This window comes from Microtus pennsylvanicus, chromosome 16 (genome assembly GCF_037038515.1).
Source record: "Microtus pennsylvanicus isolate mMicPen1 chromosome 16, mMicPen1.hap1, whole genome shotgun sequence".
Lineage (NCBI taxonomy): Eukaryota > Metazoa > Chordata > Mammalia > Rodentia > Cricetidae > Microtus > Microtus pennsylvanicus.
Genome location: NC_134594.1, coordinates 43,132,831 through 43,421,188, shown reverse-complemented (window position 1 = coordinate 43,421,188; position 288,358 = coordinate 43,132,831). Strand labels below are relative to the sequence as shown.

Below are 288,358 nucleotides of genomic sequence, written 5' to 3'. Positions count from 1 at the left end.
CTGTAAATATGGAGTTTCCCCAGCATCATGATTGAAGAAATTGTCTTTTCTCCAATACATGTCTTTTACACAGTCTTTGCCAAAACAATGCCTGGCCATAGCTATGTGAGTGTACACCTAGGCTTTTTATTCTGTTCTCTTGCTCTGTCAATTTTTTTTATTACTATGGCTCTGTAATAAAATTTGATATCAGATATTTAAGCCCTGTCTCTTAAAAGTCCCGTCGTCTCCCAGCTGTACCGCTCTGCGAACCAGGCCTTTCACTTGGACATTTTCCGGGCATTCAAGATTGAAATGACAGCGTCATGTTAATATCCCACAAAAGCGGAAGCTGGTTGTAACTGGGATTCTAGACGCAAATTCGGTTTGCACAGGATAAAGTGTCAAGTGAAACGACATAACAAGGAAGCAGCTGTCAAGCCTAGAATGTGAGAAGTTTGCAGTGGACGACCAAGCCCGTTTCTGCAACAATTAAGGAGTAGGAGAAAGGAAAGGAGGCCGAAAGCCCTGGAAAGACACAGAAGTGGCCAGAGTGAGCTGTGCACCGTGTGCAGGCATCTTTGACCACATTCAGCTGTGAGAAACTGTGTGTCGTGTGTTTGTTTGTGTGTATGCACAAGTATATGACATGCATGTGGAGGTCAAAGATCCACGTGAGAAACCTTCCTCTAGCTCTCTCCACCTTATTTTGTCTGTGTATGTGTGTGTGCATGTGTGTGGGTTCAAGCGTCTATGCAAATATGGGCACATACATGCCGTGGCACTCAGGTGGAGGTCAGAAATAACCCCTGGCACAAGTCTTGCCTTTCCCCTTTTTGGATCCTGGGTCTCTTTGCTGTTTTTCTATTGCATAGGCTAGTTGACGCACTTGGCTAGCTGGCCTTCTAGTTTCTAGGATTTTTCTGGCTCCATTCTCCATTACCCCATAAGAACCCCCTGGGTAGAGATGCTCAAGTAATATGTTGTGGTAGTCTGAATGTAACTGGCCGCCATAGGGAGTGAAACTATTAGGCGTGGCCTTTGTTGGTGTAGGCGTTTTAAAAATTTAAAAATCTACGGTCCATCCGGGGCCATGCCATCGTCTGGGCCAGGCCTGCTGCCAAGGGCCATGTCCCCATCCATGGCCCTACAGCAGCCAGGGTCTAGGCTGATGTCGACTGGGGTCTGGTCAGCCACCTCAGACCATGTCTGAGTCTGAGGACCATGCCTCTGCCAGGGCCTTACTGATCTGAGTGGTTGATGTTGTCACCCGGAGTCATAAAGTCGTCTAGGCAGGGACACTGGGGCAGTGTCCACGGCTCCTGTTACCACCAGGGGCTCTGGAGATGCCCAGGTCAGTCACCTAAGACCATGTTGGTGCCTGAGGGCTATGCTGCCACAGGGGCCGTACAGACCTGGGTGGCCTGTGTTTCCACCGGGTCATGATATGTCTGGGTTGAGCTGATGCCAATGGCCATGTCTGGGTCCATGGTCCTGCTGCAGTTGGGGTCTGTGATGGTGTCCACGGTCCCAGCCCATGTTAGCACAGGTGTCATTGGAACCATGCTGTGCTGAGCCAGCCCCGCCCTTCACTGGCCCTGGGAGATAGTTGGCCCCTCCCCTCACTGGATCCTACAGAGGGGAGCTGGTCCCACCCCTTTGGGAAGGCTATGTTTGACACCTGCTTTTGGGTGCTGTTGTTTGTTTGCTTGCTTGCTTATTTTACATTTTGTTTAGGTCTGAGGCAGGGTCTCAAAATGAGCCTGTTATTCTGTTAACAACGTAAGTGGACAGGGTAGCCTCAAACCCATGGGATAAAGGGATCCTCCTACCTAATTCTGACTTAGTGGCAAGACTATAGGGTAAAACATCAGCAGTTGCCATGGACGTAAGGGGAGAACAGAAGAAGTGAGTGAGTGAGGCAGGGGGATTTTTTTAGAGGACTGTAAGGAGGAGGTGAACAGACACAATGATGTAACCATCTGGAGTGTAGTGCAGAGATAAAACCCTGGAAAAGGCGTGTAGTGTGATACCATGAATGTAAGGTAACAATAAGAAGGGAAGTATAAAGCCAGGACCCAGAGCGAGGCAGACAGAAGCCTCCTGATGCAGTAGCGATGGACCTTCTCCTCTGCCAGACCCTGAAGCAAGAACCGCCCTACCTCGTCTCAGTTGATCAAGGGTCCCACAGAGCAATGCAGAGGAAGAAGTCATTCAACCCCCATCACTGCATCATGACAGGTATATGGGGTAGTCGATGTCCTTCATGACTACGGTACCCGGACCCTACTGATGTGTATGTGTGTGTGTGCTGATTTAATGTTGAATAAATGAATTAGCCACACGTGTGTATGGAAACCTAATTCCTTCCTCTCGACTGAGAGGTAAGCACTCGTGACAAGGACTGAAACCATTCTGTGTGAGTCTATGCAGTGCGTATGTCCTTAAAGAATTCGTCGAAAACCTGTAGAAATTTATAACACAGAGGGACAGTTGAATGTATGACAATAAAAAATAATTTGCTTAGGCAGTGCGAGGAGGAAGATCGTAGCCGGTATTCAGATGGTGACAAAAATAAGAAAAGATCAAAACCCTTGTGACAAATGCTAGGGAGACTTCCGCAAAGGGGCTGGAGAAGAAAGGGCCCTGACTTGAGTGTCTGGGAAGCATTTATCTGGACAGAGCCTCAAGGGGCTGCAAGGACGGGCGGGACGGACCACACTCGGTTGGTGAAGCTTTGCCCACAGGACTTCCCGTTAATAACCGTTAATAACCGCTGCTGCCTCCTGGCCTTGAATCAAATGGCAGTGGGGAGGGGAACATTTCTCACTCTGGAGGTGAGACCCAGAGATAAGCAAAAGGAAGAGGCCAGAATGACCCCAGGAAGAGGACGATAGTTAGACACAAGATTAAAACTCTTTTTGAGGGCTAGAAACAGCTCTCATGTGACTCAGGGAAGGAGGGAGAGTCAGGATAAGAAAATAGATGTTTCCTTTAAGGCTGAGCTCTCCACAGAGATAATCCTCTTCTCCTTGATCAGGTAAGGGGCTCTGTGTTAATTACCCAACCTAAATGAGGGAAGATGGGCATGAAATCCCTTGGCTAGCTAGGGCTCTCAACATTCCATAGCTCCTGGGAGAGAGGTAGTTTTTGGATTTTGTTTTGTTTTGTTGTTTTGAGTGATGTGACCCCTGTAGGTCAACCACATGCCAGGACAGAACCTGCTCCCAAAACTCGCTGGGCAACACCAACTGGACTTGTTGGGGAAAGCAAGCAGAAAGGAAGATTTGGGTTGGGTGGGAAGAGATTAGAGGGTAGAGGAAGGAATTGCAGGGGGCGATCGTGCTCAAAATGCATTGTAGAGAACTCTTGAAGAGTTAGAAGGAATAGCATCAGGACAAGAAAATATGGGCTCTATTACAAAGAGAAAAAGAAAGGAAGAGCTTCGAAGCTTCACAAAGTAGTGACAGGCCAGTGGGAGGGACGGAGAAGAAGGAAAGTAAGCCAGCTTACTCTGGCGCCTGCCGCTGCTCTGTGGGGAGGGGGCTGATAGGCAGAAGCCTATGAGAAAGGTAAACCTTGTGGCCCTGGTGGAAGAGACGAGCAGTTCCTCCAACAAGCACTCAAAGGCCTCAAATCCTTTTGTAGGTTTTTCTGAGACAATAACTCCTCTGGGGTGGGTCATCCATGGGGAGGAGTTCCACTTTGCCCCTCTATAGAACTCAGAAGGCACTGGCTGGGCACCATGTTGGAAGGGAAACAGTGTTTAAAACTGAGCTGACATAGGAACGAGAGAACAGAGAACAGTCACAAATCAAAGACCCTGAATTCAGCCAGCCATGAACCCAGGGTAAGAGACAGCCCAGGGAAGCAGTTGTAGACTCCAAGAAGGCTAAACAAGTCAGGATTGTGAGTTCGAAGCCAGCCTGGACTGTATATGAGAGCCTGTCTCAAATACACTCGCTCATCTTGAGCTTAATATAGACACAGATTGCTGGCTACACCCAGGATTATCTACACATGCTTATGCAAGTTTGCATATGTGTGCATATTTCCTTGTTCTGCTGAAATTATCTAAAAGAAACCATCCTCCAACAGCAATGGTCATGTCTGGCACCTGATGAAAAACCCAAAGCGCCTTAGAGAACAGTCAGTTCTAGGAGTGGAGCAGGAGGGAAAAGAAGCAAATACAAGTCAACCAACCGCATCCACCTTGATGTTTTCCAAGGTGGGCACAGCAGACAGCAGAAAGGGCGCAATGGCTAACGCTGAAACGACCAGCAATAACACGAACCGATTAGCACCAGAGCAGAGCCCAACGAATCAAATGAATCGTCACGAGTTTATACTGATATAAATGAAAAGATGTTGAGAAAACAACCCTCTCATGCAGGTGTGGTTCAGACGATGCACGGAGAAGTTTCAGCTGCAAGGAAAAGTAGTCGAGGCTGCACAGTAGCGGGAGGAGAGAAAAACAATGATGTTGCCATGGAGACACCTGCCAGCTTCCACTGCAGCCGGGTAGATAGGGTCAGCAGCCACAGGACAAGTCATGTTGATATTGCCTTTTTGTGCAACATGATGCAAATGTCACTTTATCTCTGTGGCTTCCCCAATACAATAACCCTAATTTAACAACACACACACACACACACACACACACACACACACACACACACACATACTCATGAGAAAGAGAGAGAGAGAGAGAGAGAGAGAGAGAACTGTATAGTTGTATGTACTCTTTAAAATGACAAGGTCTAAAAGCAAGAAGACATTCATGAATTATCACAGCCCGTTAGCGCCTGGGAGGTAGAGCAGCTGAAAGCAATATGGTAGATAAACGTCTGGAATAGAAAAGGACACTGACAACACTAGAAATCTGAATAAAGTGTGCCTTTTAACTAATGCTGTAGCTAATAATAATGCATTGTTATTATCCCATGAACTGCAGTTACCCTGCTAACAAGAACTGAGGAGAGCTGAGGTTAAAAGCCTATGCTTAGCGTTCAGAAGGCCCTGGATTCCACCCTCAGTACCAAATGGTAGAATAATTGAGGAAGCCGTGGTGGGGATAAAGAAATGTCCTGTACTTCATAAATTTCCTGTAAAGCAGACACAACTACTACCCACCCGCCCACCCACCCCCCTTTTAAAGACGAATTGAGAAGACTCCAGGAGAGGTTTCAGAGGCAGAAAGGAGTACCCCGACCCAATCCCGCAACCACTGCTTCCCCAGGGCTTCTGACTTGGCCCCACGTGCATTCCTGACTCTTTCAGAGTCGTGTCCACAGCAGTCAAGAGTTGGTTTGGACAGGCCTTGTCTTTTTCAGCTTGGTTTGTCACTTCTGGAATCACCTGGGCAGTCTGTGGGGTCTTGCGCCCATCCTAAGTCAGCTCTTCTGTGGAGGGAGAGGATGCACAACTAGCTTAGTCTGGTCCCTGTGCTGCATCTGCCGTGAAGCCAGCCAGGGGTGAAGGAAACCTTCTTCTATGCAAACTCTTAGACAGGGAAAGGTGGCTCTGTCGGCGCCAAGAGACTTTCAAGACAGGTGGCTGAGACACGTGACGGAAAGACTATCACTTGCTGCTAGTGCTTACAGTGAACAGGCAGCAAACTGATTTCCACAAGACTGTTAGATGTACTTGTAATTTGAAAAATAGATGAAAATTTGCTTTAGGTTCTAAGGACTTGACCCAGCTGGTCATGTCTTATTTTTCTGAATTGGATTGCACACACTCACACGCGCGCGCGCACACACACACACACACATATACACACACACACTGCCCAAATCACTGTTAAGTATAAGTGTAAGCTGAAAGAATAAAATGAAATCCAACTATTTTATGAGGTTTAACATACATCTTCTTTAAGAAAAAGTGGTTTTTTTGTTTTGATTTTTGTTTGTTTGTTTGTTTGTTTTTGGCTCAGCGCAGTGGCGCACACCTTTAATCCCATCACTCAGACAGACGAAAGTGGCTCCCTATGAGTTCAAGACCAGCCTGGTTTACATAAGGACTGTGAGGCCAGCCAGGGCTACATAGTGAGGCTCTGTCTCAGGAAGAAAAAAATGACAGGAAGAACAGAATAACACTTAGAATTTTAAGACATTTATTTAAAAAGTAGTCTAATTTTGCTCAAACTCTTATCCATGAAATATGTCCAATTTTAAAAGATGCCATAAATCTAGATCACTAATGGTGAAAAGTGTGACCAAGATACTTCTCCCTAACATCAATCCGTTTCCCTCCCACTCATCATGAATTTATGCGAATGGAAATCTCCTTGTCAAAGCTAGCTTTGCCATGCTAACTGTGGCTGAAAGACCTGTTGACAGTACGCGGTGTCCACGATGGGACCCGTGCATAAGACAACAATAATCCTGTGCTTATTTCACTGTCGAACCCTTTATGTGAGGATGGAAACGGCTTAGATCCCGGAGAAAGTGAACCCACGCTCTCCGCTCACCTGTGACGACCATGCGCTTTCCCACTTTCTCAGAGAACGGCTCCCGGTACGAGACAGACATGCTGACCTTTAAGCTTCTGTGCTGCGACTACTGCCCGAATTGTCCTCAGAACAGGGAATGGACCAGGAAGTGTCAAGGACGGGGTCTCTGCTCTCCTGGTCTGTGACCTAGGCTGGCTGGTTACTAAGGATGCTTTATGACAGGAAGAGCAGATATTCCTTCTGCCAGAGCTCTGTATTCCAGTGCCCGAGAGCAGACACAACTGGAGCTGCACCCCACCACTTCTGTCCCTTGTCTGCCCATTTCAACCAGAAGCCTCTTGTCCATGATGTCCTAGGACAGCCCAGCCGGCTGTCTCCAGTATCTTTCAGCGTTTCTGGAGAATGTTCTACAGGGACCAATTGGGGGTATGCAGGGGACAAAGAAAAAGAAAGGCAAAGCATGGTTAAACACATTTGAAAGACACTCTCCAGAAAAGATAAAGCCCGCCCTGAGACAGCTAGACTACACAGACATGCACCAGAACGCTTACACCGAGAGCTTTCCATTTCTGCCACACAGCGCTTCCAAACAGAGCCGATTCCATTTCCCAGTGTGGAAGAATGGGTCAAACCTGTCTCGTTTTCCTGACCTTTGGTATCTTGTCATTTGACTCAGGCCTGCATTGCACTCTTCTTTGTTGCCATGCTGGTTCACAGTTGCAGGATCTTCTCTCCTCAGAGGCTACCCAGTCCTGATGAGTGTGTTTAATGGTACTGGGTCATCACAACACCTCTCTCTTTGAAAATACTCTCTCCGTGAAATAACCATTGTCCGAGGTATCCAAGTTGGAACTGACTTAGTACAGATAGGGGCCACTGCTCTAGAGGCGGTGGGACCTGGGAGGATGGAGCTGCTAAAAAAGGCAGTCAAAAGTCTCATGTAATAGTCGGTTTTATTCAGAGCATCGGACAATTTCTACTCTGAGGGTTAAGAAGCATCACCAGAGTAAAGTGTCCGATCATACCACAAGCAACAGCAAGGCAGCATGTTTTCCCATAGAGGCACATAGACAAATGACAATAACCGCTTGTCATGAATAATCTAAAGTCAGCTCATTCCTACCCACTACACCCCCGGGAAGAGCACAAAGACATGTTCCAAGAATAATTCCGCATTCTGAAGAAAGTGAGGTCACAAGGCTCTTGTCTGTTTTCTCACAAGCACTTAGAATTCTCCACATGGGACTCCGTTCTTGGACTGTGTTCTGATAGACAGGGACTTAAACCCCATGTGTGGTGGCACATGTCTGTAATCACAATATTCAGGAAGGGGATGCCAGAGGATGTCCATTATCATCTTTGACTACGTGGAAAGTCCAAGGCTAGTTTAGGATACACAAAACCCTCTCTTAAAAACAAAAATAACAAACAAACAAACAAACAAAATCCCTGGCGTTGGAGTGAGGACTACAGGAACCAGCCCATTGGGATGTGTCCTTGTATTTGTTGCTGTATTGCCCAGGCTTGTACTACTGGACTCAAGGGATCCTCCTGCTTTAGCCTCCCCAGTTATTGGGACCATAGATACGCTACTAAACATGGTGTGGGAGAATGGTTTGTATTCTGTCAATTATATTTTAAATAAACGTTCACTAGCCAGTAGCCAGGCAGGAAGTATAGGTGGGACAACCAGACAGGAAGTAGAGGCTGGTCAATGAGACAGGAGAATTCTGGGAAGAAGGAAGCCCATACCTCTGCAGTTCTGAGCCTGCCACAGAAGAAGCAAGATGTGACTGCCTCGCTGAAAAAGGTACTGAGCCATGTGGCTAACATATACTAGAATAATGAGCTAATATAAGTTATAAGAGTTAATAGGAAGCCTGAGCTAATGGGCCAATCAGTTTATAGTTAATGTAGACCTCTGTGTGATTTCTTTGGGACTTAACGATTGTGGGAACCGGGCAGGACAGAAACCCCAACAACATAAACATGGCTCACTTGCATTTTTAATAATGCTTCAAAGAGAAAAAGATGGATACACCTAAATTAAGGAAAGTAATTATGAACCTGGTGAGATGACTTGGAAATTAAAAGCACTGGCTGCTGTTCTAGAGGACACAAGTTCAGTTCCCAGCACCCACATGTCCTCTCACAAATGGCTATAATTCCCATTCCAGGGGATCTGATGCCCCTCTCTGGCCTCTTGGGCATAAGGCATACACATAGCACACAGACTTACATGCAGACCAAACACCCATGCACATACAATAATTGAACTTTTTAAAAGCAATTGTTTGTAACTTAAACAGAAAAAAAAAATAAAAGATCACAACTTTGCTTGAGTACCTTCCATTAAGCCATCACGGGGAAGGAAGCTTCTGCTCTGATTCTGAGACTCTTGCAAACTTTCTGAGATTTAGGGTTAACTACTCTTACACCAGAATGCCGAAGGGAAGGAAACAGAGGGAAGGAGGCAGCGAATTCTTCTATTTGAGATTATGGACCATGTCAATACAAGTTTGGGTTCACTTGTTGCATATTTCAGATTTTAAGGGTTTTTAAAAATAATTTTTCTTTATTTTATGTGCATTGGTGTGAAGGTATCAGATCCCATGGAACTGGAGTTACAGGCAGTCGTGAGCTGCCATGAGGGTGCTGGGGTTTGAACCGGGGTCCTCTGGAAGAGCAGTCAGTGCTCTTAACCACTGAGCCATCTCTCCAGTCACCAGTTTTTAAGGATTTTTTTCTAAAAATTTTATAAAGGAAAATAATGGCATAGTTCATAAGTAAAATTCTTAAAATAAGGAATATTTTTAAAAGAAAATCTCTACATTTATCCTTGTTAATTCCATAATCTATTCTTTTTCAGTAGTATTTCTAAAATTGTAACTATAATTATATACATATGTAGACACAGAGACGTATTTATATTCATATCCCTTTCCATCTAAAGGAACAGTGATGTGCGGAACACACTTTCTCATCCTACTTCATAGTCAGAGTGCATCTGCAGAGCAGTCTTCACAGCACGAGGTAAACTCAGTTCTCATTTTGTGAACACAGCTAGAACATAGTCAACTAAATGCACTTGCCATAATTCATTCCACCAGTGCATTATTAACGATCATTCAAACAATCCCTTTTTTAAATACAGACAGTACTATAACATAGGTGTAATTTTCTGTCCCACCCACCCGTTCCCAAATAACCACACAGAGACTTTTTATTAATTATAAATGCTCTGTCTATAGCTTAGGCTTGTTACAAAACTAGCTCTTACATCTTAAATGAACCCGTATTTTTTATCTACGCTCTACCACATGGCAGTACCTTTTTTCAGCATGGCATATTCATCTCCTGCTTCCTCTGAGTCTAGCTGTCAATCTTCCCAGGGTCCTGTCTGTCCCCCAAATTCTGCCTAGCTATTGGCCATTCAGTTTTTCATTAAATGAATCTGAGTGACAAATCTTCATGGTGTACAAAAGGTCTACTCTATAAAATACAATTCCTCCATACATCTGCAGCTCATTTGCCTTCTTTGGGCTAGACTCCTGGAAGTGATATGCTGGTCTAGGGCAGATGGTTCATTACTGCCCCACCCCATAATGGCTGTATCATTTAGAATTCCTACCCACAGCGACTGAGAATACCTATTGGGCTATTCATATCACCCAATCATAGAATGCGTTGTTCCCTTTGTTTTTTGTCCATGTGACAGACATAGTGACAGTAATTTGTGTTTCTCTTGCTGCTAGTGTGATTGGACATCCTTGCAAATGCAGACTGGAAACTGCACATGGTAGTTAAGGACTCAACTATAGACCTGTGCCTCCACCCCATCACTGTCTATGAATCATCTAGTCAACCTCTTCTTGTATTGTATTTTCGTTCAGGTCGGGTTTTTTTTATAGCCTCTTCTTTAAAAGAATGAGCTAATATTCTAAGGAGAAACACAAGTCAAACAAATGAGAACAAAATAAGGGCGAATATGAAGGTGTTATGACAAAACCCAGTGCTTTGAATGCTAATCTAAAATTTTAATTTAAAGACTAAATCACTGGCAAAAAACTAATAACGAAATATTTATAATGAAATATTCATGCAAGAATAACTATAGGAAGTAATAAGGGCGATGGTGGTTATAGTAGTACATTTAGTAACCTCCTAATTTTGCTCCCTGAGTCATGGGAACAGGGGTGTACTCATCTCCAGAGTAGGATGGTGCGTGAGACCTATATGTCTCGAGAGAGATAGGATTTCTTTGAATAGGTGATACCTGAACTGCTTTGAAGAATGGCTAGAAGCCAAGAGAAGGTGTGGTTGGAGGACTTTTGGAGGACACCTTGAACCAAAGTCTAGAGACGGTACAATGGAGAGCAAAAATACAAGTTCTTGGCTGCTAGTCATTCGAGTCTTCTTTCTGTCTGTACCTGAGGGTATGAACTTACAAGGAATGTTTGTTTCAGAGGTTTGGCCCATGGCTTGCCAGTTCTGTGGCTTTGGGGCTTAGACTGAGGCCACGCGTCCTCATAGGGAGCACGGACACAACAGCACAAAGCTGTTTATCTCAAGGCACCCAAGAAAGCAAGTTAAGAAGAAAGGCCTGAACCCAAGCTTCTCTCCAAAGACTTGTCCCCGGGGACCTCTCCCCCACAGGTTCCCCTTACTAAATATTCCAGCCCTTCCCAGTAGCTCCCAGTCTTGTCAACCAAGACTTCAGCACTTAGGAAAATGTTCTAACTTTAGCAGAGGGTGAGCTGGGTGGTGAGTTGGGAGAGACACAACCCACGGTAGTTAGGAGCACCTGTGGAAGGCATCCGCTTAGGTGCACGGGCCAGGTCTATCTTGGTTTGAAAGTAGAACCACTTAGCTGGAGAACAGGCTTGGTGAAGCAGGCCTGGAGGCCTAGCACAGACAGCTGTTGACTTCAGGCAGGGCCCCCTGAACACAGTTTTGACTCTTCCTTGGATAGAAGCTGGAATGTTCTTGGTCCTCGTCAACAGGTCTTGTCCTTACCAGAAGCTAGGAATGCCTGAAGGGAGTTTATTACCTCTCTTCCCCTAAATGACCGCCCCTGCCTGGAAACTGTGTGTGAGGGATGTGAAAACAGAGAGGCACTTCGGCAAACCAATGCATTCCTCGCCCCATGCGGCACCCCAGATTCTGTCATTAAGTCCTAGAAAATTCTCCATGGCACCCTACTTCTGGGACTAATGCCTGTTATACAGGAACTCTGCCTTATTCTAATTCATAGTAGAAACGGAGTCCAGTGCCTTGAACAGACCCTGTAAGAGCTTTAGCACGTAGCCACACAGCTATTGCTTTCTGTATACTCCTTGGGTGTTTTGAGACAATGTCTCCTTGTAACCCAGTCTATCCTCAGACTCCCCCTGTAGCAGAGCCTGTCCTTGAAGGCCAAATTTTCCTATCTCTACCTCCCAAGTGCTAGGAGTACAGGCAAATGCCACTATCCCCTGAATTTCTTTATACTTTTTAATATCAAACATGGTCATGCCTCTTACAAGTGTTCCTGACTTAGAAAATAATCCGGAAAACAACCAAATAGTTGCAGGCTTGGCTTCAAATTGCAAGACTTTTATATAATATTGGCAAGGAGATTTTTTCTTTTTTGGTACAGCAATCTGTAGAATAAATGAAATGTATGTAAATGCTTATCAATATTCCAGACATACAGTATATATTTAATAATGTCTTATTGCTGTTATTGGTCTAATTGCCTCTTGCTGCCACTACCCAGACGTCCCTGAAAAAATAAATACACGTGTCAAATGCAAATGTAAACGATGCCCATTGTTTGCCTGTTCTCATTTGGGTCTGAAAATTGACTCATAAGGGAGTCTGCAGCCATTCCCCTCCTCCTCATTTGGTTCTAATTTGGGTAAAACGGCACCATTGTGTTGGCTGGTTAATCCCTCTCAGTCTGTACGGCCCAACTTCCTCATTAAAATACACTTAAATTAAAATCATAAAGCATTTGCACTGTTAACACCCAATCGCTATACTACATGTTAACAATAAATAATTAAAACAAGCATTATGAAGCAAGTGAGCCACACGCCACATACCTCACAACGGTGTGTTTTCATTAAGTATGACCTCAGCCATGGTGGAGATTGAGTGCTCATTTTCCCCATGAGCCGCGGGATCCCGTGAGGCTAGTTGAGGTCCTAACAGAACGCTTCCTAGGAGATGGAAACAGAGCTGGGACTAAGGGCTCAGTGCTGCTCTCTTAGGCCAGGGTGAGTTCCTCTCTGTTCCCCTTTTCAAAGCAACCTAGCGGTCTTTCTCATTCAAGGTGGTGTGATATCGAGAGACTTGGCGCTTGCTTTGGTGTCTAATGTGCCTTTCTACTGATACCAGCTATATTTTCTGGTGAGGCCCTTTTCGCTGATCCATATAGAAATATAACTGCCACTGCCCTGCGCCAATCACGGTAGCTGTCCCAGTTGCTTTCCTGGATGCCTTTTAATGTCTGCACACAGTGGTGGGATGTCGCCTCACCACTGGTATATTGATGAGGTGAGCCCCAAGGTTTAGAGTCAGCATTTTGTCTTTTATATACTCATAACAGAGATGACTGATTCCTTCCAAAAGGAAGAAGCTGGAGCCCTCTAGATGCCGGGCTGTTTCTGGCTTTGAGTGATCGAAATAAAATCTTAATCTTCAACAATTGTGTTCTTCAAAACGCCATTTATCATGATGGAGATTGCCCCACAGGGAATTTCCTCTGCACGGAGGAGATAGTTCGACACGTTTCCTCCTGGAGCTGTTGGAACTTTCCAGCTAGTGACCTCCAGTGAGGTACCAGTAGCCTTCCATCTTCACCCGTCCTGGGTTAACATCCCTCCCGCAACTGGACAATCAGCTCCCTTGCAAGCTGCTTCTCTAACTCCATCTATCAACATGAGTCTCTCAGGGTCTCAGAAATCCTACTTCCTTCTCTATGCTACTGGAAGCCGTTGCCTTCTACTTTCTTTTGTTTTGCTGTACAAATCCAAGGCCTCGCACAGGGTAGGCACACACACTCTGCCACTGAGATTCACCCCAACCTCTGTGTTTCAGTTTTAACTTGGCTGCTGCCGAAACATGTCTCGCTTATGCTGGTGGGAAACCTCTGTACAAAGATCACTGGGTAGAGTAAAATTCTGCTAATCCCTGGAACCCAGCCCTCTCTACTGCTGCCGTGACCCTCACTGCTATGCTACTATGCAGAATAGTATTTCAACTCAGACTTTGTCACAGGAAGAAAGGAGAGAGACTTTTTCTTACATGGCTTACAGAAGATAATGCAGTCTGAAATTGTAATAATGGCTCGAGTTTGAAGAGCAGATAGTGTAAAAAGAGACATTGGTGACTTTACCCTTTCGTGCTGAATGATAAGTCTCCATGTCGTTATTTGGGAGCTGGCGGTACAGAGAAAGACTTGCTATATTTTACTGCTTTGCGCTATTGCTTATTTCATTAATTAGGGGGTTAGTGCCCTAGCCTAACTTGTTAGAGCAGCTGCCAGGGTCTAGGCATTGATGTCAACAACTCCAGTAGCAATTTTGGCAAGCCAGCCAAGAAAAACAAACAAACAAAAACACACTTTGGGTGTCACATTGTTCTAGTTGGTTCTGGCTGGAGACAACTGCCTGAACAGTTCCATATAGCTGATGGAATCACTTTATTCCAAGTTTATCTTCACTTTCAGCCACCACCAGCTGCCTTTCATCACTGTTTGGGGAAACAGAGACATGAGTGGCTGGACTTGGTTTTGGTCAGCTGACAGTCTACCTTGTCCATTTTCCCCAGTCACTGGGCCCTAGGCTTCTCCGCCATGTTGGTCTAGAAGCTCCTTTCAGCTGTTGGAAATGTTTTGGAGTCCTGCCATCTGGTGATTGACTTTGTCATTCAGGGTTTTTCTAAACTGTTTTGGTTTGCTGAACTGTTTGGGCTGTTGCACCATTTGCATGACAAGCCTTATCCATTTGGAAGCTTTTGTGAACAAATTTGGAGTTCTGTCGGAATATTTGGGCATCTGCTAGGTGACAGGGAAGCTCTTTGGGGGCTCTGTTGAACTGATTGAGTCAGAGAAACAATGATATTGAGACCTTTGTGATCATTTATATGACCACAGAAAATATTAAATATGTACTGTCTTGATCCCCCCTATGGAGAACCGTATCTGGCTAGTCTCTATAAACTTAAAATAGTCTCTAAGGAAGCATGGAGGCATGACTTCCTTCCCCTACGGTTCCTGAAAACAATGCATGGCAAACCTATGTGAGGTCGGGCCAGTCCAAAGGAGAGGTGGGCTCCATTTCCCACTGCTACTTGAGCCTTGGCGATTGACAGCTGCTGAGGTGTGGAGGGGAGGAACATCAGTGTTCTGTAAGTGTCTGGCCCCTGGTAGGGTGACTGGATGGCCTCATATCCAAGAGTACTTGGGCAGCATGAACTGGAAGCAACTGGTTTTCAAAGGGGAAAATAAGTGTTGAATGACCGAGAAGTTGGGTGGGGAAGAAAGCAAGGGAAGATCTCGGAGGAGTTGCGGGTGTGTGTGTGTGTGTGTGAATATGATCTGAATACTTTTAAGGAAATTTGCAAAGAATTAATAAAACTTATTTTTAAGAGACGAAAGAAAAAAAATTACTTGATCCTAATAAGAAAAAAAAACTACATCTGCACACACATAGATATGCTTATATCTACATCCACCATTTCAAAAATCCATTTTTTGTAAACAGGGCTAGGGATGGAACCCAGGACCTCACACGGCTAGGCAAATGCTCTACCGATCAGTTATATCTCCAGGTAACTAAACAACACACAGTTTCAAGGTTTTTACATTTTCTTGACTCTTCACATTTTCTCTGATTTTCTTTTTTTTTATGTTATTTGTTTTTTATTTTATTTTATTTTTTTAAATTTATTTATTTATTAAGGATTTCTGCCTCCTCCCCGCAACCGCCTCCCATTTCCCTTTCCCTCCCCCTCCCCCAATCAAGTCACCCTCCCTCATCTGCTGTTCTTAAGGGCTGAATTTACACCAGACTTTGAACTAGAAGCCCTCTTCCGGTTCCTGCGGGTCCCGATAGTTTGCGTTTTTATCTACTATTGCTTATCACCCACACCAGGAAACAGTCTTCAGGAGCAATCGGTCCTGATCGCCTTATCCGTGGGGTCAGCATCACATCACAATAGATTCTCGGTAATCTGACAAACGGCAAGATGCTCTTGGATAAATGAAACCCCGGTGAGGGAGAATTCCCATCATGCTTTTGAAAGTGCTCTGAAGAAAAACAAGCAGGAGGTAGTGGGTTCTCTGTGGCTAGCGCTGTGCTGGGTTCTGGTTCATGGCTGTTCAAAAGACTCAGTTACGTGGAAGTGTTCTCAGATGTTTCTCTGGATGCAGCTTTGTCTTTTCATCTTGCACAATGCAGCCAGCATGTTCGCAAAGGCTTCCCTTTCTTCAGGAATCTCTGTTGGTCCGGAGCCACGTGGATGGGAGCCCAGGGCAGCAAACGCAGGCCACTGATGCTGGCTGGCTTATAAAGATACTGCCAAAGAAGCATGTTCACAATAATAACTGACAACATTTTTAATTGAGATAATTTACCAAATAGTAGGGTTTTAGGAGTTATGTTAAATCAGAATGGGAGGTGTATCTCAGGGGCTGTTTTTACCTAGCTTGCTCCAGGTCTTAGGTTTAATCTCCACATTAAAAAAAAAACACATATAAACAACATAGGTTTATAACTGGCAAAATGTGGTTTAACTGATTAAAGTACAGACGTTGGGCTGGGTGCATAGCGTAGTGGTAGAACCCTTGTCCAGCATACACTGGATAAGAAGGATAGCACGGATTAATAAAATGAATGAATGCATGTTGACTGTTATTTTGAATTTTAAAAAAAATTAAATCATTTTTAATGATTTAACAATGGCAGGAGGAGGCCAGTGTTAAAAACAACGGGCTGAAATCTGGATGCAGAGGAATAGCGGCAGCTCACACAGCTGTTTGGATTCAGTAGACATTAACCGGAGGGAACATTGGCTTGTGCGCAAACAGCCTAGGAATTACACGCTCTAGACTCTACACCGGAGTCTTTTCCCTGAAGACACGTGTGCGATTGTGTCATCCCTCAGGTTCAAGTTCTTTCTCCACGAGTCATCAGAGTCACGGGATGGAAGAGGCTTTCGAACATCTGCCCTTTCTGGCTGCTGGGGTTTCCATCAGAACCTTTTCCTGCCACACGGCCATTTACGTCGCTTTGTGTGCCGGTGAATAGTCTCCATTTTACTCCACAGCCTCCTCCGAGCTCCTGGGGGCTACTCATGGAGTTGTTAGGTTGGTTTCAATCTCTGGTTCAGATGTGTGTGTGTGTGTGTGTGTGTGTGTGTGTGTGTGTGTGTGTGTATTAGAAAAAATTACTAGACACTGACTCACCAAAATTTCTATTTAAATTTATTACCAACTAATACAGACTTCTGAAAAGTTACTTGAGAAGAGATTTAAGGAAGCCGGAGGTGCTGCCACATTTCAGTGGGCTACATACATTCAACACCTATGAGGCCCTTTTTAAAACATATGAGTAATCAAGAAAAGCCAGCTGGACCAGTCAAGCTCTTTGTATTTTTCTATTCTTTCCCTGCACACAGAACCCTGAGACATTTTTATTGACTACAATAGCTCCAGATTATTTTGTGTTTAGTGCTATTTATGCACATGTGGAGGTCAGAGACTGGGCCACGTGAGGCCCAGGAACGTCCTCAAGTTGTCAGGCTTTGACGGCAAAAGCATTGTCCTGCTGGGCCCTGCAGACCACCACACATAGCTTTAGAACTGGTTGGGAAGAGATGAATAAAACGTTTAAAACATAGATACTAAGGTTTAACAGGGTTGCGTGGAATGGGAACCATATGGTTATTTAAAGCTCAATTTCATTTTATTAATTTTATAATTTCGTCTTATTGTATTTTAGTCCTGGGTAGGAAACCCAGAGCCTTGTCCACACTCAAATACGCTCCAACCCTGAGCGCCACCCAGCCGCCCTTCCCCAGGTGATTTCAAGTACAGCCACCTATTCCATTCCTGGCTTGGGATTTTCCTGAAGCCATTTCTTCTTTAGAATGCCCAGAATTGTTATCGTTCTTTGGGGAAACACTGGTCACCTGTTCTCAATTTTGTATACTAGGTCAGGATCTACTTAAAAATAAATTAAAAACCACACAAATTTTATCCCTGCCTGGAAAACAGGATCTAACTTCCACAGATGTCCCAGGGCCCGAGTGCACACTGCTGCACAGCAGAGGTTGCGGTGCCGCAGTTATCGGTAGGAAATGAGTACAGGACGATTGAAGACAATCTTTTGGTAACGTGCCAAGTAACCAGGGCTTGAGCAAAAAACAACTTTTAGGATAAGTGCCTTTGTTATTAACCGACATGCTCGGGGTCTGCACTGTTCTCTGGTCCGAAGTGGCTGCTCTTGACCCTGGTGGAGAGGCAGCAAAATACTGATGACGACGCTAGGCAAACCTGTTTTATTTTGGCAGCATCTGGAATTCATTCTTCTTACTGGGTGATAGAAGCACCGGACTGCTCCATTTTATATTTTATTTGTTTTATTGTCTGTGTGTGATTTTACTGATAATTCTTGTCAGCCTTCAGAATAGGAAGATAGATGTGACTATCTTTATCCCCAGCTGTAGTACTAGGGAGAGAGAAAGTGGGGAGAGAGCTGTGACAGCCTTTTCCACAAATTGACATGGAATTCCTGAAGATGTAATGGGAAAATGCAATGTGGAGGTGGGGAAAGGAGTCGGGCTGAAACAGAAAATCATTGTGTGTAGTAACTGAAACCTCCAACCTGGCTCAAGATTGGCTCGAGATTAAATATTAGCACCGCTTACTGTTTAAGATCGTGAAGGAGCTCCCGAGAAAGTGCAATTTTGCACTTTTCTTTAGAGAAACAAAAACCAAGTGGCTGCAGCGAAGTAAATGTGTTTCGAATTATGCTCACATGAATGCGAACCCATGTTTCTGGGCGCGGTGTCTGGTGGGGCGTTTTCGCATTGCTCGGAGCTGTTTAGGATTTGACACGGGCTCGTGGGGAGCTTCGTGTCCCCCTTGAAAATCTATCACTGTGAGCTGCTCCGGAGACATTCCAGCCACTGTTTGCCAGTCCTCTCCCGACAGCGCCTGGCACCCTGTGCACAACAGGAGCTGAGAAATGCTGTCTAGGATCGGAGGTGGCTCAGCGGGCAAAGGCACCTGCTGTCAAGCCTGGTGACCTTAATTTGATCCTCCGGATCAATGTTGTGGAAGGGGTTGGTCCTCTGTGAGTTTGTCCTCTGCTCACTGTGAGCGCCCCCTCCCCTGCCCCTGACAAATAAATATAGGTTGTTTCTTTTTTTTTTTAATTTAATAGTGTGTCTGAATTGCTAAAGCACCACATTCGAAGCACTTTCATGGCTGAATGTAGAGAAGAGTCCACTTGTAGTATGCATATTTTCCAAATTACTTACTGTCAATAAATGGAATCCTGGCAGTCAAGAGTTAAAACGTCTATTTGGAAAAAATAAAAATAAAGTTCCTCTCTTTCCTCTGTCATCCTGTTCCTGTGTCTTACTTGTTGATTTAAGAGCAAACACAGTTGTCTTTTTTTTTTGTTTTTTTGTTTTTGTTTTTGGCTCTGCCCCACTCCAGCACAGTAAAGCAGTCAGCAGTGTCAGAGGAACACAGGAAGTTGCCTGTCTGGGGACTGAAATGCATTCAAGGCCTGGCATGCGCATGACATTGTCTTGGTAAATCATAACTCTATTTCATGACACTGCTCTGTCCTTTTACTCCCTCATCTTCCTGTGCAGGTCCCGGGTGAGAAACCTTCCATCCCTGCCGGCTCCTCACCCTGTCCCCACTGCCTGCAGTGCAGGCTATAGCTCAGCCCAGTGCGGAATGCAAAACAACAGACAAGGACCACAAGAAAGAAACCAAGTTCCCCTGTGCCACTTTCAAATATCCCCTCCGAGAAGTAAGAACGAGTCAATGGAGAGAAACTGACGAGAGACCTGAGGGACTGAGAGGCTGCGCTTGGGAGCAAGAGGACCGTGGTGCAGAGGCGCAGACATCAGGGACCTCAGTTCTGAGCTCTTTCTGGAAACTACCCCGGAGAGAACCAAGTACACAGGGCCAAAGCAGCAGTGTCCCATTCACACCTGCGCGTGTTTGCTCAAATCACATGAGGTTTGTTTATTTTCATTTTCAAATGCATCAACATTACAATATCCAGCCTCTCTGAAACAAAAAAAGACGATCTGTGTCTGTATTTGCCCTTGGGAAGCCATCAAGAGGACTGAACGGAGGTTCCCAAAGCACGGAGCCTGAGAGCGCAGGCGCGCACAACTCCGACTTCTCCACCTCCCTCCCACAGGCTCCCACTGGCGTGGTGTGTAGGGTAAAGATGTCTGAAGAAGGTGAAAGGTTGTGATTTGAAACGTGCCTCTCCCTTTCATAGGCACGCTTTCCCGACTCTGTCTGAGTCAGTACCTTTCCTTCTGTGGATGGCTTGCTGATGTCTTCGTGGGACAGATCGAGGGATGGATGCAAATAGTTTGTAATGATCGGAACGAAAGTACCAAATGGGGCTGGAGAGATGGCTCAGCGGTTAAGAGCATTGCCTGCTCTTCCTAAGGTCCTGAGTTCAATTCCCAGCAACCACATGGTGGCTCACAACCATCTGTAATGAGGTTTGGTCTCTTCTTGAAGACACACACACAGACAGAATATTGTATGCATAATAAATAAATATTTAAAAAAAAAGAAAGTACCAAATGTACACTAAGTGGAATAGCTGTTATAGCTTCCCCTGGTCATTCCTTTGGGTTAAGCATTACCTACGGGATGTACTTTCTTTTCAAATACAACCAGCCCTGGTTGAGCAATGTGTGGTGTGGAATGCTGTTCTCTGGATCTGGCTGGACGACCGCATTTTTGAAATCAGAGAACCTGTGATTATCTTCAGGAGGCCCTCACGATACCAGGTGGGTTAATGTCCCCTCAGAGAATGGAGGAATGAGGAAGGTCATTAGACCCACACCTGAGATTCCAGCCACTCCTCCTCCATCTGGGCTGCTTTTAGGCACTTGTAGCTGTGCTGGGGTTGGACTTTTCCGTGGAGAATTGTTCCAGAATCCCACATGCGCCCTTTGTAACCCTCTACCCAGGCTCTTCTAAGTAAGCCAAATAAATTTTACCAAGTTATCCTTTGAAGGAATGCTTCCTTTGGTCTGTCCTTGGTGCTCTGCTATGGATGAGGAGATATTTGTTCACATGTCCCAAGAAAAGTTACCCGCAGGTAATGTCTTTGAGACTTCAGAGATGATTGCCGACCAATTAGGGGCACCCTAGCTAGGGAACTTAGCATTTCGCAGTCTGGAGGTTCCTCTGACCCAAACATTCATTTAGTCGCTCGAAGTGTGTTCTATTTCTAACTTCTGTTAATTTAATGTCCCTTCTCGTGTCCACGGACTCTCCGCTCCCTCCCCAGGATCTGTTCTGAGCAGATGGGACCCATGCAGGGCCCTGCAATAATAGACCCTCATTTCCTTCCTTCTCTTTCCTTCCCTCCTCCAATTAGAAATCCATTCACACGCCTGTGGTTCTTGTTCCAAGTGTCAGAGAAGCAGTAAAGGCCCATTAAGGAAAAGCTCCTTCTGGTCAAGAGAACAGAATCTCTGGCTGGACCTGATATTCCAGTTGGGCCAGTTCAAACACCTGGCCTAAGGACCACCCTAGGAAGGTGGGCTCACCTTCTGCCACACTAAAGAGATGGGTGAGAAAATTGTTTCCTTAATGAGATACTGCAGGTTTCCTTCCCAGAATCCCCACCTCCCCCACGCCCCTGCGAACCCCTAGAGCGGAGCAGCCCCAAGAGACCTTTGCTTGGGACTGATCACCTTTCTGGAAGGGGTAACGATTCCTTTTTTTTTCCCCCCCTGTGTCTTGCTTTCAGATGCTGGCCAGAACCTAAGTAGAGTTTCTTTTTTCCTTTGACCCTCCTTACTCTTTCTACACTGCTTCCCTGGCATTGGGTGGCTGCACACTGGCCATGAATCCGCCTTCCACATCTTCCTGTTCCTCAATCTCTTCTTCCAGCAGCTGCTGGAATTCACTTCGCCTGCCGTGAGGAACGTATCTTCTAAACCCTAACGAATGAGCTTCAGCTTCTGTCTGTTCTCAACTTCTCTTATTAACAAGACTAAGAACCCCTAGAAAGGGCTCCATTTCCCCCAGCATCATCTGGCAGCCATGAAGGGATTCCCCCAAATCCCACTGACACAAGCAACCTATCTTTTCAACTCAACCCTTGCTTAGAGTTCATGCCATCATAACCTTCCTTCCGCTCTTATCTTGTCCTGTTTTACTTGGGTGCAGTAAACACAGCCTGAATCCTGGTGCTTCTCTTCCTGGGTCATGTCCATGTGTTCTGCAAGCCCATTGTGGCTGTAACCATAAAACGTGCTGCTTCAGGCCTTTCCTGGGTCACCTTTGCCCTAGCATTTGCCTCAATTCCATATCCACCCCCACCCCCCCTACCCCCACCCCACTCCCAGCATAGGCGCAAGTTTTAGCTGGCTCCTCGCCAACACCACTAAGAGACACGCTGTACTTAACATTCCTTTTAATGTTGTCTACCTACTTATTTAGAGACAAGGTCTCCTTGTGTAATCCAGGTTGACCTGGAACCTGTGAACTTCCTGCCTCAGCCTTCTGAGCAGCTGGGACTACGGGCCTGACCCACCACGCCTATCTGGCGTTTAACATTCTCTACCAAAGGGTAGGTAATTACAGATGGACATGAACAGACATCATGGAAATCCACTGGACGATTCCTGAGCCACATCACACCTGTGATCTCTGCACTTGGGAGGTTGAGGCAGTAAGATGATCACAAGTCTGAGGCCATCCTGGATGATAGAAGGAGATCCCGTCTAAACAAAAGAAGCAACAGCTACAAAGGGTGGTGGTCACCCTGAGCCTGGCAGCTCCTTACGGGAGCTGGCATCTTCCTTGTTCCTTTCCTCCCCACCCCCACCCCCTGTTCCTCCTACAGAAAATGGTTCAAAACATAATAATCTCTGCAGCACGGCTCTGCTCCCACTGGAGTCAGCCTTTTTAATCATTGAAGACAATATTGAACACTGCAGGCTAAAGCAGCTGTATTTAACTTATTACATCGGTACAGGATTTCTGCAAAGACATTTCCACGGCTTTTTGTGGCTCACGGAAGTCCCTGCTTACCCACGAAAAGGAACGTTTACTCAAGGATAGTCTTTGATGCCATCGCGTGCCCGCTGTACTTTCAGCTCCTGGGCTTCTGGGACATCCTTAAGGAGGGAGCGTTTCCTTAGGGGCTACGTGAAGAACTGGCTGAAGAAAAGCGCGTATTGAACCCCTACCGCACACACCAATCGGGCTCCAGAAGTATTCTGATGTCATCACCTGGTTCTCCTTTCCTCCCCCCACCCTTTTGAGGATTTCCAAATGTTACCCAGATGAACAAAACTTGAATTCCAGAAATTGTAGTTCTTGCTCTCTCTGTTACCACAGGAACCAAAGCTAAACGAAAACACACACACACAAACCCCAAAAATGGAAGGGTGAGGAAATACGGTGGGTTTGGGTAACCTTTATCTTCTGCACAGGTTTTGAATTTCAGGGTGGATACAGGAGACCTAGGGACCCCTTTGTCCCTTCCCTTGCTGTGCAGGACTGTGAGAACTTTGATTAAAGGAGAAATACTCTGCGTACCAAGCTTGGCTTCCAGCTTCCAAGGTTTCTGCTGCTGATACCAAACAATGTATTCTTCACACCTGTGTAAGACAGGGGTGGCGCCTCCTGGCTGAGCCAAGGCTCCGGCACCTCACATGATAATGGATGCCACAGCACCCTCCCCCGCCCTGTTCCCCGTCCTCATTTCCTCCTTTGCTCCCAACGGCACGTTGTATTTCACTGGAAAGCACCCCGTGACTGCAGCAATAAGCACTATATAAATAATAAATGGAATGCAATACAGTCGGAATCGTCTTGGACCCCCGACTTTGGCTTCCTTCCCAAAGCAGGCAGATTTCGACATGCAAAAGCTGCTTCTCTGACAAGCTGGCTTTCCCTCCTCCCTTCTCGTTTTGTGCGCCTGTGTTGGAAGTGAAGGGATACTGACGGTCTTCCATCTCCAGCGTTCCCGATGGCTGTGCTCAGTGGGAGGCATCCCTCAGTGTGAAATACGAAGAATAAAGGCAGAGGAGGGAGAGTAAGAGAAACCTTGAGCTATACCAACACAGAACTAAGCACAAGCAATAACCAGTTGCTTTCTTTGAGCCACATCGCTATCATGCTAAGGTGATGTAGGAATACAAGGAACCTTGAGACACAGACGTCATGTCCAAATGAATGGCTATAAATTGTAATCCTTCGGAAAAGTATGGCGGCCGAGGCAAGAAGTGTGTTTCTGTTGGAAAGTTCATACCAGACAAGCTTCTCCTTCACCCATGGATGGGCTTTGGGGCTAGGAAGGAAGGAAATTTGTTGGAGACAATAGTCGTAGAGATACAGAACAGAAGAACATCAAATAGACCGGGGATCCATGGCTGACAGATAACAAGGGCTGAGTCTACGCTAAAGAGACGGGTTCACCCCTAAGGTTGCATCCCACTGTGTGCAGGGAGCCTTTGCACACGAATCCTCCGCCGATCATGCAGCCTTGTAAATATCACAACACAGAGAAGTGAGCTGGAAGACAGATTTTTACTACAGAGAGAGGCTTGGACACAGGCCGGCAGGTGCCCTCCTGGGTACAGCTGTCCATGCATCCTGTATAGTCCCTGAAGAGGACATACATAAGATTTGTAAGTTTATGGATCATAGTAACCATGGAAACAATTTTTTTTAGCAAGGGAGAAATAAAATCAAATGAGAAGAGAATCATCTGCAAACTGTGTAGCTTTTACAGTGATCCAACAACCTCTTACAGAGTTGGCTGGGCCACTTCTGACAGGAACAGAGATTTTCATTTCCTATCTGCCCTTCATATAATATTATATTATATATAATATAACTGATCTATTTATCTGTTAGTTATGATCTGATATGGGTGGGATCTTAGAAAGAGCATTCTCTCATTATCTGAATGTAATCAGAGGTTTTGTAATTTAATGTGTGCAGCAGTTAAAGGTACCTTTTTTGCTTCCTAAACAAAGAATTATATCAAAGACAACTATTCTATAATTAGTATAAGTCAAAGTCATTGGGGCTAGGGATATGGTTCAGTGGTCGAGTACATGGTTCAATGGTAGCATACATGCTTAGCATATGGGAGGCCCTGGGTTCGATACCCAGGACACACGGTCCCTGGCCAGTGCAGAACTGAAGTCCTTGTGTCTGCTGCTGATGGAAGAAGAGAAGAGCCGAAGGAATAACTCAGCCTCGCAAGCCCAACGTTTGCAAAGTTAGATTAAGACCCTGCCTCAAAAAGCAGCAGCAGGGGCTGCAGAGATGACCCAGTAGTGAAGGGAACTTGCTGCTCTTGCAGAGGACCTGGCTTGGTTTCTAGCACCCACTTGCAGGCTCACCACCTGTCACTCCAGTTCCAGGGAACCCAATGCCCCCTCCTGTCCCCTTCAGGTTCCTGCACACATGTGATGCACACAAATTCACTCAAGTGCACACACAGACACTTTGATTTTCTTTTCCTGAGGAGAGATATAACTTCAGTTGGGGAACACTGTTCCCCAAGATGTTTATTGTATCATTACATACTGTTAAAAAACAAACCACAAGTGCATATTAACCTATCAGAATACTGTTAATTATTAAAGTGAGCATTGGAAACTTGTTAGAGACTATTTATAATAGAAGCCTGTATGAAAAAGCTAAGAATGACTGCAATTTTTTTAAAAACCAGTACATGTCTTGGTAAATACGGAAACCTTAAGTCGAAAATGACAATTGTTGCCATAGGTCTTCTTGCATTTTCGTTAATTATATCTTTTTGTCATGGTTGTTGTTTTGTTTTGTTTTTAGAGACAGGGTTTCTCTGAAACTTTGGAGCCTGTCCTGGAACTAGCTCTTGTAGACCAGGCTGGCCTCGAACTCGTAGAGATCCGCCTGCCTCTCATTAAATATATCTGTTAAGTGGTGCACTAAAACAGAAATTACACATAGCAGGCTGCTCAGATCAGCCAGTGGTAGAGCACTTAGTGAGGTCATGAATTCACATTCTTCTGCATGTTCTTTACCCTCTGGTCTCACTCAGTTATCCCATTTCTGTTACCAACTTTTTTCTTTCTTTTGTTTTTGTAGTACTGGGAATTGAACTTACAACCTCACTAAGTGCTCCACCACTGAGTTAAAATGCACAGCGCATGCTGGCATTGCAGTTACCCCGCTACCCAGTGCACACTGGGACTTCTCCTTCTTACCTACTTACATTTGTTTTCGTCTAGAATATTTCTCGCGCGAGTGTATTTACGTTTGCACCTGTGCCAGAGCCCATAGAGGCCAGAGGAAAACCCAGGGCCGTTCATCAGAGTCCATGTTTTAGCCAGGCTCTCTCCCAGGCCAGGGACTGGCAGAGTAGACTAGGCTGAGTGGCTAGTGAGTCCCAGGGCTCCTCCCACTTCCACTTCTCTGATGCACTGGCCAGGAGCTTTTCTCCTGGGTTCTGGGGATGGACTGCTCACACATCCTCTTGCTTGCAAGGCAAGCACTTTACGGATGGATCTACCTCCTTAGCCCAGGCTTTGAGCATTTATAATGCTATTCTTTTCTAATTATAGGCAGAAGCAAACAGGACAAAGGGGTTAGAAAACTCAGTATAAGAACACTGCTGCCTAGTCACATTAAGCACTAGCAAAAGCGCGGCCTTTGTTTGGCGCTGCCTCATCTTGCCCTTGATCGCCGAGCCTTGTAGTGTCAAACCAGCTGAGGGAACCATGGGTCTTCTTCTTCTTCTAATGTGTAAGTCTTATTTACAATGAGGAACTGTTGTTGGTTTTGTATTTTTCCAATGTATGGCTCTCTGAAAATATTTAAGGGCAGCTCCATGTAATGGTAGAGAAACTGATCAGAGCTTAAGCCTTTTCTTTTCTTTTCTTTCTTTCTTTCGTTTTTTTTTTTTTTGTTGTTTGGTGTGTGGCTCTATGACTATTATTTTTTTAAATGCATAGCTATTCCAGGACAAAGGAAATAAATAGGTACGGAGGGAATGCATGGCTCAGAGCTTATTTCCAGTTAAAGCATAATTACAGTATAAAGCACAACATGACTTCCTTATTTTCAGGGCACATTTATAAAAATTCAGTAACACATGAATGACTAAAATAATAACTTTAATAATATTTTACAAAGCCCTTCCTTACCCATTATCTCTACAGTCCTACACAAAGTAAAATACTGGTCTACAAATGGCTAATAATACCTTTAATTTGCCTTTCCACTTGGATTTTTGAGATAATCATTACTACAAAGACATAGAGTTTTAAAACCCGTCTAAGAGCAAATGTCACGGGGGGAACTACTTTGTGGCACAATACACCTTGAAGGGGGCTCTGCGCGCGTGAGCATTTATTCTCTAAAATCAGCAGAAGTCAGGGCTGAACTCACGTCATTTGTCCAGAAAGTGAAATTCCTGAGGTTTTGTAGCCTAAAACATCAATGGGAATCTAGGTGTGATAAAAACCCGGGGTCCCAAAATTTTCACTTAGGGCAGCCACCATTAGAAGCTCACAACGCTTGCCCAGCATGTGCCGGACCCCCGGTTCTATCATCAGTACTGGGTAGGGAAGAAGTCTTGTGAAACAAATAGGAAAAAAAAATGATTTTCCCAGACAATGGGATGAAGTCAGTGCTTATAATAATTGCTTAGATAATCCCTTAGAGGCCCAAGTCAGTTAAAGGCTTGTTCCCTAGTGTGGCACTATTAGGTGATGTAAATGAGACTCCCTCCCATCAGCTCACATATTTGAATGCTTGATTGCCAGCTGATGGAACTGTTTAAGAAGGATTAGGAGGTGTGGCCTTATTGGAGAAGGTGTGTCACTGGGTGGGCTCTGAGGCTTCAAAAGCTCAGCCATTCCCATTTAGCCTTGTCTTGTGTTTGTGGCTCAAGATGCAAGCTCTCTAGTACTGTTCCGCCTGCCTGCTGCCATGCTCCCTGCCATGATAGACACGGACTCAGTCTCTGAAACTGTCAGCCTCAATAAACTCTCTCTTGGTCATGGTGTCTTCACAGCAACAGAAAGGCAGCTAAGTCGGGGGTGGGGGTGGCAATGAACACTTCCTGAGCCGGGTCTTAGCAGGTGTTGATTCCTCCAGGAAGCCAGGACTCTTATATTTTCCTCACTTCCTGGATGCCATGATACTTCCCAGATGGTGAGCTGCTTTGGCACAGACCCAACTGAGCACAGACTAAAACTGCCATAGCTAAGAGCCAAAGTAAAGTTTTCTTCTTCGTAATCTTCGTAATCAAGTGATTGCATCAGTATGGGGGATATATAAAGCAGAAACATAGTGTGTGTGTGTGTGTGTGTGTGTAGTGTCATGGCCAAATATTCTGTGTTGTACATCACTGTGTCTGCTCTACTCGAATCTGAGCAGTAAGCACTGTAGATCCGTTTACAACTACATCATCCTAAGCAGGTCATACTTTGAGGTAAGACAGCATTACGACTCAGCTATAATGTCATAGGTGATAGGAATTTTTCAGCTCCTTACAGCCTTAGGGGACCACCATAGTAGGTATAAGCTATGACTGATGGAGAAGTCACTAATATGCATATCACTAACTATCTCTTCCCTTGGTGCTGGGGATGGTACCCAGGACCTTGTGTATGCTCAGTATACACTCTTCCACTGACCAGTCCCGGCCCCATAATTGCTGCTGCTTTGTCTTTGCCAGAATCCTATGGCCTAGAAAGCAGCACTGATATAGATTTCAAACTAAGATAGTTGGCTCTGGTTACCATATCAATTGTTGCGGTGTTTTTCCTTTCTTAGTACTTGGAGCCACTATGTTAAGACTCCCATCATGTGACAGCCGTTATGGTGGGACAGACACTTGACTTACAGGGTCCTGATTGCCACCTCCCTTGTTCAGTTAATAAATTTGGCCATCGAATTTTTTTTTTCAAGAGACTCACCAGGTTTGGTTCCTAATTTCAAATCCCATGCTTGTGACATGTTCCTTTTAGCTGCTTACCAAGCTGAGTCAAGGGTAGTGTCTCAACTCTTAGCCACCCAGTCATGACCGGTTTCAGAGACGGCTTGTGATGTGGCGTTTCTGTGTCTCTCCATTTGCTCTTAGTTCATTTGGGACAATTGGAGTTTTAGTGGTCTGTACCCTTTAAAAAGTTGGCAAAAATGTATCAAGGCATTACCATTCGGTGTAAGTTTAGCTCTCTCTCTCTGACTCAGCCCACAGAGATAATTACAGAATAAAATTTTAGGGTGGCTTTGTAATGTGAATTTCAGTGCTTTCGCTTTAGAGACCAACAAAAGGATGATACAGAGCAAAAATAGGAGGCTCACACAATGTAATGAAAACTCCCCTGACTCAGGAGATGAGTTAGTTTTGTTGTGATCCAAAAATAAACAAACTGACTTTACGAGTGGTATTTTCCTTGTCTTTTGCCACTGAAGTGTGTTCCGTAAGATTTAGTTTTCATCTGCTTATTTAAGTAGCCAGAGTGTTAACTCTGATGCCTGTAATTCATCAGAATGTGTTATCAATGAGTTGATAAGTAAGAAATGAATAGCAAGATGAACAATGATTAAGTGTTGAATCAGCTAATTATTTTGAGCAGGGAGTTTGAACAATGGCCGATGCTCAGAGCACGAAACTCTTTTTTTTTTTTTAATATTACTAGAGCAAAAGAACCAGGTGATGCTATCACATTATCAGAAAGCCTTAACACACGTCAGATAAAGTATCCACAACATATAAATATCTCTAAGAAAGAAGGGGGCTGGCATGGCAGAACATGACTGGAACCCCAGCATTCCAGAGACTGGGGTAAGAGCAAGGAAAGCCCCAGGTCAACCGAGGCTACAAAGCAAGCTCTTATCTCAAGAAAAAACACACAGCAATAAAGCAAAATCCTTCACCACCAGCAAGAAGTTTGTAAGGAAATTGAGGTTGTGTGTTACAAGCTTCACTGTGGTTCTGTCTTAGTGCCCACGTCAGTGTTTCAAAGGACTGTGTCAATTTCTTCTAAGTCTATTTTCATTAGAAAAAAGTAGCAGGTGCTGGGTGTTGGTGGCGCATGCCTTTAATCCCAGCGCCTGGGAGGCAGAGGCAGGTGGATCTCTGTGAGTTCGAGACCAGTCTGGTCTATAAGAGCTAGTTCCAGGACAGCCAGGGCTATTACACAGAGAAAAAAAAAAAAGAAAAATAGCAGGCCAAGCAGGCTCAACAAAAGTTACTTGAGAAAATCACATTTTTGTGTTAGTGGTTTGTGGTGATTTGAAAGAAAATGGCCCCCAAAGGGAGTGGCACTATTAGTGGATGTGGCCTTCTTAGACGAAGTGTGTCACTGTGGAGGCAGGCTTTGAGGTCTCACAGATCCTCAAGCCAAGCTCAGTGTCTCAAGCCAACTCCTGCTGCCTCTGGGTCAAGCGGTAGAACTCACAGTTCCATCTCCAGCACCATGTCTGCCTGCATGCCACCGTGTCCCACCGTGATGATAATGGACTAAACCTCTGGAAATGTAAGCCACAACACTAAATATTTTCCTTTATAAGAGTTGCTGTGGTCATGGTGTCTCTTCACAGCAAATAGAAACCCCACCGGACACAGTGATTTTCTTGGAATTCTACACTGTGTCCTTTGAAACACTGAAAACCAATTATTTTTCTTCTTAGTTTACTAACAGTGAGGACTGAAGTATTTATTAAAAAAAAACATTACATGCTTTTTGTGTTCATGCTTCCCTATCATGAACATGATACAATATAAAACATCTCTTTCTCTAAATTCTATTTTAATGTTTGAAAAATAATGAATAACCCTAAATTTATAAAAATTGCCATATATTTATATATAATATATATTAAGAGTATTCATATATATATGTGTGTGTTTGCACACACATGCCTTTGTATTTTCATGAAAAGGTCTTAGTCTGTCTATCGCTTGTGAAGTTGTATAGATTTTTTAAATCAAGTTTCCAGAGAAGATACACACGTGTGCACTGAAATGATAAAGGAGGCATTGATTAGCCCTGCCGTCCCATTAGTGTAACACAGCCTTGGGAATCCTACTTGCGTCCGCGCCTTTGCATTAATAATGCATGCACATATTTGCAAACAGAATTTTTGCAATTCCCAGGCTGCAGGGTTCTTGGCAGAGGCACTTTGCTTAGGACCTTTCACCGTGTGTCTCGTAATACCAAGTCACAAAATTGTATATAAATTTGGACTTTTATTTTGGCCAAAGGTGCCTTGCCGGGTCTTTTCTAAACAAATTTTCTAATAGAACTCACAGCTGGGCAGTGTGTGTGTATGCACATGTGTGCGCTTGGGTGTGGATGCACACGGAAGCCAGAGGTCAGCAGCTGGTGTCCTCCTCCGTCGCCATCTCTGTCACTCAGCATCATGTCATTTTATTTCTGTGTAGGGGATGCACTTTCCACGGTGTGTGTGTGTGGAGGCCAGAAGACAACTTTCCTGAGTTGGTCTCTCCTTCTACATGTATTTATTTTATGTAGGTTCTCAGGCCTCCTTGCTTGTGCAGTGGCTTTCCTGACTGGACCAGCTCCCTAGCCCCCTGACTCTTTCCCAAGTGACCTCAGCTGATTTGGTAATGACACTATGCGTTGGAAATAAGTATCCCGGACATCTATAGAAACATATTTTTTTTTCATGTCTCATACCACACAGAAAAGTATCTTTCTTTTCATCAGTCTTGTTATTAAGTAAAACTGAGATGTTTCAGTGTTTCTTCATTTAGCTGACTTTTAAAAGACAAATTTTTATACAGAACGGGAGATTTTGCTCTGTTTGCTGATCATGAAGATGCAGACAAGCATCCTGCACCTCCATCTCCAGCCTCTCGCCTTCTCCATCATGAAGGATCATGCCCCAGACTCATGAGCTGAAACAGATCTTTCTCCCCTCAAAGAAAAGCTTCATAATGAGGGTTTTATATGAGAGTATTTGTCCTTTAGAGACAGAAAATATTCAAGCGCCAAACTGTTTCCCTTTTTCTTTTCATCTACTTGAAGTGAATTATGACACATTGATATGTGTTTAGAAATAATGTAAATTCTCAGCCAAAGAGGGCTTTTATTTGTATATTCATTGTAATTCAGTGTTTCAATTGAAAACGGCTTCAGAAGTCTACAACATTAGAAAAAACCAGGTATTTGCTGGGGGCTTGTGCTGTCTTCTGTCTTTCACATCAGACGATGAAAAATTCTATCAGTAAATATATTTTTGAACCAGCTCTGATGGCACTGGTCTTTAATCCCAGCACTCAGGAGCCAGGGAGAGGCACATACACTTCTGTGAGTTCAAGGCCAGTCTGGTCTGTATAGGGAGTTAGTTCCAGGACAGCCAGAGCTACATACTGACACTCTATCTAAAAAAATCTTTGAAAAGACTGGTTTCCGGGTTTTATATAGTCAGAGGACCACTTCTTGTACGGCAGGCACAGGCAAAGCCCTACATGCCCCGGGGAAGGGCAGTGTGCATGTACTATGTGTTCTGTGTGTTAGCACACAGAGAACAGCCTTCTGAAGTGGGGCCTCTCCTTCCACCATGTGGGTTCTGGGGATCAAATTCAGGTTTTCAGGTTTGGTAACAAGTGCCTGTACCCTCTGCGTCATCTCTCTGACCCTTCTTTAGCATGGAGAAAATGTTCCTTCTGAGTAGAAAAGACGTCAAGGAGCCCCAACAGCACTGACATACCTCATTCCGATGGCAGTTCTCTGAGCTGCTCCAGCTTGTTGCTTCCTGGAGGCTGCACAGACCCGGAGAACATCCTGCCTGCTTCTCCCAGCTAGAGCCTCTCACATCCTATCCTTTAGCTTTTTGTTGTTGTTTGTTTGTTTGTGACGCCTCGCTAATGAGCATCCTCGGATCAACTCCTTGCAGCCGTCTGATAGGCTATGAAGGATAATTGCGCTTGAAAATGAGGCCAGATTGTTAAACAATTAAACATTGCTTTCCCAAATAAGATGGTGCATGAAGAGTTCACATCTCTGCTCCCACCCCCGTGTTGGAGCAAACTCCTTCCCTCATCACCTGGAGAGTTACCCAGACTATCTCAAACAAATGACCACAAATCGCGTACAAAATCTCTTTATGTTTTGTCCCTTTCCTCGGAGCGAGGGGTTGCCATGGAAACGGTGACTGGCTAAGTTTGGCTAGGAATATCTGCTGCTCCATGTGCCTCACATTAAGCACAGAGCTTTCCTTCCTTCACAGAAGGAGCAGTGACCTGAAGAGCAATATGCTTGGGCCTATGTTTACTGTTTGCTTCTTTCTCCCCTGCTCCCTCTCTTCCTCCATCCCTCTGTCCTTTGTTACATTTTTATTGCCCCAGCTGAGCTCTAACTCATGGTCTTCCTTCTCACTCTCGGAAGCACTTGGATTACAATGTGGCCCCACTCCTAATCCATTCTTAAAACATCATTTTAGACTTACAGCAATTACTTTTAAAATAATCTTATAAACTTTATTGTTCAGTTAAATTGTTGCAGATGAACAAAAGCATCACTCACCAAAAATAGCCAGACCCTCAGTCTGCACACTGCCTTGAACTCCTAGACAGTTAGCATAGGCATTCGGGATAGAAGCTGTGGAGGTTCATGTTAAATTTTATACTTTCAGTATCAAATGTGTCTTATGCATGCACCATCCACCACCAATAACGAAACAAAAATTTATGACAGGATTAGAACTAGAAAAAATAGCTTTATGTACCTTTCATAACCAGTATTCATCCTTGCATCTGTCCAGCACAATTACAAGAATCCTAGATTGAGATTTTCCTATACTGGATGTCATTCCATCTTACAGATATGGAGACAGGCTGTTAGACGTTAAATGATGTTTCAAGACCACTGATGTGGGTTGGACATTGCTTGAATGAATCCCTCGATGGTGTATGTGTGGAAATTTAATTTCTTTTTTGAGATGGGATATTACTACCCTGTCCACAGGCACTGAAACTTTTTCACTCAAGACATTTTCCCAGTTAGTTTTCCAAGTGTCTGGGGCAACTACGTTATGCATTGAAATTTAATTCTAATTGAGAGGTGTTCCGAAGGCAAGCTGACTATGATGGTTAGAGGTGGCTTTTCGGGGTGACTGGGATTGGATGGGGTCGTAGTGTGGCGTTCCCTGACAGAGGAGACACTGACTCATGCAAGCATCTCCGTCTCTTCCCTTGGCACTCATTGCACTAATCCAGGGCTCTGCCCCCCGGAAGGGCACCACCAGATGCAGCCTCTTGCCCTTCATCCTGCAAGGCTGTGAGCTAAAATAGACAAAACTCTTTTCTCTAAGACTTGTCTGGACTCTGGAAGCTATTAGCAAGAGAATCAGACAAACACAGTTACTGAGCAAGGATTCAGATACAGGTAAGGCTGATACCAGAATATTCTGCATTCTGTGGCTACCAACCATTCAGACTGCACACATGTCTTCACTACCTTCATGGTCCACTTCCCTCTTCATTTTTCTAGACAGCTTTTATCTTTATGGTTCTACGGAAATTTTAAAATTGTTTTTGCAAAATCGAAAACTTTTCAGTCTTCCAAAATTGTGGTGATATTTTACATAACGTTCAATTTCCAGAAATATTGCAGATTACATAATGAAAAATATTTTGCTACAAAATGCCTATCAATAGAGGGGAAATAGTTGATGCAAGGCTGATTTCATAAGTGCCATCAGCAAGAGACAGGAATGCAGGGTCATGCTTATAGGGGTTATAGGGATCGAGTACTATGCAGAAGGAGCTGGTACAGGGGAAAGTCCAGTAATATGAATTTAAGTGTCTCCAGGAAGTGAAGCTTTGTACAAGATAGTGATCCCACATCAATCCCTAGCATGAAGTCGGAATGGTCAAAAGGCAATGGCTATGCTGGACATAGTAGCGGATGCCAGGGCTGGGTAGGTGGAGGCAGAACAACGAGAAATATGGCTACATGGTGAGTTTGAGGCCATGCTGGGTTAGTAAGACCCTGTCTCAACCAAACAGAACACAAACAAAGCAACGGCCTCAGTGAAATTGTAGACTAGTAAATGCAAACACTCTATTACTAGTTAGACCCTCAGCCTCAGGAGCAAGCACGAAGGTCGCTTTTGACTAGCCCAGGCTAGCCTGGAACATGCTACGTGGCCTAGTCTGGCCTCAAGTTCATCATTCTGCCCGAGTCTCACGTGTGCTCGGATCAGAGTGTGAGTCACCACACCCTGCCCGACAAATGCTTCCTGACTTCCGTCTTTTACAGCAATGCCAGGCCTGGTCTATTCGCCACACAGTCAGCCAGGTGTGCTTGTGGCTTGTCACTCTCAGAACTTGCCGGCGCTGCCTTTGCCTCTTTTGCACATCCGATGCGAGGTCATTCTACTCGTCTCCTTTCATGAGCATCTGACACACACATGCACATATACACACACATTGCACTTTTACATGAAGATAAAACCTGTCCTGCTTGAATGGATTTGTCAAGGAAGATAAAGGAAAAATTGGTAGATCAAGACAAAGGAACAAAAAATGGTTTTGAATCACAACACCAGAGGCTGCTTCTCTTTGTTCATTTATTGTTCTGGGTTTTATCTTACTTTCCTAACTGTGTTAAATATCCTTAGTGATAAAAAAAAAATGAACTAATATCTTCTGTCGCGTTTGCCTCCTCCTCTGATTACATTCAAGGTAAACATCTCCAGGAATTTTCCTCTGGTCTAAAGTAGATCATTTTGGGAGCTACTTCTTTAAAGATTATAATGGTTCATCTCTAAGATCTTTCATTTCCTATGTACTCCAAATCAATTCGTTGTAAGTTTGTTTTTTTTCTATTCTGGCTCCTTTCTCTTTCTCTTGAAATGCTTTTGATTTTAGTATTGTATTGCTGAAAAAACACTGAAATGCTTTTGAATTTGTGATGGCAGAAGTCTTTAGGGAATATGAATTATGCTTTTAACTTACTTCCTATCAGACTAAAAGTAATATACCTGGCTGAAATATCAGCATTTTCCTCACACATTAGAAAGTTATAATCAGTGGAAATGTGATATGTTGGCCTTTTCATGAGTTTTCTTTTTCTTAATTCCTTTAGATGCAGACATCTGAGAGGCATATTGCCCAGTGGAGCATTCTTGACTAGCCACTGAAATGACACCTCCATTCTGTTGGACTTAGACCTGAACGGGCCTGGCTTCCCCCTGTCATAAAGCCTGTGGCAAGGGTTTAAAGCCCCCAGAGCAGAGACTGTGTACTTAGCTCTCCAGAGAACTCAGCATGTGATGTTCTAAGCATGTCAGTTTTCATAACCCTCATAGAGCACTGGCAAGAAGGTGGTAGACGTGTGTGTGTGTGTGTGTGTGTGAGAGAGAGAGAGAGAGAGAGAGAGAGAGAGAGAGAGAGAGAGAGAACAATTAACCACAACAGAAGGACTCAGAGGCAAAAAAAGGACAGACGGCTCTTGTTCCATTCTACCCCTAACTACAATTCCCATTCCTTACCAGAAATGGGACAGGGTACCAAATGACCTAAGATAAAGATCCATACTATGTTCACGTCACCGAATTGTTTAAAATCACAATGTAATGAATACGGTAAGAACACAGCGAGCGAAAGTAGAAAGGGACCTGATAAACCAACAGTCACCGTGGATCTAAGCCGAGGGTCGCAGCAGAAATCCAGATGACTAGGAAATATTTTAGAAAGGGTTCACCATCTTTAGGCATCAGGGAAATGGAAGTGAAACCTGCTCTGTGATGGTATCCTACTCCAGTTAGAATGGCTAAGGTTGAGAAAACAAAAGATAACAGATGCTGGCAGGGACGCTGGGCACGAGGATCCTCCTGCACTGTCGGATGGAGAACAAACTGGTGCGGCCACTCGAAAAATCAGAGTGGTGGCTCCTCTGGAAAGCAGAAGTAGATCTAGCGTATAACTCAGCCAGACCACTCTGGGGCACATGACCACAGGGCTCTGTTTTCCGCTGCAGACATGTTCATGGATGCGCTGTTCACACAGCAGCCTAGATGTCCATCAGCCGATTAATAGATAATGAAAAGGGGACACACACACGAGGGGATTTTTTTTTTTTTTTTGATTTTCGAGACAGGATTTCTCCGTAGCTTTTGGTCCTGGAACTAGCTCTTGTAGTCCAGGCTGGCCTTGAACTCACAGAGATCTGCCTGCCTCTGCCTCCCGAGTGCTGGGATTAAAGGCGTGTGCCACCACTGCCCGGCCCACACGAGGGGATTTTATGCAGCTGTAAATAAAAGCAAATTTTCGGATCAGACGGCTGGAACTTGATAACGTGCCAAACATGAACATGAGACAACCCAAACCCAAGGAGACACATGTCACGTGGTCTCACTCACATGTGGACCATGGCATCAAATCTATAGATATGTGTGTCTAATCTGGAGTACCACTAGATTTAGGGAATTGGAAAGGGACCATTGGTGGGAGAAGAAAGAAAGATCTTAAGGGGGGAGGGATGAAATACAGGTAGTAAGGGGAAAAAAGGGGGGGAGTAATAGGAAGGATTAAGTAGAGAGAGAGAGAGAGAGAGAGAGAAGGGAGAGGCAGGATGGGAGGGGATGAAGAAAGGGATAACTCACCCTAAGGATGTTTGAAAAAGCCATATATGGAAACTTACTATTTCGTAAATATACACACACAAAGGGAGGCAGAGTTAGTTTTCCTTAAGAGTAGGGCCACCGGTAGGTCAACCAGACTCCAGAGGATGCCCTCATGCCCAGGAGAGTATCATGTAGCACAAATTAGACTCTGTGGGGTTCTAAAAAAAAGAAGATATAAAGTTGAGCTAGTAAGTTGGAGTGGATAGGGAGCTGGGGGTGGATCTAGTACTTTAAATTAAAAAAATGAATAGCCACCAAGAAAGCGATTCACAGGTGATACAGAGGTGGCAAGTGACCATCCTGGACAATAGTTATCTTAAGGGACTCGCAGGTATAACTGCCACATTGTTTAGCACCGTCTTGACAGTTCCACCGTGAATGCTAACGACCGCTTTAATGTTCATGCAACTTTGACCCATACATGGCAAGCTTTTCCTAATGGTTAGACTTTCACGTTTCTCTTTTTAAGCTCTCCCCCAGAGACTTGCCAACGTAAAGGCACATGTGTGGCCTTTAGAAAAACCTAAATCATTAATAGCAACCAGGCTTGGATGCGGCGAAGACGCTGGTATTTTGCAGACATTTCTCACCTTCTTCTTGTGTAAGGTCTCTAAATTTGACTGGTACAAACATAAAACTTATATATGGTAAGAGGGGAACGTGTGATATTTTGACACATGTATGTGTTACGCAACATTCGAACATACTTATCCTCAAGTGTTATTGTTTCTGTATGGTAAAGGCAAAGTCCTTTCTTGCAGTTTTTTTTTTCGAATGTATAATGAATTGCTGCTGCTATTTATAGCTACTTCTTGCTCTTATCTAACTGTAAATAGGCAGATTGCACTGGTTATCTTTAGGCATTATATAACTCATTTGGCATATATGGAATGGTGCTTTAACATCTAAACTGAAGGTGGAGAGATGGCTCAGCTGGTAGAGGCACCTGCCGCCAAGTCTGGTGCCCGGAGTTCGAGACCCAGGCCTAACTTCTGAACGCTGTCCTCTAACCTCCACCCATGCTCTGTGAAATGTGTGTGCCCCCAAAGAATAAGACATAATAAAAATAAAACTTCAGTGAAATCATTTTAAAAATTCTAAACAGAATGCTTACTTGTGCGTGTGTGCCAATACACTCAGAATTTTCAGAACATGGAGAGATGAGAATGGTAACCGTGCCAGAGAACATACACTTGGGAGGCAAATATTGGTTTTTATGAATGCCTTAGATGGGGAAGATTGCTAAGAGAAGTTCCATCTTCTGAGAGGTCTCGGCTCGCTGGCCAACCCTGATGACAAGTCCTACCAGCACTGTGGTTTTCAGGAAGAACCATCTAAACAGATTCTGTGTGTTATCCTGTGGACTGATTCCAGGGAACATTTCTGTCTTTGGATGCTCAAAGCGTAGTTTGATAGACTAAGAATGCAATAATTGTAATAACTAGCAGGAAAGAAAAAAGTCATTAGTTCCTATTAACTCCTCTGCGTACTAATGATTCGGGGGCATGGGGAGGTGGGGAGGAGGGAGAGGAACTTCAGAAACTTGTTTAAAAATGCATTTCAATGTACCCTGTAGCTTTGGTTGCTAGAAGTTGTGTGTTAGTTACATCGTTCAAGTCCTGGGACCCTGCAGCTGCTGGACCTGCCTATGGTGGCCGACGTGGCCATTGGGGCCACTTAAAGTGAACCTGCCCTTGAGGACAAAGGACAGATTTTTCTGTCTTTCCACAAGAAAGAAGATTCCAAACACTCACCATCTCTCACAGAAGAGCCACACAGCTATGTCTCTCAAACTAAATGAAACACAGGGCGAATAGGTCAGCGTTCAGTGCTGTGATAAGACACGATGACCATGGCAACTCCTATAAGAGAAAGCATTTAATTGGGACTTGCTTACAGTTTCAGAGGTTTAGTTCATTATCATCATGGCGGGGAGCCTGGCTGCACACAGGCAGACACAATGCTGGAGAAGTAGCAGGCAGCAGGAAGAGAAAAAGATACTGAGCCTGACTTTGGCTCTTGAAACCTAAAAGGGTGCCCCCCCCAACTCCCCTCCCCCTTCCCCACCTGCCCAGCAACACTTACTTCTTCCAAAAAGGCTATACCTACTCCAACCAAGCCATCCCTTCTAATCCCTCTCTAGTGCGACTCCCTGATAACTAAATACTCAAATATAGGGCCATTTTTATTCAAACCACCACAGTATGCCGTTGGAGAACTTAGGCTCCTCTTTTGGAAGTTCTTGGTCTCATACATGAGATACTTTACAGACACAGACAACAAATTTCCCTGAGTAAGGTCAAGTCAATGAGCTCTGGGTATAGAGAGAGGCTATGCCTCAGGATATAACATGGAATGATTGGGCTAGACACTCAGTGGCAACCTCTGGCCGCCGCATCCATGTGCACACATGCACCCGCACGCACATGCATGCAGACATACCAGGAACATGCCTAGATACATGCATATCACAGGCATACACACATAATTTTTTAAAAAAAAAATTTAGATACTTGCTCTTCAGGGAGACTTTGGATTCTTTATCATCAGAGCAATGCAAATATCGAGGTCAGAGGTTATGTCTGGTATTTTCTTAAATCACTCTTTACCATATTTTGTTGAGACAGGGTTTCTCAGTACACCCAGAACTCAACATTTGGCTAGATTTCTTGACCAGTCCCCATGTGCCTAACATGTGTCTCTTGTGCAGCAAGCACTGTACCCACTGAGATGTCTCCCCAGCCCTTCTTTTCTGGGGCTAATGGGACTGCAGACCTTCTCATGTACACATGCACAGGCTGATCTGAAACTGGCTATGTAATCCAAATCTGCCTCGAATTCCTGATTCTCCTGTCTCTACCTCTCACTTCTTGGAAAATAGGTGCTTGCTGCCATGCTTGAGATGCGGGGCTTTCATGGCTGTACCAAGCTGGACATGACCTATGTAATTGAGTAGGGATTTCAAAATGCTTTTTCACTTGAGCTTCTGCTTCAATGGGTGTCCCAAGCTCTGTCTGTATTGGTGGTATGAAAATTGTTTCTAATAATATTCACTTTTTAAAAATCTTTTTTTTTTTGGTTTAGTTTTATTCCTTTTTGTTTTTAGATATTTAGACATGATTTGGGCACTGTTTTAAAAATAGTCCTTCTCTAGCATTTAAATTCCGCCTACAGTCTCAAAAATAATCATTTGTTCATAACACTATGTCTCATAATTATCAAAGTAGCAACTATCAGTTATTTGTTATCATATCAGGATCTGTGAAGAGCTTGAGTCAAATTCCTTCTGATTACTAGACACGTTCCATCCAGAAAGGTGCACAAGGCACAGAGACTGAACGGACTCTCACACTGATTTACAAATGGGCAGTAAACTATCCTAACATCCAGATTGATGGTAACTAGAGATTGGGGTAATGTTGTAAGGAGCAGGCCATTTGTTCTTTCCGGATGCCTAGCTAGCTTATCCCAGAAATAACCACACAGAAACTGTATTAATTAAATCACTGCTTGGCCCATTATCTCTAGCTTCTTAATGGCTAACTCTCACATCTTGATTTAACCCATTTTTATTAATCTGTGTATCACCACTGTGTCAGTGGCTTACCGGGAAAGATTTGGCATGTCTGTCTCTGGCGGCTCCATGGTGTCTTTCCTCTACTCTGTCTTTCTTCCTCCCAGCATTCAGTTCTGTCTTCCCCGCCTTCCTAAGTTCCAACCTATCAACTAGGCCAAGGCAGTTTCATTATTCATTAACCAATGAAAGCAAGCAAGGATAAACAGAAGGACCTCCCACACCACTGGGCGCCAACTGATGATGTAAATCACAAAACAATCCCACACCAGTTCAGAATTATGGATAATAAAAGGGTTATTTATTTAAGGAGAAAACTTACAGATCACTGTCCTAGAAAATAGTCCTCTGAGCGAACAGGAACAGAGTCTAGCAGCTGGAAGCAGGAGCTGGAAGGAAGAGAGAGCAGGTGCATTTACAGCTGCTTTTTACAGTATAAGAGACCATGCCCAAGTGTGCTGGTATCTTAAAGGCTATTGGCTGAAGGAACAGAATGTGCTCCCACAGCACTTCCCCCTTTTGTTTAAATAAGAGAGTTCCAAACCCAATACAAAACTACATACACTAGGAATAGATAGCAAGTATAATTAGAATTACAACCAGCATAAACAATATTAACATAACAACATATGCCAAATGTTTTAATAAACATTCTACCCTATGGAGTCCAAGTCTTGTATAGGAAATGGGGCTTGGCTAGATCATAAGAGTACAGTAACTACGACTTTCTAATCTTCAACCCTATCAAAGGCCTGAGAAGGGAGATAATATTATTTGAGCAGACAGGAAGTACAATCAAATAGCTTCCAAAGTGAGCAATAAATGACAGAGACAATTAGCTACCTGAGCAGTCACCCAAAGTCTCGTTTTGCAACGTTGAAGCAACTCTGGCTAAGGCCTAGTGTAACTGACAGGCCATTTCCAGAGGCAGGAAAATTTTCAAAACTGTCTTACCTTGTCTTGGCAAGATTTGACAGTCCTGAGTATCTATTTCTGGATACTATGTAACTTGTCAGTGGTTGTGACATTGTTAGTTCCTTGCCCAAAGGCCAGTTTTGACAAGAAGAAAACAAACTCCAAGTGGAGTGTCTTCAGTGCTCAACATTCTCTCAGGAATAGATTGGTGCTCTCAGAAGCAGATGTGTCTCACTGTTATGAAAAGTTCTAAGTTTTTAAAACATTTTAAATGCCATATTCTGAAGTCTCTGAAAGATTTGAAGAATACCCATCTAACTGAAATACATCTCTATATATCTAGAAAATGTAACTAACATGAAAACAAGCTTAATTATTATAGATGACTATCTATTAACCTATATTTATTAATTATACATTACATTTTATAAACGAGCTACACAAACATAATACCTTAATCAAGATCAGAAATATATATACATATAATAAGACAGACCTTAAATTTGTATCAATAAACCAAGATTCATACCAATGCAAATAATTCATATCTATATCAGGGTAGGGAAAACCAGTAGACTGAAAAGGGACAAGAAAGTCCCAGACACCTGAAAGCTATTCTGAGATCCTTTCGAGTAAGCAGGACTTTATTAACATCAGCTCAAATAGCCACAAACACACAAATGCAGAGTTACATACATGCATACAAACTTCAAAAAAAGATTAATAAAGCAAAGGTAGCCACTGCCTGTTAACACCTGGATATTTTCTTATGTTGAGAGTCCTTTGCGGTCTTCCTCCTATTTCTCTCCCCCCTTCCTTCCCTCTTTCTTTTCTTCCCTTCTCCCATCTCTTTTTGTGTTTCTTCCAGCTTAGGGCTGATCACTAGTACTCACAAATGCTAGGCAAACACTTTACGAGGTTTATCATTGTAAATTTAGGTTTTGACTCCCTCCCTCTTTATACTAAATACTATGTAACCAGGTAGTGTTATTGTTAAATGATCTTGAAAATGTGATTTGGGTAGTTCTGTAGTATTCCATTGTTTCGGAATTATTTGTTTATTTATTTTGTTGTTTGGGAAGTAGGATCTCACTACGTAGCTCTGACTGTCCTGGAAATCACTACATACACAAGGCTGGCCTTGAACTCACAGCACTTGGCCCGTCTCTAATTCCCAAGTGCTGGGATTAATGGCGTGCACCACAGTGGCAATACAATTTATTTAGTTAAGGCTTTAATTATTGATTTTTTTAAAATTGTTACCACTTTCGTACTTCTGTAAGCAAGTGTTATCTTCAGCTCTTATGTATCGTCAGTGTGTAGAAGTATATGGAAAGTCAAGAAGGACTTGGAATTCCATCTTTTCTCATCCAGTCTCAGCAGAAGACAACAGTTGTTTACTGAACCAGGTCTTCAGAAGTACTCCCTAAAAGCTGGGCTTCTAGTTGAATTAAGAGATAAAACCGCAGAGAAAAAGTGGATCAGAACAAAGAATGTTCTTCCTTGTCTCCCTCTGTGTTTTAGATTTGAGGATGAGGACTGACCACACAGGAGCATAGCAAAGGTGAACTCAAGGCTGGAGTTGGACAGAGGTGTGCCTGTTAGAAAAGTCCAAAGTTGAGCTGAGAGTACCAAAATGGTAGCTTCACATAAATTTGGACAACTTTTAAAATGACTTAATCACTTTTTCTTGCTTTCTTTCTTAAATTATGAAACAGGTTCTCCTGTATTCCAGATTAGTCTCAAATTCCACAACTGGCTGAGGCTGACCTTGACCTTGTAGTTTTCCTTTCTCTGCCTCCCCGATGGTGGGTGTGCTGCTGAGCGTCGTGTACCCTATATGCCTGCAGGGGATTCAAGCCAGGCCTTGAGGCCTGCCGGGCAAGCACACTCCCAACTTTGCTACATCTCCAGCCTCAGCCAGACTCATTTCCGAAATGTAATTAATCTGACAATAATTGGTTACAAAGTTTCAGAAATCCTCCTGGCTACATAGCGGAAGATAAGGCATTGATTGAACAAGGGAAGTGCTTATCACCTGTGGGACTCAGACTTTGGGCTTCCCTCACTCTCCTGGAGTTTGTTTGACTGCCTGACAGCATAATTGGAACTTAATTTTTTTGACTCCTGGTATTTTAAGTTAGACTTCTCTTTAAATGCAGCCTTTGATGTTTATTAATCGTTTGGGAGATGGATTCACAATGGTAATTTCCTCCCTAAATTGATGCTTAGCAGTCATCATGGCGAACAGCATCGCTATGTGTGCATATATCAAAGTCAGACTCCAGATAGGCCACGTCTTGGGGGATGAGACGCTGCTGATTTCTCTTTGGCAGAAGCTGCCTAGTGCTTTCAGATTTCCGTGATGCAGCAGAGTCCCCGGTGTACCGTGTAATTTTTGAGATTAAAAATTGTCTTTTCTCAATATTCATTAGACTCTGAAGCTGTAGCGGAGCTGGCATATTTTGAAAACATGTCAGTTTTTGCTGTGCTCCCCACCCTTCTCAATTCTGAGAACTCAAGCTCTGGAAAGCAGGACAAGTCGGCTTTAATTAAATCCTCATAATTCTCTCCAGAGTACACTGTGGTTTCCATTGCTTTAAAGGTGCTCCTGCAGTCACAGGGGACTCCCCAGTTCAACTGCATAGGTCCAAAGGGGTGCAGTAAACGCTGTGTGATGCTGAGATCTAGAATATTGTTGAAGCCACTAAAGCTGTTGTTGAAAACATAGGCACGGGGTCCTTTGCAATTGCGTCAGAGAGCCTTATGCCAACTTGACACAAGCTAACATCATCTGAGAGAAGGAACCTCAGTTAAGAAACGGCTTCCAGGCTGGACAGTGGTGGTGCAAGCTTTTAATTCCAACACTAGGGAGGCAGAGGCAGGCGGAATCTCGGTGAGTTCAAGGTCAGCTTGGTTTACAGAACAAGTTCCGGGACAGTCAGGACTGTTATATAGAGAAAACTTGTTTCAGAAAACAAAAAGCAAACAAAAAAAAAAAAAAAGAAAGAAAGAAAGGAAAGAAAAGAAAAGAAAAGAAAACAAAAAAAAAAAAAGAAACTTTTTCTATAAAATTGGGCCATAGGCAAGTTTGTAAGGTATTTTCTGAATCAGTGATTGATGGGGGAGGGCCTAGCCCATTGTGGGTGGTGCCATCCCTAGGCAGGTGGTCTTGGGATCTAGAAGAAAGCAGACTGATCAAGCCACAGTGAGCAAGCCAGTAAGCAGCACTCCTTCATGACCTCTGCATCAGCTCCTGCCTCCGGGCTCCTGCCCTGCCTGCTTGAGTTCCTGCCCTGACTTCATCCACTGATGGACTGAGATGTGGAAGCATAAGCCAAATCAACCTTTTTTTTTCCAACTTATTTTCGGTCATGGTGTTTCACTGAAGCAACGGAAGCCATAACTAAAACAGAAATACTATGTTTTTATGACTGTATTACCTATCTTCATGCTTTAAGAATACAGATGAAAATGAATTCTCTGCATGAAATAAGGAAGTATAACATATTTAGGGGGAGGTATAATTATAAAAGTTAGTGGGCTGCATATAGTGCAATCATTTAGTTTTGATAATATGAGGCTAAGTGACCACAAGAATTCTGTCTTCAAGTTCCTGCATCGTAGAACCAGAACATGGCTTGACACTGGGTGACATGACTTAGTCACCATGGATGTGCTAGACACAGTGCACCAGCCTTCCTGTTGTACTAGACCGAGGCTTCCCTGTTTAAAAAGTGTGCATTTAACCTTACATACTGTTCTGGCTGCTAGTTCTCTCCCATTACGGAGAAAACATGACTCCAATCACAGTTGATAGCGAACAGCCCTTGCCTGCTTTTTAATCTCTGGCAAATTGTCTCTCTGTAAATTCTTGCCACAGCCAACTAGCATTAATTGCTGGCTCGGAAATCTTATACACACCACTCTTAATTCTCACTGAGACAGGACTGCTTTGTAAGACGGCGTCCAACAACTTCTGATTACTTTTTTTCGTGGACGTGTTTTTCTGAGACAGGGTGTCTTAGGGTTTCTATTGCTGTGATGAAATCCCACGACCAAAAAGCAGATTGGGGAGGAAAGGGTTTACTAGGCTTACACTTCAGCATTGCTGTTCATCACTGAAGGAAGTCAGGACAGGAACTCTAACAGGGCAGCATCCTGGAGGCAGGAGCTGATGCCAGAGGCCATGGAGAAGTGCTGCTTACTGACTTTCTTCCCGTGGCTTGCTCAACCACCTTCTTATAGAACCCAGGACCAGCAGCCCAGGGATGGGGCCACCCACTATGGTCTGAGCCCTCCTGCAATGATCACTGAGAAGATGCCTTACAGCTGGATCTCATGGAGGCATTTTCTCAACGGAGGTTCTTTCTCTGATGACTTTAGCTTGTGTCAAGTTGATGTACAAAACCAGCCAATACACTATGTTTCTTTACGTAGCCTTGGCTGTCCTAGAACTATTTTTGTAGACCAGGCTGGCTTCAGACTCACAGAGATCCACCTGTCTCTGCCTCCCAATTGCTGTTATTAAAGGTTTGTGCCACCACGATTCGGCTTCTGATTACCTTTAAATGTATCCTTTGGTCTCACGGGTCTCCTTTTACATTCTTTTACTTCTCTTTCACCTATTTTTGTTTATTTCTTTCCTTTGGACTATCTTACTAATTTTAAAATAACTTGTTTAGCATGGTGGCTCATAGCCCCGTAATCCTAGCACTAGGTAAACAGGACAGGAGTTCAGTCAAAGCCAGTCTGGGCTCCACAGCAAGACCCTGGCTCTACCCACCTGTCTTCCCCCAACATGCTGCCCAGAGGCTTCCAGGAGGTATGCAATTTGCCTCTAGACAAGCAGCTGCGCTGTGGGAAAAGCTCTAGGTGAGAGGTCTCTTCTTGCAACATGGCAAGGGAGCAGACTCCCAGCTGCAGCAGGCAGAGTCAGGACAGGACAGCCATGTGGAAAGTTGCTCTTGGTCTTTGACAGAGTATCATTTGAGAAGGATGCAAGTACAATTGTAACCAAAGGTGGCATTGTGCTTCCAGAAAACTCTCAAGGAACAGTATGGTAGGCAACAATTGTTCTGTGGGATTGGGCTCTAAAGGAAGGGATGGAGAGATTCAAACAATGGCTGTGAAAGGTGGAGATGAAGTTTTTCTTCCAAAATGTAGAGGCCCCAAAGCAACACTAGGCAACAAAGATTCACTCTTACTTAGAGATGGAGTCACTCTTGGAAAGCATGCGATTGAAGTCACTTGGTGGGGTCACAAGAAGCTTCCCATTCTGCTCAAGTTCTTATGCTTCATCAGGTAAATACTTTCCATGACTCCCTTTGCAATCAATGATGCTATCTAAACTAATGACCAAAGCCAACCAAACAAGCAGAAAACCCTCTTAGGAGACCCCTTTGATTAGGTAAGTCTTGCACCCAGGAGAAAACCATGAGCAGGAAGTGCATCAGCAAGACATTTAGGAATTAGGAAACTTGGCAGATCCTCAGAGGCCCAATTATATAGAATAATTGGAGTAGAAAATTATATGGGTGGGAAGTGCTGGGGGAGAAACCTAGATAGGGGTCCCTGCAGCAAACAGGGATATCGTGGAAAGGCGCTGGCTCCTTTATTTTAATTTTTGGTTTACTGGAGTCAGTGTTGGGAAGCTACTGAAGGACTTTCGGCCTTAGAAGTATACACAATCATAATTGCCTTTTAGAGAGAGGCCTCTGTAGAAACAGATGCAAACAAGACTGTGCTTGCCAAAGCAGATACTGATGAGAGCAGAGCCAAGGCCAAGGGCCAGTCAGGGGTGGCATCTGTGTTCGGGCTGGGGGCAGCTGGTGGAATAAAGGGTCTTCCCTTTTATTTGTGATCTCTCAACAATTTATGGGTCTCCTTCTGACAGGATAATTGCAACCACATCTTCTGATGGTAAACACACAACCCATCTAGCCAAGATGTTTTAAAGAATGTTAAAAAACATGCCAGTTTGACAAGTGGTACCCAGACCAATGGTTTCCTCTGATACTCCCGTCTCAGGTGTTACTTTGGGTGGATTGTGCACCGGAAATGAAACTCCAGGAAAGAGGGTTGAGCTAGGTCAGTGGTAGGAGAGGCGGGGCCCGGGGAGGGCTGGCCACGTGAATCAACATCATGTCACCGATTGAACTCAGGAACTGAAAGTGAGTCAATGAGTCAGAGGTGACGTCCATGGCTGGAGTAAACGAGTGGGTGGCGGTGTCACATTCCTGGACTGGGGAGATTGTCCCCCTTAGACGGTTTCACTCTGAAGCCCTGGCTGGTCCGGAACTCATTATGTAGAACAAGCTGGTCTCACGGGTCTCCTGGTCTCGGGGGGGGGGGGGGGGGGGGGGGGGGGGGCTGGGATTAAACATCTACACCACCAGGGTGCATCAGGAGTGTACCCCTCGCCTGGGTATCAAAATTCTTAGAGCAACATTTGTTGAAAAAAATTGTTTTTATCCAATAGCAACTTTGTCAAAAATCACTGAATAACCCCGCCCCCTCCAGTCTAAATCTTATACTTCTTTTGGGACATCTGTTAAGACATAAATTCATAGGTCCCTGAACTTTTCCCTCATTGTGTTTCTCTCGGACTTCAGTTAAACACAGGCTCTTTTATGTTTGACTTCCTTCTTGCTACCTGATTTATTTTCTTTCTTTCTTTCTTTCTTTCTTTCTTTCTTTCTTTCTTTCTTTCCTTCCTTCCTTCCTTCCTTCCTTCCTTCCTTCCTTTCTTTCTTTCTTTCTTATTATTTTCTTGGTTTTTCGAGACAGGGTTTCTCTGTAGCTTGGGAGCCTGTCCTGGAACTAGCTCTTGTAGACCAGGTTGGCCTCGAACCCCAGAGATCCACCTGCCTCTGCCTCCCGAATGCTGGGATTAAAGGTGTGCACCACCGCCTGGACCACTCTACCTGTTTTTCTTTACCTGTTTCAGAAGCTACCTCATTTCTCAGGGGGCTCAACATGCTCAGGACAGACTTTAGTTCTCAGGGAAGAACTTTGCCTTTGATCTGCTTATTGGCAACCATACCAACAGCATGTTGAGTGACAATGGGATCTCCCATTTTGTCATGGTAACATTAATGGGGGATATGTAATTTTTTTAACAGAACCTAGTGCCGTGATTTCTTTGGTATCATATATATATATAAGTTTGCATATCTGTGGCCAAGGGAACAGCCTTCTATTTCCTAAAGGTCTAGAGAACATATATCTGCTGCCTCACCCCTTTCCCTTCGTTTTTGTCCATTCGGCCAATGTTGGAAGACAGCAGATGAACATATTTTTATGGCCTTTCTATTTTGTCCACTTTTCTTCCAAGGTCAAACTGTTTTGATGAATGTAGCTGTATAGAAAGTCATGAAAAGGGTAATGCGAGATCTTTAATTTTGAAGAAATGAGCCTTATTAATGTTCTTACTCAGTATTTTGTTCTTTTTCATGAACTCAAACAATTTTTTGTGCTGTCAACAAAGGCAGAGATGCCTTCAGATCTCAGAAACCAGAGCTCTTCATCTGGCTCATGGAACATCTGCGGCTTGCTGAAGACGGCCAGCTCTGTCCCGCTGTGATAGCGCTCAGTGTTGAGAAATACGAATCACCCAAGCTTGGAACTACAGGTCCAGACAGAGAATTATTTACCCTTGAGACGGAGTCATTTACCATAAATGAACTCGCATGCTTTGGTTCACTAAATTCAATGTTCCGTAAAGCTAATTAGATAGGCTGATAATATTTTTAGCCTAAAAATTTTCCTAGAAACATCCAGGGCTGGGTGAATTGGGCCACATTGATTCTCTATGACGAAGGCAGCTCCTGTTGGGGAGAAGAGAGGGATGAGAAAGAACACTCACGGTTGTTAATCTGGGTTCCAGTCATCACCTAGTAATCCAGCCACAAAGATACTGTCAGTCACACTGACACAGGTGTGGAGACTAAGGCTCAGAGAGTTTAGTTCCTTGCTCAGGGTTCCAGAGATAGTAATGGGCTTCTTCATTCAAACCTGTCTGGTGTCCCAGTCCAAGAGGCCTCCAGTTTATCAGCATGGGTTTGCTTATGCTCATGGAAAGAAGGGTTAACCCCACTGATAATGCAGATTTGCTCTCTGGTAGCAACGTGACAAACCTCTGTAACTACAGCCCCTTCACCACTATGGCCTTTGTGCCAACAGGACCATCAGTGGGCATGCGGCCAGGTTGGGTGTGGAGCGCTCTGAGTTTTTATTGGCCTGTAATTTGGTTTAATTATCTCTGGATTCTTACAGAAAGGATGTGATGACACAGACCCATTCCTTATAGGTGAGATAAGCATCAGGTGAAACCGAACTCTGTTTTAAATGTCTCACCAGCTCTTAACCATATTTATTTTATGTGTTAATTACCAGGCCAGTATATGAAAAAATCTCAAAGAGACTTAGTCCCCATCATGTCTACCTCTGACGGTCTGGGACAACTGTATTCTTCTGATTCCAGTCTAGGGTGTTGTCTTGACTTAGTTACGGTATTATCTCCTGCTTACTTGTCTACAAATGACACAGTGTAGAATTGCCTGGGAAGTGAGTCATGGAGAGCGACTCTGTAGGTCAGATAGGCCAGTGGGCAGGTCTGTAGGGGGTTGTCTTGATTGCCTTAATTGTTGTGAAATTAACTTGAAAGCGTGTGGTACCGTTCCTGGGTTTGGGACCCAGCCTGTGCATCAAGCGTGGATGAATTCATTTCCCCCTGCTCTTAATTATGACGTGACTAGCTGCTTCGAGGTTCTACCGACTTGCCTGCAGTGACAGACTGTAGCCTGGAATGTGCACCCTTCTTCTCTTAAAGATGCTTTTGTCAAGTCTTTTATCACAGCAACAGAGGTGAAGCTAGGGCATCTGCCCACAGATCAGCTTGTCCCTTTCGGCCACTTGCTCCCGCTCTCCTCCTTTCATGGACTGACGTTTAAGATTTCCTCTTTCCATCTCCAGAAAGGCCAAGCTCTTTCCTCCTTCGACTATCTTCTTCTAAGATTTTGTGTTGCAACATAATGGATCTTCTGTTAGTTAAGACTAAAATAGCAATACAAATAAAACAGCCTCGTTTTCTAAGTAGGCCCTCAGCGCTGTTTCCCATGCCCTTGTTTGCCCTTCACTTCCTTTGCCTAACTTTGATTTGTAAGCTCAACGCATAGGCTCTTTTTCCTTATTTATGTACATATGGTGCCTAGCACTCGTCCCGGATTTAACAAATATTAAACAAGCACGACTTCGGGGTGATTATTAGTATTGCCAGTTGAAAATTCACAGCTGGCCAAGAATACATTGTTTATTGTTGTTGTCATTGTCGTTGTTGCTGTTCAAACAACTTTGATTTTGAACCACTTCGGGCAGGCAGCTGTACTCCAGCGTGTCGCATTTACCCTTGAACACCACCTGGAGACCAGAGCTGGCAATTGATGAGGTGATCTTCTTCTTTGGAACTCATACAGATCCTTGCTTTGCATTCCCTGCCCTGCATTGCCCGGTTTGCACAATTTTGCTGTGTCTCTTCACCTTCACACAACTTGTAAACCTAGACATGACCTTACACAATGTTTAATTATGAAATTATTGCTTCTAACTTTGCATGCTACAGATGGAAGGATTATTTTTCCTTTCTGAATTACCAATTTGTACATCCTCAATCGTGGCTGTCAAGATGGCTCAGTGGATAAAGGCACCCGCGGCTGAGCCTGATATGAATTCATCTTGAGTCCTATGTGGTGAAAGGAAAGAACAATTTCTGTAAGCTGTCCTCTAACCTCTACATACAAAACATAAATAAATAAATAAGTAACGTAATACATTTTTAATGTACTTACTCATCGCTTCGATTTATTATTCTGTGGTATTTATGCTAAGTTTATAACACTATCCCAATTTTACTTATTTTCAGGCTTGAAAAGACTTCAGTTTGCACATCTTGCTTTTGTTTGTGGTTTATTTATTTACTTTTTCTTATTTGAGACAGGGTTTCTCTCTGTAACAGTTCTGGCTGTCCTGTAACTTGCTTTATAGACCAGGCTGACCTCGAACTCACAGAGATCCGCCTGCCTCTGTCTCCCAACTGCCTCGATTAAAGGTGTGTGCCATTACGTCCGACTCACTTTGTTTATCTTAACTACAGCATTTATTAGTTCCTTTAAAATTGGCAGAGTGATTTTGCTATACATTATTTGTGTGTGTGTGCGTGTATGCATGTGCGTGTGTGCATGCATGAGTGCACGTGCATGCTTGTGTACGTAAGTGTGTATGTGTATGTGTGCATGTGTGTGCACGTGTACTTGAGTGTGTGTATGTCCGTGTGTGCATGTGTTGTGTGTGCGTGCGTGTGCGTGCATGTGTGTGCGTGTGTGTGTGTATGTGTGCGTGAGTGTGTGTGTGTACTTGAGTGTGTGTATGTCCGTGTGTGCGTGTGTTGTGTGTGTGTGCATGTGCGTGCATGTGTGTGCGGGAGTGTGTGTGTGTGTGCAGGTGTGACTATAATATGGAGGAGAGTGGCTGAAAGTCAGAGAACTAACCTAGGGAGGGAGTTCTTCCTTCCGCTGTCGATTCTAGGATGGGAACGTCCTTTCTGTTCTTGAGGCAGGGTCTTACGTAAGCAAGGCTGGCCTCAAAGGTAGTCAAGGATCACCATGAACTTCTGATCTCCCACGTGCTGAGATTACATGAGATTATGATGCTCTATGGGGTCCAGTTGGTTTCTGCAGTCTTAAGGATCAAACCCCCAGCTTCAGGCATATTAGGCAAACACTGCCAAATACGTCATGCCCCAGGCCCGACAGACTGATTTGGAACCGCAATTCCATGAGCACTTTATAAAAATCGATGCTAAACACACAGCCATCAATAGAAGGCATTGCTTGTGGTCAGAAGTATAGCTATGTTTTTCCCTCCAGAAATGTTAGCCCCCACCCTCCAGCTCTCTTACAGTAGAAAGAACCAAGTTTTTCCACCTCAGTGCTCCGATATTTCAGACCCAAAGAAAGCTAGGAAGGAAAGCGGTTGTGTCAGCATGAGAGATTTAACAGTGTGACTGAGCAGAGTGCTTTTGCTAGTTTGTATATTGTTTGATTTATATTTTTAATTAATTTTATGTGCAGGTAGAGCCATGATAAAACATTGATGAGTCAGGGGAAAATGTATCTATGTGACATGTCATTCTGATCCGTGAGACAGCCATCCTTCACTCTGAACTGATGCCGCCTCTAAAATCAAACTCAGGATTCTGACTCTGATTGTGCCTTGATATACTGTATCCAACCCCTCTCAAGGCCTCTAGCCCGAGACCAGCCTTATATCCCCGGCTGTCAGTCACTGCGCTCCCCATAGAGACCCTCTGGATGCTGCTGGCAAGTGAATTCAGTGTTTGCTGGTGGAGCACACAGACTGAGAATGACTCAGGCTCTAAATTAGCTTCAGCTCTCCTGAGATTCTACTCATCTGACCTTAACGGTTAAAGGAATTGGAAAAGTGCATATTTCTGAGGAAGGAGAAAGTTTGAAGAATCAAGCTCTCAGACAGAAACCTGGCCTTGTGAGGGTTACACAGCTGGGCAAAGGTGGAAGGCAGAGGAAGCTCTATTCTAGTAGAGCAGGGCAGCTTTCTGGATCTTTCCATCACCTCACCTCCTCCGTGGAAAGGCAAGTTATTTAAAATAGTGCCTGGCATATGACACAAGCAGCTACTCATCTGTCTGTCCCTTTGAAGGAATGAGACAGTGTGCAGTCTGTAGCAAACAGGCAATGAATAAATATTGAACTGAGCACTAGGTTCTGAGAAGGTTTTAATGAGGATCTCTCCCAATCTTCTGTTGTATGTAGCCAGACTCCTAGAAGCCTAAAATACAAAACCCCAAATGACTCACAACGCCTAATCTATACAACATGCTTAGGGATGTATTAGAAAAAAACCTTTAAAGCTATAAGTAGATATTATCTTCAAGCCAGATCTTGAAATATTTCTCTGGATTTATCATCACATTTTCTAGATGGATGAACGAGCACAGGACAAAAAGCCCCTCATTTTTACACCTGCCAGTTGGAGGCAGCATAAGAGATGACATGCTTCGATTATGGGTTGCTTGTCGTAGGAGTACTAGCTGGCATGTTGTCAGACCCGTGCTTGATTCTGGCTAGTTACACCCAGCGCAGCCCTGATGCTCACACGTGAAAGCAGCATTGCACGGCAAGGATTGGGTGTCCTGGATTCCGAGTGGTGATAGCTTTGTTGACATATGTAGATAGGTAGATTATAAATAGCGAGGATATTGGCTTTAATTGATGTTAAATGATGGCTTATAAGTTGAACCCGAGTTAGTCATTTTGTTGGTGCATAAGGCATACTATTAGGCCTTACCTAAAAGGTCATTGGTACAGTTCCGTATCACAGTGGAGTACCAAGAAGGGAGGGGAGGGGAAGAACAGAGGGAGAGAGGGGGGGGAGGGAGGGAGGAAGGGAGGAGAAGGAGGAGGAGGAGGAGGAGGAGGAGAAGGAGGAGGAGGAGGAGGAGGAGAGGAGAGGAGAGGAGTGAGGTTTGGAGGTGGGATTCGCAATATTCTGGCTGAGATTTGGCTGAGAATGTTGCAGCCCAGGGGGTATGTTTTGCGGGTCCCTCTTTGCATATCAACCTTTCCCATGAGACAAGAAATTCACCAGCTCTAAACTCCTGCTTTGCTACTTTCTGTCCTTACCAACCATAGCTACAAAGTGTCCCAGGGAGAGGCTGTGGGTGACATTTGTGAGGCAGGTGGTATGGTTTAACTGCACACTTGGCTGACTTCAAATGTTGAGTCCTGGTGAAGCATCCTGGTGAAGACGCAGGAGAGGCAGACCGAAGAGGAGTAAGGTGTGCAGGCCAGCAGTCAACACTCCCTACACCCGGACTTACCTGGTTCAGTTGTGGCTTTCAGAGTTTACTATAGGGAATAGGAGGCCCCTGTGTTAGCTTGCTCCAGATCACTCCAAGGCTAAAGGCAGGTCAGGAACTAGGGCAAATCACAGCCCATTTTATTGCCAGTTTCCCCATCTGTAAACAGGATGATAATAACTGTCCACAAACCTCAAAGGGTGGGGATGACGAAAATGATCTTAAGAATAACAACCCTCTGTTGAGTTCATACTATGGCTCAAACACCATGCAAGATACTTTGCATGTGTTGTATTTGATACTCATAAATCTTCAGGGCATGTAAATGCTTTCTATTTGTAGAACAGAAAACAGTCTCAGGGGGGTTTGTTTCCTCTTGCATTTCTCTACTTCATGTATCTATCTGATAATATTAGTTGATATAATAAGGATATAGCAGTCAACAAAATAAGTAAAAATTATTGGCTTTCAAGCTGACATTACAATGGAGGGGGGTCAAAAAATAATAAATATAATATGTGGGGTGTGAACTGGTAAATAAAGCCAGGAACATAGGCTATCCAAGTATGGGGGAAATGACATTTGACTAAAGATATTTGAGAGGAGAATAAAGGAGGTGAGAAACAACATTCTGACCTTTACATATGTTTTCTTTTTCTCTGGGTGGTGGGGGTGGAATGGGGAAGGTAGAGAGAAGGCAGTAGAAGGAACAGCAGATGGGAGGCCCAGAGACCAGAGTTTGCTTACGTCTCGAGAAACAGCATGGAAGCCAGAAAGCGAACGCACTGGAGGAAATGCATGGGGGAACATGATAGATGTTCGGCAAGGCCAGAGAGAAGTCAGGACAGGGGACTATGCTCAGGGGTCACTCAGGACCACAGGGGCGTAGGCTTTTGGGGTGAATGCCATGGAAGATAAGCAAAGACTCAAGTGGGGTGAGGACAATCACTTTGGCTGCTGTGTTGAAAATGGCTCTTTGGAGGAAGAAGAAGAACAACAACATCAACAACAAAAATGGGTACAAGACGTGACTACTGCAAAGTGTCGTCAGGGGATAATACTGCTTTGGACTAGGATCGTGGTAGGAAAGGTGGTAGAGATTAGAACGCACATCTATTAGCATTTTGAAAGTTGAGTTAGCAGGTTTAACCCAACTTTGTTGCATAGAGGAGAAAGAAATCAAGAAGACACTAGGGTGACCCCTCCCACCGGGATGGTGATAATAGCACAGGTAATAATAGTGTGTTATTAATTGGGAAGGTGAAGGCTACGGCTGGGGTACATTTGGGGAAAGAGACGTGGAACCGGATTTGTACACACTCTCTGCAATGGTGACTAGACTCCAGGTGGGGATGCCAGGTATATTTTTTCACATCATCGGGTCTGAATTCTTTTTCTGTTTCGTTGCCTTTTGTTTGTTTGTTTGTTTTTTCGAGACAGGGTTTCCCTGTAGCTTGGGAGCCTGTCCTGGAACTAGTTCTTGTAGACCAGGCTGGCCTCGAACTCACAGGGATCCCCCTGCCTCTGCCTTCTGAGTGCTGGGATTAAAGGCATAAGCCACTACTGTCTGGCTGTTGACCTGGCTGACTCTGCTGAAGAATGTTTGTTGGTAATCTACTTCCACAAAGTAGGAAGCAATTGTAGCAAAAGCAATACAAAAGGATCTGTTAGATACACTTTGCAACTTAGACTCAGTTCTCTAAGATTCGGTTGGGCACGTAGGTCCTTTCTTTTGGAAGCTATGCAACTTGCTTAGGGCAGTGTAGGTGACTAAGGACGCCCCCCGCCCCCCTGGTATCTGACAGCCTGTCCCAATTGGTTACAATAAATTGGGTGCTGAAAAAGCATGCTTTTTTTTTTTTAAAGTTCAATGTAGTAGCTCCCAAGAAAAAATAACAATCGTCTTTAGTCTCCTTGCAGATTTCAAAACACAGCAATCTGACTTCAGGCTGACGCTGCACACCTCAGGCCTGGACCCAGAGGGATGAACCCGCAAGAACAGGGAGATCTTACCACACTAATATAGGCTTTGTACCGGGCAAGTCTGGATCGGAAACTCGAGATCCTGAGAAGGTGCTCTGCCCAGTGGGAGGCAAAGTCCAGTCTAGTAATAGACATTCCTGATTATGTTAGAGAACTTGCCATCGTGGCCTCTTGCTCACGACGGGCTAACCTGTTTGTCTGTCCGAGGTGGTATCAGCTCTGGGGTCGGAAAGCAGTATTCCCGTTTACCTAATGCAGGGGTCATTTAAGGGCTTAGGTGTCAGTGAGCGCGGAAGGCAGGAGGGCAGCACCGTCCTTGCAGTCATAACAAATAAACAGACTCCAAGGAGGTTTTTTTATTTTATTTTATTTTTTTGCTACCGAAGCAAAAGCCCAGTCCAGTCCTAGGCTCGGGAAGACCCGCGACTGCAGCAGAGTCCCCGCGGGGACCTCTCCCGGGTGGGGTCAGCTTCCAGTCCCGGGCGGGGAGGGGAAGAGGCCACGCAGAGGGTGGGCAGGGTGCATCGGGACCAGGGCGGCGGGGTGCGGCTGCTCAGCTACGGGATCGGCGGTCGCAGCAGCCCCGGCTGCGAAGGCGCCGGTAGCACCTGGCCCCGGCCGAGCGCGGCTCGCAGCGAGGGCGCGGCCCCGCCAGGCCAGCGAGGGGGGCGGGCCGGCGCCACGGGGCGCTCCGCCCCCGATGATGCGGCGGCCTCCGACTGGCCTCCGGCCCGTCACTCACTCCTCACCATGGTTGCAGCACAAAGCAACAAGCCCCGGAGGCCGCTTCCTCCCTGAAGAGCGGCTCGGGCGGCCGCGGAGGCGCTGGAGAAGGAAGAGGCGGGGAAGAGGAGGGCGGTCGCGGCTCGGCAGACGCTCGGCGGGGCTGCGCGCTCCGCTCTCGGCCTCGCGCCCGCCGGGGACCCGCGCCCGGCCCGCCGCGCCCGCCGCGCCCGCCGCGCCCGCCCGCCCGCTTGCACGGACGACGCAGAAAGTTGCCAAGAGCGCGGGGGCCGCGCGGGGAGCAGCCGCGCTCGGGCGCCGATGGGGGCGGGCGGCCGGAGCTGCGCGGCCCGCGGGGATGCAGCAGCAGTCGGGAGGCGCGGCCGACAGTAGACGGAGGCGCGGCGCGGCGGTGGCCGAGGCCAGCGGGCTCGGTGGCGCCCGGACCTGAGGCTCAGCGCGCGGCCCTCCCGGGACGCGTCAGAGCGAGCGCGGCCGGAGCGCGTCGAGCTAGGGCCCCGCCGGAGAGGCCCCGCCCGCCGTTGCTGCTTGCACCTCCCTAAAAATAACTCGGCCCGCCGGGGCCAGCGCGAACGGCGACGGTTCCCCAGCGCAGCCCGGCCGTCGCCGAGTCCGGCTCCACGGACAGCGGGCCGCGAGGAGGAGAGCAGCTCGGGGCTGCACGGACCCTCGTGCTGTCTGCGCCCCGGCCCCGCGCCTGGGCTGCTTTCCCTCGGGCAGTGGCGCTGGGCCGGGTGGCCGGCGAGTGTGTGGAGCGGTCCCGGTGCGCCCCGCAGGGGGAGATGGCGTCCTACGTGGATAATAGCTTCCGCCAAGCGGTGATGAAGAACCCCGCCGAGAGGACCCCCCAGGTGAGAAGCGCGGCTAGCCGCCGAGGGTTGGTGTCTGCAGACTGCGCCCTTCCAAGGACCCGGCACCACTGGGCTGAGGAAGCAGCCCGTTTCCCCATCGAGGACTTCCCCTGCCCCAACTTCCAAGGGCATTCTTTTCAGACCGTCCTGCGATTGTTGCCCTCTCCTTTGCTGTCCTTTACGCTGCGCTCCCTGTGACTGACCTTGCCCATGGGTCTGCGGGGACGAGGTGCTGTCTCTAGGGCTTGTTTCTCTCGGGTCCCATACTACCGGGCCTCTGTGAGTCTTGGGGTCCGGTCTTACCTCCTCGGCCAGCCAGGTACTGTTTCCCTGACTGCAGGCTCAGTTATTCCCTTACATCTCTTCCATCTTTAGAGTTTAGGGGTGTTTCAGGAGCTGTTAGAAGGAACTGTGGTGCAAAAGTCTGATCGTTGTGAGCCTTACAAAGCGAGACACCGAGGCTCCTGTCTTTCTTTCCCACTTTTACTTTCTTGAAAGAGGGATGCTGCTTTCCACCGAAGGGAAGAAGTTGACAGCTAGGCTAGCGCTTTAAATTCCAATTGTAGACGTAACTGCAGAACGGGCGTATTCAGTTCCCTCTTCCTCTCAGGGCAGATTCTTTGATTTACACAACCTTGCCAAAATTAGATAAGTGGTTAAGCTTTACACATTTGTTGATCCTCAGGTTTCTTTTATTTTTAAACGGAGACATTGCTGGTGGGTTGGACTTGATTTTCTTAGGTTTGGATTAGCGAGGGAGGAGCGTTATAAAAATGTGGTTTGATTTCTTTTGCTTCCTGGATAATGACGTGCATCTCTAAATGTTGGGGTGGTGACTTCAGGGGATCCTGCTTGCCAGCCCTGTAGGCAAATAAATAAGGTCTGCAGATCCTTGGGGCCAGCAGTAAATACAAGGAAGATCTGAGAGTTGAAAAAAGTTGCTTTGCTTGGGAGGCGTTGGATGCCATCTGTCAAAAAAAAAAAAGCATGTCTTTCTCTAATGATGATTATTTAATGGCAAGGGAATAAAATAAAATAGAATCTTTCATTGGCTGCCTTTGGACCAGCACCAAGAATGGCACCTGGTCCTGTTTTTGGTGGTTCTCTTTTTGCTGGATGGAGGTGTCATGTGTGGGAAATGTGTCTAGATTACATATTTGCCAAACCCATGGAAGATGAGCTGTAATTTGACAAGAACGTTCATTTACGTGTCTCCAGAAGTGCCTCTGCTAAAGGGCAGTTTTTATCCGGCACTGGGCATGCCCTCCTTTGATCCTGGCGGCGGTGCCGCTGCCCTTCTTGCGCTTCCGTCATCAGTGTTGGTGGAAACCGTCCGTTGTACCCATTTTCTACTCTGGAAAAGGCACTCCCAGTTGACTGTGTAGGCAGAGCTACTTTCCTGAGATCTCCCAGTTCCTTTCAAGAACAGAGTTTGAAGTGCCAAGTGAAATTACACGCGCAGAGGACCTTAGAGCCCAGCAAGGCTGGACAGAAAGTGATGTCACAGGCCTGGAGTAGGAATTGGACGGGGGCATGGTGTGCAGAGTTGACTTAAAAGAATAACAGCGAAAGGTCTTATCAGGTGTGTCCCTGTGGAGGGGCAGGGAGGTGGGGGAAGAGGGGCAGTCACCAGAGCAGTCTGGAAGAGACAACACTTGCTCTCCTTTGACAGCCTGTGGTTTGGCCAAGTAAATGGGCGGTTGTTAGGTTTCCCTGCTGCTCTGCCAGTGCTGTGGAATATAGAAACCGACCCAGCAGAGGACTCCTGGCCCAGCGAGAAGGAGGGCGGTTACCTGCAAGCTGAAAGCGCCATTGAAGACCTGGGAGCTCCACAGGTCTTTCCCCACCGACCTCAGGAGAAGCGGACAGAGAATCCTGCCAGCTCAGCAGTGAACATTCCCAGTTGTCAGCCTGCTAACTTGGCTGTTCGTTTTTACTAGTGCAAACCCACACCTTTGTTTATCGTCTTCAAGAGAAATTAGTTAGAAATATGGGTGCTTTCCCGTCCTTACCCAAGTTGTCAAAGATGATTTCTCTAGAATTGGCGACCTCCTTGAGTAGAAAACATGCTGTGTTGGCACACCAGTGGAAGGGGTTCCTTGTGCAGTGCGTTCTCGTGGAGGCTTGTCTTTGTAATATAACTAAGACAGCCTCGTGGCATAGCTTGAGATGACCGGAAGAGCAAGAACGAGGGAAACTTGGCTGTGGACTCTCGTGCTTCTGAGGGCTGACTTGATAAAGTGAACGTGTCAGGCAAAAGCAGAAGGTGCTTGAAAAGAATGAAAGAAAACATTACTTATTCATTCTTGCTGGAGTCCGCTCCCCCTCCCTTGCCTCCTTAGCCCTTTACCAGACTCTCTGAAGACAAGTTCTGTATGTGGGTCAGTCAGTTGCTTCAAAGTCTTTTTGACAGCTACACCCGTGCAGTTAAGCAGTCGATGCTTAGCGCATCTGAGGCTGGAGAGTCGTGGGGATTTGACACTTAAGAACTCTTCGCATGTATCCGTGAGGTGGCGAGCCACTCTAGGCATGGCCCTGGAAAGCGGGGAATGGGAAGGAGAAATACAAGAAAAAATGATCACCTGAGATTTTAGCCAAGAGGCTTCCACTGTTTCACCTGATGTTCTTAGAAGAGGAAGAGTTTTTAGTCCAGTGTTTACTCTGTATTGTGTGTCTGGAAACTTGTCCTCCTTCTTCTCAATGGGGCACTGTGTTCTAAAATAATGTGCTCCCTTGAAAAGAATGAGCCATAAGCATTCTATTGATACCGTTCAATGCACCTCTGTTGAAAACCCGGATTGCTAAGTAACTGTGTTAGCCAATGATTTGGGTTTATGTCTTTAATCACCTAAACGAGAATTGTGGTCACCAAGGCAATTTAATGAAGTTTAAAAGATATAAATAAATTACAAACAGCATTATACCCCAAGGCTTCATATAGTAAATTTTTTTTTGTTAAACTACTTTTATTAACTTGTTGAATTCAGACCCTTTGAAATTGCTTCTGTGGTGTGTTTAAATATTTACTTTCAAAATGGTATGTGTAAAATAATTCTCATCCCATCTCCTCCTAGATATTAATATTTATTTTTCAGTATTAAACTTTTTTTTTTTTTGCAAAGCGACTCAGTGGAATTCACTGTGTCTTAATGACAGCTGAAACAAAATAAAGTAGGCCATCTTGGTAAATTGAAAGTGTATTGAATATACCCATCCTCACAACCCACTACTGCCGAGTATCTGCTGTTTACCTTCAGATGGCTGCGGCCTGCGAGCTTCCCGGTTGGAAGAATAGCGTAATGTATACTGCTGGTCTAGGAAAGGTCAAAATTCAAAACCTACTCAAACAGGGTTTCTGCTGAATGCATGCATCATTGGTAATTGTAAGTAAAATAAATAAACAAATAAACCCCCCAAAGCCCAAAGAAGACAAAACGCAAAACAGCAAATCCTATTGAACCCTGAAAGTCGGGGGCATCCTCATCTGACATGGTTATGCCGCGTATAATAGTATTTCTTGACGTGGTTTCTAGACAGCACTATTGGGAGAGGTGGGGGTGTTCTGAAGCTTATGAGGTGGAAGCCTACTGACTGCCGATGATACAGTGTAATAGTGACTGTAGCTAGTGTTTGAGAACAGGTTTGCCTTGGCTCAGCTGAGGAAGTACATGATTAGGTAGGCCTGCTGCTTTTCAGGGCCCTGGTGGGCTTCAGATGGAGATACAGGGACACATACCCATCTTTTGGTCAGGAAGCAACTAGAGAGGAAGGAGCTGGTGACCTTGGAGACCTCCCGCTGGATCCCCAACTCTTGGGCCCGCTACCACCTCCCAGTTGTGCTTCACTGGAACAAGCCTTCAGCAGGCCTTGAGGGACCACTCAGCACCCACGCTGCAGCCGTAGCGCGCCACAGTGCCGTGTGTTGCTTAGCTGATGTTGGCACAGTAGGAGGGACAGGAGGGATTCGTAGCACAGGTATCACTCTTTGGTTGCTCTGTCCTAGCTAGAGGCTAGCGAGCCGTAGCCGGTCAGCATATGCTAGTGTGTACATCCCTCACCTTTGTGGGTAGAAATAAGAGGCCTGCCATGTTAATTGTGACGGTTTTTATATTTTTGAGGGGAAAGGAAACCTTTTTGTTTTTCTGCGCTGACACGATAGTTAACCGTGTGCTGACCTGGGTGAATGTGCCGCTTGCTGCCGGCCGTCAGGTCTGTCTGTTTTCTCCGTCCATCTTTGAAAAGTTATACTTAGCGTGTGTTGGTGGGCTTTGTGGAGAGGCAGGTTGGGATGTCCAGTGTTCTGAGAGTGAGGCCAGTGTGTCATCTGCAGATGTGTTGGGCTGCATTCTTACCTATCCTGGGGTGCATGGGGCCTGCTGGCTGCAGGTTGGTTTTGTCTATTACATCGTGGGTTTTTGTTTTTTGTTCTTGAGGCCAGGGCTTTACTGTGTAGCTCAAGCTGGCCTATAACTCTTGATGATGCTTCTGTTTCCACTTGTGAGTTGAGTGTTGGCTGTGCCTCCATGTCTGGCTTCATCTTTATATTAAACTTCTTACTTGGGATGGTTGTACAGTGTAGAGTGCTGTGTGGCCGTTTGTGAGCGGCGTCTGGTGAAGCAATATTGCGGTGTCACCGCTAGGATTGTGGTGGGATTCAGTGACCATACAGAGCGATATCTGCCTGACAGAGGAAACGAAGGATCTCCTCTCGTCATTTGGTACATTTTTTTTTTTTGAGTCAGGGTCTTGTGTAGCCCATGCTGATCTCAAGATCACTACATAGCTGAGGGTGAGCTTGACGTGCTAATGTTACAGGCATGCACTGCCGTCCTGCGATTTCTTCATGTTTATAATAACCGCTCCATGCCTACTTCTGGCAACCAGTAATCTGCTTTTTTTTTCTATAATTTTGTTGTTTCAAAACATTACATAGATGAAATCATTCAGTGTGGGACTTTCTGGGACAGACGTCAAATTGCTACAGTTGTCACTCAGTGATTTGGCCTTAAGTTCCTAAAGTACCAGTGATATCTGGGATTGGCCAGATGGATTTAAATTGAGGAGGGAATTACATAATGTTCACAACACAGAGACTTAAGGTCATGTCTTGGGTGAGCCATAGTTCTCATCACGGGAGGATGTGGGATGGCTAAAGAACGCCATTAATTTTTTGGTAGCAATGCAAGTAGTAAAAGTAGCCTTAGTCATTATGGGTCTCTCATTCAGGAAATCAGGGTGTGCACCAATCGGACTTTAGAAGAATCAGAAGGAAGTCCTGTGGACATACTGTAGGCCTTAGTTTTTCTATTCAAGACCCGAGAGGATGATTAGAACCATGGATAGTGCCTCACCTTTTCGTACATGTTCCCCTATACCTTCACATCTATAATAAAACTTAATTTATAAACTGGGTCCAGAACGAGATCCACAATGATAATTGTAATAAAACAGAGCAGTTATAGCAATATGCTGTGATAAAATTGCCAACATGGCTACTCCTGTGCTTTGGGACTGCTATTAAGAAAAGCAAGGTTTCCTGGGATCAGATGCCTTTCACCCATGGTGTGCCTGAAGTAAGAGTTTCGTGACTACAAACCCTGCATTGGGCAGCTGATCTGGTTATCCAGTGGGTGCAGGAACAGGTATACCCAGCAAATGGTGACTTTCTTGCATGTGGTTCCTTCTGGTGGTCAGAATTGAGAGCCTCCAGCAATGAGCTCTGTGTCCACCGTTGCCTTCCTGATGTGATGCATGACATTGGACACTCATGGCCCTGAAGAGGCTTAGTGAGGCTGGGACGTTCCCACCAGACTAGATGCCAGCCTCTTAACATGCAGCAGCCAGCCAGCACTCCTGAGTGACAATTCTGTCTCAGATATCCCACAAAAGTAAAGAGACTCGATTTCCAGAGACTCGAGCGATGGTTCAGAGTACTTACTGCTCTTGCAGAGGGCCAGGGTTCAATTCCTAATACCTGCGTGGTAGCTCCCAGCCATCTGTAACTCCAGCTTCAGGGAATCTAGTGCCCCCTTTCCACCACCATGGACACCAGACTTATTGCACATAGTTACTTACAAGCAGGCAAAACACTTATAAGCATAAAAATAAAATAATACTCTTAAAAAAAGAAAACAAAACAACTTTCAATTTCAGAAAACATGAGGCAGATCCATATTTGAGTGAAACATTTGGGCACTACTTTCTGGAAGTGCTGGAGGTGTGGACATTGAAGAAATGCACAGGGCTTCACAGTTTGGAAAAGAATAAAATATCATGTATAGCCAAATGCAGTATGGAATTATGGATTTTGGACCACAAACACAAAAAAAAACTGAATCCTATCAGATGGAATCTCAATATTTAAATTTTCTTACGCTTGTTTTAGATGTTACCCTAAGGCAACGGTTCTCAACCTTCCTTAGACTTGCAACCCTTTAACAAAGTTCCTCATGTTGTGACCCCCAACCGTAAGATTATTTTGTTGCTACTTCATAACTTTAATTTTGCTACTGTTATGAATCGTAACTGCAGAAAATGTGATATTTGACCCCCAAACGAGTTATGACCCAAGGTTGAGAACCATTGCCCCAAGGGGACCTCTGTGTGGTGCGCATGGGATCTTTGAACTATTTTATAGAACATTTCCTTTGGTTTTAGTTTGTATGTGTGTGTGAGGAGGTCAAAGGATAACGTCGGGAGTAGCCTGTCCTCCTCTCTCACCCCGTCTGAGGCAGGGTCTGGTTACTCTCCTGTCTACTCCTCTCATCTCTCTATGGAAGCAGCGGGTTTATAACGGGCTCCCGTGGCTTTCTTTACTTAGCTTTACGTGCCGATTTGAACTCACATCCTCACACATACCCTCCTTCTAGCCCTTATAAAGCTTTTTTAGACTAAGCTTTTTAAAAACGAAAGTTAGAAAAAGGATGTAAAATGTTTGGAGCACCTTTGTGACCCTGGAGGGGAACTACCAAGTTTCAAATAATCTTTTTCCTGATGAGTGATTTACTCTTAATGAGGAGCCCTGGATCTTTCATCTGGATTTTTATTTTTCTGTTTCTGTAGTGCGGGGAATTGAGTCTTTTAATTTGGTACCTTGTGTCTACAGTGCAAACACTACACCACTGAGCTGTGTTCTGTATTCCCACCTCTGTGTGTTCTGTTTGTTTGTTTTGTGATTTTGAAACAAGGTCTTACTGTCCAGGCTGGCCTTAAACTCACTGCTGTAGCCCAGGCAAATATTCAATTTATAGTCTTCCTGCCTCAGCCTTTGGAATAGCAGGCCTGACTAGTTACAGTTACTGTTGTTGTTGTTTTAGGTTTGTTTTATTCTGTTTCGTATGTGCTTTGTCTGCATGTCTGCAGTGTGCATGGCCGATGCTCATGTATGCCAGAAGAGAGTGTTTGATTGCTTGGAACTGGAGTCACAGTTTTTAGTCATCTGAGTACAGGGTGTGAGACACCATGCTGGGCTCAAGTGTATATATGTATATATATATATTTAAATTTTTTTTGTTTTTACTTGATAGTTCTAGTAATTACATTTGAGAGAAAAAATGAGAAAGAAAACTTCAGGTCAAGTTTTGAAGTGATTAAAATCTTACAAAAACCGAAAACTGTTATAAACATCGAGCTATGACCTAAATCTATTTAACATGTGATTTTTTTGGTATAATTATTTGGATTCTGCCAAGCAAAACATTTTGCGGTGTTTCCCCTCCCCTCCATGCTACATTACATAGGTTTGCAAACTTCTTTTGTAGGTAGTCTCACTGTGTAGCTCGTACTGGCCTTGAACTTGTAATCCTCAGCTCAGCCTCCACCCACAATGCTGCAGTTACTGGCCTGTATTCCTGCAGTAGTTTTACCCTTGTGAGTAGTGTTGGGAATTGAACACAGGGCTTCTCCCTTATTTAATTTAATTTTATTTATTCTTTATAGTCTACATAGCAGAGATAGGCCTCAAATTGATCATCTACCTCTCAAGCTCTGGGATTCCAGGCATACCCCATGCCCAGAGACCATTTTTTTTTTTTAAAAAAAAAAACACATTCAAATTTATTAGGAAATGAATGTAAAAAGTATTCGAGTGGTAGTTTTGATTACATTTTTTAGATACTGTATTTGAAACCACTTGTTGTATTTAAACATTTCCAAACAAGTAGAAGCGAGTGTTGAAACACTGGTGAGCGGAGAAACTGAAGTACAGTATGGTAAATACCAAGAGTTGAGGGAAGGGAGACTGGCGGCCCTGATGTTCCAATTACTGGTATCTGATCCCCCACAGTGCTTTGCATGGATCTGAAAGAAACCGATGCTCTAGCTTTGGAAACATCTCATGCATGCTTATTTCTTGGACTTGGGATACCACAGACTTCGTTTAGATGTAGCCAGTGTACTCTGAGAACCCCAAATTCCTTATTCCTGAATGTGAACCTCCAACCCTAATCTTCCTCGGAGACTTTGATTTGGGGGTGGGTGGGAATTCCTGTCTCGATTCCATTTTCTCTGGTGTGGTTTCAATCTATAGCACAGTTATTCTTAACTGGCAGGCGTCGGAGTCAAGCCGTTTCACTTTAAAAGCCCTCGCTCTTAACTGTGAACTGGCACGGCTGCTTTCCCTTGTAATTACAAGTTTATATCTTTAATTTGGTTCGTGGGATTGTTGCAGTGTATTTCTTTCTGTCATAGGGCGTTTTGATACTGGACTTGTCAACGTCCTGGTTTATGGCTCCAGCCAGTCACTTGGCCTTGTTTGGGGCTCAGGCTTTGGCACTGCAGGAACTAATAGTCTCCTAACACAGTGTGGCCCTGACCTTGGCTGGCCACATGCATGCTTTGCCATCTAAGCCCGGCGGAATAAGTGTAAGCTTGATAGTCTTTATTTTCATTTAATAAACATTTTACTTTTATGCTTTATAAAAGCAGATGATAATCTGAGTACCTTGTTAGCTTTGTCTCACCTTGCTAGCTGTGTTTTTCTCAAAGGCTTTTAGTCTTAAATACTGCATGCATGCATGTATGTGTGTGGCATGTTGTACGTGAGTAAGACGAGGGTGTTGTCTCCCCTGAAGCTGGAATTACAGGCATCGTGAGAGTCTGACATGGGTGCTGGGAACTGAATTCCACTAAGCGTTCTTTCTAGCCCTTTGTTAAAGATGAGGAAAAAATTACAGTGGACAGAAATAATGATGCCACAAACTCCATATTGTTGTCTCCGGAGTGGAGCGCGTCAAACGTGTTTGCCCTTATTTCTGTTTCCCAGCATTTGGCACTTACCACTCTGGCCATGCTTTTTCATAGATGACCTCTTACTATCATTTTATCTTATAGTTTATCCTCCTGAGTGGTTTATAGTAAGTTGGTTAGGTAGGCTTGAGCAGAGCCTTGATTACATTAGAATTACATTAGTGTACAAATTACACAACACTGAACACACAGTGGCTGGTGGCCTGATAAGAAATCTAAAGCTCAGTAGTGCTAGGTTGGGCTTAGGGTGTTGCGAAGGATCACAGGATGACTTAGTCCTCAAAGGCACGGGTTCAAGGTTGCACTACCAACTGGGAAAGGGAAGGGGTGAGGATCCTTTTGGCAAAGGTTCTGTTCTGTCATCCTCTATATTCTTATGGATACCCCGCCCCCATCCATGGCCTCTCCTACCACTGCGTCGGACCCCTAGCCCTGTTTTTATTTTGCAAGGGTTTGTGTAAGTTTTTGTTGCTGGCCAGAGCTTTGCCTGATGCTCTTGTCTTGCAAAGGTTGTTGGATATTTGAGTGTTTTAGAGCCTCTCAATACAGAGCTGCGGGGAAGAAAGAGATTGAGATTAATGGCTACTGTGAGCAGATAGTATTTGTCTAATTTACTTTGCATAAGAAATAGATGATTGTAGGACATTTATGTAGTGATTCTCTGGAGACTGCTCTGAAAGTCTTATTGGATTAAAGAGCTGCATTAATGTAGCTCAGTAACAGAATCGTGTGGATGTATTCAACTATTTGATTCTCATAGGTATACGCTTGCTTTCAGAATTTCAGCCTCTTGTTTCAAGATAGGGATACATACACTAGTAGATGAGCAATATCTCTAAATATTTACTTATAAAACATGGCCTGTAACTATAATTTTTGTGATAATTGGGTTTTAAACATGTCATATATTGTTTTAAAAAATACAAAATACAGATTTAGGGCTGGAGTAATGACTCAGTCAGTAAAATGTATACACATGAGGATCTGAGTTAGGATCCCCAACACACACATTAAAAAAAAAAAAGCCAGGTTTGGTAACATGCATTTGTAACCCCAGTACTGGGGAGGCAGAGACAGGCAGGTCCTTGAAACTCATTGGCCAGCTATTTTAATTGAGTTGATGACTCAAAAAATAAGGTGGAGAATGGTCAAGGGGTGTGCCTCAAGTCAGACTTCGGCCTCCACAGACATGAGCACATACTCATGTGAACATGTACATGCACTATACATGACCACTCAGCGTGTAAGCTGTAAGCTTGTTTGTTACAGCTGCCCAGACCTGAAATAATCACACAGAAACTATATTAATTACTACACTGCTTGGCCAATTACTTAAGCATATTGCTAGCTAGCTCTTATATTTTAAATTAACCCATTTTCATTTTTTTTTTTTGGTTTTTCGAGACAGGGTTTCTCTGTGGTTTTGGAGCCTGTCCTGGAACTAGCTCTTGTAGACCAGGCTGGTCTCTAACTCACAGAGATCCGCCTGCCTCTCCCTCCCGAGTGCTGGGATTAAAGGCATGCGCAACCACCGCCCGGCCCATTTTCATTATTTTATATTTTACACAAGGCTCGTGGCTTACCGGTAAGGATCCAGGGAGATCTGGACTCTGCCTTCTTTTCTCCTCTATTTCTGCTTGGAATTCCTGCCTTACTCTATTCTGCCCTGCTGTAGGCCAAAGCAGCTTTATTCATTAACCAATAAAAGCAACACATGTACAGAAGGACATCCCACACCAGCTCTACATGAACACACAGAGAAAATACTGGCTTATGGTATTTCTAAAGCAATTCCTTTTGTTTCAAATTTATTCTCTTTTTAAAAATTGCTATCCCCCTCCCCCGCCCCGTTCTCTACCTATTCTGTCTCTATGTCTCCCTGTCTTTATCCTTGTCTTCTGCTATGGTTGGCCCTGAGGTTTCACACATGGTGGGTAAACGTTCTACTTAGTATATTGTCAGCTCCCCTTTTACCTTTTATTTTGGGACAATTTCACTGTTTTGCCCATGCTGGCTCACCCTCTAGCCCAGTCATCCCTAGAACTCACCATCTGCCTGCCTCAGGTTCTGAAGAAGCTGGGATTTACAGGCCTGTTCTACTCAGCCTGAACTATTTCCCCCTTCCTCCATCTGTGTGTGTGTGTGTGTGTGTGTGCGCGCGCTCCTGTAGTGCATCCTGCCATAAAGGTTTTCCTGACATATAGATAAACTGCTCTTGGCGGTTTGTGGTGGGATTAATTTGCTATCAGAAGCCGATGGCTAGGAAGGGCTACTGGTAAGAATAGAAGCCTTAGTCTTCACGAAATGTTTATTTGTCTAAACAAAGACCATGTTTCTAGCATATCCTAGGCCCTACCAAAACACAGTCTTTGCAAACAGAATATGTAAAGAGGATAAATGGCCTCTACTCTTCCCTAGCATGTCTTGGATTTAGCAGATTAATTTGAAGCTCACCAATTAGCTTTACTAGACTAGCGCTTATTGGGCCGGGATTAGCATTCATCCCTAAGGCTCAGTGCTGAGTACCTCTTAGGCGCAACTGGAGCTAATACATGCTTAAGGACTCAATGTTGCTTTCCTTGAGAGTTGATGGATGCAAGGAAGATACTATTATAGACTTATTCATTAATAGCAACTTAAAAAAGAGCCAAGAAGGAACAGTAATTTTGTGGTTCCATTTCTATAGAAGTACTTTCCCATAGAAACAAATAGCAGCAGGGACTGAGGAGATGGCTTAATAGTACAGTGTAAAACATAGACAAACATTACCTAGAATACATTTGTTAAGGTTCATTTTTAAATACATTGTTAAAAATGAAACGAACCAGTAAATAACCTAAAACTTATTTGGGACATAATCAGTATATTCCTGATAACCCTCCCATTCATAATACATGTAAATCAATCTACAATTTAAAGGGTCTTCAGTAGAAAATGAACCAAAGCAAGCATGAGAGCCTGGGTTCAGGTCTCCATCACCCCTGCACACAGATGGGTATTGCTTGGGATCCCACAGCTGATTAGGTAGAGGCAGGGCTATTGGGCAGCTAGTCTAGCCCAGGTGGCAAGCTTCAGGTTCAATGAAAGACTCTTAGGAAATAAGGTTAAAAGAGTGAAATTAGTACTAAGTATTACACTAAGTTGTTTCTCACTAAAATTGGTAAAAAATAAATAAAAATTACCTAGAATACATTTTATTAAGATTCACATCTTTACAAATAAGTATAATATGTATTTTATATATTATATAATATGTATTATGTATTTATTTATGAAAATACCAGTATGTATCAAGACTTTTGGAGCATGGCATTATGTTTCTGATTAACCCCCTATTAATTTAAAAAGCCCTCAATATCGAAATGAACCTTGCAAGGCTTCATTCTCTAAAAACCAACCAGAAAGCTGAATCTAGAAGCAAAATCTAAATTTTTTAATTTAGTTATATCATTAATTTAAAATATTCTTTGTAGCAATCAAAATATAAAAATAGTTTTGCAATTCTGAAAGATAAAACAGAAGGGTCCCAGGAGGCCAGAACTCCCTCTTCATTACATGCTGGTGGAACTTCCCTGTGCAGGACAGTTTCAAAATATTGCACCAAGGAATGAACTTCCAAGGAGGTAGCTCCTTAACACGTAACATCCTTTTGTCCACAGTTATGTATTTGCGCGTCCACATGTTCATGTATGTGCAAGTCCATGCGGAGGCCAAAGGTTGGCGTTGGCTCTCTTCCTCTGGCGTGCTTCCACAGTTTACTGTTACTAGAACAGAGACATTTATCACTAAAAACAGATCTGAAATCCCAAATCTAGTTTGGAGTCCTGAGAAAGGAAATAAATACCAAAGGTAGATTAAGGGAATTTCTTCATGTCTTTGGAACAAAGCCGTCAGGTATTGGAGAATGAATTAATCCCTTTGATGGAGGTAGGCAAACCCCGGAGCGCTGTCTGTGTGCAGTGTGGTTAGGACACTTCAGCTCTTTCTCCAGTCTGTGGCTGCTCTCCCGCTGCAGAGACTGAACTGAGCGGTGGACAAGCCAGGCTTGCCTCTGATGTCCCAGGGAACTGTGGCTTGGGGGTTACTCCTGAGCAGTGTTTCCAGTCCTGCATCCAACGTGGAAAATTCCTTCATGTAATTGATGGGGTGAGGAGTGGGCATGCTCCAGTTGAGGGTGGCTGGCTGGTGACTGGACTATCAGAACAAAGCCTTTCTTTGTCTTCATTTCTGAGTGTAGTCTCCATAGTGTAAATTTGTTCTCGGTGCATTCTGCTTATTTCCGTCCCTTAGTTATCTCAGGGCGGCTTAACATGATAGAAGAGTTTTTGTTTGTTTTTCATTTCACTGAAAACAAATTTGTTAACTTAGAAATAAACACTTGTTGACTGGTTTAAGTGATATATGCAATAGTAGGAAATAAAATTCTGTGCATACATTAGCTTTGTTTTTTTAAAGGCCTTAAAAAAGAAATAAGTAATTTTAGTCCTTCAGGTTACGAATAATAACAGTAAAGGCTTATGAAACATTTAAGCTGAGTATGCAGAAGTTACCTGTTTAAAGGAAGGGAATTCTTGTGTGTGTGTGTGTGTGTGTGTGTGTTTTTTGAGACAGGGTTTCTCTGTAGCTTTGGAGCCTGTCCCAGAACTTGCTCTGTAGACCAGGCTGGCCTCGAACTCACAGAGATCCGCCTGTCTCTGCCTCCCAAGTGCTGGGGATGAAAGGCATGAGCCACCACCGCCCTGCAAGGGAGGGAATTCTTAGGAAGATCAATGTTGCCTCGCTGACAATGTCATTTCCCACATACACTAATTTTAATCAAAACACAGATTTGGCAGGGAGAGGAACCAGCAGTGGCCCAGGTTGTGAATGATTGTGTATTGTTCTCTTTTTTGTGATTTTGAGTGAGCTGTGAGGAAAGGGTGGGCACTTGGGCATCTTTGTACTTATTACAAGTGAGATAGTCCTGTTGTAAGAGACTGGTTGGGGCCGGTGAGGCGGGAGTGAGTGAGGAAGACACTGGGCCGAGGATAGGAGGATAGGTGTGGATTGGCTGTTGTTCTGTTGTCTTGCTGCTTTGGCTGATGTGGCGCTCAGGTATGTAACCCATCTTCTAAAACTAGAAGCTTGAAATCTGAGCTGAGGAGCTCTTGGACAGGATAGAAGGCCATGACAGAATCTCACTGTGGTTTAGACACAGCAGAGGTGAAGCTCTTTTGTCTTCCTCAGTTACCTTTCTTCTTCCCAGATATGGCCAAGGAAGGACCAAAGCTTTCATAGCTCTAATGAGTATCTCTTGGTCCATATTGTAGATATACTGCGGGGAAGGGGGAATTGATTTCCAAACTAGCATCATATTGCCTTTATTATTATTGTTATTTTGATTTTTTTTTCATACATAGTCTAGGTAGCCCATACTGGCTGGAACTCTTCATCCTCCTGCCTCGGTTTTCTGAATGCTGGGAGTACAGGTGTGTACCAAAACTCAGATTCATCAATCTCTTTATGAACAAAACTATAAAAGCTTCTTAATGATATCAGGTGTCAATCTATCTGTCTGCCCATCTCTGTCCATCTGTCCATCCGTCTGTCATCTCTGTATCTCTGTATTGTATCTTTTGTGTCTATTTATCTACCTGTCTATCTAATCGACAGTCAATGTGGTTATTCTGGCTCATATACTTTTATTCATAGAAAGAAAACATTTTTTGTCTAGGTTATTTGCTACTTTCTAGTCTTTCTTGAACTTACCTAGGTTTTCAAGAAATTTAAGAATAAGCGAATGGTTTAATACAGTTTCGCGAATTAGGCTTTCCTTAATAAATAAATAAGTATACAACAACGAGTTGGAAATTCTTAGGAGAGATAAGGAGGTCTCGGCCATGTCACCTCTAATCTTGCCACTCACTTTCCTGCTCCTCTTCTCCACTGCCACCATAGTACTTTGCTTAGTTTTGTGGTACCTGGGTTTGTACTCAGGATCTCATAGGCTAGGCAAATCCTCCACCTCTGCAAGCCAGTCAGTCAGGCCTTAAACTTGGACTCTCCTGTCCCAGATAACTGGGATTACAGGTCTCTCCCATGCAGTTCTTGTAGTTTTCATAATAGAGGGGATATTTTAAATGATTTTGATTTCACCCTTCTATTGTCTGCTTCAGAAGGTTATCAGAATTTCTCCACGTTTCTTTTTAACTTAATGGATAAACAGCTATCCCTCTGCCATGGTAGTAACACTGCTGATTAAAGATAGGAACCTACATGTATTCTTCTCCTTCCCCGCTAACTATACTTTCAGGTAAGACAACAGTTACTGTTTTGCTTTTCCGAGTTTATTAGATAGATGACTGTAGTTGCACCAACAGAAATGCTTTTTTCAGATCAGCGGGGATGCTGTGTTAGAGACAGAAATTCCAAAGCTGTGTTTCTCATTGTCAGATGAGCCCCATTCATGTGGCTGGGAATTACTAAGTCACACTTGTGGCTGAGAACAGTGGTCCTGCATTGCCTTCTGGGCACGCTGCTGCTGGGCTGGCTTTGATTTCTGAAGGGATGACTGGAGTTGGTGAGAGATGGTGTTAGCTTACTGTCCATTCGCCACGCTGATGCCTGCTCTCCTGGGTCTCTAGTACCAGCTAACCTCAGCACCTTTTAAACTGTTACTATCCTTAGTGCAGCCCTCTCTCCTCACTGTGTTCCTTTTTATCTTACTTATTTCTAGACAGCATCTCACTATGTAGCTTTAGTTGTTCTGGAACTTGCTATGCAGACCAGGCTGGCCTCGGATTCACAGAGATCCTCCTGCCTCTTGACACCACAGTGCTGGGATTAAAGGCTTGTGCCACTGCTGCCCAGCTGATTTGCTCCTTCTTAAAGGGTTGGCATACCATCTGCAGGAAGCATTCTGGTTGTTTGGCTTCGGGGTTCGTTGCTAGATGTTTCTGTCCCACCCGGTCCTGCAGCCATTTAGTCCCAAATGAACACAGAGGTTATTAATTATAAACTGATTGGCCTAGTAGCTCTGGCTTCTTACTAATTTTTATAACTTATATTAGCCCATAATTCCTGTCTGTGTTAACCACGTGGCTTGTTGATACCTTTTTTTGGCGAGGCAATCACATCTTGCTTGCTCTGTGTCTGGCTTTGTCAGTGTCTGGGTGATGACTGCAGACTGAAACTTTCTGCCTCTACTTCCTTCCTGGTTGTCCCGCCTATACTTCCTGCCTGGCTACTGGCCAATCAGCGTTTATTTAAAATATAAGTGACAGGGTACAGACCATTGCCCCACAGCAGGGGTTGAATTTCATTTATGAGATTCTCCTATTCTATTGTTTTGTGTTTGTGTTCATGTGTGTGTGCCGGTGACCTCACCCATGTGCATGTAGAGGCTAAAAGGTCTGTGTTGTGTATTCCCCTATTAATTTTTAGTCTCTACTGTGTATTTTGAGAGAGTGTCTCTTTCTGAAGGCACGCTCTGTTTTGGGTCATCTGCCTGATGGGCCACCATGCCCAGCTCTTTTAATGTGGGGTCTTAACTCATGTCTTTATGTTACCAGTTGGGGTTTCAGCTGGTGATTTCCAGGTTTTTTGGGGTGTCTGCTGAAGAATGAAATAGGCACACACAGAGTGTAAACTTGCAAGGAAACTTTATTCAGTTCAGAATATATTGCCACAATGACAGCAGCCACGTGAATGAAAGTACTCAAGGATCTTGATTTTTATTTGGCGGGGGTTTCCTTTTACAGTGCTCAAGAGGACAGGGGACATGGTCCTGAAGGGGTGCAGCGTGGTGGTTCTCCGTTTGTCACCGGCAGGCTTAAATTACATAAGCCATTGTTTCCTACTTCCCGTGGTGCATCTGATTTTAATCATATACATTCCTAACTATGCATAGGCAGAAGATGGTAAATAGTGGGTTTCCCTAAATGTTCCCTCAGCGTACAAAGCTTCTCTTTCTCTGCACTGAAAACTAGTCTAGGCTGGATCGGGCCCCCTGCTTTTTACAAATCAACGCCCACGAAAGGCGAATTTTTGATGGCTTCAAGAGGAGGAGAAACACTGTTGCTTGGAGCAGGGCTTACACACACCATAGCCTGGGCACAGATAGGTATCCTAGGCAGCCAACAGTGTGCTGTTCATTGTTTGCCCGTTTCACTCACGTTTTCCCGGCAAGCATCTTACCCATCCCTGGACCATCTCCCCATTCTGCTTATGGGATTTTTATGTTTTAGTTTGCATTTATCTCCTGGTTAGTGATTCATAATTATTAGATGTACACATTTAAAAATTTTCTTTTTAATTTACTGGCCTCCCACATCTTCCACTAAAAGTTAGTATGTGACCCTGAGAAGTCTTTCCCGGGTCCCCTAGTCCCTCAAACTGTCCTATTTCCAACCCACTCCTGGCTCTGTCCCTCTCATCCCTGGAATTTGAGAGTCCAGCTCCAGGGTGCTGCCCATCTGGGCTTCCTCAAGTGCCTGTATTTGTGTGTGCCATGGAAATAGTCCCTGCCCTTGGGGACGGTCTTCTGCATCTCCATCTTAGTTACTACACCAGGTAGAATCCACCCTTGGGTAGCATTTCTTGACAATATAATGGCCTTCCTGGCCTCTGTGAGCTTGAACGGATGTTCTTGACTCATTTCAGGAGTCTCTTATCAGTTTCTCATAGCAGGACCTCCTTGCTGTGAAGAAAATGTTGACCTTTTCTTTGTAGCATATTTGGACTGGGTATAGTCTCCCTGGCTGCTCCTTTAAGCAGCAAAATTTCTTGAGGGGAAAACCACGTTACTAATTTTGTGTTTCCATGACTTGCTATAACGCTATAGCAGTATGTAAACATTTAAGTGTGCGTTAGAGGTTGGTATGAGCGATACTGATAGTCTTCAGAGTCGTTTTCTGCAATGTAAAGAATTTAACTCTTAGATCCAGCCAGGGCTTGGTGCAGGCTGTGTGAGTGGCTCTGCCACTGGATTATATCTGGAGCCCCGCGACTGATGACAAGGACCTAGTATTCGTGGCTCTGATTATCTTAAAAATGAGTCAAAACTGATTTGTCTAATTGCCTTGTTAGTGATAGTGATTCAGATTTTACTTAGTTATCATGGCTCTTGTAAGTCACAACTCTGGTGATACTCCTACTAGAGCTTGTCCTATGGGTTATATTTAGGTATGCTGTCATTGGCTTTTATTTGATTCTGACACCTACATTATAACCTCGCCTCAGACACAGCACCAAAGTTGGGAGATATTAGGTTGTATTATTCACTTTCCTCTAAGATCTTGTGAGAAAATCGAATTGATATTAATAACGCCTTGATTTCCTTTTGCCCCAGTTTTGTAGTTCATTTCGTCTCCAATTCTACCCAGGAAGAGCTGCCCGAAGGAGAGTCTGGTGGCCTATCCCAGACTCTGTCTGATCATGACAGAGTTCACTTAGTTTTCTCAACTGCAAAAGGAGTTGTATCAACTTTTCAGGTGGTCATGAAGTAGATTGAACATTTGTATGCGAAGGTGTTTTGCAAGGGGAAGAGTCTACGCGAGTGTAGTCAGGTCTCCCCATCGTTGACATGAGAGCCTTAGTGCAGGTGGGGATTGCGGGAGACGCTTAGAGCAGTGTGCGGAGTGTTTTGGCGATGCTGGTAGCTTTAGGCAAGTGCAAAGCAGTAAAACTGTTTTAAAATGATTTATTTGGGCGGTTGGGTTAATACTTACCAGGATTAGTTTTAGCATAGGTTTCCTGTGGAGTATTGTTAAGAGCTTTAGTGTTTTCAGGCTTCAAAGAACCATGGTATTTAAACATCTACACTAGTGTATTTCAAGTAGGTTGGATCATTCTGTCACGAAGCTGACTCTAAAGTTTCCCACCTTCACAAGTGGCTGGATCTCTTCATACTTGTAGCATGCATTTGTGTTTGATTTTAAGTGTGTTCTTTGGAAGACATATTTCTAGGATAAAATATTTGTAATTGTGTGGTTTGAAAGGATATAGTTTTCATCTGATTGAGATCTCTCAGGTTTCTGTATTGAGATTTGAATGTTGTTCTTAGCCGTGCAGCTAGAAAGGATCAGCAAAGCTGGGTGTGGCAGCTCATGCCTTTGATCCCAGAGGCAGGTTGACCTCTGGGAGTTAGAGGCCAGCCTGGCTACAGTAGTGAGTTCAAGAATAGACAGCATTACAGAGATGCTGTTTCGAAAAAAGAAAAAAGGATGCCAGCAATCCAATATGGGATAGGCTTCTTTGTGAGCATGTCTGTGCGCTGTGCGTGTCTGTGTGCTGTGTCTGTGTGCAGTGCGTGCCTGTGTGCTGTGTGTGTCTGTGTGCTGTGAGTGTCTGTGTGCTGTGTCTGTGTGCTGTGCGTGTCTGTGTGCTGTGTCTGTGTGCAGTGCGTGCCTGTGTGCTGTGTGTGTCTGTGTGCTGTGAGTGTCTGTGTGCTGTGAGTGTCTGTGTGCTGTGTCTGTGTGCTGTGCGTGTCTGTGTGCTGTGTCTGTGTGCTGTGCGTGTCTGTGCGCTGTGTCTGTGTGCTGTGCGTGCCTGTGTGCTGTGCGTGCCTGTGTGCTGTGCGTGTCTGTGTGCTGTGCGTGCCTGTGTGCTGTGAGTGTCTGTGTGCTGTGCGTGTCTCTGTGCTGTGCCTATGCACTGGCTGGAACTCAGGGCCTCTAGTGCTCCAGACAGATGCTTAACACTCAGTCACAGCACCAAACCTGAGGAATCTGGCAAGGACCTGGAATTGCTCTCATACTGTCTGTTTGCCAGCAGTGCGTGTATCTGTACCTTGGGTGTCAGGTGGTCTTAAAGCTACCTTTAAGATATAGTTCTTTTGAGACTGTCTGCTGGCTTTGTCGGGTTGATGCTCCTGTAACAGTGTGTACTGCTTTGATTTGTCCGATTCTTCCTCCGTGTTTGGTAGCACCTAATTCAGGAAGAGCAGTCAAGGAAAGACGGAGAAAAGTGATTGACATTAAGCTTTTGTTCTGTGCCAGGAAATCGGTTGTATGTTTCTTTACAATTGAATGGTTACTTTTGTAGCATTAATTACACCATTAGGGGTTTTGGCTTGTTGAAGAGAAATCTAAAGTCCAGTTGAGTTGTTCAGGCTTTGGTTCCTCGGGCTGGATTGTTGGTCACTTTTTTGGTTGTTCTCTGTGTGTGGTAGACAACCAGTTTTTCCTGCAGGTCAGCTAGCCAGGAGGAGTCTGGGATTATGGGGAACACCGAACTGGCAGGCTTCTTATTTCCATTCCTTGTGAGGTCAGTGTGGACTTCCCTAAAGCTCTCGGTGTAGGGTTTTAGCTGGGGTTCTCGGCTTTCAATGCCAGACTAAAAATGCCTCAGGGAAGCCTCTCTCACCCAGGAGCCCGCTCCTTTCAGGGTTGATGTCACAGCAGGAAACTGGTTGGCCTGGGAGAGTGAAACATTCCTGGCATTCCTGACCTTTGCCCAGAGGACAGTGACTTCACTTGTGGGCGAGTCTTGTTGTCTGACAGGCTCTTCTTTCAGAGAGTGGGATTAGAATATGACCTGGATTGAGAAACATTTATTCGGTATCCTGAGTTGCTCTAGAAGATTGCACCTCACAGAGGAACACTGTTCAGATCCTCTCAAGTTAAGTGACTTGAGTGACACTGTGGTTCCCTCCCTCCCTCCCTCCCTCCCTCCCTCCCTCCCTCCCTCCCTCCCTCCCTCCCTTTTCTTCCCTTTCCTTCCCTTCCCTCCCCTCCCCTCTCCTCCCCTCCCCTCCCCTCCCCTCCCCTGCCCTCCCTTCTCTTCCTCTTCCCTCCCCTCCCCTCCCCTCCCCTGCCCTCCCCTCTCCTCCTCTTCCCTCCCCTCCCCTCCCCTCCCCTCTTTTTTACACAAAGCCTTGCTCTGTAACTCCCTGTGTTGCCCTTGCACTTACCCTCTTGCTTCCACATTCTGAGCACTGGGATTACAGGTGTGTGCATCACCACGTGACTCGAACATCCCTTTGTGATTGCTCCTCACAGTCTCAAGAAGAAAAGGAAAGGCAGATTTAACTTGGCATGATTTGGAATGTGAGATTTTAAGGAGTTGCAGACGCTTCTGAAATACTAAAATAATCCATTCCGATGTTTGATTGTAATGGGTGTGTATGTTTAAATATGTTGTCGAGTCTTAGGCTCGCAGAATATTTGTGCCTGTCTGCGCTAAAAGGTCTTGATTTGTTTCTCTGGCTCTTCTGGTAGCAGCCAGCACTTTCACTACGTTGAGAGAGACTGTCACAGCGCCTCTGGGTGGAGATCTTTCAAAGGTGTAGTGAGTTCTTGCCTTTTCTGTGTGGTATTTCTTATTTGTCCTACCCCCTCCACTTAAATTATAGCTTTTCTTTTCAAACGGTTCTTTGTTCTCCGTTTTCCACACTCCTTATTTTCTTCTATTTTTGTGGGATGCTGGGTCGGAAAGGAAGGATAAGTACACAGTTTGCTACGCGGGTGCCTGTTTTCCTCTGGTAATTGACAGTTAGCTCGCATTCTGAGTGCACGTGGTCATGATTTCTGTCCCTGGAATGTTTTCAGGGCTTGAGAAGTACTAATCACTTGTACCTCCACTATATATTTTTAAAATTAATATTTAAGTAAGTTGTTTTTTGTGTTTGTTTATTTTGTTTGGTTATTATTATTATTTTTGGTGTGGTTCACACGTAAAACATATAAAGGGTGTATGATAGAAGGTTTACTCTGTCTCCTGGAGGCACCTGCTCGGTTTCCACTCCCCTTGTGTTGATGGCACGTTCAATACTTGTTTATTCTTCTGGAGATGTCCTTACCAGCCAGATTACATCTACATAGCACTCCCAATGTACCTTGCCCATGTAACAGAACACGTAGTCTGAGCTTCAGAGACAGCACGTTGTAGATTTTTCATGTTGCTGTGATCAGAACCCTCATGCACATACTGCTTCTGCAGGCCACAGGGCCGTTCTAGTTTTCCGTGTTTACAATACTACCATTGAATTGGGGCCGTTTCCTTTTTTCTTTTTAAATATAACATTTCAGCTAAATTGGTTGCAGTTTGTGGAAAATTCTGATGTAGTTTACATGTGTTAAGATTCATTGGTGTGTGCGTGTGTGTGTGCTGAGGTTGAACCCAGTACCTCATATGTGCTGGGGAAACATTTTGCATCAGAGCCATATCCCCAAACTCTTCCACGTTTATATGTTTGGTCTTGGGAGAGGGTTTGAGGTGGGCCAGACTAGCCTTGAACTCACTATGTCACTGGTAGTGGTTTTGAATTTCTGACTCTCCTTCCAACCCACCAAAGCGATAGGATTATACAAGCATGTACATTGGAATTGAACCTAGGGCTCCATACTTTCTAGGCAAGCACTGTAAAGCAAGCTACTTTTGTGGTCATTTGTGTTGTGTTCTAGCAGCTCAGCAACCATATAAAGATACCTGTCAGAGCTGAAGACATTCACATTGTCCTGAAAAATCTCCAGTGTAGGTATTTTTTTTTAAACTTAATCTCGCCAAGCCCTGCCTGATAACCATTGATCTGATATCTGTCCCTATAGTTATGCCTTTTAAAAAGTGCCATATATACCAGGCTGGGGAGATGGATAAGTCAGTAAAGTGTCTGCCGCACATGCATGAGGACCTGAGCAGCCTGGTGCCCTGTGTGGGCCTAGCCCAGCCCTGAGGACATGTGTACAGAAGGCTCATGGAGCTCCTTGGCCAGCCAGTGAGCTCCAGGTGCAGCAGGATCCCCTGCCTTGGAACAGGAAGCCCGAGAGCACCCAGTGACTGCTGGTATTCGGTTTTCAGTATATTTACAGAAACACAACCATTGCAGAGGCTAGTTTAAGAACACATTTCATCGCTGTGAAAGGAAACCAGCCACCAGTAAATAGTTCTGTCTGCAAATTTTTTCCTATTTCTGGACATTCCTGTAAATGGAATGATTTACCACAATGTTTTATGAAATAACCAGCATTTGCTCATGATGTATTGACTGTGGAGAACATAGCAGCAGCAGCTCAGTCCCTTTAAAGGCCCAATGATATTCTAGTATATGAATATACTATATTTTGTTTATCCACACACCAGTTGATGGACATTTGGGTTGTTGCTGCCTTTTGGTTTATAGGAATAATGCTGCTATAAACATTTGTGTCTGAATTTGCGTTTTCTTAATGATTAGTGATTATCTGGCCGGGAGAGTATAGAGGCCAGTGGTAGAGGTGTGCTTGCCATATATGAGACCCTAGTTTTGAACCTCTGCACCAGAAAAATGGGGAGGTTAGCGACTGATGGCAAGAACCTCCTGTGGACTTATTAGGTATCCATATTTCATTGGTAAATGTCATTTCAAATGTTTTGGTCTCTTAATTTCTTATTTTGAAGTACGTTTTGGATTGCGGAGAAGAGTTGCCAAGGTGATGCAGATGCCCGTTGCATGGTTTTACTACTGTACTACTGTAGAGCGTAGTTATCAAGAGAAAGATGAATATTGGGCTGGTAGATACTGCTCTACTGAGTTGTAGACTTTATTCGGCATTTAACAGTTCTGGTGAACGTTTGGGAGCTGGTCACTGTCCTTTGGGGATGTGGCTGCTGCTAGGTTGCTTGCGCCCTAGAGGATGGTCCCACACCCCATGTGAATGTGGGAAGCACTAATTGGACTCAAGGGGCTGTAGTCACCACAAGAAAGAAGACAAGGGGCCGGGAGGATGGCAGTGTAGGGGACACTTGGGGAGTTGGAGATGTTTTTGATCAAAATACATTATATATATATGTATATGTGAGTTTTCAACAAATAGATAAAATACTACCTTAAAAATTTTGGGAGCTAGGTATGCCTATAATCTTTGCACAGAGGCAGGGGATTGATAGTTTCAACCAAGCCAACCTGAAATACATGTAAAAAATCATAACAAAAATGTTGGGTGGTTTTCCTTGATTTTGAATTTTTTTCCTATTCTTGATGCAAGTATGTTATTAGATGAAAGAATTTATTTTTATTTTATATGCATATGTGCATGCATATATACGTGCCTTTGTGTTTGCCACATGTGTGTGCATGCTCGAGAAGGCCATATCATTCCTATCTCCATCTCCCTAGTGCTGGGAACACCTTTGTGTGAGTTCTATTTCTCTTTTTAGGTAGAGTCAATTTCCTGTAACCCAGGGTGGCTTTGAGTCCTGGGATTAAAGGTGTGGCCACCACTCCCTGACCTCTAGTGGCTTAGCTCTGCACTCTGATTTTCAGGCAAGTTTTATTTATTAAAACACAAATAAAATATCACTGTATGTGTATGGGTACAACACATGCATGCATGGTGCTCCTGGAGGCCAGAAGACAGTATCAGCCTTCAGAACTGGAGTTTCAGATGCGCTGCCACATCGGGGCTGGGAATAGAATCCGGGTCCTCTGAAAGAACAGCCATTGCCCCTCACTGCGGAGCGTTGTATCTCGCCCCAATAAAAGGCTCCTTTTCAACTTGGAAAAGTTCTGGAAAACTTTTCATTTGTATGGATTGTAATGTTTTGAGTCAAAGCAAAAGAAATCTATACTTTACGTGTTGACTTATGTTACTTAATATTAAAGGTGCCCAGTTTTCTTCATGGTGCAGTAAATGAATTATGTTCTGAAAGTTGTAAAAGGAAACCCTTTCTCTCACTCACCTTGTTTTTTTGTCAGTGTATTCCTAAGAAAACATTTTCTCGTGTAAATGTTGTTTGATGTGATTTGTTGACAACATAGAAGGTCCGTGGAAACCACGAGGCTGGGATGCACACCGAAGGCACCTAAGGCTTGGGAGTGCAGCTCAGTTGTACAACATGTGTGTACCATGCATGAGGACATGCCCCCAGCACACATACATAAACTCTGTAAGAAGGCATCTTGTCTGGAATATTGGTATGTTTTTAATTCTTTTCTTTTACTGTGAATGTCACTACAGAAATGTTTGTACCTTGGCAGATGATAGTAAATACTTGCTACTCCTATGAGTTATTGTAATAGAAATCAATTAAAATGGTCACAGGGGTTTTCTGTGTGCCACGTTGTGTTGTGGCTGCTGAGGATACAGATGTGAATAGCAGAGGCCCTCATGTAGTGAGTGCCTGGAACCTAGTGAGGAAGCCACACCTGCGTGAGCTGTGTAGCCTGACTGATGGATGCCCAGGTACTGTGGAGATAGTTCATGGGAGCTAAAGTGATCTTTGGCTGAGGGCTGACTGCAGAGGGAGTCAGTCTTATGGACAGAGGACACAGAGTCTGGTGTGGAGATGTCTAGGTGGCCTCTTGCGTGGTGAAAAATGAATGCATTGGGACTGGGCAGTGAGTGCAGATGGGAGGCTTTGGCATCGGTGTTGGCAGGTGACCTGACTACGAAGGAACTTTACAGGCTTTGCTGGGGGAGCTATTGGCAGAATTTGGATCTTGGTGAATTGCTGCATGAGAAGATACAGCAGGAGAGGGTAGCCGTAGGCACACTTAGTTAAGTGCTTGGTGCAGTTGCCCTCGTGACTGTGGGTAGGAAAAGGAGGGTCACTTGTGGGACATATAATGGAGACGGCGCAGAAAAGGATGCTAGATTTGGGTGTGAGGGAAGATGACTTAAAGACGTTAGACTTGCTGGACAGACGGGCATGCCAAGTGGTAGAGAAGAGGCCTTCCACAGGCCAGGTGGAATGGCGAAGTCTTTTAATTGAGACCTGGCTTCTGCTTATCCTTAGAGGTCCTCATCGCGAGCAGCGTGGGTGTCTGGCACAGCGCTTGACATGCGTGAGGGGCTGATTGCAGATGAGGTTCTGCTCTGAGCATCGCTTTCTACAGTTTCTATTTTCTCTTGTTTCTGGTGTTTGGAGAACACATCACTTACTGTAAACTAACTTATGCAAACTAAAATATTATTTTATGGGATCTTGAGAAAGTGTGTTGACCCTCATTAAGGCTAGCCCACTGCTGAGTGGAGCTGCTCCCTCGGGACGGAGGGCGGTCATAGCCACTCTTCTGAGCTTTCTGGACAGGGCTGATTTTGATTCAGGACTCTGAGTTTTCAGCGCTAAGGCTGGGTGAGAAATTGGATTTATACGCCCCACAGGTTGTTTGTAATCTAGCAAAGTGACGGCATGGGTAGTAACGCTTTAGCTGTGTCCGTGGACCTGCGAATCCCTTTGAATGTCTTGTTTAGTGCTGCTTTAGGACGTACGTTGGTTTAATAAGTGTACTGTGTTGTTTTGTTTGGGTCAGCATTACAAAAGTGCCGTGAGGTGGTTGGCTTAAACAAAAGAAACTATTTTTTTCCCCGGGTCTTTGGAGACTTGACCCCTGTGCAGGAATGTGGTCAGTTCATGTTGTAGAGAGGGCCTTTGGCCTGGCCTGGGGATCACTTCCTTCTTTGTGGTTACACACCTTCTCCTTTGCTTGCAGGTCGATGGAGGGAGGAAGTGAGAGAAGGAGTTTTCCAGTGTCTCTCAAAAAGAATAATCCCACTGAATGATTGTTCCGCTATTATGACCTCAAATTACTCCCCCCCCCCCCCCCCGCCTCCTGCCTCCACATGTGATCACTTCAAATACGATCATGCAGTTAGGACTTCAAAGAAATGGGAATTTGAGAGGAGTACAACACAACCCACAAATACCATGGTAGCATTTTTAAATATTGGGGTTCCTTAGCATTTCTTGTGTGTGAAGTGAACCAGTGGCATCGATGGCATAATTTTTAGGGGTTCATACTTAGGTGCTCTTCTAAGAAATGGACGAGAGTTAGTGAAAAGCAATGGGTCACGGGTAGGCTCCCTAAATTCCTGACATGCTCACAGTGAAGAGTATTTGAGAAGTGTTGGCAATGCATTACCTATAGACACAGGGAACATTAATTCCTAACATTTATTTATTCTGATTGAGCTGATTCAATGAATTAAGAAATTGTTCTCTTGTAATTAGTGTTCAGCTAACGTCTTATATTCTTGAGTAGGGTAAAGGTACCCACGTACAGATTCATCTGTGTTATTAATTTGCATAGCATTTTCATGCTGTAATTGGCTTTCATGCACACTGGATTACTAATTAGTGTAATGATGATGACTATAGTTCAGTTTTATCACAAAATGTGGCTTGTTACATCAACTATAAGTTTCCTCTGGGGAGATAACCCCCCTTTTATTGATTTTTTTCTCACGTAATATATCCTGATTACATTTCCCCTCCCTTACTCCTTGGGAGATACTTGCATAGGAGGTGTTTGTTCTTAGAGGTTTTATTATTGTTTCATACTACTCAATACCCTGCTGGAATGAGTCCCTAATCTGATCTGGGATGGATGGTGATAGGCACACCCCACTATGCGTGCACATAGGTATGAAGTGGGTACGTGTGCATTAGAACATCTGAAGACAGGTGTACAAAGGATCTCCTCTATTTGCTTTTATTTTTGAGACAATAACTTACGTAGCCCAGACTGGCATTGAACTTTGTGGGTTGCTGAGGATGACCTTGAACTTCTGACCCTCTTGCCTCCACCTCCCAAGTGCTGGGATTATAGGTGCCTGCTGCTGCACTGGTTTAACGTTTGTAAACTTGTCTTTCTTTTTTTGTGGGTGGGGGGCAGAGGGTGTTTCTCTGTGTAGCCTTGGCTGTCCTAGAACTAGCTTTATAGACCTGGCTGGCTTTGAACTTGCAGAAATCCACCTGCCTCTGGTTCCCGAGTGCTGGGATTACAGGCATGTGCCGCCACCACCACCACCACCACCACCACCACCACCTATTTTATTCCACTTTTCAGAGTGTAGGAAGGGAAACTTTTCGGAGTGTAGTTTCCCAAGTTATACAGCTGAAGTTGGGAGCGCTGGTATGTTTAGTTTGGTTATAGTTTTTTGTGCCACACTGAATATATTTTTATCTTTCATCATTTGAAATTCAGGCAGGTATATGGAGAAGGAGTAAGGACGGTGAACCTGCTCAAATTCCCCTGTGTAGTCTCTGAGTAACGGACCTTCTGCTTTAGCCATAAGAATGATTTTCCTGGCAGCGAGTCAGCTGACAGTGTTAGGAAATGAGCTTCCATGGAGGAGTAGAATTTCTAGGTCCATATGTGTGCCCCATGGGCATATGAAGTTGGCTAAGATCACTCAACCACAGATAGCAGGGTGAATGTACCCGTCATGCAGTCCTTCGTTAGAGTTCCTTCATATGCATTTCAAGAATACCTACTCAATCACCACAAAAAGGAAATTTCCAAGATCAAAACAAAAGAGGGCAGGATACTGTAAAATTTCCATGAAATTAGAGTCCTAAGCCACTCGATGCATCTGGTTAAGTGGCAGCTCTTAGTGAACCGATGAGTCCAGCATTAAGTCTCAGCATAGCGATCTAGGAAGTGTACATCCGAGACCCCTGCCACTTGCCAAGCACTCGTGCCCGTACCTGTGTGTTAGGCAGTATTGCTGAGAGCATAGGACTGTGCTTGCAGAATCGTGCCTGCAGCAGTGTGGGGTGCAGTGGTGCTGTTGCAGGACTGTGCCTGCAACAGTGTGGGGGTGCAGTTGTTTTGTTGCAGGACCACACGTGCCACAGTGTGGGGGGCAGTGGTGCTGTTGCAGAAAAAATAGTGCCTCAGAATGTAGTTTTTGACACTAAGAAACTGTGTCTGTGAAATGAATCGTTGCCCGCGTCTCTGGACTTGGTACAGTCTTATTTCAGATGACTCTGTAACAGTATTGTGAAGAGCAGAAAACACGTTTAAAGGTTGACCGGCAAGAGAAGTTTGTGCAACATTTCCTTTACTAACATGCATGCCTCACCCCCCTTTTCTCTTATCGTGCTTGTGACCTAACCAAGGGCACTGAACTACATTGTACCCCACGTGGTGGAACACTTCACTTTTTTTTTCCCCCTTAAAGATTTTACCTTGGTAATTCCAAGTCCTTAAGTTGCAAGGACATTGAGCTCAATAGTTATCTATTGGTGTTAGTGAGTGGACCCGAACAAAGCTGCAGGTCCCTGCCAGCTGTGAACAACTCGGCATCCTGTTGATTAAACAGAAATTCCTCAGTGAATGTGTGTGTGTGCTGAAAATAGATTCCTTCAGGTTTTTGGTTTTGTCCAAATAGGGTGGAGTCATTGAACAGGAAGAAAGAAATCCGGTAAACAGGAATCTCTGCCGAGAGATGGATCGAAAGGGAAACGGGAGCTCATGTGCCCCGAATTTAGCCTTGTGAGAATGCTTCACCAGAGCTCTTCCATCACCACCGTGGGAGGACACGTGATGTTCGCCGGTGCTGCGAGTTGCTGCTGACAGGATTCGGAAGTTAGGGCAGTAGGTCTTCACAGTCAGGCTGTTGCGTTTAGTTTGAAAAGTCTCGGCATTTGCACTGTCGGGAGATACTGTTCATCTTCTTAGTTTTTGAATAATTTCTTTTATTACTTTTTTTTTTTTTTGGTGTGTGTGTGTGCGTGCACGTGTGTATGTATGGTTGTATGAGGCTCCCGTGGAGGTCAGAGAAGAACTTGCAGGGTTGGTTCTTTGCTTTTCCCACTGGATGGACTCTGGTCGCCAGACTTGGTGATTAGTGCCGTCAGGTGCTGAGCTTTGAAACATTGTCTTGATATGTAACTTCCTGCTGCAGCCTTCCAAGTGTGCCTCTATGCTTGGCAACTTCATGTTTTAGTAAAAATACTTTTAGTTTGGTATGGTTACTACAGTTTCAGTAGTGAGGTAGCCATTTTTTTTCAATGTTTACATCCGTGTGTTCAAGGTTGGGAAAGTGGCCTGTAAGATAGTTAAAAAGTAATTTCTCTTCCCAGAAACCAAGCAGACAAATGGTGTAAAAACACCAAGAACTCAGGGTTTGCTGCAGGCTGGGGAACATCTGGATAACCGAGGTGGTGCTGTAGGACTGTTGCCATTATGGTGAGGCACCACCGGAGTCTGTTCTAGTAAATGGGGTGGAAAACATGTTAAGAAAGCACTGTTAGTATCGGAGAGTTGGGAGGAGAGAAGGAAGTGTTGATGATGTCATCTCGTCGTTTAAGGAAATCTGCCAGCGTTGATGTTGAGTCAGTGTGCACATACGCACATACGTATCTCACCGTCCAACAGAGGTCTATCCAGGAGTGTTCAGACCCATTCTAAAGCTAGCTGAAGAATGACCCACTCCAAAGTCTCCAGCACCTTTTCACGTACTTGCAGATACGTCTCCTGATGCTAGTTAGTTACTGGTGTTAAGTAAGCAGGGTCGCTCTATCAGCCTATCACGGAGCGCTCACCTTTACTTCCATGTTTCTGTCAGCTGATTCGGGTCAGAGGTCAGCCTCGTGCTCACAGGGCATTCCAACCATTGTAGATAGGATCACCTGCCAGCACACACCCGCGAGAGAGAGAGAGAGAGAGAGAGAGAGAGAGAGAGAGAGAGAGAGCTGCATATCCTGGTCTGCAAGTAGAGAGACAGAGACAGACAGAAGTAGAGACCAAGACCAAGTGAATGACTGGGCCTGACGTGGGCTTTTGAAACCTCAAAGCCTACCCCCAAGTGACACTTTCTTCAACTGTTCAATCCTTTTAATCCTTTCAAACAGTTCTGCTCCCTGGTGACCAAGCATTCAAATACATGAGCCTAAGGGGACCGGTCTCATTCAGAGCACCTCATAGATCTCTTATGTGAGATGATTATGGATTCAGTTCCTGGTAGTGGAGTTAGTGAATGTGTGTGTACATATTTAATATTTCAGTAGATATTGCCAAACGGCTCATGGAAGAGGCAGTACCTATTTATATTTTTACTGACAGTTTGTAAGAATCCATCCCTGCAATGAATTTTTATTAAACCGCCAATTTGGCTGATCCGAGAAATATGTTAGTGTTAGATAGCATTTCCTTGGTTGTGAGTTTGAATGTATTTTCCTATTTACACTGACTGGTATTAAAGGTAGTTTCAATAGTTTTGCTTATTTCACTCAAATACTGAATATTAACTGGAGGGACAGGCAGAAGAACGGCGGCGTCCTGCAGCCTAGGCTGTATACAGAGACTGCTGTACGGACAGTTTTAAAAAATGACTCAGTGTGGATATTTATTTATATTTCTTTGCTATCATGTTGCTTAGAATCCCACAGGTCATAGTAATATCCTGCTTTATTCTTTTCTTTTTGTGATGGTCATAAGACAATGGATTTGGGGGCTGGAGAGATGGCTCTGGTTAAGAGCACTGGCTGTTCTTCCAGAGGACCCGGGTTCAATTCCTAGCACCCACATGGCAGCTCACAACTGTCTGTTACTATAAGATATGACACCCTCACGCAGAGACATGCATACAGGCTGAACACGAATGCACATAAAAGTAAATAAATTATTCAAAAAAAGATAATGGATTTTTAGTTGTCAAGTGAGGCCCGTTTTTCCAGGTATACTGGATCTTCATAGATTTCTAATGAAACCAATAAGCAATTTATTTTGGAAATAAATTAAGGATGGAAAATCCTACAGGCATACTGGCAAGTGGTTTGGGACAGATGATCAAATATTTCAGTTCTATGTCTACATTTTGTGAGTCAGTTTCACACAACAGCTGCTGTGGGGGAAGGGCGGACTTAATATGATTTGTTCAAAAAGTCAGACAGAAATGCATTTGGATCCTTAGAGATGAAGTATATTGCTTAATAAATAAGAGATCATTTAAGATGTGTCCATATTTTTGTTTTTTTTTATTTTCAATATGTTAAAATAGTTTTCTATATTACAAAGGGCATTACTTGACAGCTGTACGAGTTACTGGCTTCTCTCATGCCAGGCCCTGTGGGTGGGGTCTCCTGTGCCGTGTGAGGGGGCCTTGCCACCGTTCAGAAGCATGAAGGGCAGTCAGGCCAGGTGCAGTGTGCGAAGGTGGGGCTGGTGGTGCCCCTCTTGACGGAGCATCTGCATGGTTGAGGCGGGGGGCTAGTCTGAGCTCCATGGTGAGACCTTGTCTCAAAGAACAAACCAGCAAATAACCAAGAACCCAAACCAAAATGGCCTAGGCATTATGAGAATTACTCCAAGTAACAGGAAAGGGTGTGCATTGTTTGTCCTTTGAGCCTATTTTATTAACGTAAATATTTATCTTAAAGCAAAAATCCTTCTGCACTTTTCAGTAATTCAGGAGGAATTTTTTTCTTCCTATGGCTAATGCCGATTTCCCTTAACGTTGTTTACGGAAAATGTTGGTGTCTGTTCTCAGTGTAAGCCTTTCTGTGTCGTGTTGGGGATCTGTTCAGTACTGTAGGTTACGGTTTGTGTGAGTGGCTGGGGAGTTGGCTCAGTGGGGCGTGGCTCTGATGACCACTGATGTGCGTTTGAGAGCCCTTCATAAAGAGCTTGGCGTGTGTGCTGCCTACCTCTATCCTGGCACTTGGGTAAAAGAGACAGGGGACCCTTGGGGCTTGCAGAGTGGGTGAGCTGCGGCTTTAGTGAGATACTGTGGCTTCCGTGTGACTGAAGAAGACACCCAGTGCCAACCTCTGACCTCCCTGAGTCTCCGGTAGTTGAGCCTGGTCTGTGTGTCACACGCAGACTGGACTGTGCTGTGTGACATGCTCCAAGGTCTGCAGTCATGTGGTTCTCTTCAGTTACCACAGCTGCAGTCAGACGTTAGGCCTTACATGACGATACCAGTTTGGTGCTGGTTATAAGTTCGAATAAAACAAAAGAGAGGATTTGAATGCAGCCAGATTGATCACTTTACGCAGACTGATTATCAAGGGCTTTAAGAACAATTGTTCTTTTTTTTTTTTTTTTTTTTGCTGTTGTTTTACAGAGTAGCCTATGGTAGCTTTGCCTTTGGGTCAGTCTTCTTTACCTCTCTAGTGCTGAGATTACAGGCTGCACCACACCCAGGACCTCCTCATGCTAAGACAGCACTCCATCAGCTGAGTTTCTCCATCCCTGGAAACTTGGTTGTAGGTTCGATACATCTGTATTAAAAACATGCATCATGTCTGAGATCCTGTTAGACAGTGGCTGTGAATCTGTATAAATAATGTATGGTGCCAGGCAGTGGTGGCACACACCTTTAATCCCAGCACTTGGGAGGCAAAAGCAGGCAGATCGCTGTGAGTTCCAGACCAGCGTGGTCTGCAGAGTGAGTTCCAGAACAGGCTCCAAAGCTACAGCAAAAATCTGTCCCGAAAAACACCAAAAGAAAACACACACACACACACACACACACAAAACCAACCAACCAACCAAAAAAAAAAAAAAACAACAAAGAAACAACAACAAAAACCCCAAATTGTATCCTACGCCCTAACTTTTATGAGTTCACATTTGGTACAGAATGCAAAATGTTAAAAAGTAAACAAAATGACCATTGACAGATTTTTGTTAACCAAGCTCCTGATGGTATTTATTGAATGCCATTGCTTTTTTTTTTTAAGTAGTTCATCCTTGTGCTCTGTGCCCTTCAGAATGCCACATGCCTTCAGTGCCTGTCTCCTCGGGCGTCCCTTCTGACCTGTGCTTTCCTCGACAATTTGAGGATTAGTGGTCAGCCATTTCGTAGATGGCCATCATTTGGTGTTTCTCGGATGTTTTTCTCCCTGTTGGCCTGTGGTTATGGGTGCTCCTGAGATCACGGATACAAAGAACCACTTCCGTCACACCGTTGGTGTAGACCTTGCTGGCCGGGCTGAGTTAGCTCTTGTCAGATGTCTTTGTGAACATGCCCTTACTGGAGCCTCTGTTGTGTGCACTCAAGGGGTGGGGAGCTAGGCTTCCTTCCTGGAGGGAGGGAGGAGCACCTATCAATACAGAGGCAGCAGGTATTTGAATTCTGTGAACCAGATTTTTTCACTCCTACCAGTATGGGTTCTTTTAGGTTTTGTGTCTCAGCTATTCCCTGCTGTTGTTTTGCGCTGCAGGCTCTTTTCCTCACCCACCCCTAGAAGCAGGCAGTTCTTGAAGAACCCAGGTTCTCTTGCAGTGCCCTGAGAATCCAGTGCCTGGGCTGACTTGCTGCTGCGTCTGGGATGTTTCTCCTGGCACCCTCACGGAGCGAGAGCAAATGTGTGTCTTCTGACACATGTTAAGTGGAGCCGCTTCCTTATTTTTAGTTCTGTGGTGACAGGTATCTAGTTCAGGACCTCACCCGGTGACAAGGACTTGTTAGTGAACTGTAGCCCTAGACAGTGACCAGACTCTTGAAAAGCTTCCCCACGTGAAGATTGTTATACTGGATGCTGGAATAACCTTAGCCTCTCATGAGATGGTGAAGTTTTTTGTTGTTTATTAGAATCATACATAGATGAGAAGAAGCTTAGCACTTGAAGCCCAGTATAAACTCCTTCTAGTTCATCTAGTACACTCAGGCAAATGTGATGCTTTGTGTACCTTGCTATTGGCACCTCAGGAAAACAGTGAAAATCAGTGTTTGGTATGTACTGCTTCAAATAGCAAAACAGATTAATACAAAGAGATGTGATATAAAAACAGACATTTTTTTTGTCTTGGTCTTTTGGTTATGAACCCAACCTTTAACAACTGAACCATCTCTCCAGTCCCCCAAACCAGACGTTATTTAAAAAAAAAAAAAAAAAAAAGACTTTCAGTGGATGCCCTCCCTCTCCTACTCAACATCATGGTGGTCCTAGGACCTCGTTTGAGAAGCAGAGGTCAGAAGAAGTCTTCAGAAGTTTCACTTGGCACCAGTGGCCGAGTGTCGGAATTAAGCATAACCCAGAGCTTTGGCAGAAGGGTGTGAAGCAAGTTCCAGGGCCAAATCCTGGGGCTTCATCTTGGTTATAGAACGAAAAGAAAACGGCGCTTGCTGTTCTGGGGCCTCTGGAAGCTGCTGATCTACAGAGCCAAGGAGCTGTAACCGCTCTTGACATGTAGCCTTACTGTTCTCAAATCACAGATTTCCTCCAAGACCATGGAGGCCTGGAAAGAGCAGCTGGGCCAGCCATCGGTCACCAGGCCCAGTGTCTAGCTGCATGGTAAATGCAATGAGTAGATGTCTCAAGCACCATTGTCTTTCTGCCTCACATCACAAGAACTCCTGAAGGCATAGCAGAGGAGAAGAAGTCCATCCAGTGGTTTTAATCTTACATCTTGGTCGACAGTCAGCTGCTTACTCGTTTCTCTATTTCCTTTTCCTTGTTTTGTGAAGGTCTAGGAAAATGAATGTTTTGGCATTTCTTCTGTTTGGCCTTGAACAAAGATGGGAACATCCGCCAACATAAGCTTGTCTTGAGCAGAGTTAGTGGAAAGGGGGATAATGGGCGCCTTTGTAAGACAGTTCCAGGTAGGGAAGCACAGGCGATGCTATCTGTCACTCTGGCGGAACCGTCCCAGGGCGTTATTTTATTGTCTCCTACCAAGTCAAGTCTTTATTAAGGTCAGAGAAGTTCCTGGAATCTATTCGTGTGATACTGCAGAAGGCAAGAAAGTTCCCCATGTGTCTTTCATAGTTTTCAGGGAACGAAACCACAGTGACTGTCTCCTGGTAGATCTGGACCCCAGTTACTTAGTAAGGACCTCTGCTGCACAGGTGACCCCCGTAAAGAGCAGTGTGTGATTTTGGTGGAAAACCATGTATTTGATTCATCAGGTGTAGAGGATGTAAAGAACAGCTTCGATAACGTTACCTTGGTAACGGCAGTGCTCTGGAGATGTGAGCAGTGCTCATAGGTAATACGAGGACTCATTTTTCCTAGGAAGCCAACAGTTTACGTTATTGAGTAGAATCACTGTTGTTCACTATTTCTCCTTTTTTTGCTCTCCCAAGATTTGAACCTAAATGCACCCCTTATTTACCAAGTGAGTTGTTGCACTCAGCCAAGCAAGAGGCAGGCCAACTGCCAACGCTTGCTCCTAGGTCACCATCCTCTCGGGGAAGAGCAGTGGTATGCTGTGCCCTGCCAGATAATGAGTACACGTGCGATTATGTTGACTAGAAATACAGTTGTTAATAATAAAGGGTGGGTGCCATAGGCAGAAAGCATTCTAAGCCTGGCGGTTGGATTTAGAAAAAAAAAACTTTACATAGAATTGAAAAAAAAAATAAGTGGGTTGGCTAGACAGAGCAGGATATCTGTGAGCTATCAGATAGAATGGATGCGTGGCTTACAGAGGCAGTTCCATGATTTGGACTGAGCAGGACCTAACGTGTAAGACCTAATTGAAATTTGTTCTTAATACAGAGAATCCCAAGTTACAGAGTCTGGAAGGAAAGGAGGACATTTCATTCTGGATATTTGTGTGCAGGAGAGATCCAGTTTATGGTAGCGGCTAAGAATGCTAGAGTTTCTCCATCTCTAATGGTGGCTCTCAGCCTTCTTCATGCTGGGATCCTTTAACGCGGCTCCTCCTGTTGTGCTGACCCCAGGCATAAAATTATTTCATTGTTACTTCATAACTGTAATTTTGTTACTCCTATGAATTGTAATGTAAGTAAATGATATGCTTCCCCCAAAGGGGTTTGTAACCTACAGGTTGAGAACCTGTGTGATTTGGGGCAAATTTATCTATCTGAAGTTACATATTTACCTGCAAAATGGGGCACTGCAAGAACCTACCTCATAAGCTGCCTTCACCAAGATCAGCAAGGCTTCTTTTCAAAGAGGTGGTGTTTGAGTTCAGCACCATTGAAACTGTTCACCCACGGTGGCCTCTGCATTGACACCACCCAGTGTACTAACGATAGGCCTATGGCTGTAGTTTAGGGGAGAATCTTGAGAAGGGTTGTGTGCAAGAAGGAAAAATCCTCAGCAAATCTACTTGATCATGCAAATTTTTGATAGAAAGGGAAAATGCTTAAATGTGTTAATTTTCTCTTGTTATCGGTGCCATAGCCACTCCCTTTCTTTATGTGGTTCTGGGCATCGCACCCAGGGCCCCGTGCAAAGCGGGCAAACGTGTTAAAACTATTCTCAGTTTGTTTCTCCTCTACGCGTAGCGAAGAAACCATGAAGTCATTACTCATTTTTATACAGTGCAACCCAGCAGCCACACTTTCAAATCCTTAACGTCGGTTACTGCCAGCGTGCCTCATGTAAACAATGTCTGCTCTCCTAAAATGAGTAACAGACACTAAAGCGCATTTATTAGCACACACATTGATCTCGGCTGCTAGGCCATGAAAATTCCTTATCTCAGCATTTCCCTGTAACTGGTTTATGGCAGCCTTGCACACTTATACTGCCTGGAATAGCTATAGAGTTAACCTGTTGTAACTAGGGGATGGGATGAAGAATCTTGCTTATTAGTAAGTAGCCCTGGCTGTCCTGGAACTCAGAGATCCACCCGTTTCTACTTAAAGGTGTGTACCATTAAGTCGGGAATTCTTTTTTTTTAAAAGTCTGTTCTGAAGAAGGAAAATTCTCAGATCATGAGACCACATCACAAATATTAGCAAACACATCGGGAAGGCAGAACCTTTGACAGGCCACCCACTTGGACCCTGCAGGAATTCAGTGATTTCCTTCAAAGGTTCCTTATTTTTCTTTCCTAAAGGAGGAGAGTTAAGTCAGTTCTGCTCGTAATGTGTACAGATTCCTGGGCTGAAGATCAGTGGTTCCGTAGAGAAGGGTGAGGACCGGTGTAACTAAGAGGCTGCATGGATGGCCGCGGTGCTCAGTTGCCTGAGGAGGCGTCTCAAGCCCACTTGGCGTGCAGCTTGGTTCATGGCTGTTCACTTTGAGTCTTCCAGACACTCCTGCTTATCTGTGCCTCATTCCGAGAGAGACACTTGGAGATCTGTAAGTGCCGAGAAATTCGCAGACACCATGAATCACGAGGCCAGGACTGCCTCTCTGCCCTTTCCTTGTAAGAGTTTCGGCTGCTGCATATGGCTAAGTGGTGTGTGGTGTGTGTGTGTGTGTGTGTGTGTGTGTGTGGTGTGTGTGTGTGTGAATAAAATTGCTGTGTCACACTGGTGGAAAAGCTGGATTGTTGAGTGGCAGCTGAAACAAAGCAAGAAAGCCATCTCCCTGGGTTGTTAGCAAGGAAGTGGAGAGAGCACCCCAGTGCCATCCACGGCTGAGGACACACCCCTGCTGGTGCTGTCTGTTCATTGTGCTCTTTCCCTTTTCTGGCTGGCAGTCGGAAGCTGACGATGTCCTTACAGGTTCCAGAGCCACGCCTTTGGTTTGACCACGTCTGGGAGCCTGGATGAATAAATAGCTTTGGAAAAGAAAGTGTTTTTACAAGACCACACGTGTTGCATGTGACTTCTGTTATCTGTTTGTGAAAAGGAATTCTTCACTAGTCCTGTCTTCAGAGGGAGGGAGAGCTCCAGAGACAGCAGTCGCCATCTCTCCGTTGCCATACTTTTCCTCCAAATGGCAACTTCCTCGTTTGGCTTTCTCAGACCAATCCCAGTATTTGTGCTGTTAGAGAGAGGTGTGTTGTCTAAGGAGGGAAGTTCACTGAGTGAGGGATGCAGTTCTAGCGCTTCTCACGGTGGCAGCCTTGTGTGCACTGGGGGGGGGGGATCTGGCGTGGAATGTGATGGTGAAGCAGGTCTGTCTGGAGAGGCCAGGCTCACTCACACCTGTAGTGCAGTGCTTGGGAGCCAGAGGCCGGAAGCTGCCAAAAAGTGTGTGAGGGAGAGGAAGGCTGGCAGGGAGGGAGGTGGGGGTGGGGAGGGAGTGATGGGGTGGAGAGGAGCCTTAGGAGGGGAGGAAGAGTATGCTGGTTAGTTATTTTGTCAACATGACTCAAGTTGGGGTCACTTGGGAAGAGGGAACTTCCACTGAGGAATTGGCCTTCTTCAGACCTGTGCATTTGTCTGGGGCATTTTTTTTTCGTTAATGATTGAAGTGGATGGGCCCAGGCCATTGAGGATAGTGCCAGCTCTGGGCTGGTGGTCGGTTTGCAAAAGAAAGTATGCTGAGCTAGTCCTGGAGAGCAAGCTGGGGGGGAGGAGGAGGAAGTGGGGGAGGGAAAGGGAAGTTTGCCCTTGATCCATTCCCAAGAGTTCAGTTACCTCAGTTGGGTTGTTTGAAAGACAAGCATTTGCCAGTTCTGAGTCACGTGGAAAGTTAATAATGTTCTCTTTTCCCAGTAGATAAACATTCACCAAAATTTTAAAATAATTTTTATTCTTCAGCATGTCTGTGCTGCGTTTTTGGCAAAGGGGGGACAAGGAAATATCTCCTCCCTCCACAGCAGCGAGTCCTGGGAACTGCAGTGTGAGAGTCTTCTGTTTCTGTCCGTTACATAGGTGCTGGGTTGAATGTTGACTGTCTGGGACAGACATGCGTGCCTGCTTCTTTGAGGCTTCAGGTGTAGCTGGCTAACCTGTCTTCCTAAGTTTCTGCCTGAACTATCTTTGTTGAGAATAGTGAATCTTACTAGAAATCATGCAACAGCCTCCCAAGTCTTCTGCTATCATTTACAAAGTTCTTTCTGGAACGCTCTGTTTTGGAGGAGTAAGAAGTAATTAGGAAGAATTCCCTGGTCAGCAATGAAACAACAGAATAGTTGAGTGGACTGTAGCCCCCTCTTCAGGACAGGGCCAAGAATGTCTTGAAAAGCAGGGTCAGGGTGTGGCTTCTGAAAGTAATTCCCCTCCCTCTCTCCCTCCTTTGAACCCCAGGCCTCCATATTAGATGAGCTTGTTAGTTAGTTTTTTTGATAACTTGATAGGAGCAAGAATCATCAAGGAGGAGGGGAAGGTTGAGAAAAAGGCTTCCACAGGATTGGCTTGTAGGCAATTTTGTGGGGATATTTCTTGATTACTGACCGATGTGGGAGGTCCCAGTCCATGGTGGATGGTGCCATCTGGGTAGGTGGACCATAGTCCTTAAAAAAAAAGCAAGCTGAATGAGCCATGAAGAAACAAGCCAGCAAGCCCATTTCTCCATGGTCTCTGCTTTAATTCCTGCTTCCAAGTTCCTGTCTTCAGTGCCTGCCTTGGCTTCCCGCAATGACACATAAGCTAAGTAAAGCCTTTCTTCTTTCATGAAAGTTGGTTTTCACGAATGTTTTATCCCAGCAAGAGAGAAGCAAACTAGAAAATGAGGCAGGTGCTACAATGTTGCTTTTTATATGACTGAATTTGTGCAATAATAACCCATTATTACTGACAAGGATGAAATTTTACCAACAATATTTTCTAAATTGGATCTGACAGCTTGAAAGAAACAGAAATTGTCCTCAACTGTTTTAGCTCAGGTTTCCAGGTGTTTTTGTTTGTTTCTTGTCTTTGTGTTTGAATCTGGCTTATGGCCCTGTTCCTTTACATTGTTGATCCCAGCAGTAGCTGTAATGGCCAGTCCTACATGCTTCATGAATCTCAGTTCTCTGGGTCTTCACAGCAATGTTATATAGCAGGCTAGTTATCACCCTTATGTATTCACGGCTGGATGTAGGGATGGAGGTGGGAGAAAGCTCTCCCCTAGATTCTGGGCAGTTGTCAGAATTTCACTGAGCATCTGTGCAGTGTGCGTCCTCCCAGCTCCTTCCTGCCACCGCTGCTGTTTGCTGTGCATGTGCATGTGCTTGCTTACACACACACACACACACACACACACACACGGTATGCATGAGTGTAGTATCTTGCTTACACACACACACACACACACACACACGGTATGCATGAGTGTAGTATCTTGCTTACACACACACTCACACGCGTATGTATATATGGGTGTTGGTGTGCTTGTTCTGTGGAACCCTTGTGGAGGTCCGAGGCAGAGGAGTTGTTCTTTCCTTCTCCCACGAGTGGGTCCTGGGGAACAAACTCAGATGGTCAGGCTTGGTGTCAAGTACTTTTATCCATCAAGACACCTCTCCAGCTCTTTCCTTTATCCTTTTCTCTGGGTCATGCAGCTGTTTACTACATCATGAGATCTGTATTTAGTAAATTCACAAGCTCAGATTCCACTGTATGGCAGATGTGTCTGGGCATCAGTATCTTCTTGGGAAGATTTCTTTTGATGGGGTTGTTCATAGTAGTGTCTGCTTACAGATGTTCCCACAGAGACTGCCACAGTGGCATTTGTTGTCCGAGACATATAATGCACACATAGATACATGCATATGTATGAAATTGGCTTGTTTCCAGTGCTGGGCACCAGGCACAGGACCTTACACATTACAGGCTAGTCAATCTACCACCAAGCCCCAGCTCAGTCTAGCCCATGAGCTCTAGTAAGACATATTTTGAATTGGTTTTAACCACTGAAAAATTGCCCATGTAAATACAAGAGATTAAATTTCAGCAGCATTGTTTTCTAGTCTTCTACAATTACAGTGATCTGTTTCAAAAGGATTATGCTTTGGCTCTGTGGATCTGCCTATTTATTTTTCAGCCCATTCATCAGTTTCTGTGGTTTATTTTGCTTATTCGAAGGCACTTGCTTGTGGCCTGGCCAGTTTTTTTTCCTTTCCTTCCAATTTTTAGGATTCAAAAATTGTACAAACTTGATCACTTCCTAGAAGTGAAGTACTGCCAGGTGGTGGTGGCTCACGTCTTTGATCCCAGCACTTGGGAGGCAGAGGCAGGTGGATCTCTGTAAGTTCGAGGTCAACCTGGTCTACAGATCAAGTTTCAGGACAGCGAGGGCTACACAGAGAAACCCTGTCTGGGGAGGGGCGGGGCAAACGTGGCGGTGTGAATGGATGAAAAGGCTCTCAGCTTACAGACCAGCGTGTTGTGTGTAGGTGGAAACTGCTGTGTCCTTTCTTTCTGCTTAGGACAAGCTCCTTTGTTCCAGAGCATCAGGTGGATGCTCCCGTGGGAAAGTAGGAGCCAATTATTACTAAGAAGACACCATCCCTCTCCCTCCGGCCAGCGGGGCTTTATTCATCCAGGAGGGGCCTTCCAGTGCTAGCGTCTAAGTCTGAATGTGGCAGTGAATTTATTGGTTATGCACGACTTTGTTTTTCTGTCCAATCAAATGGGATCTCACCGAGGATATCAGTTACACAGTTAACTACAGAGTTGTCTTATTTGAAATCAAATTTTGTGACGTTTACCTTTTATATATATTAGTCTCTCCGTTCCCATTAACAGCTGAAAATTGTGCTTTTGTGGAAAATGTCAGGAGTAGCTAATATTTAGGGGAAGCCAGACATCGTGCTTCTTACGTCACATTTTTATCAGTGACTCATTTTACAGAGCAGGGAGTTGACATAATTGCCCAGGGCTAAACACTGATAAATCCTCGGACGAAATCCCGCCTCACACCGCAGGGATACCCTTGTTAGTGTTGACGGTGGCCGGAGATTCATTTATTTTCATTAGAAGCACGAAGAAAGTGTACTTCAGGCTTTTCCTTGACCGGCGCTGAGTCAGGCATATGTTTCTAATGTGATGTCCAGTTTATCCTTCTCTCCATGTAGCGGGTTTGTGAGTGGATGACTGTGTAGCGTGTGTTCTACACTAGTGATTTCAAAAGGTGGAGGACACAGCTTCGTGGTTTGCCCTGTCGTATTTTTGTTGTGCTAATTCCGTGTGATCAGGCTTGGAACTAGTGGATGTGAAAGCTGTTTGGGGTGACAGCTTCTGAGCGCTTCCGATGGCAGGTGTTGGGAGTGGAGGGATAGATGACCGCGAGGGCCTTGCTTTAGGCTTGGTGTTTAAAATTCTTGGGTATGGCGTGAACCAGTCGTGTGTTACTCTGAATTCTAAATATTCTGAGATGTTTGTATGAATTTGTTTTCAGGAACTGGATGTTCAATAAGAATTAAAAATTGCTAGTAAAACTCAGCGTTAGTGAGTTTTCTGTGGCTCTGGTTTTAGGAAGCCTGTGAGCAACACAGGTCTTCACTGTGTTTGGAATTCATTTTCGTCAAGGATAGTTTAGTTATATTTGAAGGTTTGTACCATGGGTAATTTGTAGTCCCCTGTGGTTTCTTTCTGTGAAAGTGTTCTCAGAATTAAAGACAGTGTTCTGCCTGTGATGGCGGTTGTAATAATTTGTTAACTAGAGCCATATGTAATTGCTTATCTTCATATGTATTAAATTTGGCTTGATGTGGTTGGCTTGAGAAACGAGAATGGTGTCTTTGAAGGGCCTTAATTTTGCTTTTAATAGAGTTCAAACTGTTTCTTTCTGTTGGGAGCTGTGGCACTCTGGACTCTCCCAGGGATCCAGTCTAAGCTCTATATCCTCTAGAGCACAGACTGTGAGATTCTAAAAAGAAGGAGCCACAGAGCACAGCACAGAAACAGCGGTGTATGCTGCGTTCCGCTCCTTTATAGGGCAGCTTGAACGATTCTGTATTTTCATTTTATTTTTTTGTGACCCGATGGTTCTCATTAGGTTTGTTTACGGTAACACACACACAGCTCACCAGTGCCTACACCGCTAAAGAAAATGTGTGTCCCTTGCCCATCAACCATTGTCTGCATGGCAGTCCTCAGGGAGGGTGGGTCCCACAGCAGGAGCAGCCTTGTGCAGATAGTCACAGCTGGAGCCACTGCACAAGTGCCACAGCCACGCCATGCCATCCCTAACGCATTTTTCAGTGCTCATGAAAAATTATAGGCAATCTTAATACACAATTACCGTATTGATGCTCACAGTTAAAATTGTTATGGAAATATTTTCCAATTTCTAGGGAAACATGTTTCATGTTAAAGTTCTGAGCTTTATGGTTCCTTGGGCACATTGATGAGCATGGTTTTGGAGCCCACCAGAATGCCAGCCACAGCCGCAGCCACATCTATCAGAACCGCATCTGAGGTTCTGGCTGGCTTTCTCATTTAATTCTCCTGAGGACCTTGTTTAGTGAGCATTAGATTTACCACCGTGTCTCAGCAGAACTCTTGCTAGTCGGTAATACAAAGCATGTGAGAGGCAGAGCTGTACTCAGCTGGCTCCAAAACTCAGCCTTATTGATGCGGAACGTGGACCACGTATGCTTCCAGGAGTCTCTTTAGTCCGTCTGTCTTTCCATCCATCCTTCCTTCTCTCTCTGTCCGCCTGTCTGTCCGCCCGTCTGTCCTTCCATCCGCCCTTCCCTCCCAATGCACGCACACGTGCACACTGAGCCGTCTCTCTAGCCCACTTTGTTACCTCTTGCAATGTTTTCTCGTACTATGGACAGTGGGACTGGGAAGTCCTAAGTGTGCACTCGGTCTTCCTTCTGTTTCTTGCTCCTCTCTTCCTCCCAGGCATTTGTTCCAAATAGAAATTGTTTCTGATAGACATTGGATCCCATGCTGGGCTGTGTAAAGGACTTCATTGTAATCAAAACTTTTCCTGGTTTTTTTTTTTTCCTACTATTTCAGAAAAGATTACGACAGGGTAATTGTACCTCTAAAAGCTGTGAGAGTTTGAGATAAGTAGCTATTTTATTTATGGATTTAAATGCAAATTGTTCTAAAATTTTGTATATTCTTTATTTTACAGCTCTCTAAAATTATGACAGTTATCCAATTGTAGTGTTTGGGGCCAGGATCCAGTCCCATTCTGTTAGTTTTTCATATGGTGACCGACAATCCTGGTGATATTTTACTGTAAGAGGTGTGTGTGAGTTGTGAACATTGAAGCATCAGGTTACATGTGGATACCATACAGGGGACCAGTGATGCTGAGGGCATAAAGCAAACAAGAAGTAAACCCTAGGGAAATATAGGAGAATATTAAAAATTTAAGTTGAGTTTTAAAAGCTTTATTGTGGAAAATAATTTAGACTTAAATAAGAATAATAAAAAATATGATTTAAAAGTGATGTTTACCCACAAATCAAATCAATTTGGTAGGCTAGGGCATGTTAAGAAAACTTAGTACTCCGTTAATCTGTTCAAGCAATTTGGTGATAATCATAAACAGACCGTTTTCAGTGAATTAGAAGGCCTAGTTATTTAATTCATGGATTCAGCACATTTGACTTGAGGGCTTACTATGTGCTAGAGGGTGTGTGGTTTGAAACACTGCCAGGAAGACTTCAACTGAAAGAGGATCTAAAAATCTGGAAAGCCAGTGGACACACAGCCAACAACATCACAAGAGGAATGGGCTGGTGGGGACGATGTCCTCACACAGATGAGATGTGTGAAACTTGATCTTAGGCCGTTGTAGTTGTCACTTAGCTTGTTTGAGGGTCTGTGGTAGTTCATGCAGCATTTCAGCCATTTCTAAAAACTATATGCCGCCATTGAACTCGTCATTCTTCCTAAACTGCTGCTTCTGAGCATGGCCTTCATCTTTGTTCTCTGCGGAAGTGACAGTTAAGATTGTGTCGTAGTCAGAACAGCAAATTGTAACTTGTGTCACATTTTTTTTTTTTTTTTGTCTTTCTCTTTGCTAAGGGGGAGGAGAGGGATTGACTGTGAATGATACAAAGTAGAAAAACTGTAAGTGGGAAGTAAGCAGAATACCGTGCTTGGAAACTTCCCTGTAGCAGATACCAAGTAACGATCATGCTTATTGTGGAGGGAGGTGTGTGTGTGTGTGTGTGTGTGTGTGTGTGTGTGTGTGAGAGAGAGAGAGAGAGAGAGAGAGAGAGAGAGAGAGAGAGAGAGAGGTGGGGGGGGGAGAGAGGGAGAGAACTGTCTTTGAGACCTTTCTCTTTAGTGACATTTACCATTGACTGTAAATTACATAATAAGGATATTTTCTTACGGAAAATATCTCTAATCCAGTAGGTGTGTGGTATGTATTATGTAGGTTTTTAAAATTTAAATAAATAAGTGACTTTGCATGTAACCTCAGGATATGATACATTAAATAGCTTACATAATTACTTGAAGCATGGGTTTGAAACAAGTATTCCAGTCGTTAGATTATGCTATCCCTATAAAAACAGTTGAGCAAAATATCAAGGCATAGGAATAGTAAACTGGACACCGGAATTGTAAACATGCGCGTGTCCAGGGTGTGCTCCGGCGTAGTGCAGCTGGATGTTCTTGCATTAGTTTAAAGCCTTGCATGTACACAGAAGACTGCAGAAGCCTTGCTGCTGAAACCTTCAGTGTTGGAGTTGATTCAGCAAACTGGAAAAGCTCACATAAAGAGCTGTCTGTTTCTTGAAGGGGTTTTTCCTTTTCTGTGGGGGAGGGTGAGGGTCTGCGGGGCAAATTTATTTAATATGATGTCAGTTGCGTAAGGTCAGCTGTGAGTAATTATCTTGATATTTGATGATTAGTCGTTTTCTTGAACTAATACTGGTTCTCAAGGTCTTTGGCTACTACCGAGATAATCATTGTAAAGGGTTCAGTTTGATATGATGGCGCATCACACAAAGCATTTGCATACATCGCTTGGTGCATAGGTTTCCCCCCACCCTAATGTAACAAAGTTGGTAGATTTTGAACACAGGAAAATATACTGATACGATTGTTGGTAACTTTCTATGTATTTTATCTCTGTGTAATTATAGGTTCAAATTTATCTTTATTTTCTAAATGTTTTGTTGATTTTAATTAAACATTGACACAGAATAACAATACATATTTATTAGGTTTTGCCTAAAGGTTTTTTTATTTATTGCTTTGGAAAACTTTTTCATAAAGTATATTTTGATCATATTATTTCCCCTTCCCCAATTGCACCCAGATTCTTCCATCCCCTATACACACAACTTACGTTCTTCCTTTTATTAAGAGAAAGAAATAAATCACCCAAAATCAAACAAAAGAGAAAACACCAAGCTGAAGCAAAACAACGAAGCAAAAGTGCCCCACAAAAACTGTGGAGTCTGCAGTGTGTTGGTCGTGAGCATGACCTGGAGTTTGGTTAACACACCAATGACACTCCATTGGAGGAAAGCGATTTTCCTTTCCCAGCAAGTATCTGTTAAGATGGGCCTCTTGGTTAGGGGGTGGGTCTTTGTGTCTACCTCCTCCTCTTCCTGAGACCTCTGGCTTGGAGTTGTCCAGGCCCCGAGAATGCTGCCTAGTCTGTGAGTTCATTTGTGCACCTACCCTGTTGTGTCTGGAAGGCGCTGTTTCCCCGGGTCATCTACCTTGCCTGGCTCTTAGAATTGCAGCTTGGTGATGGTTATGATTACCTTTGTCTTCTGGTAGTGTGTGTAGTACCTCCTAGTACCAGGAAAGCTAGATAGTAGGGGTGAAGCCTCTGGGTGGATACCAGCTCTGCCTGAAAGTTTTTAATCAGGTTATTTGTGAAGAATTTTATATTGGATTGAGTACAGAAGCAGGTGTTTTCATTGCAGCATGTTGATATTGAACATCAGTCATCCCTCAGCGGATAATTTGGAAAATTTAAGAAAAAAAATCAAAAGCTGAAAGGAAAGAAAAAGCAGTTGAAGTATGTAATGTGTAGAAGGGGTTGCTGAGGCGATGGGTTAGTCAGTTGCTTGTGTGAAAGCATGGAGTCTTAAGTCGGCTCCCCAGCGCTGTGCTAAGTCAGACCTGGTGCCTCACTCTGGGTGAGGGGAGGCCTGCGAAGGGTTGGTGGCGCAAACAACTGGAGACCTGGAACTCGCTAGCCAGCCAGTCTTGCCAAATCGGTGGCCTCCAGGTTCAGGAAGCTCAGGCTGCTAGAGGGAAGCTGTATTTGTTTTGCAGACAATAAACATTGGCCCAGTGTGTAATATGTCTGCCTTGGGACAACTTTACTGCGTGTCCCCATTCTCCTGGGGGCTCAGCCAGAAAGTTTCACCTCACCGTTTGCTCCGGAGCTGCCCAAGTTAAAGGATGCAGCACGGGTGGACTAGGGGCTGGGAGGGGCTCTGGGAGAGCCTGGGGCTGGGGAGGGGCACTGGTGCGTGCTTGTTCACTAACACACATTTAGTAACACAAAATTCCAGGATATTCAGGGAGGGAGGAAAGAGCCCAGAATGCTATGTTGGGTTTCTTATTTTGTTGTTGTATACGATAGAAAAGAAGATATCTTGAAACTGTCTCTGCCGCCCAGAATGAGAGATACAACAGGAAGTGTATGAGATTAAAAAGACCCAACACGTGCTCAAGCAACAGCTGGGACATTTGGCTGTGCTGAGAAAGTAGGGGACATCAAGGGTGTGACTGTTTGTTGGTGTTTGGAAATTCAGTGTGGGTTTTCATTGAAGAGACCCTGGGGAAAGTGGAAGGGGCAGAATGGTCGGGCTGGTGTTCCTTGCACAGCTGCACAATCCCTCCTCTTGCGATTGTATTTTTTTTCCTGCTTCTTTCCTAGTAGATTATCATAGCCAAACAGTGAGTTTTGTCTTTGTGTGGTAATAGATTCTGACAGCTACAGTTTAATAGGAGAATTGGAAAGAGTACAGAGAATAGCACCGGTACATTAAAAACATTATTATGTAATTTCATGTGCAATCCCTGTGCATTTCATACAAAACATACAAAAGAGATAGAAGAGGAAAAAAATCACTCTTTCTGGACTTTCATATTTTTTTGATTTGTAAAGATTTAATTTTTATACAGAGTACTAGTAGTGCAGCACCATCCTGTGTGTTTGGGGAAGGGGACTTCCCCTCTTGCAGTTCAGGTTTTTATATTTTTTACTCCCATGATAGTTGTTTTGGAGTAAAATATGTGTATTTGATAGAATTCGCACTATCATAGTACAATGAGGAAGTTACATGTATATTAATGTATATGATATAGTTCTTATTTCATAGAAATAAGAAATGAAGCAGTATTTGCTTTCTATTTAAATAGATAGTAGATGACACACCAGTGCAAGTGTAGTGTATTTAATTCATTAGTGATGGCTGTGTTTTCATTTGGATCCCCATCGTGAAGTTTAAAATTAAGACTGTGCATGTGTGTTACCCCTCAAATCTGTCATCTTGCTCCAAAGTCTGTAAAGCCCGGTGTGGTGCTTTGAAAGAAAATGATCCCCAAAGGGAATGACACTGGTAGGAGGTGTGGCTTTATTGGAGTAGGTGTGGCTTTGTTTGGAAGGATGTGTGTCACTGTGGAGGCGGGCTTTGAGGCCTCAAGCTTCCCTTGTTGTGATATCTGGACCACTTCTTGTTTGTTGCCTGCAAGATGTAGGACTTTGAGTTACTTCTCCAGTGCCACGTCTGCCTGCATGCCATCATCTTGTCCCACCATGATGATACTGGACTGAACCTCTGAACTGTAAGCCAGCCACCCCAATGAACTGTTTTCCTTTGTAAGTTGCTGTGGTCATGGTATCTCATCATAGCTAGAGAGACCCTAATTAAGAGCCTGATGCCATTGGTCAAGACACTTTGAGAACTGCTTTGGGGGTCATTAGTGGAGCTGCACAGTTCCAAGTGGAGTTATCTTTTTATATCATTGCATGGTGTTTTGGGAGCTGCATGAATTTAAAATAAACAGCTCCTCATGAAGCCAAGTTCCTGATGAGTGTTGGGCATTTTCACATGCCAGATTTCCCTAGGAATGGAAAAGGATTGCTACCAATGAAAATATCCAAAAGAATGTGCTCCGGTGTTCAAAAGCCCACCCGTGCTTTCTGTACACATTTAATTCACATGCATTCAATCCCTCGGGCGACCAGTGTTTCAGGGACCCAGTACTGTACACATCTAGTACCACACTCGGTCAGTACACATGCGGTCAGTACTGTACATAGTCAGCATTAGAACATCATTGTGGGTGACCAGTGAGTGGGGAGAGCCAATCCCGTTCTTTCCTGTTCCTTTTTCTCCTTTGAGTGTCGTTTGCTCTTGGTCCTGCAGACAAGTGTGCTTGAGGCACAGGGCACATGTTCAGCGTACTCTGGTTTTGGTTTTACAAGCTGTGTTTCATGTGCAAGGCCATGCAAATTTATTAGTACCGTATTAGTATTATTTTATCAGTATCATAGCTTTTGATTCCTAACCATGTAAATAACGTGATAAAAACACACATCGGAAACTACCTTACTCCTGTAAGAACCTGGTGCTAAGTGCTGGCTCTGATCCCACTTCTGAATTTGCGGTAGGTGATCAGTAACGAGTTAAGTAAAGTGAAGGAGAGCTTTTGGTTGCTTCCTGCCTTGGCTGTTGTGATAATGCGGCAGAGAGCAGGGGGTGCAGCGTCCCCTCAGCTTGCTAACTTTAGTTTCTTCGTGTGCACAGTACTGGGTCTTGTAGTTGTGTTCTGTTTCTGGGTCTTCACACTGCCTTCCATAGGCTGTGCTCATTTATTTCCTCCCCCCTTCTACAGAGCCTCCCTGTTCTTCGCCAGCTCTTGTTAGCATTTGACTTTTTGCCGACAGCCACCCTGACGCTTGCTCTCCTCTGATGACCGGTGATGCCAGACACATCCGTTAAATACCCATCAGCCAATTGTATATCTTTTAAGGAATGTCTTAAATTCAGGTTCCTTGCCCTCCACCCCCTTTTTCCCTTTGAGTTGAGTTTCTTAAATATTTGGAATACTAACACTGATGTGAACAATATATCTGATTCTGCAGTGGGCTGCTTCCTGTGTTTGATGGCTGGGTTCTAATCTAATGCTATTCCATTTTCTTTTCTTTTCTTTTCTTTTTTTTTTTTTTGTTGTTGTTTTGGTGACCTGTGCTTGTAGGGGAGACCCATGGTTTCATGTTCAGGTCTTGGGATCTTTTGTTTGTTTGGAGTTGTTTTCTTTAGAAGGGTCTAATTTCACGACCCCCGTTATTTTGGTGCACCTTGGGATGGATCCAGAGTCTCTCAAGTGCTAAATGCTAAGCAGGTCTCCTGTTACCGTTCTCAGCCTCTCTTTCCGTTTTCTGCTGGTGGACATTACTTTCCCCAGCACGGTTTACAGATGCTGGTCTCCTTTCTCCCCCTTCGGGGTTTGAATACGCTTGAAGTAAGTCAGTTGGTCATGTATGTGTAGGTTCACCTCTAGGCCCCTTTTGCTGTTCAGCTAGATCTCTGCCTCCTACGCTTTTTAGTCTCACAGTGCCACACGAGACCAGAAATTAGCAAAAAACAAGCACCATGCTGTTAGAAGCAGGGCGTTCTTGAAGGACTTTGCAAATCTTAACTCGGACCCTGTTATTGCTAGTTTATATCTAAAGAGACGGAGTCTCATGCAAGATTGAGGGACATTTAAGGACAATACAGTGGCTGGGTGGTAGAGTGCACCCTGGCAGGACTTATTCAGTCGGAATACCTACCCTGCCTGAAACATTGCCCCACATATTCTGTTCCCAAGCTCAGAATCCTGCCTCTAGTTTCCACATGTTAGAGGGTTCTCAACATTAAAGAAGGAAAGAAAGTCTCCAGATGTCTCGAGGCAAGAGTCTACCGTGGATGCTCTTTCTCCATAGTTGTTATGTAGAGAGTAAGAGTTGTTATGTAGAGAGCATCAGCCTTTCTACTCCTGCATCAGTAGGATTGCCTGGCTGGGAACAGACATCATAGTTTGGGGATTTCACTAAGCAAGACTGGTACCTTTTGGACATCACTCAGAAATCAGGATACCAATGTAAAAACCGCCATTAAGGCTATCAGACAAGCTGTGGACTACCTGGTACTAATAATCTCAGGTGAGCGCATTGTAGGAACCTCAACAGCAGAAAGAAGTTTATGAGCCCCAGATAAAGGTGCGCTTTTAAACCCGAATACAATTTTAGCCTCTCAAGATCTTGCCAGGTCGTCCTGTCTTCTCAGTTTGCCGCACTGTAGTGAAAATTTCCCCCTAGATGTACATGTGGAACTCCTGCCCTAGTCTCCTTTGAAATTGTTCTTTAGTAGGAAAAGATTTTCCGTCTTCCACTTCCTCCTTCCTGCGTGGATCCCGAGGTTCCAGCAGCGACCGCTGAACAAACTCGGCCACACTTTATAACCCTGATTCCAGAGCAGCCCACACCTTCCCCTGCTTGAGAATTCTAGGCCCCGTGGAGCAGGGCCGTCTTCCCTCCTCCTCTCCTCCCTCTGTGCCATCCTCTCTGCAGTGCATGCCTTCCCAGGATGGGGCTCACCGCTCCAAGGGCTCTCTGCTGACTTCTGGAGATGCCTGGTAATGGTCACCTTCAGAGGTGGGGGAGGGGGATGCTAGGATTCGGAAGGGTTTATTTGTGAATGGAGTGAGATCTATTATGGAGAAGGGCACACTGGATCTCCTGAGTGGGGGATAGCCATTTCCAGTACTGTGGTGGTAAGGGTTAGACTTGTGCTTCAAGGCACAAAGTCATGACTGTGAAGGAGGGATTCTTCAGAAACCAGCTTATCTGTTATGTCAATGGAGTTCTTAGTTTAAAAAGTAATGATTCTTTTAAAGGTCTCCCATTCTCCCAAGGTCCAGTGGTGATTTCCCCCATCCGCCCCCACCTGCTCTCTAGATCTGCATGTGTGGTTCTGCTAACCCTCTCATTGCTGCTCGCTTTCATGGGTCAGTCTGAAAGAGACCAGACTGAACAGCGTCTAATGTTTCTGTGGTCCACATCCTCTTTCCGAGATCCACTTGAGAAATAAAATGTTCGGGGATAAATAATACTATTGGTACTTGAGACCTTGCAAATCACTCAAGATGGGAGAAACAGATGTTGAATTATTTTTGTCTTTTGTCCTAGAAAAATGGCAGCAGTGAAGATTTCTATATTTAAAATCTGCTTTCTTCGGAGAGCGCGCACTTTTATTTGCTGAGAGGCGGTGAGGAGCTGAGTCGTCCTCCATGACCCGCTCAGCTCTGCCTTCATTAAGACCCTTCTCTGCATGGTACCACTGTGGGGCTGTTGAGTAAGCCTCTGGAGTTAGGTGGCGTCCTAGGGACGATGGGTGGACCACACGATTTTTGGGGGAGAGATGGAAATCCAGTGGTTGGATGTGTGACCCCTGTGGTCCACTTGAGCCCAGTGAGGTCTTACAGGTGTAACCAAGGGCCTGGGCAGACTGTGAATGGAGTCCGCTACTCATTTTCACTGTTGGATGGAGGCTGGTGTTCAGTTGATGGTTAAAAATCAAAAGTTAAGGTTGTCTTGGAATCAGTTTATTACAGTGATGTGTGCGTGCGTGTGTGTGTGTGTGTGTGTGTGTGTATATGCGCACATGTGTGTATAGCGGACTAACCTTTTTGGTGGTTGGTACTTACTCAGATGTTTAAATATTAATCAATCACCCATAATGATGGAGAGAGCACAGGTGAATGCAGATAGATGTACTAGTGTGTTAATTTATTCTCATGGCATTAACATTTGAATACTTTAAAATGAAGGTACCTTTCATTTACCAAGGAGAGATTGGGGCTTCTGGGAAGCTGTGGGTTTGTGGTGTTCAAGGCTGAAGAGATTCTTACCAGCAGGAACTGTAAACTGATTTGAACACGCTTCTTGTTTGTCCAGAGGATGAGTTTTTGGTCAAATATAAATCGTTGATTTTTTTTTTCTGGAGAGAAATTTTAATCTTCATCGGTAAAAGCAACTTGCTCACGTGATGTCCCCCATGTGCACAGCAGTGCACATTTAGTGAACATAACTGCCTGTGGCTTCTGGGACAGCTCATCACTTAGCTCCCGAATCCTCTTCAGCCTTGGAGATTGACACTGTCATGTCTCTGCCCCTTCTTGCTGATGCATGACTGCTCTCAGGTCCCTTACCCCAGCTTCAAGCATACCGGGGCAAGGGTGAATTTTGTTGTAATTCTGAGGTTTCTATTCTCCATGTTAAGGAGGTAATTGTTGCGTTAGGGTGACTTTAAAGACACTTCATTATTGTTGAGTGAGTAGGTTCAGGCACATGGGATAACAGGACAACTTTGGGGAGTGGGTTCTCCGGTCTCTATGGGGTCTTGGAGAATGAACTCAGGCACGGGACCTTTGTGGAGAGTGCCTTACTCACGGGGGGCCATCTCACTAGCCCTGGATACTCCTGTCTCCTGTCAAACCCATATTAAAAAAAAAAAGACAAAAAATATATAAAGATTGCCCTTTTCTGTGCAAAATTGAACATTGATCTTCACTCCCTGAGTCTCATAAAAACCCAAGGTTTGAGGTAAGCCTTAGGCTGAGGAGCCACAGCAGGGCCTGGGCAGGTGACCAGCGGCACAGTTAGCAGGCTTCCCTGGGCTTCGGGTGAAACCAACCACCCTGGAGGATTGATTTCCTTTATGTGTTAATTAACAATCTTGAAAAAAACAGTATTTTGCTTTCACATGATGTAGAGTTAAAATAGCTATTCAGGAATTTCATTGACGATTCTGTGCTGTGGGTTTCTTTGCTGCCTTTTAATTTTAGGCATGTGCTCTTGTCATCAGGACGTGAGTGACTGGGTGGCTCCCGTAGGCTGGTGACCCCAGCTTTGGTTCTCATTGCTCTGGGCTGTGTCAGCTTCATAGGTAGAGAGGCGGGTTAATACACTTCATCGTCTTATCACCCAGCAGGGGTGCTGGGAATTAAGACACAGGGGGCCCAGTGGAAGTGTTCCCCCATCAGCAGCATGACAAAGGAGCCATTATCCTCTCCTTGATACAGCCCTCCCCAACTTTTGCCATCCCAAGTAAGGGCTGTGGGCCTATTCTGCCACCATGTGGCCATTTCGAGGATCGTCCCAGCCCATTACGGGGGGGGGGGGGCTTTTCTAATGCTCTGAAGATTCCTAAGGGCCATCTCTTCTGTCTTCTCAGGAGTGCTAGGGAACTCATGGCACCCCTGTGGAGATGACACCCCCTTCTTTCTTTGTATTTCCTTTGCTCACCGGTCAGCTGGTAGCGTGTAGATTATGGGAAGGTTGAAGAAGGAACGGGGGTGTCTGTGTAAGGTGACTGTTCCCCGGTGGAGATAAAATACAACCTCTTGAGAGTGACTGCACTGAGCTCCCCTGCAGGCTAAAGGCAGGGTAGCCGTGTCCAATGTCATAAAACGTGGCTCAGGAAGGAGATTGTTGTCTGTGGGTGAGTGGGGACTTTCCACTGGGGAGAAGCTGCTTGTGTTTTCTAGACTTTATTAGGTTCGCCCCAAAGATCCCTGGTCACGGTATAGAAAGAGTGAAAGAGGTTGCTGGTGTTCCAGATGAAGGGGGAATCCATCTTGTGTGGGCCGGCTTGGAAGTGAGCTTGATTGCTGTGTGGAGACAGTGCGGAGACACACTGCCTGGTGTAGGCACCCTCACCCGGATCCAGACAGCAGGGTTGCTTCCCAGCTGTGGCGACGGCTCTGGACTCTTCCTGTATGACTTCCACGTCACAGTGGTCTGTGAACCTCAGGCATCGTGCATGCAGTATTGTACTAGCTTCTGTGAGCCACGTTTTGGCAAATACTGCCAGCAGGGTGTTGAGCTCCGTCTGTGGATCACGGCTGCTGTGCTGATTGAACCACGCAGGGTAGTAGCTTCTTGAAACCACGTTGTTCAGAGAAGAGAATTTCAGAAGAAACCGTGTATCACCCTGAATTTCCAATGTCATCATCAGATGAGGAAATATCCAGGAATGGCTGTAAAGGGACCGAATCTTCAGGCACAGTTTCAGTGTCTGCAGTGTAGATTTTAAACATCTAAAAGATTAAAATGTAAATATTTTAAAAGGTTTTTTTTTCTCGTGTGTGTGTATGTGTAAAAGTCTGGGTTCAAGTATAAATTAATGGCATTCATGCAGGATTTAAGAAAGACTTGTGAGAGTTTGTATTTTGATGCCAGGATGGGACAGTGGGTCCCAGAGCCGAACGCTCAGCAGCAGAAATGAATTCCGTCTTTCGTGTTGTACGACACTCTTGAGCTGCCAGAGAGGCAGCCTTGCTGTGTGCTGTTTAGCTCTGCCAGCCTGAAATATGTTCGTAGCTGCTCCACATTGGAAGAGAAATTAGGTGGCTGTTTTGAAAAATCAAGAATTTCCTTCTCCTCCTCTTTCAGACCTCGTCATTCGGAGTAGTTACGAATATAGTAAACTGTGTGCTGGTCACATTTCACTTTAAGCCTGAGGATAAAAAACTACATTAGGGTTAGGGAATTTACCTCAGTGGTAGAATACATGCTTATTGTATATGGGGCTCTGAGTTTAGTTCTGAACCAAAATACAACGACAGCAGCCTGAATTCAAAACAAAACAGAAAACTCTAAGCCAGGTGTAATGGCACACACCTTAATCTCAGCATTTAGGAGGCAGAAGCAGGTGGATCTCTGTGAGTTCAAGGCCAGCCTGGTTCACAGACTGAGTTCCAGGACATCCAGAGCTACATAGTGAGATCCTGTCTCCAACCAAAACAGCAAAACAAAATAAAAAGCAGAACACTCTAGGGACCCTTTGTAAGTTTTGTAAATATTTCATTTGTCTTTTTGAGGCCTAGAGATAGTTGCCGACGAAAAGAGTATATTGTAAAAGTTCTGATGGACACGCGTGTTTAACAAGTCCTTGGGATTTTCTGTCGGGAGTGTCATCACCCTGATCTCTTAGTAGAGCAGGCTGGCCTCGAACTCAGAGATCCTCCCGACTCTGCCTTCCGCTCACCACCACCACCTGACTTTCTGTTTCTCCATTCTTAGCTGAACTGTTGCATAAATTGTAGTGTGGAAATAGAGCTATCTTGTAAAGAAAACTTGGAAACCGAGCTGTCATCTTGGGAGACGGAGGCATTTGCGCTGCTTCGTTCCTTCTTTTCTCATTTGATTACTGATGTGAGCCTGGGCCTTGACAGTGTAGCTCTTATGCTCCTGATGAACGATGCTGGAGACATAGCTCTCTAAGTCGCTGCTCGTGAGCATTTGCGCAGAAGGGTAATTACAGTTTTGTCTGAAAGATACCCAAGGGAGCCTATGTTGCCATCAGTGTAATTTCTGGCCTGTGACCACTGCCTCAACAAGTGAATGCTCCCCTCTCCTTCTCCCTATGCCCAGGTTGGTAGACATTCATCACCTAGGTCTAGACTGGCACAGGTTTGCTAAGTGTTACCCAATCTTGGCCTTCGTTCCCTTGAGTTGGTCCTCAAAGGAGCCAACTTACTACTCCTAAATATGTTAAAGCACACAATAAATATGTTAATATATTACTAAATATATTAAAGCTAAACCCCTTTAAAGGAAAAACATTTCTTCTTAGTAATGTAGGTAAAATAATTCTCTTCATTTTAATCATCATTATTTTTCTTTGTAGCCCAGGGAGTTAAGAATGCACACCAGTCCCTGGTAGAGCAGGAGGTGGAGGAGTTCCTCTTCCTTAGTGCTCCCAAGGTCATATTACCCTGTGCTGTGTGCTGTTGCTGCAGTCTTGATGCTAGTGTACAGAAGACATCGGAAACCAGCTTTAAGTGAATTGGATGTTTGCTGTGCTGGCCTATTGTGTTAAGATGAGTCTCTGGAGCAGTGAGTGCATACCCCTGGGCGTGGAGACTCTTGCCTCTGTTCCTGTGGGGATGCCCTGTGCTTGCAGGCGTTGAACCAAAGCTTTTAAGGATGCCTTTGTCCTTAAAAAAGGGACTGTTGTTTGTCCTGGGAAAACTCCATCCCAATTGCCCTGTCAGTCTCATTGTCTGCTTCGTTGCAGTGGTTTTTAGGACTTTAATCTTCTTTGAAATGGTGTCTATTTTTGTAAAACGGATGTCCTTCATAGGGTCGAAGGAAAGGCTTATTGTTCTAAAAAAAAAAAGGTTTGCTTCCTGGTTCCTGCAACATGTTCCTGTTTATGCTCAGAGGCCAGAGCATTTTGGGGAAAATAGCTCACGCCTCTAAAAGGGTCTTTAGTGAGGGTCTGGTGGATTTTGTCTAAGGAATATAGTCCAGGAGGGTAGCAGTGTCTTGGGTGGCATCAGTTTCCTGAGAAAATGGCAAATGGTGATTTAGTGCCTCTGCATTTTGTTTTCTACAGGAAAAGTTTGTTGAAGTAGAACTTCACCCGCTGACTCTTAGAACTTCACCTGCTGACTCTAAGTAGAGAAAATGAACATTGTAACCCAAAAGTATACTTTCCAGAAATCCATCCATTCTCTTCTGTGGCTTGGATAAAGTCTTACTGTGGAATGCTGCAGGCATGCTCCAGCTGCTGATAGAGGTTCCACTGCTGATTGCATCCTCTTGTTGCTGGCTGCAGGCTCCTGCTGCTGGCTGCAGGCTCCTACTGTTACAGTCTTTAGATTCCTATTGTTGCGGGCTGCAGGCTCCTGCTGCTGGCTGCAGGCCCCTACTGTTGCTGGCTGCAGGCTCCAGCTGCTGTGAGGAACTGGGGTGCTCAGTCCCTCATCTATTTTACCTGCTTCTTTCCCTTTTCTTCCTGGCTAGTTCTGGAGATGAAACCTTGGTCAACCAGTATCTACTGGATTTTAGCAAAGGCTGTCAGCTAAGAGGAAGGAAACGGTGAGAACTCGGTGCGAAGCAGTTAGGGTGGCCGATGGGTAGGCCTTCCACCCAACAGCTCTCTTTCTAGGGCAGTTTGAGTTTTCTTTCGTCCTCCTGGAAGCCTCAGACCATTTTAGAGGTTGTCTTGGACTGTGGCGGTGCAGGAGGATCACGGACAGTTCCTGGCCCTCAGTTATCTCAGTTGCAGTCCTTAATTGGTAGATGCAGCATTTGAGAAACTCAAACCCGGATTGCTCCTTCCTCTGATTTGTGTTCTCTAGCTCACCTGTAACCATGTTTTTCTTGTTTTCTGTTGGGTAACAGAGCTACGGTTTCCTGATATGCATCAAGTTGTGTGTTTAGGGTTCCGGGACACATTGCTTGCTAGTTGGCAGCTAGGGAGGCACTAATTTCTTCCACACAGTTAGGAACTTCAGGTTCATAGAGAAACTGCTTGTTAGAGAATCTAGTTAAAGCTCGACAGCATCACTTTCTATGTAGAGAAATGCAGAATAGCTCTGCCATCTTCTTATAAGCCCCTTGAGCACAGACCCTTTAAACACATTTCTTTTGAGACAGCTGCTCTAAGAGTAATAGAAGAAACCAGATGTGCGGGTTGAATTGATGAAAGGTTTGTGATCCGTAAAATACACGAGACGGCTGGGGAGGTGGCTGGGCAGGTAAGAGCACTGGTTGTCCTTGCACAGGACCTGGGTTCCATTCTTAACACCCACGAGGTGTCCCAAACCATTCATTCATAACTTATCACCCCCCACCTCCGGCAACTCTGGACACTGCCCGATTGTAGTCTACATAAATACATGCAGGCAGAACACCCATGCACATAAAATACAACACAGACATCTAAAAACAACAAAAAAAAAAACCCAGAAGTACATGAAGCAGTTATACAGAATTTTATGGTCATGTATTGCTTGAGTGGTGTTCATTTAGAACTAGCCCCCTCAAACATCATGATTATATGTGGTATTTATTTATTTATTTGTTTTTTGAGACAGGGTTTCTCTGTGGTTTTGGAGCCTGTCCTGGAACTAGCTCTTGTATACCAGGCTGGTCTCGAACTCACAGAGATCCGCCTGCCTCTGACTCCGGAGTGCTGGGATTAAAGGCGTGCGCCACCACCGCCCAGCTTATATGTGGTATTTAATTTGTGCAGTTCTGTACGCGTAGAAGGAAATTCTGCTTTAAGAACCAATGCCAGTCGTGAGTAGTATAAAGCCTTCGGCCCACCACTTCCTTCCTGTAGTCTCTGTTTTGTGTCGCAGCCTCAGTGACAACTGTCAGCACATTCTCTTACGTCACCGGACTGTATCCTGTGGCACTATATGCATATTGCTTCAGATAAATACTGGTGGTAATTATTCATAGATACTCTATACATATGTCTCACACACGGGCACTCAAACTTTTAAAGTCCATGTATATTACGCGAACATACATAGTACCTATGACCCCGGAACAGCTGTGGTCATGAAACTGATTAACACAGTGGCGTTTGGACCCTGACCTGACTTTTTATATGGTTTTACAGCGGTTAGGTGAGGGAGTGCTTTTGCTGCACAGGCCTGTGCTCTGCCAGTGCTCTCCAGTTGCCGTCTTTGATTCTGTCTGAGATCCCAGTTCTTGCTTCTGTTAGGTGTCTTCCAGGCTTGTCTTTCCTAGACGTGATCTAAAAGTCTTGTTTCTTTCTTACACGTTTTTGGGCATGCAAGGTAACTTCCTGCTTGATCACGCAGGTGGGTAGTTTTGTGTGCTTTCCTTGACAGAGCAGTACAGGTCATCAGGCACGTGGTCAGAGTTTCCTAGGCGACTCAGTGGGAAAATGAGTGATGGTGTTTGCACTACATACCTGTCGGTCGGTGTCTTGTTCACCTGAGAAGGGTCAGCAGTGGGACTGAGGGGTTGTCCCTTGTTAACTTACAAACGCCTTGCAATCCCTTTACACTACGTATGGACAGACTTAGAGGAGAAATTCTCATTCATCCTTCTTCCCATCCTCTCTGTATCCTCGGTGTTCACTGGAGCCCTATAATGCTGGTCCCTTTCTGGCTCTGCATCTATGGCTAGAAACAGGACTGTGCATCTTTGCCTATCTTCAACCTTTTTTTTCCAAGGCAGGTTTCTCTGTGTAGTTTTGGAGCCTGTCTTGGCAGAGACCCGCCTGCCTCTGCCTCCTGAGTACTGGAATTAATGGCATGTGCCACCACCGCCTGGCCTATTTTGAACTTTTATGAATGACTTTGAATCTTTTTTATTGTGACCTAGAGGAAAAGAAAGAACTTTAAAACTAAACATAAGACACTTTTTTAAGTATGGAAAGTTAAATTTATACTTGATTATTAAGTGATTATAAAATAACATGCATTAATATTGAGAAACAATTTGAATAATCATCCTACTGGTAATTATTCATCACGTGTGAGAAAATACTTTGTTTGCTATTTTGATGTAAGTAGCAGAAAATATGTAGCAAAGAACTGCTGGTGAAGAGTTTGCTTTTATGAGGTGATGAGTTTAAGTAATTTTATTTTATTAATCGAAAGCTTTTGTGCGTGTTCTGAAGGCAGTCATTAAGAAAAGCCTTTGCATATGCTAGATTTCCTTTGAAAATGTTAATTTTTAATATCCAAGAAGAAACATATTTTTAAAAAGTACAGTTTAATTTATAACATGTTATTTTAGAAAAACTTTCTTCCCCCTCAAGCCTTACAATTCTATTTTTTTCTTTGGAACAGGACCTGGAAATAGTGTATTCCTATTTACACGGGATGGAAGCCTTATCAAACCTGAGGGAGCACCAGCTAAGGTGTGTATCGATTTTAATAATTTCATAGTGATAAAGTGCATTTCTGTGTCCTTCTGTTAATAAGAGTTGAGCTTAAAGAATGTTTAACACATGGATAATCTGCTTGGTGTAACTGCTGCACTTGCTGTGATATGTTCTGCAAGGTTGAATTCAGTTGTATCCGTATACATTTTAATATTTCTGTATAGTAATATATTGTACTTCCACCCAGCGTCTGCCTCCACTTCCCAGCAGTAATAAGCTTCCATTGGTACAAACACTTAAGGGGGTGTTGTTTGCAATTCCTCTTCTTTTAGATACACGTCTATGCCTGTGGACAGCTCATCACTCAGAGGTATTTTAAAATATTCAGCTGGTGACTAGGCACATTGCTCTGGCATGTCTAGGTCTCTGTAGGGATATGCTTACTACGTTAAGTATGTCGCTGGCCCCCCTGTGGCCGGTACAGTGTTTATTACACTGGTTCCAGCGCAGTGTGCTCTTACAAATATCTTCCTGCTTCTGTTGTGCAGTGTGCTAGCTTCATTTGTAGTTACGCAAATTTCATAAAACAGAAGTGACTTGGTCTTCACTGCAGTAGGAAATCAAGGACCCTGAGAAGGCTGATGCCAAAATATAATGAGGTCTTACTTCATTCTATTCTGTCTAGTTGTGATGCCAACCATTTTTAATTATGAAAGGAATACCCTTTAAGCACTAATTAATTTGTGAGCATGTCAGTTTCATATTTGTCTGTTAATTGAAAAGAAGTATCAAGAGGGTTGAGTGTTTCTCAAATTAATTTTTTAATGAAAATCATTTAAATTAAACTCAATTGTAGACTAAGTGTGTAAAAACCCAGACAGTTTTTATTAGGAAGGGCAGAGCTGGGGATTTTGGAGATGACTGAAATTGTAACGAGCCATACCAGTTTTTAAATTGTATGACTTTTATTTGACATTTTGTGATGCCAGTCTTCCTAAGGAAAAAATTCAGAATGCAAAACAGACCACAAACCTGTCCACAGACCCAACAGCCAGCTTTAGAATTACCTACTTCTTGCCATTTCCGGGATGATGTTTAGGTGGAAATGCCTGATTAATTCAAGAGTATCTGAGTCCATCCTTAAAAAGTATTCTAAGCTTCGTGTAGACTGTTGGCAGCATTGCAGGGGCGAGCCCTTCACATGTCCAGCTGTTTCTGCATGTGCTGAGCCGTCTCATTCACAGCCAACAGCCTAGACTGAGTTTATCTTTAGAGCAGGATCATAGCTGAATTACACAGCAGAAGTGAGGCTCGTGTAAACCCCTGGCTGACTGGAGTAAACTGCTTTTATAATACTCCATCTGGGGAAACACACATTTCCTCTAGGTAGGTTATTTTCTTTACATTTCGTTAAGGGTTTTTTTTTTCTTTCTCGTGATTATCAAGGAAGAGCCAACTGACACTTGTACTTAACCCAACTTTCGAAGTGTACACGATAAAAGGCTCCAAGGGAGATTTGATTTTATTTGTGCAGCAGCACTTGCGCGGATCCCTGGGATACGGAAAGTGACCTGACCTTTCAGCAGGTGTCTCTGTGTTGCTGTCAGAGCCAACACTTTGCACCCTGGCCCTGCAAGTTTTCAGATTTTTTCCCCAATACAACTTCAGTTTTTCTGACGTTCAATCCAGATAGACTAGAGTAGAATATTTGCCGAGAGGAAGTGGCAGTGAGAGCTCTGAACCCAGAAACTCTTGAGAACAGAATCACCACTTGAAGATATTTAGTACTGTTCATCCTCCCTCCTCTGGCTGTGCTCGGACTCAAACTCTGGGCCTGTGTGTAATAGGCAAACTCTACCCCGGAGATATATGCCCAGCCACGTTTAGTGTTGGAAACAAACATACAGTTGAAATACATTCTCTTCCTCAGCATTATAGATTACCGATTATTATTTTGGAAACAAACAGATCATAGTCGTTACACTGGTTCTCAGGGAGATCATTGCGCTTTTGCTTAGTCTCTTCTCTTTAGCCTCTGCTTCCGCATCTGTGAAATGCAGCCGCGGCGATGACCAAGTTGTTTCTTTTTGCCCATTTGGTGTTTGTTAGAAGCTTGCAAATGAAATTTGGAAGAACTCTATCCTATTGCATAAAACAGCTTTATTTATGGGCAGTGCTGTAAACATTAATTTTTTTTCCCACTACTTCATGGGAGGAATCCAATCGCATTGTGAGAACAATGTGGAAAAACCTGTTTCAAGGAAATCTGTGACGATCCTTTGGTGAAGCAGATAGTCTTTGTAGTACAGATGTTAAAAGTTGAACACGTACAGAGAGGATAAAAAGAAGAAAAAAGCATAACCCAGTCTATTAAAAGCATTGATTCTGCTTCTGAATTAAGTGGCTTCAGGAGTTCCAAGGAAGAATAACGTCCATGATAGAACTGTAGTCCTGGTGGCAGCAAGCCTCGTGGGCCTGGGAGAATTAGGTCAGAAGTAGGGGATTCACAGAGCATTCGGGACAAAAGTGACTTCATTCCGGTTAGATTGGACTTGATTTTCCTTAAGCTAACACCCAGCTCTCTGTCACTTAGCTGACTCTAATGGCATTTGGGTCAGTGTTGAGCAATTCCACATTCCACCCAAGTGGTTTTGAATGTTTGAAGTACGTTGAGATACTGCATCCGGCGAAGCAGAGCAGCCAGGGTTACTTAGAGGCAGTCATGGCCATTTCGATTCAAGATGGCTGTAAACTTGTCAAGCTGAATCCCTACATGGGGGGGGGGGGTGGAAGGAGGAACAAGGTGAGTTAGCACCCAGGAGTTTTTATTGGGTCAGCAAACAGAAGCTCAGTGTTCCCTGGTCGGGGAAGAGCACTTGTCCACAATGAGGGTGCTGTTAGGGTGTCACGCTGCAGCAGCTTTTCATGAGAAGAAACCGTCACAAAATACATCCCCGTGTATTTTGGAAAATTGATTGGTATTCATATAATGAGATGTTTCTCGATGCTGCTTTTGAGATAATTTTGAATATTTAAACATTATTCATATTTTCACATTTTATTTCCCATTAGGGCTGTATCAGCTGAAATAACAAACCCTTCAGTTCTTAAGTCTCCATTTGCTCATTCCTCATAAAATACTGAGTCAGTAAAAGCCTACATTGGCTTGAGATTCTGTCCTGCTCAGTGACCGTTAGTGCTGAGCTCTGCACGGTGTTACCGCCTCTTAAATTCATAGGGTTTCCTTTCTGACTTTTGGGTTCCTGCTCCTCCTTGAGTGTGTTTACCTCGGGGAACACCCTTTGCCACTTAGAAAGTGTGGAGCAACCTCTCTGTAAAGTCCATGTGGTAAAGCTTGGCTTCTCTTAGCTGCTCCGTGTTCTAGTACACAGGTGGGGCAGATTTTAATTCGTTTTATCGAGTTGTAACTCTAACGCCATCAACATCCAGTTGAAGATAAATAACTTAGATAAGCCCGTGAGCATATGAAGTCATGAACTTGACGTTTCACCCCATGACTCATTCAGGTGTCTTAGCTGTGTTCTTCTAATGGCAAATGTTGAACTTCCTGTCGTTCTCTTTTACAGGCTAATGTGTGAAACCGTGAGATATGAAAGACATGAAGCCAACGAAGTTTTATACTAGTAGGTATTCCTTTCTGGTTGTATGTTGTATGATGCAGTGGCCAGCTCTTTCAGCTATCACCGAGCGCTAGGAGCAGCTGGCTCAGTTAACCTGGCCTTTCGGGAGGACGGGGCTTTGGGGAGGTTAACTTACTTCCCATGGTTTAGAAGTTTGAGATGTTTGAACTGTTTGCAATTTTAAAATGGCCAATTCACGTCTGTATTTTTACCTATGGTATTTTCCTATGGTAGAGATGTGACTTTGGGTTGTTAGGTGTTCTCTGTTCTTGTTGTGAAATACGAAGTAGCTCACAATCGTCTGGGCTTAACAAACAGCAAACAGACCTTCCCACAGCCACAGAAGGTGAGCTGCCAGTAGCCCAGGCACGAAGCTCAGTCTAGGAACAGCAAAATGAGCTTCTAGGTCTTAGCTAAAGTTTAATCTTAAAATTGTACTAATACCGCTTTAAAGATGTGGTCTCTTAAACACTAACAACTGACTGTTAACGAATGTGATAAATCCAGAGGAAACCAATGCTGGGACTCTGAGTATGTGAGCCGCTTTGCAGTATGCGCCAGTAGATAATGTTTACTATGACGATCGCCGCGCTGACTCCATCCTGTTTTTCAGGCATATTATGGGTAGGTAGTACTTACTGAAAGAGAAGAAAGACAGCTGCTCTCTGAGGAGTTTGTCATTTATAGAGGGATGAAGAAATGAAGTAACAGGAAAAATGGCACAATGGGATACTTGGGAGCGTAAAGATGGTTGAGGAAGAGAGAGGGATCCTGAGAGATGTTGGAGCCCTTTGAACGAGCTCGGTCTCAGGTTGTGTTCTATAATCTACAGAAACCTTAGAGGGGCATTATAAACAGCATGTCAGAGATGGGGTGGAACAGACAGAGCGTTTAGGGGTGCTGCTGGAAGGCCTCACTCGACACTTGGATGCTGTGGCAGTTGTGAGCCACTGTGTGGGTGCTGGAAAGTGAAGCAAGTTTGACCAAATGCCCCCAGCCCTTCCTATACCTGCAAAGGCAATACACATGGATGCACGGGAGCAAGCAGGTTCTGTCAGGGTGAATAGATGTGAAGGGAAATAGCTGAGGAGCCAGCCACAGGACTGTGAAGGAGGAAGAGCCTTGACATGTCAGCAGGGTTAGGGTTTGGAGAAGCTGGCGGGTGGGAGTCGGCGGAATTCTTAGGCTGTTGCACATGAAGCTGATTGCTGTTCTTCCAGCTGTTGTAGATGTTCCCATGGCAAAGTATGTGTAGTAGTTAGCCAAAGAATGATCGACAGCGAGAACTGACCCCAGAAAGAAGATGCTTTTAGTGGAGTTCTGGAGAAACTGAGGCGGGAGAAACTGTAGCCCTTGCCTCCTTTTTGAACCCATGGGGTAGGTGTGCAGACGCCCAGGTGGAAACCCCTGTGAACGCTACTGAAGTGGTTCCATGAAGGGCGGCACTAGCTTTCTGTCAGTTTGTCCTTCCCCTCAGACACGTGATTGGACAGGCAGTTCGTGCACGCCCCAAGTAAGAGCTTGACGGGCATTGATTTCTTTACTGTCTGGAGACGTCTCTTGGGTCAGCTGTTCCCATCACACTGGTTCTCCATTCAGGAATGGAGCTTCAGGGAGATCAGGCGTTCATCTAGCACCTGCTGTTTGGAGTAGGATCAGGACTTGAGCACAGATCTTGGGGTTTTGCAGCTTCCCCTCTTGCCTCAGTCGCCAATATTTTTTGCCCCTTTTTTCCTAAAAATAATACTGCATATGACGGTGAACACTTAATCAGCACCTGTCGCCGTCCTCCCAAGGGTCTGATGGTAGCCACTGGAACCCACCAGCACTCCTGCCTGCACAACCGTAGTTCACAGTGATTAGTTATTACTCTTTTTATTAGAGGTGTGTCAGTGCCTTTACACGTCCTGGGTATTAGTTTTTAACACCTGTCGACAATGCCCAATACATATCCTAGCTGTCTTGAATGAAGTGTGTTTGACATGGTTTTTCCAGTCGCTCACATATGTCTGTTTAGAACTAAGAGCCAGTGGCAGCGAGCAGTGAAAAGTCTGGATCTGTAAATCCTGATTTCACAAGAATAAAAATTCATAAAGTCTAACTGCAGATCCACATAGTTAGGCTGTTGGTATTTTGCTGATGTATTTTCTTCTGTGGTCCTGCAACAGGCACGTGTCTGCTCTTGACAGTTTGTGTAAGTGTATTTTGAAACCTAAAGAACAGCTGTGTTTGTAGTTTAGGTAAATCCATGATACCTTAATAATGCCCTCTTTTGGGGAGCTGCTCTGAGGACCTTGGAGCGAAGTGACTGGTCCTGTTCTTCCCGGAGCTTGGTCTGAAGACTAGTGTAATAGAATATCGATGACTTTCAGACTCTTGGTTTTTTGAGACAGGGTTTCTCTGTGAAGCTTTGGTTCCTGTCCTGGAACTAGCTCTGTAGACCAGGCTGGTCTCAGCCTCACAGAGCTGACCTCTCCCTCCTGAGTTCTGGGATTAAAGGCGTGCACCACCACTGCCTGGCCAGACTTTGCTTTTATGAGCAATGGATGACTAGCCATTTCCCTTACTATGTCTGTGTGCTATAGCTTTAGTAATTTCACCAGGTAAATATGGTATTCTTTTGATCTAACACTATACTACATCTTCCTCATCTACGGAATGGAAACAGCAATGTCATTTCTTCAGAGTACAATAGATGTACATAGCTTATTGACCAGCATGGCTACTCAGGGTGCAGGCACCTCTACTGAGGGCATGGGTGCCTTCCTGAGGGCTCTTGAATCCCTCCTGAGAATGTGTGCACTCCTACTGAGCGCAGAGACACCCCTTTTGAGGAGGTGTGCTCTTCTGATGCCTTAACCCTAGTGCTCAGGGGCTGTGGTAGGGGAGGAGGAGCTAGGAGGCAGCTAGGCTGATTACAGAGTGGCGCCCTCTCTGGCAAACAAAATAGAGAGCAGTGAACATCAACATACCATCACATAAGTGGAGGGTCATCAACCGAGAATTTGCTGGGAAATTCTCTGACTGGGCTGTTTCCCAGTACAACGCTATGACCGAGTTCTTAGTCAGTGTGCTCTGGCTTTTCCTGACTGGCTGCTGAGCCTCGTCATTTGCATTTACTGGACAAAGTGTTAAAAACCTGTATCAGGAAGTCAGTGTACACACACATGCTTACCTATATCCTTAAAATACCCAGCTGCTCTGTGAGCCTTTCCCACATGCAGATCTTGTTGGATGCTTTGGTTTCCGGAAGAGTTTCCATAGCACTTGAAGGGTTTATCTCTTTATTTCAGGAAGGAATTTGTTCCTCTGTGAAACAGCTGCTTTGAGACTATTCAGTTTTGCCAAAGCTTTTAATTTACATCTGTAAATGCACATTTTAGCGAGACTAGCTGGGTGTTCTCTGCTTTTTAGCAGTTTCCCTGGTGGCTTGACTTGACTTTCTGGTTGTAGGGCAGACACCTCCCATTGCCACCCTTCTCAAGCTGCTGCTCTTGGTGGCCTGGGGCATTACTTTCTTCTTTTCTCCAGCACCTGCTATCTCTGTCTCTACTGCCTCTGTCTCTCTCCTGCCCCCAGCAGGAAGAGAGGTCTGCCTCTGACACCTCCCTCCCCTGCTCTTCTTACAGATTGTAGGTGGCCTCAGGGTCTCCCGTCTTGGACAGATTTCTCCTTTGACCTCTTAAATAATTGCATAATATAGTTTTTCTTTTCTGGATCGGCTGACCTTTTATCTTACCTTATAGTCTTTGTAAATTACAAAGTTCTTTGTCTACCATTTATTTTGTGTTTCTTTACATCTCTTGCAAAAAGGCTTTGTTTTCCTTTCATTTCTTACCCAGAGATACGTAACTGCTATGTGAAATAATCTCTCTCTACGTTTTAAGTATTTTAACGTGTGTTTATGTGTATACAAACAAAACGACAAAACTGAGGTTTTATTTGGAAAAAAAAAGTCATTGTTTAGTCTTCGAGTAGATGAGGCTGTTCTTCTGCAAGCCAGCATGTTTATTGAAGGTATTTTTGTTTCTAGTTTTCTATGAAACTGCCTGGTTAGTACCAACCATTCTTTAATGTTCTTCGATTGATGAGCTTTACTCTGAGTGCATTCTGGTTGTGTGGACCGGGAATGCTCCAAGCTAGTGTGCAGAGACAGATTGGACTTTGAGTTAGAGCTTTCCGGGTGTATGTAGGTTCTCCTTAACCTTTCAGAGAGCCAAGTTCCTCTCTTACAATTATAGTGTGTAAATCATGACTCTTAGCAGCTTCCAAGTCATTCAGGTTTGACTGCTTGTCTAAATTTGATTGTTCCTCGAGTCCTTGGATGTATCCGTCTGTGCTGACTGTAACTGAGTCATTGATTTGATTTATTGTAATGCATATGCAGTTCGTATCATCTTTCTTGAAAAGAACGTTCATTGAATAACTCCATAACTCCTAGTGCAATGCTCCATTTCATTTTCAGGTGAGTTCTGTTAACTTAAGAACGGCAGCATCAAGAGCCCATGGAATGCTTGGCTTTGCCAGCTCCTTATTGTGTGTGTTCACGCTGCTGTTTAAGCGAACTGTTACTGGATGTTCCCTTTGTCCCCTGCATTTTCAGCATAAGGCTGAAAATCTTAGTGCTGCTCTCTTGGATGTCACTGACTTTGTCGTTTTCGAACCTGTCAAACGGTGCTTCTGCTCCTTCAGTTGGTCAGATTGATTTATTTATTTACTTTGGAGACAAGGTGTCATTCTGCAGCTTAAGTTGTACTAGAACTCCAGGTTGATCTCAAAACTGCAGTGATCCCCCTGCCTCAACCTCTTGAGTGCTGGAAACACAGGTGTGCCACTCCCAACTTCTACACCAGCTTTTAAAAGTGAAGTAGTTTCCTTGCAGGTTAGGACTTTGGGGGAAACAGGAATTGCCTTCTGCCTTTTAAATGTTATTTGTTTTCATATCATGGGCATTGACATTTACATCTGTTTTTGTATAATGAGCTGTATTATTTTATGATTAAACATTGCTGTTCTGAAGGTGAAAAGTGAAAATGCTGAAGGTTTTTTTTTTATTTAGGTTTATTAGAGTTCCTTCTGAAATACATAAATGGCTGTAATGAAGTGATGTTCGGCTTGCTCAGTTGCTCCGCTGTGTGGCAGGAGATTTCTCTAATGAGCTCTAGCCTGTCTCATTAACTACATAAAAGTAATTGATAGAAATTTTATCTTTGGGTTTATAGCTCAACATCTTATCAAAGGAGCAAAAGAAACACAGTTATCAAACTTGGTAATAAACAGTAATAGACGTCCTATGGTGAGAAAGACTGAAATTACTGTGTATCTGGAAAGCCATCTGCATGCTGGCAGGCAGCCAGGGCCAGAACTTTTTAAAGTGTTGGAACAGTGTGTTCACAGGAAGCCCTGCCCAGCTCCAGCAGTAGCCTGTGCGGTTGGAAAAGCTGCCAGGGCTCTTGGTCTTGGAAACCTCTGGCTGGAGCAGTCTTAGGATGATTTTTCATACGTAAATGAAGTTATTTTCACTGCAGTTCCTCCCCCCACCCCCGCCCCCTTTACAGTCAGGTATTTGAGTGTACAAGTCTAAGCCGGTCAGAAGACCAGAATCACAAAATGAGCAAAATGCCAACTCCCTGTTTTCTTTAGGGCTTCAATTAAGGGGACCTGCCTGTGGGGATCCCTCAATGTGTGGGTGTGGCCCTGGGCAGTGGAGCTTTCTGTTTGGCTGATGTCACCTATGGAGCAGAGAGTCAAGGAAAACAGGTGCTTTTCTGGTTTTGGTGGCTGTTGTCTTCACTTGCTGTGGGGCCCTTTAGATTTCTGTTGGCTTCCCCCTGGTGCCAGCACCTTGTGGTCGTATATTCAGGGGAGCACAGTGCATGCTTGCTTTCTGGTATCCCCCACATTGATAGGCGGTCACAGTTGTACCATGTGATGGGTGAACATGGTACATGTTCCTACCTGCTCTGACCCCCAGATGTGGCACACTCTCAGGCTTCACTTTCTGCTGTTCTGGTCCAGCTGTTCACATGCCCACTGAAGTACAGAGAGGTGCTTCTTGGATTGCTCTCGCTGATGTCAGACAGTGTGAATCTTACCTCGGAGAACTCTGGATTCTGTCTGGCTGCTGTGATTCCGGCCTGCCCCTTTGTCTGGCTGGCAGTGTTGAGCTGAAGGCCGTGTGAACCACACTGCCCTGTTCTCACAGGCTGCTCCTGCTCCCCTCCTCTCAGCCTGTGTGTTGTTGCCGATTGATCTGCCTCTCCTTAGACTGTCACTTTGTATTAGCTGGTCAGTAGACTTTTCAGAAGTTATCTTCTGGCCTGATAATGATCCCTCCCCAACTTGATCAGTTGTTTTTTTAATTAGCATTATTATGCCAAGATACTGTCCCCTCAGCACGAACACTTGGGTGGGATGGCTTCCTGCTCTAGCAATGTGTAAGGTACTCTCTCATGTGGAGACACTGCCACCATGTGGACCCAGAGGATAGTGCCAGGAACTTCTTTGAGCTTCACTGTAAGATCTAAACTGTCACCTTTGATGAGGAGTTGGTATTGTTCTGTTCAGGAAGAACATACCTAAATAAATGACCTACAAGATGGTGTAGTTAGTGAAAGAAGCCCTTGCTGCCTAGGCTGATAGAACCTGAGTGATTCTCCGGGTCCCATGCAGCAGAAGGAGAGAATCTGCTACTGTAAGATGCCTTCTGACCTCCATACACTTCAAAAATACCTTTAAAAATGAGACCTGTTTAAAAACAAACTAACCAGTCTAACCAGCAAGCGGGCATCATAGTGTGTGCATTGGCAGTACTGATGCGCTAGAGACGCCAGTGGGGGAAACCCTGAATAATCACTACCTTGGTGGCTGTGCCACATGAACTCAGGGAAGCCAGGAAGATGAATCACTCTACCAGAGGTGCTCAGCCACTCAGAGAAACTTGAATGTCTGAAAACTAAGTCTAACAGAGAAAAGCTGCTGCCAAAAGCAGGGACATCAGGTTTTTTTCAAAGGCCCTTAGGTATGGTAGAAAAAGAGTATTTTGTGCTTGGTGAGTGTCAGCTGGCAGGACAGAGGTACTGAAAAGGATTAGTGCTCTTTTTCAGTCTCTGCTGGCAAAGGAGCTGTTGTTTAAGACTGAAGTAATGTTGTGGAGAAGCTGGTGATGGCTGCTTTCAAGATTGAGGACCAGAGCAGTGGTTCTCAGCCTTCCTTATGCTGGGACCCTTGACTACAGTTCCTCATGTGGCGGTGGCCCCAGCCATAGAATTATTTTCATTGCTATTTGTAACTGTAAATTTGCTACTGTTATGGATCATAATGTAAATATCCGTGTTTCCCATAGTCTTAGGTAACCCCTGTGAAAGGGTCATTGGACTCCAGGTTGAGAACCTCTGACCTAGAACCTTACTATTTAACTTCATTAGGATCGTGTGGCCAACAGGAGGGGGATCACCAATCTGAGCTTCCTGCATGTGGTCTGATCAGGATATTGAACCTCGTTTCATCAAAAAAGCTGTGACGATAATACAAACATGTCATGGTCTTGATTCCCTGAACTTTGATACTGACTAGATACTAGATGTTGCTAGGTGAGGCACACAGTTCTGCTCAGTGGGAGGGGCCATGTGTTAGTCAGACTTTCTATTGCTATGCTGAAACACCATGACCAGAAAGCTAGCTCGGGAGGAGAGGGTTTGTTTGGCTTATACTTTAGCATTGCTATTCATCACTGAAGGAAGTCAGGACAGGAACTAAAACGGGGAAGGAAACTAGAGGCAGGAGCTGATGCAGAGGTCATGGAGGGGTGCTGCTTACCGATTTGCTCCCCATGGCTTGTTCAGTCTGCTTTCTTGTAGAACCCAGGACCACCAGCCCAGAGAGGGCATCACCCATAATGCGCTGGTCCCACCCCCATTAGTCACTAATTAGCAAATGACTTACAGCTGGATTTTCTGGAGACATTTTCTCAATTGAGGTTCCTACCTTTCAGATGAATCTAACTTGTATGATATAAGACAAGCCAGCACAGGCCCTATTAATGTAGCTGGGGGAAGAGACAAAGCTAGAATGGGGTATCATAGAGAGACTTGTATCAGCATGACACTGGATGGGATAGGTGCTTTGGTGTTCACAGGGTCCCAGCCACTCAGTAAGGTAGCAGAAATCTGGGGGGGGGGGGGGAAAGCAGCAGGCTTTGCAGCAGAGTGGCAGAGCTGTAACGGAGCAGACTGGGAAGCAGCCAACACACTGTGGCTTATATTAGCACAGTAGAGAATGATGTAATGCCATTCCAATTGTGGGCTTACCACTGCAGTTTGACCGAGCATGAGGCAAGACAGGTCATCTGCAATGGATGTCTGTCTGATTATTCTGGAAGGTGACATGATCGCTTTGTGATCTGCTTACATTTCGTTTTGCCGGACTTTATTATAATTTCCCTACCTGTTGATGACAAACAAATCCAGGAAGCTTTTAGAATGTCCTGTCAATCTCCAGGCTTTGGCAGCTTTCATTTTGTCCATTGCAGGATGGGTTGTGTTGGAATCAAATAGAGAACGGCGTAGTTCTTATTCTTAGACCCCTCTGTAAATTGTGAGTTTTCTCAGCATGTGCTCTTGGCTGACATTTGAGAGACTAGTGACAACATCTTTGCTATTTGGTGTCCTTAGTTTTCCTGTCTTTCTTTTCTGCTCATCACTGTTGGTAACATGCGCAGTTATTCAGAAACGGTCGGACTATCTTCCATGGCAGTCTGTGACTCTTCCACAGCCCTTGAATGTGCCTCTCAGCTCATCATTTTAAACACAAAACAAAAAATTAAAACGACACTGATGGTGTTTAGCACATACCTGTCTGACTGCAGAATACCGACAGCAGGCTAGGTTTCTTTTGCTTCTTTGCTATGGGGGCTCAGTACTGAGATCTTTGGTGAAGGGCCTGTTTATAGCTATCTTCTAGTATATTTGTTTAAAAGTCACTTCAATCAACCGTTAAATAAATGATCAGATATGAAGGAACTGAGTGGGATTGATAATCTGGAAAATTAGCATTGTGGATAATTCATGAAATTTAAAAGCAACTGGGTTAGTCCTAAAAACAGTGACGTCATTGTTGCTACTCTACTACTGCTGGTACTGGCAGTCTTCTGTTGACTAGATTCATTGCCAGTGTGTGCAGGAGAGATCTCTATTTTGTATTTCTGTCTGTTTATCTGTGGAGGCAATGTCTCTCTGTGTAGCCTCACTGGCCTAGACTTTCCTGCCTCAGCCTCCTGGAGTGCATCGCATGGGTGCCTTGATACTTTGTAAACCTGTGCACCAGCATGCATGCCTTGATACTTTGTAAACCAACCACGGTGTGCACCGGCATGAGTGCCTTGATACTGTGTAAGCCCGGAACTGTTTCCTGCTCCTGCTGCAGTACTGCATTGTTCTTACAATCCGGGTTCATTTTAAAAGACAAACTTCCACTCGACACATGTCAAAGTCAGATCCTCTGGTAATAGCTGCCCTAGGCATTGACTGTAAGACCGGAGACTCAGAACGACTGGTGTAGTGGTTTGTAAAAGTCGGGAGGATCGAACAGAAACAGATTTTTGAACATGGTGTTTTGTAACAGGGAATTTTCACAGTGGAAAGTGAGCACATTCTGTAGAGGATGGATAGCGAACAAAGTGGAGGGTTTGGTTTAGCTCACACTTTCTAGCACATCATTAAAATGGGATTTTTGTATTCTTAGTTATTATGAGTTTACTGTAGTAAAACCTTGCATCTTGGGAGTGCAACAGTAAGAGGTCATGTCTGTCCTGGAGTGAAGTAAGTGGTTAGTATACTCAGTAAGTACATTGGAATGATCTGCCGTGCTTTCTCAGAAAGCATGACTCTGAAGAGAACAACTCGTCCTTATTACCTTTATTTCATCTGCAATGGACCCTGCAGTTTGATGCCTTTGAGTTCCGTCAGAGATTATTAGCAAGAAGAAGGCTTGTTTTGTCTCACAGCTGCTCACAGTCACTGCCTATGGACCCATGGTGAGCTATACTGTATCCTGGTGAGGAAGGGTGGCTGAGAAAGCTGCTTCCTCTATTGTGGCAAGAAACAAAGAGAGACCAAGTCCCACAGCCCTTTAGGGACACAACCCCAGTGACCTAATATCCTCTTTCTAGACCACAAAAATTAAAGGTTTCATCACCCCAGCCTCACCAGGGTCTCAGGACAAAGCCTTCAACACATGGGCCTTTGAAGGATACTTTATCCAAACAACTGGGACAACACCTGTCAGACAGATGCAAGTCGGTGATAGTGATGGAGACCCATTCCTGACTTTCATACCCTTAAATCTGCCCCACAGAGTTCCTGATAGAAAGAGTCAAGCCTAATTATAGGGTAATCAGTGGCTATTCAGGGTGCTTAAAAACTCTCTGTCAAGGTATATCTTCCGTTTTGAACACAAGTTGCCTGTCAGTTGGTATGTGTGTTTTATGACAGGTGACAGGAAGACCGTGTTGATAAACGTCACAGTTACTTTGTCTGTATTAATTTGCTGTTAGAGCTGACAGATGTGAAATCAAGGAGAAGCCCATCACGACTTCAGTGTCTTTGTCACTACAGACCCTGGTGTCATGTGTTGTGCTTTTAAAAGATGGAATAATTATTGTTTGTATGCACTTGTCATGATCCATTTGGTCCTGTTAGCTTGCACAAGGCTATGTACTTGAAAATAAACCTTAATGTCTTATGTTTTTAAGATTGGATTTCCCTGGGGGCTGGTGAGATGGCTCAGTGGTTAAGAGCACTGCCTACTCTGCCAAAGGTCACAGGTTCAGTTTCCAGCACCCACAGCTGTCTGTGCCTCCAGTGCCAGGAGATCCAACACCCTCATTAGGCTTCTGTGGGCACTGGACTTGCATGTGGCGTACACATAAAATCACATAAAATCATTTTTCTGTATCAACCTGTTTGTGATAACAGTAACATTGTGAGAACAGATTAAAATACATTTACAAATCTTCCTTGTTTCTCTTTTCTAATACAGTGCTTTTATCTTTTGTTATCAGAAAAAGTTGTAACTAGTTTTGAGCCTAGTAAATGGTAATCTTTTTACTTGGCACAGACTAGAAGATAATAATAACGCAGTTGCCGTCTATTGCGGAAGATGCCATGATTAATATTGCCACCTTGACAGATGCTACCTACACGGTCAGGATGATTTAATAACCCCCACCCCAACTGCGTATGGTTAGATTGAAATGACCACCACTAGGTTGGGTGGCTTGTGTCGGGCAGAGACATAGGCACAGTGAAGTCTCCCCATCGGAAAGAGTCTTTCCACTAAGGAAAGAATGTTCATAAGGTTAGCCTACTTTGTTTTTTCTGTGACGGAGTAAATAGGCATCTAATTAGTTATGCACTCATATACGTGATGATACTCAAAATACTGTGTGTGATGGAGAAGTGTGAGGAAAAGGTAGACAGGGAAGGGCTTCATGGCACTGAGTTCCATGTAAGTGTGTGTTCTTTGTTTCACTGAAGCAAGGGAAGGTATTTCTTACTCAAAAAATTAGACAGAAAAACCAAACCTGGAATGTCAGGTGTGGATAGATCTAAGGAAAATTAAAAATATTTAAATAATCCAGTGGGTGTCTTTAGCTATGTTTTGGTGATAATAGTGTTTAAGAACACCTTTGATACGTAAGGTAATGTGTTCCAACTGTGCTGTATGCTGGCACCTTTTGTGACTGTGTGTAGCTGCACGGATTGCTGTACCATCTGCACTGTACATACATACAAACATACATACATACATATATTGTTGCTGTGAATTATCATCTGATTTCTGTTTTCTTTTTCTTTTTCCAGTCCTGATGATATTGGTACCTGCTGGTATATACTCCTTTCTGGTTCTGTGTTCATTAAGGAATCCATGTTTCTTCCGAGGAGCAGGTATGTTGTAGACATACAATGCAATGATCTTGAAGTTCTTTCTGCAGAATTGAATTACTTTACCGAGTTAGTCTGCTGATACGAAGCAAAGCTTTGGAGTTGTTACACATAACGTTTTTGTTTTCTGTATTTTTTTAAATGCTTGTTTTATGTCACAAATACCATTCTAACTTCCTTAGCAAGGGATGGGTGAAAACATGGTGGTGACATGAAAATTTGTTAAATGCCTATGTTGGCTGTGTTTTGGGACATAGCAATTGAGATTAGTTTCAGGATGACTTTGGTAAAGAAGAACTAACCTATGGGAAGCAGTGATGTAAACATCTGAGGACAGCTGAGAATGTTCATTAGATCACAAGGGACTGGAAATGAAGCCAGGAACTGACTTTGACTCCGCTGCCTCTATGGACCATATGGCCTCTTGGTTTTGCATCTGTCTGTAGATTGGCTTTGTGCTTCCTCTCCCCGTGACTTTGGCGTGTGTGTGTTGACTGTTGATTTATGACCTTGTGTTGCTAAGACTTACGCTGTTTGACTGTTTTCCTTGGATACTTTAGGATATAATATGATTGACTCAGCCGGGGCAGGTATGCACCTCTGGTCCAATTAATTATGGCCGGAAAGGCTCATCTCCTAAGACATGCCCACTTGTGTTATAAGGTTAGTTACTGTGTTTCAGGAGAGATTTCATTCTGGTTTTTTTTTCCTATGAATTTATCACAAGTACCCTTTTATTTGGTTTTAACCAAGTATTTTATGTTATTAAATGTTTAAATTGGTTAAAATATAACCTCATCTTTCACCTAACCTCTCTCCATTTTGAAAGGATGAGGGGGGCTGGAGAGATGGCTCAGAGGTTAAGAGCACCAGCTGCTCTTCCAGAGGTCCTGAGTTCATTTCCCAGCAACTACGCGGTGGCTCACAACCATCTGTACTGAGATCTGGTGCCCTCCTCTGGTGTGCGAGCATACATTGAGGCAGAATGTTGTATACATAATAAATAAATAAATCTTAAAAAAAAGAAAGGATGAGGATAATGTTAAGAATTTAATTTAGAGGCTGGAGAAAACGCATGCTGCTCTTTCAGAGGACCAGGTTTGATTTCCAGCACCCACGTCAAGTGTTCCCAGTCACCTGTAACTCTATCTCCGGGTGATTCAACACCCTCTTCTGGCATCCATGGGCTCCTCTTCTCATGGGCACATGAGTGATCACTGTGTTCTGCATGGCCTGGTCCTCAAAGCCTGACTGAGGTGACCAGGGAATGAAGAAAGCACAGATACACAGGCGTCAAGGACAACCTGGAAATCGTAGCGTGTATATTCTCTACAGCCTGGAACGAGTCTCTGTTGGGGAAGAGGGCCAGGTTGCAGTCATCTGCAAAGAGCGAACTGCTGTTAACTAATTTTTGCACACACTAGTCAATTGTTTGTTTTCACCTTATGTGGATTGAAGCCTTTGACAGTTCCGCTAAGTCTGAGGCATTGGTTCTTGCCCATAATAAACATTCATTCAGTACATCATCCACGCCTGACATGTTACATATTCACTCAAGGCTTCCTTTGCTCTCCACACTTTGACAGAGATAGGCATACACATTCACATAAATAAATACTACATGAGTCTTGAAACATTTACTTTACAGGCGTGAACTTTTTTTCCTCTCATGAGAAGTCAGATCCAGTAAATCATGGAGATAAATGGTTTTACGCTATAGATTAGGGCTGGCCTGGGTGAGGTGCCAGAAAGGGGTGGGATGAGCCTCGGAGGTCAAAGGGCTAATAAAAGAAAGTGGGGTGTGCATGCCTCTTTTCCTTCTGCTTCCTAAGGTCAGACTGTGATCCAGTGGAGGTGGGAAGCCTCTTTGCTTGCTGTTCTTCTAATAGTGAGAGACATAATAATGGGGCTGGCATTAGTAGTACAGTACTACTTGTAACAATAATATCCTGGTAATACAATGATTTTAAAAGAGCCAAATAGGCAGAGTTTTATACTGAACCTGATTTGCTAGGAACCATTTAAAACACTTGGCTCTGTGAGGTCGTTGGATCTTGCTGTTGTCCTTCATGTAGCATTGTACAGGCGGGGGTGCTTCAGTAGTGGGGCTTCACACCTTCTAGGAGTTAGCCTAGACTGTGTGTGGGCTCCAGGAGCAACTCTAGGAATTCTCCTCCCAGAGGAAGGGCAGACAGCACAGGACATGGCATTTCATTCCTCAGAGTATCTGCCTGACTGACATTTCTAAACTTGTCCAGGAAAACCCCAGTTAGGGATATTTGTAAAAATTATGTGATTTTTGTTATAGAAAGAAATTACAAAATGAACTAGCTCTACATTTCCAAACGAAAGGAGTCTGTTCCTTGAACTCTCATCCAAGGTTATTCTTTCATCTTGTGATGTTTTCCATTCTAAACCTCTTTGTGAGTATGCAGGGTTATATGTGCACAGGTGGGCCTCATAAGCAAGAGCAGTCTTGACATACATCATCTTTTATCTCTTGTTTGCATTGGTTAAAGAATGTCTATGCACACACACACACATACATACACACATCTTTATATGGGGTTTCTCTTGCTAACTTTCAGTTTCTGTACCTTTCCACAGTAACTGTAGTTCAGTGACTGTAAAGGGTAACTTGTAAATTTTCACCCCGAGTCTCGCTGTGATGAGTGGGCTTTGGAAGGACACCAATTAGAGGCCGCACCGTTGCAATCATCATGGTGCGGTTGCCGCTGCACAAATGAAGCTTGTAGACGACGCTCTGGAGCCCGGGGAGCCTCTGATGGCGTCCTCCCAACCACCATCAGTCAAGTGACAGCTTGTTCCCACTCCTGGAAGGAACCCAGTGTTCGGAAAGGCTCTTGCTCTGCAAGAACGGGGACTTGCAGTTCAGACCTGTTCTGTGAGCACATTGGACCTGGAGTCTTCCAACGCATGGCATAAGTTACTCTCTGTCTGGCTGCATGTCAAACGCTTGTGAGTCAGGATTTTAATGGGACGAAGGAACAGTCTTTCAGACCTAGTGACAGGCTGGAGCTATATATAGGCTGTTCCTTCATGTTGCACCTGGTGGCATTTGCTCTGCCCGAGTTGTTTGTTTCCTTGGGTGGTGTTGCCTTAGGAATAGTCCTGAGGTGGTTTTAATAGGAAAGCGGCTGTGTGCCGGTGCTGTAATGAAGGTTCCTGTAGCTTCGTGGGTAGTTCTCTCCCTGGAAAGGGTCGGTGTGGGAGAGATGCTGACTGCCCAGTTTTTATGAACCTGGTTTTCAGTCAGTTCTTTTCACTTACACATCCTTTTTCCTGTTTCAAATATGTTTATCTTCTCCAGGGGTAAAATTATTGGAAAGGTCGAGTCAAAGTAATTTCAACAATAGTGACACATGCAGCATGCAGACTTTATACAAAAGTAACAGGTAGAATAAAGCAGGCACTTGTGGGAAGGAAAACTGCAAGAAAATGCATCTTTAACAACTTAAAATAACCGACTCGTGTTGCACTTAGCTGAGCTCTTCTGCTGTGAAGAGTACAGCTCACGCACAGGTATGGAGGAAGTGTTTGTACATTTAGGTGATGCCAGCTGTACTTCATTTTCCTTGTTCTTTTGGAAGAGGTTGTCCAAAGAGAAGGATGTGGTTCTGGCTCGCGAATCATGTAATTAGCGCACCCAAGACCGTTACACACCCAGTCCCCACTCCTCTTCAGACATCACATGAGTTTTTGGTGCTTGTTTGGAGACTCCTCAGGGTAACATGGCATGCTGGTACTTGTCGTGCTCTTTGAAGTACCTGTCCGAGTAATAGATCTTCTATGGGGCCTCCTGCTGGTGCGTGGAGGAAAAAAACAGGATCAGGAAACACTCAAGTATGGCCAGTGTGACGACTCCTCCTACACGTCTTTTAGGGTCATATCCTCTTTATAAAACAGAGCCATTGGGATATAGTCTCTTTCCTTTACTGCTTATGCTATGGTCAGGGTAGAAGCTGTAGCTTGGTGGAAGAAAAGAAGCCCATTAATGACATTAACCTTAGAACTCGGGTGTTGCCAGAATGATTGCAATGAAAGCGAGGAACAAGAGTGTCTCAGTTAGGGTTTCTGTTGCTGTGAAGAAACTCACTACCACGGCAACTCTCACAAAGGAAGACATTCAATTAGGGTGGCTTGCTTACAGTCCAGTGTCATCATGGAGGGGAGCAGGACAGTATGTAGGCAGATGTGGTCCTGGAGGAGTAGCTGAGAGCCCTACACATTGCAGGCAGCAGGAAGTCAGCTGAGACACTGGGTGGTATCCTGAGCATAGGAAACCACAAAGCCCATCCACACAGTGACACACCTCCTCCAAGGCAATCCCCACGCCAGCAAAGCCGTGTGTGTGCTGCAGCTGGCTAGGTGAAGAATCGTGCAGGTCCTCCTGCTGGTACCGCACACACTTTACTAGGGAGCCATCTCCCCAGGTCTGACAGTTGAACAAATCCTTCTCTGGAACCGACTGCCTCTGTGGTGGCAGAATCTAGGCTGGGCAGAGCTGCTGATTTCAGACATTATGCCACCCAGTCCATTGTCACACGTTTTTGCTGGAGCAAGTGATTCCAGCTCGTAGTTCAAGCTAACGACAATGATAGTGCAGTCCAGTTAATGATAATAGTGTGGGGGGGGGTGTCAGAGGAACTTTTTTAACTTAAAAATGGTCAGTTTGATCTCTGTCTCTAAGAGTACATATAAGTGAGTCTGTAATAGAATCAAACTCACATGTGCGTATATAAACCAGTTGTTAGCGTGAGTTTTGTGTCAGTTGGCCCCCGGGTCAGAGCTGTTATCTTATTCCTCCCTCAGTGGCAGGTTTTGAAAACCGACCTGCTTGCCTTGCATTTTATACAGCATTAGAGTTTGTAGGTGAAGCATTAGGTTTAGCAGATAGTTGTTAAGAATCGGTGCTGCATCCATTGTCCTTCCGAAACAACAACAGCAACACCCGCACACACGAGTGTGCCCTTTAGAAAATGTTCTTTTTCAGGCTTCAAGTGAGTGAGTAGGCATGAGTTTTTACATTTGGGGGTTCACCATTTGGAAGTTCTGAAAAGGGGCAGGGCCGAAAATCTAGCAGTCACCTAAAAATAAAGCTTGCTGAGTCCTCTGGATTCAGAACTCTGGATGTCGTAAACTGTTCTGTCCCCTCCCTCCAGATTACTTTAAAAATATTTAAAGCAGTATCATGGTAACATTGCCTTCCGGGGGTGGGGGAGACACATTTCAATGACCTATGGTTTTGTTTAATGCCAGAGTTACATGGAGAACAAGCAGCGAGAGGGAGAGGGAGGGAAGGAAGAGGGCTGGTGAGAGCTGAGCTGCTGGGCTGCCGGAACCTTCTAGCTCCCGCTCAGTCCCCTTTAGACACATGGAGTAATAATGAAGTAGCAAAGTGGAAGAGAGCCCGGGGGATCTCATGGGAAGTGTTTGGCTTTGTCTTGCGCTGACTGTCCTACCAAGCGTCAGGTAGCTTCCTGTGTTGGTTACGGGGTTGTTGTATAAATAGGGCATGGTGACTGTTTTTCTTGGGTCAGAACCCGGGCATGGAGATCCAGGTAGTTCTGTAGTGACCCAGGCTGTTTTCTTCCCTGGCTGCTGTCAGCCTGTGGGTTTCAAAGAGGCCAGAGCTTTGGTCTCATGTCTTCACTCAAATCTCGAAGCAAGAAGAAAGGAAAACAACAACAACAAACAAAAATCCCAAGAAATTTACTTTTCCCATGGTGGTGCCCAAGCTAAATGCCTTAAGTAGACTATAGTCACATGGCCTTCAGGCCACCCAGGACCCCAGGATCCTGGGATATGTGGTCTGTTACTCTGCAGTGACACATGGCTAAGGAGTAGGTGACCGTGTCTCCTGTATATGTTTTAGGGTTTCTCTGTCTTGGACCTTGTCTTCACTGTCTTCTCTACTAGACAGATTAGTTTTAACACTCAGCCCATGTCTATGCTTCTCGTCAGCTTAGCACACTCTCCTAGGTCTTGCCTCATCCCAGAGTCCTCTGGGTCCTGCCTGAAGTTGACCAACTCCTGGTGTTCCCATGGCAGGCACATGGTCAAGGTATACGTCGAAGGTTTCAAGGAACTTTGGGGAGGGAGTTCCACATGAGGTGACGATAACAGTGAAGCACACGTAAATGTGGTTTGAGAAGAGTTAACTTGATCCCAGTTGAGGTGTGTCTAAAATTAGAAATCAGATTCACTTCTACATTCAAGATGTCAAGTGAATGCATAGATAGAGACTCCAGCGCATGCATATATTACAACAATCCTTTGGATATTAGTACACTTTTTTGCTTTAGTATTTAAAAAAGTCCTGAAATGTTCAGAAATACTTCACATTATTTGGACTGTTCTTTCTCCTTTGAATTGTGTTCTGAGGTGATACCCGAGGCACAGAGCAAAGCTCTCCTCCAGGGACAGAGTTCAGTTGCTGGATCACCAGGCTGGGAATTGGGTTGCTATAACTACAGCAGAGGGATGTCCTGTCCATACAAATACAGGCTTTTGTGGTAGTTGAATCCTGGCTTTGGTAGTGTCAAGAAAGTGGCATTAAAGAACAGGACTCTCAGGTTTGTGTGTGTGTGGTTGGTGCTGTGCCAGTTGTTATCATATGCTTGAGGCCAGGGGATTGCTCCTGCCCACCCTTGATGGAAACGTGTGAGGATTCATGTTGTCACAGTCGTATTTCTCTTACAGAGAAGTATTATGGTATTTATGAAGGTCGTAAGATCTGAGATATATAGTGAAACACAGTATTGATTTTCTCTGCTAAATGTTTGAATCTTGTGTCTGCTACTACTTGCAGAGGGGTTCACAGCTCTGCTTTGTGTTGGCTGCTTTCAGAGGCATGATAGAGGGATGGTCAGGTACTGCGTGACCTGTTGGAGTTTAAGGTATGTCTAATAATGTATGTAGAAACTAATTTTGTTTTTAAGGAAACAGGTACTTTGCACTAGATAGTCTAATAGGAAATAGCATTAGTTTTAAGGATTTTGCAAAATTCCATGAAGTTGGAATATCTTTCATAAAATAAAATTTCCAGTTAGTGGTAGCTCTGGGAACAATATCTCTCATTGTTTTATGAATTGAAGGATGTGTGTGTAGAACACTCTCGACTGTTAAAGTGTCTGTAATATAGGCCCCATTCAGTTTTCCGATATGCTGTGAATTGTCTGAAAGCACTAGTTGGAATGAGTAAAGAGAAGCAATGGCTTAGATGTGTAAGTGCTTTCTGTATACAAATTTAAATATCGTGGGTTCCTCATGTGCTCAGGTACCAGTTAGAACTGTGTGCTCACTGTATTAGCACCATTGCCTTAGCTGTTTCTTAATTCGACTAATGCAGTTACGACGATAGGATTTATTTTTTTTACAGTTAAATGTAAAATAGCAGAAGTGCTATTTAGTGTTCATAAATCCTTTTTTAAATTATATTTTTGTATTAGTAAGGGTTCTTTAGAGGAGCAGAACTGATAGAGACAGAAGATAGAAATAGATATTCATTCTATTTGTCTGTCTATCTATGGGATATTTTAGGGTGGCTTACAGGCTATAATTTAGCTAGTCTAACAATGGTTGTCTACCAATGGAAAACCCAAGAATACAGTAGTTGATTAGTCCATGAGACCGGATGCTCTCATATATGGATTTCTTTTTTTTCCCTTCAAAACAAGCTTTGGAATCTACTGTGGAACTAGCTATTATAAGATCAGGCTGGCCTTGAACTCACAGAGATCAGCCTGCTTCTGCTGGGATTAAGGGCGTGCGCCACAGCCAGGCTATGCTCCAATCTTGAAGGAGTAGATTTTAATGCCAGTGAAGGAATGGACTTGCCAGCAAGGGTGAAGGCGAGCAGCAAAGAGAGAGCTTCCTTTTATATAGGCTGCCACCAGAAGGCGTGGCCCAGATTTTGCTGGATCTTCCCATCACAAAAGATCTGGATTAAAAGTGGGTCTTTGTTGCAAGGAGAGGGCCCACTTTTTCATTCTGGCTGCCCGGCTATCTTACACCTGAAATAACCATACAGAAACTGTATTAATTTAACTCTGCTTGGCCATTAGCTCCAACCTCTTATTGGCTAACTCTTACATATTAGTTTAACCCATTTCTATTAATCTGTGTATCGCCACCTGACTGTGGTTTACCGGCAAGATTGTAACCAGCGTCCGTTTCAAGCAGAAGATCCATAGAGTCTCTCACTCTGCCCTTTTTCCCAGCATTCAGTTCTGTCTTCTCCGCCTAACTAAGTTATGCCCTATCAGGCCCAAAGCAGTTTCTTTATTCATTAACCAATGAAAGTAACACATGAACAGAAGAACCTCCTACACCAGGTCTTCTCATTTCAAATGATTTGGTTAAGATAAAATCCCTCAAAGGTATACCAAGCCACTTTGGTTTTAACTAATTCTAGATACTGTCAACTTAACAACCAAAAATAGCCATTGCAGGTTTTATCTTAAGTTTTTAAGTCAGATGTTTTGGAATACATTTTAATTTTTTTTTACCTTATTTATGTTTTTATAATGATAAACTACTGAGTTTATTTAATGTGTAATTTCATTTAGATAACATTTATTTGTTTATGCATTCTTTATTTGTACGTTTTGAGATAGGGTTTCATTAGGTAGCCCTGGATGGCCTGGAACTTGCTATGTAGACTAGACTGGCCTTGAATTCAGAGTTCCTTCTGCCCATGCTTCTGCCTCTTGAGTGCTGGGATAAAGACATTTGCATTTAAAAATGGGAGCAGTGATCAAATTGTGTAAAAACATTTTCCTTTGCTTTATTGTATTATTTATGGCTCATAAAGATGAATTTAATAAATGTAAAAGTTACTGAAATTAATTTGGTTTACAAATAGAAAAATAACAAATTAAGATTATTCCATTTTGTTACTTTAAATTAGCTACGTATCTCAGGTTGAATGGGAGACATAAGAAAGTCGTGTGTTTTCTTGTCACTGTGGTATAGGTGCATCTAAGGAAACAGTTGACTGTAATTTAGAATCTTGTTACAGGTTTTTTTATTGTCACCTGATTGTGAATTTAACTTATATAATTTTTGGAGTCTCAGCTTTAAGAGTTATTGTGAAAAAGGTCTTTTACTTAGGTTTCATACTGGTCCTTAGCTCACGTAAGTTATATGTGTGTGAAAGCATCCTTGTATCTAAAGCAGATTTCTCACTGAATACTGTGTCAGTATGAAGTAACCATAGTCTTGAGACATTGTAGAGGAGAGGTATCTGCTAACCACTCCCACCAGCAAGTGTGAGTTTTAACTTTTGAAGAATGCCTGAGGGCCATTAAGTCATTGGAATGAGGGTTTCTGGGAGGTTGGGTTAGTTGACACGAGATATCATGCCCACAGCAGAGGGTGATGGCCCAGCTGGCATTCTTTGAGGACAGAGATAGACAGGCCCTTGTGGCAGACAGAGTAGCTTACTGGATGCCAAGTGATAGCTTTGAAAAACAGTCATTCAGTGTCACAGACAAGAAGGACATAGAGATGGTTCTGACATGTTTAGCTTGGTTGTCTGGAGAGCAATGGTGCCTTCAGCAGCTCTAACCAATATGGAGGAAGTGAGGTACGTGGAATGAGCAGTTTGTTTTAGGTAAATCGAGTCACACATGCTGACAAATAACAGAACCGAGCGTGTGAATAGACAACTTGGTGCTGGTTCACTTTAATGTAGGTAGAGGGAGGCTTAGGTAAACATAGAGACAGCTGTCATGTGTGGAGGAAGAGGGATCGATACAGTTCTGTCTGAAGGCTACAGGCCAGCTTTAAAATCCTGCCTTCCAGTGCATCCCAGTGCAGAATTCCCTCCCTGCCTATCTCAGCAGGCCAGTGCCAACCCAAGGGCCAAATTCCCCGGGCACATTAAATTTCATAAATGAGGTAGTACAGATCTTCCACAAAGTACTGATTTACAAATAGTTGGATTGCTTCTGCTTTCGTCGTCTGTGAATGTTCGTGAATATGTGTCCTGTGTGGACAGTCGACAAGTCTGTTTTTGCTGCTTCCTGGTTGCTTTGGGGTGAAACTGCTGTGTTTCATGATGTTTATTGAACTGTGTTTTGAACAGCCGCACTGTTTCCCACAGCGGCTGTAGTTGAGATGTCCGGTCGCTTCCTGTTGTCTCTACTACTGTCCTGTCAGACATTTTTATATCAGCCATTGTTGTCGTGGTTAGTTCCGTGCTGGACTTGTACGGCAGGTGATCCCCGAGTGAGGTGTGGCGACACATGCTGAGGATCTTTTTCATATGTTGTTGGCCACTCCTGTTTCTCCTTTGGCGAAATGAACTCAGAGCTTCTGCTCATAAAAAAAAAAAAAAAGGATTGGATATTTATTTTTGACTTGTAAGCATTTTGTGTATTCTGGATACAATTCTTTTGTTAAATATATTTTAGAAAAATATTCTATCAATCATTGGAATATTGGCCCACATTTTTCTTAGCTAAAAGCCAAGGCTTTAAATTAAAAAAGACAATATTTATGTGTGTGTGTGTGTGTGTGTGTGTGTGTGAGAGAGAGAGAGAGAGAGAGAGAGAGAGAGAGAGAGAGAGAGAGAGAGAGAGGAGAGAGAGAGAGAGCACGAGATTTGCATGTGCAAAGGTACAAGGAAGTTATAGAACATTATAGAACAGCCTGTGGGAATCAGTTCTCATCTTCCACTATGTAGGACCCAGTGACTGAACTCAGGTTTTTAGGTTTGGTGGTAAACATCTTTATCTCCAGCCATATTGCTAGCCCTAAATAGGAGGCTTTTAGTTTTTATTAAAATCTTTTTAAATCAAAAATCTCATTTCTATTTTATACTTTGGGTGTCCTGTTTATGACCTCTTAACCTGGATGTCGTAAGTTTTCCCAGGCCTTTTTCCCCTAGGAATTTAATATTATCAAGTTTTCCACTAGTGTCTGAGATTCATTTTGAGTTAATTTTTCTGAATGGTTTGAGGCTTACTGTTTTCGCCTGTGGAATGCAATAGTTTTAGGAAAATTCATCCAAAGAATGTAATCTTTTCATGTCTGTATGCATGCGAGGTCATATGTGCCATGAAGCGTGTATGTTTAGTCAGAAGGATGACTTTGTGGAATGGGATTTCTCCTTCTACCTTTATGTGTGTTCCGGACATGGAACTCAGGTTACCAAACTTGCATGGCTCCTGTCTGAGCCATCTTGCCTGGAATATCTCTTAATTTATTGAATTCTCTTAATATGTTTTAAAAAGCTCGCTGAATTCATTGTAAAACATTTACATAAAATGCTTAACTAAAAAAAGAAAATCAAAAACAAACCTGAAAACCATTTACTCACGTCTGGAGTCCCTCTGTGTGTTTGTCTGTGTGCCCAATTGTACATTTGTGACAAACACCAATTTTGTTTTTTTGTCAGAATCATTTTTATAGCTCCATCTTCTTATATCGATTTAAATCCGCTTATCAGTGTCAAGAATGCTACTTAGGATCCGATTGGATTGCCTGGACTGGTGCCAGACATCAGCTCTCCAGACTAGGAGCATGGGTATCTTTTGATTTCAACCCTTAGAAAGTTTCCCTTCAGATGTGCTTAAACATGTCTCATTTTAATATAATGCTTAACTTTTAAATGGTAAGTCACAGGATTTTATTATTTCAGTCTCTCCGGGAAACTCTGAAACAGATTTAAACAATATCATCAGTGTGGCCTTTTGGTAGAATTGGAAGGAACCGTCAGTTTACTCATGCCACAAGCATGTGATTCATGAGAGAAACCCCCATTTCCCTCAGCTGAGTTAAACACTCGCTCACTTTGTAGTAAATTATATGGATGGGTGAATATTCTTTTCCTTGTTTCAAGCAAGTTTTGCTTAGGTCCTGGCTTACAAAGACATTTTACCTCCTGAAATGAGCTAGCTTTGCTAGATGGCTGTGATTTGAAACCGTTCATGTAAATGTGTTTCAGGACTGAGATGTTTGGTTCTCCTTCCTGAAATGATATTAGGTTCTTATTGCTTTATGGCCAATCTGAGTCACCCATCGACTCAACTGCCCCTTTTAATTAGTGAATCATATAGTTCTTAATGTATTTTTCTCTTTGTTTCTTCAGGCAGTTTTATAAATATTAGTGTGTAGAGAGGTACGGCAGCTGAGCTGCCTTCTCCATTCGACTCGATGTACCCAGCCTTGCACAGTGAAATGCTGAGCAGTAAAAAGCCATTTTCGTTACAGCATGTGTCTCCATGCTGAGGGAAGCGTCCGCTGTGGACCATAACTTTTAAAGAACCTGTCGACTGGCGGCTGTGCCGAAGCGCAGCGATCAGCAGAGACCTGTCTGTGCCACTGTGTGGACTGAAAGCAGCAGATCAATTTAGCTGAGCTGTCTGTAGAGATCGGTCACGAGGACATAGACACTACCAAAGTGTAGCTCTCACACCACTGTCCCGGGCTGGTTTAGATTGGGGCAAGACAGGAATCTGCTCTGTAGAGCCTAGCACAGCTGAGGTAAGAACATCTTTATCTCTGGAAGAGGGAAAGCAAGAGCCAAACAGCCCCCTCCTCCAGCTCTGCCCATCGGTAATGATGGAAATGTATGTCAGTCTTTACCACGCTAGTCCCTCAGCCCGGTGTGCATACAGTTCAGCTTCTTTCTGGTGGAGAGCAATCAGTTCTCAGCACTGCTTTCGTCCACGGTAATAACAGAAATTGCAGCTGCTGGCGCATGTTAGCATTTGACCTTGAAGACTCACAGGAGAACAGAGGCTGCCGATTTCCTTACTTGTCCCTGATTTGCAGGAGTAGATAATGAATTAATAGAAATTGATAAAGAGTGTCTGTCAGGCAGCTGCTGAGGTCATGAGGCTGGTATGCGGAAAGAGTGTGCCCATACAACATGCGTAATACAGAATGCAGCCCCGAGAGGTGGGTGGGTCATGGAAGCAGGAAGCGAGCCTCAGAAGGAATGTTGGCTCAGCTAGAGCCACAAGCCGGGAGCACATAGGCTCACCGCCTGCAGCTAACAGGAACATGGGAGCGCTTGCTGCTGCCGGGACGTCTCCCATAGACGGCGGCAGCGCTCTTGCCGTACTGGGGCTTCAAAGACATTGAAGACAGTGCAGGTTGGATTTTTAGAAATTGAAATGTTTATATTGCAGACACCGAATGCTTAATACTTCTCCTTAAGTCGATAAGACAGCCGAGGGACTGACCAAAGGGTGGGACAGTAGGGGGAGCACAGTCAAGAGCCCTTCCTTGTTATTTCTGTATGTGCTGCATTTGTAAGTAAGGGCTAAATGCTGGGCTTCCCTCTGCCATGAGTGCTTGGAGTGGAGTGTTTCTAAGCTAGCCATGGGAGGTTTCTAGGATGCTGTAATGTGTGTCTGGTTTCACCACACACACACACACACACACACACACACACACACACACACACACACGGTTTATATGTTACTTGATGGATGGTTTTATTTTTAAGTACCTGTTATTTTTGAGTGAAGCTAAACACTAAAAAGATAAAGTGAATTTTTATGGCAAGTTTTTCAACCTACTTTCCTGAGTTTTCTTGTGACTTTGAGGATAAAATTAATGGCTTCACCTGTTGCTTAGGGGCTGACTACTTGCTACCGTGCTTTGTACAGACGATGGGATATACTGCCTACCCCCCAGTCATCAATAGATAAATTGATTTTGGTTTAGAGGCATCAGTTGGTTATTTACATTTTATTTACAGTTAGTTAGACTTTTAAGGAGAATAATGAAATTTAGCAATTGTTTCCAGAACTGAAGAGATAAAAAAGGTCTGTCTCGTAGCCTGACAGTTTTGATCCCTTGGTGAGTGTGGTGTACCGGTCTCACCACCGTCTGTGATCTCCTGGTCATATACCCTGACATGAGCAAGTTTACATTCCGCACAGAACTTGCATTCCGCCAAGCAGTTCTGACGCACACAAGAATGTGGAGGCCCATACACAGGGCAAGGTTAGGGACACTGATAGAGGAGGCTCTGTACCCAGCTGCCGCCTTTTCCAGGACACTCAACGCTCTTAGAAAGTGCTCTTGACTTAAGTTGGGAAAGAGCGGGCTGACAGAAACCCAGGGTCGGCTGGCCGGAACAACTCCCGCTGCCGCCTGTCCTGTGCCTTGCCGCCTCTGGGAGTTCACACAAACTAGGTAAGACTGACTTTCTCAGACGTGTGCTTTCTAGTTGTGAACTTGAAGGACTAGATCTAGCAGGCTGTCACTGACAGTGATTTTTGGTTGCCTGTTTTGGATGCTAGGATGTCGTGTTATTTATACCTGTAAAAACATTTTCCATCGGTGTATTTTGGTTTGTAATTCTTAATTTTTAAATTGTTCTGTGCAAAAAAATTCAAGAGGGATGAAACAGTGGACTGCTGTACCGTGTGTTGTGCAGGTGGTCTCTCTGTGGACGGCTGGTGGGGTGGACTGCTGTACCGTGTGTTGTCAGGTGGTCTCTCTGTGGACGGCTGGTGGGGTGGACTGCTGTACCGTGTGTTGTTGTCAGGTGGTCTCTCTGTGGACGGCTGGTGGGGTGGACTGCTGTACCGTGTGTTGTTGTCAGGTGGTCTCTCTGTGGACGGCTGGTGGGGTGGACTGCTGTACCGTGTGTTGTTGTCAGGTGGTCTCTCTGTGGACGGCTGGTGGGGTGGACTGCTGTACCGTGTGTTGTTGTCAGGTGGTCTCTCTGTGGACGGCTGGTGGGGTGGACTGCTGTACCGTGTGTTGTTGTCAGGTGGTCTCTCTGTGGACGGCTGGTGGGGTGGACTGCTGTACCGTGTGTTGTGCAGGTGGTCTCTCTGTGGACGGCTGGTGGGGTGGACTGCTGTACCGTGTGTTGTCAGGTGGTCTCTCTGTGGACGGCTGGTGGGGTGGACTGCTGTACCGTGTGTTGTGCAGGTGGTCTCTCTGTGGACGGCTGGTGGGGTGGACTGCTGTACCGTGTGTTGTCAGGTGGTCTCTCTGTGGACGGCTGGTGGGGTGGACTGCTGTACCGTGTGTTGTGCAGGTGGTCTCTCTGTGGACGGCTGGTGGGGTGGACTGCTGTACCGTGTGTTGTCAGGTGGTCTCTCTGTGGACGGCTGGTGGGGTGGACTGCTGTACCGTGTGTTGTTGTCAGGTGGTCTCTCTGTGGACGGCTGGTGGGGTGGACTGCTGTACCGTGTGTTGTTGTCAGGTGGTCTCTCTGTGGACGGCTGGTGGGGTGGACTGCTGTACCGTGTGTTGTGCAGGTGGTCTCTCTGTGGACGGCTGGTGGGGTGGACTGCTGTACCGTGTGTTGTCAGGTGGTCTCTCTGTGGACGGCTGGTGGGGTGGACTGCTGTACCGTGTGTTGTCAGGTGGTCTCTCTGTGGACGGCTGGTGGGGTGGACTGTTGTACCGTGTGTTGTCAGGTGGTCTCTCTGTGGACGGCTGGTGGGGTGGACTGCTGTACCGTGTGTTGTCAGGTGGTCTCTCTGTGGACGGCTGGTGGGGTGGACTGCTGTACAGTGTGTTGTTGTCAGGTGGTCTCTCTGTGGACGGCTGGTGGTGGGGCTTACATGTTTTATTTTCAGAAGGAAGAGAGAACCCAAATGTGGACCTGTGTAGCTTTTAGCTGTCATCTTGTGGCTGTTTAATACTAAAGATGATAAGGACATTCTAGAATTACATGAGGTGAAGAGTTGGCAGCGAAGTTGTGCAGTGTATTTATATAGAACAACTTAGAAGGATTTAAACGGGTTCTAGTGATTTCATGAGCATTCTTTAAACACACACACACAAACACACCATACTTTTTTTCACCCTGATATTTCTCTTCACAGCCACCTGTCAAAAGCCAGTGTTTAGGAAGGAAAAGGGCCAACAGGTTTTTTTGAATGTTAAAGCCAAGGCTTATCAGCAACTTAACTGACTGTGTATACACACACACACACACACACACACACACACACACACACACACTGATTTTTTTGTTTTACACACAGGTGCATATAAATACTGGAACCATTACAGGACTGGTATGACTTTGAAAGTATTTTAATTCAAATTTAAATAAAACAACCCAATATCTTTAAAATTCAAAGCAGCAGCAGTCAGCCCTCCTGAAGGCTGAAGTCCTGGCAGTGGCTGTCCAAGGACACTTGGCCTGCATGGATTTGACATTCAAATCTTTGGGTGTTTTCATCTGACCTAAGGCTCTTACTGCACTGTGTGATTTTGCTGAATTTTAATTGCTCCGTCAATTACAAATGCTGAGTAGGTCTTTTCCCGCTCAGCCAACTGGTAAGTGGGCCTGGCCATTGATACCTCGCTCTCATTGAAAGCCAGTTCTGACTGCTATTGGGTTGCAGCTGTTTGAACACTCATCTTCCATTGACTGTAAACTACCTAATAGTGGTCATGTTTTGGGAATATATTGTAAATTCTTACGTTTAAAGGGCCTGTGTTGTAATACTGATTTGTGTTACATGTCCAGTGAACTCCCTAAGAGGAGTGGGTAGCAAAATACTACACATGTAAGAAATAACACGGGAGAGTCTTAGGTATTGGCCATGGACAAAAGGGAAATGGGGTTACGCCGAGTTAAGGAAAACACAGGTATAATTGATTGCTCAGAGTATTCACTGAGTGTTTGTCCTATGTGTATTTGCCCATTTCTTCCCGTTTCTTGCACTTCCGGGTGCTGTCACTCAGCATTATGTGACAGGTGGAAAGAGGTAGCTTCAGTGCTTCTCAGTAGCATGCTCCAGTCTCAAACACCTTGGTGCTTTGCTGGGGACTGCGGTGCTCTCTAGTTATAGGCAAGACTTGGACTGGTAGGCAAGTACCCCAGCCCTTAGATGTTGGCTGCCAGTTCTTGCTTTTTTCTTACTCAAGCCCTAAGCGTTTCTAAAGAAATCCAAAGCCACTAAAGCAAGCACGCTAACTGTGGGCTTGCCCCGTCTCTCCTCTCAGTTCTCAGTGACCTCACCCTTTGTCTGTGGATTTCCCTATCTAGAGAATTCCTCCAAGTGGACTCATATGAATTTGAGTGTTTGCGACTGGCTCGTTGTCCTGCATGTGATATTTTCCAGGTTCCTTCATTTTGGGTCATATGTCAGTCCTTCAGTCCTTTCCGTGGTGGAATAACCCTCCACTGTGAGCTCTACGTGGTGTCAGGCAGCTGTATTCCCAGCACTTTGAAGGCTGAGGCAGGAGGGGATCCTGAGTTTGAAGCTAGCCTGGGCTGTGAAGTTAGACTGTTACCACCAATACCTTGAAATCCATTTTATTTATTATGTATGTAATAGTGTTTGTGTGGATAGTATAGTTTTTCCCACATGCGCTCATCATGAGTTATGTTGTAGTGAGCTCTGCAGTACAGACAGTGGCGTCACTAGCTCTTCTTCCTTAGCACTGAGGACGCCATCGCTACGGCCACAGAATTTTGTAAGGTGGACTCTAGGGGATCCCAATTCAGATCCTTATGCTTCCAGCTGGGATTTATCCAACTGAGCCATCTCCCTAGCACAGCTGGCTTTGGGATAAAAAAAGACAAATACTTTGCTTTGATGTATTTTGAGGGTGCTAGGCTCTCTCCTGAGTATTTGAGAAGTTAATCTGGTGGAGAACTGCTTCTCCTGTTGACCACTTTGCGGTGTCTACAGGACACGAGTCTTGTTTGTGACTGCAGGGTTTGTCTGGCTTACCCGCAGCTCCCATCCCGCAGACTCTCCTGGGCATATTTTATATTTTATGTAGGTAGTGTGAACTTTGCACCCCAAAGCAACAGTGTTAGTGCAACTCGAAGCCCCGATGTTCTAGAAAATGAGTCCTAGCTGGTAAGAGGATTGGCAGCGTAGGATAGGACATGGGGCATGGGTACAAGGACAGTGCACGCCAGTACCGATGGTGTGCTCTGCTGACGTCACAGATGGGGCTCCACCGTCACTCGCTGAAGTTCGAACAGTTTTGTGGCGGCATGCTTTGATTTCTCTTATCAAGTACTATAGGAACATTGTCTGCGCCACAAATATTTATGATTTCTTTACTGTGCTGCATTTTCGGAATAAGCAGTCGGGTTTATACAATTGCCTGAAATGGAATAAAATCTGACAACTGAGAGCCTCCCAGTTGTGCTTTGGCTGGCAGTCAGACCTGGGAGTTGTTCGTGCTAATTACACACACCGTTCTGAGCTGTGCAACAGCTGCTCTCATCCACTCTCAGATTTTAATGTCACGTAACTTAGTAACAAACCTTAAACAGACAATATACATTTCCCCCATCATGTAACAAAACTTAAGCAGACAATATACATTTCCCTTGTCATGTAGTAGGATCAAATTGATGATGTGGGTAAGCCTGTTATGTATTTTACTAATATATCCAAGTTATTTTTCACGTGGTTGAATGCCATGAAGCCCTGAGGCTGGTGACTAGACTCACTTTTTCCTTTGAGAGACTGTGCCTCTAAGTCAGTCCCAGAACTCTTAAGTGATGGCTACCCTCTACTAGCCAGCCAGCTGCATGTATCCCATGACCCTGCTTTCACCAGCATACCCACGCAGCATTTCCAGTGGGTCCTGGGATTTGAACTCTAGCCCTTTTGCTTGCATGACAGTCACTTTAACCACTAAACCAACTCTCCAACTCATTGGCAGAATTTTTCTACTTCATAAGACACACTGTACTGCATATCTTCGAGTATATCTAAATGCATGTTCAAGTGTTTTTAAACATGATTCAATGGTGTTACCCATGATCCTGGTTTTGATCTTCCATAAAGCAAGTCTGAAGCCCAGAAGAACATAAACGATGACCCCAGTCTGACCGGAGATTCCATGTGAATGAGCCAACAGATGAAGTGGTCAGAGCGACTACTGATCACACAGAATGCTTTCCTGCTTTCTTCATTCTCATAGCTTGGTTCCTAGTGTATGAAACACTGTGTGTCATGGTATAAGGACCTTATAATAGGAGCAAGTGTTTCCATAGAAATAACTCCGAATGCTTAATTAACCCGGGGGTGGAGTGGGGAAGTGTTCAATTGAAATTAGTTATTGGGAAGAATCCACCTTCCTTAAAAGGTGTTGTGGTGTGTGCACTGTGGACTTTTCATTGTAAGAAGAATAGATGGTGATCATTTGCACAAAGGCTGGAGAACTGGAGATTATTGTGTTGAGTGAAATAAACCAGTCTCAGACAAGTGCCACATATTTTCTCTCAGATGCAGAATCTGTATTCAAAGAACAAAACACACGAAAGTGGGAGGGGGACAAGAGGAAGCAGATCAGAGGGAACAGGGAAACCAAGGGTAATCAGAGGACAAACAGATAAAAGTGCATAAATGGTGTGTAGCTGTATAGTGAAGCCTAGTTGGCTTGCTTGTTTTATAGTTACTTTGTGTACTAGGCAAACTATAAATAAAAAGATTACTAAAACACATACATGTAACATGGTGAGCTGTACATTCAGTCTACATGGAAGCTCTTGAAAAATTGTTTGTGTAGAGGGAAAGAGGAGTTTTCGGTGTAGGTGGGTAGAGAAGCAGTTTGTGGATGGAGAAGGCAGGTTCGAATCCCCACAACACACCGGAGTTCTAGTTTGTAAACAGAATGTCAGGAAAACAAAACAAAATAAAAAACAAAAAGCAGTCCTCTCTGGAGTTAAAGGGGAGTTCACGGGATGGGGCAGAGGAACCTGTTTGAGTTCCCGGGGTAGAGCTTTCAGGAAGATGGTCTTGCACACGTCTGTGCACACCATTTTGTACTCACAGAAGAGCAATCCTATGTTGGCATCTTTTTTCTTAAAACATTTGGAATAAATTGATCAGGAAAATTAGAAAATAAATACATTCCCATATAAAAGTAATATTGAGTCCAAGCATGTTAACTTAGAAAAGGGGATTGACTTTAAAATATACTTCCTTTATAAACATGTTTGTAGTTCTGTCTATATTGAAATATTCCACAATTTCACCTCATTAGCGATGGTTTTAAACAGTCCATCACAGAATGTGTTTATATCAGTTCTTTTTAACTTTCGTGATTAACTTGCAAACAAATTTCCAGAAAAACACGATTGGAATTTAGGAATTTAAATTATTTTGTTGTTTTCTTTGTATAATAGTGACTAAAGACATCTTTAATGTGCAGCTTTTATAATTAAAATTTTTTTCTGTGGCTGGAGGTTAGCTTGAATTCCTAATTTATGATTCTTGGTGTCTGAATCTGTTGTTGTGTTTTTTTTTCACCCCTTTCTAGTTTTGGCAAGCGTTCTGCAGGAAGCTTTAGGCGTGGCTGTGAATGCATTGTGTTAGAGCCTTCTGAAATGATTGTGGTAAGAATGCCTTCCTGAACCTTTTATTTTCATAAAGTATTTTTTAACAGTAAGAGCTCTTTCACAAACTATTCTTCATAAAGTATTGTGTTTTTATAACATATTTGTCTAATAATTATGAATTTGAGTTCATAATTGTAATTATTTATGAAACTCAAAAATAGAAGATAGAAGATTGACATGAGATAATGTGTGGTATTTGAACGTTATAATTCAATCAGTGGTTATGTCTTTTCACTGAAATTTGGGGGGCCTTGGGACTGCAGAAGCTTAGCTCCGAATAGCCTTTGAACAAGTTCCTTGAAGTGAATGCCATTGATGTATTCAGGGAGCAGTTAACATGAGGCAATCTGGAAATTCCTTTAATTGAATGAAAAATTAGAGAACCACCTTGTGAATTTGAAGCCCCTGACACCTCAGTCTCACAGTGGTGTGATTTAAGATACGTTAAGATAAGGCATTGCATGGAATGGAAACAGTGATTTTAGCAACCTAACTATTTTCATGAAAGCGTTAAAGGAAAACCGTCTGTGGTACTTAGTCCTTACTGCTTAAAAATGATTTTTAGGAGAGGATATTGGGCACTCTTTAAAAATAACAAAAGCAAAGACGTGGGTGGGGAGGGTAAGGTACCCAGCCCCGATACCCTCCTTCTTTGTGTCCCCATCTCCCGTCCTCTCCAGGAACTTGTAAGATAAATGATGACCATGAGTGGTAATGGTGGGACTTTTTGATCACATTTGATTAAATATTTGATGGGCAACGCCAGGTCATTTTTTTTTTCCCCCAGAGACTGTGGATTTTCCCCATGATGCTGGAGAGGAATTTTGTCAGCAGTAAGAACTTCCTCTCTAGACTTAGTAAAAAGTTGGGGCCAAATCTCAGAGAGTGAGAAAATAGGATGGTGGTGGTAAAAATTTAGGATTATGGAAAGTATGGATGGACGATAGAGCTTTCCAACGTTTCAAATTGAGGTTTTTTTTTTTTTTGCCCTTCTTAATATTGTTTTAGGATTTTGCAGAACTTTCTTTTTTAAGCTCCTGGAGTTTCATACTTTGGCAGTAATAAAAGAAGTAGTGAGTTTGCTCCTGTGAGCGGAGTCTGAGCGTGCCTCTGTGTGAGCAACCATGAAGAGTATAATCGATGAATCAACTGACTGTTCTCTCTCGGTGTATTCACGAGAAGTTTTTACAATGATTAAAAGGAGGATTTTTTAAAATATTACTAATAAACAAAAAAGGAGCAGAAGCTTTGCTTGTAAGCTGAAAGAGGAACCTTGACTTCCTAGCGTGGTTCTGCTGGCAGAACTGAATCATTCAGGATTACAGGGGAATTTTACAGATTTTCTTAAATGGATTTGATTTTGTGTGTGTGTGTGTGTGTGTGTGTGTGTGTGCGTGCGCGCACGTGTGTGTGCACTAAAGTTACCAGCAGCGGCTGCATTCATAGAATGTGGCAACATATCCCATCCCATGACCTCTCTGACTCATAAGTCAGCACAAAGACTCCTTGACGTTTCTTCCCCTGAAACCACAGGGACTTGCAGAGTAACCCAGATTCTCCTACATGGAACTGAGAACGCCTCTTCACAGAAGAGTGGCTGAAAGCCAGTTAGCTTCAGAGAGGTGCAGACTCATTTAAAGTTTGTCCGGAGAGATCCGCTAAGTGTGTGGATGTAGATGGTGTGTGAGTTTATTTTTGCACCTACTACTGATGTACCGTGTCCTGACAGGAGAAATGAATGACCTGCGGGGTCTGCTTTCAGGTGGACTATATGGATGAAAATGAAGAATATTTCCAGCGTCAAGCCTCCCACAGACAGTCTCGAAGAAGGTTTAGAAAAATCAACCAGAAAGGTGAAAGACAAACCATTATTGACACCGTGGACCCCTACCCCGTGGGAAAGCCCCCTTTACCTAGAGGCTACCATACGGTAAGTTACAAAGAACTGTTGCTTGTCATAATTCTGTTTGTGGGTATGGGTGTATAAAAACATGGTTAAAATGCCCAGTTTGATTGTTTTTGCATTACTTACTTACTTGCTTATTTTGAGACTGGTCTCCCTGGGTAGCCCTGGCTGACCTGGAATTCACTGTGTGTGGACCAGGCTCTCCTGGAACTTGTAGAGCTCCACCTGCTCTTTTTTCTTTCCTTTCCTTTCCTTTCCTTTCCTTTCCTTTCCTTTCCTTCCCTTCCCTTCCCTTCCCTTCCCTTCCCTTCCCTTCCCTTCCCTTCCCTTCCCTTCCCTTCCCTTCCCTTCCCTTCCCTTCCCTCCCTCCCTCTCTCTCTTTCTCCCTCTCTCCCTCTCTGCCCCTCCCCCTCTCCTCCTCCCCCCTCTCTCCCCCCCCTCCTCCCTCTCCCCCTCTCCCCCTCCCCTCCCTCTCTTTCTTTCTTTTTTGAGTTTTGCTTTTTCTTTTGGTGGAAGCATACATCATGTCATCTAAATAGATTTCAGAAAGTATTGAAACAAGAAGAGACATTGCTTAGCTCTTTTTTTTCCCTTAAGCTATTCTCTGAGATAAGCATGTCACATTTGATTAGGTATTTTTTTTTTAAGTTTTGTTCCCTTAATTCAAGGAATTAGTTTCCTGCGCTGCACCCCTCTCATGCCTGTTTCGTACCTGCTTTTATTTAAAAAGTAGATATGTGTAAAGCTTTCCCATTACTTTTGTGGGTTTTTGCTCTATTGTGATGCTATTACCTCAGCTTCCTTCAATGCGGAAAACTGAGACGAGAATGACTAAACAATCTCAATGAGAAGATGTTCTGCAGTTCTTCTGCTAACCAGGTTTAAAGACCTTTTCAACGCTGGGACCCACTTGATCGTCCCTGATTTCGTAGACATTTGATAAGCAAACTGTCTTTCACATTTGAAGAAGCCACGGCACAGATATTGGTTCCTTCGCTATAAACTTGTACGGTCCGTTTAGAGCCTCAGTTTCCTTTCTTTCCTTGGTTTTCAAAACGAAAGGACCCTGAATTCTAATGCAAAGGTTGTAACAGAGAAAGGGTTTAACTGTGCATGGATACAGAATATGGCCATTATATGAAATTAGCCTATAGCTTGGTTACCTACTTTATACCTCCCAGTGTTCCTTTCTGCAGGCAAGCACACGTGGAAAATGTGTGTGGACCAGACCATTTACTCAGTGTTAGTAACTTTAGGTTGAGCACCGTTTATGCCTGCCTGTCCACACACTTGTTTCTTAGAGAGCTCATTGTAGTTAAGTCTTTGACAGGGTTTTGATTACCTGTAGTCTCCTGTTCCATGCACTATTTCAGTATATCACGGAGAATCCTTTGCTTGAGTTCTCAGTGAAGAACTGAGTTTTGTTTACTATAAAGGCAGCTCCATTTGTCTGTCGGAGAGACTTGGGTATCAGAAAGAAACTGGGCATGGTGGTGCCTGCCTGTTATTTTAGCACTGGGAGGAAGCCAGAGGCAGGAGGATTGCTGCAGGCTGGAGGTGCACCTGTTCTACATAGCAAATTCCAGGCCAGCCAGGGCTTTAGACCAAGACCTTGAGTAAAAAAAATAAAAAGAAGGCTGAGAGAGGGAGGGAAGGAGGGAGGAAAGGAGGAAGAGAGGGAGGGAAACAAGTTACAAGTTGTTTTTCCAAACTTTTTCCACCCTAAGAAAGTCAGGCAAGTGAAGATTTCCCTGCTCAGTGTTCACCTTGACTGGATTACCCTAATGGGCATATGTGGGGTGCTTAAGTCAGAGGGTCATATTATAGCGGTTTATCTTGTCTGCTGTGTCTTGTCTTTTATGGAATATTTCATTACCCTTCCATATATCATTTCCCTTCCTTGGTCTGTTTTTTAAAATACAGTTTTTTTTGTGTTGCTGTGGAGATTTTTTAAAAAAGTATTTTTAAACAATATATTACTTTTAGAAACAATTCAATATTAAAATTAAAAATTTTTTATCAATATGTGACCAATTGGTATAAATTTTACTAAGTGAATTAAGAGTGGCAATGTCATGTTTATAATTCAAAATACTGGGTCTTTTGTATATTAGTTATATATATATATACATATATATATGTATATATATATATAATATATTTGACCTAAACAGATTTTAACAAGGAAAACAAAATTTATTTTATATGTTTGATAGACACGGTAGAAAAAAGATGTAAATGGAAATGATCGTTCTTCATTTACTGTGGGTCATATTGTTCATAACAGAATCTCTCTCTCAGAAAGAAGTTGACTAGTGGTGGGCTAGGGCGGAAAGCTGGTCTCAGAGAGTTGGGTTGCATGAGTGTTGTGGGGGCGACTCACAATAACTGTCCAGTGCATGGCTACAGAACACCGCGCAGTACATGCGGCTGGCCCTACGCTGTCATCCACACCGATAGAAACGTGATCTTCATTTTGGCAGATGCCATGTGTAGCATGTCTGACTTTGTTCCTCTTTTCCTTCCCTCCTTTTATGGCACTCATTTCATTCTGGCTCAAAGGAATGCACTAAATCCCAGGTATTGTAATCCGTGTGGTTTCTTAACACTAACCGCAGTCTGTGCGTGAGTTTGCAATGTTACTAATGAATTGTAGTGCCGATGTCGTTTGCTCGGTCTTGTCCTGCCGTGTTTCGCCTGTTGGGGTGAAACTCGTGCACACCTTCGGAGTGTTGGTGGAAGAAGCGCGGGAGGCTTCACTTGTGCTATCTACAGATGTGCTGGTCCTTACCTGAAGAACACAGTGCCATTGATTTTTAAAAATGAATGGAGCATTGTTTTCTGTTAACTAGTTTTGCAAATAAGAAAAGACAGAATTGGGAGTTCCTTGCTTTTTTTTTTCTTGTGGGAAAACTCATGGGAAATTCCTTAGAAACTTATGTTTTAATTGTTTAAAAGATGAAAAGGCAAATTTAGAAACTCCAGTATGAGAACATTTGGGGAATATATGGGGAAATTTCAGTTTCATTAAGAAACAAAAACAGACTTATTTAAAAAAAAAAGAAACTGGAACTTAAAATCTCTTATTGTGTTTTCTTATTTGCACCTTAATTATAACCAGATTTCGTGCTTTGGTTTGGCTACATTTTAATTAAGAGTCTGTAATACCTATCTTGTTTCTCAATGCCTGTGATAACTAATCTGTGATTTGGTCTTCTGAAGGTGTGGGTCATGGTTGGCTTAGGGAATTTGTAATTATGGAAGAAAAACTGATGAGTCTCTGGGAGATGGTTGAGTGATAGTAACACTTCTGGCTGTGTTGCTGTGCAGGACAGCGGTCGTGAGTAATGAATTGTATTACTTTGAGGATATCCGTCGTTAATATGCTTGGCCATTGTCGCAGCTTTACTTCAAATTACAGGCTATATGAACGTTCAGATTAAATGAGACAACTCCTTTATATTTTCTGTGAGGGGATACATGTCTGTATTCTCCAGGTGGCGTGGTTGCTGTAGTATTGTGTAGAAACACTGCTAATTTGTATGTGGTTTGGTGGCATGGTATATGCATACGTGTGTACGTGGGTGCATGGGTGTGTGCAAGTGTGTGGAGCCCAAATACGATACTCTTTATGACTCTCTGCCGTGTTCCTTTGAGGTACGGGTCTTGCTAAACCTGGAGCCTGCTTTTGTCAGTTGGGCTGGCAGCCAGCAGTCTCCTCTGGTCTCTGCCCTGAACAGTGCTGGGGCAGAGGTGTGCTTCAAACCCGCTTCAAAATTATTTTAGATGATTCTATTTTAGGTGTATGAGTGTTTTGCCTGCATGTATGTAGGAGCATTACCTGGTGGCTGGAGAGTTCGAAAAAGGGTGTCAGATACTTTGTAATTGGAGCTACCGCATGGGTTCTCTACAAGAACAGCAAATCCTCTTAACTGTTGAGCCATCTCTCCAGTTCATACACATGCACGCACGCAGGCACGCATGCACGCACGCAGGCACGCACGCACGCGCGCACACACAGACATTCTGCTGTTTCTTTGGGTGCTGGTCCTTGTGTTTGCTCAGCAAGCGTTCTTAACCTGCGAGCCATCTATCCAGCCCTGACCCTGCTGATTTTTGAATGATGTGATAAATCTTAAACTTTTATCCGACTTTGAAGTCTGATGGCCGTATAATGTCTTAGTCATATGACATTTAAAGACCACTAGTGTCTTCAGTTTTTACCTGGAAAGACAGTGCTTTAAGAATACACAATTTAATATCTAAACTCACAATTTTTTTCCTTTTAATCCACAATGTAATTTGTTCTTTTCTGGCATGAGAAATTAAGCACCTAATTTTCATTTAGAACTTGAATTTCAAGCACATGCCGCGATGTATACTTTATGTACTCTTTTACAATTAGATGTGTTGTGATGATTTCCTCAGAGTCAGGAAGACCGAGTCCACGTGTTTTCAGGACGCTTCGCAAGGCGAGCATGCGAGGTTTGCAGGGAGGACGAACGCTTTAATATGCATTGCGAAGAGAACACTCACTAGTGTTTTCTAACATTTTCATGAGTGGAACTCATCACTGCTGTTAGGTCACTGAAAAGGCTCGAACGTTCAGCCTCACCGCGAGTAGCAGATTATGGAATTGAGTAACACTGTTCTTGGTGGAGTCTGGTAATTTGGAGTCAGCTCCTAAAAAGGCTTTTTTTGGGATGTAAACCAGCATTGGTTTTACCTTGAAGAGCGGAGTAGGAAAGAGAACTTTGTTTGCCCTTTCGTTGCTTCGGGCCGTTTTTGGATATTCATATGGCGGGGATACTCCAGGTCCATGGCGAAGATGGAGAGCACAGGTGACCAGGTGGATCTCAGGAAGCCTGGTTGGAGTGATGTTGAAAGTTGGCACGTACCTCTTCTGCTGTGTTTTATTCTCTTACTGTAATGGGCGAAAAAGGGAGCTCTTTATTCTTTCCAGATTGGAAAGAACAAAAACGGTGCAGAAAGAAATCAGATTGGAGACCAAAGAAAGCATCTCTCACTTGTGGATGCTATGTATTCCCGCCGAAGCTTGAGGGGTCTCTAGCTTCCAAAGCTGGTTAGAACATTAAAATGTTCCCTACCCTTGACGTCCTCGTTGACACTCTTCCACTACAGCGGGCTCTCTGAAACGTACCCCTCCTTTTCATGACTATGGATATAGGTGCAAGACAAGGCATTCAGATTCTCAGCGAAGAACATTGAGACGATTAGAACCTGTCAGTCATGGGGAAGGATGTTTCACATGCATTCTGGTGGCTTTGGTTTTCTACAAGCATTGTAGCTGCGGAGCTTTTCAATAGATCAGGTTTAACCTCTTGATTGTGGGTATGCAAGAGTAATAGGAAATATTACATCGTATTAGTGTGTTGACTACAATGTGACCTTAATGCCTTTTATCGCCAGCACCTGTAAAATGTGACGTCAGTATAATAAAATAAGATGGCACATGTATGAGACTTTGGAAGACCAGCTCCCCACCCCCGCCCCTTTTGAGATCAGTTGATCTGCCTGTCTCATTGATTTATTTAGAGACAGGAGCTCACTGGCTAGTTTGGAACTCAGCGTGGTAGATCAGGCTGGCTTCGCCTCACAGAGATCTGGCTGCCTTTGTCTTTTGAGTACTGAGATTAAAGGTATATGCTACCATGCCTGGCTATGAGTATTTTTATTTGTTTGATTATTTTCTTTCTTTTTTTGTGTGTGTATGTGTGTGTCAGATAAATCCTACTTTTTAAAATGACCATTTATGATATCACTGTTTTTAGCATATGTCTTGCATATTTCTAAATGATATTAAAAAGTCTTTTCCATGTTTTAAAAGTTAAACTTATTTTTAATCCACACACAAAATTGACAGTTAGACATGCTCGTGAATACTTTATAATTTTTTAACATGTGTATTCATTGTATGACATCTAAATAGGAGAAATATGACAGTGTTCTTAAGCAAACGTCATCATTTTATGGTATTTTTTAAAAAATAGATTTTCATAAGAATTTCTTGGTTTAGTTTTAAAAGTTATTGCTTATTGAGATAAAAAGTTGCTTACAGCAGTCAGTTTTATACACATTTTCTATTTGGGATGAGTTTTTTGAATGAGCTACTCTTAAATTAGACATCCAGGTGTTTTCACCTATTTCATGGCTTTGCTTTCTCACTTACTAGCTTTTCAATACTTCCTTAGTTTGATGTAGTGTCTGTCTCCTGCTTAACTGTATGAAAATGCATTCTAAGTTAGATGTCAGTGACTTCTATTTTTAGTAAATTTCTTGGAATATTAAGAACTTCAGAGTTTACCTTAGCTCACGTCTCTCCTGACTATAATTTATTTATATACTTAAAATGATTTTTAACACACATAAAGTTATGTAAATGTAGGGTCAGTGTTATAACTGTTTCTTTAAACATTTATCCCCTTATTCCTTCTCCAGCATCCATTTGCTCGAATGAAGCAAAAGCATCTGTTCTCACTGCTGATGTCACTGTCTTTCTGTGGGCTGCAGTAGGATAGGGCTTCAGAAAACGGATAGATTTTATTTCCTTTGTCATCCAGGAAAAAGTCAGTATTTTATTTTATAGACTTCTTCATTCGTTGGATACCCGTTTTTCAGATGTGTCAGAATCTAGTGATTCGTCCCCTTGACCTTGCAATTTCACAGAGAAATACAGATAAAATATAGGAAAATATACGGTGGAGGGATATACACTGGGCACATTGAAGAATCAGGAGTGGCCTTCATATCTATCAGTCAAAATGTAATGTTGTAGCCAAAAGAGAAATAGTTCACATGAAGAATTTCATTTGCTCAAAGACTAAAGGCTGTGGGGAGAGTCTCCCCTCCCCGCAAAAGAAATGGATTCACTTTGGGGAAGCCATGTTGAGAAATGAATATTAGAGTGGCCAGAGAAGAAGCTATGACACCCTGGTGCTCACTTTTTATTTATTTGTTTGTTTGTCTCAAGACAGGGTTTCTCTGTGCAGTCCTGGCTGTCCTTGAACTCACTTTATAGACCAGGCTGGCCTCTAACTCACAGAGATCTACTTGCCTCTGCCTCCTGAGTGCTAGGACTAAAGGCATGCCACCCTACCTAGAAGTTCAGTTCTTGATAAACTTACCTGCTCCAAGCTGGAATAGGGATGACCCTAAGGACCTGCTTAAGCTGTGGAAGTGGAAATAGTATTTGAACTGGACAACTGAGCTTTCAAACTGAAGAAAGTAGAAATAGGGGCTGGAGAGCATAGTAGTTTCTCATTGGACCACCAGCCCGCAAATAACGACACTGAGACTTATTATTAATTATGAAAGTTTGGCCTTTAGCTTAGGCTTGCCCCCAAGCAGCTCTTATATCTCAAATTAACTCATTTATATTAATCTACATTTTCTTATGGCTACTTCTCTTCCATCTTGTACCTCCTGTTTCCTCTCCGTGTCTCTTGGCTTCTTCAGTGTGCCTAGATTCTCCTCCTCTTCCTCTCTCTCCTCTTTTATTACACCGATCTCAGCTACACATCTTCCCACCCTGGTCAAACATCCCACAGCAGGAGAGTGAGCTCAGTGAAGAGCACCATTGCAGAAGCCCCCTTAGTCTCGGTTCTATGTGACAGCTTACAGCTCTCCGTAACTCCAGTTCCAGGGGATCTGATACCCTCTTTTGTCCTCTCTGGGACCCAGGTACACATGTGGTACATAGACGTACATGCAAGCAAAACACTCAGACTGTTGAAGGAGGCCACTTGTTGGTTCCCAGCCACTCAGCAGCTCAGATCTGAAATAATCACACAGAAACTATATTATTTAAAACAGTGCTTGGCCCATTAGCTCTAGCTTCTTATTGGCTAACCCTTATCTTAATTTAACCCATTTCTAGTAATCTGTGTATTGCCACGAGGCTGTGACTGGTGTCTGTGTCCAGCGGGGCTACATGGTTTCTGTCTGACTCCGCCCTTCTTTCTCCCAGCATTCAGTTTAGTTTTCCCCGCAGTGGGGTCACTACAGTGTGCGGATCTGTGTTAAAGGGTCCCAACAGTAGGAAGGTGGAGAACCACTGCTGTTGTTCATTCATTTTTAGTGCTCCCCTGCACAGTACTGTTTCATGGTCTCCCTACATATAAGCACACACCCTTGAGTCTTAGTTTGAAGTAGGTTAGCTAGAAACAAGGCTTTGGTTTTCTTTTTTCAGGTTTTGTTTAGTCAAGCGTTTTCTCTCCCAGGTTGGTCTGTAACTGCCAGTACAGATGGCCTTCAGCTTCTGGTCTTCCTGCTTTCACTTCCCGTGCCTCAGGATCTCTGGTATGCACCAGCATCCCCAGTTGCTGCTGTAGTGGGGCTTACACTCGGCTCCATTCATGCAAGCCAGGCATTCCAACAACTGACCACATCCTTAGCCCAAAGCAGATACAAATATCAAATCGTGACAAAGGACCAAAAAGGGTGTGGAGTGGAAGTTAGTGAGGAGGAGCATGTACAACCCCACCTTGCTAAAGCTGTGCGTGTTAGGCATGTGGATGCTTTGGGTTTCACTGGTGAAGTACCCTTTTGCATGGTCCTTGCCAGCGAATTGACCGACTCCTCTCCACTCAGGTCACATTGCATTTTAAATCCCCCAGAGAGGTCCTGATGGAAGGGTCTCTAAACAATAGGTGGAGGAAACCTTACCCTGCAATTTCTGGCAAGCTGCAGACAGAGCTGCTGGGTTGCTGTCACCCTCCTGGTTTTTAGGGAGGGACCTTTTCTCTTTTCGCAGTTGAAATCAGGTATTTGTGCTGATTTCATTAGTATGGATTAAGAAATTAAGCTATAGAGCATAGATAGTGAAATGTAAATCACAAAATAATTTAAAGCACAAAATGATTTCTCACGCTATTAACAGCCTGCATTGCAAATTCACGCAAGGCAGTTGAGAATAGCATGCAGTGTGCTGTTTACCCAAGTTTCAGCTTCTGCTGGAGGATGTCTATTTTTGTGTATTACATCATCTCTGCTAGAGAACTCCGGTGTCCACTGGGATTTACTGTTCTTTCATTCGATTCGGAAAGAGAGCTTGTATTGATGTCATAATTGGACCTATCTTTCGGTTGAAAGTAATAGCAGTGTTGTGTAGCAAGTCATGCAATATTTCAAGCAATTTGTTTGTCAAAAGAGATCAGTGGCACTTTGTCCTGCCTCTCGCTGTGACCACGGGTAGCTACCTCTTTCTGCCCGTGTGTGTTTTAAATAGAGTTGACTAAAAATCCGCTTTGCGTTACCACAGCAAAAATTCCTTTCATCTCTGCCAGCTTCAATTTTCATCGTGTGCCCCTCACCCCGCCCTGTTTCTAGCCTTGGGTTTTATAAGCTGATTGGAAAGCTCCACTTTGGACATGCCAGCTTTGCTATCTTCTGTCGGTGCTCAGTTGGTCTTGTTATAACGGCTATCAGTAGCAAGGAGTCTGTTTTCAGTGTAGAGAATAGTGAGTAATTAGAACTGTTCTGAGTTTGGAATCCAGTGTTAAAACAATAGTGGTAGCCAGATGATATTGTTACCCTCCGGGTGATGCTAGCTAGCATTTAATGGAGTGTGCACATGCTAGTTTTTTTTTAAAGCAGTTGTGAAATGAAATAGTTTAATTATTTATATAACCATGATTTTAAACCATTGGATGATCTGCATGGCAGTGTAATGAATATGTATATAAATATGTATCTCTATATAAAATTTCTCCCTTATTCTCACATGATTTAGTGTCTGTCAGTTACATCTGTTTGTGATTTTAACTGATTAGAATACGCCTCTGATACATTATTTTTAATAATGACTTTATTGAGGTGTGTTTTACATACTGCAGTCGTCTGTTTTAAAGCCCTTTTCAGTGGCCTTTCTCGCTTAAAATAAGTGTCATGTGACATTACATTTGTCACCTTACTGGCTTTAAACAGATGTCGTGATAAAGTAAGTCGGTAGCGGATTGGGAACTGGTTTGGACTTACCCATTTCTTTGCTCTCTTTTCTGATCATAAAATTTCACATAGGCTGAAGAGCAGGAGGTCTGGGGGAGATGGTTGTAGGAGGTATTGGGGTACTTGTTAGAGCAGTACTGTGTGGCTCAGGTGGAAGGCAGGTGGTGCCTGGGTGTGATGTGTGTGGCCTTAACTAGAAGTGAAGGTCAAGTGGCCCTGAAATGGGTTTGGATGAGGAGAGAAATAACTCAGACACGGAAGACTGGAGAGTGTGTGAGAAAACATCCGAGGACAGTGGCGGTAAACGTGTTAGTTCCGGAACAGTCTAGAAGGTATTTTGAGTATTTAAGAAACAGTTAAACCTCAAAATGGAGCATTTCCTTTTCATTAATTATAAACATAATTTGAACTTTCTGTGGGAAGTTTGAAACCAAACCTTTAAGAAATTCTGCAAGTTATCAGGACTTTGGTAACGACCAAGGGAAGGTTTTAGAGAAAGGGTGATTTTTGCTTGCCATTTGTTGCTCTGTGCAGTGAATATGTCACCAGCCCACCTTCCTGTCCCTGGCATTGGCTATTCTGAACTGGGGAACACTTGCAGTTCAGTTTGTTTTTCTCTGGAGTGACCTTTGACCTGACACTTAGCATGTAGCAGCTTCGATTAGACCAGCTAGCCTTTCATCTGCTGGTCAGCCCGAGGGTTCTGAGCCCAGCGCCCTCCATTCCAGAGATCCACAGAAACTGGTAACTGTGGGTTGTTTCAGGGGGCCAAGAGGCTGATTGTTGTCTGGCCGTATCACTTCTTAAGCTGCTTTCATTTCAGACTCTTCTGCCCTTAAGTCTTACTCAGGCCTCCCAGGAGCTTTTGATAACACCGGTCTCTCCATTTCATCCTCTGTCTCATCGGAAATTTAAAACAAGGAGAAAAATAAAAGCCTGGCAGTGGTAGTGTGTGCCAGGCACACCTTAAATCCCAGTGCTCTGAGGGTGAGTCAGGTGGATCTCTGTGCTTGAGACCAGCCTGGTTTACAGAGCAAGTTCCAGGGCCACCCAGAAAAACCCTGTCTCTAAAGACAAGCAAACAAAAATATGAGTATATAGTTACTCATTTTAAATGGAGACTGCTCTTCTGTTCCTGGCCACCCTGACTCGAATAATCACACAGAAACTATGTTAATTTTTTGGCCATTGTTTGGCCATTAGCTTAGTTGTATTCCTAGCTAGCTCTTATATCTTTACCTGGCCTATTTCTGTTAATCTGTGTATCACCCCAAGGTTGTGGCCTATCAGAAAGATAAGGTTCCAATAGGTGTTTTTCATCTTCAGTTACTATATGGTGTCTCCTTGACTCCGCCTACTATCTCTCTGTCTCTTCCAGCCTCTCTATATTCTGCCCTGCTGTAGGCCAAAGCGGCTTTATTTATTCAGAAGGTCATCCCACATCAACTCATCAGTTTAAAAAAGGATATTGAGGGGACTGGAGACATGGCTTAGCAGCTAAGAGGGCCCAGGTTCAGTTCCCAGCACCCACTTGGCACCTCACAGCTACCCTTACTTCCCGTTCCAGGGAATCAAATGACCCCTTGACCTCCTCAGGCACTGAATGCATGTGGTGTACATACACACCTGCAGGCAAAACACTCACACAAATAAAGTAAGAAAAATCAGCAAATCTAAAAGAAATGTCTAAAGGTTAATACACTGTCAGCCATCAGCATCAGTGTTCTTCTAAGAGATACATAAGTACTTTATAAAACAAAAATAAGAGCAGCAATAGGTATTGCTAATGTGTCCTAGCCCAGAAAAACTTGGAATCACTATAGAAGGAGAAAGCAAGAGAGTTGATGATAAAACCAAAGAACAATCCTAGACCAGCAAATAAAAAGAGGACACATATACAGACTTCCCACAACAACAAAAGAACAGGAGTCAACAAACACTGCTCATTGGTATCTCTCAACATCAGTTGTCTCAATTTTCCAGTTAAAAAAGACTAACAGAATGGATACAGGCAGGATCCATCTTTCTGCTGCATGTAAGAAACACACCTTAATATCAAGGATATACATCACTTCAGAGTCACAGAAGGGAAAGATATTCCAAAGAAATGGTCCTAAGAAGCAAGCTGGTGTGGCCATTTTAATATCTGGCAAAATAGACTTCCAAAGCAAAACTAATTGGTAGAGATAGAGAAGGACACTACCATGAGGAATTTCAATTCTTATGCAAATGTATCCAAATTCATGAAAGAAACCCTACTATAGCCACAATCACATACTGACCCTCACAATTGATAGTGGGTCATCTAGACAAAAACTAAACAGAGGAACATGGTAGCTGACACATAATTAACCAAATGGACCTAACATATTTAGAGAACATTTCACCCAAACACGAAAAGATGTATCTTCTCACCAGTTCATGGAATTTCCTCCAAAATTAACCACATACAGACACAAAGCAAGTTTCTACAGATATAAGAAAATTGAAATAACACCCTGCATCCTGTCTGATGACCAGGGATTAAAGAGGGATATCAGCAGCAACAGAAATGACAGAAGGCTTACACACTCATAGAAACTGAACAGCTCACTACTAAATGAAATACAGTTCAAGACAGATGAATAAAGAAAGTAAAGCCTTCCTAGAATTGAATGAAGATGAATATACAGCACACCCAAACTTATGGAAGACAATGAATACAATTCTAAAAGATGAGTTTGTTGTATTAATTGTCTACATTAAAATATTGTAGAGATCTTATACTAGTAACTTAATAGCACACCTGTAAGCTCTAGAACAAAAAGAAGAAATCATATCCAAAAGTAGCAGACAGCAAGAGATAATCAAAATCAGAGCTGCAATCAATAGAATAGAGACAAAGAACAAAAAGCAAAGTTCTTTGTGATATAAGGTATATTATAAGGCTATACTTTAAAAACCTGTGCTCTGCCAATTTGGAAAATTCCAAAGAAATGGATTATTTTCTTCAAGCATACCACTTTAAAAAGTTAAATCAAGACCAGAGAAGACCTCTAACCTTAGTGAAGTAGAAGGAGCTTTTTAAAATTTCCCAACTAAAAAAAAAGCCCAAGGCCAGATGATTTTAGTGCAGAATTTTACTAGACTTTCAAATAAGAGCTAATGCCAATACTCCTCAAATTGTTCCATAAAATGGAAACTTTAGGAGTATTTACCAATTTGTTTTATGAGACCCTAATGCCCAAACCTCATAAAAACCCAACATAAGAAGAAAACTACAGACTCATTTCCCCCATGAACATAGAAGCAAAGTACTCAAAATACTTGTAAACCAAATCTAACAACACATCAAAAAGATCATCCACTGCCATCAAGTATGCTTCATCCCAGAGATGCAGGAGTGGCTCACCATCCATAAACTGTTAAATGTTATCCATCATATAAACAAGCTTAAAAAGACAGTTTACAGCAAGCCCAATGGAGAGAAACTCAAAGCAATTCCACTGAAATCAGGAACTATACAAAGTTGTCCATTCCCTTCATATCTATTCAATATAGTACTTAAAGTCTTAGAGCAATAAGACTACTGATGGAGATTAAGGGGATACAATTTGGACATGAAGAAGTCAAAGTATTCTTATTTTTAGATGATATGGTTGTGTGTGTGTGTATGAGGGAGAGAGGGAGGGAGGGAAGGAGGGAGGGAGAGAGGAGAGGAGAGGAGAGAGAGAGAGAGACTGAGTAAATATTCATTCACTGGGGAACTCCTATAGCAGATAAACACTTTCATCAATGTTGCTTGCTACAAAATTAACTCACAAGAGTCGGTAGCCGTTCTATATACAAACAACAAATGGACAGAAAAAGAAATCAGTGAAATAACACCTTTCACAGTAGCCTTAAATAATATAAAATATTTTGGGTGTAACCAAGCAAGGGAAAGACTTGTATGATGAAACTTTAAGACATTAAAGAAAGTAATTGAAGAAGATATCAGAAGATGAGAAGATCTCCCATGCTCATGAGTCAGTAGGACTAACATAGATAACATTAGCATCTTACCAAAAGCAATCAGCCCACTCAATGCTGTCTCCATCAAAATTCCAACACATTTCATCACAGATCTTGAAAAGACAACTTTCATATGGAAAAGCAAAAAACCCAGGATAGCTAAAGCAATCCTGAATAATAAACAAACTGTGGGGGTATCACTATTCCAGATTTCAAGTTGTCTTACAGAGCTATAGGAATTACAAACATTGTGCTTGGCACAAAACCTGACATGTTGATCAATTGAATTGAAGATCCAGACATAAATCCACATATCCGTAGACATGATTTTCGATAATGAAGCCAGAAACACTCACTGGACACAGGACAAATGGTGCTGGTCAAACTTGATTCAGCTGCATTGTAGAAGAATCCAAATGAATCCATACTTATCACCCTGCACAAAACTCAACTCCAGACAACCAAACCATGTCACCTCTGAGTGCGACCAAAGCCCTCGGTGGGTGATTTCCATTGTGTCGTACAGAAGGAAGATCGTCACTGTTACTACTGCTTTATCAGGGACACGTTGCATGATCTAGTTTTTGTTCCTTGTCTTTTGTTTTTGCTGTGAATATGGACGACAGCAGGGCAATGGCCATAGTAGGGCGGTACTATAGTCCCTGCAGACACCACTGCTTGGACACATCAGCTTAAATAGCAGCATAATAAAAAATGGCAGGTAATGTGTGAGTCATGGTGAAAATGGTTTGACCTCACACTCTGTGGGTAAGGTACTGCCTGGAATCTTTGAGAACCACTTTTTTTTAGACTGTTTGCTCATGGGTTCCTTCCTTTTTATTTGCATGGTATACTTAAGTTCTCCAGAAAAGAGGAAACAGAGAGAGGTGGGGAGAAGAGGAAAGAGAAAGAAACTATCTGGTTGTCTTAAGGAAATTGACTCATGGACTGGAAAGATGATTCAGAGGATAAAAATACTTCTCCTTGCAGAGGATACAGGTTCGATTCCCAGCACTGACATGGCAGCTCACCGCTGTCCATAACTCCAGTTCCAGGGCATTTAAAGTCCTCCGCTGATTGCTGCGGGCTCCAAGCTTGCACGCGGTATGCAGGCGTGCATTTTAAGCAAAACACTCACAAAATAAATCTAAAAATTCAAGAGGAAAACTGGTGCATGCTTCTGTGGAGACTGGCAAGTCTCAAATCTGCACCTCTGGGAGCATGACTCAGTGTAGTGTGCTGCAGCCATGCACCTGTCAGGATACACACGCAGTCTGTGTCTCTCCCCTTCATCATAAAGATAAACTTAGGAGGTACTGCAGACATGGCACCCCATGATAACGTCTTGAAGATGGTGTCAGAGCATTGTACCAGGCTGTTCTTGCAACCCATGCTTTGGGCCTTTGCTGTTTGGTTTTGAATGAATTATCCCCTTCCTTATTTTTTTTTTCTTTAAAAATTTCTCCTTAGCCGGGCGATGGTGGCGCACGCCTTTAATCCCAGCACTCGGGAGGCAGAGGCAGGCGGATCTCTGTGAGTTCGAGACCAGCCTGGTCTACAGAGCTAGTTCTAGGACAGGCTCCAAAGCCACAGAGAAACCCTGTCTCGAAAAACCAAAAAAAAAAAAAAAAAAAAATTTCTCCTTAATTTCCTTACACATTGTAGGAAGCACAAACAAGAAGATCCCGAGCTAAATATGAATGGGATTAAAATTTTACAATTCTTTAATGTTGACTAATATTCATGCTGGATAGGCTTTGGCAAAACTTGACCCAAGTTGGAATCACCTAAGAAGATGGAACCTCAGTTGAGAAATTGCTTCCATTAGATTGGCCTGTGCACATATCTGTAACATATTTGCTTGAATATTGACTAAAGTCTCAAATAAACCCTTTCCTCCCCAAGTTGCTGTTTTGGTTAGTGTTTTATGACAATAGCGGAAACTAAAGTAGAACAAGGTTTTGCATACATTAGTTTTATTTGTTATCAAAACTCTTCTGCAATTATTACAAGTTTTAATTACCTTATTTGGCATTTTTTATTTAGAGCCTTTTCTCCTTTAGGAATCCTGTTTTTGATCTCCCTTTCTTCCTGAAAAGCCTAAACTCAAGCTACCCATTAAGGTGATGAGTATGACCTGTGTGGTATCTGTTGAGTGTAGTAGGACTCTTCTTTCCCACCTACCAGTTCCCACGCAACTGACACAGACTTAATATTAATTATAAATGTTCGGCCGGTAGCTCAGGCTTGTTATTAGCTAACTCTTACATTTTAAATTAACCCACATTTTTTTGTCTACCCTTTAACACTTGGCAGCCATGTTACGTAAGAATATGACTTTGAAGACTCTCACATCTGAACCATTTAAATAGTATACTTCATACATTGCCTTTCTACATAACCACCATCATTTATACTCTAAGACAGTAAGTCTCAACCTGTGGGTTATGACTCTTCGGGTGTCAATATCAGATATTTACATTACACTTCATAACAGCAGCAAATTAAAATTATGAAGTAGCAATGGAATAATTTAATGGTTGGGAGTCACAGCAACATGAGGAACTGTATTAAAAGTCACAACATTAGGAAGGCTGAGAAACACTGCTCTAATGAGTTCTGGTGTCTGAGAGATGGTCCTTTAGGTGATGTGTGTCAGACTTGCATCTTTCTGTATGCTACGGAGTGAGAATACTTACTGTTTCTTATAGGAAAGAGCTAATATGAAGCTCTCATATAAACTGGGCATGTTAGCTTATGCTGTTCTGTAATCCTTGATATTCAAGAGGCTACAGTAGAAGGATCATTTGACTTGAGCCCATGGTTTCAATAGCAGCCTGGCCAACATAGTGAAATATCATCTTAAAAAAAAAAATCCAGAAGAAACCCTTCCTAATGTTTAGCTCTAACTTGCCTGCCCATAATCTTAGGTCAAATTCTAGATCTCTTTTAAAAGCAATACAAATGGATTTCCTTATTTTTCTATTTAAACAAAATTTTATTTGAAATTTCAACATGAGTTTTTAAAAAGTATTTCCGTTTTATTGTTCTTTATTGAAAATAGATTATTTTTTTTATACAATATATTCTGAGTATGGTTTCTTCTTCTCCAACTCCTCCCAGTTCCTCCCCACCTCCCTTCCTGTCTGGAACCATGCCCTTTCTGCCTCTTAGAAAACAAAACCTGGCATCCAACGAATAATAATAAAATAAAATAAAACAAAAACAGGATAGGACAAAACAAATAGAAAAAGAACCAAAGCAAAGGCAAGAGAAACACGTACAGATGCAGAGAAAATCTTGTTCATACACACAGAAGCCCCCTGAAAACATAAAACCAGAATCTGTAATGCATACACAAAAGAGGTGTTAGGTTAAAATTCCCTGACTCAGTGTTATGAGACAGAGAACCTCCAAAGATACTATTGAGTTTGTTTTGTGTTGGCCGTGTGCTGCTGGGGATGGGGCTAGAGGGATTGGAGGACATGGAGGAGACAAGCCTTCTAGACACAGATGGCCGAGACACACATGATCTCACAGGGAACGGGGCAGCGTGCACAGGTCCTGAACGGGTCTGCACCAGATGAGGTCTTAGAGTTGAGTGAAGTAGACACAGACCTACCTCCCCACCCCTAAGCAAAGCTGGCTCCAGCTGATGATTCCATTCTAATTCAATAGAGCCACAACGAGGTCTCTGAACAGAGGCTTCTCCTCCTCAGACCAGCTCAGCTCCTTACATTTTACATCCCGTGTCTCCTAGGATAGCAGAGCTAGAATGGGTTGCTGTCATTGTCACCGCTCTTCAGCCCAGATTACAGCAGAAGGTCCTGTCTTCCTGGCTGTGGATGCCATACTTTTGATGACAGAACCTGTAATTATTATATTAGGTTCCCGGGAATCACGCTTGACATGTACAGAACCTTTTGGTTAGATCAGTTTTGTAAGAGAGTCCCTGGCCACCTCCTAACCCTTTCTTTCTCTAAGTGCAGATCTCTGTGTTCATCTCTGTGTAATTTGGGTTCCATACTCTTTTTACCTATCAGGGTATAAAGCCCCTAACTTTGTCAAAAAAAAAAAAGTTATGCTTACCCTTACTGATTTATGCCGATGTTTCCTCATGTTGAAGACTCTGGTAACTTCACATGTTAGTGGAAGTGGAATCGTTTAGGTGTTTATGCTGTTTTTTTTTTTTTTTGGTTTTGTAACCTGAAATTTATTCAACTTTTTTTGTGTGGGGGGGATGAGACAGGATTTCCCTGTGTAATGTTTTATTCAATCAATCAATCTATCTATCTATCTATCTATCTATCTATCTATCTATCTATCTATCTATCTATCTATCAATCAATCAATCAAAGATTTCTGCCTCCTCCCTGCCACCGCCTCCCATTTCCCTCCCTCTTCCCCGATCAAGTCTCCCTCCCTCGTCAGCCCAAAGAGCAATCAGGGTTCCTTGCCCTGTGGGAAGTCCAAGGACCACCCACCTCCATCCAGGTCTAGTAAGGTGAGCATCCAAACTGCCTAGGCTCCCACAAAGCCAGTACGTGCAGTAGGATCAAAAACCCATTGCCACTGTTCCTGAGTTCTCAGTAGTCCTCATTGTCGCTATGTTCAGCAAGTCTGGTTTTATCCCATGCTTTTTCAGACCCAGGCCAGCTGGCCTTGGTGAGTTCCCGATAGAACATCCCCATTGTCTCAGTGTGTGGGTGCAAACCCCTCGGGGTCCTGAGTTCCTTGCTCGTGCTCTCTCTCCTTGTGCTCCTGATTTGGACCTTGAGATTTCAGTCCGGTGCTCCAATGTGGGTCTCTGTCTCTGTCTCCTTTCATCGCCTGATGAAGGTTAATATTCAGGAGGATGACTATATGTTTTTCTTTGGGTTCACCTTCTTATTTAGCTTCTCTAGGATCACGAATTATAGGCTCAATGTCCTTTATTTATGGTTAGAAACCAAATATGAGTGAGTACATCCCATGTTCCTCTTTTTGGGTCTTGCTTACCTCACTCAGGATAGTGTTTTCTATTTTCGTCCATTTGTATGCAAATTTCAAGAAGTCCTTGTTTTTTACTGCTGAGTAGTACTCTAATATGTATATATTCCATACTTTCTTCATCCATTCTTCCATTGAAGGGCCGTGCATCATGTTTTAGGGTCATTGTGACATTATCAGTAATGAAATCATCCAATGGCCCTATATGACAGTTCATAGTGCAGTATTTCCTGATTTTGGTAAATAAACAAAGGGAGCATTAGCAGCTCATAGTCTTCATGCAGATGTATCAGTCACAGAGGACTACATTATAACAAGCTAGTGATGGAGGTGTAGTTTTGCGTGTTTGAAGTGCTGGTGTTAGGAAATCTAGCAGGAAGCCCTGTGTGAAACCTTTGCTTGAGGAAAAGGCTCTCACTGTTCAAGGACTCCACCCCTGAAACCTTGACCACTGCAAGGCTGAGGTCTGGCCCTTTTCTTAAAATAGGTTCAAGGAAATGAAGTAAGCCTTATTTAATCTGCTATTGAGGTCCGCTCGCTTTTCAAACAAGTGCGTTTCTGGAAGTCAACGTCGGAATTTCTGGTGACTCACAGGCTTGTTCCCACCTCTGCTGGTCCCCACACCTTGTCGTCTTCTAACCTTTTTCTTCTCAGAACGTAGCAGCTACACATGGGCTAGCACATTAATTTCTCAGTTATGAGTCACTTGCAACAAAAATCATGTGTTGTCAGAAAGTTTTATTTATTGAAGAGAGAATCCTCAATAAAGATTCCTTCATTGTATGACTCTGGAGAGTATGGGACCATTGTGATGTGTCCTCCATCAGATAACTCTGCCATAACAGGAGTTTTAAAGGTTGCGGCTAATTTAGATCCAATCAGCATATTAGTGAACATTTTCTAGGTGTCAGGCAATGTGTCTACCTCTTTTGTATTTTATATCATAATTTTTAATAATGAATTGGAAGCACCCTTTTGTAGATGAACTCTGTGACCCCTTCCCATGGGATGTGTGGAAGACTAATCTCGAGGGTACTCAAGGAGGAAATAGGTTATGCGAGGGTGTGAGATTAAGTGCCGCGCACCGCGCCCCCGTGTCTGCGCTCGGTGCGCTATTACCCAGTTCACCAGCTTCGGGCAAGGGGGCTGGAGGTTAAAATACACAAACACACACAGACAGAGACAGTGACACGGGTCATCCTTGAAGTCTCCAAGAATGCCCCTTTTATAGTGTTCAGGGGCAGATTGTATAGAGATAACCACACCCCAGTCAAACCCACCAGAAACCACTCTCCTGCCATCAGGAACTCCTGACGGTCTCGTGCTCAGAGCAGCTGTAGGCACTCAGATCAGGGGATTACAAGAAATTCAGGATCTGGGGTCTCACTGCTCCCAACAGTTAAGATTTAAAGGGCTAGCCAGGCGGTGGTGGCGCACGCCTTTAACACCAGCTCTCCGGAGGCAGAGGCCGGTGAGTTTGAGGCCAGCTTGGTCTACAGAGTGAGTTCCAGGACTGACTCCATAGCTACTGAGAAACCCTGTCTTGAAAAACATACAAAAGAAAATTGTCAGGAGGGACCTGGTGCTTCAACCCTGTGATCTCAATAACTTAGGAGTCTAAAGCAGGAGGATCACAAATTCACTTTTCGGATATGCAGAGTAAGTCCATGTTCAGCCTGAGGGTCTTCAGACCATGTCTCAAGATAAAAGTAAAGCTTGGGGTGTGGCAGAGTGTGTGCCTAGTATGTGCAGAGTGCGAGGTTCAAGTCCTACCTCCCACCCCAAACCAGCTTTTCCCTTTTGAAAGATGTATGTGAGGGGGAGGGAAGTTTGAGAATGCATGTGTGAGCCTGCCTGCATGATTTTATGTTTACAGTGGGAGTGCAGGTGTCTGTGCAGCCAGAGGAGAGCAGCAGGACCCCTGGAACTGGAGTTAGAGATGGTTGTGATGGGGCCTGAATCTGCATCCTCCACAAGAACAGTGAGTGCTCTTAAGCACTGAGCAATTTGTCCAGCCCCAGTTTTTGACAACTTACGGTAGCAGCAGTTGAGACAGGGTCCTTTACTGACGCTGATACTTCAGGAAGGCTAACTAGCACCTGGTTGCCTGGGTTCTGCTGGTCTCCACTCCCAGAACTTAGGTTTCAGGCAAGGCTGTGCTGAGGATTCACACTCACGTCTCTATGCTCTCCAAGCAAGTGCTCCTACCGCTCGTACCTCCTTAGCTGCTGAACAGTTTTGAATGTCACTTTTTGGGGGAACAGTAATATATAAGAATCAGATTTGTAAAATTCTGATTTTTCATTTTTCAAAGGATGACTTCTTTCTTCACTTCTCACCGACAGATCCCGGCTTTGGTAATTTTCCCCTGTGGTCTAAAGAGGGAATAAATCAATGCATAACTACTCAGGCATAGTCGGAGTTGAAAACTAGACTTCTGTAGTCTTCTAACCTTCTAACTTTGTATCTTACACACCCTTTCTAACAAAAGGTAAATGTTCATTTTCTTGTATCCTTTGGGCTTAACTGTTTGTAAAGCTTATTGTGAGCCATGGATAATATTAAGAACCAAGTAAGCTTTAAATATGAGTATTAGTTACCAATAAAAGAAACAAACTATGTTTGTCATCTTGGAGTAATTAGAAACAGTGGATATATTAGAAGGAGTACAACGTTAGATTTACCAGGGATGCCTTTATATCAGGGAGGTTCAGGAACCGTGATCTCTATTTTTTTTTTTAACATTGTCACTAGAGTTGAAAAGTTTTCAGTTCTTGACACAGCAGAAAGGGTTTTGTTTTGTTTTTCCTAGATCTGTTTATTGTTTCTAAGTCTAGATGGCTAGGAGATGGGGAACATAGAATACAGGTCAGGGGTACGTTTAGCCTTGCTCATATGAAACCTGTACTATAGGATCCTTCTAATCTTGGGCTCGTTTTGTTTCTTAACTAATACCTGACCGAGTTGTGTCGATGTGTAAACTTCCAACTTGCCAGTCCTGAGTCTGCAGGTGTGAATGTTGTGGGCATGGAGCCAGTCCCTGAAGCAGCCATGCCGAGTCTCAGCACAGAAGAGCTTTGGAGCCTGAGGATGTGTGATGTTCTTACTTCATCTCTCAGGTTTCCCAATTAGGTTAGTTTCCTTCTTGAGAGAAGTGACACATTTTTCCAGAGAGCGGGAACAGTAGGCGGGAAGCCTTCCCGTTATAAGGCAGGACACCATCAGTATGAGGCTATGGACACTTGGAGAATTGTTGGCACACAGATGTACTAGGACGTGAGCTAGGTGAAAAATGTGGAGTTTGATTGTCTAGGCCTTGAGTCAACCACTTCTGTGTTGTGATAAGTGTGTGTGCCAATTAACTTTGCCATTTTAAGTATATAGTTCCGCAATTCCCATTGTTCAGCATGACCACCTTCCACCTCCAGAACTTTTCATCTTCCGAACTCAGACTAATCAGTAACTGATCAATACCCACCCCTCACCTGGACCTGGAAACACCTGTCCTGGCTGTTCCTAAGACTTCGGTTAGCTTAGACACTCAGAATGTTTATAACGGGCTTATCCCATTTAGCCTACTGTCTTCCAAGTTTACTCTGCGGCTGTGTGTACTCCCTTGGAAGACTGACTCATGTCCTATTGGATGTGGATACCACTTTTAATCTGTGCATTTGTGTGTTGATTTTGGGTTGGATTACTTGTTTTTGGTGCCATTTGCTTTTGAATTACATCGGTTACAGAACTCTATTTGAAATTTTGACAGGTTGTGGTTTGAAGGGTAAACATGGTCTCGCCAGTGTGTATTTCCAGTAAATAAAAATCTGGTGCATCCATTCAACACAATTGTGGGTGCCCGTGTTGTGCGTCATGCTTGGGGCTCTGAATACAGTTGTACATGACAGACATGTAGCAGCCATCGTGGACTGGGAGCGTGTGTGGGGAAGTAGAGAACTGCTTCCATAGTATCGTGACAGCATGTGAGATCATGGCTGTGCTGATGAGCTGCTGTTGGGATAGCCCTGGGGTGCATTCTGAAATGGAGGGAGACACTAAAGGAGAGAGCTTTGATGGAGAAAGTCACCTACAAAGGCCTATTTGCCTATCCAGGAAGCAAGAGAAACCCAAGAGCCCTAGACTGGGTGTGAGCACGTAAATACTTTTTAAAAAGTATTTATGTATTTCTATACTGTGTGTGCGTGCACACATTTGCATGTATGTGCCGTAGCTCATGGACGTTTACAAGTTGATGGGGCAGACCTTGGGTTAGGAGCAGTATATTCAAATCTGTGGAGATTAGATGAGTAATTTAAGAAGTCTCAGAAGGGGGCGGGAGGAAAGGAGAAGAATCTGCCATCACTGGGAAAGAAAAATTGCCTTTTGTTATGAAGAGGAAGGAAGAAGAGGATGAATGCAGGCTTCAGATAGACCAGGGACCCAGTAGGGAGCGCTGAGAATGCCAAAGGCTACTTTTAAAGATGGCATATTTTCTATAACTGTTTTCTGTCCTCTCTACGGTTTAAAAGTAGAACTGATTGTGAGGGCTGATGGGAGTGTCTTTTTTCCTTGTCGCCTAGGTAAACCCATGTGCCTGGGTGAAATCTAGAGTTTGTGAGAGAATAAGGCATCTTCTTTTAATTTCAGCTCCACCTATAGAAGTTTGCTTTGTTAAAAAAAAAACCCACCAGGTGGTTTATTATAATATTATTGACAAGACACACATTGCATCTGTGTGTATTCATGTGTGTGTGTGTGTGAAGATTTCATCTTCTAAATTTAACAAGGCTTGCTAAGCATGCATTTTATTAATTCTTAAGACATTCTAATTTACTATGGCACAGTAATACCTGAGGGTGGGGTAGAGGTCACATTGATTTCTTTCTCCCCACCTTGGTGGAAAAAAGAAATCATATTTTAGTTCAAAGCTGTTCAAGTAAGTCCTTGCTCCGTTTTCCCACCCTGTCTTCAGTGATATTATTTGGAGTCAGCAATCAATGGATTCCATCCCTCTGAGACTTGCTTAACCTACAGCCGCTGATATAATCCAGGCAAGAGCTTGTTACTTTATCTGAATTGTCCATCGCTACCTTAATGAGTGAAATGGTTAAGGAGAGGAGGGGGCGAGCCTTAAGGAATGTGTGTACCGTTGGAGCTGAATATTTCAGCGTATATGGGGAGAGGGAGGGTGAGAGAGAAACCCACTTACATCACTAGAACCACATCGAGTGTGAGCCTTGCAGGTTAAGAGACAGACTACAGTGTCTTGCTTTCTGCGGGAAGCAGCAATGCCGTTTGTTTCCTAAGAGGGATTTTTTTTTATTTAGAAAAGGAAGCTTTCTCTACCCAGGAAATGGCTTTCCTTGTGCGTTGCTATGCCAACTGCCTGCAGCCATGGTCCTCCAAAGTAAGCACAATAATGTAATTATATTGATGTATTTCATTCAGACTCATGCTTCTTGAGATGTGTGTGTGTGTGTGTGTGTGTGTGTGCAATGTGTGCATGTGCTGTGTTTCTGTCAGTGATTCCGGCTAGCAGGCATGCTTGTGTTGAGTGTGAGGGACAGACATCATTACATTAAATGTCCATCAGTGTCATACCACGGAGATTAATTGTGCAAACTTGGTTAGTGGAGTGGGACAGAGATCACTGGTCACCACTGTCAGCATCATTAGCAGCTAGGGAGGAGGTCCTGATTCACATGCTCTGCCCTGATTTTTTTCCTCCCCCCCCCCGTCTTTTTTTTTTTTTTCCTTTTTCCTTGTTTGGAGGGGTCTGTACGTGTGATTGCAAATGAAACAAGAGTGTTAACAATGCTTGGCTGAATGCTAGAGACTGGCTTTTCACCACCCTGGCTAATATAATTCTGTATTAAGCCTTTTGGAGGGGAATCTTTGTGCAGTCAGCCATTTTAGCTTTTTTCCCCCCTTTTCTTTTGCCTCTTGTTCTTCAGCCTCAGAAATGATCTTGTTCTCTCAGACGCCCGAAGGCCGGGTGAGGTTCCCTCAGCCTTGTCAGAGACTCGGAGGGTTAGAGTTTCAGCGTGATAAAAATGGAGCCGAGCCCTGTCGTTCTGATTCCGTTTCTGTCTCCCAAGTGTGAAGGGTTTTTAAGCTCAGCAGTAGTGACACTTTAAGCTACAGCCCGGTTTTTTTCCCTCCTCCCTCTTTTTTTTCTCCCCCTTTTCCTTTTAATTTCATGCTGTAGAGGGTGACTTGCCGTCGTGAGAGGTTGGTACATGATGTGTAAATTCAGTTCAACATATGTTTCTTCATTATGAAACCGCTGGCCGCGCCTGCTAGCCATGGAGTTCTGGGCCAGCAGGAGAAGCAGTCCGTAAGTATCCAGGTGCTGCCGGCTGGCCGGCATCACAGGCTGCCCGGCTGGTGGGCAAGCAGTGTGGGAAGCAGGCAGGGAGCCGCTCCATGGAGCGTTGCTCTTCTCCAGGGGAAGCGGTGCTTTAGAGGGGAGTGAGTCTGCTCAGAGGAGGGAGGGGGGTGAGCTTCAGTTCACTTGCTCTTCCGATTTTGTTGTGATTTCTAAAAATCTTAAGCAAGACTGACAGTTTATTTAAGGAAGACCAGTAGCATTGGGAAATACTGGACAACTGATTTTTCTCATTAGAAAATAATGTCGCTCTCACTAAACCTCCAAGCAGTTTGTCTGAGAACCCTTTCTTTGGTTGAATTCTGTGAAACATCATGAGAGGTTCCTGCCCATGGGAACCTGGCACAGGATACACGCGGAGGTGGGCGGGAGGGTGGGGGGCTCTGGCCATTGATTTGGTAATAAAACCATTAGGGGTACACTTCTGACTTGCTGACATCTGTTAATCGGTAATGTAAGTACACTAGATTGTTTTAATGCCACAGAAAAAAAAAATTAATGCTCCTTTATAATTGGTCCCGTGAGTCAGCTATGTGATTGTCTTGCCGAAATCCCACAGGCAGCAACTGCTGCTTGTGAGAAACAGATTTCTGTGTCTAACTCTGGGTCAGAGCCTCCTGTTCTAGGAATACGTGCACGCCTGTGCTGCTACTTTTGTGTGAGCATGTCACAAGGTTTTTTTTTTTCCATTTTGCCAGCTCATGACATTGATGTGTATATGTGTGTGGTGTATGCATACATATACATTACACATATGCACGCACACACACATAATATTTCAATTAAAGTGCTCGAGTTTACACAGGCATTTTAGAAGTGTTTCCTTACATATCCTAGGCCTGTACAGAAGGATATAGGAGTTAGTTTTAATGTATTCTAAGAAGTGATACAATGGTGTCAAACCCCCCAAAATACATATAAACCACTAAAGCCTTGAAAATGAGCAAGCAGGATCCTTTTAGGTTTAGGTTCGCGTGTGGAATCTGGTTTTGTCATCACGAAATGAGCATTTTAGGTGGGTGCAGGAAAGTTCCTTAGGTGCAGTGACTCTGAGGTTGCGCCTCACCTGGTGAGTAAGCCTCTTGTTCTTCAGCTGGAGCTGCTTGCTGGCAGACTTCAGTGCTCTGTTCTGTCCTACCTCTGTCCTCCTGGGTTCTAGGCATGCTTCCGTGGTTTGAAATCTCTAGAAAAGAGCAATTCTTTACCTCCCTTCACGGAAGAAAGTCTGTCAGAGAGCTTCCGCTGGAGGTTGACTTCAGTGCAGGTCTTTGGCCTGTAGGTCCTTGTACTTAGGCGTCCAGGTAAAGAAAGCCTGTCACCCTGCGCTTGAGGGTCACCGGAAGACTCCTCCCATTGTAGGCTCACTGTGTGCCTTTCTCATGTAACTTTTCCCAGATGGGAAGGGGCGGCATGCTTCCTAACGTACAGAAAATTATTAAAACCATTGATTGGCCAGGGAACAAAATCTCTTAAAATTTTGTGGAAACAAGAGCTGTTGGAACATTGAGCACCGGATATCCGCTCACTAACAGGAAGCAATGTGTGTTCCACACCCGATTTGCCTCCCATTAAGTACTTTATAGCTCACTAAAGGAAATGGTAGGATTTGCACCCAGAGCACAGAGTGCAGGGCGCTGGCAGCTTGTGTTTCTGAGGTCCTGCTGTCAATCATTCTCTCATCCATTCAGATTGCTGTGCTGTCACTTGGCAGCCAGGCTTCAGGGTGCATGGGGAGCTGGATGAGAGAAAACAGCTCTGGTCCTCAAGCAATGGTGGTTCAGTCCCATAGTGATGAGCAGAACAGAGGAGAAAACCCTCTTTGTGCTCCTACAGTGCTGTACCAGCAACATGCCACAACTGACTTTAGTTGAGTCATTCACTAAATTCAAAAGTATCTCAGGTTTTGCTTCTCTGTACTGTGGCTCTTTAAATGCCTTCTCCTTGGATTACAGAAGGAAGTACGTTGGTGCAACAATGAAATGGGGGACTCCGTTACCATGTTTTGTAAAGTTCTGCCACACCACACAGAGCGGTCATCTCTGTTGCTGGGCACTACGCATAGTACATATTCTTAAGTGTTCTCATTTAATTGGATCTTTGGATTAGTGGAATCTTATTGAACCTCTTGAGATTTTAGAATGTTTGAATTCTGTGTATTTTCTCATCTCTGTCCCATTGCTGTGGGGCCCATTGGTAACACAGACAATCACAGACATGCACCAGAACAGGGCTGCTTTAATTTCGTGTAAGGCTTTTTAGTTGGCCCTTGTGGGGATGTTGCCATTTTGTAAATATAGATACCTCATGAGATCGTAAAAATAAAGTGTTGTTCACATTTCAGAGACGTGTTATAAAGCTGCATTTCCGGAAAACAAACAAACCACAATTGTAATAATTACAAATCATTGTTGTATGGGAAAAGCTTCCATACTCTCTGGAAGTCGGAGAAAATGTTAGGGTAGCATTAAAGGTCTCCCCTTAAGCCAAGTGTGGTGGTGCACAGCTGTAACGGTACTGGGAAGCTAAGCCAGGAGAGTTGCAAGTTCAGGGCCAGCTAGGCTGTATAGGGAGCCCTGTACCTAAAAGTCAACGACAGAAAATGTCTTCTTTACTCAGGGATATCAGCCTCAAAAACTTCTGCAGTTTGAGGCAATTGTAAAAATCCTTCAAGTTGGCCACTCTTTCATGGACTAGCTTGCTGCCTTTCAAACTGATGACCTGTGTTCTGTTTGAAAAATCTTACAGAAATTATTGATTTATGCAGCGTTTTGTCTTTACCTTAAGTTATACTTAACTAGTAGGACAAGGCGCCTACTATTGAGCACTGTTTTCATGCCAGATACCATATTTCACAATTTTTTCCCCTAAATTCCTACAGCAGAGCTCTGAAGGAAGGTGTAGGATGGCCTTTAGAAGTGAAGACACAGAAGTTAAAGACACATAGTATCTTTGCAGTCCAGGCTAACTTAGGTCTAAAACGTCCCACTTATGCGGCCAAATCTCCTGTAATTTATCCATCTGTGTAAAATAGTTAATCTTGGCAGCAGTGTTAACAAATGGACCACAAAACTTAAATAGTGCTGGCCTTTTATCTCCTCTTGATTCTTGGCACACACGACATTGCAGTCACCATTCTTACACAGGTAGGATACTGTGAGGAAGAGTGTTTACTGCACTGCGTGTTGCTTGGCATACTCAAGGTTGCATCTTTCATCTTTGAAATGAATTGCCGTGAGGCTGGAGTAGGAGGGCCAGGAAAGGATGGATGCCTTTTTAACGCAGTTTCTTCCTCCTGACCTGTGCCTCTGCGAGCCCCTCAGCCCCCAGCTCTCTAGTCCTGTTGATCTGACATTGGTTTAAGTCATAAGTATGGACCTTGCTGTGAAGCCTAACTATCACTGAAGTCATCCTCCTGCCTCAGGTTCCTGAGTAGCTGAGATGGGGTGGGGGCCTCCTCTCCTTTCCTGCTGCTTAACACTTTAAACATAAGCTTCATGTCTTAATTTCCTTAGCCATTCCATTTTAACGTCTAATTACCTTACCATAGTCTCTTGCCTCCACTGAAAGCATAAAAATTTTCCTGTTCCTACCTCCTGTGTGTGCCGAAGTGACCCTGCATTTGCCCCAGACCCAGCTTTTCCACTTAACCACCTCCCTCCATCTATAGTAGCTGTGAGTTGTGTGAACCCTAGGATCCATTTGATCACCCCCTCCCTCTCCTCCCCTCCCTTCCCATCGTCTCCATCTCCTCCCATCTGTCCTCCTTTCCTTTTTTTCTTTTTACTTTGAATCAGGGTCTCCTTTATCTCAGGCTATCAGAAGATAATTTTTGAACTTGCTGATCCTCCTGTGTGCTGGATTTATAGGCATGTACTACCATGCCTAGTACACATGCTGCTGGAGAGTGACCCTGGGGCATCATGGGTGCTAGGCAAGCACTTCAACACCTGGGCTCCCCTCATCCATAGGCTCTTCTCTCTCTGCCTTTGCCGGGGGTGGGATGGAGGCCCTCTTTCCTTAGTCTCTGAACTGCTTGAATTCCATTGACATTTTATATGTGCCTTGGCCAAGAAGATAAAAGATTCCTTAGCTTATATTGTCTAAATTCCTAAGGCCCTTTAAGAAGGTATTTTTTTTTCCCTTTATGGATGATTTTCCTCTATGCTTTTTAAATTCCAGGCGAGCCAGTCTGACGTCAGGCATTTGGTCCCTGTGCTTTCCAGTTACTTGGCTTGCACTTGCTGCACTTTGCTTGACCTGACTTCTTCCACCTCTCTTCAGCTTTGTTGGTACTCTGTCTCAGCAGCAGGAATTCAGGAGCTCACGCCAAATAACACGTTCAGTCCTCGTACTTTTTCTAATTGGTGCTCAGAAATAGGCGTGGCCGTCGTGGAGACACCAGAAGTCCCACCTCGAACGAGTTCTTCCCCCTGTGCACCGTGCGTTATGAGTATGGTTGAGATTTAGAACTGTTTGTCGGCTGTTGAGAATACTGAATAAAGGTTTCAAGGCTGGCAGAATAACATGTGGGACTCAAAGCTGGGGCTGCGCACGGTGTGGATGCAGAGGGATCCAAGGACAGCAGACTCAGCACTGCCTGCGTGGCCTGTGTTCCAGAGGAGTGCGAGGTCCAATGGCTGGTAGCTTTGATGAAGGGCTAATCCGAGGATGTAGAGTGAGTATGCTGTATGCTAACTAGAGCAGGTTTAGGAAAACTGCATAGGGAAAGCAAACACAGAGCAAACTGCTTCTCACCTCAGCAGTTTGACCTTGTCAGTTTGCGTTGGTTAGGGTAGCTCTTTAACGTTTGATTGATGCCGCGCCCTTAACAATGAAAAATATATCCAGCACTAATTACAGACAGAAAGTCAGGGTTCCTTCTCAGGGTCAAAACTCCTCCTTCTCTTATCTGATCTCTCTTTTGTCCGTTATGACAGATCTCTTTCCTGGGATGAAATAAACTTATCTCTCGGGAAGATTTTCCTCAGTACTTGCTCACAGAGAGGCCCAGAGGAAGCGAGATCCTATTGTATTGTTCAAGGACAAGGTCATCCTGCCTTGGATTTGGGCCAAGAAGCCCTGGCAACAAATTAGATCTTTTTAGCCTTGTTAAAGTGAAGAAATATATTTAGAAACTTGCCAAGGCATTACATGTGCTGTTTACACGTGTGCAGTTTTGAAATAAAAGGTCTTTTTCATTGTAGCGCACACACCAACTTTACCATTAGCCAGAGGGAGCAATGTCCTTCATAGCCTGGCTGTTAAATATTGTTCAGGAATGATCCACTTGAAACTACCTGAGGAGAAAGTCAATTGATCAATTAAAAAGAGAATGTTCAAGTGCCCCTCCTCCCATTTAACTGTTTAACTATGACAAGACCACTGATCATAGTATCAATATCTTTTCTTAGGCCTTTGAAGTACTGATATATGATTTTCACCAAGTTAAATGCTCCGGAAGTTTAATATTAAAGGTACAATTATTCATTAAATACAGTTTTCCATATTGTTAGTTCTCCTTGGGTTTAGATTTGACTACAGTCTTAAATATTCTATTCAGGCAAACTGTTAAGAAATTCTTCTTGAGGTATAGCTCAGTGGTATGACATTACTTAGCATGGATGAGGCCTTGATTGATCCCCAGCTTGGTTAAAGAAAAGAGAATAGCTCACGGCTGTCGTGTCTATAGTTTCCTGTGTTTTTGTGGCTTTATCCTCAAATTTCATTTGGATTTTTGGTTTGGTTATGAATTTAAAAATATTTTAAAAGCAAAATAAGTTATGTGTGTTGTAGATATAACCATGTGAGTATATATACATATATATACTTATGTGCATGTAATTTAATTGAATTTTTATAAATGTGCCTTCAGGATCCTGTTACTTTTCTAGTTCTAAGATCTTTGCTCTGTCTTCTTAATTGTTAAATGGTTGTTTTGGGGGTTGAGGGAAGACAGGGTCTCTCTACATAGCCGTGGCTGTTCTGAAACTCACTATATCTATCAGGCTGACCTTGAATTCACAGATTTTTCCTGTCTCTGCCCCTTGCGCTTTGGGATTAGCTTGCATCACCATGCCTTCTTCGTTGAGAAATGGTCTTTACCTTTGGAATCACGACACATGTGTGTGATCATCTGAATCTACGGTACCAGTGCTTCGCGTTATACAAAGTGTGTTAAAGAGAACAGCGCCTGGTGTTTAGAATATAGACTCTGAAGTTAATGCACAAGTTGATCATAGAAGAAATGCATATTTGCTGCTCGACTCACATAACTAGGTGATGTCACAGAGCACTCACAAAAGTCACTTTCTGCACCTTGCAGGGCATCCATGTGAGTTTACAGCCTTTGTCCATAGTCCTTCTTGTTGGTAGTAAAATATACATGCCATACAGAACTGGACTGTTTTACACTTTGCCATTCCTGTATATTAAATGAACCTCAACACCTCAAATCATAGGTCTTGTACATAGTCATGTCATATTCTCTCTCTCTCTCTCTCTCTCTCTCTCTCTCTCTCTCCGTCTCTCTCTCGTGTTTGTGTGTAGATTAGGTGGATGACAGACAGACTCTTACTTGATCCCACAATGTATGTTATATGCTGTGCTCCCTTTTCAGTCTTCAGTAGTCATGTAAATACCCTGCTCATACATCACATGACTTCATTCCGTATCAGTGCACCAGGTCCTACTGTTCATCAGAAAACCTAATCACAGAAGCATGTGGGGCCCATGTCAGTCTTGGGACAAAGTGACGGGATGATAATTTTATGATTAAGAGTATGTTCTCTAGTAGAGAAAGCTAGGGAGATGCACTATTGTTCATGCTGACTTGGAATGAAGCATGCCCCACCATTTATGTCTGCGTACACATTCATATTTTACACACAAGGGCCTTGGTAAATATAAACAGCCCATAATCTCAATTCTAGTTTTGGTATTTAGTAAAAGCTAAAATTTTGCACAGGTTACTTTTAGTAGAAGTAACTGCTTAAATTATTTTTAGTAGATGTAATTTGTAGGGGGTGGGAAATATGTACTGACTCTTGGGATAAAAGTATCTATTTTCATACTGCTTTCATTAGTGGTCTTAAAAATACAGATTAGTGAGCACCTTATTATGGACCATTTTCAGTGGGCCAACCTGTCACTGAGTTTTATTAAAGTGCCAGACACGACATCATAGTTTTCATAATAAAGGAAGGCAACATAACATGATCGTTTGTTGTTGTTTGTTTTTTTAAAGGCTGTGGAGTTGTGATTTGGTTATTTCTTCTACAGACATTCTTAACCTCTGGTTACAGTGTTTGTCATCCACGTAGCTCCTGGGAGTGCTCTTTTGCTGTTGGCTGTGTTTCATCCCCCTCAGTTTTTCAGCAGTGCTGGAGTGAGGAGGAATGTACAGGTTTTGTAGATGTTGTATGTTGGGAGTTGTGTACCTAGAAGAGCCTTAAAGTCTGGGGTCTCTGGTGCAGAGCCTGGGTTGGCAGCTGTGGGGCAAGGCCAGCAGAAGTAGAGATGAGCACAGTTCACACCCATGTTTCCCGCTACTGAGAACGCGAAGGGTGAAATCACCTTTTGATATGTGTCTAAAGAATTTATGCTTTGCTTTTAAAGGACTCTCTTGATCCTTCCATTATCTAAAATATGACTGTATAAGGCTTCCTATTGAAACAAACACCAGATTTGGAAATATAAAATCGTATTACTTTATAGGTAACACTTGCCATAATTACCTAAGTTTTTGCTGTTTTACATTTATTTATTTGTCTGTGTACACATGTGTGTGTAAAGGATCCTATGTGGGGTGAACAGAGGACAGCTTTATGGAAGTCAGTTCTCTCCTTCACCATGGGAGGTCTGGAGGTCAGACTCAGGTTTGCTGGCACATGCTTTTACCCGTGGAACCGTCACACTGGCCCACCAAATCATCCTTATTCAAAAGAGCTATAGCTGGAATAGCTATGCTGATTTACTCGTGCTTTGTGTTATGATAATTTAGGCAGAGGTGTCTCAGTGACCCTATGCAGCCATTGATGGTCCTGTGCATAATTGATAATTTTTACAAATAGGGCTATTGAGATGGATCCGTGGTTAAAGCACTTGCTGCACAATCAAGAAGGCCATAGTTTAGGTCCCCAGAAGTCACGTGGATGCCTAATGGGCATAGTTGCCACCTTTAATTCTAGCTTCAGAAAGTACAGACTTAGGATCTCTGAACAAACTACCCTTTAAAGCAAGCTCTGGCTTGAATGAGACCCTGCCTAGAGAGTAAGGTAGAAGAGCAATTGAGGAATATTCCTGACACCTGAGGTCAACTTTGTTTCCCCCAACACCCATACATATGCATATAATATACACCTGATGTGGATATATGCTTGCGCGTGCGCACACATACACACACACACACACACACACACACACACACACACACACAAAGAAGAAAAGACAAATTTAGTGTGTATGTATCTAAGAAAAGAGAGAAAACATTGGAAACAAGGAATGAAAAAGAATTCTGAGTTTATTATCTAGATTGTTGGCATTGTTATAGTATTGGTACAGGGGCTAGGGAGGTGGCCCAGCAGTTAAGAGCACTTGCTGCTCTTCCGGTTTTTAGAATCCGTATCAGGCAGCTTTGGACTTCCTGGGGCTTTCTGTAACTTTAGTTCCAGGGGATCCAACACATCTTTTCTGGTCTCTCTAAACATTAACACACATATGATAGCAAATAGAACATGCCTACACATACATAACATAAAAATAAATCTTAATAAGCATACTGGCATCTAGATTCTTTTATTGTGAAAATGTTTTATAGCACAGCATTAAAAAAATCCAGTAATGATTTTTTTTTCTAGACATTTTCCTAAAAATAGATGTAAAAGATTTATTTAAGGGCAAGTAATTTAATGTATTTATAATTAAATATATTAAATATATTTGAGGCTTGTATAGCAGCCTTTATCTTTAACATTTTTTAAAGTTAGCCAGAGTAACTTATATATAACATAATTTATATGGCTTAAACTGAAAGACAAACTTAGTTAAGAAGTTCATTTAGTGTGAGAAGCCAGGCATGATGGTGTACTTTTAATCCTAGTACTTGGGAAGCAGAGTTATGAGGGTTTCCGTGGGTTCGAGGCCAACCAGCTACATGGTGAAGCCCTACCTCAAAAGCTCTGTCCTTCTTAAAGGAAAGAATACCGCTTGATTTTAATCACTCTTACTATAGTTATAAGTTTGTGTTTTTCTTGAAGCTTGAGCAAATTTTTAAGGTTTGGGAAGTGAACAGTAGCAGAAGAAAGAGAAGTGAAATTGCAGATGTCCCAGCTAAGGAAAATGTAAGCAGTTGTGAGCAGTACCCCCTCCCCCAACCATGTGCCTTTCACCGTGCTGCCGGGCATGGGCCCAGATTCCCTTCCCTTGCATTATTCTTACTTCCTTCCCCACTTTGAAAGAAGTAATGACCTAATGTAAGTAGGAGTTGAAGCAGCTCTCTGTTGAACAATACAACTCAAAAGTGGACGGTGATGATAGCCAGTGAAGTTTGTTTTGCTTTAGAAAAAGGAATATGGTTCATTGAAATGTTCTTTGTGTTTCTCCCCAGCAGGAGAATATAGATTAGATCTTAGTTCTCATTCAGTAAAAGGGCTTTCATTGTTAGCTGAATAGCATTTTAAAAGCTATGTAGCTAGGCATAGTGATGAACATTTTTAAACTCATGCAGAGGCAGGTGGATCTCTGTGAGTTCAAGGCCAGCTTGGTCTACATAGTGAGTTCTGGGACAGGCAGAGTGAGACCCAGTCTAGGAGTCATCAGGTGTGATTGTATACACCTGTAATCCCAGCACTCTGGAAGGCTAACATGGGAGGAGTGCATGCCCAATGCCAACCTGGGCTACATAGTGAGACCTTGTGCCAATGAAATAAGTTTACTGCTCTTGAGTACTTTAAATGTATGGGTAATCATCTGTTGACTGGGGTGTCTGTCCCACCAGGTCCCATATCTGTTTAGTCCATAATAAACACACAGAGGCCTACATTAATTGTAAACTGACTGGCCTATTAGCTCAGGCTTCTTATTAACTCTTATAACTTATATTAGCCAATAATTCATGTCTGTGTTAACCATGTGGCTTGGTACCTTTTTCAGATGAGGCACATCTTGCTTCCTCTGTGTCTGGCTGACTACTGCAGACTGAATCTTTTCCCAGAATTCTCCTGTTCGCGTCGCCCTGCCTATACTTCTTGCCTGGCTACTGGCCAATCAGCATTTTATTAAAATACAATTGACAGATCATTGTCCCATAGCAATCCTCGAAGAAGAAAATCTATTGACAGTATGATTTCCATATAGGTAAAAACAGTGTGTTTTCACCCAACAACTTTTCTTGTACAACAACACTGAGATTATGAAAAATGGAAAGAAATTGCATTTTATGACCATTTGTGAGGAATTAGATTTTTGCTTTCCTTATTTTGAAATTAAACTTTTGGATTATTTGTATTGTTAGTAAAGATTATCAGTAATGAAACAACTCATTTTGAGCACTGTAAGTTTACTTCAGAGTTCTAGAAGAAAAGTTAAATATAGTTTTACTTTTTCAGCTCTGGTGGAGTAGGTTATCTCTGAGTGCTGGGCACAGTGTAGCAGGAAACACATCCCAGTACAGAGGCAGGGACACCGTGTGTCATTGAGCCGTGCACAGGAAGTGAGGCTGGAGACTTAATAGAAATGAAGGAGAGCAGCACATGAAAAAGATGTGAAGGAAAAAATGACGTGGGGTTTAGGGAGGCAGAAGAAATGAGCTGAAAATCGCATGAAATGGCACGATTCTAACACAAGGCCCGTGCTGTGTCCAAGGTTCTGCTGCTGTTAGACTGCTCATAACTAGACTCCAGCCATCCCTGTTGACCTGGACATGCTGAGTTATTTCTCTAACTATATTACGTGAGCAGATGGAAGAATCAAACGTTTGTTAGCGTTCTTGTTCTTCACCTTTTGACTATGTGTATTTTAATGATAATTTCTTTTGGGGGTTATTAAGATGCCATTTCCTTTTTTTGTTATGGCCCAGCAATACTTTCTTTTTATTACTAATTTCAAAGATACTAAAATAAAGCAAAATATTAGACTCAATTAAGTGAAATGTTAGCCATTAATATAATTGTTGGTTTAGTTTGATGTCTAATCCGAAGCAACCTTTTAGTTGCAAATCAGCATTAAGATGAGAGGTTAGCAGTCACGCTGTCACTAACTAAAATGAAGGCTTTCTGTGTTTTAAACATCTCAAGCTCTACAACAGGGTAAGTTTTCTGTAGCTTCGTTGTACGTAGTTAACTAATTTCTTCAAAAGTTGCACAACCGATACCACTGGCCATTTGGTCTTCCTCATGGGCGTGGTGTGCACAGATAGATGCACGCACACACACAGATCTGTAGCCGCACACATGCATGCTCATGCATCTGTGTTGAGAAGCCGTGTGAAATGCCTCTAACTTTTCCTATAGGCCCACAATCGCAGCGTGGACAATTTCTTGTGCCTTCTGAGCAAGGTCATTCCTCTATTTCAGAACTGATTTTCTTAAGTATTGGTTTCAAAGCAATTTCATGTGTGTGCGACAGTAGCTATTACCTTGCCTTCTTTCTGATGTGGTGTTCTGAAGAATTTTCAGATTCTTTACATGAAGGTTTTCTCTCATCAGTTTAACCTTTTAGGAAGTCCCTGTGATTACCCGAGCTTGCACACACCACAGGGGCTTCTGCAGTACTCAAATTTAGGGAATTCTGCTCTTGCTTACATTTTGAATGATGTAGTTGCTTTCTTATTTTATTTCCAGTTAGGGAAGATATTCAAAGGGGCCAGTTTTAGTTATCTAGAGGAAAGTTTTTGTGAGCTTACTTGACCTAGACACATATCCTAGCTTTGTAAAATACAAGTCAATAAATAATTATATCCATCTTGGTTACAGTTGCGTCATTTCTTTAACTCCCTTCAACTAGGGGCTGGAGAGATGGCTCAGTGGTTAAGAGCATTGTCTGCTCTTCTAGAGGACCAGGGTTCAATTCCCAGCACCCACATGGCAACTCACAACTGTCTGTAACTACAATTCCAGGGGATCCAACACCCTCACAAAGACATGAATCTGGACAAAACACCAATGCATGTAAAATAAATCTTTAAAAAAAAACTCCCTTCAACTATAGCACTTATTCTCTGGACACCTTTAACGAAAACAAAACAAAAACTGTATTATCCCAAATCCAGCAAAGATAGCTGTTCCCACCCTGGCTTGGCAGTGCCATTGCTCCGGGCTCAGTCTCCATGGGTTGGTGGTGGGTAGGGCTTTGCGCTAGGCAGCATTAGAACACCCTCTCCCTCACTGTAGTTAAGTGCTGACTTTGTTTGTGCATCTGCTCTCACTCTTGTTCCATACTTCAAGTGTCATCTAGGCTGCCATAAAAAAGATGTCACCTTCTGTTGTGATTGGAAATGAGGTGTCTTCCAGAAGACTCATTCTTTGAGCTCTGTCTGTTAGATAATTATCTGTTAGATACTTGGCAATGGGACTCTTACTCCATCAATGGATGAATAATCCCTCTGAATCGGTCCATGGCTGAGTGGACAGTAAGGAGGTGGGGCGGGTTAGAGGAGCTGGGTCACTGGGGGCATTCCCTTGACAGCTTTATCTAGCCCGACGCTTCCTGCAGTCTGCACAGAGTGTCCAGTTGTGGAGCTCTGCCTCCCTGTGTCCAGGCCCAGCAGTAGTGGAGCCAAGTGGCCGTGGGCTGACATCTCCAAAACGGTGAACCAAAATGAATCCTTACCCCCACAAGTTGTTTTCTCAGAGATTCTGTCACAGAAATAAACAACAAACACAGCTTTAGGTGATTTATATAAAGCTAATGAGTGCATTTGGTGCACTCCCTACACCTGAGAGGAGACGAGCTTCCTACTGACGCATCACAGTTGAGCGAACTCCATGAAGTGTTGGTGGTGTGTCATTTCCCATTATGCCAATGGGGATCTTCAAAAGAGAATGCTCATGTGGCCCTTCCCACACAGCGATGGGAAGAAACGAGTACCACTGTGGTTGGGGGGTTGTTGTTGCTGTTGGCTGATTTTTGGTGTGTGTGTGGGAGAATAAAACAATACTACATAGAAATAATAATAATAAAACAATAAAACACTATGCATGCGTTTATGCGCTTATGTATGTGTGTGTGCCCACACCCTGGGCTGGGGATATAGCTAATTAATAGAGCATCTGCCTGGCATAGGCAAGACCCAGGGTTGAGTTCCTACTACTGCTTCTCCTGGGTATGGAGGGGATCTCACAACTTCTTTGGATTCTTTATTCTGATGCTGACTAGTTTGCTCAGGCCTCTCTTGATATTTACTAGCTATGATTACTGTGCAGTGATTAGACAAGCCACTTGTTTTGTGTGCTCTACAAAATGGAGACGGTGATTATACTTCTCTACCTCACAAGTGTTTTGAAAATTAATATAGTCATCACTCCTTTTAAGTGCTTCATGTCTGATTCCTAAACAATATTAAAGTAAAAGTGAGAGTCTTTGTGTTTTACCGATGACAGCTTGCTTTAAATATGGAAAATATTTTTAAAATTGATGCTTTTAGAAGTTCATGTTCTCGGGATTTTCTTGCAAACTTATGCATGGCTCGGCTCATGATTGCTAGCTTTCTACCTCGATGGTCACCCTCTCCTGCTTCTGTCCTTCATGTGTGGGCCACAGTCTTCCTCTCCTTCATGGCTGTGTGACGCTCAGAGGTTGTTAACATGTTCGGGACTGGTTTTCATGGTCTCTGTCGTGTCGTCGGTGGCACCCAGTGTTATTTATGGATTCCTTTGGTTTCTTCAGCTAGAAATGTTTCTTTCTCTTGATTTTTAATGTGAACATTGATCCGCAAGTTTGGTGGGTCTTTGTAACCGCCCCCCTTTTTTTTTCTTTGTTTTGTTTTATTTTGAGACAGGTTCTCACTAACTGTGTAGCCCTAGGTGGCCTTGAACATCCTGTGTAAAAGAAGCTGACGTTGAATTATGGAAGTTCTTCTGCCTCATCCCCCCAAGTACCAGAATTACAGGCCTGGGCCATCACTCCTTTCAAAAACACTGTTTTTTATTTAATTTAATTTTATTTATTTATTTTGTTGTTGTTCTTGTTGTTTTGTGGATTTTTTGGTTTGGTTTTGAGTGTAGCATATGAGTATCTGTTGGCCATCTTAAATCAGCTAAAATTCATTTTACGGATCCTTCATTAGCTGTTTTCTGCAAATTGGAATTGGTTGCAAAATAGCTCATAAAAGAATCACAGTTGATGTGAAAAAAATCGCATTAATTTTTACCTTAGTGCTTCACCATTTTCCTCACTTATTAAGTGATTTTGTGCAAGTCGAGCTGCTTAGTAAGACCTGTCTTTGTAGTCATTCCGTGTGTGTTTGCAAGGAGGTATTTTTAGATAGTTTAGCTGAGCAGCAATCTGACGTCTTTAGAGGAGACATCAGTTCATTATGTGGATACAAATTCTATGCTTTCAGCTTTTATACACCAAGTCTTAATTTAAACCCCTTCTTCTTGCCTTTTCTAACGAAAGAGAACTATATCATGGTATGTATTCTATTTCTTCCTAAGGCCGATCTTTCTAGTTTACCTTCCTTACATAAATGATCTAGGTAGAAGGTTTTTATTTGTTCTCCACTTAATATAGATTACAGAAGCATGAAATTCAGGGTCATATTTAATTGTGCCATTTTGTATTATGCTCTACAGTGCTTTGCTATTACAATACGATTCGGGATTTAAAATAGTTATGAAGCTCATAAGTGCTGTTTTCTTTGAAAAAGAAAATAATGTAAAGGACAGGATGTGGGAGTTGTAGTCTTCTTAATTGTGCATATTGCATGTTCCCTTGATAAACAAACCTCTTGTTTGGGAAAGATAATTTAAATTTAATGCCGAGCATATAAGAGAGAACACATGGTTATTTGCTTTCTTGTTCTAAACCCCGTGTTTGAGTGAAGTTATGATATCTTCTGATTGCTCTCCTCCCGTTCCAATGCTGAGAGGAAGTTCTTTCTGCTTCTGCCTATCTGTGCGTGTTGTTTGCGACACTTGTTCTCTTAGGACGAGAGCCATAAGGATTCTCGTCATTTACCATAAACATAGAATTTCCTACCCTAATTTTACTTTACCTAGCTTCAGGAAATAATTCAAATGGACATGCAAAAAAAAGAATTAATTTTCAAGTAAATGTTCTTTCATTTTTGCAAATGTAAAGGTTGAGCCTGCTGTGTGTCAGATCATCAGGGCTCGAGTGAAAACTTCTGCTGTTGGTTCTGATGTGCTGTCTGCATGGTGGGGAGACCCGGGCTTAAAGAATGGGCCAATATTTTTAACACAGTTGTTCGATGATATGTGAATTCAGCGATATTTTGATTATATAATGGAATCCATCCTATTTTACCATACATTGCAAATATGAATCACTATCACCGAGAAATAGATGAATTACTTTAACATCAAAGAAGGATATTTCTTGGGGAATCTGATTAATAATGGGCTTCAGTCTAAAGTGTGAGTTTTCAGTTTAGAGAAAAAGCAAAGACATTTTATATATGTGATACAAATTTTATTATATGGAAGAATCCAGCTTAACAACTTCATAGTATGAAAAGCGGAAAAGAAGTGCTGCATCCATGACTTTTATTTTTTAAAAGAGCAAACCTTTCTTGTTCTTAAAATGAGTGTTGTTATATAACCGTCTAAGACTTTCGCCGAAGCCTGATATTAAGTGACTCAGATCCCTAGCTTCTTAATGCTTCTTTACCGTGGAATTTAGGGGCTTGCCAGATTCTTGAGCTGTGACTTTATTCTCCACCCCCTCCCCAAATTTGCATGCAATAAAAAACTGAGAAGCTGTACAGAAGAATAGCTAATGCCCACATCCTCACGTGCTAAGAGTAACTTGGCTGGCTTCCGGCTGTGTTGTGCTGAAACTGTCTGTAGTTTAGTGACCAACTTCTGGTTAAAGTTTCTGTATCAGAAAAGTCACCCAACGTCTCCAAAATCCACCCCCACCTGCCAGCACCCCCATAGCTCTGCTGTGGCTTCCCCTTTCACTTTCTCCAGCTCACTAGTTCTTCCTTTCAAACTTGTCCCAACATCAGCCAACCAAGAATGGCGCCTGCCTGTGTCTTCTGGTCTGCTGACCCCGCCCGTCAGCACTGTCCTGGAGGAAGAAGCTTATTAGTAAGCTTCCTTTTGCTCACACACCCTAAGGAATCCTTTGGGAATTGAGAACTTGATCATTTCAAAAGATAAATAAGTAATAAATATTAATACTAAATAAAATTTATGGCCCTGGTGATCGATCGCCTGGAGAGAAGTCACATGGTAATGTGAGGTTGCTGCTTGGCCCTTTCATTTTACAGGGATAAGTGACACTGTCGTGGGGGAATTTGGAGGTGTCTGTTCCACTAGCCACCTGTCCCTTCTTTCCCCACTTAAATACGGCTGGGCATTTGCATCTTCTCCATTTATTTTAAAATTCCTCGTAGATTTGGACCGTTTTCATGGAACATACAAACTCTTGAAAGTCAGATAATGTATTGCCTTCTCCCTCCTTTTGAGGTATACATTGATTGTTCACCTTGTAATTAAGTGTCCCCCTTAATTAATTCTCTTACATTCCCTAGAGACCGCTTTCCATCCCTGTGGCTTCTCCTGCTGCTCTCCAGTTTTCCACAGCTATAGAACGGCAGACCAGGGCTTGTTTGGTTGATCACCTATCGGATTTGTTTGACACTCTGTATTTGGTGTGTGCCTCAGTTTTTCTCGGCTCGACTCTCCAGTGAGAGAGATAAAGAAGGTTCCCTATCTTAGGCATCTTGTCTGTACTGTTGGTACCATTGGAAGCACCGAAGAGCGGGGTTCTTTTGGGCATGGTGACCCAAACAGTAGCATCTAGCTCCATTCATACTTCACGGACTTTGACTGTATTTCGGCAGTGGGGGACACTACACATTCCCCAACTTCTTTAGAAGATTCTAGGAGCAGATTAGGTGTTTAACCAAACTTCAACAATATAAGGGAACTCTTGTTTTATATTTCTGTTACCTTATATATTTTTTACTGGCATGTGTACACTCACATATACAACTCACAATTAGTGCCTTACCTCAAAAGGAAAGACAGCTGGAGATGCTTACTTCCCCTTAGCATTACTTAATTATTGAATGTTTTCTTTCTTTCACTTTTGAGGTTATAATATGATGTCATCATTTTTCTCTTCCTTCCCTTTAAACCCTACTACGGACTATTCCTTGCTCTCTTTCAAATTCATGGCCTCTTTTTCATGAACTGTTGAACATGTGGATATATATATATACATGTTTGTGTTGAGTTGAGACTTCATGGGCTTTCTCCTGCCCACACGGGCATATCTGTTAGTGTCATATCTGTTCAATGCTTGTTCAGGCCGTCATGTTGGTGAGACTTTATAGGTATAGCGTCTGACATTAGCAGACGATACATCCTCACAGGAAACTCCTTGTTCCTCTAGCTCTTAACAATCTTTCTACCCCAAAGAATATATCCCTTACAGTATCAAAATACCGTTTTCACCATAAGTCGTCTTGATCATTATTATTTATTATTATTATTATTTATTGCACTTAGATGTGATTCATTGGAACCATAGTTTCAGAGTGGAAGCCTGGCTTGGGAGTTCCAACAGATGAGATAAGGCTATCCATGTCAGTGAATGTCAGTCATGTCTATCAGTGGTTAGAAAATGGGGCCCAAGGAGCTTAAGTTTGTCTTTAGTGGGCTGCATGAGCTCTAGATCTAAACAGAGAAGGAAGTGGGATAGGGGGCAAGTGGTATACATAGTTAAGCAGCCCTGATCAAGTGTGATCTGGTTGATTATGATCTCAGTTCTGGTTTCCCTGTCATAACTTGAAAGCAGTGTGGCTGTCCAGGGTATAGCCTCACCATCATAGGTGAGTGTCCTCATGGATGGGACAAGTGAGGCAAGTGAGGTTAGGAGTGTTCCAGGATTTTGTCATGAGGTTAGGAGTGAGTGTTCCAGGATTTTGTCATGAGGTTAGGAGTGAGTGTTCCAGGATTTTGTCGAGAGGTTAGGAGTATTCCAGGATTTTGTCCCAAGTTCTAGATATTCTGAAAAGTTACCTTAGGGGCAAACATTTTCTGTGTTTAAGCTACTTAGGAATTTTAGATGAATGAAATTTTAGAAATCAGACAATTCTACTTAGGGAGACTATAAGTATGGATTATTATGACAGGGGCAATGGTGAGATAGGAAACTCAGGAACTTGTTGATTGGTTGGTTGTTTGGTGTTAGCTGGGGACACTCAGGAGTCTTATTTTATCAAGTCCAACTGTCATCTTAAGTAAAATGATCTGGACATTACAGTGTTAAGCCATGAGTGCATATTTGACAAGATTATGTTTAAAATACTATGTTAATTTGTAACTATGTTAACTAATGCCATTAATAATGACTTGCAAGTTACTGCTCCTTTTTAGTATTTTTAAAAGTAATACTGCTTCCACAGGTAATGTTATCATTTACAATGTACAAATGTTGGGTGCTGTTTAAGTTGGTTTTTCTATTATATGAAAGTATAGCCTGAACTCTTGTGTTAGCAGTGCTGTGCATTGGTGATAGATATTCTAGTAACCCTTTCCTAGGCTCAACTGAAGAAAGAGATTGTGCTGAATGAACCCTTAAACCCTAGCAGGCCTGGCCTTGTGCTTTAATACAACTCACATTTGCTTAGTGCCTCATGACTCTGGAATCCTCCTACTCCAGCCTTCTCTGTGTTCTCATAACTCTCTGGTTGGGTGTGTAGGGCTGATCTCTTGCCTGGTCCACACTAGTGGGTAAGATGAGCCACCGAGCAGGAAAGTGATTTTTCCCGCCAACCTGGAGCTGACCATGTCTTCTACAGCCAGTGTCGTCTGAGAGTTCCTAGTGCCGACTGGTGATGCTAGGTGCTGATTGAAAATAGCATCTGTTATTATTAAATAGCATTTTGTAGTCATTGGGAATTGTAACTGGGCCAAAAGCATGTGCTTAAGAAACTTGCTTATCTGTTTGTGTAATATCACTGAATTTTAAGAATTAGTGGTGACCCTTGCCATCTCTTTACAGTGCTTTCAACAGACAGAATTTTTATTATTTGAAAAAGTTGAATAGTGGAATACTGAGGCCCCTCCAGATTCTTGTTAGGTTTGAGAGGCTTGCTGCAGGTGTGTGTGTGTGTGTGTGTGTGTGTCTGTCTGTCTGTCTGTCTGTCTGTGTGTCTGTGTGTCTGTGTTTGTGTGTGTGTTGTGGTCTGCTTGGCACCTTGCACTCCAGGTGGACTTGTTTCTCACTTTCCTTTTCCTCCAGCCCCTTTCTGGACGGTCTTAGAAATCATAAGTGGATATTATCAACCACTTGTTCAAAGAGCACGTCTCTATTCAGCTCCTAGGAAGACCGCTATAGTAACTCTTGTCCCTGATGCCCACATTCTACCTTCCTGGCTGCAAACTGTGGGCTGTCACAGCTTCGAGTGTACATCCCCTGCCCTGGCCAGCCCCCATGGCTCGCCCAGCGCAGCTGCGGCTTTACTCTCTGTCCTTTCCCTGGGATACCACTCCCCGCCGTCCTCTTCTCTTCCTGTAGGTCTTGGTTTGACTGGCTCCTTTGTGCTCAGTCCCTTCCCAGTTCCCGGGCCACCCACTCTGTCCCCAGCCCTCACTGCAGCCACACAAGCAGTTCTGGTTGTGCTTTCTAACATCTCTTGTTACTCTTGCTCAGGCTCCTTCCTCCAGGAGTGTGCAGTGTAGCCGGTCCCGATCGCTCTAGCTCCTGAGCCATGGCAGTAAATCAGTGTGCCTGTTGAATAATTAAGTGAAAGAATGAGCCTTGAAGCTTTGAGTGGAGTTGTGCCCCTCTGCCAGGCTCCTCTGTCGCAATCCGAGAGTCAGGAAGTTGAAAATTTTTAAGTTCAAGAAGTTTCATTCTTAATTCCTCTGTCCTGGCTTTATGGGAAACTTGTTGCTTAACTTCATTTCGGAAAGAAGAGAATTTCATTCCTCTTTTGTAGTAAAAATCATTTAGCTGTATTCTGATGGTGCTACATATAATGGCTGATAGAGGGGGCGGTGACAGATCTGGCAGAGAGAACGGTGGGGTCAGGCTGCTACCCCATTCTGCTTCGTTCAAGTGCGGGGTCTCTGGCTCCACTCTGGGCTGAGAATTCATGGAGGGGAGGTGTTCACTACCTGCTGTGCTTGTGTGAGGGTGGCAAGAGAACTGCTCGTTACATCAGCAGCTACTGTACAGGGTATGTAAGTTCTGTGACAGGCAGTTTTCTAGAAGTCATAGTGGAGAGGGCAGGGGAGACTCTTCCAGAAGAAGCGGGCAGTGTGGACACCTGGGAGAGACACTAGAGCATAACAGTTGAAATTACCTAAACCGTGTGTGTGCCCAGCGCAGAAACTGACAGGAAACGATGGGGGAAGTGATTGGAAGTGCTCTCTCTGTATATGTGAAAAACTGTTCATGGACTCACATGTTATGAGCATAGTCTCCATGGCCGTGAGGTCACTGTCTGTCCCTTCAATTACTTTTCATTGTTGCTGAAGGCTGTTCTTACCACTGAGTGACACTTTTCTCCCTTAATTATCTGTTTCCATCTACTAGTTGGTAGGTGCAGTAAACTTGGAGTCAGCTTTCCTTTTTGCTCTAGCTAGCAAGCCTGGAATTCAGTAAATATTTGACCGCATAATTAACTGGATAAGTAAATGGACTTTAGTGTTTGTTTGATCCACATTGAGCCTGATCCTGTGGAGTGAGAGGTCTGAGTGTTAATCACACCTTTCTCCGTAAGGATGTTAAAGATTTTTTATAGATTTTACTGTGTTAAATTTCCCATAGGTAGTTCATGAGAATAAGTATAGTTTTTTTGAGTTCATATTTGCTGTTTTACCAACCAAACAAAATACGGTAGTTTTAATACAATTGAAGTCCATTATCCTTTGTGTAAGATCCTATATTCTTGATTGATGGGCATTTCCTGCCTTAAGTACGGAGTGGAAGTTCCTGGCCTCCTTCAAAGCATGTAGCTCTGTTGTATTGTTTTCAGCATGGCTCTCACTAAGGGAAGGGGATAGATTCCAGAGGGTCTTTGCAGAAATTGTCATCAGTACAGTTCTGATTATTCCCACCCCATAGACTTCGATTCATTGCATGGTATCTATGTAACCGTAAGAGAAGATGGGAAATGTCTTCTGGACGTCTGTCAAAGAACGGTCATTGCATTCATTGTATGTAGGCTTAAGTACATCTGTGCATGTGTGTTTAAGACCGTGCTACAGCTTTTAAGTAGCTCAAAATTGCCTACTAGGTAAGGCTTTTGATTCTGTGTGATGCTTTCTTCTCAAACAAACTGTGGTTAGTTGGCTCTCCCTATCAGCCATGGCTCAGAAATACCTGAAGTGAGAAACAGCAGCTACACGGAATCTAGAAGTCTCTTGAGGCTTTTGTTTCAGAAGCAATGCATTGTGAACACGCATAGCATCTGTGTTCCGTTAGTTACGAGTGATCTAGAGATGATGTAAGGTCTAGGAGAGGCTGCACATAGGTCACATGCAAACCGTATGCCATCTCCATACAGGGATTTGAGATATTAGAGGAACCCCTATATTTATTTTCGTTCACAGGGAGGACAGCTTAGAATCCTCCATAGAGTCCTTACGAATCTTTCTCTTTGATTTTTACTCTTTCTTTTCCCGAACTCCATACTCTAGTGAGTATTTTTCTCATCTGGGATAACTAAGCACCGTTCCTGGGAGGCTCATCAAGCTTGAGTGTAGATGATTCTAGAAGCGCCCTGCTGCTATTGCCAGCAACTCCCCCTCTTCAGGGATTACTGCTTCCATGGCAGCTGTCGTGGGAGCACTGGAAAACAAGAGGCAGAGAACTCAGTCTTGGTCTTTGTGGAATGTTATTGAATGTATAGTCTTTGCCCAGCCATATAGCTAGTGTGTTTTGTGTTGTGTTGTGTTCAGTTACCAGCCTTATACACAGTCATAGACACATGGAGACTCTCACCTGGGGGCTCTGGACAAGCATATGATGGTTCAAGCTTCCTGGTCTGCAACAGTGAGGGGCAGCTCCTGGGCTTGTCCTAGATATGCAACAGACAGCACATTGCCCTCTTGCTAGTGTGTACATCCAAAATAACGACCGTGGTTGTCACTAACAGTAAGAGAAAACATACAACGGAGCTAGCTTCTGAGTTAAACTAGGTGGCATGCTAACCAGGTGAATTTAAAAAAAATTTTTTTTAAGAAAATAAAAGGCGAGCTTCCTGCAGATTCTCCTGTCTTTGCCTCCTCTATCACTCACTGGGCCGACAGGCATGTGTCAGTCTTCCCATGATTGCCAACAGTTGTTCTTTTTCCTTTTATGAAGCAATTGGAATTTTTTAAGAAAAGGCCTTTGTACAGATCTAAGTGTGGGGAGGAGAGACAGAAGAAAGTGGAAGGGACGAGATAAGGTGCAGGGGCTCCTGGGGAGGGCAGCTTGAGAGGGCTGTCCTGCTTTCAATCCAAGAGTGTCAGACACGATCCAGAGAGGTTCTGGAATTTTTCAGGAGGTTTTGGAATTTTTTTTTTTTTTTTTTGCACAAGTGTCTATAAGCAGACGGAAGTCAGGGGGGTTCTTCTGCACTGTAGTAGCCCCTCCCCCATGATGTCAGAAGTCAAGTGGTAGGGGTGTGAGGATCAGTAGTTCAGAGTCATCCTTGTTCAAGGATGAGTTCAAGGCCAGCCTGGGCTGCGTGAGAACTTGTCAAAGAAAGAGAAAAGATTTGCCCAGCAGTATGACAGATAAAGTTTATAATTCTAAGCTTGAGAAAAGTGTGAAGGTGGCCTTTCTGCTTTGGGAGAAGGCTCCTGTACTCAGATTGAGCGTCCTTTATCGTGAAGGCTTGGGGCCAACAGTTTGAGTTGGGATTTTGCCAGTGCCGTGGGATGGGGTGGTGATGTTCTCATCTTCGTAATATGATATCCTTGACCCAAGTCAAAGCATGAAACTCATTTATGTTTCATGTATGATTTAAATACCCTAAGAGTGGTTTTATACACATGTGTCTTTGGCAGACACGAAATTTTACATGAGGTCAAATGTGGCATTTTCTACCACAATGAGCCAGGAGTTCCCAGTGTCAGATTTTCAGATTGGGGATACTCAATCTGTACCATGTTTCAACAGCTAATTCCAGCATGTAAAGGTTCATAGTTAGAAAGCTATGTGGAATACTTAGGAACATAAGCCATATCTTTATGTAAAGTGTCTCTTATAGCTCCTTCTAAGGCACTATAGTATAGGAAAATAATAAAGAACTCTTGAGATAGAGCACAGGTCTTCTTCAACTTCCTCCAGTGGGTTTCTGTTCAGTCCATCCTGGAGGCAGCCTCTGTGTGGCAGAAATAAGGGTTTGTGGTCAAGTAGTGTACGTCTGGGCAGATGTGGCTATAGGCATTTACAAGCGTAATAAGACTATACACCTAAAGCACAGACTCACTGAGATGTTCATCATTTCGAAAGAAGCAGTGAACTCCTCTACTACACTAAAATCATTTACTGAGAATCTTTTATGTAGACTTTCGGGAGCCACATAGTATGTGAGGTATTAGACTAATAGTGTCAGCTATGGCTGCTCAGAGACGTTCTGCTCATGTGCAGAAAAGTGATGAGCAGGTCAGTAAAGAAGGATGGAGTGACGACTTTATTGTGTGCTGTTCATTTCACACAAGAAGCCAGGGCGCAGACATTGACTAACTTGTCCATAGTCACCTGACTTGAGAAGATTGAGAGCAGAGGGCAATCCATTCGGGTCTATGTTAGACTTACTTGTGTCTTTTTTTACGTGGTAGGAGCTTAGAGACTGCTTCAGTCTTATAAATCATTAGGGGTTTGGTGGGTTTCTTTAGAAGAAAAATTACAGTGTCTGAAATTTTTAGAAGAATTTAGAAGAAAAATTCCGTGCATCATAATGCAAGTAGAAAATGGTCACTTCTTTCCATTATGTATGTGTGTGAGCAGAAGAGATTCACGTTGTGGGTCTGGAGATAGGTGGTCCGGCGCTCTCCTAGGTCATCCGAGCATCATTCCCCCTATGCTCCCCCCCTCGCCCCCCAAAAAGAGAAAAATAACTTTATATTGTACAAAACTGTTGGCTTTCTTTGGAGAATATTGGCAACGAAGAATTTGAGGACAGAGTTATATTGATTGAGAGCCTGGGTTCAACAGTTGTGGAACACTTTTGTTTCTGATGTATAATAGCGTTTAGTTGTCCTGGGATTTTTCAAGATGTCATCTTAAAAGACAAAAGTTGGCAACATTATAGACTGATTTTTAGTAGAAACAGGTCAAAGGAATATGCATGCACATAGTCAGGGGGATGGTCGGTTTTTTTGTTTGTTTGTTTTTGTTTATTGGGTTTTTTTTTTGTGATAGTGGGGTTGAAATTAAACCAGGCAAGTGCTCTCACCCTGAACTGCACCCCCCTCTCTTTTTAGTGATTTTTCGTGGTGGTGGCTGCGGCTCACTGAATTGCCTAGGTTGGCTTTGCATTCTGTAGGCAGGCAGGCAGGCAGGCAGGCAGGCAGGCAGGCAGGCAGGCAGGCAGGCAGGCGGGCTATGAATTTGTCCTCACAGCCTCAGCCTCCAGAGTACTTGGGATTACAGGTCTATACCAACAGCAACAACTAGTATTGCCTTTTAAACCTGAGTTCATACAGGAAGTGTTTTGTTTGTGGTTAACTCCTTTCTAAATGACTTTGTGTCAGCCACTCGTCTCTAGTCTGAGATTTTACCGTGAGCGCTACCATGCTGACATGTGCCGTAAGCAGGAAACACCCAGAATTTGGGAGGCAGAGGTAAGCGGATCGCAGTGAGTTCCAGGTTAGCCTGGTCGACAGAGTTCCAGGACAGCCAAGACAACAAAGAGAAACCCTGCCTTGAAAACTAAAAAACAACAACAAAAATCTGTTTGAGTTCAAAGCCAGCTTGTTTTACATGTCACGTTTCAGCATAGCCAGAACTACTTAGTAAGACCCTGTCTCAAAAAACAAAAACAAAACAAAACATAAAAACAAAATCAAAAACAACAACAATAACAACAAAAACCCACCCATCTCAATGAGTTCCATTCCAGCCTGGTCTACAGAGCAGGTTCCAAGACAGCCAGGGCTGCACGGAGAAACCCTGTCTTAAAAGAACCAAAACCAAAACAAAACAGCATCAACAAAACACTCAACCTAACAAACAAAAATGCTTGTTTGTGGTCTACCAGTAATATATTTTTAGAACTGTAGGGATCTGTGAACAATTTGAACAATAATATATCCATATATGTTACTGCAATATATAACAGATTCCTTTGGATTATATTACTAGTGAATTTCTAGCTAATATATTGGTGTTATGATTGAAATGCTGGGCCAGTGAAACATCTCAGTAGGTAGAGGTGTTTGATTCTAACCGACAGAGCCTGTGTTTGGTCCCTGGGAACTACACGGTTGAAGAGGAGAGCCAACCGATACAAATTGCCCTGTCTTCCAGAGTGCTACGGCACAGACACAGACATATATATATATGCACAAACAAATAATTAAAATAAAAAATTTAAAGATCAGAGTGCTTAAAATTTGTTAGTTTTCCTTTATTTGCTTTAGTAAGATAATTATTGGGTATAGTCCCAGGTTCATAAAACTTACTTTTTTTTTTTTTAAAACAGACTTAGGGCTGAAGTCGTGAGGCAATTCCTTTGCACTAACAGTATAAGTCAGCACTGGGTCAAGCTGGGAGCAGAGCAAAATACTGACTTTTGCTTGTACAGTGTGCCTGTTTAGAAGAGGTTAATCTAGACTCCCAGTGAGTCTCCCCCATTAGGGGGAAGCCTGGTTGGAGCGTGGGGCTTGTACAGTGTGCCTGTTTAGAAGAGGTTAATCTAGACTCCCAGTGAGTCTCCCCCATTAGGGGGAAGCCTGGTTGGAGCGTGGGGCTTGTACAGTGTGCCTGTTTAGAAGAGGTTAATCTAGACGGAAGCCTGGTTGGAGCGTGGGGCTTGTACAGTGTGCCTGTTTAGAAGAGGTTAATCTAGACGGAAGCCTGGTTGGAGCGTGGGGCTTGTACAGTGTGCCTGTTTAGAAGAGGTTAATCTAGACGGAAGCCTGGTTGGAGCGTGGGGCTTGTACAGTGTGCCTGTTTAGAAGAGGTTAATCTAGACGGAAGCCTGGTTGGAACGTGGGGCCTGCACCTGTCAGCCTCAGCATTTCCAACACCCACACTTTGTTGTTTTGTTTGACTCTCAAGAGCTCTTATTATCCCAGCAGCCTCTGGCTGTTTCTCCATCAGGCCTGGTAGGACCAAACCAGTGCACATCCCACTGCACCTCACAGGGATGCCTTTTATAGCCTTTGCTTCCTGCGACCTTGATCCATACCCATACTCAATAAAATTTATGTCTGTGTTGTTATTTCCATTTATGGCAAAAGATTTTTTCTGTGTGTGTCCTATACAGGGCATCTGTATTTCTGTTTCTAATTTTAGGAAGTATTTAATTACCATTTACTCTGAGTTTGGTACGTCATTATTTTGTGCTCTCACCCATGGAACACAGATGGTGGGAAGGGAGTTCAAACTAGTACGGGAACTCGGGGCATGGGTCAGTAGTGGCGGGGAGAGCTTGCCTCACATAGCACAGGCTCGAGTTTGATCTCCAGCAGTTAAAAATAACAATTTAAAAAAATAGATTTAATTTCCTCTTCTGCTGCTCATTAACACTTGTCTGTGAGTTCTGGGTTAGCAGAGGTTGCATTTGCGATTGGAGACATCTTACTCATCTTTGTAGTCCCTGCTACTAGCTGAGCATCTGTCACACTAGGGAGCCAGCAAACACGTGATAAATGGAACTGAATTGTTAAGAGTAAAACCGGTACCCTTTTAGTCTGCAGTTCTTGACTTAGGGAACCATTTTGCTGTAGCAGGCATGGGCGAGTCCACAGTAGCACACGAGAGCTGGGCGGGTCTCGAGCCCTGACCACTCCAGCCTTCTCCACAAAGTGAAGGCAGGCAGGAAGGGTGTCCCGGGAGTAGATCTTGAGAGGATTCCTGCGAGCTTTGAGTGAGGACAAATTCACTAGGTATTTGTAAGTTCATTTGACATGTTTAATTAAAAAATTCCACGTGGCACAGGTCAATCTCAGTCATATTTATGAGTGGTAATCACTAGGTTTCGGTTATTTATTTTGTAGTATAGGCATAGATTCTGAATGTAGGCATGCTGATACACCTGTCTAGCACCGATGGAGAAGTTGCTATTCTCCTAAGTTGTGTGTATCTCACAGCATCTTCAGTGAGCACACATGGGAGACAGGTAATGTTTGCGGCATGTTTACCGGACACTTCTCTGATATCTGTGAACATAGGAGTTTTTATCTATTTTCCATCTAATTGCACACTGTATAATAAATTCATATTTAAGATTTATGTACTTTGTGTGTCATAAAGTTGACAGTAGTATTTAGTAACAGACTTGTAACTACCGGGAAACATGTATACGTAGGACGGAGAGTGTTGGCATCTAGGCAGGTCTGAGTGAATGTAGGGTGGAAATCCATTTTTCTTACAGCATCAAAGCTTATGGATTAAATCCTAAGCATCTCCTTGGAAGTCTTATTCTAACTATGTGGCACCACTACATTTTTGAAGAGGGGACGAGGGTATAAGGAGTGACTGGAAGATCTCTAAGGCAAGCCCTTACTAGATTTTACTAGCGAAATAGGATCAGTATGCAGCAGCAAACAAAAGTATGATTGGTGTCTTACCATTCCAACTAGCGTATGTTTTCTAATTCATTACTTGTCAGTACTATTGGGATGGTGCATTTAACCTTGTGGGCAAACAAGGAGGGGGGGGGTATGTGTATAGAAAAGTGAATGTTGTCTGTAGAAGCTTAAATGTCAAGTTCCTAGGTGTTTTATCACTTTTCATATAACCTAGTAAGTGGCAATATGGTTCAGTGCTTCCAGGATGCTTGCTTTAAAAAAAAAACCAAGTTTTAAATATTATTTGAACATGAATGAACCAGAAGTCTGTTTCCCTAGCTAGCTAGCTAAACTTGTTACAAAGTTGCATTGGTTGGCAATTGCTAACAAATAGAGCTAGGGTAATTTGTTACTTGAAAATTGTACTTTACCAAATTAAATGTTCATCCATGTGTCTTAATCGCTTAACCCACGTATTTAGACATCTAGTTTAATACTATTAAGGTTCATTGTATGCTCATGCACTTTAACATTTTGTGAATTTGGTTAATAGGACAGTATTGACTAGTTTTGAGTCTGTGGATGGAAGTATCTTTCCTGGTGCTCAGTGCTTTGCAGTGGGCGCAGCATCATAGTTTTAAGTGTCTTGAAGCTCTCAATTCAAATTGTAAGCCCATTCTTTTTTCTTTTTCTTCTGCTGCTTCCGTAGCTCCCCGCAGATTTCACAAAGCTCCACCTCACTGACAGCCTCCACCCACAGGTGACCCACGTGTCCTCCAGCCATTCAGGATGTAGCATCACCAGTGACTCTGGCAGCAGCAGTCTTTCGGATATTTACCAGGTAAGAAGGACTCCTCAGTCTCCTCTGCTTGGGGGCGTTTTGGAATTCTTAGAGACAAAAGCTCTAAAGTAGATGTCTGTGCATACATTATGGATGCATGTTTTATATATGAGACATTGTTTGTGTTTCACAGACTTTGCTGTGCTGTGCATAGTTGAGGAAGCAGATCTTACCACTGGGTTGTCACCAGTTGGCAGAGTGTTGGATGATGACGGAATTGGTTCTTGTTACTCTGTTTCTTGTTACTCATTTCTCTACAGACAGAATTCGGTATATAAGTCTGACTCAAGTAAAAAGCAGCAATATTATCATCTTATGGTCATATCAACACATAAAAAGCCTTTTCCCTCAAAAAATAGTTTACTTTGGAGCCAAACATGAGTGACCATGGCATGGGAGCACAGATTCAGTTTGCCAAGTTGTTACCATGTAAAGGATGTGGAAATCTGAGCTCACGCAGACAATACCCAGGCACACATAGTTTTGCAGAAAAGTAGATATTGAAAGGTATCCAAGATCATACAACTTTTTGTTTTGTTTTGTTTTTAGAGACAGGGTTTCTCTGTGTAGCCCTGGCTAACCTGAAACTCAATATGTAGACCAGGCTGGCCTCAGACTCAGATTTCTCCAGCTGCCTCTGTCTCCTTCCTGAGTGCTAGGACTAAAGCCATGTGCCACCATGCCTGGCTTCTAAGAATATTTCTGGATGGAAAAATGCGTTGTTTCTTGCATTATCCATTTACTATAAATGAATAGAATTTTAATTATTTTTTCTTTAGGATCTGTTTTAGAAGGAAATTATTACCAAAGTCTATATGACCTTAAATTTTATTATAACTTAATGAAACTTTTATCTTACAATTCCAGTGAGTGCTGTTTATATAAACAAATAGCATTTTAAAGTTTTAAGAAACAGTTTATGGACCCAAAGTTTTTTTTTTTCATTAGTTTTTAAAGAAATTCAGAGTATTTAAATTTCTAAGTCAGTATACATCTTTCAGGCCTTTTTATATATCACAAAGACACTTAAATTTCCATATGGGAATTTTCATTAGCATACCAAAAATACTTATTTTAGTGTGCAAAAAAACAAAAAAAAAGAATGAAAAAAAAAATGGAAGTAGCCACAGGTTTTATTGCATAGTTCTTCTTTGGACCTCTCCCTCCCTCCAGGAGAAAAAAAACATGAAAAAATTATCAGAGACTCACATGATAGAGTTACAAAAAAAATCCAGGTGTACTTGGGGATGAGGAAGCCACTTTAGTGTCTGTAGCAGCTAAGATTGAAAGGTGATGTTTGTCATATAAACTGAAGACAGTGTCTTCTGGTATTGTTAACAACTATGGCTTTTTCAATGTTTTAATTTATATTGAGGTTAAAACTCTATGTCCCATAGCGCGCGCGCGTGTGTGTGTGTGTGTGTGTGTGTGTGTGTGGTGGATCTCTGTGGATTCAAGGCCAACTAAGGCCATACAGTGAGACCCTGACTAGGACAAGGATTTCTGTCCTTGTGCTAGTCACACTTACCAAACGCTAGGTGGATCTTCTGGTCAGAAAAACAGAAGCAAAGGAAGCACAGATGTAAAGAACAAGCCATGCTCAGCAGACAGACCAGACAGGTGGCAGGTAAACTCACCAGTAATGCTTCAGGGTAGACCCTGGCAAGAGCCCCAGGAATGCCCATGGTGAGGGGGCAGAGGCATAGCTCCACAGTGTTATCTAAGCAGCCTGAAGAGTTAACCTCCATGCTGAAATAAGTTTTAGACCTAGGTGGTTAAAAAAAAAAAATAATAATAATAAAGGCTTGAGCACAGGGTTAAGAGAAAGAAAGAAATAAGACATACCCATATGAGGGTATGGGCTTATCAAGGGAAAGTGGTCTTTATAAATGGGAATTTTTAATATAGCAAGGAATCTCTTTTCTCTCCAACAGGCCATAATAATCTTCCCTTTGTTAAAGAATTTTGCTCTCTTGGGAGATAAGGAGCAAAGAGGCAAGTTCAGAGAAGGATGGATTACAGTGTGGGGCTATCCTCAGACTTTACCTTTATTTCAGATACAACCTCTAAATGTTGGCTGTCGATTTTCTGTTTTCAAAATATGTGTATGCGTGCGTGCGTGCATGCGTGCGTGCGTGCGTGCGTGTGTGTGTGTGTGTGTGTGTGTGTACATCATGTGCATGCAGTGCCTACAGAGGCCAGAAGAGGGAACCAGATACCCAGGAACTGACTCTTAGTTGCATTGTGGGTTCAGGGAACTGAACCCAGGTTCTGTGGAAGAGCAGCCAAATGCTCTTAACTGCTGAGCCATCTCCCCAGGTCCTCTATTTCTAACATCTTCTTTTAACTTAGCTGTAGTTTTTATACTCCTGTTAAATTTGTAAATTACTGAGTTTATTAATTCTTTTTTAAATATTTTTAAATTCCAATTAAAGTAGACTAATTATGATTTGAAAAAACTTCTGTTTCCTAGGATTAACAGTTAAGTGCACAAAGTGAAACAGTTTACAGAGAGTAAATGTCCTCTTGGAAACATAAAGCCCAAGTTACTTTTAGATTTTTCCATTTTTAGAAAATACTTGCAATTTGAATTAACGTACTTACCAAATGTAAAATTAGCTGTAGTTTAAAAAAAAAAAAACCCTGCCTCTCCCAAATACTTCTTCTCTCCCTGTCCTACTTAAAATTAACTTCAATTTGATATAGCCAATAATTGACTGTCAATTGAGTAATTATCTTTTCAGGGCAGTGGGCCTGTCTATGAGGGATTGCCTTGGTTCTTCATGGGTGGAGGAGGGCTCAGCCCATTGTGGGCAGCACCGTTCCTAGGGCACATGGCTCTCCTTCCCTGTCAGAAACTCACTGTAGTGGACAACGATGCACACAAACACCATACTTTCTATGAGGCATGCATGGCCGCAGAAGGTCCCAGAAGCAGCTGCTGATGCTCTGGGTAAAGAGAGGAAGGACTGTGGTCTTGGTGTGGGGACAAAGACCAAGGTCTGTGTGGTCTCAGCGGTGGGGACAAAAACCAAGGTTTCCCCATTAAGCAGGCTCCCTTCTACCTGTGACGGACCATACCTGCTATTGAATAAGGGGCATTCTTTTTAAACTGGATAGAGGAAGTCCGTTCAGGATCATTGTGGTTTCCAGTCTGAGAGTTCTCAACTTGGTTATCGTTTACAAAAAATAAAAAGATATTCCTGGACTGATAGATACTCCTGAACCTTGGCATTGGGCCCCAAAAGAGTCGGTAGAATCCCACAGCGTTTCAGACTCCATCAAGGTGATGGCCTCTACTGCGCTGTCAGAAATCCCTTAAACAAAGAATGTAAGAGGCGCAGGACCAGAACACACCTGCTCCACGTGTCCAGCGCACAGATGGTGACATATTGATCTGAAGAAACAATGCACTAAGAAAGATAAGGAGGCTGTAGAATATGCCGGAAAAGAATGAAGGCACCAAAGAAGAGCTAGCTGCAGGAGCAGATTGCTAAGAGATGCAGGCTGTCCTCGCTGACAGCGTCTAAGTCTGGGCCCAGCCCAAAGTACGAGTAATAAAGCAATAGCCAGACTTTGAAAAGGAGGAAGGATTCAGCATGTAGCTCAGCAGCTGATACTCAGCTTGCTGGACACATCCCAGCACCTGCAGTGGGGAGTGGACCAAAACAAAACAAAAAGTTAATATATTTCATTTAAATGATAACAATTTCTTCAGTATAAAATCTATTTAATATTTTAACGAGTATTTTCTGTTTTTAAATTAACACATAGCCTGTAGTCACATAAGTTATTATTTAAAGGAAAGGCTTTTCGTTCGCTTCCATTTCTTTCATCGTAGTAACCCTTCACAGAGTGCTGGCACTGAAGATGCTCTTTAGAGAGGCCTGGTGTGGCTCCGAACTGACAGGGTGATGATGGGCTTTAGTAGTCTTCAGTGGGATGGGGGAGCTGGGGAGAAAACCTACAGGGATCAGCCGATTGTCTTAGCCTAGCTTCTGTAGTTATGTCTTCTGTGACCACACCCTTGGCTTGCAGCAGCATCCCCAGCCTGTCTGTTTCCCCATGGTACCCACAGGAGACTTGTGAGTTCTAACTTTGCATCGTATTTTTCAGTGTCGCAGAATGAGTTCCCTTCTTGGGCGACAGATTCTTCTGCCGGGAGCAGTTTTACTTACAGTGGTTGCTAGTGTCAGGACCCTTGTTTCAGGAGCCTTGAAGATAATAGATTTTCTGTTTTCAGTTATTTTCCTGTTAGATTTTTCTCTTATAATGTACTTCCTTCGGTTTGGAATCTGTACCCCAAACTGAAAATGAGATTGAACCTGCTACTCTAGAGAAATTGTAATAGATGTGTGTGGATTGCTTCAAGATGCTAGATTAGATCTCGTGCACCCTGGTGTGAACTGGGATGTCAGGGTTGGAGCTGCAGCCCCTTGGTGAGCACTTCGCTGCACACACCAAGGTCCCGAGTTCAATCCCCAGAACTGTAGAAATAAAAACTCTGTCATTCATTCTTTAAATACTGAATTAAATTACAAGAAAATGATTAAGACTCTGAAGTTAAAATTCCTGGGTTCTCAGCTCATGTAGCAGCACAACCCTGGCCTTGGGGAAAAGACCTTTACCTGAAGGTTAGAAAATAGTGAGAGGTATCCATACGCTTGTTGTAAGGGTTAAATAAGATAAGAGCTTGTAGAGTTCACAGCATTGCCTGGCATATTAAGGATTCAATGCTAGTCTGTTACTAATTTATTTTTGCTTTTTAATTTTATATCTATCTCTCTATATCTATCTATCTACCATCTCTCTGTTTGTCTTATCTATTTATTTATTTTTTTTTACTTTGTTTATTGATTGATTGATTGGTTGGTTTTTCAGAGCAGGGTTTCTATGGGTATCCTGGAATTCTCTCTGGAGACCAGGCTGGCCTTGAAATCAGAAGATCCACCTGCCTCTGCCTCCCAAGTGCTGGGATTAAAGGCATGCTAAATTTAATTACACTTAGAATTTAACTTTTCCCCCCAGTGGCCAATTCTGAAATATCTCTGTTACCTTTGAAAATCATGTGAGCTATGATTTTAAGTTAATACATTTTATAATAGCTTGTTTTTGCAAAGTTAGTTTTACACATCGTCTGAGTTCAGTTTTTCAGGTGGAAAAAGACGTTTATGATGTTCAAGGTTGATATAGTTAGTATATATTTAAATTCATCCTTAGGATGCAGAAGCAGTTAGCGAATTCCATGACTACCGTGTCAGATAAGACCAATTTGATGGATACACTGCAACAGCAAGTCATTAAAGACTAGATCGACTTGAAGGATTGCAGTTTGTAGTCTTCAGATTAGGCTAAAAGCCCTCTTGAAATGAGTGATTCTGGTAACTAAGAAAATGTTCAGTTATAATTTAGCTATGTGCTAATGGAATAGAGGAGCGTATGCTTTTAGGTGTATATGTGTTGTAGAATATTAGTTTAAGATATGTTACATTCATTTATGTTGTGGGATATTCCTTTAATGATGCAAAGATGTGTTTCATTCTTTTATGTTGCATTTGTTTAACTCTGAAAAGATGTGTTACTTTGCCTGCCTAATAAAGAGCTGGTTGATCAGTAGGTAGGCAGGAGAGAAATAGGTGGGGTTAGTGGGCAGAGAGACTATAGATGGAGAAATCTAGATGGAGGCATGAGAAAAGGGGAAGGAGAGGAGGATGCCAGTGGTTAGCCACCCAGCCACACAGACAGTCATGGAGTAAGAAGGAAGAAAGATAGAATAAAGAGGGTGAAAATCCCAGAGGCAATACATAGCTAAAGAGAAACGGGATGACTTAAGTTAGAGAAGCTGGCTAGAAACAAGTCAAGCTAAAGCCGGGCATTCATAAGAAAGAATAAATTCAGCCGGGCCATGGTGGCGCACGCCTTTAATCCCAGCACTCGGAAGGCAGAGGCAGGCGGAGCTCTGTGAGTTCGAGGCCAGCCTGGTCTACAAGAGCAAGTTCCAGGACAGGAACCAAAAAGCTACGGAGAGTTCCCGATAGAACATCCCCATTGTCTCAGTGTGTGGGTGCACCCCTCGCGGTCATGAGGTCCTTGCTCGTGCTCTGTCTCCTTCTGCTCCTGATTTGGACCTTGAGATTTCTGTCCGGTGCTCCTCTGTCTCTGTGGTGGGCGGTCCTTGGGCTTCCCACAGGTCAGGGAACCCTGATTGCTCTTCGAGCAGATGAGGGAGGGTGACTTGATCGGGGGAGGGGGAGGGAAATGGGAGGCGGTTGAGGGGAGGAGGCAGAAATCCTTAATAAATAAATAAATAAATCTAAAAAATAAAAAATAAAAAAAAATAAACAAAAACCCAAAAAAAAAAAAGAAAAAAAAACAAAAAGCTACGGAGAAACCCTGTCTCAAAAAATCAAGAAAAAAAAAAGGAAGGAAGGAAGGAAGGAAGGAAGGAAGGAAGGAAGGAAGGAAGAAAATAAGTTCTCCCTGTATTTTTTTGGGAGGTGGGGTTGGGCCCCCAATGAGTGTAAAAAAAATACAAACTCCATGTATGTTAGCCTTCTGCCCTGTTTTATGGCTTAAAGTTCAAGTGTCCATTGGAATAATTCAAATGGTGGCAATGCTTGGTGACCATGGTGCTCAAGCTACCTTCAGTTTATGGCTCTTTCTCCCAAGAAGACCAGCAGGGAAACGGTTCTGTCAGCTTTAACAATCCTCCTGTGAGAGAGATCACTGAAGATAGCGAATCTTAAACTCAGCAGAAGTCATTCCTTTTTAAAACTGAAAACAAATGCTACTTTTTTGCTTCATGTTTTTATCTGTTTTTTTTTTATAATAAATTCTAGTTTCTGAGGCAAAATTATTTTGGCCATAATTTTAACCGGAAATACAGCTACTCAACTTTTGAGATTTCTCTTTGGTTGTACACAGCTACTTGTTGGATGCTGACTCCCAACTAACTGTAGAAGAATAAATGCCACAAATTATTTTGAGCTGTAATTGTTCTTACCTCTTAGGTGTCCTGTGACTGATTGACTTAAAAGAGTTTTTAAAATCTGTTTTTCACCCGATGCAAGGCCACGGAGAGCGAGGCTGGTGACATGGACCTGAGCGGACTGCCGGAGACGGCCGTGGATTCTGAGGACGATGACGATGAAGAAGACATCGAGAGGGCTTCGGACCCCCTGATGAGCAGGGACATCGTGAGGGACTGCCTGGAGAAGGACCCAATAGACAGGACTGACGACGACATCGGTGAGTGCCCGAGGAGTGGGCCCTTCAAGCGGGTAGAAATATTGAGAGAGGTACATGCTGGTACAATGTAGCCCAAGTCTGGAAGAGTTTTCCAAGTCCAGCATCTCCAAACTCCCTTAGTATCAATAGTGGTTACTAAAGCTCTTCCTTCGTATTTGAAAAACAAAAACAAAAAACTTGTTGAAAAGAGTTTTCCTCAGCCAGTATCTGCAAATAGTTTTGTGAAAGATTCTTCTAATAGACCCATCCACATAATGTTTATCTTAGCTTAATTTCCAACTCCTCCCAAGTAAGTTAAAAAAGTCTTAATACAGCATTACTTACAGTAATTTTCTTGCACGTATTATTCTGGGATTAAACATTAGGTAAGTGCTAGTTGACAAGGGGTTCTGTAAATGACTGCTTTATGTTTATGTCTGAGAATGATATTAGGGGAAAGAAAATAGCAAAATGAGGTAGTGAGTAGCCTGTGGGTTGTAGAGTTCAGATTTTATTCTATCTAGTATATCATTCTATTATTGTTGTTGTTATTATTATTAGTCAGTGGGATTTGTTTACTTCATTGATTTATTTTAGGCCAGGTTTTCTTGCATGGCCCACATTGACATCAAACCCACTGTCCTCCTGCCTCAGCCTTCCAAGTGTAGGGGCTGTAGATAATGTGTTGCTTGGGTTTTTGTCCACTTGACACAACCTGGACATACCTGGGAAGAGGAAATCATAACTAAGAAGATTCATCTGTCAGTCTGCCTGTAGAGAAGCCTATGGGCGTTTTATTCATTGATGATGGATGGATGTAGAAGGGCCCAGCCCACTGCAGGTGGTCCTGCGTGGGGTAAGAAAGCTGGCCGAGTTAAGCTTTGGGGAGCAAGCCAAGAAGTAGCATTCCTCCGTGGCTTCCCTTCAGGTCTTGAGTTCCTGCCCTGATTTCCTCATGATAGACTGTTACCTGGGAGGGTAGGCCGAAACACCCATTCCCTTGCTTATGGTCACAATGCTTTGTCACTGTAATTGACAACCAAAGACAGATTTGTGTCAGAAGTGGGATATTACTGTGACAGATCTGACCATGTGGTTTTGGGAGGATTGTGGTATTGAACTTTAGGCTCTAAAAGCCGTTGAGTGCTCCAAGTTCAGTGGGCTATTCCAGAGGAAGGTGGAAGTTAAGCGTATTGAGAATAAGCCCCAGTGAGCATTGTTTCTCCATGGCTTCTGCCTCCATCTATCTGCCCTGCCTTGTGTCCGTGCTCCAGCTTTCCCCAGTGATGAATGTGACCTGAGAGGTGTAGGAAATGAGCCCTTTCTTCCCCAAGTTGTTTCTGGTCATAATGTTTTATCCCAGCAAGAGAAACCCTGACTAAGACAGATATGTACTGGTGGAGGCGCAAGTGCACCTTGAAGTTAAAAACATTAGGGGGCCGACTTGTTTGCTTCATAATAGCTTTGCCTTTGAATACACACCCAACTCTGGCTCTTTTTGCTTAAAGTGCCAAGTGATAACTAGACGTATTTACCACCAGCATTCTAGAATCTGTAACTACCCCGACAATGGCAGGCGATTGTTTATTATACCACTTCGCTAACTCTTTAAGCCAGTACATGTTTGAAGAAGAATTCAATGAACTCGTCGGTGAAATTAGATATAGTGAGGTGTGAGGAACTTGTTGCCTGTCTTTCAACTAGACGAACATACTTATGGAAAAACTGTGACAGTTCAATCTGTTTACATATGGCGGAAAATGGAAAACCAGCCCCCCAGATTACATGTGTCTAATTAAAGTCATTTACAGGAACTGCAAACCATTTAGCGATGAAAAGCATGTGCTGGTAATCATTCATTCATTTAGGGCATGTGTCAGGGCGCCTTCTCGTTCAGGGTGAAGAAGGAGATGAGGCCCTGCCCTGCTGCAGCACAGGGAAGCGACACAGGGCAGGGGAGGCAAGACAGATTGCCTGAGCTCTGTGAGGACAATGAGCAAGGGCTGGGCTGACAAGAGGACTTGCACCAGAATCTAATTGATGGCCAGAGTTTTCATTGGACTTAGAAACATTGATGAGGGTTACTTCCAGGAGCATGGGTACTGGAAAACCCACCCTAGCCTGGGCTACAACTAGTGAAAGCTGCAAGCCTTGCAGGAAGCTGGCCAGAGCAGAGACTCCCTTCCGCCATTTGGGGCCAGCAGTTGTTTACAGCATCCTCAACCCTGGAGAGGGATCTTGGTGACGCCGAGTTTAGGTTACCTAGACACATGAAGCTTGTATGCCTGCTGGGTCCCAGATGCTCCCACTCTCTCCTGTAGGGAGTGTTTCTCCTCACAGGTAGCCCTCATACAAGGAGGCATAAACTTGGGCCCAGGGGAAGGATGGTCACGTGGTTTGGCTTCCTTGGGTCAGACACTTCATCTGTTTCCAATGGCCAGAATTAGTTTCCACACTCTCTTTTTGCCCTAGCCCAACCTTTATAAACAAACCCACCTATTATAGTTTTTAGTAAAAGTATATGTGTTCAACATCCCATCTTATTCTAGAGTGGTTTCCATGAGCATTTAAAAAATCTTAAATACTGCTTATACATGGATCGGTTTGAAGCTGTCCTTTTTTGTAAACTGACTGATGTATCTTCTCTTTTGTAATTTGAGAGTGGTTGTGAGAGAGATTTTAAAAGTATGCACAGACATGTCTATTGTTCCTGGAAATGTAGGACTTACTTTGTATCTGAACAGCCTTCTTTCTCAGAATTCCTGGAAAGCAGGAGCTGCCCAAGCTCCTACAAATAAACACAGAGCTGGCTGACTGCTTTCCAGTGTGTGCGTCTCTGCGACGGCTAGCCTTCATTTGATGCCATTACTAATGGAAAGCAGGAGCTGCCCAAGCTCCTACAAATAAACACAGAGCTGGCTGACTGCTTTCCAGTGTGTGCGTCTCTGCGACAGCTAACCTTCATTTGATGCCGTTAGTCAGCCACGGCGTGACAGACTGATGAGCGTGCGCACGTGCCCATTTAAGTTAGAGTAGATGCAATTGCTAATTAATGTTTTTTAACAACTGCAAAAAGAAAATAATTTCCGTTTGGGTTCCCAAAGATCCCCGGATGTGTGCCCTTGTCTCAGGACTCTGAAGAAAAAGAGTTTCTCATAGTCAGTTTTGTTCCAGGAACCATGACTACTCAGTTATTGGACGGTTGCAGCTTTTCTGATGAGGGAACTGAGCTCGGGTCCTTTGTAAGAGCAGGATACACACATGCTTGACTCCTAACTGTCTCTCCATCCTGATTTTGGTATTTCAGCTGAATCTGGGAAATGGCATATATTCACTATTAGGCCTTCTCTCTTTTATCATCTTTATTCTTACATATGACACAGGCATTTCCTATTCGTATTTTTTAATCCTAGTCTCTGTTCTCAAAATGGTTTCATTAAGCATTAATTTAATAGGACTCTTATCAAGAAGCAAATTAATATACCTGTACAGAGCAGTTTAAAGTTGTTCTGATGGGGACTGGTGATGTTGCCCAGGAGAGTGCAAAGCCTTAATAAAAAACACATAACCCATTAAAAATATTCATTAGTAAAAGATATTTTACAGTGTATTTCATTTCTAGTCATAGGTAAAGTAATACTTGATTTCTGTTATTGTCTAAGTACATATTAAACTCCAAATGTTTTTTTAAAAAGTATTTATTGTTTCATTTTTTTTTAATACCTATTGGACTTTGCAAGAAAATGTAGCAACTCCCAGAGACAGAAAGGGGTAAAACGTGTGGTCTGTAGGATGAGGGGTGTTAGCTAAAGAACACTCTAAAAAGAGCAGGGATACTCAGTGATGTGGTGGGAGAGGACCACAACTTCTTCGTTGCCCTCTGTGATTCAAATCAGAGGGCCATTGCATTTACGATTGTAGCTACTCCTGCCTTTTAAGTGATTTGCTGTGGATCATATATTGCAGAGTTATTTTATTACTATGCACAATATTTAAAAAAAAAAAAAGGCCTGGCACAGATAAGCCTGCTCATTCCAGAAGACAGAACTTATTCTTTCTGTAAAATATACTTTGAGTTGGGCAGTGGTGTCTCACAACTTTAATCCCATTATTTGGAAGGCAGAGGCAGGAAGATCTCTGTGAGTTTGAGGCTAGCCTGGTCTACAGAGCTAGTTCTAGGACAGGCTCCAAAGCTACACAGAGAAACCGTGTCTCAAAAAACCAAACCAAAACAGAAGCAAACAAACAAAAAGATATACTTTGAAATTTCTCAGAAGACTGTTATATCCGACATAGTCTCTGGGTACCACCCACCTTCTTACTCCCCTGATGACCAGAGCCAACTGTGTACTGAAGGGCTCTGCAGAGGACTTGAGTTGAAGAGTCTAGTCATAGCATGGCATTACCTAGCCAGGGCAGAAGAAGACCTTGAGACTGGGGTATTTTGCTTCTAAACCTGTTTTTAATAGAGATGATGGTTTTGCTTTCCAGAACAACTCCTGGAATTCATGCACCAGCTGCCTGCCTTTGCCAACATGACGATGTCCGTGCGCCGGGAGCTCTGTGCTGTGATGGTGTTTGCCGTGGTGGAGAGAGCTGGAACCACCGTATTAAACGATGGAGAGGAGGTCAGTGGGTGTTTTCACCATTGACAAAGCTCAGGGGCCAGTGGTACCCAGACGAAACCGTGGTCTTGTTCTCACCATTGACAAAGCTCAGGGGTCGGTGGTACCCAGACGAAACCGTGGTCTTGTTCAGCCTCGTGGAACCTCAGCAGTAAAAAGTTTGAATAGATGGAAACTGATGGCCTCTCATTTACTTAGAGCATTGAAAAGCCCATTTCACAAAGTGTTACTAGAGGCTTCGGTTTGGTTTCGTTGCTGGGAACCAAACTCAGGGCCCTTCACATGCTAAGCAGGACTTCGCCACTCAGGTTGTCTGCCATCCCAAGATGTGCTTTTTAGTTTTTGCCTCTCATCAGAACAAAAATGATGTTTTATTGAGACTTTGATGAGCATTTTATCTTCTTTACATTTCCTTTGATATATGGAGGAAATTTTTTTTTCCTGTGTCATTTTGAGAATACTCAGAATGTTGGTTTTTCAAGACAGGGTTACTCTGTGTCCTGGAACTAGCTCTGTAGACCAGGCTGACCTTGAACTCCCTGAGATCCACCTGCCTCTGCCCCCCAAATGCTGGGATTAAAGGCGTGCACCACCACTGCCAGGTGAGACTATTTAAATTTTTAAATGGTTATACTCTGTGCAAGGCCTAACAAGTGTGTAGATGTTTTGCTACGTCTTACTGCTTGCTCGGTAAGCAGTTAAGCGTTTTTCGGTAATTTATCCCGTCTTGAAGACAGAAGACCCGGGAGGCTAGTTTGGGACCATTGTAGCATTTAAGCCAGGTGATGACATGCTGTCTTCTGCTGTGTCTCATTTTCTGCTCAGCTGGATTCCTGGTCAGTGATTCTCAACGGTTCCGTGGAAGTGACCTATCCAGACGGGAAGGCAGAAATCCTGTGTATGGGCAACAGTTTTGGGGTGTCGCCTACCATGGACAAAGAATACATGAAAGGGGTGATGAGGACGAAGGTGGACGACTGCCAGGTATGAGGCGTGTGACAGTGTAGACCGGATTCCTTGTAGACAAAAATGCCGGGTTAGCAGGCGTTGCTCACCATGGCCTTGGCTTCACGACCTCTTGGGCTTCTGCATTCGTTTTAAGACTTGGTCTATTTTTGCAAAGAGCATCACTGGAATCTCCTGAGAATTTTTTTGTCTCTCTGTCTGGGTTTGGTATCTGGGCAAAAGTTTGATAGGGTTTCTTCCTTTAGTGTTTTGTGAACTAGTTTGAGCAGCCGAAGTGTTAATCCTTCCTTGAAATCTGGTAGAACTCAACAATGAATCCACCTGGGCCTGAGCCCTTTTCTTAATCAGGGTTTTGTTTTGTCTGCTACTCCATCAATCCTGTTGTTTGTAGATCTGTTTAGATTACTCATCCCATCTTGGCCTAGTTTTCGTATATCTTATTCATCTAAAAATTATTTCTTTTTAGATTTTTCCAATTTTATGTTTTCCAATATTATGTTTTCAAAGTATATTTTGTTTATTTTCTAAATTTCCTTAGTATGTGCTCTAATAGCTTTTTCACTTATTTTTATTAATTAGTGTTACATGAGGAGGGGGCCCCTTGTTTGTCCTGGCCACCCAGCTAGCTTACACCTAGCAGAAACTATTAATTAAAACACTGCTTGGCCATTAGCTCTAACTTCTTGCTGGCTAACTCTTACATATTAATTTAACCCATCTCCATTAATCTGTGTATCACCACGTAGCAATGGCTTACCGGAGATTCTAACCAGCGTCCATCCCCAGCAGAGGATCCATGGCTTATCTTGACTCTGCTTTCTTACTCCCAGCATTCAGTTCTGTCTTCCCCGCTTACCTAAGTTCTGCCTTATCAAAAAAGGCCAAAGCAGTTTCTTTATTCATTAACCAGTAAAAGCAACACACAAACAGAAGGACCTCCTACACCAAATTTGGTCTTCTATGGCTACAGGTATACCTTGTTTATCTTATCAAAGAACCAAATCTTGTTGTTGTTGGTTTTGTTTTTGCTTGTTTCTATTTTGTTAATTTCTTCCTAGATCTTAAGTATCTCTTTCCATTTGCTGGTTTTGTGTTTAGCCTGTTACCATTTGTCCAAGGCTCTGTAGTGTGCCATTAAATTATTTATTTAGGTCTGATTTCTTAATGCAGACACTTAGAGGTATAAACCTCCCTCCTAGAGCAGCTTTTTTTGTATCCCATAGGCTTCCGTTGTTCCTTTTGTTCGTTTCTAGGACTTTCTGATTCCCTTCTTGGTTTTTGCAGTTACCCACAAGTTGTCCAACCGTGTGTTATTTAGTTTCCTCGACATTGTGAATGTTCCGGAGTTCCTCGCACTTCTGATTTGTAGTTTTATTCATTGTGATCAGATAGGGTTATTTTACCTGTACTGCTTGCTAAGACTCACTTTGTCCTGCAGTGTATGTCCTGTTTTAGAGAATGCTCACGGACTGCTGTAGTGTTGCAGGGAATGTCCTTTGTCTGAGGGCCCTGTGACCCATGACGTCATTTAACTCAGATGTTTGCCTATTTTATGCCTGGGTGATTTGTCAATTGATGACACTGTTTTATTAAAAATCTGCCTCTTATTTCACTGGAGTTAATCTATAACTTCTTCCTGCAAGTAGTATTTGTTTTGTGAAATTAGTGTTCAAGGTTCTATGAGTTTTATTTTTAAAATTGTAACATGCTCTTAATGGATTGCTGCCTTAGCGGGTCAGAAAGGCCTTTATCTCCTCTACCTAGTTGTGGTTTAAAGTTCGTTTTGTCAGATAGGAGAATAGCAGCTCCCGCCCGTTTTCTGGCTCCATTTGCTAGGAATTCATGTTTCTATTTTTTTACCCATCTAAAACCTTTCCCATCTTTTACAATTAGGTGAGTTTCCTGGAAACAACAAACAGATGCCTCCTGCCTTTGAGTCCATGATGTTGGTCTGTGTCTTTGGGTTGAGACATTAAGACCCATAGTTATTCGGAGTTGCAGGAAGGTGTGTGTTACGTCCCGCCATTTTGTTGACTGTTTAAGCATTTAGTGTTTTCTTGTTCTTCTCTTGTCTAAACATCCCTGGAGTGCTTCATTCTCCTCTCCGGCCCCAAGGATGTGTTTGTCTTTCTCTTCATTCTGAAGAATTCCTTCATTATCTTCTGTAGAGCTCACTCAGTGGCAATTAACTCATTAAAGCCTGTTTTTATTGTGCTAAGTTTTCCTTTCCCCATCAGTTGGCACTGATAGCTTTGGTGGGTAGAATAGCCTAGGTGGACAGTTGGCTTCTCAAGTTTCTGTGGAGAAACCTGCTGTTTCTCTGATGGGCCTGGCTTTCTTTTTGCTGCTGTTTATCTATATCCACATTCATATATTTGTTCTGAATATTTGGTGGTTGATCATAACATGATGAGGGCAAGGCTTATTTATTTATTGCTCTTCTCTGGTGTTCTAAATAGTTTCTGTACCTGGAGAAACAGTTCTTTGTCTAAGTTAGGAAAAAATGCTCTCTATGCTTTTGAAAAGGAATTCATTGCCCTCTTTTATAACTATGACTGTTACCTTTAATCTTGTCATGGTATCCTAAATTCTTGAAAATCAAGCTCTAATGTGTTTTCATTTATCTTTGTCCTTGTTGAGATTCTCTTACGTTTCTACTTCATCAGGTTTAGAGGTAGGCCTTTACTCAGAGGTTTTGTATTTGACTTCTTAATGTTTTTCACTTTCTCATCACCAGTAGTTTTTGTATTTCTGTCTTCTTACTGGATTCCTCTTTCATACTGCAGATTGACTTACGTTTCTATGTAGGTTCTCTTGAGTTCTTTTAAGAATTTGTTTGCTTCTGTGAGGTCTCTGGGCTTAAAATTCTAAATTCTTTTGTTGCCGTCTAGTCGTTCACTGCAGGCTTCACTGTAGGAGTCAGATCGCCTGGCTTTCTGCACTGCTTGTGGTTTGAGTGGAAATTGTGCATCTGGAGCTAGTCACGGGTTGAATTGATTTACTCTTTATCTCTGCTTACCCTATCAAAGTGAGTATTTACTTGTTCAGTAGACACTAGCTTGTTATCATTAGCAGGGCAGCAACTAGGGCTAGGGCCTGCTGATGTACAGGCCTCACCAAGACAGCAGGTGGAACTGGAGCCTCCCAGGCGCACTGTGCTTACCAGGGGAGTGGACAGGGTTGGTTTCCTCCCCCTTCTTCACCCATCCTCCGCCCGGGTGTCCAGTCTTCACCTTGGTAACTGGCAGGGCTGGAGTCTTCCGAGTGTGCTGCTGTCCACTGGCTGTGAACAGGGCTATGTCTATAACTTCTTAATGCAAAACTCAGTAACTAGGAAAGAAGATTCTAAAAAGAAGTCCATTCATTTTAGAAACCAGTTCTATATGTTCATATTAGAAATTCAGTTCAAGTTATTTTTGTCTTCTTTTTGGATCTTATTTTAATTTGCTACTGAAGAAATGCCAAATGTCTGTCTAGATAATAAGAATTTCAAATCAGACTTATTCTAATTTCCTTTAATCTTTAGTGAAGATTAATTTTAGTATATTTATCTTCAAAAAGCATTTTCCTTCATACATCCACTTATTTATTTTAGCTTACCCATGTATTTTTAGAACATAAATGGGAAAAATGATTTAATTATGTTTTTCAAAACTAAATTTAAAAATGACTATGTAAAATTATTTGAAGACAAAAACCTTTCTTAATATTCTATAGAAATTCAGGAAACATTGTTACTCTATTTTAAAAAGAAATGAAAATACCTTTAAGAGAACAGGTATGACCTATTAAAAACATGCACATACCTATCATGGTCAGCATTGTAGAAATGAGGTTTTTATTTGTATTTCACAATCTAGTTGAACTGGTAATATTTCTTGTAGCTTTGGAATTTTTAACTTTGGTTTCTAAATGCTTTGTAGAAGAATTAGTGAGCTGAAAGAGGAGGCATTGGGATCTCCCTACATTATCTCTTCTCTAGCTGAACAATGACTGTTGAACATACTGAAAAATACAGAGCACTGTGTTAAAGAGAATGAATATCATCCATAGTTTGCATTGCTCAGAAATAATAATTGTATCTTATCCTGGTTTTCTCCAGGTTTTTAATGTGTATGTATACATAAGACAGGGAGCTGTTTGCCCTCTCCTTTGGGGTAGGGGAGTATGCATGATTAGGATAATAAGTTGAGAAATGTCTAAGATGACTGCGTCATGATCATGATGTCACATGACTGCTCTCATTAGGATTATTAGTGCCATATTTAGTATCACAGTTTTAGACAGTTGATGTAGAGTTGTGAATATTAACCAGAACGCTGACTGTCCCATTGTGGAACATTGTCCTGGGCTAGTGTTCTCTTAGGTCCTCTCTCACACTTGCAGAAGTCCTGCTCAAGACTGGGTCTGTAGGCGGAGACTGCCTGTTCATTTCCTGGCCGCTCAGACCCGAATAATCACACAGAAACTGTATTAATTACAACACTTTCTTGGCCAATGACTTAGGCGTATTCATAGCTAGCTCCTACATCTTGAATTAACCCATTTCTGTTCATCTGTGAATTGCCATGACTCTGTGGCTTACCTGGCAAGGTTCCAGCATCTGTCTCCTTGAGCAACTACATGGTGTCTTTATGACTCTGCCTACTCTCTATATATAGCTCTTCTAGCCTGGCTATATTCTGCTAAACCATTGGCACAAACACCCTCATTATTAACCAATGGTGATAAAACATTCACAGCATACAGAAAGGAATCCCACATCATGGGCCCATCAGTGTTAGACGGTGGGTTGGGAGTGGCTCATAAGGCCCTACCCCTTCTTAAAGATTCATAAGCTAGTAACTGTTGCTAAGGAAAGAAAACATTTTCTCCAGTACTGTAGCAGCTGGTAAGCCACTCATCTTTCTATATGTAACCCCTCATTCATACGTCTAAGTAACATAAATCTATATAGTCAGTATTTTCTTAAACTAGACTTGAGGGGATTACTTTCTTTGGTGGTCTGTTGTTGTTACCCTATCTGGGAAAAATAAACATTTCTTCTCATCTCCTCAGAAACACAACACCTTTAAAATATAATTTTCAATAATTGAATATTTTATCTACTATGCATGTAAATGTAATGACCACCTTTTCATCTTTATCATATTAAAAGAGAAGCAGAAATTTCATACATCTACTATGTAAACCAGTGGAAATTAAAACTAAAAGTTTTCATTTTTAACTACTGAAACTTTAAGGAAAATGGTGGTTTTTATATGCTGGAATACCTGTTCTTGACTCCATACCAACCTTTGGTTATTTTGTGTAGCAAGTGATTTCTATAATGTATTTTTAGCCATAAAATAAACTTCTAATTGATCCAGGTTATGGTAGCCTGTATCTTTAATTTTAACACTCGGAATGCTAAGTAATTTGAGAGCAACATGCTCTGCAGAGTGAGATCCTAAGTCAAATTAATATATATATTAATATGTTATATACAATATATACATACATACACACATATACAGGGGCTGAGTCATTGGCTCATTGTGGAAGAGCACTTGCTGTGCAAACATGAGTTTGTCATCCTGTCACCCATGTAATAAGTTGGGTGTGGCCATGGGTACCTGTAACCCTAGCCTATAAGGGTGGTCTGGAAACAGGAGAATCCCTGGCACTTGCTGGCCACCCACCTAGCAGAAAAACTGCAAGCTCCAGGTTCATTCATTGAGAGACCTTGTTTCAGTGGAGTAAGGTAGAGGGTAATAGAGGAGCACACATGTCCTCCCGTGTCTTCTACAACACGCCTGCATATACACACATAACCCTGGCCTCTGCCTGTGCACGGGCCATGGAGTTATTACCGTGAGATGATATCCCACTGTTAACATGAGCAAGGATTACCTGTAATACAAGCTACAAGTAACAATCTGAAATATAATAAATACATGGCTTCGTCTCCGACCTTCTTCAAAGCAAGATGGTTACTAAAATTGTTGTCCATGTAAGCAATTAGCACAGTTACATATTTACCCCAATATACAGACATTTGAATGTCTTAATCTCTAATCAAAACCACTATTTTTGTCCTCTTTTAACATGTTCATAGTGTATAGAGCCAAATGGTAGTTGTTTTTTACCATGTTTGCCGTAGGATTGTCTTCTCTCTACCAGTGTTTCCTAGCTGAAAATGAAAGAAGGCTTTTGAGTTTTTAGATAGTTTTATTTTAAAAAAAATAAAATATAAACTTAAAAAAAAATAAACCAAAGGGGAAATGCATTCAAAGCAGAGAAGTCTGATTAAGGTTCATTCCTGCATTGATTTAGAAAGTAAGAGAAAGAAAGACAGGGGAAATGTCAGTATTAAATAATTAAAACTGAGTTATTAGGCAGGTAGCTCTTTTGCAAGCGCTTTATCATGGACACGTGACTTCCATTTTCTTCTAGTTTGTCTGCATTGCCCAGCAAGATTACTGCCGTATTTTGAACCAAGTAGAAAAGAACATGCAGAAAGTTGAGGAGGAAGGAGAGATTGTAATGGTGAAGGAGCACCGAGAACTGGATCGGACCGGAACAAGGAAGGGCCACATCGTCATCAAGGTAGGATAAAGAGGCGGTCCTGCCAAAGGGAAGAGCGCTCTGCTGTTTAGTTTCTTGTGACTTCTTTCTTTTCTTTTTCTTCCTTGTCCTAATTTTTTTAGTTGTCAAACAATATAATGGTTTTCATTGTGGCATTTGCATAATATGGGTCATTAAATTCATTCTCATTCCTTCCCTCCCTGCTTCCTTTGCCAACAAGGTTAATCCTCTTACTAGTTACAGCTTAGTTAATGGCAGCTGATTAGTTACCCATCTTGCAAACTAGCTTGTTTGACGTGAACAGTTTGACATCAGAGTGCCATATCAGTGATCCATTCATACTGATGACTAGACTTTATCGGTTGCAGGGGACCTCGGAAAGGCTGACCATGCATTTGGTGGAAGAGCATTCCGTAGTGGATCCAACATTCATAGAAGACTTCCTGTTGACATACCGGACTTTCCTTTCCAGCCCTATGGAAGTGGGAAAGAAGTTATTGGAGTGGTTCAATGACCCGAGCCTCAGGGATAAGGTTGGAAGTTCTATTTTAGTGTCTAAATGTCAACTACTAAAGATAAAATTTGGAACATCAGTTAGGTTCAAATTAATTTAATGAAACACGAATGTTTTTTAAGAAAAAAAGAATTGATAAATGATGCAGATATTAATTCTTATAGATTTCTAAGCTCTCAGTTTCAGTAATCTTTTTTTACTTTAAAAGCAAGGGCAGTATGTCGGTCCCTTGGTAATGTGGTAAAACAAAACCAGTGTCTGCATGCCACAGGCTCTGCCACTGGTGTGGTGGCCAGTGTCTACCAGGTGGATGGTAGAGGTTTGGTGTAGCTCTGGAGCAGTCTATCCTCCTGTGTTGCTGAAGGCCTTGGGACCCCCTTCTGAACTCACTGTCCAGCAGGTTTTTCAAGCTCTGTCAAGGCCATACTGGGAGATGTGTTGCACATAGTAGTGTTGGCTCCTTCCTTGACAGCTCTTCCCCACAGATCCTTCTAGGTTATTACTGTTTGTTTTTTTTTATCTGTCTAGTCTTTTTCTTATCTGCTGCTTATAGTTTTGACTTTCTATCTAATTTTGCACTAAGGTATTTTGGTTTAATTACATTTGCTTTTACTTAGACTTCTTTCAAATATGTTTTGAAAATAAAATAATGTAGGATATACATCTCCAAAGGTTCAAAGATCCAGGGGAAAACAACTTCCTCTATTACCCTCTACCTTATTTTTTGAGGCAGAGTTTCTCACTAAATCTGGAGCTCACAGATGTGGTCTAGATTGACTGGCCAGTGAGCCCCTAGGGTCCTCATGCTTGCATAGCAAGCTGCTTTATCAAGCTGAGTGTTTCCCCAGTCCCTGAGGTCATTTTTTACATGTCGAAAATTCATGTTTAAGGCTTTATTCTTTTAATTTTCCTGTTCAATATTATTTGGTAAATTGTTTAAAATTGTGTATTTTTAAATCTTCAGCACTAAAACTAACACGTCCTGGACTCCATTGCTTTTGTAGGTGACACGTGTAGTATTACTATGGGTGAATAATCACTTCAATGACTTCGAAGGAGATCCCGCAATGACTCGATTTCTAGAAGAATTTGAAAATAATCTGGAAAGAGAGGTAACATTTGTGAGTTTTTATGAATAGCTTGAAGTGTATCTTCCTCTGCTTGTCCCCGAGTTGATGCACCTCTCCCTGAACTCTTGCAGAAAATGGGTGGCCATCTGAGGCTGTTGAACATCGCGTGTGCTGCTAAAGCAAAGCGCAGGTTGATGACACTGACAAAGCCGTCCCGGGAAGCCCCCCTGCCCTTCATCTTACTGGGAGGCTCGGAAAAGGGCTTCGGCATCTTTGTGGACAGCGTTGACTCGGGTAGCAAAGCAACTGAAGCTGGCTTGAAGCGTGGGGATCAGGTGAGCAGACTCACCTCTGGGTATAAGTGGGAATGAATTTCAGAACCTTTTTTTTTAATCAGTCATTAAAAAAATTAACTGACATTAATTTTATGACTTCACTTTTAGATATTAGAAGTAAATGGTCAAAATTTTGAAAATATCCAGCTTTCAAAGGCAATGGAAATTCTTAGAAATAACACACACCTGTCCATCACTGTGAAAACAAACTTATTTGGTAAGTATTCTGCAAACTAACACTGCTTTTGTTTTGTTTTTACATTTAGATCTTAATCCCGGAAGAAGTAATTTCTATAAATAGTAAGCCAGTCAGGATTCTAGTATTTCTAGGGCCATGCTAAAGTACATAATACCGAATTCTTTATATAAGTATATAATTGCATTTAGATAAAAATGTATCAACTTGGGGGTGATTATATTGGCCCATCAAACCTGTCCTCTGTTGAAGAATACAATCACCTCACAGATGGGAGGACGTCTTCCTTTCTTAGTCTCATTTGGATAGAGACTAGTGTTTCTATAGTGTTTCAGTTTTTAGAGCTGGTCTGTACTCCTGTATTTGCAAACTCCACCATTAGCCCAGCATCATTTCCGTTTTTGTGATTGATATCTTTTGGTGTTTCTATTTTAGTATTTAAAGAACTTCTGACAAGATTATCTGAAGAGAAAAGAAACGGTGCCCCTCACCTCCCTAAAATTGGAGACATTAAGAAAGCCAGCCGCTACTCCATACCAGACCTTGCTGTTGACGTGGAGCAGGTGATCGGTCTTGAAAAAGTCAACAAGAAAAGTAAAGCCAACACTGTGGGAGGGAGAAACAAGCTAAAAAAAATACTCGACAAGACTCGGATCAGCATCTTACCTCAGAAACCATACAAGTATGTTGAGTTGTTCTCAGAACCATGCTTGATTGCGTTCCATAGAGAGATACACAGAATGTTGATGGAGTGTGTGTTTGCCTAAGAGTTTAGTAAACATCTCTTCAGCGAAGGGTCTTAGAAACAATAGGAGACAGTTGAGTTTGCTTAATTCTGCTTTGCCGCTTGCCTCCCTGCTCCCAGTTTTCACGAGAGGCAGGTGAGCATGTCTTCATTTGAACTTCTTATAGGGGTTTGTTGATATCCTGCCTGCCCCATGATTTAAGTGTTTATGCTGTTAGCTTCCATGTTTCTTGGTGTCCCCTCCACACTCTCTCCTCTTTATTCGTCAATCATTGCATCTTCCAGTCAGCCCTGCGTCTGTCTCTGGCAGCTCCATGACTTCTCTCTGACTCTGCCCTTCTTCCTCCCAGCATTCAGCTTAGTTTCCCTGCCTTGCTCTGCTCTGCCCTGTTGATACAGGCCGAGGCAGTTCTTTATTCATTAACCAATAAAAGCAACACATCGACAGAAGGACCTCCTACACCAAAACAGTTTGAGAAATCAGTGCTCAATGGAGAGTCTAGTTAAATGCAGGCTCAGAAAGCTGGAGATCTGCCATGATGTAATCGCCTTGATGTAGTGCTGACTACTGCTTCAACTTGTCTGCACATCAGCACATGTGTGTGAAGTTCTGGGGAAACATGCCTTGAGCACGTTAAACACACCACCTCTGAGCCAGGTGCCCCCTGTATTACTGTGTTCACCAAAGTAATAACCTAGTAGGTTAGTGAAATCTTCTAGTGGTATACTTGGTCTACCCCCACCTCATGTCGCCTGCTGAGGTGCTAGAGACTGGTGAATTGCCCAGGGTGAGCATGAATTACTGTGTATCGGGGCTGCATATGTGATGTGTATAGAGCAAGAAGCAGGTCGTAAGCATGGTAGAATTCAAACTGGGATGCCAAGTAAGTTGAGCAAGAAAGCCCAGTGAACCCAAAGGAAGAAAGGATTAGTCAGCACACTTGGTTCAGTAACAGTGAGCCAGCTGGAGAGGCTAGACAAGAGGATGTGTCCCAGGAGGGGTGTTTCTCAGTTAGATTTCGTATCAAACATGCAAAATTTAAGCCCAAGAATAGCCTTGTGACTGTGAATATTAAAGGGTGTGCTGGCGAGTCCTGATGATCACGGCCATTTCTACTATGAGTGACCTGGCCAGGCAACCTTTGTTGTACCCACAGTAATTGTGTCGTGTCATATATCCTCATATTTTTAACAGGGACATTTATGTGACCAAAAATAAAATTCCACCAATGTAAAGACTTTTTATCATGCACAAAACATTAGTATTTCGGGGCTTTATATGCCCAACTATGCATGTCTAAATAGAGTTTTTATTTCCGTCCTGAGCTTTCCTATTTGTGAAGGAGAATTTACACTAAAATTTCCTTATTTTTGATAACTTAATTTATATCCCAATTTTATTAGATTTTTTTTGTCTCAGGGTATTCATGCAATTATAACTATAGACATTTAAATGCATATGATCTAGTTATTCTTTTGCTGTATACTTGTTTTATTGTATGCTTCCTTTTGGAAACAGTTGATCTTTCAATCAAGAAATAATTTTGTAGGCTGCCAAGTCATATTTCAATCATTACCTACAAGTGAGGTGTGGCGGTGCACACTTGTAATCCCCGCTCAAGAGGCACAAGCAGGAGGCTCTAGCCCCACAGCCCTCCCCCAGCTGTGGTGCTTGCACAAACACACAAGTGACCACAGAGCTATCTTTCTATAAATAGAAAGGAGTCTGTAGCCATCAGTACTGCTTGTAATTTTCTGGAGAATTTAAACGCATAACTAAAACCTTTGAACAGCAAATTAGACATCACTGCATGTGCACTGCAAGTGCCCCACAGCCAGAAAGTGTGTCCCTGCCTGCTACACACTTATGCTCTGTCGTCAAGAGATGTGTCAGGGTTTCCTCACGCTGGGATGCCATGGTGATCTTTCTGTCTACCTAAAACACTGACGTAGGGCAGTTTGAGGTTTCTTTCCCCTCAGTTCCTTCATCTTGAAGATCAGATCTTAAAGCATCTGTGTCCACTGTTGCTGAGCTCTTGGTGGAGTGAACTCAAGTGGGCTCTTTCCCACGGGGCTTGTCTTAGATTCATTCCCATTCATTCATTAGACACAGGGCACGTCTTCTCTGCTGTGTTTTTATTCTAAGAAAAATAAATACTGGTTATGGTTATGGCTCATTAAAAAGACAGGTTTTAGAGAAACCTACTGTATGTTAAAGAGAGAGTGAATTGGGCTGAGTGTGTTTTGCCATTTTTCACATTTTTACATTAATTGCAAGTTTAAATGAAAACGACTTATTTCATGATCCGTAATGACTTAGAGCCTTTACCTTGATTGTAATTTATGTTTTAAAATCCACTCTTCTCAGCGATATTGGGATTGGTCAGTCTCAGGATGACAGCATCGTGGGCCTGAGGCAGACCAAACACATCCCGGCTGCCCTGCCTGTCAGTGGAACGCTGTCATCAAGCAACCCTGACTTGCTGCAGTCACATCACCGGATTCTGGACTTCAGCACGACTCCAGGTACGCCCCAGAGATGTGCAGCTTTCTCGGTGACCTGCCTTTCAACTGTAGTAGCGGCACAGTATGCGTGTTTGGTTTGGCATGGATGGTATCATTCACCCAGAGTCAGAATGAAGCTCAAACTCCGAACATTGGGACCAGTCCATTGGAAAATCTTTTTGGTGTGGCTAAACCTGTTTTGTATGTGATAAAATGAATAGCATGCTATGCATTTATTATTAAGTTATATGAAGTAAATAAATTAGGAGATGTGTTTACATAAGCTTAATGGGCTTTTCCTTATGGATACTAACTTTAGCTGTACATTTTTCTTTGATGCTCACATGGCATCTTGCGTATGTGCTCCCTGTTTGAATTTGTCTGTTAGCCACGCAGCTACCTGTTGGGGAAGACGCGTTTTGCAGTTAGCATGTCACAATCTGTCCCGGAGGGATGGGTGTGTTACTTGGATTGTGTTGCTGTCTGCTAACACCGTGTGCCTTTTCCTGCCCCAGACTTGCCAGATCAGGTGCTCAGAGTTTTCAAGGCTGACCAGCAAAGCCGGTACATCATGATCAGTAAGGACACCACGGCCAAGGAAGTGGTCATCCAGGCCATCCGAGAGTTTGCCGTCACTGCCACCCCAGACCAGTATTCTCTATGCGAGGTCTCTGTCACACCAGAGGGAGTTATCAAACAACGGCGACTCCCAGACCAGCTCTCCAAGCTTGCCGACAGGATACAGCTGAGCGGAAGGTACCGTCTCTCACGGCACCCTTTACTCTCTGAGCCTGCATCCAGGGTGAAAGGCAACACATTTGCTGTTGTTGCTTTGTTTTTACAGTGGTAAAACTTGAACCCAAGGCCTGGCCAAGCACTCTTCCACTCAAGGGAAATTAGTAAGATGAATAGCTTGGTTTTTTGTTTCTTTTTTTTTTAACTCTCTTGTTTTCTATGCGATGTCATTGTTCTTGAGTCTTATCTAAACCATGACGATCAGACCTCCTGTTTTCTACCTGTGACGGTCACTTCCTTGCCCTTTGTCACTTTTATTTCCAGCCCCAACACTGATAAATACTTTTTTGGCGGTCAGAGGTCAGGCATCCTCTGCATGTAGATCTGTAGTTGCACAAATCTTCACTGAGTTTCAGCTTCATGGTTCCCGTTATTCAGGCTGTCAGGGTAACCACAGTGGAGAACACTAACCTGTACACGTCAAGTAACCAAGTCTTAAAAGACCGATTGGGAGCCCCACTGTACTTGTTCTATGTCTTTGTTTATAGTTTCACTTGGAGAAGGCGTTTGCCTGCCGAAACCAGGGCGGGAGAAGCCACAGAGCAAACTATTTTCAGTGAGTTCCTTAAAAGGCTCACAATACTGTCCATATTGACCAGCCATGAGGCTTTAGATGCCTACTTTCTATCGTGACAAGTTGGGGTGATGTCTCCCACTTCCCTAGATGAGTTTCATGAAAATCTAAATATTTGAAAATTAAAATCTTGAAGCAGGAGAGGTGACTCAGCAGTCAGGGGCACCTGCTGGTCTTGCAGAGGAGCTGGGTTTTGTTTCTAACACCCACGTGATGGCTTACAACCATCCAGTCCCAGGAGAGCCTATGCCTTCTGCCTTCTGAGGGCCCTAGGCACAGGTGTCGTACATACATGCAGGAAAAACACTCACATATGTAAAAGAAATCTTAAAAAACTAAAAAATCTGATTTCAGGTCACAGAGGAAAATAAATTGCGTCAGGTCACTCCCCTCCCAATATTGGTGGGGGGTCACATATGCCACAACATGGGTGTGGAGATCAGAAGACAACGTTGTGAGTCCCTGGGTTTGCATGACAAGTCCCTCTGCCCATTTAACCATTTTGCCAGCTCAGCTAGTAAGTTGCTAATCATTAAATGAAAGAATAAACATAGATTGAGCTAGTTATGGACCTAGCAATTGTCAGATTCCCGCCTCTCTGGGAACTGACTTATGCTCTTGAGCTGATGTTTATATCTAGTCTGGAAAAGAGCTGTATTTTGTCACCTTTGATAAACAAGCTAAAAGTATTTTGATGGCAGGAAAAACAAACAGAACTACAGGAGCGGCACAGAGGAAGTCCCCATGGTTTGTTCAGTTCCACTCACCCGCTGAGTAGGTGGCCGTCACCAGGCGGTGACAGTGACCTGGTGGCTGGAGAGGCATCTACACTCCCAGGCTGGATGAAAAGAACTCTTACATCGTTCTCTTAATTCTTCCCCACCCCTTTCGTCCCCCAGGAACTAGCAGTGTTCCCGGAAGGAGGACCGCAGACTCCCTGCTCAGCCTGGCGTCTAAGGGGTTTCTGTTTCTTTCAGGTACTATCTGAAAAACAACATGGAAACGGAAACGCTCTGCTCAGATGAGGACGCCCAGGAGCTGTTGCGGGAGAGCCACATCTCTCTCCTTCAGCTCAGCACCGTGGAGGTTGCCACACAGCTCTCCATGAGGAACTTTGAGCTCTTCCGCAACATTGAGCCTACTGAATACATAGATGATTTATTTAAACTCAAGTCAAAAACCAGCTGTGCCAACCTGAAGAAATTTGAGGAAGTCATTAACCAGGAAACATTTTGGGTGGCTTCCGAAATCCTGCGAGAGACGAACCAGCTGAAGAGAATGAAGATCATTAAGCATTTCATCAAGATCGCCCTACACTGTAGGGAATGCAAGAATTTTAACTCCATGTTTGCGATCATCAGGTAAGAGTATCTGTTCTCGGTACAGTTGATTCTGCTTGGAGCACCATGTAATTACAGAAATAATAGCATTCCTTAATTCATAATTGATACTGTGTATGTATTGCTGGTATGTAACATAAGGCCGCATATGCACTAGGTTATAATTGATTCATTAAGCAGCCCTTTCTTCTGATTCTAAATCTTTTCTTTCCCTCCAGAGCTTGGGGGGTGGGGGGTGTCTGTCCCTGTAAGTAACCCAGACTGGCATGGAACCCATGATCCTGTTTCCTAAGTGCTGGGATTATAGGTGTGTGCCACTATGCCCGCCTCGATGTCTTATGCCTTACTTTAAACTCTCTTGGTGACTAGGGAGATGGCTCAGCGGGCGAAGCGTGCAAGCTTACAGACCCGAGTTCAGATCCCCAGCACCCACATAGAAGCCAAACATAGTGTGGTTTTCACCCCAGCTCTGGGGAGGCCAGGACAGTAGATCCTGGGGACTTGCTAGCCAGTCAGTCTAGGGGAAATGGTGCCCTTGGAAGAAGATGGAGAGCGGTAGGGAAAGACATCAGATAGTGACTTCTAGTCTCCATATGTAGGCATTCATACTCCCCATACAACACAGGTACACATATAATCAAAGTTTAAAAAATGTCTAAAACTGTCTCAGGATTTGGAGACAAGGTCTGTATGTACCATGTATTTGTGTATTGATTTATTCAACCTTGTTTACTCTGACTTCTGACAAATCATTTGAATTTCTCTGAACACCACTCATTTTCTATGTAAAATAACAATACTCCCCCCAAAATTTCAAGAGGATTAGGTAATATAATACTATCTAAGGGATTCCATCGCAGCATTATCACAGATGTTCCAGGTTAACTTTCTTCCCTTTTAAAAGTGCTTATGGTGGGGCATGAGAGATGCAAGTGGATAGTTTCCTGGATGCTAAAGATGATTATTAATCATTTTATCTGTCTGGAATCTTCATACTTGTGACTTAGTGTAATTTTTGTGATGGAATATTTACCCAATTTTTTTTAAATCAAATACTTGTTATGAACCAAATGCTGCTCTATATATGTGTGAGGCTGTTGCAGAAGGGATTGTTGTGTCAAACTCTGAGGTTTGAATCTTACAACTAGACTCAGACATCTGTAGTAATCAAAATAGGACCCATTGCAGTCAGAGTATTTTTGCCAATGAGAAATAGGTTTGTCTTCTTCTATGTTATAAAAATCCATGTTTTAGGTTTCAACTAAGTCTTAGTGTGCTATTCAGCTGTCTGTTATTGTAACAAAATACCTGAGATAATCATTTTCTAAAGAAGAAAGGTTTACTTTGGCTAGTTGTTTTGAAGGCTTATGCCCACAGTTCCTTAGCCCTATTGTGCCTGGACTTGTGGTAAGGCTCACAGAAGGAGCATTTGGTGGAACAGAGCCGTTTGTAGCTGGAACATAAAATCAAGGAAGAGATGGGAGAGGGGTGGCCTTACCTCAGTTCTGTAGGAGGACCTCCCACCACTCACTTTCCCCACCCGTTTTGGAGCCAGGGTCTTGCTTTGCAGATCAGTCTGTCTCAAATGTGTGACCCTCCAACCTCCCCAGGGCTAGGATTACAGGCATTGCCCCCATTCCCACCTTAGCTTCCCTTCACAGCCTCCCAGTACTGAATGCACTGGGGGCGCCTGAGCCATACAAGGGCCCCTGGAGGCCAGTTCAGATCCATGCTATAGCAGAGGGTGAAGAGATCAAGAGAGCATAGAGAAGAGCTAGCCAGCTGGCTGTGATGGTGAGCCTTTAAGCCCCACACCTCAGGAGGCAGAGTCAGGCAGATCACTGAGTCTGGGACCAGCCTGGTCAGAAGAGCCAGCCAGGTCTACAAGCAAGAACCTGTCTCTATAGAAGACAAACAAAACAGAAGGGCCAGCCGGTAAAGAAATGCCAGCTGCCAGGCTTGGTCACGTAAATCGAACCCCTGGACCCACATGTTAGAAGGGGATACCTGACTTCTGCAAGTTATCTCCTCACCTTTGCAGCTGTCTGGGGACCCCCCCCCCACACACACACAAGGCAAATGAATAAATGGCTATAAAAATGTCATGAGAGCATAAAGGGAAGCAGTATAAAGGCAAATGGTTTGGCTCTGAGCCTGCTTTTAGCTGCCCCCCACCACCCTGGCAGGATGGACATGACCTTAGGGATTCTGTGGATTTCCATGCATGTAAAGTTCACACACTCAAGTGTTCCGTTCCATGTCTTCCTTTGTTACCAGGGGGATGATTTACTCATATCTCCCTTCTCTTCTCTCCCCGCTTAGTGGCCTAAACCTGGCACCAGTGGCAAGACTACGAACGACCTGGGAAAAGCTTCCCAATAAGTATGAAAAGCTGTTCCAGGACCTCCAAGACCTGTTTGATCCTTCCAGAAACATGGCGAAGTACCGCAACGTCCTGAGCGGCCAGAACCTGCAGCCTCCGGTCATCCCCCTGTTCCCTGTCATCAAGAAAGACCTCACGTTCCTCCACGAGGGTGAGCGCAGGTGGGCCCTGCTCTGTCCTGGTGGGAGCCCAGGGTGAGCACCGTGTGACTTCTTGTTCCTCCTCTGTTAATCTCAGGAAATGACTCGAAAGTGGACGGACTGGTCAACTTTGAGAAGCTGAGGATGATTGCTAAAGAAATCCGTCACGTCGGCCGAATGGCCTCGGTCAACATGGACCCTGCCCTTATGTTCCGGACTCGGTACGTGCATCGTAGGCCATGGCATTTGTGGGGTTAGGACTGTTAGAGTGAGCATGCCCACAGCAGGGAAATCTGAATGCTTAAATTCAGGAGTTACATTAGGATGTACTGAGGGATCACCCTCAAGGTTCAGTTTGTAATGATGTTTCTCATTTGCATCCAGGGCACACGTGCTGGAAATGCAAAGAGCTTGTCCTTGGGACAGTTTTAACTGAATGTTAGGTGCAAGTGTTTACTTTTTATTTTTTCACAACACCGTGTTGTGAAACTTACAGTCAGCAGTATGAACTAGAGCAGAATTGTCATAATGTCTATACAACCTGTTTATCTGTCGGTAAGAAGCAATGGTTAAATCAGTGGAGGGACTGAGCAGAATGCAGGCAGCAGCCTCCTAAGACGTTTGTAGTGTGTGTGAGGCGACTCTGCAGTTAATGTCTGTGGGCTTCTAGAACTGCTTGTCCAGAATTCTGGTCCTTTCCTTCTGAGCTTGTGATCTCTCTGTCTCTTTCCACACCCATGCTTCAATCTCCGTGGCTCTCACTTGCAGGAAGAAGAAGTGGCGGAGTCTGGGGTAAGTGGCAGAGCATTTGCACACTCGCGTCTTGCTCGGCCTATGGCCTTGTTTTCTTACCTGCTCTGTTTTCTGACGCTTGCTGTGTTTTTTTTTTTTCTCCTAACCCTCTTGCTCTATCAGAATTTCAGATGCAAACTGACTTCAGATTTAATCTGTGGGACTTTGCTGAAGTCATGTCCACAGGAGCTGTGAAATGATTGATGATTATTCTGGGAAAATGTAGACCAGACGTATTTTTTGGCTGTCAGAAAGATTATATTTTAATATCATTTATATGTTTTCAAATGAAAAAGCCAAAGAAGTGGGGAAGGGAAGCATGCTTGTAGAAGGAAAAATTCGTGCAACTCAAACGATTGCACAGATCCAGAAGTCAGTGTGGTGGTACCATGCACCCCACACCCTAAAACCAAACTTTCCACAGCTCAACTAACTACTGTTTTCATTCTATACAAATCAGCCCCCTTTAAAAGTAATTCTTAACAATTCACGTACTAAATAGTTTCCATCCATATATTTATGTTTGCATGACTGTTATATTAACAGATTTACTGGTTTAAAAACTCACCTTCAACCCACAGAGTAAGAACGTGATTGTGAACAGGGTAGTTGAGCTTCATTAAGTTCATATAAACTAACTCCCATTAGAAGAAGCAAATTGAATTTTGAAATTGTCTCTAGAATCACGCAGTGTCCTTGCACAAGCTTTTATGTGCCGTTACGTTTGCTGGCTTCTGTGAGAGAACGGAGTTTGAATGCTCTGTGAGATGAAAAGTCGAGTTTACTGGTAGGATCAGAATGTATGCCAAACACATTTGTGTATATGTATTATGTATAATTCCTTTTTAACCAAACCTATGTAATCTCTCTTTCCGCATTGTCCCGTAGCAGTTTACTCACTAGAAGGGGGCATGTGACCTGTCAAGCGCAGTCTTTACACAGGTCTGGTAGGCCAGCCAACACCGTGCTCCAGAGTTGCATTCTTGGTTTTCATCTTCCAGGTCGCTGAGTCAGGGCAGTGCGAACGCCACAGTGCTGGATGTTGCTCAGACAGGCGGGCATAAAAAGCGGGTACGCCGTAGTTCCTTCCTCAACGCCAAAAAGCTGTACGAAGATGCCCAGATGGCTCGGAAAGTGAAGCAGTACCTGTCCAACCTGGAGCTGGAGATGGATGAGGAGAGCCTTCAGACACTGTCGCTGCAGTGTGAGCCAACCACCAGCACATGTGAGTGCCTCCCTAAATCAGCTCAGGCTGTGTGATGGTGCAAGTGGAAGGTGGCTTCCAGCCAAGAGGCACATGGTAGTCCTGGGATGCACCGTCTTTGTGCTTCACTGGGTCTTCGTTTTCAGTTAAGTTAGTGCAGTAGGGGACACTGGGCTCAAACCTCCTTCCTTTGGTTTCATCTGACACAGCCAAGCACATAAGCAAGGGACATGGAGGTGATTGTGGCCCCAAATAGTGTGCGTTTTTTTTCTCACAGAGGGACTCCCAGAGTGATGGACAGCCTGGTTAGGGGTTGTCAGGAGTTAGAGGAGTATAGACTGGGTGTGCTGGCTCCTGGGTCTCCCTCAGCTCAGACAGCATCCAGCACCTGCCCACTAAAGCTGTAATCTTGCTACACAGCACACCACATCTTAGCCGGATGTGTAGGTGTCCAGCCTTGAAATAACTGGCCAGGCTGTGAACCACGTGAACCACGTATGACGGTAGCACACGTCTGCAGTTCCAGCTTCCGGGGAGGCGAAGGTTGGAGGGTCACGTGAGCCTGGACAACCCAGTGACACATTACTGTTAAAATGAAAATGTGGCCAGTCTTTATACGGGGCACCTTCCATTGTGTCTGTTCCTATATGATAGGATTTAAGCATTTTTCATTTAGGACACTTTGGGAACTTTTTTTTTTTTTTTTTTTTTTTGGTTTTTCGAGACAGGGTTTTTCTGTGGCTTTGGAGCCACTTTGGGAACTTTTAGTGGGCAAACTTGAATTATAGCTTCTTGACAGTTGAAATGTGAGGTAGATAACTTGAGGAGATTACATGATTCAGTCCACCCAGGGCATAGGGTTGGAGAGGTGACTTAGCGGCTAACAGCACTCACAGTTCTTACAGAGGACCCTTGTTCAATTCCCAGAATACACGGTGGCTCATAACCATCAAAAACTCCAGTTTTGGGGGATCCCCTGCCCTTTGCTGGCCTCTGCAGGTTCTAGCACACACTCAGTGCACATCTGTACCCACGACACTCTTTAAGTTCCATGTGACATGGCTAAGAGCTTGAGCAGCTTGAGTTTCCTAGCGGCTGGTCTCTGAGTGTCTGGTGTCAGTGAGCTCTGCCTGTGAGGCTTCCATAGCACGTAGTGTTCCTCCCACCACACAGTGCTAAGCAGCATTGGCCGCTGTCTGCTCAAGGATAATGCTCCATCCTAGGAAGATTTGATACTAAGTCGATTGCAGTTAATAGCATTATCGCCGATGGGGCAAAGTTCTGGGTACCATTTTAAAACAATTCTTGATTTTCTTATTTTGATTTTTATCATGTATTTTTTAATGTTTATTTGTTTGCTTGTTTATAAAACATAGATGGTTGGCAACACAAGGCTGTGTTGTACCTATAGGGGTATAGCTGGTGGGAGCTGGTTCTCTCCTTCCATATGGTTCCAGGGGTCAAGTTCTGATGGTTAGGCTTGGCAGCAGAATCCTCTCCTACAAAGCCATCTTGCTGGCCCATGTGTTTGTGTTTTTAACATACAGTCGGCACTGAACCATCCTCATTGTTTTTACTTTATTTGATGCTGACAGTACAATCCTCTTCACTATTGCTCGTTCAGAAGGCAAACCCCCTTGTTCTGCCGCTGCTCTCATTTTCAGTAGCCGGGGTTTCCTCTCCCTCTCTGACCTTGCTGAGGTGGTGTGGGTGGGCGGGGGCCCATGCCATTGCTCTACTGCAGGTACTCTGTGGCCCTGACCTTGTCTCCACGTGATCCTGACACCTGTGCCCTGTTTTCACCCTAACAATTACCAGTGCCCAAGAATCCTGCAGACAAAAAGCCTGTCAAGTCTGAGACCTCCCCTGTGGCTCCACGTGCAGGGCCCCAGCAGAAAGTACAGCCACAGCAACCGCTGCCACAGCCACAGCCACCACATAAAGCCAGCCAGGGACTGCAGGTGCCCGCTGTGTCCCTCTACCCTTCACGAAAGAAGGTGCCAGTGAAGGATCTGCCACCTTTCGGTAAGTTTCTGAACTCATGCTTCTCGGGTGATATTTGCTGACGTGTTTCTCAGGTTAGGAAATAATGTTTGTCTTGGACAACTTGGCCTAATGCATTTTATTTCTCTGTGACCATCTTCTATTAAGATAAGCAGTCGTAAACAATTTCATTTTTTCTTAGCATCTATTAGTTGTACAAATAATGAGTTTCACTATGACACTTGTCATAAATATAATACACTGTGATCACAGTGTCCTACTTCTCCTTCCGTTAGCTTCTCCCAGCAGCCCCCATTCTGTTTTCATGTCTTCTTCTTCCCCTGTCCTCCGCTAGACTACATAGTTGTGTATCTGCATATTTCACTTATCGTGATATCTAATAGCCACCCATTTTTCTACAAATGACATCATTTCATTCTCTCGTATGGCACAACGTGTGTGTCCATAGTTTATCTGTGTGTTGATAGGTGTCTGTATCGGGTCCATCCCTCTGCTGTTGTGAAGACTGCAGTGGAGACCATGGTAGCGCAGGCGGTATAGGTGGGTTGCAGGCTGGTACTTGTTTAGTTTTCAAAGACCTTCCATGCTGACCTCACAGAGGCTGCCAGGGTGGTCCACCTGGGCGTGCAAGGGTTCTCCAAGCCCATCACTAGCACTTGTTTTCTTGATGGTAGTTTTCTGACTAAGATGAGATGGAGTCTCCGTGTTAGTTTGATATGCATTTTCTTAATGGCTAGGGATTTTGAAGGGTTCCATGTATTTACTAGCCCTTTGCATTTCTTTTTTGAAGAACTATCTCTTCAATTTATTCGTCTTTTTTGTGGAATTTTTGTAGTGTTCAATATTCTTTATATATTCTGAATATTAATCCCTGTAGATGGCTAGTTGTCAAAAATCGTCTTCCAATTCTATGGGAGCATTATTGTCAGGCCATCTGTCATGCGTGACAATAACAGTTTATGGGGTGACAAAGGAGACTTTGCACACTTGCTGACTTAAGCTTTAATGGGTATAGCAGTTGCCTCATTCACATAAACAAATGTTGCCATGTGACCCATAGTCTATGGAAGTTTAGGCAAAATATCTTGACATTCAGTTATTTGTCTGAAGTGATTTTTTTTCTTTTTCCTATTTTTGTGGTGCTAGGGATCAAACCAAGGCACATGCCAGACACAAAGGTGGATTGCTGATCACTAATCTGTGACTTAGGAGGCAGAGGCTACAGCTTACTGCCGGAGTAATCAGGAAATCTGGCATCTTCTTCCCACGAGCAGTGCCCTGCTCTCTGGTTCTCTGTGTGAACGCACAGCGGAATGACTCTCCAGACAACTGTCCTGGCTTCTGAGTATGTGTAGAGCAGGCAGTCAGAATGAGAGTAGAGCAGACCTTAAAGCTGGCTCATGAGGTTAGAGTTGGAAACTCGTTCCCACTTCACGAGTTCAGGCAGGCACCGTGTCCCACCTGCATTCTCCTCCTGATCAGTGAGCATTTCGTGTGCCAAGTGTGGGGGGAAATAGGAATCTCTACCTGACTTCCTTTCCCTTTCAAACTTGTGTTCATCTTATGACAAACAATTTGGATTACACATTTTTTCTTTTACCTGTGTTCTGAACCTACATGTATTCCCAAACCTTCCACTGTGTGAGTCTGTCTCCTCTTCTGTGTTGAACTTTGCATATGGAAGACTGTCTTTCTTCTTTTTTATCTAGAAATCCCCCATTAGCTATATTTAACGTGAGGTAGGCGTTCCTGAATATAAAGCTGTCTTCCATTTTCTCAAAGAGAATGTCTCTCAAAATATCTTCAAGGTTCATTTGAATTTATGAGCCTTATAATGTGGGTGAAATGTCATCTGTCATCCTAAGATATTAAGTTTAGTGTATCTAAAGTCACATTATAAAAAAAATACTAATTTAAAGATAAAAGGGATTTTTTCCCCATCCTTTTTCATGAAATAGTTTCATTCTAAACACTCCCAGCATCTTGTCCCTTAAAAGATAACACCTGTGGGGTGTGGTCATCCATGCCTGTAATCCCAGCATTTAACAGGACTGTAAATTTGCCACCTGTCTGAGCTGCTTAAGTTTAAGGCCAGCTGGGGATGCTTAGTAAAACCCTGTTTCAAAAAGTAAACAGACTGTCAGCGGAAGCCCTTAGATGCAGCAAACATGGCTGATTTTATCTGCAGTCCCTGAGAGCGAAGGGGAGTCTTTGCAGTGTGTGTGGAGGGGGGGCACCCGTCCTGGAAATAGTTTCATATCAAAACTACCCATTCGTAGACCAGTAAAATGGCTCAGGGCATAAAGGTTCTTTCCGACAAACCTAATAACCTGAGTTCCAATCCCTGAGACTTCAAAACCAAACGTATTTTGTTTTTTGTTTTTGTTTTTGAGTCAGGGTCTCACTACATGTGCCAGGCTAGTTTCAAACTTAAAGAGAACCACCTGCGACTACCTGCTAAAAGGATGTGCCACCAGACTCAACTTAATAAAGTGCTTTAAGAGAAAAGACCTACCCATTTATGTAGTGGATTTATTTATGCATACAGTGTATGTTAGAACCTGCTACATTTAATCAGAACTGCTTTAAGAATGTTTTTTTTTTAAAAACATAGAATTGTACTAAAACAGCATCAAGGGGGTTGTTGATGGACTCAGTTTGTAGAATGCCTGCCCAGCATGTATGGTTGCTATTGCCAGTAATCCTAGAACTCAGGAAGTGGAAGCAAGAGATCAGAAGTTCTAGGTCATCCTCGGCTACGTAGAGAGTAAGCCAGCCTGAGATATATGAGCCCCTGTTTTTTAAAAAATAAACAGAACAGCCTCAAACCACTAATAGAAGGTACATTAAATTCTGCTGGCTCCTTTTTAATAGCCTGTCAAGTCTGTAGCCACTAAAATCAGCCCTTCCTTAAAGTAATTTCAGACCATCAGGACTTTGCAGAAATGTCTTTCTCCTTCAAAGACAACCTCAGAATATTGAATCGGTGAAGCATTTTAATGTGACTTTCTTTGCTGCTCTGTCATGAATGTCTGTTGTCTCCATCTTTTGTGCCATGTCACTGCTGGCTCCATTCTCCCTCGGAAACCTCTCCTGGGCTTCTGAAGTGCACCACAGAAACCAGGCTGCCTCCTGCCTTCTCCGCTCTTTATTTGATCAAATATTAATGACACGGCACTCTTTAGAGCCCTTTTTATTGACTTCCCTTGGTTAGTTCCTCTTAACTCTTGACCCTTTACTTTGCCCCACCCCCACCAATTCCTTCTTCCTCAGAGATGACATTTCCAAAATACTAAAATGTCTTGTTCTTAATCCAGACTTGAGGGCCATCCGGAATTGGAATGGGAAGTGCTGCCTTCATTCTTAATTCAAATGTTGTCCAGTCGCCCCCCCTCCCCCCGCCGCCGCCACACACACACACACACACACACACACACACACTCTGATACATAACAAATTGAACAAATACAATTCCTGGGGTTCAGAATCCAAGCAACATCAAAAGCTGTCTGTTTCGAGTACTCCTGACAGATACTCAGCCAGAAACCAAGCCTTGCATGCCCCCTGCCTTGCCAGAAGGGCACACAGAACGTTTAGATTGTAAATAGGTTGAAACTGATACAAAGAAAGCTTTTAATATTTAATATTTCCCTTCAGCATTTTTTACTCTTCGTCTTCTTATTTGTTTGTTTGATACTAGAGTAGAAGCTAGGACCTGTGCGTGCTGGGCAAGCTGCCCTGCCACTGAGCCATGCCCTCAGCTCCCTTCAGTCTCAAAAACGGGTACCTGAATGATTTCCTTCTTTTCTGTAGGCATAAACTCTCCACAAGCTTTAAAGAAAATCCTGTCCTTATCTGAGGAAGGGAGTTTGGAGCGTCATCGGAAGCAAGCAGAGGACACCATATCAAATGCGTCTTCACAACTGTCATCACCCCCTACCTCGCCTCAGAGCTCCCCCAGGAAAGGTAGGGCTCGGTCATTCCTGCCCCTGCTTAAGCCCACACCTTCAGTCCAGCTGCTCCCAGAGACACACACCAGAGAAGTCTGCGTTTGGTGCACAAATAATCCGATGTGATGTGATGATGGATTTTCCCCATCCATTTGTAAATTTGGAAGAATGCTGGCATTTTTAAATTTATGGCTTCTCTTCACCTGCTGGCAAAGACAGGTGCTAATATTGCAAGTATTGGCCGAATGAGACTGCAGACACCTTACGAAAGCTCAGATTACCCATTTCCTGCTCTAGCCAAACCCAAGAGATCAGAACTTAGAGTCTGGGATCCACACGCTAGAAGAAATGTGTGTTTGTCTTTCTGAACATGGGTTATATCACCAAGTGTAATATTTTCTAATTTCATCCTTTTGTCATCATTTCTGTCATTTTTCTTTTTTTAAAAAAAAATATTTATTTATTTATTTATTATGTATACAATATTCTGTCTATGTGTATGCCTGAAGGCCAGAAGAGGACACCAGACCTCATTACAGATGGTTGTGAGCCACCATGTGGTTGCTGGGAATTGAACTCAGGACCTTTGGAAGAGCAGGCAACGCTCTTAACCTCTGAGCCATCTCTCCAGCCCCTGTCATTTTTCTTTATGGTGGGATCAACTTGCATTGTGTGTACACACCACATTTTCATTGCCCGTCTCTCTGCTGGGCATCTAGACTCTTGCATTTCCTTGGTATCTGTACAGAACCACAGTGAACATGCACACGCGAGTATCTGGTAGGTTGTGGACTCTTGGGTCAACGCTAGGAGAAGTGTAGCCTGGTCATTTGATAATTCTCTTTTTAGGTGTTTGTTTGTTTGTTTTTGAGGAACCTCGACCCTGATTTCCATGGTGGCTACACTAGTTTACCTTCCTCAAGTGGTGAGGAGGGACTCCTGAGCGTTGCTGCCATTTGTTTTCTTCCTCCCTCCCTCCCTTCTCCCTCCTGCCACCCTCCTTCCTTCATTTTTTATCTCCTCCCTCCCTTCTTCCTTCTTCCCTCCTCCCTCCCTTCCCTCCCTCGTTCTTCCTTTCTTCCTTCCTTCTTCCCTCCTCCCTCCCTTCTTCCCTCCTCCTTCCTTCCTTCTTCCTCCTTCCTTCCTTCTTCCCTCCTCTCTCCCTCCCTCGTTCCCTCCCTCCCTTCCTCTTTCCTACCTCCTCCTCCCTTCTTCCCTCCCTCCTTTCCTTCTTTTATTTATTTTTGTTGTTGTTTTTCCTGTGTTTGTTTTTTTGAGACAGGCTTTCTTTGTGTAGCCCTGGATGTCTTGGAACTTTCTGAGTCAGGCTGGCCTCAAACTTAGAGACTGCCCACCTCTGCCTTCCAAGTGCTGGAATTAAAGGCACGCACCACCACCACTGACTGTCATTTGTTTTCTTAGTGACATTCTGAAAGTGGTGAGTTAGAATCACAAAGCAATTATTTCCCTGATGGCTAAGAATGCTGAATTTTTTACTGGCCAGTTGGTGGTGTTTCTTTTGAGAACTGTGTGTGTTTGTTTTGTTTTTCCCATTTGAGTGGCCCATTTACTGGTAGGCATTTGGTTTGGTATGGGATGTTTAATTTTTCCAGATATTAACCCTTGTCTGAAATAGAATCGGCAAAGGTTTTCTTCTACTCTGTAGGCTGTTTTCAGTCAGGTGATAGTTTTTATTGTTGTGAAGAAGTTCCTAATTTCACATAATGAAACTTGTCAGTTCCTGGGGCTGTTTGTGATGCTGTTTGAATACTAGTCAGAACTGGATTATTTTCTCAAGCGATTTAAACATTTTATGTAGCACGATTAACAAAAACCCAGAGACAGAAATTAGGATTCAACCTGAAGGTCAGAAAAGCAAAACAGCCGACCACTGACTCTCTTACCGAGGCCTCAGGCTAAAATGGTGATCCTGCCTCCAGGAATCTCAGAGTGAGACAGAGAGTGAGAGGGCTGGGATTAAGGCATGCACCTTCTGGTTTCTATGGCAACTAGTGTGGCTCCAGCTGGGCGGTGGTGGTGGCGCACATCTTTAATCCCATCACTCGGGAGGCAGAGACAGGCGGATCTCTGTGAGTCTGAGGCCAGCCTGGTCTACAAGAGCTAGTTCTAAGAAGGCTCCAGTGCTACAAAGAAACCCTGTCTTGAAAAAACTATATATAGTTTTTTTTAAAGGGTGTTTATTACCACTGCCTGGTCTGTAAGGCTGACCAATGGCCCTGTTTTACTCTCTGATCTTCAGGCAAGCTTTATTTATTAAAATACAATTGAAATGCCACTACAGTTTTAGGTATTAAGGTCTTTGATCTACTTTGGGTAGACTATTATTCCAGTGCCTTAAAGTTTTCATTGTAGAAGTCTTTCATCTCTTCTGTATGTCTGTTTGTAGCCTGTCTCTTTGTCTCTTGATGCTATTATTAATGGAATATTGTTCCTAATTTTTATACTTAGAAATAGATAGCATTTACTTTTGTAACATTTTAAAACTTTGGGGGGGGGATATTTTGTAGTTTTTGATTAAAATCTTATTTTGAGCACTGTCTGGCCCAGTAGCTGCCGACCATGTAGACCAGTCTGGTCTCAGATTTGCAGCAATTATCCTGCCTCTGCCTCCTGAGTTCTGGATTAACGCAAACATTTTTTTAAAATCTAATTCATTGTAAGTGTAGGAATAATTATTTTTATATTAAAATTTGTTCTAATTAAACTGAAAATTATGCAACAGCAATATAGAAGTGGCCAGCCTGGTCTACAGAGAAAGCTCCAGGACAGCCAGGGCTACACAGAGAAACCCTGTCTTGAAAAACAAACAGCAAAAGAAAGCAAGACACCCACTGACAGCTTGAGGATTGGGTTCGTACTTCTAGGAGTAGTGGGGTTTGGTTCTGGGGGTTTTGGAGGACCACTTTTGTTTTTGGCTTGTTTTATGCTGCTAAGATTGGAACTGGTGCCTCAGACATGCAAGACAAAAATGTTTTTCTCTTTGAGCTCTGTTCTCTGGCTTTACTAACAGTAGTATGGGTTGTAGCTAAGGAAGCAAGAATAGTCAAGGTGTGCCATAGTTTCTTCATCTTTACCTAGGACGAATAACAATAGGATAGGTTTCCCTGACCATTGAATAGGCAATTTTTACTTTATTGGCGTGAAATTTTAATCTCTTAGTCACCTGGTATTTATAAGTTTTTGAGTAAACTCCCACCTCATTGTCAACATTTAATTTTTGCTTGTTTTGTGGACCAGTTTTAGAAGCCTAAAATGTTTAATTACTGAATTTGCATTTCTCATTCAGGTTATATGTTGGCTCCCAGTGGTACCGTGGATAATTTTTCAGATTCTGGGCACAGTGAAATTTCTTCACGATCCAGTATTGTCAGCAATTCTTCTTTTGACTCGGTGCCAGTCCCTCTGCATGATGAACGGCGTCAGAGGCATTCTGTCAGCATCGTGGAGACCAACCTGGGTGTGGGCAGGATGGAGCGGCGGACCCTGATCGAGCCTGATCAATACAGCTTAGGGTAAGTCTGATCCTTGCGTTCTTTTGTCTCTCTTTCTGTGGGTCTGTCATTGCATGTCATGCAGACTGCTTTTGTAGTTGGTTTTCCCCTCTGGTGGTCCACTGGGGCTCTGTGCGGTAGAACACATCCCAGTCTCTGTCTGTGCCGCCTTCCCTAGGGAACCACAGTGTATTCAGCCATTCAGAGCCTTGTAAGGAAAGTGCTCCTTTTTTTTGTAGCAAGTTGTTGGTCTCTTTCCTGAAGCATTAAAAACTCAGAGTAAGAAATTGGGGTTCAACATGAAGACCCGAAAAGCAAAGCAGCCAGCCACTGGCTCTTAACCTCAACCTGAGTCTGACAGTATCACATAATCCTGCCTCCAAGAGTCTCAGAATGAGACTGAGACTGAGAGCTGTCTCCTCCCGTTTTATAATCCTCTCTAGGGCTGGGAATAAAGGCGTGCATGGCCCAGTTTCTATGGCAGCTAGTGTGGCTCCTGGGATTAAAGGTGTGTGTCACCACCACCTGGTCTGTAAGGCTGACCATTGGGGCTGTTTTACTCTCAGATCTTCAGGCAGTCTTGATTTATTAAAATACAATCGAAATGCTACTACACTTCCCTGTGTTTGCTTTGTGAAAAGATGAATGAGTGCTATGATAAACCAGCCACTCTGATCCCATGCAGGAGTACTCTCCTCCTCTTTCTGGGATGGGAGAAAGCCGCTTTTCTAGGGAAAAGATACTTTATAGGCGGAGTGGCTTATGCCTGTTCCCCTAGCACTTAGACTGAGGTAGGAGGTTAATGAGTTCAAGACCCACCTAGGCTACAAACCAAGAGCCTGTCTCAAAGCAGCAAAACAGTTTGTCAGTAAAGGGTTGTTTAACCATCTGACATCTTCCCTTCCTTTGTTTCGATGGCAGGTCGTATGCCCCAGTGTCTGAAGGCCGAGGTCTGTATGCCGCGGCCACTGTCATCTCTTCTCCCAGCACAGAGGAGCTCTCCCATGACCAAGGGGACCGCGCTTCCCTCGATGCTGCTGACAGCGGTCGTGGGAGCTGGACTTCATGTTCAAGTGGTTCCCATGACAACATCCAGACCATCCAGCACCAGAGGAGCTGGGAAACCTTGCCGTTTGGGCACACTCACTTTGACTATTCAGGGGATGCTGCAGGCATATGGGCCTCCGGGAGCCATATGGACCAAATTATGTTTTCCGATCATAGCACAAAATATAGTAGACAAAATCAAAATAGAGAGAGTCTTGAGCAAGCTCAATCCCGGGCAAGCTGGGCATCTTCCACGGGCTACTGGGGAGAAGACTCAGAAGGTGACACGGGCACTATCAAGCGAAGGGGCGGCAAGGATGTCTCCATCGAGGCCGAAAGCAGCAGTATGGTGCCTGTGACCACAGAGGAAGCCAAACCTGTCCCCATGCCTGCCCACATAGCTGTGACGCCGACTACTCCAAAGGGGCTCATCGGTACGTATGGAAATGGACTGCTGGCGTGCACCTGGACGTGGGTGGAAGTCGGCTTCCCCTCAGATTGTCCATCACCACGCCTGGTTCCAGATCAGCAGTATGGTCAGTAAGTGAACTGACCAGTGCTTAAGAGCCAAGTTTTTGGTCCGAGACGCACACTTCAGCAGTCAGTAGTGCTGAGCCTTCGGGATCAATGGGCTGTGATCCTACCAGGACATTATTAGAATAGGTGCCTGTTCCTCACAGAGGAGCCATTCCCTCTCATTGAAACGCAGAAGAACGGTTCATCATTCTTCCGACCCCTTGAATTGTATCAATATCCTTTGTATATTGATTTTTTATTGGTTTTTGTTATGAAGACACGTTGTTTTTCTACTAAACAAGTTCTTTGTACGTGGGAGGACAGGGGTAAAGAACTCAGAGATGGGTAAAGTGCAAAAGGGAGTCAGGCAGAGCTAGGAGCCCGTCTTGACACCGGAGACACTCGGCTGTGCCTGTTCCTCTCTAAAATGAACTTCATAATTTTATCTTTTTAAGAAATGACTTATTTTCATTTTACATGCACTCACATGCACACATGTATGTCTGTGTGAGAGTCAGATCCCCTGAAGCTAGAGTTGTACAGACACTTGTGAGCCGACATGTGGGTGCTGGGAATTGAACCCAGGTCCTCTGGAAGAGCAGCCAATGGTCTTAACCACTGAGCCATCTCTCCAGCCCCAGCCATACTATCTTAATATGATTAGCGTGAGGATGGAGGAGGTCTTGGCAGAGGACAGTGCCAATGTATCAGGAGCCCTTAAAAGATGCTGGTGCCCTCTCTGGTGTAGAGACAAGTGTGTCTCCTCAGTCACGGGCTTATCTTCTCTGTAACTTGAATGATGAATGTCTGTCTGAGAGAATGCGGGGTAGATTGTGAGGTGCAGAGAGAAACCCCTAGAGTATTGATGAGGGAACATATGTGGCCACATGAAAAGTGATGCAGGGATGTCAGACTTAGTACCCCATAAGGGTGAGTGAGGAGGCAGCAGCTCAGGGTTCTTAGGTTGGTTATTCTGTTAACAAACTAATTCTCAGAATTTTTATTGCTGAAGAGGAAAGTGATTTCTAGTTCCTGACAAAGTCAAGAAAAATAAGCTTGAGTCTTACTCAGTTTTACAAATCTCATCTTGCAGGTCACAGAGACGAATGGGTTTACCTTCATGAAATTGTGGACTTTAAGAAAAGCAACTGCCTTTTTGGTTTGCAGGGCTTTCTAATCTTATTTTAATTTATTGTTTTCCAAAGAGAAACCTAGAGAATTGGAGGGATGTGAACCTGATTCTCCATGTGATAATATTGGGAAATGCCTAAGAAACCTCCACTGTTACCCCCATCCGGGTACAGAAAGGAGAGAGGGGATTTTTACCCCTCACTGATGTGACCCAGGCATGTCCCTGGTTCCTCTTGGTACCTTGTTTTGTGAGGTTAGTTTTTAGTTGAACTCCCCTGTTTAGGCTTTGCTTAGCGGTTATACCACTAGGCAGAAGTGACCTGGTGAGTATTAGCTGAGGACAGCCTGATGCCCTGGCTTGTTTGAAGGGTGCTTGTATCTGCACCTTATGTAAAGTAAAAGGCCTTAGACCTGACACCCTGCCATCTCCCTGCAGCTCGGAAGGAGGGCAGGTACCGGGAACCACCTCCCACACCTCCAGGCTACGTGGGCATCCCTATCACCGATTTCCCTGAAGGGCCTTGCCACCCGGCCCGGAAGCCCCCAGACTACAACGTGGCCCTGCAGCGGTCCCGGATGGTGGCTCGGCCCACGGAGGCTCCGGCTCCAGTGCAGACGCCTCCTGCAGCCAGCAGACCGGGAAGCAAGCCGCAGTGGCACAAGCCCAGCGATGCAGACCCGCGCCTCGCACCCTTCCAACCGCAGGGCTTCACTGGCGCCGAGGAGGATGGTAAGATTTCCATGGGGTGACCTGCTGCCAGTTCCAGGTCCCACTTACTTAGGAGGGTCAGAGCAGTGGCTCGAGGACCTTTAACTGCTTGCTGTGGAGGGTTTCCCCCACTGTTTGGCAGGAGAAAGAACCTTTCTTTAAATGGTTTTGTAAGTGCCAGCAATTACAGAACGGTTGCTTGTAAGGAAGCTTGCACATGACTGGAATTTTAGTCTTTTTCTGTGCTAGGGTTAGAGACAAGGACCTACAGGGTGCTAGGCAGGTTCTACCTGAGACACAGCTTAGCCTGAACTTCCAAGACAATACTTAGCAAAACTGGAGTTCTTTTATGGCTCTATTTTAAGGATAAGAGTGAAAACCTCTGGTTGTTACTCATTTTAGAAATTTGGAGAAGCATCTTGACCTGTTGAAACGCAGCTGGTTAACGTTTTCAGTGGAAGCTTTGCAATTGGACACTTAATGGGCAGAAAGTGGCTTGGAAATGAAGGGACAGGAAAAGCTATGCTGTCCTTGGGCTCTCTGCCTCTCTCTGGATGTTCCTGCTAACGGGGCTGAGGGCAAGGAGGAATCCTGCCCTTCTCTTTTTAAGTATCCAGTGTAGTGTGTTTTATTATACAGCCATTATAACAAGTCCAAAACATAATCATGAGAATTATAATTTTTAATTATAGATTAATGAATATTAACATTTTTGTCTATCCTCAAGTTTTTTAAAGATTTAAACAAATTGTTTGATATATACATATATATGTATGTATGTGTATATATATATATGTATATGTATGTACACACACACATAGTATGTGTGTGCCTGTGGAGGCCAGAAGAGGATATTTGATCCCTTGGAACTGTTACAGAAGGTTGTGACCTGCCATGTGTGTGCTGGGAAGCAAACCCCAGTCCTTTGGAAGAGGACTCCTTCTAGACTTCTTAATGTGTAACTGTGCTGTTAAAAACAAGGAGCTCGGGCCTGGAGAGATAGTTCAGTAGCTAAGAACTCTTGTTGCTCTACCAGAAGACCAGAATTCGGTTCCTAACACCCTGTGGGTGGCTTCCAGTAGCCTGGAACTCCAGGTGCCGAGAGACCGACACACTCTGCTGGCCTTTGTGGCAACTGCACTCATATATTCTCTTCTTTCTCTCTCTCTCTAAAAATTAAAATTAGAGGAAGGCCTGGAGAGACGGCTGTGTGTTTAAAAGTATATACTGCTCTTGCAGCGAAGTCCAGTTTCTAGTGCCCAGGTAGAAACTCACATCTGCCTAAAACTCTTCTACCAGGGGATCCGATCATCTGACTTCCGCACACAGAAACTGGCATGCATATGATTAAAAGTCCGTCTTAGAAAAATACCTGTTATTTTAGACCTTCAGTTATTAGTAACTGCTCAACCAGTAAGCGTACAATGTATTTAATTTTATTGATTTATTGTTATCTCAGTTTGGTTTCTTTTGCTGTAGACATTCTGAGCAGAAGCCATTTGGGGAGGAAAGAGTTTCTTTCTTTCCAGTCCATTATTCTGGGAAGTTAGACCTGAAACTGAAGGAGAGACCGTGGGGAAACACCGCTCACTTCCAAGCTCACATTCAGCCATATTTCATACACAGTCAAGGCCCTCTTACCTAGGCATGGCGTCGCCCACGGTGGGCTCAGCCCTCCTGCATCAACTAGCAACCAAGAAAATGCCTTCCAGGCCACTCTGATGGAGGCACTTCCTCCAACTTTTCTCTTGGTTGGCCTGGCCATCACAATTGTAACTTTTTTAAGAAAGTGGGCCAGACTGGCTGCAGACGCTTGCTCCTGGCTCAGCTTCCTGGGCACTGGGATTAGAAACCTGAATGACCACACACAGCTGCCTTTTTCCTAGGGTGTATAAGCCTGATAAGATGGTGCACAGCTTTAATCCCAGCACTTGCGGAGCAGAGGCAGGTGGATCTCTGTATGTTCAATGCCACCCCTCCCTGCATAGAAAGTTCCAGAACAGCCAGGCTACATAGAGAAACCCTGTCTCAACCCCCCAATGTATACAGATATAGTATGTATATGTGTTTAAAGATTTGCATGGTGCACCCGTTTTTAAACTTCTAAAATTATGACTAACTGCTTGCCAAAAATGCAAGGGTTTTAAGTGAGCTACATTAAATGTGTCTTTCTTTTAACCTAAGTGAATGTGGTAGCACAGAAGATTGTCTGCTTGTTGACTTTTTATTTGTTTTGTTTTCTCCGCGGCTGTATGTGCAGAAGATGAGCAAGTGTCTGCGGTTTGAGGCTCAGAGCACGCCACCGACAGGAGAGCACAAGAAGACATCCGAAGCAATGGAGCCTTGGCACGCACATCCTGAGGATGGTGGACCAGTTTGCCTCCTTCCCTGCCTTAAAGCAGCATGGGGCTTCTTCTCCCCTTCTTCCTTTCCCCTTTGCATGTGAAATACTGTGAAGAAATTGCCGTGGCACTTTGCAGACCTTATTGCTTGAGATGCACAGCCCAGCAGTCTCCGAGCTGCTGCCTGCCACATCACGCAGTATCATTCCAGACTCCAAGATCATCAAAAGGTGATCCCCTCTGGCCGCGGAGATCATCAAAAGGTGATCCCCTCTGGCCGCGCTTCTCCGCGCCCGGAAGGAGATCATCAAAAGGTGATCCCCTCTGGCTGCGCTTCTCCGCGCCTGGAAGGAGTTTGCAATCTTCCTCTTAGATTTCAATCCAACCCTAGCCCTCGGTCTCATTTGGAAGATGAGAGAAACTAGCCTTTGAACTACGTGGGGTCTTGAACCCACCAAGGAAGACAAAGACAGACATGAAATCCTTTGAGTACAGTGCTTGCCCACTTGTTTACAATAGCCTTTTAAAAATGAGTTTAAAGATTGTGTTCAGAGAGTAAATATATCCATTTAATGATTACAGTATTATTTTGAACCTTAAGTAGGATTGCCAGCCTGGGTTTCTGAAAAACCAAATATGCCGGACAGGGTATGGCCACACCAAGGGAAGACCTGGCAGCGATGCTGTCTTCCCATGTCCTTCTGGCCTTGCCCGTGAAGTGCCCTATCCCAGAAGCATCAAATGTTAGCCAATTACTTAAATACGAGGACTCCTCACCCGCTCCTTCCCCAGTGGGTGAGGCTCTAATGTAAAACTCTTTGCACATGGCCAGGGGAGGGAATGAGGACTTGGGTGTCCTGTCTGAGCCTTAGGAGGCGGGACAGTGTTATTTGAGAGTGTGTCCTGCTCAATTACAATGGATGGCAACCCCTGTTTTTAAGTTATGGGTTTTTTTAAAAAATTTTTTTTAATTTTTATTTTTTGAGTTTTGTTAATTTAGAGTTTCAGAGCTTTTTGTTTCTATTTTTTAAAAGAAAGAAGCATAACTGGATAGCATCGCAGTGAAGCAGCTTGGGGTGTTGGGGTGAATGCCAGCTGTTCGTACTGCTCTTTCAAGACAGCCTCCTCCCCTTGTTGAAATGGCCCCAGAGAGTATGTCTTTAAACATGATCAGAGGTCCCACGGTTAGATACACTCGCCTCTGCAAGGTGGGTCAGTCACCGAAGACTGCCCTGTACGCGCTTCGTGACGCTGCCTCTAGAGAAGTCCTAAGTGCAGCGCCCCTCCGCTCACAGCTGCTATGAACCCTGGAAGGACTGAGAATGACCCCGTCGTCCTATTTTTGTGTTGTTTTTTGCACAGACTCCGGAAAAGTGAAGGCTGCCAATCCGAGTAGTACTCAGATGTGAGGGGCTGCTGGTCTTGGATTTTTCCATTAAATTCAACTGATCATATTGATCAGTCAAATAAACGTAAATAGCTTCCAATTTTAAAGGTCGAATTGCAGTGTTTTTTCACTGTGTCAAACAATGTCAGTGCTTTATTTAATAATTCTCTTCTATGTCATGGCATTTGTCTACTTATGTATCACATCGTCTCTCACGCATTTGTAATTTTACATGTAACAAGCATTATTGCCAGTTTTACTATATAGGCTATGGACCTCATGTGCATATAGAAAGACAAAAATCTAGCTCTATCACAAATTGCACAAATGTTATCTAAACATTAAGTAATTGTAGAACATAGGACTGCTAATCTCAGTTCGCTCTGTGATGTCGAGTGCAGAATGTACTATTAACTGGTGATTTCCTCATACTTTTGATACTACTTGTACCTGTATGTCTTTTAGAAAGACATTGGTGCGGTCTGTATCCTTTTGTATTTTTAATACAATAATTGTACATATTGGTTATATTTTTGTTGAAGATGGTAGAAATGTACTATGTTTATGCTTCTACATCCAGTTTGTACAAGCTGGAGAATAAATAAATATAACATAAAGCCTTGTCTAAATTTTTAATGCTTTTTATTACTGAAATGAAGCAAAGGTTACACTACAGGATCGGGCCTCGGGAGGCTGAAGAGTTAGCCTCCAGCTTGGCAGAAACTGAGTGACAGCTCATTTCTTTCTCGTGGTTCTTTATTGAGTCAAAGAAATGAATACCATTAATGTTAGCACCAACTAGACTAGGTTCAAATTCTTCCGTGGTTTGTTGTTTTTTTTGAGGCTCATTGTAGCATTTGCATCCTCTGTAGTACATAGCATTATTTCCTGAAATACAGAAAGCTCAGAATGACATTGAAAGTCACGATCAGCAAGAGAACAATTTAGCTATTTGTTGTAGGCCTCTAGCTAGCACATAAAACTCTTTGGTCTATGAGCTTATTTGGTTTTTTTTTTGCTGGGGTTGAACCCAGAGCCTTGTTGCCCACTAAGCAAGCTTTGTCTAACTGAGGATGAACATTTGGTCCCTAAGAGCGTTTATATTTTAATAGATAAAAATCAGCTAAGTACTGCCTGCTTAAATACATTTGAGATCAAAGATTCTTCCCTCAGGGAGATGTAGTAAAGGTCTGAGAAGCTAGAATGCACAGAAATGGGAGACCAGGAAATGGAAAGAGAAGCGAGAAGATAGCCCTCCCACCCACCAACTTTTTCTAAGTCTGTCGTCTATCAAAATGGTTAGGGGATTTGAAGAAAAAAAAAAGCAAGAATGCTGTTCTAGCAGCTTCATCAGTTTTAGAGAATATCCTCCTCATCACGTTTTGTTTGCTGCAAGTTAGCCATGGTTGCTGTCCTGTCTTTCTGCCCTTCTACACCCCAGTAAGCAACCTTCAGAGCCAAACAGCTGTCTCTAGGACTTCAAGCAGTGTCTGCCAGATACAATTAGTAGAGGAGACAGTTTTCATTTCTGTGTTCCAAATAGAACCCTGCTGTTTACTGTTCTAGGTGGCAGCGTGAACCTTGGAGAGTTCACCTAAAAATGAGGCAGACTAAAGTCTTATGCAATAGCCAACTTTATTCAGAGCATCAGACAGTTTATACTTTGAGGGTTAAAAAGAATCACGTGAGTAAAGCCCAGGGATAAGGACCTGTTAGGCAAGTACTTGGCCATTCAGCAAGTTGTAGGGATGCTGTAGAAAGTTTGTATAATCATCTTACTTTCTCCCTACCGCAAACACTCAGTCTGTGTTTTCATGTATACATGTTATAGCCCTTAGATAATATTTCCTTCTATCCACGGAAGCATTTATATTTTCATCTATACTTACCTTTGTTACTATTATTTTATGTGTATGGGTGTATGTGTATTACATGCATGTACCTTGGAGTCCAGAAAAGGGCATTTGGTCCTCTGGAACAGGAGTGACAGGTAAAGATTGTAAAACACTGTGTAGGTGCTGGGCATCAAACCTGGGTCCTCTGGAAGAGCTCAACCCTTGAGCCACCTCCCCGGTCTCCACCTAAACTTAGTTTTATATCTACTACACTCAAAATATTCATTTAAGTGGTTCAGGCTTTTGAGGGTATATGTGTTAGAATGTCAGATACACTTCTGTGTTACTCAAACTGTTCGCACACCTTCTTGCTAAAGAAGTAGAAACTCTAGAGCCCTTAATTCTGTAATAGTTTCCTGAAAAATTAACTAATTCAGGGTGTTGGGGAGGTAGCGTAATACATACTTGCCAAGCAAGCATGAGAACTTAAGTTAGGGAGAAGCCATGGGTAGTGACTTGTGCTTGTATCCTCAGTTCTGAAAAGGCAGAGACAGTAGGATTAAAGGGGCTTACTGACCAACCAAACTAGCTGAATCTGTTATCTCCGTGTTCATCAAGGGACAGTCTCAAAACTAAGATGACAAGTGACTGGGGAGGACACCTGAAATCAACTTCTGGCCCACATACATGTGTGTGAACAGTTAGAAACACATATGCATGCACCATACACTAAATATAGCTGATTCGGGTCTGGGGATGTAGCTCAGTTGAGTGCTTGCTTAATATACATGAACTAGGTTCCATCCTAGCATCCCATAAAAGTGGATGTGCTCAAAGTCATTGGTGCATACTGAGTTTGAGGCTGGCCTGCACCGCATGAAACCCTGTCTCAAACGACAAAAGCTATCCTGTTTTGGAGACTCAAGATCATGCAGTCCCCACGGAGCCTGGTTGTCTGGAGATGTGAAGATTAGGATCAGCGGCAGAGATGATGCCATTTCCCAGGGTTGGAGAGTGCTCTTCTAGAGGACCCACGTACTGTTCCCAGACTCAGGCCAGGCAGCTTACGACTGCTTGTCAGCTCCTGTGCCAGGGAATCTGATGCCATCGTCTGGCATCCGTGGGCATCTGTGAAATGTGACATACACAAAACAAATGGCTTCAAGACCATGTATAGAGAAATACATATCAGAGAGAGGTGGGAGGCTTTAAACAGATGAGCACTGTCATAGAAGAGACATCATGACTACAGCAACTCTTAGAAAGGAAAACATTACAATTTCAGAGGTTAGTCCATTGCCATCATGAGGGGACATGGTAGCATGCAGGCAGACATGGCGTTGGACAGGTAGCTGAGAGTTCTACATCTTTCAGGCAACAGGAAGTGAAGAGTTTTCTTGAACATTATATGAGACCTCAAAGCCCACCTCTATGGTGACCCACTTCCTCCAACAAGGCCACACATCCTGATAGTGCCACTCCCTTTGGGGGCCATTTTCTTTCAAACCACCACAGGCATTACCTAGTTGAGAGAGTGAGTCAAGCACTTAGCAGATATGAAAAATCATTTGTGAATTATGCCTTTTTAAACATTCACATTTTAGCAAGTACCAGGAAGATGCAATAAAATGTCTGCCTGTGTTTGTGATCAACCCATATTGCCCACTTGCCTTTCACCATCCTATGACTGCTTAGCAGCAAAACTTGAAATCTTTGGGCTCCATTCCTCGAGCAATATAGATTACAGCAGTCTTAGTATGAGAGAAAATATCAACATCTACATTGAAATACCTAAGGGACATTTAATAGAGGAGAAAGTGAAATTCAATGCCTTAATTCCCCCCCCCCCGCACCCTTTTTTCAGTTAGCTTGTAAAATTTAAACTACAGCTATCTGATTTGATCAAGGTGCCAATGAAAGCAATGTGGGCAGGTGGGCGTCAGTGAATCACAGAAGACTGCATGTTTTCCTTAACTGACATAGATCAAGACTTCTCCCCCCAAACCTATAGAATTGATTTAGGATCATGTAAATGCCATATTTGTCTCTAAAGATGGCAATGTGGACGGTGTGTTAGATACCGTTGCATTTGCCTGGATGTCATGTGTACAGGTTTTGCCTGAGTAAACTGAGGAACTGTGAGAGCCAAAGTTACATTTTAGGTTTTAATTACTATGCCCAAGAGATCTATGAAACAGAATCAGAAGGACTCTGATCTCCAAATCATTTGCACAAGCACAGATAGTTCCTGAGGTGCTGGAGACGAGTGTTTATGCACGGTAACAAGCCACGTGTTTTCACTCCCCTACACAAGTTCGTTTGACTCACCTACACCAGGTGTGCTTGAACACATGTGGGCAGGAGGTACATGGGCAGAAAATATGTCAGGATGTACACTTGCCCCTGATTGGATGGAGACCAGAGGGGCGTAGGCAGGAAGTACATCAGGATGTATATTTGTCCTGATTAGACCTCATGGGAAATACTTTAAGCCCCTGAAAACTGTGGCTTGGGAGCCATTTCCTGGGAGCCTGGGTATGGACCTGGACAGAGCCCATCGCCTGCCCAGTATTAACGTTTCCTTCAAGTTTGGCTTTAAACTGTGGTAGTGGTCTTGTTTTCTACCTGTGGGATTAACATATTTGGTAGCCCCAGTGAGATTCAGACCACCTACCCAAATTCTAAAGCTGAACCTTCGCCCTGGAACCTGGAAAGAGGAGCTGCTTCAGAAAGGTGTGCACCTTGAGATGTCCCAAGGCTCCAAGACTTCCTTCAGTTCGCGGACTATCGTGAGAACTGCCCATGCCGAGAACTGCATCTAGGAAGCCCTCCTGGTAAGTCATAATCTGGTTCTGTTTGTGCAATCCCTAGTTGGGACATGGAGGGGTTTCAGCAGCCCCCTAATATTTTCCCAACCAGGGCGAATATTGAGGTGTCACCTGCCCACTGGTTCTGGTTGGTTGGGAAGTTTTGCCTGTCTTTGTTTTCTGGCCTTCTTGATTAAAGGTGACCACGTAGAGTGGGCTTTCAAAAAAGCCACCAACGGGTCTCTAAAATATTTTGGATTAGGATGGGTTTTTGTACCATAGTTCCTGTCCTGAAAACAAGGTTTAGGAAAGACAGAGTTTAAAAACAAGGCCTGTTTAATCACGGATTAGAGCTGCACCTCCGTGTTTTCACGTGCAGGAACGTACCTTGTGCTGGCAGCCAAACGTGGTAACGTAAGAGTCGCCCAGGTGATGATGGGCTTAAAGATGAGTCACGGGGAACAGCTGAGGCTTGTAGATGTGTGGCAGGGCTGGAGTACGGAAAGAGAGCCCCGTTGCAAGGGGGGGGGGCTTAGCAGTTTCATAAATGCCACTGTCATGTGAGTTGGTGCCATGTGTTACAGTCCCCAGAAGCACCAGCCATGAAGAAATGGAGCAGGCTGGAATCTAGAAGCCAGGCTACGTGTATGTGTGGATATTATATATAATTATATATATATATAGCCAAGGATAGAGCCAAAGGGGTGGTCCAAGGCCCTCCAGAAAACCCAAAGGATTGTGAATAAATCCCCGATATTGAATTCTGAATTGTTTGTACTACTAAAGCTTAATTTTACCTTATCTTCCCCATATCTTCCCTCTTGAAGGAAAAGAGGGATGCTTTATTTTCGATATTATAGGAGCACATAGTTGAGACATTTTAAACTTCTGTTTTTTCTTTGCTTTTTGGTTTTTTCGAGACAGGGTTTCTCTGTAGCTTTGGTGCCTGTCCTGGAACTAGCTCTTGTAGACCAGGCTGGCCTTGAACTCACAGTAATCACCTGCCTCTGCCTCTCGAGTTCTGGGATTAAAGGAGTGTGCCACCACTACTGCCTGACCCAGATTTTAAACTTTTTAAAGAAGAAATTGTGGAGTTTTGCAGAAAATTTGAATTAAAAAACTTGATATGTTTTAAGAAATAGTTTTAAAATATTTAAATGTATAAGGCTATGGCAATTTTAAGTTTATAAATGTTTTATTAATATTTGGATTTAAAAATAAATAAAAAGGTTTAGAATTAAGACTACAGTTAAGAGTATCAAATACTAAACACCAGAAACTGGGCTGTTCCTACCTTATGCTGCAATAAGGCAATGGCTTAAGCAGTCCGGCAAGGGGTTTGATGGATCTTCTCAACCTATGGGTCTTGACCCACTGAGGACTGAAAAACCTTTTTACAGGGGAGGGGTAACCTAAGACTACTTGCATGTTGGATGTTTGCATTGTGATTCATAATTGTGACAAAATTTCAATTGTGAAATAGCAATGGGAATGATTTTGTGGCTGGGTGATCCCCACACCACGGGGAGCTGTGTTGAAGGGTCACATCATTAGGAAGGTTGAGAATCACTGGCTTAGAGACTGTCTCTCCTTACCTAAGGTTTGTTAATACTTAAGGATGCGTGTTTAATCTCCTTGTCTTTGCTCGCTTTGTTAAGCTTAAGCTATTTTGATCAATTGAGTAATACTGGAAACTGTTATACCCTATAATGGTGTGCTATAAAAGGGTCAGGAAACTTCCAATCTCTCCGTGGACTGTGTTGATGATGAGTTAAGTTTTATTTTTGATACTAAGGATCTTCAATTCAGAAATTGTTATTTGTTAAGACTCCAACTTAACCGATATAATTCTTATCACTGTAAACTTTTAAAGATAATTAAGATATGCAAATTAATAGTCACTTCTTAAAGGATCAGATTCTTTAATGTGTTCAGAACTATCCTTGTACCCATGCTAAGTTATAGCATAAATAACTGCAGGAGGAAAATTTACTTAGCCTCCTATATCTATTTTCAAGATTGAGCCTAGGTTTGTTTAGCTCAGAAATACTTAATAGATAATGGTCCTCAAACCTGTCAGCGATTTGGTGAATATGGTATTTAAAATGTTCACTAGAGAAAGTTTATTTTGACAGAGACTTCAGGCTCCTAACAGTGACCTCAGGGTCTCCAAAGATGGTGATGAGGTACCATGGCACCTCCACCTGGATTGTTCCACAATAGGACACATGGTTGTTAACGTAATACAAAAATCTGGGACTGGGAGATCACAGGCTCCTGGAGTAGCTACTGCTGTTGCTTTGCTAAATCATCATTCTCCATCTGTCAAATTGCCTCCGAACATCTAGGTTTATGTCCATAGATTACTGATCTAACGGAAAACTCTTAGTTCTTATAAGCACCACCAGTAAAGCAGTAGGGGGCAAAATCAATTAAAAACAGTAGCTTTTATATGTACCAATTATGAACTTGTTGAGAAATAAACCAGAAAAAGTTCCATTAATGATAGCCAAAAAATAAAAAAAAAGCCCTAAGGACAAACATTGTCAAAGAAAAGGAAAGATCTCAGTGCTTCCATGCAAGCTTTAACATTCTGAAGAAAGATGTGAAGACATTAGAAGATAAAAGATAACCTGGGTTCATGGATTGCTATATTACTAAAATTTAAATAGCGTTAATGCAATCCCCATCAAATTTCCAATGATACTCTTCACAGAGCTTGAAAAAAATGTTTGCATTGAAGGTCCTGGACAACTAAGGCAATCCTAAGCAGGAGAAGTGGTACTATATAGAACAATACTTGATCTTAAATGTTGAACAGAACCATGGTAACAAGATCCACACAGCAGCAACAGAGTAAGATGCGAGACCAATGAGATAGAGGACCCAGAAATAAACCATGCAATATTGCTACCTGGTTTATAAAGAGTTTTTAGTAATGTGAAGTAATTGTCTTTTACTCTTGTTCAAAATGAGACTGGCTTCTTTCAGATTGAACCCCACTGTGATATACCTTACCCACCACTCACATAGCCCAACCCCCTGAAGTCTTCCCAGTTTTGGGCTTTAAGTCTCTAAAACTATACACTAAACCACAAAAATTATTTCTTTCGACAATTTATTCTTGCTTTATTAAGGTGATAATAGTCCTATTGTGTTGTCGGTAAAGTGCTATTATTTATGATGCAAGTGGCTCACATAGAATATCCATGAGTCAGTTAAATGACTACCAACCACCATGGCATACATTTCTCTGTATGGTATTTTATCAACTTTTTTTTTAACTATATAATTGTTCTTTCCTGTCATGCTCCTCTTTGATTCACTACTTTTCTGTCCCATCATTCCTCCTTCAAAATCCTTACCTTATTTCTTGTTTGTAGCAACATTTGCTCAACTTCTTGTGCCTTGCTTTGTTTTGGCTGAAGCAGACTTTTCGGCACGTAGCTTAGGCTGTCTCTGTAGCTCATGCTGGTCTTGAACTCTTGGTCCTCCTGCACCATTCAGCTGAGTGTTCTGTGTGTGTGCCACTGTGTTTGGTGAGTTGGTTATATTCGCAATGACACATTGCTAGTCGGCTCCAAGCCACTCTAAGGAAATGTGCCAGACAGCTGCTGTAAAGAAAACTCAGCTTGACTGTAACCTGGACTCAAAAATCGACGAAATCCTTTCCTTCTGTAAGCTCTCCTTTGTCAAGATATTTTATCCCACCTACAGAAATGAAACTGGGACAGATTGGTTCTCACAGGGGAGAGAGCTTGCCCTCCAGTAGTTAGCTTTGAAAAAAGGAAACAACTCTGTTTACTGTCATTTACCTTTGAGCTTTGTGGCCCTAAAAGTACACAAATGTCCCACTTGTTTTCAAAGTGTAGAATGACAAAAAGTTTCAGCTTAGGGAACAAGAGAAAATTGGCCAACAATGTATCAAATGACAAATGATGCTGTGTGTCCATACACAGTATCCACACACACCAGCCTCTCTGTTTCGATGTCCGTACACAGGATCCACACACACCAGCCTCTCTGTTTCCATGTCCATACACAGTATCCACACACACCAGCCTCTCTGTTTCCATGTCCATACACAGTATCCACATACCAGCCTCTCTGTTTCCATGTCCATACACAGTATCCACACACACCAGCCTCTCTGTTTCCATGTTCATACACAGTATCTACACACACATCAGCCTCTCTGTTTCGATGTCTGTACACAGGATCCACACACACCAGCCTCTCTGTTTCCATGTTCATACACAGTATCCACACACACCAGCCTCTCTGTTTCCATGTTCATACACAGTATCCACACACACCAGCCTCTCTGTTTCCATGTCCATACACAGTATCCACACACACCAGCCTCTCTGTTTCGATGTCCATAAACAGTATCCACACACACCAGCCTCTCTGTTTCGATGTCCATACACAGTATCCACACACACCAGCCTCTCTGTTTCCATGTCCGTACACAGTATCCACACACACCAGCCTCTCTGTTTCGATGTCCGTACACAGGATCCACACACACCAGCCTCTCTGTTTCGATGTCCGTACACAGGATCCACACACACCAGCCTCTCTGTTTCCATGTCCGTACACAGTATCCACACACACCAGCCTCTCTGTTTCGATGTCCGTACACAGGATCCACACACACCAGCCTCTCTGTTTCGATGTCCATACACAGTATCCACACACATCAGCCTCTCTGTTTCCATGTTCATACACAGTATCCACACAAACCAGCCTCTCTGTTTCGATGTCCGTACACAGGATCCACACACACCAGCCTCTCTGTTTCCATGTTCATACACAGTATCCACACACACCAGCCTCTCTGTTTCCATGTTCATACACAGTATCCACACACACCAGCCTCTCTGTTTCCATGTTCATACACAGTATCCACACACACCAGCCTCTCTGTTTCGATGTCCGTACACAGGATCCACACACACCAGCCTCTCTGTTTCGATGTCCGTACACAGGATCCACACACACCAGCCTCTCTGTTTCGATGTCTGAACACAGTATCCACACACACCAGCCTCTCTGTTTCTATGTTCATACACAGTATCCACACACACCAGCCTCTCTGTTTCCATGTTCATACACAGTATCCACACACACCAGCCTCTCTGTTTCGATGTCTGTACACAGGATCCACACACACCAGCCTCTCTGTTTCCATGTTCATACACACTATCCACACACACCAGCCTCTCTGTTTCCATGTTCATACACACTATCCACACACACCAGCCTCTCTGTTTCCATGTTCATACACAGTATCCACACACACCAGCCTCTCTGTTTCCATGTTCATACACAGTATCTACACACACATCAGCCTCTCTGTTTCGATGTCTGTACACAGGATCCACACACACCAGCCTCTCTGTTTCCATGTTCATACACAGTATCCACACACACCAGCCTCTCTGTTTCCATGTTCATACACAGTATCCACACACACCAGCCTCTCTGTTTCCATGTTCATACACAGTATCTACACACACATCAGCCTCTCTGTTTCGATGTCCATACACAGTATCCACACACACCAGCCTCTCTGTTTCGATGTCTGCACACAGTATCCACACACACCAGCCTCTCTGTTTCCATGTTCATACACAGTATCTACACACACATCAGCCTCTCTGTTTCCATGTTCATACACAGTATCTACACACACATCAGCCTCTCTGTTTCGATGTCCATACACAGTATCCACACACACCAGCCTCTCTGTTTCGATGTCTGCACACAGTATCCACACACACCAGCCTCTCTGTTTCCATGTTCATACACAGTATCCACACACACCAGCCTCTCTGTTTCCATGTTCATACACAGTATCTACACACACATCAGCCTCTCTGTTTCGATGTCTGTACACAGGATCCACACACACCAGCCTCTCTGTTTCCATGTTCATACACAGTATCCACACACACCAGCCTCTCTGTTTCCATGTTCATACACAGTATCCACACACACCAGCCTCTCTGTTTCCATGTTCATACACAGTATCTACACACACATCAGCCTCTCTGTTTCGATGTCTGTACACAGTATCCACACACACCAGCCTCTCTGTTTCCATGTTCATACACAGTATCCACACACACCAGCCTCTCTGTTTCCATGTTCATACACAGTATCTACACACACATCAGCCTCTCTGTTTCCATGTTCATACACAGTATCTACACACACATCAGCCTCTCTGTTTCGATGTCCATACACAGTATCCACACACACCAGCCTCTCTGTTTCGATGTCTGCACACAGTATCCACACACACCAGCCTCTCTGTTTCCATGTTCATACACAGTATCCACACACACCAGCCTCTCTGTTTCCATGTTCATTCACACTATCCACACACACCAGCCTCTCTGTTTCCATGTTCATACACAGTATCCACACACACCAGCCTCTCTGTTTCCATGTTCATACACAGTATCCACACACACCAGCCTCTCTGTTTCCATGTTCATACACAGTATCCACACACACCAGCCTCTCTGTTTCCATGTTCATACACAGTATCTACACACACATCAGCCTCTCTGTTTCGATGTCTGTACACAGGATCCACACACACCAGCCTCTCTGTTTCGATGTCCATACACAGTATCCACACACACCAGCCTCTCTGTTTCGATGTCTGCACACAGTATCCACACACACCAGCCTCTCTGTTTCCATGTTCATACACAGTATCCACACACACCAGCCTCTCTGTTTCCATGTTCATACACACTATCCACACACACCAGCCTCTCTGTTTCTATGTTCATACACAGTATCCACACACACCAGCCTCTCTGTTTCCATGTTCATACACAGTATCCACACACACCAGCCTCTCTGTTTCCATGTCCATACACAGTATCCACACACACCAGCCTCTCTGTTTCTATGTTCATACACAGTATCCACACACACCAGCCTCTCTGTTTCCATGTTCATACACAGTATCCACACACACCAGCCTCTCTGTTTCGATGTTCATACACAGTATCCACACACACCAGCCTCTCTGTTTCTATGTTCATACACAGTATCCACACACACCAGCCTCTCTGTTTCCATGTTCATACACAGTATCCACACACACCAGCCTCTCTGTTTCTATGTTCATACACAGTATCCACACACACCAGCCTCTCTGTTTCCATGTTCATACACAGTATCCACACACACCAGCCTCTCTGTTTCCATGTTCATACACAGTATCCACACACACCAGCCTCTCTGTTTCCATGTTCATACACAGTATCCACACACACCAGCCTCTCTGTTTCCATGTTCATACACAGTATCCACACACACCAGCCTCTCTGTTTCCATGTTCATACACAGTATCCACACACACCAGCCTCTCTGTTTCCACTGGTGCTTGTGCTTGCAGGAGACAGAGTTACTACAACTTGTTTTTGTTTAAATAACAGTTTTTATGAACCTCAAGTTGCACAGAATTAGGGGCATTGCCATCTATGGTGACCCTATGTAGTTAGACAGAGCTATAGCAGGAACTCAGTTATACCAGTTCCAGGGTCCGCTCTAAATTATAGATTAAGTCGCAAGTGTGAACGGCTCAGTCCGGAAAGATCACACAAATAGGCTTCCTTGAAATTGCCTTGACACCCAACAGGGAACACGAAAGACCTGTTTAATTCATTAGTTGACCAACCAATTAATTAATTTAGCAGTGCTGGAGACTGAGCCAGCACATCAAGGAGGTTCAGGCAAGTGCTCTACCACAAGGCCCCTCTTCCCACCCCCACGGAAGACTTTGTATGTCAAACCCACTTTGCTAAAAATCAGGTGCCCAGATAAGGTCTTCTATATAGGAGCCACACAGGCTTGAAACAGACACAATAGCCAGAGTGCAGAAACTAATGCAGCAACTGAATGTTCTAGAAACTCAAGGGGCAAGCTGCAGTACCTACTCCTCTCCCCCATATCCACCACTCTCTGACTTCAGAGAAATTTGATTTTGCTTACATGGAAGTTACCTTTCTGAATTGTTTTAATTTGACATGCTAGCTTTTCCAGGCTCCAGGGTCACAGTCAGGAGACTGATTACACGGGCTCCAAATTCGTGCCAGCACAGAGGCTGTCAGGAGGGGAAAGGGTCAGCGGGGACAAGCAGATGCCCTAGCAGGGGCTTCACTGGGAGCTTGGCCTTTGCCATGCAGATCTTGAGTAGCTACAAGGAGAGAAAAGTTACTGGTGTGATAATATTTAAGAAGACTTTCATTTTTTTAATGTTAAAGTGTTAAAGCTTTATTCCTATTTTTTCCACGCAGACAATTTTTTTTTTTTTTTTTTTTTTGGTTTTTCTAGACAGGGTTCCTCTGTGGCTTTGGAGCCTGTCCTGGAACTAGCTCTGTAGACCAGGCTGGTCTCGAACTCACAGAGATCTGCCTCCCGAGTGCTGGGATTAAAGGCGTACGCCACCATCACCCGGCCTGCAAACAATTTTTTTATTGTTTTTATTGAGCTATATATTTCTCTCTGCTCCTCTCCTGTTCTCCCTCATTGACTTTAACCCTCTCCCATGATCCCCACACTCCCAATTTACTCAGGAGATCTTGTTCTACTTCCGGGGTACATTAGATCCATGTTTTTCTCTCTTAGAGTCCTCATTGTTGTCTAGGTTCTCTGGGATTGTGATTTGTGAGCTGGTTTTTCTTTGCTTTAGGCCTAAAAGCCACTCACTCACTTGTGAGTGAGTACATATTATATTTGTCTTTCTGGATCTGGGTTACATTTACACAGTGGAGTACTACACAGTAGAAAAAATAATGGCATCTTGAAATTTGCAGGCAAATGGATGGATATACTCCACTGTGTAAATGTACCACATTTTCTTTATCCATTCTTCAGCTGAGGGACATCTCTAGGTTCTGGTTATGACAAACAATACTGCTATGAACATAGTTGAGCACATGTCCTTGTAGTATTATTGACTATCCTTTGGGTGTATACCCCAAAGTGGTATTGCTGGGTTTTGAGGTAGGTTGTTTCTTAATTATCTGAGAAATCACTGTACTGATTTTCAAAGTGGTTGTACCAGTTTGCACTCCCACCAGCAATGAAGGAGTGCAAACCTTTACCCCACATCCTCTCCAGCATAAAAACACTGTCATCAGTGTTTTTGATCTTGGCCATTCTTACAGGTGTAAAATGGGATCTCGGAGTTGTTTTGATTTGCATTTCTCTGATGGCTAAGGATGTTGAGCATTTCCTTAAGTGTCTTTCAGCCATTTTAGATTCCTCTGTTGAGAATTCTCTCTATTTGGGTCTGTACTCCATTTTTTTTTTTTTTGGATTATTTGTTCTTTGGATGACCAATTTCTTGAATTTTTCGTATATTTTCTAGATCAGACTTCTGTTTGATATGGGGTTGGTAAAGATCTTTTTCCATTCTGTAGGTTGCTGTTTTGTCCTAGTTAATCTTAATTAATCAGTGGGACCCTGAGAAAATTCAAAATAATGGTTATACCTACATATATATATATATATATATATATATATATATATATATATAATATTATATGAGACTGGATCATCTCAGACAGAAGTCTTGATGCTCTTCTGGATGCTGACTCACCTGGGCCATGCATCTTTATTGGTATCTGGTCCCCTTGTTCTGAAAATACATAAACTTTTAATGGTAACATACATATTTGCATTAATACAAGTCTAGACTGCGCATTGTACACAAGTCAGTCAAAGATGATATTTTGATTTATGTTTGAGCAGGCAGAATCCACATTTTATGTCTTGTAGATCTTCTAGGTTTAATTCTTTATGTCTGTAGTTAGGATTTGGGGGGGGGGGCGGTAGGGTCTTTCTTCATCAAACCTGATCCATATCAACCTGGAATAGATCCATAGCCTCTCATTTCCTGTGGAAATAAAAGCACCCCCCCAAAAAACTAGAACATCTTTTGACTTCCATTTTGATGTCAAGACAGTTTTAAAAAATATATAGGAGGTTTAATCCAACATTTTTCATAATCCAATGTTTCTTAGCAGTTTTTATTAACTGTTTCTTTAGCAATGTTTATCAACTGTCAAAAAATTAGAGACAACACAATAACATGCAGAATGCAGAACCCACACTCTGTACATTTTCCATCTTTACACGGTCTTTTATATGGACTTTATTATTTTAAAACTATATATATGAATGACTGTCGATAGCCTTTTTCTTTTCTCTCTCAAGCCTTTGTACACTTTTAAACCCACTGTAACCTGTTTAGAGTTTTCCCCCCTCTGAGCATCTGTACCCTTTTATGTCTGCATGAATATGGACCAGCTAATGATTATCTAATTTATTATGTAAATGTAGCCATCTCTAACTTTTCAGTTGTTTATGCAATAGCTGGATTTAAACAGCTGCTGTTGCCATTCTCTCCCTTGTGTGGGTGAAGTGGATCCCATCAAGCACTGATGTTACTCCCTGTGGTTGGCACATGCTGGTGGCCACGGCAGCTCGGGAGTCTAGGCAGAAGACCACTTGCATCCAGAAGTCAGCCTGGACAACACAATAAGATGCTGGTTCTTAAAAATAGATAAAATTCTGTCACCTGAAATAGGAAAAGTAGGCAAGCTTCTGTGCCTGCTGCTCAGTTTCTGAACATATCATTTTTCTGTGTGATTATAGTACACATTAAAGATTGTTCTTTCTGGAGGGCTGAAGAAAAGGCTTAGGAGATCAAGTGTTTGCGGTGAAAGTGTGAGGACCTGAGTTCAAGTCCCCAGAACTCACTTGAAGCTGGGCACTGTGGCAAATGTCTATAGTCTCAGTGTAATGATAGCAAGACAGGAGGCAGAGAGAGGAGAGTCCCTGGAATTCTTCAGGCTAACAACAGCAGCCGCAGCAGCAGCAGCAATAATAAAAGATCCTGCCTCAAAAGATAAGATGGAAACTGAGGACCAACGCCTGAGGCTGCTGTGGAGTGTGTGTCCCTCCAAAAAAAAAAAATCACATAGTTCTTTAAAAAATACAAAAAGCTACATGAAGCACTAAAAGCCGTGGGTTTTGCAGGTTTCTTTATTCATATCATCCCTCCCAATATTGCTAAGTTTATTTTTCCAAACAAAAGAAGAGTAAAAAGAAGACACAGAAAATGTATCTAATCTTGGGAGAAAAGTGAGCACCCTGCTGAGAAATAGAAGTTGAAATTTCACAGAACCAGTCTGGGAGAATAACTCTGGAGGTCTCCGGAGTGAAGAAGGTTCATCGGTTCCTTCTCATCCATCCAGCCGGGAGTGTGGAAAGCAAGAATCTCTGTCTGTGGCACTTCCTGCTTCACTGGGAGAGAGCAGAGCCGGAATACTACACTTTCATCATGGCCTTTATCATTGAACTGCCTGGCCCCGCCTTTTCTCCTCCATTTCCTCCAGTTCAACAGATCTAGTGAGACGACTCTACAGGTCTGGGTCAAGACTTCTGGGCTGTGGTTTTCTTACTCCTAGAACACCCAGATCATTTTAATAAAAAAAACAATTCTTCCATGATCCTGACTTAGGCTTGAGAAAAGATCATTTATCAGATTCTGTGTGATCTGAGAATCCAAAAAGAACCAATTAGCATTGTGTGGCTCAAGGACCAAGGGAGCGATCTAGCTTTAAGAAAGCATTGCATTGGCCTTCTGAAATTGACACCTGTCACATAATCCACGTGAAATACATAACCCGAGGCCTGAGAATGGAGCAAGATATGTTGGTTTTGTTTAACCAGCATGCACTTTTGCTAATTCCACTTTTATTTGGCCTGGATCAAGCGCTCACTCTTGGTTTCAGAATTTCAGATTTTGAAGGGTGGAAAGCCCTTCCACTGCCTTCTGGAAAGGACAAGCGTTTCCATAAGGATCACTTTACAGGAGGCTGGAGAGATGGTTCAGAAATTAGGAGCACTTGTTGCTCCTGCAGAACACCTGGGTCTGATTCTCAGCATCTTCATGGTGGTTCAGAACCACCTATAACTCCAGTTCCAAGGGTCCTGATGCTCTGTTCTGACTTATGAGGGTAACAAGCACAGGCAAGGTACACGAACACACATACATACGCTCCACATAAAATAAAATAAAAAAAATATAATTAAAAACTACTTTATAGTTTTGACCAGCAGAACTCCTAGAATGAATTTACACTGTAACTAAATTTGTGGTATTTTGTTATAGCAGCAATGGGAAACTAATACACCACAAGAAGTTAAATAGCAGTTATGAAATACGGAGACTTATTTTTCCTTTTGAACTTCTAGCATCTAGAAGGGGCAAAACCATCTGCTAATATATCTGAGTCTTGTGTCTGATTTAATTAAAGGAAGATTTTTAGTCAGAGGTACCCCTGAGGATTTCTTAGTGACTTGGGGTACTTAAAACGTCGTTGGGTTCCACTGGGTTCTGGTGGTGCCATGACTAGAGCACCCAGTTAGCAAGATGGATGATCAGGCAGCTTTCCAGGAAGTCAGGCAGATGAGTTCCCCAGCCGGCTTAACATGTGGATGGCCAAGAAGCTAAACTTCCCTCTGGAGACGTGGGTCAGGCAGAACACTACTTCCTGTCCGTTGAAACATCTTTTTATAGCTGGGAAAATGAGTCAACTGAGGAGCTCCGGAGAAAGGTTTCTTTGTTTATTTACTTTGGCTTTCAGGAATGTTCTTGGACTTGAACCACCATTTTGACCCCAGGAGAAACAGACCTGAGAACCAATGAAGATGTCCTGGATGGACCCAGAGGCGAATCACATTGTCAGTCCCAGCATCTGAGAGACAGTCTAAGACGGGACAAGACCATGCCAGGAGCATGGGTGAGCTCCTGGCGCCCACACTCTAGCAAAGGCTAGAGTGGGTTATTGCTCCGCCTTTGTGAAACCAGGGCCTTTGCCTGAAACCTTTTGAGGAAGGCAGAAGACGCTTTTAGCACGACTTGAACCAAGAGACCATATTCTATATTACTACAGTCCATTGTGTTAAGGTAACATGAACCCATGCAGCCCAGAACACAGACCGGACTTCCATTAGGACCTCGGCTGTTAGCCACATCTAAGGCCTCTCTCGGCTTGCAGCACTTCTGGAGAGACAATGATGGTTTGGTTGGTTGGTAGGAAATTAGCCTCAGCTCACAATTCTTGGGTTAATTTGGACAAAACCCTCTCCTTAAGCCCTCATGCTGTGAGTTACCAGGGGCAGATGCTAACCCTCAGGGGAGCTGCTGAGTTGGCCTGATTTGTTCATGGAGCCCACAATGGAGGGGAAGTATATGGTTTTAGATATTTAACTTTCTAATATCATTGGAGACTTTCTTCCCTCCGATTGAGACATTTTCAAGGCGCTATTACCCTTAATAAAGAGGGCAGGACTGAGGGATGTGGTTTATGGAGTCAAGTGAAGGAGGCTCACAGTACAGGGAAGATACATTTAGATTTAAAAACTAACATCTGGGGCTGGGGAGATGACTTGGAGGTAAAGAGTACTTGTTGCTCTTGTAGAGGATGCAGGTTCAATTCCCAGCACCAACATGGTAGTTCATAAACATCTGTATATCCAGTTCAAGGGGATCTGATGCATACATCCATGGCAAACGGAGAGGGAGGGTTCCAATATCCCTTGCAAGTTTCTACTCCCAAAGACCTCGCTTCCTCGTATTAGGTCTTATCTCCTAGGCCTTCTATTACCTCCCAATGAAGCTGCAGGCTGGGGACTAAGCCTTTTTAACTCTCTTTTTTTAAGACGGGGCTTTTCTATGTAAAACCTAGGGTGGCCTCTAACTTATAGCCATTCTTCTGCCTCAAACTCCCAAATGCTAAGATCCAAGGTGTGCACTACCAATTTCAGAGGATAATCAAGATTCCAAACTGTGTGGTAGCAAATATCAAATATTTCTCATTTAAAACAGACAGTTTAGGACTGGGGAGTTGGCTCTGTGTGAAAAGCACTTCTGTAAGTGTGAAGACCTGCCTTTAAATCTCCAGAGTGCAAGAAAAGCCAGGCATGGGAGAGAATATCGGAAATCCCAGTGCTTCAAAGGCGAGATGGGAGGTGGAGCTGGGAGAATCCCCAGAAGCTGACAGGCAGCTATCCCAGGAATATCAAAGGCAATGACAGAGAGACTCTGTCTCAAGCAGGGGCAAGGCAGGTACCAAAACCTGATGTGGTTTTCTGACCTAACGTATGGTCATGCACTCACATGAATAGACACACATATGTGTACAGAAAGACATATCACATAGTCATATGATACACACACAGAGACAGACAGACAAACAGAGGCAGAGAGAGGCAGAGAAAAGCAGAGAAAGAGAGGGGAGGCAAAGAGAGAAGGGAAGGGAGGGAAGGAGACTCTGTTGTGTGCTCAGTTGGAAAAGGAGATAGTCTCTTTGACACTTTGAACGGTTTACCTATATAGCAACACAAAGACAGAAATGTGTTACTGCCATCTCCGTTTGTTAGAGGGAAGCAGCGATTTCAGAAACCCAAGCCCTCCTGACTGATTGCACGCTTGCAGGATCAGTTTAGAGCCACAAGGAGCAAAGGAGAGAGGCGACATTACTAGAAACTAGCAAGAGAGGTGGCCTGCTGTGACATTTTTACTTCCAAAGGACTGTCCATTTGTAGTGGAGCGTAGGCACAGACAGGGCAGGGTGACCGCTATGCTCAGAGCATGGTGCTGGATACCCTAGCCTCAAGCTTCGTGGGATCTGTCCTGCAACAAGGGGGAGCTCGCTGAGAGATGGCATCCTGAGGTTAGAGACAAGGCAGATGGATGACCATGACTTCCAGGGCTTCATCTCAGTGCAGACTCCAATCCTCCTTCCTGCCGGAGATGAAATTGCCCGAGTCCCTGTGGGAATTAAATTCTGTTTGCAGTCAAACCAATTTGAATTAATTTAGCGAGTGTCAATTTTTCCCTCTGAACTGTGTAGAATGCAATTCTAAAATTAGACCACCGAATGCAGCCTCTCACAGGCTTTTTCCAGTCCTTGCAGATGGCGATAATGTTTCCTGCAGAGATGCTGCATGGTGCTTAACAGCCCTTCCAAATCACAGTCAAGTTCACCCTGGGGACCTGGCCGCAGGGAGAGCCGTCCTGGGGTGGTTCACACGGACCACTGGGCCTGCTTTTCTCCCACCCTGGCTTCCTCGTATCCTGCAGGGCTGCTGGTGGGCATCAGCTGCAGTTATTCTGCAGGGCTGCCAGAGATTTCTACTCCCTGGCCTCCTGGAAAACAGATTGGAGTGAAAAGCAGCATTTGGATACCCCGAAGTGTATGCTGTTCACCCTCGGAGAGCGTTTCTGAGGCAGGCGGGTGATCACTCAGGATGTGTGCTGAGAGGCACCAGTCAGCCCCTCTCTTCAGGACGACCATGGTGGGAAGCAGATTGAGTCCCAGGACGTATGAGATGAGCTGTTTGTACACACAATGACTCAGCAGTCACAGAAAACACTGGAGACCGTGTTGCCTGGCATGTGACCATAGTCCCTGTGTCTAGGGGCGTGCACCATCAATATTTTTATGGTCCTTGAAAACAAGAGTACATTGACATCAGGACCTTCCTGTCCTCCACTTGACCCCTTTCTGTCCTCCTCCACCATCTTAGCCATATCCCATCCTCCTTTGTTCCTCCCTTAGCCACATCCCTGCTCACTGCACTTTTGCTCTCTTTTCCTCTCTTTCCTTGCTGGTGTTCGTTTGCTAATGATTGGCACCAATATCACCGTTCTGGGTTAGTCGACTCAGCTGAAAGACTGGCTCGTTCTAAGAGGCAAGCTAGTTTCCCACTGTATTTACTCTCCACAGCTGACAGCAAGGCTAAGGTGTGGATGTGGGGAACCAACTGACCCCTCTCCTTAGCCCCAACTCCAATCCTAAGGGGATTCAAGCCAGCCCCGCAACCTCCCCAGATCTTTTAGAAGTCACTCCCTTCCCTTTTTGCTTCCTACAAATGAACCAACACGGTTCCCAAAGGAGGCTGTAGTTAGAACTGCTTATCCCCCTGAAGCAGACCACCAGGATCAGTCCCCCAGCCTGCAACCTCTGTGACCACTGAAGTCCAGACCTTCAAGGTGAACCCGCACCAGTCTGATTCCTGTTGTCCTATGCTTCAGAACATGCCCCTTTGTCTCCTGTCCTCATGTCACTGACTCCGGGGCCCTTTAGCTTATCCTGGGTCTGTGGAGCAGTACCTCAGGCAGGAGTGCATGTTCTCTCTCCAAACTCAGTGATGCCCAGCTGCTGCCAGCACTGGCAGAGATGTTGGCACATCTCCTAATGTCTACTTTCCACTCTTCGTGCTTGAACTTTTATCAATATCTGATTGGCCTACTCACTCCTTGTTTGGACGCTGTTCTTTTGTCTCTGCTTTCCTGGTGCAGGACAATTGTCTATATTCTGCCAGTATGTTTTAAATAAACGCTGATCGGCCAGTATCCAGGCAGAAATATAGGTGGGACAACCAGACAGGAAGTAGAGGCAGGTCAATGAGAACAGGAGAATTCTGGGATGAGGGAAGCTCCCTCTGCAGTTGTGAGCCCGCCACAGAAGAAGCAGCAAGATGTGACTGCCCCACATAGATGAGAATAATGGGCTAATATTAGTTATGAGTTAATAAGAAACCTGAGCTAATAGGCCAATCAGTTTATAGTTAATATAGACCTCTGTGTGATTTCTTTGGGACTTAACTGCTGTGGGAACCAAGCAGGACAGACACCCAAAAACTTTCCTAGTTTGTTTTTCCCCTCTTGGGGTGACTGACTCCCTCTTAGCCTTTTTCAGTAGACTCCTCCCCTGATTTCTCACCTTTAAATGTCAGAGGACTTGGGGCTTTAGACATTTCCCCTTTACACTTCTTTCCTCCTGCAGAATCATATTTAGTCTATGGCTTTAAAGACCACATATATGCAGAAAAACCAACCAAACTCACAAACAGAAGACTCAGGTTTACTTCCTCAACTTAGGAGATGCCTTGGAACTCAAAGTCTATCTAACTGCCCATTCGGTGTGGCTACTTGATTACTAATGGGAATTCCATTCCCAACTTTAATAAACTATGGTTGGCCAATGTACAGGATGCTGCTTTTGCATATACATGTGCCATCAAATAATTCAGTTGTATGAATTAATTCTAATGGGGACCTGATTATCACACACCCCACAGTCAACTCATTTAACTCCCCAAATTTCCTTCCCTTACAGTTGCCCATACATGAGTGATTTTTTTTCATGACATAAAAACAACAAAATTACAAGTAATATGAGACACTCGTCTTGAGCGTCTGCTTTACAGCTCTGAAACCTGGACAATAAAACGCTCCTCAGAGCAGCGGCTGAATGTGTTTGAGATGGCTTGTCTTACAAAGAGATAGCCTATGCAATGATGACATTAAGAAACATCTCCATCTACAGAAGGAAGTAAACTATAGGATATAGCAACAGCGCTTGAGATACTTGGGCAATGTTATGAGAATGAATGATGACATACACAAGATAGCACTGCTTGGAGGAGTGCATGGGATAAGGCAAAGAGGAAGCCCCACCCCCCCAAAAAAGTTGGCTAGACAGCCTAGGGGAAGACTGAGGAACTGTTATGACAATAACACAGGCATCTAGGACTACCATGGATAGGAACAACTGGTGAACCATAAGACATTAGTGAATGGCATTATTATTTACTTTGCTTTTTCCACCAATTACAAAAACTCAGATTGGAGCTTGGCTGTGCTCAAGGGTCAAATACTTGCCTCGTATGTGGACTCTGTCACCTGTACCACCAACCAAGCCAAACCAGGCACTAGAATGGACTCCCTTCTTTCCCTAAAGACGTCCACATATCCCATTCCCACATCTGGCGGGCTGTCCATTCCACTGACTTCCTCTCAACTGGGAGTTCAAGCCTCAGTTCAGGGGAATCTCCTGGGATTGATTCCTGCTCTCCTCTGGCCTAGTCACACAACTGCCCCATCAATGAGACTGAAATGCCACCAGATTGTGCACATCCTTGCTGTGGTGGTAAATTTTAGGTCAAGTTGATTGGGCTACAGGATGTTCAGACATTTGGGGAAACTGTTCCACGCAGCACTGCTTCTGATCCTGGAACCCCTTCACACTGCATAAAGTGGGACGATGAACTCATGTCCACAAACAGAAGTAAAAGGCTAATTCTTAGGGAATTTTTTCTGCCTGGCTGCCTCCACATTCTAACAGTTTACCTTCCTACCCTTGGCCTCCAGATGAAACAGTGGGCCATGCTGGGGGTCAAGGCTGCTGGTCCCAGGGCTGCAGCCACAGCCTGGCTTCTCTTTCTTGGCTTTTGTCACCAGCTCCTTTAGGGCTACGGCTTAGAAATTGTCAGCCTCCATAACTGTGTGTTCCAAATCCTTAGTGTGTGTGTGTGTGTGTGTGTGTGTGTGTGTGTGTGTGTGTGTGTGTGTGTGTGAGTGAGAGAGAGAGAGAGAGAGAGAGAGAGAGAGAGAGAGAGAGAGAGAGAAATTGTCAGCCTCCATAACTGTGTGTTCCAAATCCTTAGTGTGTGTGTGTGTGTGAGTGAGTGAGTGAGTGAGAGAGAGAGAGAGAGAGAGAGAGAGAGAGAGAGAGAGAGAGAGAGAGAGATCCTGTCCATTCTTTCTCTGAAGAACTCTAGGTGATTTGTGTAATGAAGTGACGTTCATCACGGCCTACAACATTCCGCAATCCTATCTCCACACTTCTCCAGCCAGCACCTCAGTTATTTGGCAGCTTTATGCTTGCTTGCCTCCCTATTTCTTAAGCATGACAAAGGCTCTCCCGCTCAGCACGTTTGTGCTTCTTCTCCCTGCAGTCTTGAATAGACCTCCTCCATATTTTCCTAGAACTTTTTCAAACACGTATTTCTAGTCTTTGTTTCAAAGAAGTCTCTCTTTCCGAGAAGCTTCCTGAATGCTCTATACAAAATGTAGTTGGTACTACGTTTTGTCCACAGTGGTTTTCTTTTTACCACTTAGCATGCTCATACACATATACAGCATGTATATGCACCTATATATTTACATATATATATAAATGAACAAATACATAATGGCCAAGGAGGAAAGTCCTGGTTTCTCTATTTTTCTTGGTTGGAACTAAAATGACTCCTTCAGGGAAGCTGTGTGATATTTGCCGACTCCCATTCTGCCTGCCACTAGCTAGTGATGTTCTGAACGCTCCATAGGAGCCAATCACATTCGATTCTTTCAAGCAGTAACTACCTAGCTAATTCTAGCTAATCCAGTTAAAATATTTAAACATCATCATTGTCTCTTTGCACTGGGGTTTGTAAAGAGCTGTTTAAATCTGTGTGGGGCTGTGCACACCTGCAGTCAGGAGGTTCCAAAGTTCAAGACCACCCAAGGCTATGCAGTGAGAACTTGTCTCAAAATCAAACAAACGAAAAACAAAACAAGCTAAATAAATACACAGTTCTCTGTCTCTTGTGTCCAGATTTACCTCTGTTTTAATTTATGAAGCTGACTATATTCAGTTTCTAAACAATTATTCTAATGCACAATTTAGTCAGTTAATGCGAAGTGAATTCCCTATCATTCTTGGGATGATTACCAACAAAGCGTGTGAAAGGTTAGCATACCCAGGTCATGACTGTGCTAAGACATATCTTTGGTATCCAATCCAAATCTGTAAAAATGAAATAGGAATAATGCTGTATGAATTTTCCTGGGGTGTAGGCAGGGTTTTTGGTGTGCTAGCAGGCCGCTCTGCCCTACCAGCCAGCTCCCAAATAACCACCTAGAGACTTATTATCAATTAGAAATGCTTGGCTGATAGATTAGGCTTGTCACTAACAAGCTCTTTCAACTTTAAGTAACCCATATTTCCTATCTACACTCTACCTCATGGAAGTACCCTTTTTCAGGATGCCATGTTTATCTTGCTTCTCCCTGTGTCTGGTTTGCGACCCCTGTCACCCTGCCCTCTTCTTTCTAGCATCATTTTAGTTTGGCTCTCCTGCCTAGCTATTGGCCAGTCAGACTTTTATTAAACCCATCAGAAGGTGCCTTGGCAAAGACACATCTTCAGAGCGTAAATTTCTACTCACCCCAAATTAGGCCCTGACAACAGACTACCTGGATTCCCATCAAGTTCAGCTTGATGAACCAATAAATTAATGAGAGCTACTTACAAGAATATAATGACCCATCGGTAGCCAAATCTCAAAAAAAAAAAACCCACACTTTACCAATCAGGATTTCATCACTAGAGTGCCTGTACACCTTGAAGGAGGAGTCAACAGATAGTCTCATCTTTCAACATTGTTTACAATCACATATGTCTGGGGATGGACTTCACAAGTCCTGTAAGTGTCTTGTAGTATCAGAGAGTTTCCTGTGAGCTTCCTGAGTTTTCTCTATTCACCAGGGAAATGTTTTAATCTGGAGGAAACAGCTACCTAATAGGGAACCCCTTTTCTGGGGCTTTGCATTCTTTCAGTCCCGTCTTCTGTTACGTTCCCTGAGGCTGGGAAGAGTAATATGTGTGTTTGCTTTCTTTGTGCTTATGGCAGGGTGTTAGGTCAAGATGCCCCAGAAACAGTTGATTATTCTCAGCAGTTTAACTGGTTACAGTTCTCTGCAATAATCATTGCCCCCTGTCAAAAAGAAGTTTTTCTCCGTGACTGACACCTATACCAAAAGTAATTAATAGGCATAAACAAAAATTCCTTCTAAAAGGCAATTTGATAAGCACATCATATTCATTTAACCAGAAAATAGTAGTGGCATCTCCACTGGGCCCTAGGCCTTCCCCAGCTACCAGCTCTTACTTAGCAAGCTTGAGTTCCTGCCTGTGGATTAGAACTTTATCAGAAAGCAATGGGTTGTATTTATAATAGGTGAACCACCATTGTATTAATCAGTTTATTTTGTTCAGTGTGTTGGTAGTGTAGAATAAATGGTTCATAACCTAGGAGAACGGTTGACAACAATTATCCCACAACATGGTCCATAGGCCTTTAGCACAGCAAATGCCAGCTAGCAGGGAGCTCAGCCCTAGCCTTATTTCTCCATGTACCACAGCCAGGACATGTGTTCTTCCTCATTGTAACTGCTCCTTACACAGGCGTGTTCTTACCGCAGACAGAAGAACCTCAGAGACATCTGTGTGCTATCTGTGTGCCTGCGACCTGCTCTTTCTCTCTCTTCTGCTCTGAGGGGTTGCCGTATATTCTCTAGACAATCAGCTGTTTTGAATGTGTTCCTGCATTCACTCTGTGGACTCCAGTCAGGAGGGAACAGTATTATGCAGAGGAAGATGGCCAGCCTGGGATTCCCCGCAAGGATGCTCTCCTCTTAGACAGCTCAGCCTTAGTTATATATCTTACTTACCATTTCCAGCAGGGGCAGGGGTGTGCAACTGCCACTACAGCAGGAGACACAGCGCCCTGTAATGTACCGGGAACGGTAGCCATACGGGGACTTTCAGAGCTCCATTTAGGTACTTCCCACTCAGGCACATCAGCTCAGCAGCGTAGCTCATCGCCCTTTGCAGGATCCGTGTAACTGTCTGTAGCCAACTCATCTTTGCTTGTTCCTGTTCGTGTGCCGATGATGTAATGTGAGTTTTCTGGGGAGACAAGAGAAAGCAAATATTCCACAGCTGGCCATTAAAGACAGACTAAAGAGATGGTTCCAACTACGTCTATCACTCAAAGGCAGCTGCATCACCGAGAAGCATACTTCAACGAGAGTGACGACTCGTGACAGCTTCGTTGCTGAAGTTCCCTGTACAAGTTGAAGGCAGTTCTACTGAAGAGCCCCCCCCTCTCAACAATTGCCTTTTGTTTCTATACCTTCCTGAGGGGCTTACAAATGTGGGACTTCTTATAACTTTCCTGTGAGTTGTGTGAGCCTCCCTCTCTTATTTGCTGCCCCCATCCCACCCACAAGAGGGGCTTTTCAATCCCGAGGACCTAGCTGCTGAATAAATAAGAAGGCTTTTACGGTACAGGCATATGAGGATGCTTGTCCGGCATCTCTCGTGGGCAAAGCTGCTTGAGCAAGATAAAGTACCACAGCAAGGCCCCCTGCGGTTGGTGTGTGGTGAGCATGAGCCACAGCAGGGGCTGGAAATGGTTTCTGAGAGATGGATGGGTGAAGAAGCCACAGTCGTTTTCTCTAGAGGACATATAGGTGATGATGTGAAGAACAGATGTGGAACTAACCAAGGAGATACTGAACGATTTTATTCAAGGACTCTTTTTTTTTTTCCTGTTTTCGTTGGTTTTTACTGCTGTTCCACTCCATGGTGCCATTTAAAATTGTCCAGAGTTTATATGCGGATAAAGTGAGTGACATAAGACCTGGATTTTCTAGGTAAAATAGAAAGGACAAAATGAAACATTTCATACACACCCTAGTCGAAACTGAACTCTGTACTGACTAGAGCAGCAAGGCTCCCCAAACACCACATTCAGCCCTTTCTGACTTACTCTACAAAGAGTCTCTTTGAAGTGGAAGGAGAGATTATTTAAGGTTTTCCTCATCGTCCTGGTAAGTGTCCACAGTGACAGAAGATCAAACCGTCAAACTGTTGAGGTGGACGAGATGAGGGGACACTCCAGCATGGCCTCCACCCGGATGCCCCGCAGAGGTGGAGCAGGCTCAGCAGGATGCGGACCGCTGATCTTTTTATGGCTCGGTGAATTATTAAAGCCACGTGGCGCCTCTAGTCTTGCCATTGATCTAGAAATGATAGCATGGATCGTAAGAACCTGGGAATTCTGACTTGCCCAGCGACAGTTTGACCCACTCTTAGAGTAACTTTAAGAGAGGAGCTAGCCTGACTCCGAGGGTACTGAGGAGGGCAGCGTGTGGGAACCGGAATGCCCAGCTTCACTCTGCTCTTGGACGTGATACATTTTCTGAAGAGGAGAAAAGGCAGGCTCTAATCCTGAGGGGAATGAGGCTTCCTCTCTTGGCTGTGTGTAGGAGGCCTAAAATGCCATTTGTTGGTACTGATAAATCTCTGGAAATATCTTAAGACACCCCTGGAAAACGTGGTGAATGTTCTTTGCCTCTAAGGTTCCCCAATTACATAATTGTTCATCTTAGGAGCCATATATAGAGTGTGCATGTTAAAAAAAAAAAAAGCAGAGAGTGAACGGAGGGCCTTAACTTCAGAATCCTGCAGAACTCGTCAAATGTCGCCAGCAATGCTGTCCCCCTCGGGATAGGAGCTCTGGAGAGGAGGCAGCCATCTGGTCCCTGTGAGCACAGCAGATGAAAACGGAGCACTCTGCACACAGCTATGCCATGCTTCTAATCCTCTGAGGGATGAACGTGGCCTTTCTCCTGCTTGATAGACAAGCTAAGATGTGGGCTTAGACCTGGGTGTGGTGGTACCTGCAATCCCAGTCCTTGGAAGCTGAGGCAGACAGACTGCCACCGTTGAGGGAGCCTAGGGGCTATCAAATGAGGTCCAGGTTAGCTGGAGTTACACAGTAAAACTGAGTTTAAAAATCAAAGGGATGGGGGTGGGGGGGATCCAGGTTAGCTAGATGTGATGGCAAGTGTTCTAACAACTGAAACACACTTTCATTGAAGTGGCTGGATACAAGATTAACTAATAAAATCAGTAGCCCTCGTGTGGTGTGGTGTGGTGTGTGTGTGTGTGTGTGTGTGTGTGTGTGTGTGTGTGTGTGTGTGTGTGTATGAGAGAGAGAGAGAGAGAGAGAGAGAGAGAGAGAGAGAGAGAGAGAGAGAGATAAATGGACTGAGAAAGTAATATGGGAAACATCACCTTTCATAATAGCCTCAGATAATACAAAATATCTTGGGGCAACATTAGCCAAGCAAGTAAAATGTCTTCTACCCTGTAAAGATTTGTCACTTGCATTGCTTTAATAAAATGCTGATTGGTTAGTAGCCAGGCAGGAAGTATAGGCGGGGCAA

General features: G+C 43.6%; 1 protein-coding gene across 11 annotated transcripts; it reads left to right on the top strand.

Moving 5' to 3' along the window:
• The first annotated feature begins 57,981 nt into the window (after window positions 1-57,981).
• Rapgef2 (Rap guanine nucleotide exchange factor 2) lies at window positions 57,982-260,392 on the top strand. 11 transcript variants are annotated; one of them, XR_012908114.1, is made up of 31 exons: window positions 58,072-58,281; window positions 119,295-119,365; window positions 122,917-122,973; window positions 134,832-134,915; window positions 155,163-155,238; window positions 157,004-157,171; window positions 159,710-159,727; window positions 211,056-211,187; window positions 218,258-218,435; window positions 222,906-223,042; window positions 223,865-224,023; window positions 230,441-230,593; window positions 230,941-231,105; window positions 232,091-232,198; window positions 232,288-232,491; window positions 232,600-232,708; window positions 233,123-233,369; window positions 235,801-235,958; window positions 236,453-236,693; window positions 238,284-238,667; window positions 240,969-241,180; window positions 241,267-241,390; window positions 241,938-241,961; window positions 242,963-243,186; window positions 244,984-245,190; window positions 248,983-249,135; window positions 252,427-252,652; window positions 253,553-254,112; window positions 255,762-256,055; window positions 258,295-258,639; window positions 258,691-260,392. XR_012908114.1 is itself a non-coding variant. In XM_075950925.1 (30 exons), the coding sequence occupies exons 1-30, from the start codon at window positions 58,213-58,215 to the stop codon at window positions 258,318-258,320; spliced, it is 4,968 nt and encodes a 1,655-aa protein (XP_075807040.1). In that variant the 5' UTR covers window positions 57,982-58,212; the 3' UTR covers window positions 258,321-260,392. The 11 variants fall into 11 exon arrangements, 7 of the variants coding, with proteins under 7 accessions (XP_075807040.1, XP_075807036.1, XP_075807037.1 ...); XM_075950925.1 differs by having other exon boundaries at window positions 57,982-58,281; window positions 258,295-260,392; XM_075950921.1 differs by lacking the exon at window positions 159,710-159,727 and having other exon boundaries at window positions 258,295-260,392.
• The last annotated feature ends 27,966 nt before the right edge of the window (window positions 260,393-288,358 follow it).

Bases quoted from the DNA above. Each gene is read 5' to 3' on its own strand.
- Rapgef2 (XM_075950925.1), top strand. From the start codon at position 58,213: ATGGCGTCCTACGTGGATAATAGCTTCCGCCAAGCGGTGATGAAGAAC. The intron at 230,594-230,940 runs GTAGGATAAAGA...TATCGGTTGCAG, and splicing joins AGGGCCACATCGTCATCAAG to GGGACCTCGGAAAGGCTGAC. The intron at 231,106-232,090 runs GTTGGAAGTTCT...TTGCTTTTGTAG, and splicing joins ACCCGAGCCTCAGGGATAAG to GTGACACGTGTAGTATTACT.